Below are 277,740 nucleotides of genomic sequence, written 5' to 3'. Positions count from 1 at the left end.
TAGCCTTGAACTAAATCGATTTTTTTTAAAAGCGGTTAGCTTGAGGTAATTCTAGCAGTTTATATATATATATGAAAAAAGGAAAAAGTACTGCTTATACATTTTTCATATATAAAAAAAAGTAAGCAGTACTTTTTTTTCTTCTTTTTTTCATTTTTCAACACCAGAAAACGTTCCCAAATATATCAAATACCTATCACTTTCTTCCATTGGCCCGATCAGGAAGTTACGATTGTCGTGGTTTTACCTCACTCTGCTTTACACGATTTTCCGTGTCGAATTTCCCGGACGCGCTCCTTGTTAGTCGAACAGGGCGTGTTTAGGTCGCCGGATAAAACCATTTATGGGTGTGACCCGACCGGAATTCCTAACAGGGTACACGATTTCGTTTCAGAAAGTTCCGTCAGTGCAGAAATTAAGCAAAGTTCTGAAAACCAAACGAACATGTTTAATATTTCAGACTGACTCTGGAGACTACAGTCGTAATGGCTGAGAGATTATATGATAGGACTTAATAGGTCAGTGTTCCCAATTGTCGTCACACAGCTTGTGTCCATTTCCAGCCCATCCCTGATTTTTTTGTCGTATGTCCATGTATGGTCAATGACGTAAAGGATATTCAAAGACGCCTCTTAAATGCACTAGCACATGAGACTCAGTTATCTGACATCCGACAACTGAAGGGCCGTCACATGCCTATTTATCAAAAGCGAATAGGCCCTAAATCAAATTTAAGATGTCATAAAAAATAATTGTCACCATATTTTCTAAATTACAATGCTGGTTTATAGTCTATTTCAATTACTACAACTGAATGCGTCTGGACAACTTCTCGTGACTAAAAATGACAGCAGAAATTGTGGATAAAGTCGCCGAGTCGCTACGTGATTTTTTGCGCTCCATTCCAGCGAAGGTCTTTCCTATGGATGAAATCCCCACGGCACCGCCAACTGGGTTTCCTAATGGTGCCGCGGGAAACGGCACTGAACAGTTGGATGAGGCGTCAGTAGGTAAGCACACGCCTTACCTGTGAGGAGACGTGAAGGAGTGCTCGGTGTCTGTGGTTCGGTTCAACCTACACTTAATTCTGGAATGGGTATTGGCCAACTGACGTTTAACGTGTGTACGGGATCTCAAAAGGGTGTTATAGTTCCCGAGAGCCATCATTTTAACGTCAGGGATTTTAAAAGAACGGTCCAAAAATTGGTTTGCCTGTCAGTAGACATAGTGGATTAACTGACAGTGCTTCTTGGTCAAGGGGTCTCTGGAAAACTACAAATTAAAAAAGTCTGTGATCTGACGAGGTACTACAGCAATGTATTGCGGAAATGAAATAATCTGTAAAAGTACTCTACTATACTCTGACTTTTAAACTCCTTCATAGGGAAACGTCATGTTAGAAACGAATACAACATTTTAATGTCTATTTCTTCTTGATCTAACAGGTGGATTGAGCGCTGACCGCTTCGTGTGTGTTACAGATCCACACAGCACGCAGACTTCGCCTCTCGCCTACACTGGGAAGATCTCCATCGACGCACAGGACGCACACGGGAGCTGGAAGCAGGAGGGATTAATAAACTTCGTCTGTGCAGAGCTCCAAGGTAAAGCCCCGGTCCTGGGTCCGTTCTGCACCGCCTCTCCGGGACTCGCAGACTTCTCCGGGACTCCGGGTTGTTCCAAAGGGCACGAGACGGATAACAACATGGAGCACGTGTACTCGGCGCCTCCTCCTTACACCTGTAGCGCGGACGCTTACCAGGACCCGTCCGGATATCTGTCCACTTCTTCATGCCAGATTGCATATCCACCACCCCCTTACTCAGGCGCGAAGTCCACTATCGACGGTGCGCTGTTCTCTATCATCCCGGAGTACGGGGGAGTTTATCAAAGTAACAGCCAAAGGGACATGCCGGTTTTCCAGGAGAGAAAACCCTTTTCATGCTCTTTGGAATCTATCAGAGTCCCCCCGCCTCTCACTCCTCTGAACACCATAAGAAATTTTACTCTTGCGTGTCCAGTGGAGGGACCGAGGCCACCCACGGACCTCACTCCCCAGAACGTGCCATTACGCCCAATACTGCGGCCACGGAAGTACCCAAATCGACCCTGCAAGACGCCGGTCCATGAACGGCCCTACCCGTGTCCCGCAGAAGGATGCGACCGCAGGTTCTCCCGCTCGGATGAGCTCACGCGCCACGTTCGGATCCACACCGGGCACAAACCTTTCCAGTGTCGTATCTGCATGCGTAACTTCAGCCGAAGCGACCATCTCACTACTCACATTCGGACGCACACGGGGGAGAAACCGTTTTCCTGCGACGTCTGTGGCAGAAGGTTTGCGAGGAGCGACGAGCGACGCAGACATACAAAAATCCATCAAAGACAAAAGGAGAAAAAGTCGTCTGCTCCTTCACAGCCGTCGCGCGCCGAGGGCACATGAGTGTTCATTCTGGAGAAGACAGGACGACTCCTTACCCTGAAAACGTGAGCTTGTTATCGGCAGACCACGCTGGACATTTCAGTATGAAATATAGTGTTTCTGAGAGTACAGATTATAATGGCAGCTATGAGTTTTGTGTATGAGAGTTTTTCACAGTAGTATGGGCAATGTTTGTAAAAAAAATGGGGCTTTTCAATTTTATCATTAGCCTATAACAATGTAAATGTCTACTGTTCTATTTACCGATAATCTTCTAATCTATAAGGAAGTCTTATAGATATTGGGGGATCATTATATTTTCGACGATAGGCTATTCAACCTATTATGAACTTGTTTTCTCGCAAATGATTATAGTGTCGCAATCATCTTAACTGTCAAAGTGATGCTTAATCATATTTGTGGAGCTGGGTGCTCACCACAGTGTCTATTTTCGTTATGCGTGTGCACTCCTAACGTGTCTTCTGTAGGAAAAGACAGGGACAGTCACTCTATAAGGTGTGCGTCTGCGAACAAATGTATCGGCTGTGTACATGTTATGTTGTAATAGGCCAAATAGCAAATAAACCCAGACTGCATTCTTTCCAAAGTCAGTGGCTGGGACAAAACAAAAACAAAACCCCCAAACCAAAACAAAAACAGATATGAATTACATATTTCTGCCACTAGAGTCTGCTGTTTGTCAAATATTCTTTATTGTTTTTTGTTTATTTGTTTGTTTTTAACAAAGTGCAGATTTTAGGTGTCATCAGGATTACATGTAATCCTGACACTATATATATAACAGAAATTTCGGCCGTGAGCCCATATATTTCGCACACATTAGCGTTTGTAAATATTCTACGTGATAATCTAAAACAATATAGCGCTGATCTCACTGGTCGGACAGCATGCCAATTTATGAAGCTCGATTTCATCATTGCTGTTCCTCCCAATTTTTTAAATATTTCACGTTTTATTCATACACGTACATAATAGTTAACTCAAGGTTAACAAGTGTTAGTTTTGCCTTGTTAAAGTTTCAAACTCCTTATTGTCTTTGGTTATACGCCTTCTGAATAGAGTCTGAATAGATCTGAACACAGACCATAAATAAATTATCAAGGGATTAGCTCCAGCAGTGTTTTCTGTTGTATGTTGCGTGTAAATATTTTTCCCGTGTCTACTTCCGTAGTCTGAGACGTTAGTTTTGATGGCATTGACTCGTTGCTCTACCATCGGGGCACAAGGTACCGTAATCAGCTCCAAAAGCAGGAATCTAGTTCAGTCCACTTTGTTACAAATACTAAATATGTCAAAGCAATACATTCTTTGGTAATCTGCTACTGATTATATTTCCAGTCACAAACCATGCAGCCGATGTCAAATGCAATAAATATACAGAACCTAGAAACGGTTTGGTTTTAAACAATCAATATTTATGCGTATTAACAAAACAGACATGGCAAATCACAACTGAAATAATGAAACAGCAGCAGATCCATAACAGGTCAAAAAAAAGCTAACAAAACAAAATAAAATACAAACAAACAAACCAAAAGTAGTATTTGTTTATTGAGTTCATAGTCCAACTTATTAGGGGCATCTGCAGTGTCCCGATAACAGGACAGCTGTCCTGGACCTGACGACTCTTTCAAGCTTTCTTACAATTTGGGTCGCGATCTGTACAACCCCATGATTAACTGAGACGAGCGTCCTTCAGAGAGAGACCTTTGGTCCCGGGTAAGGTTCACTTCCACACCAGAATTCGCCGGGCTGCGGTATTTCCGCGAGCCAAACCTCCGCTTTTTTCTCTGCGCACTCGGAACCGGCCGGCAGTACTTTGTAATAGTGACAGTCCCTCCCGCCGTCCGGGTTATAGGGAGGCGCCAATATATCAAGGAAGGCGGTGGGTCCGTCAACGGCCTCGATCTGGTGGACGTTGTCCCTGTATGGTGATAAGACACATGGCGTGTTCTCCTCCGTGTATTCCCCCACTGATCCACGCACCGACAGCCGCACAGAACTTTTCTGGAAGGAGAGCAATGGTGGGCTGAGCTGCACGCCGCTGGCACCGTCGGGGGACGCGTCCAGTTTGTCGAAACAACTAACTCTGACCTTGCCATAAAGCACTTTAATCAGGCCGTACATGCCCGGGTGATCGTGGAGCGGGATGCAGGTTCCGTGCTTGAGCAGAAACACCCCCATGCTGAAGGAGTCGGTCTCGCAGATGTGCATGTAAGTGACGGGCGGACCGTGCAGGGGCACAGGCGCCGGGCTGCTCTCTGCGTGGCGAGGTGCGATCCTCAAATCTGCCGCCCTGACTTCTGCCAGAAGGCTCCTTAGTTTGTTGTGGTTCTCCAAAAACACCTTGTTCTCTCCAGCAGGAGAGTTGTTGCGGAACGTCGTGAGGGCTTGTCTGGCAATTTTTTGAATAAGCGAGGTCATATTATCCCGAGGCATCATAACGTGAGAACAGCCACAAATCCGCCTGCTGTGGTGGCCGAACAGCCGGAGATATCTAGTGGACGTTAAAGGGTTCCTCACGGAGCTCCTGGCAACGTTGAAACACTAACGGCAAATCGCGTAACTCCAAAAAACATTAGACGATCTCTGGTGCATTTAAATGTAACACCATCCAGTTAGCAAAACATAACATACAACCATGAATACGACAACGATACCGTTCATTACACTGACTTCCCCCCCATGCAGACGTATCGGGTTCACACGTCCGCAATGACAACGCTGCAGTTCGAGTTACTTGGAATTGTGGGATATGTAGTTATACCAGAATATGGACCGGACATTGAGTCGTTTGTGGCATAAAACAAACGGGTATAGTCGCCTTTTAAGCCTTACAGTGAACGTATACAAATACAGGGCAAAGTGTCTTATTCGGAAACAGAACTAAAGTACTCCAGGCAAATGTATTTTAGCTGTACTACAATATCCATGGCGTCCTCTTCTTTATGAGTGAGAACATAAACACACTCTTGCACGCACAGGGCAGAGAACAGAGGCCCCAAGGGTAACAGGATTAGGTCAACTTTATTATCATATTTACAAAGCACTGAGGTCTGATGAAATACTTGTAGATGATGTAGGCCCCACTACCACGGACGTAATTTGGGGGGGGGGGGGGGGGGGGGGGTTATGAAGACAGGACGACCCACTTTTTCAAAAGCCGGTTTTGGTCCCCCCCAGTTTTTACGGTTAAAACCAAATATTTAAATAGCGACGAATCTATGTCCCCCCCACTTTTGAAATCAAAATTACGTCCATGCCCACTGTAGCTTTAGCTTATTTCTAGAGTTATAATAATTAGCACAAGCTTGAAGAGTTGTGGTCATTTTGAAATATGGTTGGGTTGGAAATTATTTAAAAATCTTAGAACTAAATTATTTGAAATTCTGCAACCAATGAAGAATTCTATTTCAGGCCTATCTTTAATAAACCATATTTACCCTAAGAGCAACGTACCATGTACGGATGCTACTGTAATTTCCAGTGCTAGACTGTGATGCTTTCTGTATAACCACATCGTCACAGTTCTGTATAGACAACAAGTTATTTAATGGATAAACAATTTTATAGATCATTCTAAAAGTAACTAATTAATATACCACTAAATACAAAAAATAAGACAACTAAAAACACAACCGAACTAATGTCACTTTTGAACTAATGTCAGTCTAGCAGGCTTTAACAGACGACATCCACCTAGTGTAAGCAAAAACAGAAATAGGGTAATTTGGCAATTCAGGATGATTCATGTTTGCTCGTCAGAATGAAGTCAGTCTCTTACACTTGTGGCCAAAGAGACATGTGAACAGGTTAGTCATCAGTTCATGTGGCCATTTTTTATCCTAAAGTCATTTATTTCTACTCTCTCTCTCTCTCTCTCTCTCTCACACACACACACAAACTACTGTTGTTGGTGTCCTCCGCCATGCAGCAAACATCTGAAATATGTAAATGTGAGAGGTCACGGTCCTGGCATCTGTAATGTGATGTGTGACGTGTGACGTGAGCATGGACCTTACACAGGGCTCCCCGAGGGCCACACGCAGCCGCCAAACGGACTCCCGGCGACAACAAAGACAACAATATAAGCAGCGCGCTCCAAAAGCCCACCCGGCCCACCTCTGATCTTCAAGAGGCCCGCACAGACGTAGGCAGAAAGCACCGCAGCTCTGAAGTCCTTCCACGGGAAAAAAAAAAATCAAAACGCAAACCCCAGCCTGTTGCCCCTTTCAGCCAGTGCCAAATATAGCTCCTCACTCTCAGCGTTCCTGACCAGGCTCTTTCTCTCTCTCTAGATGTTCCTCTCACATCTTCACTTGTGTAATGAGGAGCAGGGGCCTCTCTGGTCTGCCCAGTTAATGTAGGTGCCCTCTGTGACGTATCGTTTCTGGCTCAGGGCTTCGTCTCTGAACAAGCGTGCTACCTGAGCTGGGGGCCCGTCCCTGCCTGGTCTGGATGGGGAAACAAAGCTTGTTCGAGTGGCGCTGCTCCAGCCGGGCGTCCTGGGTGCACCATACCGCTAAACAGTCCTGCTGCTCTTTGGATGTGGGGAGGAATTATCAGGCCTCTTCCCAGTTTAGGGGAAAGAAAAAGGCGGAGAATGCATGTGGACCGGCGCCATTTTCTGAAAGTCAGTAGGCTCAGAAACACTTGACATCTCTTATACTCGTAGAACCAGTTTTATCTGTTGCCCCATCGTGTCTATGAACCCCCACCCCCCCCCCCCCCCAAAATGGCTTTTATACGTGCCATAAAGGATACACAGGTGAAAGGAGGGTTACTGTGAGTGATGAATCAACTGAGTATTTCATTTGGACTTTTATTGCTTTGTGAACAACTGACTGGCACATACATGTATTGATCACTAGGCAGATAATTTTACATGACAAAATGAAGAATAAATCAACATAATGAATATGAGAATATGAGTGAGCGGAGTCCAATTTAGGCGTAACAATGTCACAGCGGGTTTTAAGTCCTTTTATTCAAGCTGTGCAGTGGTGACAAACATATCCAGTTACCAAAGACTCTTATTGTTGGTCATACTTCCCTATGGCATGACCTTCTTCCTTCTTGTATCTTAAAATAAGCACCACCATCATCATCATATTCATTGTAAGTCATCTGCTAATCTTAATGAAGTAGGATAAAGATTATGAATCCTTCATATCCTTTTATAACACATTGACATAATTTTTGGAACTTTTAACTATACAGAGAATGTTACAATATTGTGCAAATGTAGTCTGCAAATACCTAAAATAAAAATAACAGCAATAGTAAAAGTGTATATACTATCTATCAATACATCATAAAGAGGAACATAAAGGTATCCAAATCAGAAATGTATCCAGTATATGACCAATAGTGCCCTCTAGTGGAAATCGTGTTATTTAAATAAAACCATAGAATCGAAAATTCAGCTGTTATTTTGAAAAAAAAGAAAGGGAGTCGAATTATTTATTTTCCAATTAATGTATGGGATAAAGCAACGTGAATCTCTTAAAAGAGAGCGGGACGCAGCACGCTGCACGCTTTTAATAAACCTATTTTAAACAGTGCACTCTTCTTAAGAGCACGTGTGCGCGTGCATTTGTGAAGAAAGAGCCATAACGAGTCAACATTTTAATAACAATAATAATTACATTTTTATTCATCAGAAGGTCACAGACAGCAGCACAGACCCAGAGACCTCCGCGCGCTGCCAGGATTCCAAGATTCCAAGAGACGCGCTGCCAGGACAACGAGATTCCAAGAGGAAGTTACGGACAAGTCGGGCACGTGACAAAGCGTGACGTCTGAAAGCAGCATGGCCCACTCGAGTCACGCCAGGTACCACCGCGTACAGCGGACCATGTTAAACAAGAATCTGTACAACAATCTTCTCCTCTTCCATCTTTCTGATTGTCCTTCATTTCTTATACTTGTACAATTGTCCTCACGAAAAAATATACTTCCATATTGCACCTGTTACATCTACGACATGCTCACGCACGACACTGACGGGTAGGGCTGCCACGTCCCCAGCAGCTCGGACAGCTGTGTGTCTGCTGTTTCTGGACCGGTCCCAGAACAGAGCTCAAACTCCGCGAGCTGCCCGGAAACACGACGTAGCCACCGCAGACAGAAGCAAACTTTGATCACAGTGTAGAGCCCATAGACGGGTAGCTGATAGTTAACGACTACATCACAAATATCACACACCTACTGACAACAGTGTCCATTCAGTACGTCCTCTGTTAGCGTATGAGCGTCGGTGCGGGAAGATGTCGCCTTCATAACGGACTAAAGAGGGTCTTTGTATCGGACGATTGCTTTGGGATTCTGCTTCTGTATGTGTGTTTGCAGTATTTTCTTTTCTGTCAGTGTTATCTACTGTGTCTCCACATTCCAATTATAATGAGCGAATCCTTAACCTACATTCTCACATTACATTACTGTTTAATGTACTGATACATTAGTATTATTGGCAGAGATCTCTATCAAAGCCTCAGGCTAGGATATCATTTCCTTCATTCTATTGTAAACTCAGACAGGCTGCACAAAAGTATAATAAAATAATAATCATAATGTGCATTACTTTTCATGTTTGTTTCTATAATATAGTGTGAAAGATCCCATTTTATACACAGCATATAGCAACACGGTCTGCTATATCACAATGAGACATCAGGTTATGATGACTGGGTGCACTGACTGAATCTCAGAGTGTGACGATCTCAGATTTGTTACCACTGAACATTTTGACTAATCACAATACAAATGTATCGTAGCGCTGATGGGCTAATCACAAATCCCACATCTTACAAACTCAGCCCCAATGTTCAAAACATTGTACATACAATTGTGCAGTCTCAGTCTAGATTACATGAAAATTTGAGTCAGAGATTTTTGCAACTGTACCTCCAACTACGCCATGTAACAACAATTGTTCTTGCTTAATGCCAAATATAAATTACTAATAATCATCAAAACAGATCAAGCATGCAAGAGTTATCAACTGATAGCCTGGAAAAAAGACAGAAATGTTCACCATCAATTTGATGACACCTTGACACTGTTCTTAAATATATATAAGTATTCATTTTTACTTTTTAACAAAATAAGAACATGTTCACAATAAATATGGTGCAAAACCATTTAATACTTTGGAAAACACCAGAACTCAACATCCATTTTAAATCTGAAAGCTGAGCTTGAACATTTGAACTGGAATCGCAGGCTAACTACATAATCTTTATGACTGCTACAATAATGTCCAGAATGGATATTAAGACAAGAAGTGCTATTGCTCTAGCTGATCTCTGAGGGGTTTATGTTTGAAACTTAACTCAAACTCTCATGTAAGAGTACTCATAAGACAAAGGGAGTTGAGTCCTGCTGAATCATAACTAAACAACCCATACAAACCTTCTTCTGCTAATGTGAAAAGCCTGTTGAGATAATATTGCCAGTCAAAGATACACTACAGGCCAAATGTCTGGAAGTGAACGATGCTTGCGGAGAATAACAGGACTGAACTTTACTGTTGCACACGGCAGCCATCCAAAACACCCTTTACCATTTGTACTAGAGCGCCAGGAAAGAACAGAGATGTGGAGTAGGGAAGACTCAGGTTCCAGCAGTCACCTGATCCCTCCCTAATCCAGCCAATAACGTACTGTGAAAAGGTCATCCTATCAGACACAGAGAACTTTTTGAAGTACTCCCAAAAGATCCCAGCAAGCAGACCAACAGAAACACCTTAAAGGAGGCCTAGAATATGGCAAGCTGTAATTAAAGCTCAAGGAGGATATTTTAATGAATACAAAAGGCAAAACAAATTAGGATGGTTCAAACGTAATCAAATTGTGATTTCAATAACAAATTGAATCCCTTCAGAACCCCCATAATACTGAATGCTATCCCTTTCATAATGGTTTGAGTTGGTTTTTGTTTTGTTTTTTTTTATGCTGTTTTCAAAATTTTGGCCTTTTGTGCATTTGCCCCTCTTAAACTGTAACATCAGATCAGGAAAGTTACTATTAAAAGGCATTTCACAAAACTACTCACTACACTGTTAGGGTCATGGGTTAGGACTACACGATATCTACCTTGGTTATCACCATCATTCTACTGTGCTTTGCATTATTCATACTACATAAAGTTGGAATATGTAAATATACTCTTTTCCTCCTTTTCTAAGGATTGTAATTGTGTTTTGATCATTGAAAGCTAGATAGATTAACTTTAATCTTTCGTGGGATCAAGGGGATCTATTTGATCAAACCAGCAAAAATTTTGGTCAAAGTAACGCAGGTTTTTTAAATCCTCTCCAAGACACACTGCAAAATACAGCCATCCAATCTCAATGTAGTGTTTTGTCTATTTCGTGTGTATATATCCTCGGGCAGTAGCACCTCTAGGCTATAGGTTGTAGGTTATGTGCATTAATGCATTCAGAGATTCTCTCAAACATTCATAATGAGCAACAGCACCTACAAAGTAAACACCAGTGACCCAAGAACAAACAATACTGGAATATTAGTGTTTTTCCCCAAGAAAACATTTTTCTACTAACATATAACACAAACTAACTGCAAGCTCAAAATACTACAAAATCTGACCGAGCCACAACAGAATTTCTTTAAAGTATTCATATATTATACAGTACATTCATACTGCACAATCGGAGTACTGGTGAGACACACAGCATTCAGTTCTCTTAAGATTAGAACCACTTAGCGTGTTTCTTTAGCATGTAAACCACTAAGCTAGGTAGCTATCTGTGAATATAAAGGGCAGTTTTACCATATATCCTTAATATTACCAGTCTTCTTTCAACTTCATAGCACTCAACATATGGTATGTACCGGCACTGCACAGAGAGAGGTTACTCAGCATCACAACAATAAGGTGCCGTGGATGTACACGCCGGGCCCAGTGGAAGCCTCGGCCGAACACTATTCCACACAGAGAGGGTGAAGAGAGACAGAAGAGCTGCTGTCACACATTACCCACAACACAATCTCTCAAAGAGGGGTGTCCCTGTCAAATGTTACTTCAGGAATGTTGCTTTTGGTTTTATTTATTTTTTTATCCTGTTTTGTCCATATATTAGCCTAAAATATAATTTTGCTAAGCTACATTTTTTTTTTACGTACACAGTACATTCAGTGCAGAGCTGAGGCTGTATTAAACCTCGTAGCCGTCGGATCTCCTGCGCTGGAGCCAGACGTGGTGGCCCTCTCTGCTCCCAGGGCTCCGAGCCGGCCTCCACCCAGACGGAGGCCCCTGCTCCTCCTCATCGTGGACCAGCTGCTCTCCTGTGGACCTACATTCAAACAGAGCAAGCTAGCAAGCGGCTCCTTAAACATCTAGGATCACCAAACATGACTCTCCATCCAATCCTAAAGCCCAAACCGCGGCACATAATCCAACCATGCAACTGAGAATAACGCAATCAATGATGGGAGATCATTATTTATCAACCACAGTAAATCTTCTACCAAACGGTTCTCTTACTCTAGCCTTGTGTGATTCTAATAAATATGCAAAAAGGCAAAGTGAGTCTACAATAGAGTCTGCAGGCCAATAGGGAAAACCAGTCAACATCTGGATTCAAATCTGGAATCAAAATCCAACATACAAGTGGCAACAATTAGTTTGCAAACTGAACATTTCAATATCAGTGTAAAGAATCCACGAGGTACCTGTGTTTGGTTATTCTTTGGGGACCAAACTCAGTTGAACGAGGTGTCTGAAAAAGACAGAAATGCACCATTCGTAACATCTTCCTCTACAGCATGCACTGTATGCTTAACCTGAGTTACCGTGCTCTACCTGTAACGAGCTGTCGTACAGGTGTGCAGTAGTGCTCTGGTTACCGTGTTCTACTTATAACGAGCTGTTATACAGGTGTGCAGTAGTGTTCTGGTCAGTGTTCTAGTTCTAAGGTGGTGGAGTGTAGGGTGAGTTGTGCAGGACTGCTCTGGACAGTGTTCTAGTTCTAAGGTGGTGGAGTGTAGGGTGAGTTGTGCAGGAGTGGTCTGGACAGTGTTCTAGTTCTAAGGTGGTGGAGTGTAGGGTGAGTTGTGCAGGAGTGCTCTGGTCAGTGTGTTTTAGTTCTAAGGTGGTGGAGTGTAGAGTGAGTTGTGCAGGAGTGCTTTGGTCAGTGTGTTCTAGTTCTAAGGTGGTGGAGTGAAGAGTGAGTTGTGCAGGAGTGCTTTGGTCAGTGTGTTCTAGTTCTAAGGTGGTGGAGTGTAGGGTGAGTTGTGCAGTAGTGCTCTGGTCAGTGTGTTCTAGTTCTAAGGTGGTGGAGTGTAGAGTGAGTTGTGCGGGAGTGCTCTGGTCAGTGTGTTCTAGTTCTAAGGTGGTGGAGTGTAGAGAGAGTTGTGTGGGAGTGCTCTGGTTCTGGGCTGGCATACGGGGTGAGCTGGGCAGTAGTGCTGGTGGGGGGTGCACTGGTAGTACTCCAGCAGTCTCTCGGCCAGTGCGATCCTGCGCAGGAGGTTCTCGATGAACCGGCGTAAACGGACCTTCCCGCACATCTCGTGATGCGCTGCGGCCTCCAGAAATTTCTGAATGGTTTTCACTTCCCTAAAACGAGTGCAAACTGTGATTACCTGGTGGGACAAACCTTTCCTCAGTCTCTGCATTACCTTTTTTGTAAATCAATGTTTGTTGTTCAATCATGAGAACCATGCATCTGAAATTTGATACAGTAGGCCTCTTCATATGAATGGCTTCATATGTATCATCTCAAGACAAAGGATTCAGTTTGTGGATTAAAATGTGATCTTGTATAACCACAAGCATAAAGCAGGAAATTACATCGTATTTTTTTTCTTTCAAGAATTATAAATGAGCATCTTAATGTATTCAGTGAAAATGAAATTATTAATTATCTTTTGGAATTTAAAATGAACTAAAACTAAACTTTTAATGAAAAAATAATACAAATGACAAGTAACTCAACAATTGTTCACTATATAAAAAAACCCAACACAAACAAACAATAAACACCAACAAAAAGCCGTTTTAACAGTAGCGCAGTGATTGCTGCGAGGCGTAGCGGTTTGGAGGCGGCCGGGCCGGGATTAGGCGACGTGTCGCGGGAGTGACTCACTGTTCCCGCCTCTCCAGCTCGTGCTCGGAGACGGTGAGCTGCTGCCGCAGCGTGGCGATGACCATCACGGCGGCGTCCACCTGCCTGCTGAGGGCCCTCTCGCGCTCCAGCACCTCCTGCCTCTCCTGGGCCAGGTGGTGCCAGTGAGCGCGCTCGCACAGGAGCGCCGTGTCCGTCTGAGCCAGCGCCGAGCTGAGGCGGAGCAACCGGCGCTCCATACTGCTGTTGGCCATCCTCATCATGCCCTCCAGCCTCTGCCCGACGGAGGCCACCGGGGAGAGGAGCCGGCCGCCCGAGGGAGCCGCCCCGCCGCTCGGGGTCGGGCTCTCCTCCGGGGACTGCGGCCGGTCCAGGTGCTCGTCGGCAGGTCTGTCGGCTGGTGGTGGTGGTGGTGGTGCTGGTGGGGGCTCCGAGCTGAACGGCAGCGCGTGCTCCCCTCTCCCGGACACGTGAGCGTCCAAGCACGCGTCCGAGCACACGTCTTTCGCCGTCTGGGTCTCGGAATGTGAGCGACCCCTGCTGGCCAGGAGGCTTAGGTCATGCCCAGCCGGGGACGCGTGGCTGTACTCCAGGTGTGCCCGCAGTGCTGCCAGGCTGTGGAAGCCCTCACGCTCACTGCACCGGGGGCACCGGAACTGGAGCTGGGCCGAGACGCCCGCGCCACACGCCTGGCCGTTCTCCACAAACAACGTCGTGTTGCGGGTGCACAACTTCTGCTGCATGTCAAAGAGAACCTGACAACAAAACATCCCCCATTAAAGTTCAATACATCTCTGACTGCCAGGTCATTCCCTAGCTGTGGATAACTGACCCCTTTGTTACAGGGTCAAAGCTCAACGTCTCAGGGACAAACTCTAGTCTCATTTTTAGTAACTCTTCTTTTGTAAAAGTCATGGGCTCATCCATTGACTTCCATTAAATGTCATTAATATTAACTCATTCCTAGGCCTAATTTGCAGGAGTGAGAACGCAGCAGCAGTAGTCATGGTTTGCATACCTGAATTTGGGTGGAATAGAAATCACAACAGCTAGGTCAGCTCTGACAGGATAATGCGCGTACATGCAACGGTTTCATACCACCGTTTACCTCACCGAATCTAAATAGCCGGATGGTAATTGTAGCAATTAAATAGTTGCAGGATTAAAACAGATTAGTGTTGACACTTTGACAAACCAGAGTTGCGAATGACGTAACGTTAGACCTGTCGTACAACGCTGCTTCAAATTAAACCAGCGTGTGCTAGCTGCTCATACACAAGCCTCTGACCAACACACACACACACATGCATGCATGACAACATCTGCTTGGCTTGTGACATAAAAGGAGAGGAGTTCGTTATGGAGAGATGAAGTCAAAGCGGGTGGCGCAACCAGAGTCACCTTTACGTTATCTGGGCCACCTACACACCCCCATAACGTCGGCTGCCCCCTAGTTCACAACCCTACCTGCGCGAACCTGGTTCCGTGCGGATAACGTCCGGTCCGGTTCTCCTAGTAATTAGCTACAGGGTCGGGTACCTCTTTTCAAATGACGGTCATTCGTGTGATCGATTCTTACTCACTAAACGTCTTATCATCTGGCGGTATAAGCCCGGTCCAGCTGCCGTGACATGTGATGACCACATTTATGCTGCTCTCGGTACCAGTGACATAACGGTGGATGTCACGAACATCTGCTGAAAATGACGCTACTGGACGGCGTTCACAAGCAGTCTCGGGAATAAATACAGTGCTAAGCGCTTTTGGTAGTTGCAGTCATAATCATTTTAAGTGGCGAAATTAACCAGCTAAAGCGATCTGATTTAAATGAGTGAAAATCCATTAGTATGCAGAGTGCGACAGACAATCGGTTTGATCCATTCGATGACAGACGGGAAGTAAAAAATATATACCTCGTTAATTGAAGCGTTTTATACAGTGATGTTAACTTAAATTATATAAATTATTTTCAAAATGTTGTCGGTCAAACACATTTCATTTGTAAATGTGATAATGGTGTGTTCGGCAGCTTTGTTAATATACAGCAAATTTAAACATGGTACAATCCAATGGTTGTTTAGGCAACGGAGAGATTTGAACGCACGCCATTGGCTGAATCACAGCCGTGGAATCCGTCGGTTTGTGGATCTGGAGGGGCTTGTCTCGTGCGCGGGACCAATATGGATCCACCGCGCAACGTTCGAATTCTAAACAGAAACGTTCAGTCGAGATCCACTATGACGTCGTGCTCGTCTCTTGCCATGGAGATCAAGAGAAAGAAGATTCGAGAAAGTGTGTTGTTTTTACAACACCAGGTACGTTTATCAGTGTCTATTTGAGGTTAGCGTTAGCCTCGGATAGAACTAACTTTAACTTAACTAACTTGTTTGTGGGCTGCGAGCTGTCTGTTAACTAGCTTAACTAAGCCACATTTTAATATTTCTTATGGTTATACTAATTAGACTACCCTAGTTAGCCAGTGTTAACGTGGTACAGCTGGCTAACCTAGTTGGCTGGTAAGTCCCAGTCGTATGAAGAACAATAACTACAGAACTTGCTTAGATAACTGGCTAATTTATACCTTAAACTTTTCAAAGTCAATGATGAATGTCATTAAAATGTCTTCTCGATAAGGATAATATACAATAAAATTATATGTTGCATCAAATGTTACTGTCTAATATATGTTTCACCTCAGGCCCATCTCAGTCTAACTTGGCGTTAGCTAACTAGTTATCCTAGCTAACCATAATCACCTGGCAGTTCATGTGGTACCTTTTTTAATTATTTCAGGCGAGCACAAGATACATTACACGATATACAAGGCCGAATGTCACTGAGCAGATAATGGAGGATATGAATTTGTTGAGCATTCAACAGATTTCTAAGAAACCTCAGGTAGTCAGATGCTAGACTGTATGTCTGAATGAGCGTATGAAAGCATCTCTCCTCCGTTCTTGTAAACTGCCATTGTCGTTCATCTTTAGCTCATTAAGACCCAATATTGACGGTATTAAATATGAATTGTTCCAAAGACTGATTTGTTAAGTGTTTTGCTACTTGAGGTGTGGTGGGGGGAGGATTGATCCTGTGCCAGTGTTCATTTTGTTCATTTTTCATTATTCACCATATCTTCTTTGTACTCCACCCATATACATAAAACGCCCCTTGTCATGAGTGTCTGTACTGCCAGCGTTGTTAAAGCCTGCCATAATGTTCCTCTCCATTCCTTTACCCCCCCTTCCTGTGTGTGCACCCGTTATACACCACAAGTGTAGTTTTAAGAGAACCAGTAAAAACCCTGTTGGTTTTGGATGCTGGATTTACGTAGGATGCTGACATACAAGAGAAGATGGACTTTGAGATGCAAATGAGAGCTGGTGCCTACAAGCTTCTGGTGGCCAGCACCAACAGGGTTCAGATTCTCAATGCAGCCAAGAGTCTGTTCACCTGCAGCAGCAGAATTAAAGCCTACATGACCGAAGCCCAGCGGAATAAGGAGCAGCAGGACGCAGTCACAAGTCTTGGAAAGAGGTCAGGCACGTAGACAGTGTCTGCACGCGTGTGTTTTACACCAAATGTGCTGAGTGGTGGGAGACTATACAAAGTGCATGCCCATGTTTTTTACAGGTCACTGGACTCTGAGAATCAAGTGCCCTGTAAGGGGAAGGTAGTCATATCTGGTAAATATAACGGTCTTTTGAAATCTTACGTTTGTCTTTGTTTTGTTGTCATAAACTAAGTATGTCCATGGTTTTGTTTCCTACACACACACAGGTCTGCGAGTTCCTCTGTTCTGGAAGGATTCGGAACATTTCAGCAGTAAAGGGAGTGGGTGTCTTTTATTTGCTTTTCTTTTCTTTTACTTTACTTCGTCAGTGTTTGTGTTAATGCATGCACTGCCTTTAGACTTCACTTTAGTCAGGCTGTGTTTATTGTTTCTATCTAATGTATACAGAAATATCTGGTCTGGATTCGTTTGAAGAATATTGAGGATGTGAATTATTGTGTTCTAATACATGTTTATTGTTTATTGTGGTGTTCAAATATGTGTTTATTACCTGCTAAGACATGAATTATTTCTACAGGCTCTCATCAGGTGGCAATCTTCTGTTTAATGAAAATCGGCTCTGAGATATTTGACACAGAGATGGTGATTGTCGACCGATCAGTGACTGATGTGTGTTTTGAAAGCGTGGCTATATTGTAAGTTTCCAGTCCAATGCATAATAATAATAATAATAATAATAATAATAATAATAATTATTGAAGAGATTACAAGCGCAATGACCTCATGCGCAGCACAGTCGTATTTGTGTCTGAGTGTCCATGATGTCACAGCTCTGAGGCTACGCCGGACTTTGAGCTGTCAGTCGAGCTGTACAGCTGTGCGGTAGAAGAGGAGGCCTCTGTGGTCAACACGCCAAAGAAACTGGCCAGGAAGCTGCGCTCCTCTTTCGGCAAAACATCTGGGAAGAAACTCTGCCCCCTTCTGGACGGTGGAGATCCTGAAGCTTTTCTCCAGTCCAACCCAATACCACCGTAAGCGCTGCTTATTTTTGCTGATGAGATCACAAGAAAATGTTTAGGGTTTTTTTTATTTGTTTGTTTGTTTATTTCTGTTTATGTTCTGTTTCAGTGGAGCTCAGTACTCACTTCTGGCTCACACAACACTGTCTCTGGATCAGGCAGAGGGCTCCTTCCAGTCTCACTCACTCATGGTCTTGCAGAATGGCAAGTGAATTTTCTTTGGCCATGCATTCATACCACAGGTTTCATGCACAATTCCATTGAGTGAGCTTTGCTCACGTTGCCATCTAGTTTTTAAATGTTCAAAAATGTTTGAGAAGGCGTGTGGGAAGGAAAATGGCACTGAGTTTATGTGCCTGCTAACTGTGCTTGTTCAGGGGAGTCATCATCATGGCTGCCTCTCTATGGGAACCTGTGCTGTCAGCTGGTGGCCCAGCCTGACTGCATGACGCAGGACATGATGAGTGGCTACCTCAGCCAGCAGGTACTGGGCTCGTCGCTAACGTGTGTGTGTGTATGTGTGTGCTCTGAGTGTGCTCTTGTTTCATGCTTCGTTGTGTGTGTGTGTGTGTGCAGCAGTGTATCCAGGGTCTTCAACGCTGCTGCAGACTCTACTGTGTGCTGAAGGCCGGGTTCCTCTCCTGCTTCTTCAGTCCTGAGGAGATCCAAGCCAAGATGGAGCCCAGCATCCTCATCCCCATCAACAAGGTAGAACTTCAACCAGCAGAAGACACTGTGTAGTGTCATCATGAGGAAATGCAGCGTTTTATATAATCTCTCTCTCTCTCTCCTGATGCCTTGATTTGGAATGTGTGTGTGTATAGGATACTCGCATTCGTGTGGTGGAGGGTCATCATAAGAGTAATGCTAGTCTGAGCCTGATTAATCCAGGGATGGAAGCTTCTGCAAGCTATATATTCACAGCTGACACACCAGATCTATTGCAGAACTGGCTCTGTGCCCTCTGGCAGCACCTCTATGACCAGAGTAAGATCTACACTAGCACTTGCGAGAGGAGATTAGCGTGCGTTAGTTGGTTGAGGTTTATGTAAACAAAGATGCATTTGCCTGTCTGATAGGTCAGTGGCAGCATGCCTGTGACAGGCTGATGGAGATTGAGGTTATGTCACCACGGAAGCCCCCACTTTTCCTCACCAAGCAAGCTGACTCCGTTTACAATGACCTAAGTAAGTTACTGCCCTGCTGAAAATAATTATATGTTGCATATTTCTTCTCTTGCAGCCCAGTTAAAGCTGATTTGTTTTCCATCTACTAGAACTAAATAGCTTCTTTTTTTCCTTTACTTTTCAGGCATTGGCTCACCAGAGAAATTTGAGAGTCTGACGGACATAATTCACAATAAAATTGAAGAAACTGATGGGCACTTTCTCATTGGTCAGGAAGAGGAAAAACAACCACCTCATTGGGCAGCACTGTTTGAGGGCCCTCGGCCAATGGTGGTGCAAAAAACTGTGCTGTCACCAGGTAAAGAGAGTGTCCAGTCCACATCCAGTCCAATCTTGAACAGCAACAAAAAGAGAAGAGCCCCCCCACCTCCCCCCGACAAACTACCATTTACTCAAGCCGTCCCTGCTCCATCCCGTCAGGAGAAGGAGAACTTGTGTAAGGGGACGAGACTTCGCGCGGGGCGGCCCTCGCTCGATACTAAATTCTCTGCTATTATTCAGCAGTTACAAAAGACCCAAGCCCAGTCTCGCAAAATTCCACCTTTAGCCCAGGTCGAGCCCTCTCAAAATTCTTGCACTGCAAGTAAAGAAACACAGCTTGACCTGACGGAACATCCAATTAATATGGGTGTCCAAGTTCCTCAGCCCCCTGTTCCCGCTCCCAGAAGCAAACTGAGAAAGTCCTTCAGAGAAAAGATGAATCCCAAAGCCTGGTGAGACCGTATCATTCCAAGCGTCATATTTTGATCACTGCTTAAATCAGCAGTGCAGTCAGTACACTTGTTCTCATCTCTGCCTGTATACGCGCTACCAATTAAGCATTACAGTTGTAGTAATCCATGCTATCTAGAAAATGTCTGGATGTTTACCAAAATTAGAGCCAAGTCCAGATCCACAATTATAAATAATCTTTAATAATCAGGAATAGATTCAAGACTTCAGTGGACTGAATAACACATCTGGGGTGTAACTCTTGGCAGCTAATATTGTGCCTGTCTTCAGATCTAACAAGCTAACATACTGTGAACGTCTTAAAAAAAAAAAAAATGACATCTGCTATTTCAACTAGTATAGAACCACTAAACTATGCACTTTTGATGAGGAACTTGGAGTGGTGAGAATGGCCATTTGGTGACTGCAGAAATATAAATGTCTTGTTTTTATACTTCAGAGCATAACGGACATGCCTTGTTTTATAGTATTCAGTAGTATGTATGTATGTAAAATGGAGATTTGGACTTTGATTATATAAGCACTATGTACCAGTATTGGGATAATCGTTTTACTAGTGGGGGAAAAAGTAACTGGTCAGTAAATATACCTTTAAAAAAACTAAATCGGTATCAAGAGAATGAGCAGCCGGTATGTGTTTTTAAATAGAGGGTGTGACTCTTCCTACAAGACTTGATTTTGAGTTGGTTTTAGTAATGACTGCACATTGTAACAAACGGCATTAGTTTAGCGGTTCTCTTAGGAGTGATAAATGCATTCATCCCATCAAGTGTGTGAAAACCTTAAAAAAAATCAAGGGGATATTAATGGTTGTAGGTGTGGAATGGAAGGTCAATACAGCCATCGGTCACTCTGGCTTTTATTGTTATTGGGCTGAATATCCAAGTTCCAATACCAATGCTCTAACAGGATAAACAGTGAGGAAGTGACCTGCAAAATGTGCATCAAGTCATGGAGCAACCTTTCATTTCACAGTTACATAATGTTAAATGATACAGTACTTTATCCTTCTCAAGGTTTTGTAATTGTTGTAATTCCAACCATGTACATCTATTTGGTCATTTCTGTAAGCCATGTAATTTATCTGCTTTTTAGCTCTGAATAAACTGCTACATCTAACATGTAATACTACAATTGTTGGTTTTGATTTTCTTTATTATCTTTTACTTTTTGACAATTTACATAAACTGGACATGTTCTCCAGCAGCCGTAATGGACAGAGACGGTCTTTTAAAAGGTAGCTGGTCTGTGGGTCAGCGCCTCTCTGCGGACCTGCATCTCCAGAGAACGTTCCAGTTCCAGCCAGTGCTGTTCTTCCAACGCCTGCTGCTTGGGGGACGAAAATGGCTTCAAAATTAAATAATCCTATAAAAGCCACTTGGTTAATAGGGTTAGAGTGGAAGATGTGCCGCTCATTTTTTTTCTGTTTTTATTTTGAAATTATCACATTTTAAAAGCTATAATTTACTTTGAAATATCTTTTTATTCGGGACCCTACCTTGACATGCCTGATTTTATTACTTTCTGAGATAATATTAAGAGAAAAAGGGCAAAATTGTCTAAATGGTGTAACCATAAAAATGCAGCACAAGAATATAAGTTGTTGAAAAAATGTGTAATGACATACTAAACAGCCTTTGAAATACACTGGCATAATCTTACACATTTATTTTTTAATATCAAATAATAGAGAAACATGGCAGTTTTGAATATTTCCATTAATGTGGGGAATCATGGTTGGGTCAGGAACTTGAGTGAAAGAATGAAGGCAAAAAAGCTGCAACGGAAAGTTGATGAACTCAAAGCAAAGAAAAGAATGAAAGTGCATGTGAGAAACAAAAAGAGACAAAAACCAAATTAGAGGAGAAAAAGGAGAGGATTGTCACCTTTCTCACTGAGATATGGATGTTTGGAATGTTCAAAACATCTCATATGCACAATCTATGTACAAATTGAATTGAGTTTTTCTTCTGTGCTAGATATCGTCTTACAATTGATTGTTTTAATGTAATATGATGAATAAACAATATGAATTGTTCTTACTATTCTATAATCAGAGATCACTGTTTCTTCATTGTTAAAAGTATTGTTTTATATAGTATTTAAAAAATCTATTAGATATTGATCACATTTATTAAAGCACCTAAATCACTTAACGTCATGACTTTTTATTCAACTTTAATTGCTTGTCGTCAGTTGGTGTAACTGATAAATGTCAATTGGCGTAACCAATGTTTCTCATAAAATCTAAAATTGCACATATTACTATGAATATGATTTCAGCACTGTACTACATTGTAAAAATGAAATTTAAAATAATTTTAAACCAACTGACCCAAGATTAGAGAGAAAACAATAATGTTTATGGCATATTGACTTGCTCAGTACATCAACAACTCTTATCTTAGTTTAGAAATAAAATATTTTAAATATAATTTGAAATGATATTTCATAATAAATCACTTATTTTCATCAGTACACTTACATAACTTCTAGAAAGCTGAATTATTTAATACTTGTCATGCTTTTGTGGTTACACCGTTTGACAATTTAATGTGACTGATTCTTAAATTGGTTAAAAATGGTAGAAATGTCATATAAAATGCTATGGCACCAACAGAAATGCAAACTATATATCTAAACAAACATCTAGCATGTTGTTTTAACATGTTTAAAGCATAATTGTGATTTGGACGTTATACCAACCCTTGTCACTGACCCATTAACCGTTGGTCATCGGTGATGTTGATTTAAAAAGCACTACGCACCTTTTGTTGGTTGTAGCTCTTGAGTTTCTGTGCAGCCTGGTGTTTGGTCTGCTTGGCTTTAGCTTTCTCCTCCTCTGTCCTCTGCCGCCGCTCCTGCTGTCTGATGTCCAGTGTCCTCTGCAAGGCCACAACTCTCTCATCCGTGCTAACTGCCGCCTGCAGCTTGGCTCTCGTGGTCTGATCTTCCTCCTGCCTGGTTTACACGGACACAGTCCCATCTTAATCTGGCCGGTAGACCAAACCGGTTGCTCCTGAAGCTTACGTCTTCACACTTCTTCACATGGGCTATACACATTTTAGGTCCAATATAACATTTGATTGTGAAGGAAAGCCTTTGTTAATTTTTTATTATATGCGGTTTGTACGTTAAAATGTTCCCAGTCTACCCAGTTAGATTCCAACCAATCAGTGCGCAAAATAGCATGTCCTGGTGCGAACGCATCATAAGCAATGCAAAAACGTGATATATCATATATGAGCGCACAACAAATGTGTGAGCCCATCAAAAGACACCATGGGAATCACTGATGTAGTTGTACATTTCAGCGCACTGTGTGAAGCTTTCACTGCTCTTCCACTCTTAGTTAGAGGAGCTGTGCGGTTACTTGCGTGCTGCGACTCGTCCCGCTGCGTTCCTGCGCGTCGTGATGGTGTCCAGTTGCTCCAGAAGCAGCTGCTCCTTGTTCCGTTTCTCCTCCAGGATCCTGAGCCTCCTCTTCTCCTCCTGGCGCCGATCCTCCTCCCTCAGCCGAGCCAGGCGCTCCTGCAGCTCCGCCAGAGACATCTCGCACAGCAGCTCGTGACCTCCGGTCTGAGGTGGGGAAGGGGAGAGACAGGCAGCCAGCGGTTGCCAGATCAGCCAGTGACACCTGCCCAGTGTAACATTGGTGTCATACTGTCATGCTAATGACCTCCGTGTCGTCCACAGACTTGAATCTGACGAGAGGCACCGACTCGATGGCTCGAATCTGACGGATGAGATCGAACTTCCGACTCAGTTCAGCCTGGGCCTCCTCCAGCGCCCGCCGCAGGAGATCCTGGCTGTGTTCAGAGACTTCCTTCACTGCAACACAACATTTTACGTCTACATTTACATTTCGGCTATTTAGCAGACACCCTTATCCAGAGCTTTGTATCTGTTCACGGAATACATCCTAGAAAGTAGTGTAGATGGGTCAGAGTTCAAGAAACCCTTGAGCCAGACTACTACTAAACTACAGGAATCGGTGCACACCCCCACACACGTGAATGGATCGGGCTGCTTTTAAAGGCCAGGACGTGTCATGCGACTTTACCGATGCGCCGCTTCATCTCCTGCAGTTTGACTTTAGCAGCTCTGGAGTGTTTGTGGCCGTCGGCCACCTGCTTGACCAGCTCCTTCATGCCCTCTTCCTCGTGCAGACGCTTCTCTGCGTACCTGCGCAGCAGCTGTGCAGTCTGGGCCAACCACACACACACACACGTTATGGATGGACTGGGTGCGGACACACTGATGAGGTCGAACTGAACTGCTCTCAGATTTTCATTAGGCATTTAAAAGGTTCGTTCCTTTCTTTTAACATGTGGGCAAGACAGAGAAGAAGTCATGTTGTTCTCCAATGTGCATAGTTGAAATGCAGCTCTGTGAGCACCCTGAGTAAGAAGAAATCAAATAAATCCACCACCATTCATTTATGATTATTGTGCTTGATATATTTGTCTGTTTGGTTCCTGACTTATCCTGTCAAAATATTGAACAATATTTGCAAAAAAAAAAAAAAAACTTGTGACACTCCTGGCCACAACACTAAAATGACGTAGAAGTATTGGACTAGATGGGATTCACCTCCTCCTTCTTCAGCTGAGCTTTGTGCTGGTTCAACTCCAGGACGCGTTGGCGTGCCAACAGCGCCTCCTCGTAGCTGAGCCTCCCCTCCAGCCTCCGTCGCTCCACCAGGGCCAGCTGCTCCTGCAAGTCCTTCTCCTTCATCTCCTTCTGCCACCGCAGGAACGAGGAGGGCTCGCTCGCACCTTGGGCCAGCTGCTCCAGCCTGGGGGCACATGCCAAAAACCGTCCGCCGCAGGTCAGGGCGACCTCGCCACGAAGCCATTGTAAGATCACTATAAACTGGTGAAGCGGGCATCACACTGAACGTTCCCCTGCTGCTCCTGGAAGACCCCTAAAGGGCTGTCTGAGGTGTTTAGAGCCCAGTTTAGTGGCTGTATTCATGACTTTTTGAGCAGAGACGGAGGAGGTGAGCACCTGTTCAGCTCCTCTTCCATCTGCCGGTTGTACAGCGCTCCCTCTCGCAGAATGGCCGTTGTGTTTAGTCTGATGGGCAAGTTGTTTGCCTGCATGATTTAAAATTGATGTTAAAATGTTTAAAATAGTTTCTAACAGTATTTAAAACCTATACACATGAATTGCTCTTTCATACTACACTCCTTACTTTACCTTCTGGGTGGCTGGAGTTCCAGAGGTGTGAACTGTGTCAAATCTGAGTTTAGCATCGAGGTTTTGCTGAATCTGTGACATTGCATTCTGATTGACAGATAAGACAGACCGCCTCGTTGTATGAGAAAATAATTAGCAAAGTGTGGGTGGCTAGTTGCTTTTGAAAGGTCATGCAGCATCTTGAAATGACAACAGCAGTCTTCTAGAGAGACGGTCTTACCTTCGTTTTCTCTGACTTTTGTGGGTTTGCACATCGATACTGCTGAATATTTGCTTCATACAAAGTTTGCTATGAGTGCAAGAAAAATAACAGCTAAAACATGTGCAAAAGAAGGTATTACTGACAGAGGTCATGATATGTCATATTTTCATACTTTAACATAATAAGGTGAATACTATAACATAAGGGTGAAATTTCTCGATTAACAGCAGTTTCTCCTCTGTAAAGTCTGACCTGTGCTTTCAGCCAGTTTTGCTGTCTAATGTCCTCTAGCGCTTGCTGTTTCTTTGGAGATCTGTGGGTGCTGGCAGGCACCTGAGTGAAAACCCAGTGTGTGTAAAATTACAACTGGAAGACCTCTGAGAGATATTAATTATATATACCATGCACTTCATTTAAATTCAGACTATCAAGCATTTCATCGTAAGGCAAGTTAATTTGTACACCACATACTCAGTGGCAACTCAAAGTGCGTAACATAAAAGTGAGTAATGCTTATTACGTCCCGAGATCGATCACCAGTTGTTATGTGACACAGGAGGCTCTGAGACAATGCTACTGACGGGTTTGGGTTTCTCCTGCTGTGGAATAGGCTCCGGAACAGGCAGAGATCGAGGTCTGGGCTTGGTCAGATCAAACTCCTGCGGTTCGGTGTATTTCTTAGGGAATTTCTTCAGATGAGTGCCTTTGGTTGACTTCTTTTCAAGGTGATCCAACAGACCTTCAATCTCGGTCCGCCATCTAATTTACATTAATGAGAAATCAAAGCATAAATGAGTGTTATTGTGTATCCACCACAGTAAAGGATCTATTTTGTTTACATTTATTATTGTAGTTCAGTAAATTATGTACTTTTATCAGAAAGTATTTGTTACCTTAGCAGTAGATCTATCCACTTGTTCTCTACGTACGCAGCATCGTAGACCTGACTCCACTCTCCACGGATCCAGGAGGTCAGGTTGCTGACACTAAAGAAGAAACTCAGGAACTGAAATGTCCAGGGGAAATCCAGAGAACACAGTATAAATTATGAATATATGCATATGGAAATATGTGTCTTCCTGCTCTTTTAACATTTGTGGAGATCAATTTGCCTAAAATCCCAATGAATAAATTAAGCTATTTCTAAAAAGAAATCAAGTCATATGTGTGGTAATGACAAAAGTTCAGTGTTAAAATGCACTGAAAACAGTACTCAAAGAAAAAAATATTTCAATACTCAAAGATGAAAAAGAATCATATTAAAAGGGAATCATATTTTAGTATAGTTACTGAAAAGAAACTAAGGTCAAGTTCATGGGACCTACATGTTCTGTAGTGTTACTTACAACAGTTTTATTTATATATCCTTACTTTGTACATTTTTGTGCTGTCCAGAGATTTGATCAACGCACTGAACTGCTCCACACCGAGGTCTTCAAGGTGGAACATGGCAAGGTAACAGACCACTGAGAAACAGCAGAACAAAATACGTAATACTGCCATGGGCCTCGACGCTTCAATTCAGTTATCATACACCCTTACCAAGGAACTGGTTCCGATCGGCTCTGAATAGAAATTTCCCATTCTGAGCGTAAAACACATTCACTACAATATCCAAAAGCTTTCGATGCACGATGCATCCATAAACGATGTCGATGATAAACTTCTGTTCATCAGGCGGGCGGTTCTACGGCACAGAAACAGTATAAGCAACTTTCACAGTACCATATTTCACAGTATTATCACAGAAAACATCATAACGTGTGTGACATTTACGAAATTAATGTTATAGGAATACCCCGAGGGTTTTTGCAGAATCCTCTGTAAAACTGTCCACGCACTGTGTGTCTGGCTCATACTTGTCCAGCAGCGTAATTGCCTCTCTAATAATCTCCTTGTAGTTCATTGTGGAAAATATCCTAAGAACATAAGATGGGTCAGCACGTTACATAAGCCACTATGAATTAAATGTGTTGCATATTGGAAGTATTAGAGTGCATCAGATTGTTGTTTTTTGTAACATTTTAAATTTTTAAACAAAAATAACTTACCCTCCAAACTGTACATTTTACGTCTGAAACATCGCTCCTACAACTGGGAAAATATCACAAATTCATCTTCCACTCTCAGCACCACGTCCATCAGGTATGTTGTGTTGCTGTTGCCACGCTACAGCGGGGCGTTTCCCAACACGGGCATTTTATTATCAATTTCATTTAACTGTGCTTTCGTTTCCATATAAACAAATAAATTTTGTTAGTAATACAATTAGTTCGGTGTTTAAAAATGCCTTAAAGGGGCTTTAATAGAGCATGGGAAACAAACAAAGTGCAACTCTGACACGGTTTAAAGAAAACGTGTGAGAAACGAGCACTTGGCAACCCGGGTGAAATCCCGCTCGCCTCTGTGAGACTACTTCCGCAGTCCGTCGACGCTCGCGCGCTAGCTCGTGCGCTCCGGCTAGCGAGGTACCTGGTCGGCTCAGTCATGAAGAGGGTCCATCTACCGGGGGGGACGGACGGTACCGGGACAAGTGGGTATAAGCGCCCAAGTCAACGCTACTGTATACGAACGGCTGAATAATACGTCCCCAGCCGCCGCCGCGTACCGTTAAAACTGCTTTAAATCGAGGTTACCCACCAGGTAATTAGCTAGCATCACCGGCTAGCTGACGGACTCCAGTCGGGGCTGGTTAGCCGGGCTGCTAGGTGGCCGGTCGCTCAGGTAACGTTAGCTCGCGCGAGCCGCGTCACTCCTCGGCGCGGGCGACCCGGTTATCGGAGGCGACGGACGGTCGGTCGGTACGCTGGCGAGGTAACCGACGATGAATCGTTTCCGAAAGTGGCTGTATAAGCCAAAGGTGAGTTTGAGGTAAATCCCTTTAACAGTCTGTGGTCCTAGCTGGGATGGCTAACTCATAACAGCCGCTGGAGGGTCTCTGGGTGTCGGGTGTTTCACGGGCATCTCCAGTGTCAGGGTGGGTGGCTGGACATCTACCTGACGTGTATACCTGAATTATATATTCATGCCATCAAAATGACCTTTATTATGTGTGAAAGCCACGGCTGGTTATTCAGCTGTCATCATCAAGTCATCAGAGTGGACAGGTAGCTGAAGAGGCTGTGGTCAGCTCATCCTGAATGGCCAAGACCCAAGTGGTGAAGTTCTGGGTGTCGTGAACACGATGTCCTAATGTTTTTCGTCCATATCAAACCCCTTTTACTCAACAACTTTTAGGCTTTTTTATTTAAAAAGTGTGACACCGTGATACGATTGTGGCCCGAGTGTGTGGTTAATTAATCACTGTTTGGATGTGTGTGCATGTCTGGCGGTTAACTTGTAAGCTCTGCCCATGCACATCCTGTGAATTATTGTCGTCTTCATCCAAGTCAGCAAGGTCGAGAAAATCAAACAGCGCCGGTGTTGAATTTAGCTCTGAATATCCGCTAAAGTGATCGAGGTGTACACATGTCGCTGTCAGGAACCTGATTCTCCTTTTAAGATCCGCTTACTGATCAGCCTGTGAGGCTCTTTACAGATGCTGGGACTGTTCACAGTTCCTGTTTCATCTATCATCATGGCACATGTATTGTATCATAGACTCAAACCTGATAAAGCCTTTATTGTCTATTATAGTGCTGTATCCATATTGTCATAACTAAATGATATTTTAAGATACAAAAGTACATCATAGGTTGCCAATATTGAGGTGTTGTTGCATACTGTTAACTGTGGTCGCTTGTCTAAGTTCGACACTCAGGTAACTGATTGGGGTATTTGTTACGCTGTCAACCATTTGGCAAGTCCACGTGTTAATCAATATTGTGTAACTGATTTGGTCAAATTTTACAAGTCAGCAATATCAGGCATTTTAACAGCCTTATTGTGATAAACCGTGTACGTTGCACTGTGCAGGCAGGCAGAATATCAGGATAAAGGAAATTACAAGCTTTACTTGTAAAGGTTCAAGAGTCAAGGATTATTGAGGTCACAAGCTAAGAGGAAAAAGTAGCTAAGTCCTATTCCCAAGCTATTTCACAGATAGAATAGCATAAGGCGAGAGCCTTAAATAGATCCGTGAAACCACCACAACTGGCCCTGCTCTTATACTCTCAGGCTCAATTGGACTTTATTGTAGTCTAGAGCTCACAACTCCATCCTTACATATAGCACAGCCCCAATGATAAAACATGAAAAAGTGATACACCGTGATAAAATGGGACCCCTGTGTGATGGGCATATAGAGTAAGCCGTTTTGCTCAGGTGGATTAACTAGAGAGTAATAATTATTCTCTGGCAGTTAGGACTAAACCTCTTTGCTGATTGAACATCTTGGAGCTGGTGGTCTGTTGGGCGCATGAATCCGCTTACTCTCGACACTGGGCTGGGTAGCAGACATGTGCCCCAGCCCAATCTGTAACACATGTGCAGATTAGCAAATAACTAATCCCCCACATTCAAATACAGTCTAGTTTGCACTGTGGGCAAAATACTGAAGACATGTGTTGTTAAATGCTTGGTTGTTTCAGTAGTATTTGTAATGATGGGTGGAAATAAAAATTTCACACTGAGGAATTGTACTTGGTAATTGCAAATAGAAATTTCATTTAACTTGGTAAAGAATAAAAGAAGAGTAATCATGCTCTAATAATCACATACAAGAGCCAAATGTGTAAACTATGGTTATGCGAATTTGTAGAATATTTGCAGCTCTGGGCAAAATATAGCAAATAAAAACTATAAGAACATTTTTACTTTTTCAATTTACAGTGCAAAGATGCATTGTTGTGGAGATGTGGTTTAGCCACAGCTAGTTCATCACTCCTGGTTGTTGTTGTTTTTTAAGTAAGTATCCAGATTAACAAAACAATGGCTCTTCAGTAATGTTTTTTGTAGGGTGGAGCTGGTGTGAATTATTGACCATGATTGCTGTATAGAGAAAACCATAATAATAGGAGTAAGCATGATTCATGCGCTACACAACATGGCATAAGTTCCTAGTGGTCAAAGCGTGCCCTGCTGTACTCTCTGGAATGCGTCCTCCACAAACCACTGCCTGCCTGGAGAAACACATTCTATCTTGCATAGCAGCTAACAGAAAGACAGAGGTCTTCCTCTGGATCAGTGTGTTTGTAACTTCCGCACAAGGCAGTCTTTCCCTTTTACTGTGTGTGTGTGTGTGTGTGTGTGTGTGTGTGTGTGTGTGTGTGTGTGTGTGTGTACATGCTCACAGGGCTTTTCCTTAAGAAAGTTCTCCCATGGGGCTTTTCCTTAAAGTCCTTCACACCTCAATATGCATAGAACTTAAACATCCCCCCCCCCCCCCCCCAGCACACACACACACACAATTTCAAGATAGGATAGGAGGATAGGTATCCAAATTTCCTTTTAAGTAGATGTGATTTCTCTTGGCTGCGTTCTGCCCTCATGGCTCTGTGCTTGGTGTGATGCAGAGGTCGGACCCCCAGCTACTGGCCCAGTTCTACTACGCAGATGAGGAGCTGAACCAGGTGGCATCAGAGCTGGACAGCCTGGATGGCAGGAAGGACCCTCAGAGGTGCACGTTACTGATCAACCAGTTCCGCTCCTGCCAGGTACCGGCCACGCCCCTCCCTCACGGGCCTCGCGGGCCTGCCCTCACACTGCTGTGGGCCCGTGGAGGCCGCTTTGGGTGTAACCGGCGGCTTCTTCTCTCCTCCGACAGGACAATGTGCTGAACATCATAAACCAGATCATGGACGAGTGTATACCAGATGACCGGGCCAATAGAGACTTCTGCGTCAAGTTCCCGGAGGAGATCCGCCATGATAACCTTGCGGGACAGCTGTGGTTCGGGGCGGAGGTACGCTCTGGGCACGACTGGCCTCTGTCTCTTCTCAAGCTTTATTTCTCTTGCCACTTTAGGAACAGCTTTCACCGTCCAACTTTGTCTCCTTTTAAACTTGTGTGACCGTGAGTTTCAGGAGTGCTTCTTATGGATGTTCAGCCTACATCATTGCTAGGGTGAAATATAGGATGGCCTTTTTCTCCAGTACCGCCAGCGGTGAATTTGACCTCTGTCTCCGCCTCCCTTTCACCCTGTTTTAGTAGCCAATTCCCACCCATTTGGTAGTTCTCCACTGTTAACACAGGAGCTGCCAATCAGAGAGGCCGAGGGCGGTCACATGCTTCCTGCGAGGCACTTGTGCCCAGTCACCGCATCTTCTCAAGCTGCGGCCGATGCACCATCAGGCACTTGGAGGGCAGCGCTATCCGCCCCCTTCTGTGGCATGAGCTCATGGATACTCGTGATTGGCCAGCATTGCTGTAATTGACCGGGGAGAAGGAGAGGCTGTCACCCCCTCTCTCCCTGAGAGCCGGCCAATATTTTTTTTGCTCTCTCAGGTTCCCGGCCACGGAATGGCTGTGGCATCGTCGGGGATCGAACTCGCAATCTCACCGTGATGAGGCAAATGCGTTTGTGTTGCGCCACTGGGGAGCCCCTGCGGCGAGTCTTGACGCTGTGTATCTTGACACCGTCTCCAGTGCCTGGCGGCCGGCTCCATCATCATGAACCGCGAGATCGAGAGCATGGCGATGCGCCCGCTGGCCAAGGACCTGACGCGCAGCCTGGAGGAGGTTCGCAACGTCACGCGGGACCAGGCGCTGCGGGACCTCAACTTCTACACGGAGCGCATGAGGCAGGCTCTGCGCCACTTTGACGGCCTCTTCGCCGAGTTCGAGCTCAGGTACTTCCCCCTCCGAGCGCGACGGGACCACGCCGCGTTATTCCAGCACCGCCGTGTATTACGTTGTCGCTGTAGCGCTGTTCGTTGTAAAGGTCGTAGTATTTGAACCGTGTTTTGTATTGCATTGCAGAGTGGTTTTTTTTTTTATTGTTTCTCAAGTGATGCTTGTGTGGGTCGCGTTGTAGTTATGTGTCAGCCATGGTGCCCGTGAAGTCTCCCCGAGAATACTACGTTCAGCAGGAAGTGATCGTGCTCTTCTGTGAGACTGTGGAGAGGTGAGAGACTGACGCACACAAGTCGGTAGCGGTTTTACGTTTACAAAGACTCGCGTATGCACATCCTGCTGTTATCGATTTAGAAATTCTTGCTAACTTCAGCCAGACTTGGCCGTTCTGTGCCCCCCGTCCAAACTTTTCTCTAGGGCCCTCTGTCTAAAGACGTGGACACTGAGTGCTTAGCCCACTCTTCTGAGTGCTGTCTACGCATGCAGAACAAGTGACAGCCAGGCTGCCCGCCTCCATGTCCAGAAGCTTCTGGGTTGCTTAATGCAGATGGACGCTGATATTTTTAGGCGCTGATTACAAAGTCCAGGGCGGTTACACAGACCTCTTCTCAAGCAGAACGCTCATTTAGTGATGTCTATCAGACAGAGGGGAGAGACAGCTAAAGTGTCCTTAAAATGAAGCCCTTGCGTCATCTTTAACATGCGCTTATGTCTGCCCTACACTGCTGGTTTCAATTTCTATCTGAATCTTTGGTTATTCATATTTTATGGAACAGTGTTACATTGAATTAGTGTCCCTCCTTTGATAAGATTTTTGCCGTCTGTGATGGTATTAAAAATGCTAATAAAGTTTGTCTCTTGGGCAACATGGTAGGACACTGAAATAAATGTGTTAGTCGTAGCCTTTACCATTGACCTGTGCACACAGCACAGACAAAAGCTGTGTTTAACTTCAAATCTGAAGTCATATTTACTAAATAGCTTGCTAAATAGTTTTCAGTTATAAGATTGGATTCATTGTTTTTTCATGTTTAAATAGTTGAGGAAAGTACTAACTGTGCCAAAATTAGTTTGCTATGTGAATGTCAACAATTCCCTTTGTGACATTATTTTTCAAGGGCTCTAAAGCTTGATTATCTCACTCAAGACATGATTGATGACTATGAACCTGCTCTGATGTTTACAATTCCCCGACTGGCCATTGTCTGGTGAGTGAGTGATTCACTATATGCCACTCTGGAAGAATGTCTCAAATTAATCATCCGTTTGTCTTTGCCTGAGTGAAAATGCTGTCGTGTTGGCAGTTTCATGTGTCGTCATGGTGTGTGTTAATAGTGGGCTTGTGGTGTATCCCGATGGACCTCTGAACCTGGACAACAAACCGGAGGACATGTCTGAACTCTTCCGGCCTTTTCGCACTTTACTGAAGAAAATAAGGTACGTTTTTGTGTCCGTGGTGTTTCCTGACTTCTCTCATGTCCCTCAGTGTTACTTAGACATGATAAAGAGGACACGGTGGTTTTGTTTGTGTACTGGTTAAACCACTAGGTCAGTTTTTTGGACTTTGACTGTTTTTTTTTCCGCATGGCCTCATAACCAGACCTTTGTGAGCTGACTAATACAAACAAACCTTGTTGTCATCAGCTAGCTTCGCCGTTCTCATGGCTCCGATGACGGCGTGTCGTTTCAGGAGCCCTCAGCCCTTGTTTCTCCGCCATGTCTTTTAGCACAGCAACTCGAACCACACCGGACCTGTGAATGCTGTTTTATTTGTGTGAAACCACGCAGGGACCTGCTGCAGACCCTGACAGACGACGAGCTGACCACCCTGGAGCGGAGTCTGTGCATCTCCCAGGACGGGGAGTTCCCTAGGGGCGCCGACACCACCTCCAGCCCAGAGCTGGCCAAGTCCACCTCCGTCAGCGCCGAGAGCCAGGTGGAGGAGCCGCAGGAGGAGGAGCCGGAGAGGGCGGGAGACCTCCCTCCGTGCACCTCCCTGGCTAAGGAGGAAGAGGAGTGGGAGGAGGCGGAGGAAGAGGAGGAGGTGCAGAGCGGTGAGGTGGAGGACGTGGACCTGGCCTGCTCCATGCAGTATGATGAGGAGGAGATCGAGCAGCTCAGCATGATGGTGCACCGCGTGGGCGACCAGATGTCCACGCTGCTGTCCCCGCCCAGCCAGACGCCGTCTCCGGCCCACCGGCCCAAGGCGTTCCGAGGGCCGAGCGCCGGGGGGTCCAGCACGTCATCCAGCGCCGAGAGCTCCCCTCGCCGAGCCCCGGGACCCTACCAGGAGGAAGACGAGCGCGTCTTCTTCATGGACGACCTAGAGGGGGTCGGCGGTGGGGGGCGTGTCCCCAGGACAGGTGTGGGCTGCAAGGGACGACGAGCTGCTCCCAGTAACCCCCTCAGCTCTCCCAGTAACCCCCTCAGCTCTCCCAGTAACCCCCTCACCTCTCCCAGTAACCCCCTCACCTCTCCCAGTAACCCCCTCACCTCTCCCAGTAACCCCCTCACAGCTCCTGCCTCTCCTGTGCATGCCAGACCTTCTCCTTCAGCCACGTGTAATGGTTGGATGACGGGCTGTCAGTCAAACGGGTCGACTGACCAGAGCTGCCTGCACGAGGACTTCCCTTCCTCTGAACCCGTGGTAACATCCGACATGTTGCCACTGGTGAACAGCTGGGAGGGGCCACAGGAGGAGGGGGGGGCGGAGACCGCAGAGGTCATCGCCCATCGGACGGGCGGGATGAAGTTGTCCGCCACGGTGATCTTCAATCCACACTCGCCTAGTCTGACTGACACGGCCATGGACCTGCCCGTGGTCCCGCCCGTGGTCCCGCCCCACCCGCCCGTGGTCCCGCCCCACCCGCCCGACAGCCCAGCTGCCCCACAAGGCGCCGCCCTGGTGGCCACGCACTGCCTGCTCAACTCCTGCGTGTGCTGTGCCGCCGGCTGCGTGGACAGCCACGACGACCCGGCTGACCCGGAGACCGGCGCCGCGGGGGGCGGGGCCAAATGCAAGCTCGCCAAGGCCAAGGGAGACGCCCCTATGACCCTGCCCCCTCCGCCCACCTTGCGTGTAGGGAAGGACGTGGAGGTGGAGGTGGAGAGCCTGTCCCAGTCTCGTCGCTGTGAGAAGTGCCTTGGCAGCAGTGTTAGCGCCACGCCGTCCCTGCACAGAGACTCCGAGGGGGGGGAAACGGGAGACGCTCGCACCATTTGGGACGGAGCCTGCAGGGGAATGACTGGCACTGCAGCGGATGAACGAGAGGAAAAACGCTCCAAAGAGGAGAGCGGGAAGAGGTGTGTGTGTGGGGGTCAGGGTGTGTTACACACACACACACAAACTCACACAAACTTTAGTTCTTCTTGTGTCATTTTTGGACGCTCATCTGTTGTTAGTATTATTACTCTGAGGTTCAGGAGTAATCTAACCCTGTTTCTGCTCCATGTTTGGTGGGCTGTAGCTTCCTGGAGTCGCCCCTCAGCTCGGACAGCAGCAGTGACTGTGAGAGTGTGTCTGTCACCACGTGCAGTCTCTCCAGCGTCTGCACACCCAGGTACACGGATCTGGCTTGTGGACTGTTGTGTGGGTTTGATTCTGCACCTGTTTTAGTTCATCAAAACCTCCATCGCTGCAGCTATGTCACTCGTTTATTTATTTAGTGGCCTAAATAAGAGCTGTAAATTAGAGTAATGGATACAAAATGGTGTGTGTGTGTGTGTGTGTGTGTGTACATGTTGATCTATTTCTGCTCAAAAATTTCACTCTGGAATATTTTTAGTTGCCCGATGTTTCTTAAGGCAGGTGTTGTATCTCATATAATGGCTCTAATAATGTTATAACTTAAATATATGCTTATGTATTTATTATTTATTGATTTATTATTATTTATTATGTATATTAATATTATTATCGCTATTTACTATTACTGTTTTAAATGACTAAAAGTCGTGTGCATGCTGCCCTCTGCTGACCGTGTTTGTCCATCTGTCCTGTGTCCAGCTCTGGAAGTAGTGTCACCACCAACTCTGAGATGATGGAGGACCTGGACCACCAGGAAGTCCAGCTGGCGCTACAGGCCGCCAGACTAGCTGCTCACAACAAAATACGTTCACGTTTCCATAGCAGCAGTGACCTCATCCACCGCCTGTTTGTCTGTATTTCAGGTGTGATGATAATCGGCCTCCGCGGCGCTCGCAGCTCACGTGGAGACGTGTTGAGTGCTGATAGATACGGGGGGGGGGGGGGGGGGGGGTGCTGTGCTCCGTCACACGTGAACCGCTATGTGAGTGCTGATAGATACGGGGAGGGGGGGGCTGTGCTCCGTCACACGTGACCCGCTATAAGGCGGCTGTGCTCTTTCTCCTCAGGTGTGGCTGACCAGCTGCAAACAAACTATGCAAGTGACCTGCGGAGCATCCTGAAGACGCTGTTCGAAGTCATGGCCACGAAGTGTGAGCAGGGGGACAGCGAGACGCAGAAGAAAGGTGAGTAGGAAGGAGGGCGGGACCGAGGGGGTCCGGTGGGCCCCTGCGGGATGGAGGAGTGCTCTGGGGAGCGCTCTGGATTGATTGGCTGATTTTATTCGACACAGGGCCCCGAGTGGGAAGTGCTGGATTAGAAGACTGCGCCCTGTGTCAGGAGACCATGACCTCATCTGAGCTCGCAGCCAAAGCCCGCGATGGCCAGTTTGAAGGTGAGCGCACTCCTCATTCAGGCCTGCAGGGGGAGTGCACGTGCCGTTCTGCACACTGGGCACTGCAACAAGGATATTGCTTTAAGACACTCCCTCAGCACAGCGCCCTCTAGCTGTAGATATCTCTCCAGTGCCATCTCTCCTCTCCTCACAGACCCTCCTGAGTGGGTTCCAGACGAGGCCTGCAGCTCCTGTGTCTCCTGCAAGGCTCCGTTCACCGTCATCCGCAGGAAGCACCACTGTAGGAGCTGTGGGAAGGTACGGCCACCCACACCTGCCAGGGAGGACATTGTGTACCGCACAGCCCTCACCTCACAACTGTGTTGGACTGCCTCCTCCTTGTGCATGTCCGAGAGTGACGATGCAGCCCTGTGTGTGTGTGTGTGTGTGTGTGTGTGTGTGTGTGTGTGTGTGTGTGTGGTCTGTTTCAGATATTCTGCTCCCGCTGCTCCTCACACTCCGCACCTCTGCCCCGCTACGGTCAGATGAAGCCCGTGAGGGTTTGCACACACTGCTACATGTTCCACGTCACGCCTTTCTACAGCGACAGGAGCGGAGTGTGACAGTAACCCCGCCCCCTCCCCCCCCACCACACACACACACCACCACGCCTAGCCGCCCCACACGCCGACATGAGCACACCACTTACCCGGCTGCAGTTTTGTGTTCGTGCATAGACCTGCACATTAATTTCACTTCAGAATGCATACCTGTAAATAGGAACACACTAAATCTCAAACACTACATAACACGAGCAGCCCTGAGCAAGGAACAAATCGGCTTTGAAGGACTGATTTAAAAATGATGTATAGATTATAAATGTATGTTAGCAAGCACAAACCCACCAACACTTCTGTTGCCCTGCAGAACAGAAGCCAAAGTATTTGTCATAGGGCTTCCCTTTTCAATCTGAAGTCTGGAATCGCTTTTAAAGAGCATGAATTTTTATTTTATGCATCCTGGGTCTTGCTCTCTGGGCTCTGAACAGGTGTTAGAGTAATACAGATCCACTGTACTACAGATCCACTGTACTACAGATCCACTGCTCTCTGTCGGCTGTTAGCAGGGAAGGTCTTTTGAAAATGGCAGCTTGACTAAGTAGTGCCAGACGTATATAGGGCTCATATTCCTGAATGTAAACCATTACAAACATGAGCAACTGTGACAAGTATGAAGACAATAATCCACACCATTGATTATGCCTGTGTGGTCATCATAGCACACTTGTTTTTTATTATTATTGCTGTTATTATTCAGATATTTTTATTTATGGAATAACGCTGCTCTCTGTAATATATATAGAAGTGAGGCTTTGGAATATGTGGAATGACCAAAAAAAAACCATGTGTGTAGAACTTCATAAAGTGATTTTAAGTATAATGATAAAAGAGAAGAATAATTTGTGCTTTTAACTGGCAATGAATGTGCATCACTGTATACTTGGATGAGATCCCCAATATTCCCCAACATTTACTGGCCCAGAAAGGGATTTGCCATCTATCCCTGTCTGATCCTTCATCTGCTCTCAAGATAAGCGGTCCAATCTGATAGAACAGTGGATGTGAGGGAAACTAATTGGATTTGGTGTTTACACTGGGACGTCTTAGGAACTCCTTGAGGTACCGTCTACAGAACCGGTGGACACCTGCCCCTCCATCACTGCATGTGACTTCCTTTAATTAATCGACCCCCCCCCCCCCCCCCCCCGTCTGATCAGACCTGGTGCTTATGCCATTTCTTTTGAGTGACAAAACTGAAACCAAACTTTTTTACAACTGCCATATATAGTCGTAATAATCAGCACAAATGGCCTACAGAGTTATTTTTGTTTTTCACCTGAAATTTCTAGGTGTAAAAAAAATAACTGCAGTTAATAATTAGAACTTATTTTATTCGAAAAGTAATGTTTACAGTGGCCTTATTGGCTGGAAATAGTTGTATGTGTCATTGCTTGAGAAATTATGAATATCAAAAGATTTCTTTATTGTTAAAAAGTTTTAAAAGAAAGAAATTGGCCCTTAATGTATACTGTAACACAACCCAAGGACTAAATGGTTTTTACAGACTACTGATTCAAAATAGTGGTGCATTTAGAGATGCTAATTACCTGTACTGCTTATTGTTTGCATTTATTGTCTTATTTGCTACCTCTGCACCAATCCACTTTTTAGTATCATGTTTAACTATGAACTAACTATAAGCTATAAGCATTTTTGATTTTTGAGAGAATTGCTTTATGTAAAAATCTATTAGTACAGTACTTAACTGAAGGAGGAACAAAGATCAAGACTTTACTAGTGTAATTTAATTACGTTATCCATCCAAACCGAGTAAGGATCAAAACCTTTATTCGCAATGGGAGGCTGACTCTCTCTCTGGTGAAGGGATGGATGCCTAAGCTTAGTGAGGTAGTGACCAACTTGGATGAGACCTGCCTTTAAAGGCTTCTGGAACACAACCTTATTATACGCTTATTATAACTGCTTATGTGCATTAACATATGAGTTGTGTGCATGCTTTCATATTTATTCAGTGTTTACCTTTTGAATGGAATTCCCAACTTTATATTGAGTTCACATTTTGCTTTCTGTTCAGTCATGCACAGTGTACTGCCCCCTTGAGGATGCCCCTAGTTATAACTTAATTCAGTCATTCAGAAGCCACTTGCCTTCATGTCCTCACTCATGCGTTCAGATCTTACCTCATGCATATACCTCTGCATTAAGAATGCTACATTCACAGAATGCTCAGAGACTTGACAATGTAGGCTGGCCTTTCTTTCTTTTGCTAGCAAGCCCTAGACGTGTAAATACACCTCAGGATCCTTCCATTTTTGCATCAGTATCTCCCTCATCTATTCATTCCTTATAGCCATTTCCCCCCAGATAGTCAGGTTTCCTACTTCTGCAGAGCTAATGTAATATGACAATGCAATGTGCTTGCTATTAATACTTAGTGCTGGCCCCTAAATCAGACCTGCTTTGTCAAACCCATTTTCTGGTATCCTCAATGTTTGAGGTCCTCTTACAGCAGTACTCGGATGTACGTAGTACATCAGTGTCTGCTAATGCTAGGCTTTAAGAATGTAGTACCTCTGTACAGCTCAGTCTTTCTCCTTGTATTACTCAGACGATTCTCGTATTATCTCCAGCTGACCAAGCAGCTGTCACACATCTGGACAGCCAGTCACATCTGCTACCGGAGTTCATGGAGAACACCAGAGGCATTAATTATTGGAATATGAAACACACTCATACCCATTAGTTGCGAGCGTAATGAAGCGTAAAACAGGATCTCCGTCTTGGCGGGTCTGATCAGGAAGGCAGTGTTTCTGATCAGTCTCTACATCACACTACTTCCATTTCTGGAGTCACTGCCGGTTTAAAGGCCTGTGTGCACGCTGACGAGATTCTAAGGAAAGGTTGCTTACGCTCCTCAGGCTTCTAGATCACCCCAGTTTCATTTTTCCTTATAAGTAAAATAAGACTGATCTAATGAGCTATACAAATATTTTATTTTACAAAGAGCAAGAATTATGAAAGTATATAAATGTACAAAACTTTTTTCTGTATAAAGAAAATCAGTGACAGAATTGTACACACTATTTATTCAAAGCTTGTTTTTATTTTATAATGGCTGTTTAATCCAATAAGACATAAGTGAACTTTTCAAAGTCTGAAATTGAGTATTTATGTCATGCCATGAGAGTAATAAATTATGTTTTTCTTTCCAAAACAAAACTTTGTTCTCTCTGTTTTTCCTCTTGGATTTTGTCTGTTTCATCATGTTTGCCATCAGGAATATATGGGAAAATGTGCTGAAGATCAGCTGGGTGATCTGAGCTGGAACCTTCTCATTCCAGAAGATCATGACCCATTAACCTTTTCGGCTCTGACCTCCTCTTACACGCCAGTCATGTGACCCAAGAGGCAGTTTGCTGCTTAATCATAGGATGCTGGCATTTCTCCCAGAGAAACCCAAGCATACAGTACTGCGCATAAACGAGTGAGTTTGCTGCTGTCACCTCTTCCGTCACTAGCACTGAAGCAGTGAACACTAAAGAGAACTAATGCCTGATGGCAGGTTGACACTCAATAGAATCACTCCACCCCAATCTCAACGCCTTACACAAGTTACAAGTAAATCAATATATCAAAGTATATACAACGGTTCTGGGCTGAAGCTGCATGCATAATTGGGTGCATGATCTACATCTAGACTCCGTCTCACGAATTTTGGACATGCAAAGTAAAATACTGACATAACGATGACAAAAGACTATCATTTTTACATATGCAGCAAGAATAAGGCTCTGTTAAGAGGTGTAAGAGTCATTTCATCAATCATCCTGTTGTTAGTTTATCAATAACTTTGAATGAAATCACCCAGATGCTGACCCCAAAACAGATGCCACTGACGGGTTCCTTTACCAAACGACCTTTTAGAAAAATAAACATCAGGACAGAGCAGAAGCCAAATATACACTTAAAAGATAATAGAGGTCCGAAATAGCGGATTAGCTATAGAAGCAGAGGTGTAATATTTAAAGTCCTGTCACACTATTATATTGTCCAAATTCACCTGCTGACTTGTACTAAAAGCCAAACAATTGGAACAAAGCCACATTTACATGGTGAAGTAACCACCTCTGAACGAAACACCTCTGAGCAAAACACCTCTGAACGAAACATCTCTGAAATAACCACCGGCTGCTTCTTGCAAGCAACATTTATTTACCATGAATCAATATCATATTTTCCATTTTGGGGTGTGGACTTTATAAACATTAGGATAAGAAGTCCTGGCATGTGCTGAAGACCTAGAAAGGTCTTACCAAAAGGGCCCAATGTCTGGATATTGCCCTGTAGATGCAAAGCAGGGCCATGTCATGGCTTCTGATTGGACAAAAACCTACCCAAGCTACCAATGACAAAAACTGCAGCAAGTGGAAATGACTTCAATATCACTACGTATGATTGGTATGAACTCATCATATGAATGGACTTGTACTCAAAAGGAGCCTGGAAAGATATTATGGGATTTTTTCCATAGGCTATGCCACATTTTAGACTAGGAATTATATTGTTTGATGGACATGTTCTTTCAAATGTTAACTTGATTTTTCATGGTATGCTGTTATTTACATCTCTGTTATACATTACTGTCAATTGCATAAGGGTGAAAATATATACATATGTGATATGTATGTTTCTTCATATGATTACATATTCTCTTAATTACTGTTACACTATATGTAATAGTTAAAATAAAACTGAAATTGAAAACATTTTAGCATTGTGTGAATTATATCATTATTTATTATTATTATAACACATCCGTTATATGTGTAGATTTGGAGAGATCGTACCCCTTACAGGAGATACATTTAATAATAAATAATAGTGACTCGGGGGTTCATCATAAAGCTTATTTTTGATTGAGGTTAGCCAGGTTTGTTGGGTATTGAGAAGAAGGCAGGAATAGATGCTAATTGCGTAGATGCTGTCAGAGAAGGTACTGCAGACTCTTCTGTAGAGGGACTTGTGGCAGATGTTAACATGGGGACTGAATGTGGACAGTGGTCTCTAAACAGAGTTTACAGATGCAAACAAACAAAAAACAGACACAATAAAGAACTGTGATCCGATATCAGATAAGATGTTATTGCCAATCAATTGATTGATTGATTGATGTTATTGCCATGTGTCTGAACCGTCAAGACAGGTGATCCAAAACTGATTTGGAAAATATGTATTTTTAAATTTCATGTTGCTTACATGCATTCCAAATTTAAACCAGTTCTACCAGTTGGTGTGAATGTAGCCCTAATGTCCGCGCATGCGCAGCACGATAAGGGTCAGTTCTATCGCTTAAAGTTAAAAAATCGGTGTTTTTTTCCCATCGGTACTCTGCAGATGTAAACATAGTCCAACGTTTTCGCCCTTAAAATGTATTCATCACGTTTTTATACCCTCCAAGCAGCATACAGTTTGTGGCCGTTAATTTTAGTTTTCTTAGACGCCTTCAAAACATTCCTGTGCGCGTTTTTCTACAGCGATCAAAGTCACATGATGGTGTGTTAGTCACGTGACCGATGAGCCCAACAGGGGGGGTGAGTGGAGCCTGGCGGGCACTTCACTACTGCCATGTAGGTGCTGTGTGGGCACATACAGGGTACAGGAATGAGATTCATCCCATATGATCTGGTGTGACTCTTTAACGAATCACAGGAACATGGACAACCTGGGAGTGTATGCTGTTGTGGCCGTCGCTTGCTTGTTAGGTAAGTACAGTAGCGAGGTTTTCATTTGTTGTTGATCCAGTAGATCATTACCACGCAGGATATGCTCATAACATAAAGAGATAATTTGCATGGGGTCCGTTTTTTTCTCACTTTACGTGTTGTGTTGTTTTAATACTGTAAAGGTAGTGCGCATGTCTATTCAGTACGTCTAAGAGGTGGTGTGTGAAATGACAGTATAACTCTGTTAGGGTGTCATGCCACATGTGGGAACTATTATCAAAAGAAGGAAGGAGTTCAGATAAAAAATGGTTTAGGACTTTAAGTTGACGGAAATCCTATACTTAAGTGTGCTTTTGTTTAGGTGTGATTTGTTACATTTGAGGAAGACGTACTTCCTTGAATGTAAGCAAATGTATATTTCACAATGTTGAAGTTGCCTTCAAATTTTCCAGTCACATCTTTAAAGAAGGGAACCGTTACAGCTTGGTGAGATCACATGACCAGTCTCTCCGAATAACTGCATGTCTGAAGTGGATGTTCTCTTTAAGGCAGCATGCCGCAAGTGATTACACTTACAATGAGGAGTCTGTTCCTGTGCTGACTACCAACACCTCCCTCTTATTAACAGTGCAGTCTGATTAAAAACCATACAAGGAGAAGATTAAAATGTGACGATTTCTCCTATAATATTACAGTTCATAATTATAATATAATAACAATGTCCATAACCGCTCACCAGAATGAAAGATTCAATCATAACCTAAACAAGATGTTGCTGTTTGGGTCTGAAAGGCCTGTATTGACTCAACCTACAATAAAAATGCATTCGATTAATTTCTCATTTCATTCTGTTACTATAATTATCTTCACTGGCTGATTTATATTTCAGCATCTTAGTTACTGTCCTGGTGCACTTTAGATTAGTTGTTAATATTACTTGTTTAGATTTGTTGTTTAGTTGTTTAGATTTGTTGTTTACAATAGTTTACACTACTCACAAAAAGGTGGGCAAAAACATTGGGCTTTCGGGTGAAATTGAACTTTTACCTTTACAGGTGAATTTAATGTGACCTTCTCTAAACTTTTGAATGCACAGGTCCAACTGTTCAGTGTTTCAGTACTGTTTGCACAACTTAATGTTCTCTAAAAGGAGCTTAATGGCAAAATTCACAACAGGTGTTTGGCACATGAATCTACCAATATATTTCCTGGTTTAATTAGAATTGGTATTTAAACAGTCCTCCTGAACATGCTTTTTACATTTTGACTTCATGAGACCAAGACAACTGCTAACAGTTCAATAGATCAACAGACCATTCAAAACTGTTTACATCAGAGTGTTCTGCATGCTGGATGACCTGCAAGGGTACCTGACCAAATGTAAATGTGTAAATGTGACATATTTTGTCAATTGTGATTTTTACACCTCAATTGAAATTTGTCCTCCGCTTTTAACCCATCTGTGCAGTCAGAACACACACACACACACACACACACACTAGTGATTACTAAGGGGCTGTGGATCACACATGCCCAGAGCGGTGGGCAGCTCTAGCCCGGCGCCCGGGGAGCAGTTGGGGTTAGGTGCCTTGCTCAAGGACACCTCAGTCATGGCCTCAGGTCTGGGAATCGAACCCACGACCCTCCGGTCACAAGACCTGTTCCCTAACCGCCAGGCCATGACTGCCCCACCAGACACAGGCGTCATCATCTTACATGGGCCAGGGAGCATTTATGTTGGACGAGGGACCAGTGGGCCTCAGTGTTGTTCACTGATGGAAGTCGATTCATCCTGAGCAGAAATGATGGACGCCAATGATGTTGGAGACTTCAAGGAGAGCACTATGCTGTTGGAGATGTCCAGTAGAGCACTATGATGTTGGAGACGTCAAGGAGAGCGCTACGATGTTGGAGACGTCCAAGAGAGCGCAACGATGTCGGAGACGTCCAGGAGAGAGCTATGAATCAGCCACTGTTGTCACCAGACGAGCCTTTGGTGATGATGGTGGTGGTGTTGCTGGTGGTGTTACAATGTCTAGTCAGAACTGCCCTACACTTTGTGATAAGCCCATGCTACTTCAATAACATCATTAATTCGTCATCGTGCCTCTGCATGAACAACATGGGCCTAATTTCATCTTCAGGGTCGACAGTGCTCCAGCTTATTGAGTTTGCTTCATTAGGGAACGGCTGCAGGAGTGGTCTGCACTTTCTCTGGACCTGGATCCTATAGAAAACCTATTGGATCAGCTGAGTGGCTGTGTAGAGGCTTGTAGCTCTGTACCCTAGAACCTCAAAGAACCGAGGGCCCTTCAAGAAGAGTGGGACGCCATGACAGCAACCAATACGTCGACATGAGATGCTGTTGTCAAGCTGTAATTCATGCTAGGGCACATGACAAATTGTTGAGACATTGATCTAGAACCCAAGAACCCAAACATTTGGAGTTATTCCTAAATCTGAATTAGTCTATGTAACCTCAATGTGTTTGGAATAAATAATGGGCATTAAAAACTCTGGATATCAGACACAACAGGAAATGTTGAGACCAAGCCAGACCAACACACTGAGACCAATATAACGCAGTGAAAACCACACTACCCTTCTTGTAAACTACATTAGCAGCATGCTGTTATCATTTACTGAATAATTGTTCATTGTGTGTGTGTGTGTGTGTGTGTGTGTGTGTGTGTGTGTGTGTGTGTGTGTGTGTGTGTGTGTGTGTGTGTGTGTGTGTGTGTGTGTGTGTGTAGGAATAGTGAGGACCCAAACCACTCTCATCCCTGCTCTGACAGTCACCACAGTCACACAGGATGTGACCTCCACCTCTCCCGTCAGCACCACTGTTCCTGATTGCTCCACCCTCAACACATCCACCTGTGCAGCTTGTGCTCCGGGCTCCTACTCCAATAACGGTGGGTGGTGTAGTCCCACAGTGGGAAGGTCGGGCTATTTACAATCAAATGTACATGTATGGCATTCTGCAGCATTCTGTGGCTTAAGAAGTGCTTTAGTTTAATGATATGAAGCGAATGCCCAGACTAGAATGGAAGAGCAGACGGTAAATGTGGTTGTAAGTGAACAGGCAAGTGCTTAGTGACTCAGTGAAGTGGTCTGTGTTTGGTTTTCATTTGTTTCGGTGAGACATTAAAAGATTGTGTTGAGCCTTTGATGATCAATGTTTATTTGAGCGTGTGGAGAAACTTAAGATTGTGTTTTTATTAACCAGGAAAAGGGCGCTAGTCTAATCTCAGGCAGCCATTCTAACAGCACAGCAGTGAAATCAAACTTGAGGTGGAGGAGGGACTGAGCGAGGGTGGAGATTCAGCATCAGAGCTGGAGCAGCTCAGGGCCCATCACCTCCTGGCCATGGAGCCTGCATCCACACACACACCATGGCACAGCTAGAGACGTTCCAAAAACAAGAGTTATAGAAGAACTTAAATCTTACGTCCTTAAGATTGTGATTGGTTGTGTACGAGTTGTATCCGTGTTAAAATTGTAAAGCGTCCTTGGGTATATAGAAAGGCGCTATATAAGTTGAACATTCATTCATTCATTCATTCATTCATTCATTAACCATAATCCTCAGGTGTAAATCTGTCAACCATCATATAACACAATTATAAAGGAATCAACCTTTATAATATATATGAATATATCCACATATACGAATTCCTTCAAAGTGCTACCTGTCTTTTCGGTTCATATACTATAAAGTGTACGGAAGCCTACCAGACGCAGTGCATGACCACGCCACACGTTCTCTTCCTCCGCCAGAGACCTTGTTGTGTTCGTGCTGTCCAGACGGAGGTCTTTGTGTGTCGTCTGGGGCCTGTCTGCTCTGCTCCCTGGGCTCCTATCAGACACTAGCGGGCCAGCAGGCCTGTCTGCCCTGCCCGTCTGGCTTCTACAGCAGGTGAGTAGCCGCCGGCTGGCCGGTCCAACAAGCCCCATCCTGCAGCTCAAGCCCTCCTCTCCCCCCTCTCCCCACAGCCACATGGGCAGTCCCGTCTGCCTGCCGTGTCCTCCTGGGTCCTACAGCAACCAAACCGGTTCCTCCTCCTGTCAGGAGTGTGTGCCGGGTGAGTGTTGAGTTCCTCACTGAACAAAAAGCGACTCCCCTAATGAATTCCCTCATGATGTAGTAACATGAGACGTGATGACTAAAACCGTGTGTGTAATCTCACAGTTTAACAGTGCACAGTTGTGATTCATGAAGAGTGAAGCCAGCACATCGTCATGCGTCTCTGTGTTGTTATTCCAGGCTTTTACATGTCTGGGCAGAATGCTACCTTGTGTAGAGCATGTCCAGAAGGCACGTATTGCAAGTAGGTTTCACTGTGCTGCTGTGCTTTGCTGTTTATTTATATATATATTTGTGTGTGTGTGTGTGTGTGTGTGTGTGTTCAGTCCTTCCGGGATCCTTCACATTTCTAAAAGGCAGATTGTGATGAAGACTTATTCCAAATCACATGCTTTAAAAACTTTTTCTTTTAAATTACTATTCAATGTGCTTATAAGATGTAATACCTATGCAGGTGAATTTTTTTAATTCATGAGAGCCGATAACTACAGTGCTACAGTACCACTAAAGCAACCTTACACACCTCTTATCCTGGGATGTTTTAAAACCAGCCACTGTCCCGGTACAGCTTTGATTCATATGTTTTCCTTTAGAAATGTGTGCGCACAGATTTCCTCTCGGCATTATCAATTAGGTACAACTATCTGTATAATTATATGTGGCATTTGTTGTAGTGGTTTGACTGATATAAGGTGACGTAGTATAACATTACAGTATGTTCAGTCACTGCTGTTAAGTGTATTACAGTGGCACGGATTGTGATTGTGTTTAGGACTGTGATTGTATTACAGTGGCACGGACTGTGATTGTGTTTGTGTTTGTGACTGTGATTGTGTTTGTGTTTAGGACTGATTGTGTTTGTGTTTAGGACTGTGATTGTGTTACAGTGGCAGGACTGTGATTGTGTTTAAGTGTTTAGGACTGTGATTGTGTGTTTAAGACTGATTGTGTTTAAGTGTTTAGGATTGTGATTGTGTTTGTGTTTAAGACTGTGATTGTTTGTGTTTAAGACTGTGATTGTGTTACAGTGGCAGGACTGTGATTGTGTTTAAGTGTTTAGGACTGTGATTTGTCCAACAGTTCCTCCAGTTGTGTTCACTGCCCAGTCTGTCCTGCTGGTTCTGAAGCCCTGCAGGTCGGCACCAAAGAGTGCTCCCCCTGTCGCCCAGGTAACCCAGAATTCCAACCAATCATATTCCATGTTAGTGATATAGTGTGGGGTGTATGACTGCTTTTAGTCCGGCTCCAGACAGAGAAGTCTGTTCATTTTAGTGAGGTGACTTCCACATAAAATTTAATTAGAATGTGCAACTACTACAAGTAATCTGAACGCTCCTACTGTGTAGTTCAGATCAGTTCAGGTCAGCCCTGTTTGTAAGAAAGCCTCCACTTGCACTACCGGCACAGTGTTGGAGAACGTCTTCGCAACAGCAGGACATGTGATTGACGCTCACTAGTGTAACATTTAAAAGTAATGTGTGGAAAGTCTGGTAATCTGCAGGATTTCCTAAAGAAAGAATTTCCTATATAAAAGTATATAAAAGTGATGCAATGGAAGTTTCCTGTGTAGTTACCATGAACCATGAACCGCACGTGTGTGTGGTGGGGTCTTCGCTTCCTCATTTGCCTGTTTGATTTGTTGCCATGCTGAACATGCGGTGGGATGTTGTGTGTGTGTGTGTGTGTGTGTGTGTGTGTGTGTGTTAGGCATGCACAAGCCCTCCCATCAGACGATGTGTCAGATATGCAGCAGCGGTTTCTACCAGATCCGCTGGGGTCAGGAGAACTGTGACATTTGCCCTGAGAACCACTACTGCCCAGTACGAGATTAAACCCAAACACTCCCACTCTGCTCATACACACACACACACACACACACACACACACATACTCTGAGAACCACTACTGCCCAGTATGAGATTAAACCCAAACAATCCCACTTTGCTCATGCACACACACACACACACACACACACACACACACACACACACACACACACACACACACACACATACTCTGAGAAAACCACTACTGCCCAATATGAGATTAAACCCAAACACTCCCACTCTGCTCATACACACACACACACACACACACACGCTCTTAGAACCATTACTGCCCAGTACGGGATTAAACCCAAACACTCCCACTCTGCTGCTCATACACACACACACACACACACACACACACACACACACACACACACACACACACAAGCACATATATGAGTTGTTTCTCATACTGTATGTAGTCACAACAACCTGGCCCCTAACATCTAATACAGAAATTCCAGGGCACTTGTGACGCGCTAACGCCGTTAGATATCTGACTGATTGTAGCACAATCCATCTGAAGGTCTAACTGCATGTACATCTGAGTCAGACCTTCATTCCCCCTCGTTCCAGAGTCCAGACGTGAGTCCCATCCAGTGCCCCAGTGATGCCTTCTGTCCAGAGGGCAGCACAGCTCCGGGTTACTGCATGGAGACCTTCTTCAGGAAGGCTGGGGACACGTGTGAGCTTGCGCCTGTCACCATAGCTCTGCTCGTCATTGGAGGAGGATGTATGAACATTATCAGGAATTTCTTTACAATAACCTCATATAATAACGTTGATAACGTATAACACTGGTTGCAACAATCAACCATCATGCAGCAGAATCAAGATTTTATATGGCAGATTTTTTTGTCCGGTTTTACACCTTTGTGCTTCTGTCTCTCTCTCTCTCTTTTGCTCTCTCTCTCTGATCTCAGTGGTTCTCCTGATCGTCATCCTGCTGGTTGTGCGGAGACGACGGGGTGCAGACAGCGAGCTCTCGATCTCACGTGCTCCTCTGTTGCAGAAGGACCGGCCGCCCGGCCGTTTGTACGTCATCCCAGGTGGCGCTGAGCCGGTGTACGCAGGCTGGTGACCCCCGCCACTTTTGAACCAGCTCAAAACTCCACAAGGTCGTGGGGCGGATGGTTGAAGTTCCTCTGGAGGACAGGAAACATTTGTGAGCGTGTTGGCTATTTGAAACGCTGTGCACTTGGACAAATTCGAAGTGTTCTTTCTTGCATAGTGCTGTTCAGGGCTTACGTGTTTAAGGTTCCCGAACTCTGAATGTAATCAGTTCTTTTTGTAGAGGAATGTTTCCTTTTTCTAACTAGTTCACTTTGGACTGCAAATCAGATTGTTACTCTTGACAGTAAAAGTTAAAGGGGTGGGGGGCATTTATTTAGTGTTTTTCTTTATGTTGTTCTGTTTAAGTGTTTTAATATTGTACTGAACTTTACATGAAGGTGGCACTGGTACAGGTCAAGATTTTGATTATGCACTGACTCTGTCTGTCTTGTCTATAGATTGTATTTATTCTCTTGTGCCATTCAGTTTTTATTGTGTATTGAACTGTGTATTTTTAATTTTTTTAAGATGCACACTGGACAATACTTCCAGGGCAGGCAATGGAATAAAAAGATTTGTGCAACTTTCAGTTTTGTCTTTTGAATGTATATTGAGTACATTTTTTATCTATCTGTCTGTCTATTTCATTTACTTTTTGAGTTTAGTCATTTGAGTTTGAGCAGTGACGTGCTGTGCGTTCACCGAGTACCCCATCAGCTACACAACACCCCCCCCCCCCACCCCACACACACGTTGTTATTGTACATTAAACCACATAAATCATACTATATATCACAGTATGGATTTCAAAATACAAATAACCCACAAATGCAGCTAAAAATGGGGGAAAAAAACAAAAGTGGCATAGACGAAAAAGTGGCATTCCCGTTTATCATAGCTTAATTTTCTGAGAAAATCGTTCCAAAACGATCAACAAATCTTACAAGTCCATTCATTCAACAAACACATTGTGGATTTTGTATGCATACAGTTTGCCAGGGCAGTCAAATAAGTAAATATCCAAACTCAGTCAGCTAGGCCTATTTGAAGATGAAGTCCACCCTCCGCTCCTTTGCCAGAAAATGGTCGATGACTTTCTCATAGAAAGACCCATTCCCTTTCCCTTTTACTCTCTTCAGAGCTGAGAAGCTCCGTTCAACTGAGGCTGTTGACACGGGGTTACAATTAAACATGTAAAAGTATAGTCAATGAGTCCGTTCTTCTGAAGAAAATGTAAGATGTCGCATGGAAAACCTTTTCCTGATCTGTACTGCAGTGTTGTCGATGATGGTGTTGTGTAGCTGCTCCCGCAACTCACTCGTTGGCTTTCTCCTGTGATGTGGCATACCCCAGTCATTCACCGTTTCATCGAAAATGTTGTCAAAGTTCTCTCTTTCCCCCTCGATCACGCTGTAGCAGTCCTCGATTCTTGAGAGGCAAAACTGGACATCAAGATTTTTGACTGCAAGACAGCAACATCAGCAAACGAGAACATCCGTCTGAAAGTTGACAGGAGAAAGTTCAACTCAAAGCTCTGGAGTTGAGTGAGAAATCCATCAGCACAACACACAGCGTCTTGGTCAAACTGCACGGGGTTGTCTACGATGTGCTGAAAAAGACTGCTTTGCTGTCCATTTCATCTAAGAAAGCTAAAGCCAGCTCTGCAATCGTAGCAGCACTTCTGTCCTCTTGGAGGTTATGAAAGTGAAATAATCTCTCTTTAACACCACTCTGGGTGACATAGCGCAGCAATTGTGCCACATTGCTAAATCTACCAAGACAGAAATCCACGGTGCATTTTAACTACTTCATTGCATCAGTGATGGTATCAGCAACAGCAGCGATCAGATTGTTCTGAATTCGGTTGGAAGTTCCAACGAAGAAGGTGGAGGTGGCCAGGTGATGGCTGAAGTCAGCATCACGTTCCGCAAGCAGGGTCAGTTCACGGTAATGACCTCTGCTGCTGGAGCTTACACTTTCGTCCTGATCCCTGAAGGCCAGCTCGTTTTCCCCCACGAAAGACGCAGTCAATGAGACTCTTTAGGACATCTCTGTTCTTCTTAACTTCAGCATTGTGCACCTCAACATCTCTTCTTCTTCTTTGCTGATCCAGAGAACGATGGACTACCAACTTCACAACGCACAGCAGATTCTTGGTGCAATTTGGCTGCCTTCGTTAAACAGCTCAAATTGTCAAATCCCTTGTGATTCCATGCACCATATAAATTTGTCCCAGACAATCCCAGCAAAACAGCTTCTGCCGTTGCGTGCTAGCCGTTAGCCAGGAATACCTCTCATAGTTCGACAGAAACTATGTACATAACGTTTTCCTTTCTGATTCAGACTAATAGGTGGAATTGGCCTACCTCGCTTAATTATTGTGAGTTTTTCGTTGAATGGTAGCCTTGAAAAATGCTTTTCAATTAGGTACAACACAATATCTCCCTCATTTGAATTCGCCATTTGAAGTTAGCTACCCAGCTAAATTAGCATGTGCTTAGTGTGAGGGCCCCGCCCCCTTAGTAGAAATCATCAATCTGATTGGTTAGAGTTTTCTGCGATTTTGTTAGTAGACACATACCGGTAATAAATATACTTCAAAATATCATTAGAAGGGGCACGCAGGCATAGGCAGGAGAAAGCCCATAAAGACATTTTAATAAACAGTTTTGATTGGTTAGATCCACACTCAGTCAGGTATATGTCCTACAGTAGCAAAGAAAACACTGCTATAACATGTTAATATAACATCCTTTATTTTTTTTTTATTAATTAACTTTATTAATGAAATATATATTTATATAATTTTACATACACCTTTATTGCCCCTTCTCTGAAGGGTTAGAAGGGCCTGACTGCACACCACTGAGTTTGAGTAGTCTAGTAATTCGCTTCACGGTTTAGCGTCTTTCTGCTTTGCGTTGGGTTTGTACTTGCTGCGTACCGTAGTATAGTTCAAGGGTCACCAAGATGGCGGCCACCTTGACGTGTAGAGGTGTCTCCGGTACGTAGTTTGCACATTTACATTTAAAGCATTTATTTTCCCATTCATTTCTTATTTAGGTGTTCATATTACCTGTGTTACATTATACGACTAGGTCACTTAATTTGTTGACGGTTGCTTTAGTGAATTAATGTTATCTGGGTTAGCCTACCCATGCCAAGCGTGTGCATACTTGCCATAGATACATAAAGCTCACAGTAGCTAGTAGCGTTAGCGTCCCTGTCCGTGTATTAGTGAGGCGCAGGGTTGAACAGAAACGAATTTACAATAAAACGAAACATTGCAACGCTCGAGCAAATGGGAGCTCAGTCTGGACGAACGCAAACACTATCCAGCTGCGCTGTTGCGGCTGCGTGTGTGAGCGGCTCTACTGTGAACACCTCTAACGTGTGTGAGCGGCTCTACTGTGAACACCTCTAACGTGTGTGAGCGGCTCTACTGTGAACACCTCTAACGTGTGTGAGCGGCTCTACTGTGAACACCTCTAACGTGTGTGATTGGCTCTACTGTGAACACCTCTAACGTGTGTGATCGGCTCTACTGTGAACACCTCTAACGTGTGTGAGCGGCTCTACTGTGAACACCTCTAACGTGTGTGAGCGGCTCTACTGTGAACACCTCTAACGTGTGTGAGCGGCTCTACTGTGAACACCTCTAACGTGTGTGATCGGCTCTACTGTGAACACCTCTAACGTGTGTGATCGGCTCTACTGTGAACACCTCTAACGTGTGTGATCGGCTCTACTGTGAACACCTCTAACGTGTGTGATCGGCTCTACTGTGAACCCCTCTAACGTGTGTGTGAGCGGCTCTACTGTGAACCTCTCTAACGTGTGTGTGAGCGGCTCTACTGTGAACACCTCTAACGTGTGTGAGCGGCTCTACTGTGAACACCTCTAACGTGTGTGAGCGGCTCTACTGTAAACACCTAACGTGTGTGAGCGGCTCTACTGTGAACCCCTCTAACGTGTGTGAGCGGCTCTACTGTGAACCCCTCTAACGTGTGTGAGCGGCTCTGCTCTGAACACCTCTAACGTGTGTGAGCGGCTCTGCTCTAAACACCTCTAACGTGTGTGTCTCTTTTAGGCCTGCTGAGACCTCTCACCGTGTGGGGACGGGACTGTGTTCACCGTGCTGCACGACTCGCACAGCTGGCGCCTGGCTTCTCCACCCTGGTTCGGCGACAGGTTGATTTTAAACCACTTCCTCCTTTTCGTGTCTACGGTTCACAGCAGCAGTCTCTACTCCGTCGGTAAGATACACAAACAAATCACTACATACGTATAGATGCTGAGTAAAGGTATTGAGGTTGGACTTGTGCCATTATAACCAGATCTTAATGTAGTGTACGCTATGTAAGGCCAAACAGTAATTACTTACTTTTTAATTTACCAAGACCAAATTTTAATTTTAGTAAAAGTGTTATTTTACTCTGTATTTTACAGTTTACCAGACTTGTATGTCCAGAATCATGGTGTATTTGGCAAAAAAAAAACCCCATCACCAGCTGATGCTTCACTAGTCTCACTGGAATTATAATCTTCTGACTGCGTGGTTGTCAGTTCTTTATCATCTCTCAATGTGCAGTGTTACTCCCCTCATACCATCACTGGAGCTTGAGCCCCGTAGAAACCTCACGTACTACAGTCTGAAGAAGGGCAAGAGGAAGACTGTGAGGTCTGTGGTGAAGAGGTTTCTCAGGCTGCACTGCGGCCTGTGGGTACGGAGGAAGGTGAGGGAGTGTGATCTCCACGATCACTGCGTTTAATTGGACGGTGTTTACCTGCACGGAAGTCATAGACACTGGCATGCATTAGTGAAAGGCCATTACAACATGGACAGTAGCTGCATTCTGGCCAACATGCCTGTGCAACTTCATAACTTTGAGTGAGGCCAATTCTTCCATCCCACATTATTTTTAAATAACACTGAACAAGACTCTTATTTTTTAATAGCACCTGTTCTCCTTTGAACCTAACAAATGTTCCTGCTTTTGGTTAAATCCAGACTTGTCTTGCCCTTTTGCTTACACTGTCAAGCATGTATTTTATATATATTTGCCTACTGTTTCAATGACCTTGTTGTCCGGTGATGTGTGTGTTTTTCAGGCAGGATACAAGAAGAAGCTTTGGAAGAAGTCATCAGCCAGAAAAAAGCGCTTAAGGGAACACGTGTTCTGCAGTAAAACTCAGTGCAAGAAACTAGACAAAATGACCACATCCTTTTGGAAAAGAAGAAACTGGTTCCTTAATGACCCTTACAAGAAATACCATGACAGGGTTAACCTGAAATTGTAAAAGCCCTTAGCATGTTACTCATATACTGTTATATGAAGAAAATACTCTAATGACCGTGATGACAGCAGCCAGTACATTTGAACATCTTGTTGAAAGTGCAACATAGCAGAAAACAAAAGGTGTATTTCATTTAAAACAAAGGTATGTGCACCCATCATGGTCAGAGTAAATAGCAACAATTCAAAGTATTCAGTTCATAAAGCTGTACTGAAAACCTACTAAAATTGTAAATAAATTGAGACTGAAAAGAAATTCAAGGAGCCGAGCATTGTTATTCCGTCTCTGTTTTAATAACTGAGGTAAAGACACCATCAGACACATTTAAAAGGTTTCTGACAGAGGTCAGTCTGCCACTTTACATCAGATTCTTTTCCACACAAGGCTATTATTTCAAAGCATGAGTATTATTCTGGCCTGCCAGACAGGAGGGCTACATTCTGAAATACACATTTTACAGCGATGCTGCGGGCCATTAAGTTTCATCAGGAAGAAAGCGTGGTTCTGCCGCCCTTATGAAGTGCAGACCAAACCATATGGACTTTTATTCACTAGTTCTCTCTTCCAAAGAATCAAACTGGAGTACAGGGAGCTTTAACAACCAGACTAATCAAAGTAAACAATGCACTCTGCAGTCTTTAAAGGCACAGCCTCTGCTCTTAGCATTTATTTACAATTAATGTATGTGATAAAGTAAAAAGACAACTCTCGTGTTTCTAGGTTTATGGAACAAGAGATTCGTTCAGAACGGTTTTAAAGGCCTGTCGTCAGCCTAACAGACAAGTGCGTGGGATAGATGTGTTTCAGCAGTTAGCCTGGTCTTTAGACAGGGAAGGTTGTGCCTTTAACAACTTGCTTATATAACACATCATTGACCACATTTTTAAGTCTAGCATCAGGTGAGAACAAGCATGATTTCACACAGTATCCTTAAATGTGTACATTCACATTCAGTAGAGTAGGACGGAGTGATTTGTGCTGCCATCATTTTCCTGTTGGTATATGAGGTCAGCAATTAAGATGCAGACTAGGTGGTTTTCCATATTAACACAGTGAAATAATCTGAAACAAATCCTTGAGCAGACTTTGCCAATGTTTCCTGCCTTTTCTAAAATGTTGCATTCATTTGGTTATGTCCTCCTTTAACCTTTCGTAGATAGTATGAAAGTATAATTATGTTTAAGTATAAACATGAAGTAGCTGTGATGAGATCAGATGAACTGTCCCTGAGACAGTTATGCAGTTAGACATAGCCACGCTTCTGAGAAAATGTTCAGATGTGTACCTGTAATGTGAAATCAACATTTGCTACCTGATATCAGAAAAACACATGAGATTGAAATAAACTGTCATACACTCAACCTTACAAATACACCGTACGTCTTCTGAAGACGTTAATGGACAACAGCAGAGAACAGTGGTAGCCTTGCCTTTAGAATATCGTAAGCACTGTTGCTGTTTTCAGCATACTAAGCAGTCAGTGGGGATGGTACAGCTGCAGTCTGGACGTAGTCGTAACATGCTTCAAGGTAAGCAGTGACTCAGCACTGAGCTGCGTTCAGCTCGAGTTGTTGTGTGGATTATAGCAGTGTGAGTACACAGTGATCTGACAAAGGACAAATCTGTTTGGCTCCCAGTTATGGCTAAATGTGTCAGTGCTACGAGGATAAACTATGCTCAGTGAATAACATACTAATACTGTTGCACTATGTGAACTGACATGTGTCTATGATCACCACAGGGGTCACAGCACCACAAATGCTCAGTCACGCTCTAATATGGTACAGAAACATTAATACTTGGTACACCAGACACTAATGAGGATGTAAAAAAGTAATTTGCCCATATTTCAAGTGAATTCATGCAACAGTGACATCTAGAAAAGTGAACAAAGAATTCAAATAGAAAACAGAAGCTGTAATAAGATTCAGTGTTTTTACTCTGTACACACCCCAATATATCAAAATATTTAAACCAGACCCTGAAAAGATCAGGTAAAGAAAGCAATTTATTAAATCAGTTATCATGTCTAGTATGAAATGATTTGATCACGGCTAGAAACTAAAGAATACTCCTTAAAATATGAATGGATTTCAAAGTTGAAATAAATATTAAATTATAGCGTATATGTGATTTTTTGAAGGGGATGATCTTTAATCATGCTGTCTCTGATTTATATATTTTCTAACAGCAGCTAGGGGTGTTAGTAAGTTGTCCATGTGGCTCAGTTGAAATCTTGTTTTCAGAGTCAGCTGAAAAGCAACAGCATTGCACATTGTCCTTTTAAAACTGCATTAATATGCATTATCATTATTATCTTTACTCTTTTTTTCTTTAATTAAAAGCCCGTACATAAGGATCACTCTTCTTCTGCTGTTAGATCATTGAGTGTGCTGATGCCCAAACCTGGGTGGAGATTCTTTGCTCTGAGGCCCACCAGAGATCTCCCCAGCCTCAACTCAAAAATCTGATTAGTGCACAAAAATCAGCAGTGCATTGTGGGCCACTGCCCCGAAAGGAAGATGGCGGACCATCCATCTTCAATCAGGGCATGTGGGCTGAGATCCTCAGTGTGCAAAGGAGAGTAAACCCTTAAGATCTGGAATGGGCAGCAGGTCCGTAGTTGACCCTAGTGGCTACGTTACAACATCGGAGTGCTGGAGTTGCAGGATGAAACAACAGAGGAACACGCATGCTTCTGTCTCTGCTGAAGTGATCCAAATAAAATCATACAGTCTCACGTTTCGTAAATATGTACTACACACACACACAAAGTTCAGTGGTGACAAGACTCTTCGAATGGTGCTGCGGACTCACATTACCTCTGAAGACCCTCCCTCCCCGCAAGTGTCAAAGATCAGAAGCGAAAAGGTTTGCACATCGCTTTGGTTACCTCGTTTGAGAACAAGGCTGCTTTAAATATTTGATCTGTCGTCTGCGTCTCCGTCCTTCCCACCGCGTCTCCTCTTCGCCCCTGTCCTCACGTTGCAACTAAGGCAGCTAAAGCAGTCTCGCCGTGTCCACACAGTCACATGGCCTCTGGGTTCTGAGATAGGGCGTTCTTTGATCTGGATCTGGTGAGAGGTCTTAAGGTCCTATGAGGAGGCTGGGGGGGGGGGGGTTATAGAGTGAAAGAAAAAACATGGAAAAAAGAAAACAATAATAAAAACAATTACACTCGGACCAGCAGTGCTGAACATTGTTGTACGCACGATCACGCATTTGCACATCAACAGACGTTTGTCAAGTCAAACTCTGAGATCAAGCACCTGCAGGTGTATGTCAGTTGTATCTACAGCAAGACAGAGGTGTTAGATGAGATAAGAGTTGGTGAAGAATGTTGGACAAGAGAAGATCAGATGTTTAGGAACAGACTGGTTGTTGTTGCGTGAGGTTCACCACTCACTTGTAGTGAAGCTCCATTGTGCCTCCATTGTGGTTTGAGAAGCCAGGAAACGTGTGAGTTCCAAAGCACACGTTACACCAAATTCTTTCTGGATAATGTCTGATACAAACCCAGATCATTCTGGACTGTTAAGAGGACAAAGACCTTGGATTTTTCACGGCCATATCTGGTTATCCTCTTTCCTTTTCTTTGGCTTGGTGTAGCCAAACATCTGCCATAAAGTTCTTCAAATGCCATGCAGTCAGACATTCTCACGTAGCGCAGTCAAAACTGCATTTCACAGGATAGCTTCGGATCGAGCAGCCATGTTGATTAGTGGTTTAGTTTATTAGTCGTAAACAGGCCAATAGCAGCCCACCACAGCCAGGCACGTCACCATCCAATCATCTAAAAGAGAGGGCTACCTCTGGGGCACGCCTCTTAATCAGTCTGAGTTGGGCTGCGTCAGCTGAGATGCCCACCTTCATCCCACTGTCCTCAGGCACCTCTGGGGCCACAGGCGGAGGGCACATGGGGTCATCCTGGAAGGGCTCGGGGGTTGTGGGAGGCTGGCTCGGGATCGCAAGGTGGGGCAGTGGTGTTGGAGTGGGTTTAGGGGGCAAAGGAGACTCCAGAGTAGCACACCGCTCCAAACGCAAGACCTCAAACTCAGTCACGTCAAACTCCTGGCCTGCACCATGACAAAAGGGGACATCAAAACGAGGCCTGTGCATCCTCTCTACTGTCTATGATCTGATGTGAAGTCTACACAGCTTTCTGCACCAGCTGTCTATCCACTGCCTGAAGGTCTAGCCTACTGTCTGAATTTTCCCCGGCTAATGGCAGAGTGGCCTGGCAAAGTGATGGTGAGCACGTGCCTCCTTTCAGACACACAAAACCGGCCGCCGCCTTGTTTTGAAACCGCTGTCCACACAGATGCACCTACTTGGAGGAGAGCACTGACCACTCCACTTTAGTGTGTGAGCCAGAGCAGAGCAGGGGTAGCAGGGTTCACACCAGCTTCCGCTATTGAGCGGTTTCAACTTTTGGAAGATGCAACTCTCTAATACTCCCTGTTGAAAACTAGAAAAAAGATAAATGTGTTGATTGCCTCTTTAAAATTGCAGTAACATTTATTCATTTGGCAGGGGGTTTTATCCGAAGCAGAATGGAGCACAATATGAGCGTACCTCTGCTGATTATAGAAGTTGATTTTGCTACAAGTGGCATCATAGCGTGCCAGGTTTCCAGTAACTGCACACACGGTGGTTGAAGTAAGTACAGTTACGTGATGCAGGAGTAGAGCTTCAGAGCTAGTCATGAAAACATTATGCAAGAATCAAATCAAAATTCAGAAAAACAGACACTTGCTCTAAATAGTTTCAACCTGGTGTGAACAATGCAGATCATCAACATTTGGTGTAGCCGTTTGGGGTGAAAGGGATCTGACGTGAGTTCAAAAGGTTATTGGAGCCAGAAATGTCCACACAGGTCCCATTGGAATGCAAAAGAGCTATGCAGTGAATTTAAGTTATTTTGCACGTGTCTGGTAAGGAAAACCACGAAGAACCATAATGAGAACATCTCCTAGTTTCTCTTTAGCTGAAACAACACGGGTAGAAGAGGGATTGAGTTCTTCTGGGAGATGAAAATAAAACATCCACATTAGGCATTAACATGCCAATGCCCAAAACTATTCCCACATGTCTGACCAAAATGGATTTCATTAAACTTGAAAATAAATAAGAACGTTCAATACAAGTAACTACACCTCCATTTATTTGTAAATGAGTCAGATTTCCCAATGTGAAACCTTCTTATTTATGCCAAGCCTAGAATCCCTCATCAAGCTGTTAAATGAACTAACAAACAGTAACCAGTGAGGAGAGCCTCTTCTGTCAGGCACATCATTTACATGATTCATAGATCATCCGTTTTCTGCAGTGTTTCCTTCATGGGGCCATATGGGTTCCATGTCTACAACCTTGAACAGGAGCAAACTTGACAATGTTTTGCGACCTCTGCACGTTTCAGCTGTAGCCCTTCTTGTGTGCTGAAAACACAGTCCAGTCACTGAAATGAAGCATTACTTTCTAAAGGCTCAAATTTAATAAACAGGATGTCAAAACAAAGGAAATAAACACGATCTCATGTCTTCCCTGAAATGGCGGATTTCTGAGTACTGCGCCTTGCAATCGTCATGGTCTGAGTACGACCTACAACTCTGCCCTTCTATTGATGACACACAGGTGACAAATAAAACTCAACAGATGGGGATACACAAAGTTTAAAAGCAGAATATCAAGTTCTCTCTATTGTATGATTTAAACCAATTTAGTGCTCTTTTTGATTTTACACCAATTTATCAATTTCTCTCATTCCATGTTTCATGAGGAAAGCGACGTTATGGCTCCTCTAGCCTTCACAATAACACAGGCTCTGCTGCCATGGACAGAAGGAAGGTGCCCGTTACATATCGAACAGGTATCATAGCTGAACCAGTTAGTATGAGTGAGTATCAGACTGGCTGAAGGAGGGCTTATACTCCGTAGAGGAGGAGCAGGGAGCTGATTGGCTGGCCAGATGCACTTACCCTTGGTGTGGCCAGTCTCTGATTTGCTACGCATCATGGCCCGTGTCCTGTGCTGGCCAGACGCCGGCTGCGTGGTGACTGAAGGAGTGCACTGGGTCTGATCTTCTGACTGGAAGGAGGAAAGGTCTTGCATGCTAAAACTCCGCAGCCGATCCGACAGCACACCCTGGCCCTGGGACACAGGGAAGTTGAGTCTTAAATCTTCATGTTGCTTTGTTTTCTCACAATTCTATTTTGGTTTAATCCTCCAGGCAGATCTCTTATAATCATTTAAGTGCTTTCTGTATGATTTGCCCGATGTACCTAGATGTAAATTTTTTCATTTACAGCCAACAACAACAAAAACTGTCACTCTGTCTCACTTTCTGATTGCTTTGCATGTCATTACACATGCCTGCATGTTTGAATGTTTCACTGCACAAGAAACAGCCCAGAACTGAACTGGCGTCTGTGTTTTTTTCTGTGCATTAAAAAATTAAATTATTTCATAAATTGTCAAATCGTTCTAAACAGATTTCTGACTTCATAAATGTATGATTGTGACCAGAACGAAGCGGAGGAAGAACTTTGCGTGATGTTCTTCATCACGTCCCCGTTCCTCGTCACAGTCTCAGTGCAGTGCGTCTGTGGGCGTTGTGTGGTTTTTAGACAGGCACCTTGGCGGCAGCCATCACGGCAGCGGTGGCTGCTACGTTCAGGCCCTTCCTCCCAAAATGCACCAGTGTGTCGTAGCTTTTGTCCTTCGCCTGAGACAGGTACTCATCAATATCCTGGACAAATCAAGCCACAATCAAATAATGGATCTAACTTTGGAGAGAAAGCAGACAGGTAAAATCAGTATTTTAAAATCAAGATAAGTATGATTCGGCATTCACCGATGCTACTTCCACCAAAGTCAAAGTTTCCCCACCAAAAGAGATTTCCTCAAAATCACATTTTTTATATGGAAGTATATATATTGTCATTCGTGGCCTTCAAATTGAAATAATCTTTCCATTTCTGCCTATCGTTGTGAAACTTTGCTTCCTCTGTTAAAACACTGAAAAATATCCTGTCTCTTAAATAAGACAGAGAGGAAGAATGTAGGGAAAAAACAATAGCATGTCCTTTCCCCCGTTGGACGTATGTACGAGATCTACAGACACGACAGGAAACAGGGTCAGAAACACTTTCCACAGGATGTTCCTCGTGAGCTCTCCTTTCTCCACTTCCCATAAAAATGTCAGTTTGGTACCCCAGCAGCAGAGTCTTGAGAAGGTGAGGAGGAACCGTGCCTGGTCCGTCCCAACACTCTCTTGCTTCTCAATGTGTTTGTGCATGGATTAAAATGAAACATCATAACAGGAAAGACAATATGGGCAAAGTGATCAGATAATAAACGTACCTTTTCTTTGGAGGACAACGTGGGGTGGACGAACTTCCTATACAGCACACTAGATCCCTTTGTGTAGGGTGAAAGTAACCACACAACAAAGGCGATCTTGAGTTCGTAGTAGAATGGAAGCCTTTAAAACACATGAGAGATGATTCATCCACCCGGACGTAATGATGCAGGACCATCAGGCCTGATTCATAACGTGGTCACAGAGAAACTGAACAGACAAACAACGTTTCACTTACCAGCATAAAAATATGTCTGTTATCACTTCAGCAGTAGTGAACAGTGCAAATATTATCCAATACATCATCCATTTTACCTGTTAGAAAACATAATATTTCATTTTGAAATTTGGAATATGGACGTGTGTGTAAGCGCATGCAAGATGACGCAGACAAACCAGGGCCATACATCTCAGTGTAGGAGCCATGACAGAGTACGCAATAAACATCACGTGTTGCATCCTGCAGGTGGTACTTACGTATTCTCTCACATCTTTTGATTTAACAGCTTTATATGAGGAGTACGCAGGGTAAAGGGTCCCAAATATGAGCCTGTTGGACAAAATCGACATGAATCAGTAAATACTGAGCTAATTACTTCAACATTATTCAAGTTCTATACAATATTAATTTACTACATAGCCTAATTTAAATGTCTGCGTGAAATGGGCCAATCATAACCACAGGACCAGGTTTATATGGATCTGGGTGGCCAGATGACTCTAAACCCAGCAGTATCAGTGACAGTTGTAAAAACCCTGCTGTGGATGATAAAGACACACCAGCTCCACACCCACAAACACGCCGCTACCATGTCGCTGCTAATGCTGTGCGGAGAATGGGCTGCCAAGCAAGATATATCCGGTCAGCAGTTGTCAGAAATGTGCATGCATGCAGACAGACTACACCACGTAACTTATAAAAAGCATTTAAAAGGCAGGTGTATAAAGTGGCCAGTGAGAGTAGGTGTAACGTGTCCAAAGCTTGTACAAAACGGGCAGAGCACAGAGCATCTAAGATGACGGAATTAATTGCTTTTGTGGCCCGATTGCTATTGTTCGGAACCGTAATTGCCGTTGTAGGACTTGCATTTGTATTCTGAAGGTCTAACAGGTGTGTATGAGCCTGATTTTTTATTTTTTTATTTTTGCAGGGTTTACACTCTGCACGCTTGCCCAAAATAGTTCAAACAACGGAATGATCATAATTCGTGGACGCACTGTAAACGACCCAAGTAATACGAAACGTGCTGGTTCCGATCGCGCTCTGAAACGAGTTCACACCAACAGTTAGGGACACCAGAAAGTCCAACACTTCAGACCTAAACCTGCACCCGTGTTCATGCGTTTCTTTGCACAAGTGTCCTTTATGGTCAGCAACAGCTGCGCGTCTGACCTGATCAAATGACCGACCTACATACGGGCCGAGAGCAAAACGCAAACCACCGAAATGCACCGAAATGCACCGAAATGATCAGTGGTGCTCCTCTCTGTTTTATAACATATTTATGGACTTAAGGGCCATATGAGGTAGGTTATAATTAATGCCACAGTATGTAAACTATATTTAGAACCCCAGAAACTCTTATGTCCTGTAAAGTGTAGTCTATGCAAAGTAATCGGATACTGTAATCTAAATTTAATTGACTCGTTATTGCGAGGTTTCATATGTACAACGGGGTGAATAAGTTTCAGATAATTATTACCATGGAAAATCCTTAGCTCTACAAATTGGTCAAATCTGATCGCCACTTGCCTATATAAAACAGCAAATATGTTAACTATAAATATGTAAATTATAAAGCTATAGATGCATAAATAAATGCACTAGCCCGTTTTTTGTCTTTTATGGCAGGTTATTCCTCACAGCAGCCCAGACGGTGTTTTCTGCACCACACAGTCACAGGCCCTCTGGGATCCATTGGAGCGACACAACAATTTTAGGCGGCGTCTTGCGAAACTGTGCTTAACAGGTTTACGCCGTACACACGAGATTAAAAAAACGCTATATTCAGTCTATAAATAGAACATTATAATCAAATGCAGAACATTGTAGTACTTCAATAATTGGGCAGATAGCGTGACTCGCCTTTGTCTGGCCCTTATTCATAGGACTAGATATAAGACACACAGTCGAAAGACGTTTTAGTAGGGCGCTGGTGAATTTGTGGCAATAGTCATTCTATAATAGCTAGACTGTATCAAAATCTAATAAAAGGCTTTAGGAATAAAATCTTGCAAACGATTGTGTTATGTGCAGAATTAAAGGAAAGCGGAGCGCAAGCTCCTTAAAAGCGGACACATTGCGTTACAGAGCGGGGGGAAAGGCAGACGGGCACATACACATGCTAACTATTATAACACAATCCATCGTAGCGTAAACAACTGTTAAATCCAAGACGATAAGAGAAGACTTACACCACAAGCCTGGATATAATCCACGATACCATTGCGCTCCGGGTCCAGGAGAGCTCGTTGTCAACAGGGAGGAGTTTCCGTCGCGAGTGCGGCCAGTTACTGTGTGACGGTGTTGGGGCGCAGGCGTCCAGGCTCAACGTCATGCGCTTTCATCCACAAAGTAGTTTGGAGAAATGACGAAACGCAGAAATTGCCAATTGTGTGTCTCACAATTAGCTACAATGGTAGTAGTGCTACAACGGTAGTTACATGAACTGTTCCTCCTTAAAGTTTTGAGGTTTCGCGTCACATTGGTCGCGTATCCCTCCACTTTATAAGAAAGGATCTTTGGTAACTGGCCTCAAGGGAGTTTGATCATTGTTGGGTCGTACACCTATTAAACAATAAATACTACAATAAATAGCAGTACAGTATAGGCCAAATCTATCAGTAAAGTGGAAGTTAGTGTATAAATATGACCAATATTTCAGTTATTAGATCTAAACGTGCGTTTACAAAAGCCATGGGCTTATGAATACACACACAAAACAACTCCCTATGGACGTGAGCAGCCTAGATATCCAGTGAAAGGACATCTCTGGTTACCTTACAGGCTGCACAAGAGAGTTGTTACATTAGTCCTGAGTCACATGAATATAATACTGAGAAAGGCCCCAAAGGGAGAGATGTGCTACAAAAATCACACGTGAGAGAAAACCAAAATGAACAGGGTAAGGACAGCTAAGACATATGCAACTATATACATATTTGCTTTCAGTGTAACTGATTTATTCAAGTACCTAATATGTTAGCAAGAGAACACATTTTCTTTAGAAACATGAAGAAAAGCCCACTGGTTTGTTCTTAGGTTTATTTATTAACCTGCCCCGTGATGTACCCACATACAAAACAAACATATGCACAGTAGTGTACATTTTCCAATAAAAGACTGAAATTATGCAAACCACTGAATCCAATAAGGATTTAAAAAAAAATTTCAGGAGATGTCATTATGAACCCTACGATCAATGATGCTGGATTTGCATAAAATTCTTGCGGCTGGGAGAAACAAGGCTGTCCACAGTAAGCAGTAAAATAAGACAACATGAAAGACAAAACAATATTTCTCCTTCATTTATGCTCAAAAGCCATTAAACCTGCAGCTCAAATGAAGGGACTGACTCATGCCAGCGGGCTAGCGTTAAACCTTGTGTCTTTTATAAAGACCAATAAGAGGGTCCTAAAAGCATAGTCACACACTGTACAGTACGTGCTTGAACAGGTTTGCTTGGTTACGGATTGGTAAAGAACAATTAGGAACCACTGCTATACAACCTCACTAAACTTTCACCACTAGTGTTTTACAAAGCAACCATATGTTGGATTAAAAGTAGAACCATAATGGAGAGTTGCCTCAAGACCAGACCCTGAAACAGGTATACACACAGGTTCAAACATAGCTGTATATTTAACCATAGCACATACAGAAACCAATATGGAATCAGCTCAGGCTCCATATCCCTTACACTTCAAACATCTCAAAGTGAGTCATTTGTCATATTAGGCACTAGGGGGCGTTTTACATTTCTTAAGGATCCTCTATTTTAAGAGCGCTGTCCTACCAGTAACTCGGCCAAAATGTGCAATAGTCACACAAATTACTGTAATATAACCAATCAGAATTAAAATCAAACTCTTTTGATGACACTATAAATTGAAATGTGTGTTGTGGATCACTACATTTCAGGAACTGAGAGGGTTTCAATCCAGTGCATTTCAGCCTTCCTGTCCAAATGTTCTCTTCATACTATGAAGTAAACACTAAACACAAGCAAGTGGCTACCAACTGCACCTTGTCCTTGCTGGTAGTGTCTCACTAACCTCCACAATCTCAAAAATAATCAAACACTTCTTGGCTGCAAATTCTGCAAATACAATCTATTTTAGGACATCTCACAATTTTGCTTGGCTTTTGGACAGTTGGTAAATGTAAGGAAATGCTATTAAGTACTTATTATAATGCAATAAAAACTGTAAAAGTGCAGATGAATTCAGACGGAGTTAGACACGGATGATTCCGCACTGAAGCACTTTTTAAATCCTGGCTCTGGTGCAGCAGTCCTGTGAAAAAGCTAAACAGTGACTATAGCCAATCACAGCAATGCGCCAACACTTTCAATGCTTCCGTCAACTGCCCCAGATCAGTGAAGCAGTTACATATCTAGAACTTTACTTATAAAATTCAGTTAAGTACACTTACCAATATCCATATATTTACAATATTCGCACACAGTAGATATCAAGGATTTCTCATGCTCAGTAAAGCCAAGATTGAACTGGTGAACATGTGTGAAGAGGAGAAGCGTTGGCTTCAATAAATAAGGCTTGAGAAGGAACAAAGACAGGCCAGAGCCCAGAAAATCAACTGCACTGCGAAGCAGATCCTTGGTCATGATGCACAGCTTCTGCCACTGATTCATCACCACCTATGCTGCTGCTTAAAGGAGAACTTGCTGACTTGTTGATTAAATACCTTCTGAAAACAAATAGACTCAAATAAACCAGGCGCCCATAAGTGACTGCTTTAGAATACACCGTACATGACATCGGTGTTCATTTGACCCTAAGGTGAGCGTTCCGATTCAAAGCTAGATTTTAACGGCTGTCAATATATAAATCCAAAAGAAATTGTCTGATTATAGTCATGTTCTTCCAGTGCTTTTGTGCAAAAATATGACTTAGCATACTGACACCAATTCAATCCCTACAGGAACATATAGGAGAAACCAACGAGCATAGAAGAATAACCAACTGAAATGTGGCTTTTGTCTTTAGGTAGCAGTGGTCCTTTAGCTACGCAGGGCTGCTAGCCTGGTCTGCATCTCCTCTATGTCTTCCTCTTCGTCCTCCGAGGCTGCTGTAGCCCCGGCTGGCTCCATTTCAGGAAGTGCATCTGTAACTTTGCTGGGAGCTTTTCCGAGGGCACCTAATATTAACCAAAACAAAATAAAACCTTTGCATCACATACTGATACATAAGATGAGATGATGCATTAAATATATGTTTGAGTGGTTATTAAATATCAGGCCCCTGAGAAGCATATTTATTTTATGCTAAAAACAGCACCCTTAAAAAAACTTGAGCAAAAAAAAAAAAAAAGCAAGAATTTTGATGCAGTCAAGGAGAACTTGGTATCCAGGAATGGCGCTTCCTCACCAGCCGTGATCTCAAAGAGGATGCGGTCCACCTCTGCCTCTGCTGCCTCCTCCATCTCCTCCCCGTCCTCCATGTTCTCAAACGTGTCCTCCAACATCTCCTCTATGATCCCAGCCTACGCAACAAAAAACATGACCTACGTTAGAGACGAGGAAAAACATTTGCCCGCTCTCAAGCTTTAAAATTCGTCTTCCTCCCCGAGTCCTCTTAGGGAATTCTACAGATGTGTTTTATGAAGTCTCAGTCAGAGTTTCAGACCTTCATCATCTCCTTGGAAAGTTCCCGCATGGTTGCCTGGATCTCTGGGACTTTGACCAGACTCTGCATGGCCTTCATGACATCTGTGCTCTTCTGCAATGCTCCAGCTACTCTTAAAACAGCTATCAGGACAAACAACAGCAGAACAATCACTCTAAGGGCTCCGTGTGCCAGTCCAAAGACTCCTGTTCATATTTTCAGCTGAAAAAGAATGAAAATTTGAAAGATACAAGATGGTTGATCGAAAGATGGATGGATGATCAGATCTTTATTGATCCAAGATGTAGGTTGCCGACACCTTACACTATTTCCAGCTGCTATCAGAATACTTCAAATCTGAAAGCTTAGTGGAGACTTAAAATGAGGTCAAGGAAGAAAAACCATTATCATAGCTCTATACTCACATAACTGATTCTTCATACTGAGAAGCACAGAGTTCATTTGAGCTTTGGAGGCATAGAGTTTATTGATGGCCTTCTTTGAGTGAATCATCTCTTTGGCAAGAATGATACACACATCCTTTTGTCCCTTCTTCGCAGCATCCTTAATCGATCTCTTCACCTTCTCCTCCTCCCTCTGAATGTCTACAAAATGAAAAAAGAATCCCACGTACGTATAATGTTAGGTATATCAATTTCAGTGACTTTCAGAATAGCTACGGTAATCACAAAATGATATGTAGTCTGGATATGAATGAAGAAACACCACCCATATGAGGTAGTGAAGCATTTAAAAGACTCACCTCGGATTTGCCTGTCAATCACGCGCATTTCCTTACGTATTTTTATTGACCATTCGTTGATCTATAGACACAAAAGACCAATCGATTGTTTTCAACACGGCACCAGTCAAACTTTATTTTTTTTTCTTCAGTATATTTTTATTGCATTTTCTGAATACAACACAAAATAAGAACAGAACATATCAGGATGACGCATGAGCAGAGAACACACTGACATGAGAGCGGCGAAGAGGAATGAATAAAGAAAGAAAGAAATAAGTGAAAGAGAGAATAAAAATCCAAGAATCATATAAACATAGATGGAGTGTTATGACACGAGAGCCAAGACTAGATAGTTTATATTCAACCAGCTTATATGAGGAGTCTACTGTACCCAGGATGAGGGAGGTGTAAGGCATTTATACCAGTCCAACTTTAATGTGACTCTAAATGTGATCTTGCCACATTATCCCACCAGTGTTACTATATCATGTCCATATAACTACATACACTACCAAACCATTATCACTCAACCACCAACGTGTGGGGATTAAAGATCAAGAAGAAATACCTGTCTAGCTAACAAGGTGGAAAAACACTAAAACTAGCCAATCCGACCAAGACAGTGGTCAAAATTAGTAGAATATAATCTATCAAGAGCCGTTAAAACATCGAGATTGTCCGTCAGTGTCGTTTAATCCCGCTGTTGTATCTAGATGGGCAAACACCTGTGGGCGACTTTAGCGCTGTTAGCATCGTTAGGTTAGAGTTACACACTCACACCTGAGAACTAACAGCACACATTAACGACTCAAGACGAAAAATAACACAAAACAAAAGGTAAATAACTAGATAGAGTCACCGAGGTAGATAATTATCTAGTTAATCTGAAGTTACCCAGCTAACCTGGCCTAACCTGGTTATCTAGCCTCTCTACGGGTGTAACATGTATGTGGGTGCATATCTACACATAGCGTTTTAGCTCTACCTGTCAGAAATTGATTACATATTCACTTACCAAATCTTTAGGTGGTTTTTCTTGTGTTTTTCCGAAAAGCCCCATTCTGACAACTTCAGTCTAGATAGCTAACAAGCTAGTTGACTGGCGACTGGAGCTACCAAAACATTACAAGTTCACTTCCGCATTTCAGAGCCGTTACGCCAAATGTGTAAAATCGCTTCCGGTTGGTTTGTATAAACGCTTTATTTATTTTATGCCTTTCCAAGATAAAAGTACTCTTAAAACGCATTGTGAGTTAACTCAAGATTTCATCTTACTGATTCTCAAAAAAGTAAAGATCCTTTAGATTGCTTTTCATTTTTTTTCTTTGCACTATGAAGGAAACCTATTTTACCAACCCCATCTCTCCTGACCGAACTCCTTATCTTTTCATTATTAGAAGGTTGTTCCCTGTGATAGAAAATCCTTCAGTATCTTCAGCTATTTCCAGAGATGAAAAAATGCCTATGACCAGGTGGAATGGCCTCATTTGTTTTATACTTTGGAAACATTTGGTTTTGGTCATGTCCAAGGGCGTAGCAGCAAATTCTGGGCCCTGTACACTCTCAATGTCAGTGGGCCCCTATAAATGCCAGTAAACAAGGCACATGAGCAAAATGGGCCCCTCTCCCTACTTGGGCCCTGGGTGGTCAGGTCCACTTTCCCCCCAACTACATGGTCATGGCTGAAATTGCTTTATTCCTCCCCAATATCCTCAGTGAGGACTAATAACACAAATTCATATCTCTCCATCCACTTTTCCACCCATCAGGGCTATCCCTTAAGCCCTTTTGTCTTTGTTCTGACTTAATCTGGAATTATTAGTCATGGTGTTGTATGTAAAGTGTCCTTTTATGATCTGCTACTTTATAGCTTAAACTTTATAGCTTTATAGTTTCCAAGAGTTAAAGAATTATGCTCATTCAGCTTTCTCTTTCTTTCACTCAAATCTAAAAGCTATTTTAAAATACATCCTTTAAATGCAACAATTGACAGTTATCCATTATAGGATTTTCAATTTATAGTATATGTAGTTGCACTTAAGATAGTTGTGACTGTCAAATTTGAAGATTTATTTTAAAATCCTCCCCTTTATTGATTTTGCACAGAAAGTGTTGGACATTTTTACTGCTAGCTTACACATCTTTGTCATTGTCTGTCATTTTTTCATCCCTGGTTTTAGTAAGTTTGATCCCTTAATTTGTCTGACTTTATTTGGAATGGGAACATAGCAGATTAAGGAAAGGATCTGGTCCAGACACCTAAAGCAGGGCTGAGAAGGCATTCTCCTACAATCCCAATGAAATTCAAACCCTTATAATGCTCCAACGCAGTAAGCACCAATCACATCTGTTGTGTGATATTATTAATACTTTGAGTTTGGGTCTCTCTTTGTTTCCTCCTTCCATCATCCCTTCTGTGCTTATTCATTGTGTCTCTCTGGCTTTTGTGTGTTCTGTAAGTAATTCAGATGTGATGTTCCTCTTCGGATCTATGTTAACATGTCATGCTTGTGATGTTTTTGGTTTTTCTTTATTTCTAACTGAGACTGCGGATTCCATCTGTATCTGATCCTTTGCAAGATGAATAAATAAGTTTTAAAATGTTGGAAAGAAAGAAAGAACACTGTATGAGTAACATGCATGAGCATCATGGGATCCAGTAAAATTGAACTATTTTGCCCCTTTGGCTTATATAATAAAATATTGAGTCTACTTTTTTTGTAGCTCACCTGAATTGCATACTAATGGTCTTAAGATGAATCACCCCACCCAAGTGACTTTGAACTAGATTTTAAATGTGCAGACAACTGACAAGGTGTTTCTAAAGATTTTCTAAATATAATAATAATAATAATAATAATAATAATAATAATAATAATTGTATTGTTGTCGTCATCATCATCATCATCATCATCAATAGTACTACTACTACGACTGTTAATTTATATATTTATAGATTTTATTGGTTTATTGGTTGACCGAATGCCAGTTTACCTGCATCTCTCATTGGTCGCTCAGTTGCTCGGTCATACCTAGTGACGTAGTTTGCCAGGCTCTCTTGCGAGGTTCTAGATTTTTCCTCCTTATCTGGGGTGCTGCACCAATCGTGCGTGTTTTCTGCGCTCACTAACCAATTACAACACGCGGGAGGCGGTGTTCACGGCTCTCCCAGTCTCTTGACAATTGCGCAGGGGTGTCGATTTTGCCGGTTGACAATATAAGTGAAGGCTGAAAGAATGCAGTAAATCCGTCCTCTACAAGGATTACTCAGAAAGAGTTGGCTATTAAAAGCTTGCCTTACATCATAGCTGACAAATACCTAGCACGGTTAATTTGCGCGCGGTAGAAGTAACGCTGCAGTCACACATTTTAGATTAGGGGTGGTGTGTCATTCTCACTGCGGCTGCACCGTGTAACTTCACTCTCCAACATGTCCGTGGTAGGATTTGATGTGGGCTTTCAGAACTGTTACATCGCTGTGGCCAGGAGCGGCGGCATTGAAACCATTGCAAATGAATACAGTGACAGATGCACCCCGTAAGTATGTCGTTGTCATCACTGTAAGACGATGCTGTATTTTGTTACGCAATGTGTGCAGATCCCGGGCTGGCGATGCACCCGATTCTACCTGCATATTTGATCCTCCAGTCTACAAGAGCGTTTTGCTCTATATTGGGACTTTCTTTTTGTTTTACGGGACACTTCTGTCGACAAGCTGTTCCAGCTACATTTACAAGGTGTTTTCCACAGTGTACCCAAACATATGTCCAAAGCCTGGGACATTGGTACACACTGACCAGGTTTCAACCCATGTTACCCCGGTGGTACCTGTCTGTCTTTTGCAGGGGCTCTATGGTTTAGTTATTTTGTAATTGTAGGAACATGAGATGCTACTTGACATTAAACAATTCAGGCACCATTCCTGCAATTGGTGTAACTTTTCTTTAAGGTGGAAATATAGCCAGACAAGTCGAACTAGGTGTCTTAAAGCCTTCAACGCCACGTAAGAGTCCCACATGGATTTCAGTCGCTTAAAACATTTTGCTCGCAGGATCCGGTGGGATTGACGTGAAGATGCGGGATGACACACACACACACGTGTCGTACGTGTTACGTGCGGGTGTGTCGTGTGTGTATGGTTGTGGTTCGCTATAACCGGCTGCTACTTTGACATTGGACGCAAGACGGTGACTCCTATTCCAATTTCTTCTCTGACATGGAGAAGCCCGAAGCACGCTAACGGTGAAGAATCCCGGACACGGAAAACACTGTATCAATACAGCAACATTAAATCCTGTACCTATATAAGTCTATATAAAATTCCGTACCGAGGCTCTCATCGGTGTAACCGCATCTCCACAACATCTGAAACGTTTATAGCATCATGAGGTTCAGGAAAACCCATAATCGTTCCAGCTAAGCCACCGGGCCCTTCCCCCATGATGTCTGAATCCAGGGCCGGAGTGGGACACTTTTTCAGCCCGGGAGTTTCATGTCCAAATCCGGCCCAAAATTATTTTTCCCTCCCAATCGGCCCAAACTAGAGATTGACATGAGCCGGCCCATCGGGAATCTTCCCGAATCTCCCGATTAGCCACTCCGGCTCTGTCTGAATCATGTTTCTTGATGTACTGATATTATTCTGTAATATCTATGGGACGGTTGTGTAATTGTTTTATTTGGTACAATTTTTTTGTTTACGAGTTTATTTGTTAAGATGATTATGTCTCTACCTCAGAAAAGTGGTTGTTCTTTAGTCATCCCTATATATATTTACACCAAATGGCATTTCTAGCGTGTAAAGATAGATCATAAGCTTTTACTCGGTCCTGTGTTATTGTAAATCCAAACAGACGTTGGTGTTTGGGGCGCTGTCTTGCGGCCGTGCCTTGTTTGTGGGACGTTGTGCGACTTGGACAGTGCAGGACGGTGCATGGATGATACAGCGACTCCTACATCCTAAACACTAAATTAATCAATTTCTTCCACAGAGCATGTATTTCTCTGGGCCCTAAAAACCGAACCATTGGGAATGCTGCTAAGAGTCAGGTACAGATTAAGAAAAAAAAACGAGTTTGTTATGTCCAACATTTTACTAGTATGCATGTCCTAGTAGAGTTTCCTGTTCCAATCCTCAGTACAGCTAAATGGTCCATGTTTATGCTCATATACAGATCTTATTATTCCCATACTAATGCCTTCTGAATGCCCAATACTACTGTAATAGAGGCATATTTGTGAACTGGGTTAGTACAAAAATATACTTGCTAAATTGGTAATAGGAGGGTCCAACGAACTAAACAAAAGAATTTCTCTCTGCAGATCATAACGAACTTTAAAAACACACTTCATGGCTTTAAGATATTCCACGGGCGCATGTATGATGATCCTTTTATTCAAAGTGAGAAAGCCAAGTTGCCTTACAACCTTCACAAACTGACCAATGGGAGCGCAGGACTGAAGGTGAGGGTCAACGACCTCGCATACTAATGACACAGCTGCACTGCTGTACTGTATGCAAAAAAAGCCCTCAGTTATGATTCATTAAACATTAAATGTCATTTAAACAGCTTTAAATCTTTTATAAAAATGCTAACCTAGTTAGAGGTGTGAAAATGTAATAAAACACAAAGGTCCTGATCATTTCTCTTTATAGGTTCGTTACCTGGAGGAGGACAAGGTGTTCACTATTGAGCAGGTGACTGCCATGTTGCTCACCAAGCTGAAAGAGACTTCTGAGAGTGCTTTGAAGAAACCCGTGGTGGACTGTGTGATTTCTGTGAGTGGGCAGACGGTTGCTTTTCTTTTCCCTCAACATGAACAGAAACTACTCTTGAGGGCATTTTGTATGGATTTTTGCACAGCGGTCATTGGCCCTTTTTCTCTTTGTGAATGTCTCTCTCTGTCTTTGTGTGAAGGTTCCCAGCTTCTTTACTGATGCACAGAGAAGATCTCTGATGGATGCCTCTCAGATCGCTGGCCTGAACTGCTTGAAACTGATTAATGATACCACAGCAGGTCTGACAGAAGAAGCATGAACCCGTGTTTTCTGTGTATTCACTGCTGTGGCAAATACATGATTCATGGCACACTTAAGTTACCTTTATTTAACTATGTGTATAAGAAAATACAAGAATTTTTGATTGCTGTCAATACTACTCATTAGTTGAATGGCACCATTTGGTTACTTTAATTGCTATAATGACTAGGTGCTGTCCAAGGTCCTGCATTCGTTTTATCGTTACTGGGAGCCTTTGTGAGCTTTGTGCAACCTTGACAACCTGTATGCCTAAACAGATGCCCCTACGACAGATGCTGCATGTAATTATCTAGTTAGGGGTCTGTTTTTTCTCCCAATTTCCATTTTATGTTAGCCCGTTTTTGTTTCTTCATTTACGTTACAGTCTTCTTAAAAACAGTTTAATGTATGATTTTTTTTCCAAGTGTTAATTCTCAGTCCACTCACATATCATCAAAATCCTCCACAAACCCTCATGCCTTCTGTCACGCAGTTTTGTTGTTTCTTCTGTTGTTATTCGTGAGAGCAACGTGCGTGGGATATGTAGCAAGTGTAGTTGCTAAAAGAACAAATTCATAGTTTCTGAATAGTGCATGAACATGTGTTCTGTGTATTCCTGTCTTTATATCTGAAGTGTGTTTTAGGCCTCGGTGCCATGATCATGTCCGTGTTCTCTGCATTGTGAAAATCGCAGAGCTCCATGTGGTTCCGGACGAATTTGGCCACATGGATATTCAGTACAGAACAGCGCACTCTAATACTGAGATCATGTTTTCTCAGCAGTCATTTTTAGCACCACAGACAGCAATATTAGCTCTTGCTGGCGTTCCCTATTGACATGGATTAAACTGAGCCTTGCATGGAAATGTTATGACTTTCCACAGACATCGGCTGTTCCCTCAGACTGAATCTCACAATGAATCTCCATAACGAACGTCTGAAAAGCAGATTTGTCTTTTGTTAAGATTGTGTCTTAATAAAATCCCAGAATGCCTTGCAGTAATGCTCCTCTGCAGAAATCTCAGAGATGAAGACACATGCTATGTCTTCTTCTTCTTTCAGTGGCCTTAGCCTATGGCATCTATAAGCAGGACTTGCCAAACCCGGAGGAGAAGCCTCGTAATGTGGTGTTTGTGGACCTCGGCCACTCGTCCTACCAAGTCTCAATAGTCTCCTTCAACAAGGGAAAACTGAAGGTCACCGTCTTTATTCATTTTTAATCACTTTTTAAAAATATATTCATACCCGCCTGTACAAGGAACTCTTCTTTCCCACAGGTGCTGGCCACGTCCTTTGACCCGTACATAGGCGGGCGTAACTTTGACGCGGTGCTGGTGGAGTACTTCTGCGAAGACTTTAAGAGCCGCTACAGGCTGAACGTGAGGGAGAACCCTCGCGCTCTGCTCAGGCTCCACCAGGAGTGTGAGAAGCTGAAGAAGCTCATGAGCGCTAACTCCTCGGAGTTGCCGCTTAACATCGAGTGCTTCATGAACGACATCGACGTCTCGGGGAAGATGAATCGGTGAGGGGCTCCCAATTATCGTTTACGTGACCACCACTGGACAATAGATGCTGGAAATATGAAGATGGTTATAATAATAATAATAGTTGATTTATGTTGTGATCTTCATGTCACTGTTCCTTCACAGGAGTCAGTTTGAGGACATGTGCGCCCCCTTGCTCATGAGAGTGGAGGCACCACTGCAAGCAGTCATGAACCAATCAAGTACGAGGAAACGCTCGGCGCAGTGCACACGTCTCGGTGCTTCACGTGAGTAACCGGTTCGCTTCACGTGAGTAACCGCTTTGCTCCCTGTGGCAGAACTAAGCAGGGACGACGTCTGTGCTGTTGAAGTCGTCGGGGGAGCGACGAGGATCCCGGCCATCAAGGAGAGGATCTCCAGGTTCTTCTATAAAGATGTCAGCACCACGCTGAACGCCGACGAGGCGGTGGCCCGGGGATGTGCCCTCCAGGTAGAGCCCCCCCCCAGCAGGCCCTCCAGTCACCACCCACTCACCCTGCACTCCTCTCTCTCTCCGCAGTGTTTTTGAACATGTCTTTTATGTGCTAATGTAGCATATTTAGGTGTCATGAATAAATATGATTTCAGCACTTTTTCATCTTTTTTTCATCTTTGTGTGTGTGTGTGTGTGTGTGTGTGCGCGTGTGTGTGTGCTCGTGTGTATAGTGTGCTATCTTGTCCCCGGCATTCAAGGTTCGTGAGTTCTCCATCACAGATGTTGTTCCCTTTCCGATCACCCTTCGCTGGAGGTCTCCCGCAGATGAGGGTGCTGGGTAAGAGATTTTTCATCCTGACTGCTCTTTTCAAATGGCAAATGTTACATCCGTTATTAAATGTTTTTAAATCTTTATTGTCATGGTGTGACGATATGCACGTTTGGGTATTATGATCTTAACAGTTAGTACAACTATACTGAAACTCTGTGCTGTGGCTCATGAGGTCACATACATAGGCAAGCCGCATGTGAAGCTGAACGAAGATGCTTCTTCATGTGTGCCGTATGTCATGTGACAGGAAGGAACAGGATTCTAACAGTTCACACCCAACACTGCTTCCCAATGGTTTTCCTTTTGATAGTGAATGTGAAGTGTACAACAAGAACCACGCATCTCCCTTCTCTAAAGTCATAACCTTCCACAAGAAAGAGCCCTTTGACCTGGAAGCATTCTACAGCACTCCACAAGATTTACCTTTCCCAGACATCAAAATAGGTGAGAATCACATCTAACTATTGTCTGTATCCCCTCCAGTGCTAGAGGTCTTCAGCCGTGAACTAGACTCGTGTGACCTCATCTGCCCTTTCCCCTCTAGGAAAGATCGGTATTAACGAAATGCTCATGTTTCAACCTAATCTCATCTTCTTCCTGTTTTATTCCTCTATTCATTTATTATTATAGTCAAACAAAAACAAAAGCCCTTCTGCACTTAACATGTTCCCCCATCTGCCTTTCAGGAACGTTCACCGTCCAGAACGTTGTGCCGCAGCCAGACGGGGACAGTTCAAAGGTCAAGGTGAAAGTGCGTGTGAACATGCACGGCATCTTCAGTGTGTCCAGCGCCTGTATGATTGAAAAGCAGAAGGGTGAAGCGGAGGAGGTGCAGATGGAGATGGACCCCACCATCCTGAACGAGGGCAGGCCAGAGGACCAGGTGGAGACACCACCTCCTACTACACCTCCTACTACACCTCCCACTTCCCACTATAACTGCAGGGGCAATACTTCGTTTTATAGTGAATCTAAACTGATTTAGAACATATGGCACACAAAAGTACCAGTAAACCGTACCATATACAGTTTTGCAGCATTTATCTCTTATATAAATATTAGCTCCAAAATAATAAGCGTTGTAAAAGTTTTCTTTTGAGTTGTGAAATGAATGTGTGCAGGAAATGCATTCAGTGCATAGAGCTGTTTATGCCCAGGCTTAGATACCAGCATTGACGAGGTGTTTTCTTTGCATTTTAGACAAAAATGCAGGTAGACCAGGAAGGCCAGTGTGAGCAACCCAATGAAGAGGGAAAAGCCCACAGTTCTAATAAGGTACAGCTTACACATGTAACATGTGTTTTTAACTCAGTGCCTTGTCCATGTGTTAACCACATCAAGACCTTATACATTTGTTCCTATTGCCCAACCCACTGGAGCTTGAGGTGATTGAGCTCTGTAGCATTTGTTTACCTGACTGAGGTGTATTGGGCTATCAAAAATCTGCAGTGACTCTCTATAACTGGAACTCTCTGTTTACTGACACCATGAACTCTGTTTACTGACATCATGAATTCTATCTGTACTGACATTATGAATTCTCTGTTTTCTGACATCATGAAGTCTGTTTACTGACATCATGTACTCTCTGTTTACTGACATCATGTACTCTGTTTACTGACATTATGAATTCTCAGTTTACTGACATCATGAAGTCTGTTTACTGACATCATGAAGTCTGTTTACTGACATCATGAAGTCTGTTTACTGACATTATGAAGTCTTTGTTTACTGACCTCATGAACTCTGATTAATGACATCACGAACTCTGATTAATGACATCACAAACTGTTTACTGACATCATGAACTCTGATTAATGACATCATGTACTCTGATTAATGACATCATGTACTCTGATTAATGACATCACGAGAGGCAAGTCTTTGTTAGTTCTGCATGTGCCTGTTGGTGCCATTATCTTCTTGGTTTCTTGAAGGAGGGCGGGTGCTCTGAAAAGCAGGACCAGGCAGCGGGTGGCAGCAAGCCCAAGATGAAGGTGAAGAGTGTGGATCTGCCCATCTTGACATGCACAACCAGACAGGTGGACAGAGAGCAACTCAACAGCCTGGTGGAAGAGGAGGTGAGTTACAATCAGTTTTTGCACAGTTTGGTTTCGCTAAAGCAGGCCTTATCATAAAACCTCCCATGCTGTGAGATGGTAAACTCTGGAGTAGACATGTGATGGCACTGTTTGGCCAAAGCATCTCACTCCACTTTGCCAACCAATTGAAGGTCTTAGCATTTGTCCTATATACCCATGGCTGAGCTTAGCTCACACCTCAGGGAATAGATATTAGTGGATGTTGCGTCAAAGTGGGAAGGCAACCCACCTCTGGGTATTGAGCTTATGAGCTTTCTGCCTTTAGTATCTTCCATCTCGTTTTTACTATGTTGAATCCCTTGTCTGTCAGTGAGAGCCCTTGGACTGTAGAGAAATGTAAAGAAAGGATTAACATTACTCAAAACAAGAATAATCAGTAAACAGTGCAAAAATATCTAGCAGTCTCGTTCCCTCTTGGCTATGTCACCTGTGACGAGCGTTGCTGTTTACATTACAGCAGGCGTCAGTGATTTCGTCACATGGGACATTACATGTGACAATAATGAACATTTCTCCATTCAGAGGAAGATGATAGTCCAGGACAAGCTGGAGAAGGAGAGGAACGATGCGAAGAACGCTGTGGAGGAGTACGTGTACGACCTGAGGAACAAGCTGTGTGGCATCTACGAGAACTACATCACAGAGGAAGTGAGGAGAGCGCCTTCGTCATCATAGAGTGGCTCTCTGACCAATCACGTCCTGCGTCCTGTCTGCTGACTCTGTCACACTAACTTATACATTTATAAAAAAATTTTAATATGAGAGGAATTTACATGCATGCACATTTGCACATTATGAAAGAGCATGGCCATCTTAATGTTGTGTGTGTGTATGTGTGTGTGTGTGTGTGTGTGTGTGTGTGTGTGTGTGTGTGTGTGTGTGTGTGTGTGTGTGTGTGTGTGTGTGTGTGTGTGTGTGTGTGTGTGTGTGTGTGTGTGTGTTACTGTGCAGGACAGTAGCAGACTTACTCTCATGCTTGAGGACACAGAGAACTGGCTGTATGAGGAGGGTGAAGACCAAGAAAAACAAGTCTATTTAGATAAGCTGACAGAGCTCAGAGTAGGTGTCCTTACTGCATAGGCAGTCCTTTATTTAATCACACGAATGAATGAATCAGACACGTTTCTCTGAAGCCATGTGTTTTTGTTTATACTATACCATATCAAAAAATAACATCTTTACATGATCTTGGATTACTCTGAATTCATTTTGTGGTGGAATCATATATGTTGGCAGGCAGAATAAATGCGCATCTAGCTTATGAGATCTAAACTGCATATTGAAACCTCTTCTTCCTCCTCCTCTTGCTTTTTTGGGATGACTTTGTTTCCTTCGGATTCTGTAGAGGTTTGGTGACCCGATCGAGGAGAGGTTTAGGGAGCAGGAAGAAAGGCCACGAGCTTTTGATGAGCTGGGCAAGAAGATACAGATCTTCCTGAAAGTGGTGGAGGCATTCAAGCAGAAGGTAAACAGCTAAGATCAGACGATGATCACTGGTGCAGCTTTAACCTCAAATGTATATCTGGTAGTATGAATGAATATAATATGTCATATTGTCATATATTGTGTGTGTGTGTGTATGCCTTGCAATATTACGAGAATCTGATTTAGAATTTAAAAGCCATGGTCTACTGTATTTTGCAAATGACTATTATAGTGTGAGTCCTTAGGGACTGGTTTAACATCTCCATTTAAAGACTTTTAATGGTTTTTCTGGAGATCATTGCACTGCCGGGACTGGCCTGATTATTCTCAGTGTTAAGTATTTTCATCATCCATATCCTGCTCAGTGGGTCTTGTTTAGTTTCTTGTGTTCCCTGAAGCACCATGTTCATCCTTTATTGGGTCAGTGTCTTTTTATGGTAATAGAATATTTGAACATTTGAGTTTATATTCCCATCTACTTAAAGTGATGTTTAAATAAATATTGATAAACTAGCTAATGTGATTTATGTGTGTGCAAGCTGTTTGGTCACATGACACTGGATTGCATTTTGGCTCTCAGGATGAGCGCTACCAACATTTGAATGCAGAGGAGATGAGCACTGTGGAGAAGAGTGTGAATGAGATCATGAACTGGATGAACTCCAAGATGAACGCCCAGAGTAAACTCACCATCGCTCAGGATCCAGCTGTAAAAGTGGCAGAGATCCTTCAGAAAGTGCGAGTAAGTCGAACTGTGCAAACGGCAGAATTCATGCCGGAGGACTCATGTGAACGGTTGTGTGTCGTGGTTGTGTGTTGTGCTTGTGTGTCGGTTTTCCTCGAGTGAAATGCCTCTGCACTTGCTTCATTTGCAGGATTTAGAGGAGGTTTGCAGTCCTGTGGTGAACCGACCCAAACCCAAAGTTGAAGAACCAGCAGAGGACACTGGGGCTCACAATGGCCCAGGAGCAGGGCAAGGAACTGATGGCAAAGGCAGCCAGCACACAAAGAACCCTGGAGAGATGGACGTGGACTGAGCATCTGCATATCCAGCCATTACTGTTAGTCAGCCTCAAACCACCATCTGACCCTCATAACTGACTCTGACCTGCAGTCAGTTCCAGTCTCTCTGTGTGCACTACTGTATCTGCACATCTGTTTGTTTACGTCTGCTCTCACATTGGTCTTCTGTTGTACTTTTGACAGTTTGGAGTCAACTATCCTTTGAATGTTACAGCTTTATGTGAAATTTAGGTCCGGGTTAGACACCCATGATAGTCATGTAAGTTAGTTGTAGCCTAGCAGTTTAAACAATGTTGCCACTCTCAACAGCATATTGCATTCTTTAAAATGATGTAAAAATCATATACCAAGCAGTCCAAAGCACTGGTTGTGTTGTGGCGAATTGTAGCTTGTTTGGGGGGAAATGAGTAATGGTTGAATAAAAGTGAGTAAATATGTATGCAATTATACATATAAATATATAAATATATAGAGTATATATTTGTATTAATACATGACTTTCAAAAGGATGTCTCGTTTGAGGACCTGTAAATATTATTTTAGTAATTTGAATTTCAGTCAGTAGATATGTATATAAGGGTTCAGTCCCAGTGTTGGTGACAATGCTTCCAGCTCCAACTTGTCATTTAAAAGTACAATGTAACGAGCTATTTATTCTTTTATTCATACATTTCCCCCCTGTGCGGTCATGAGATTTGACGATGGCATCTAGTAAAAACATCTTTGACCAACGTGTGATCAAGGCTTTTGTAGACCACATGGTGATTATACTGCAAAAAGACACAAAAATAAATAAATAAATCTACTCTCATATCCTAACATTTCCACGCGTGCGCTGTTTCAGCCAGACGCCTGATAGAACGCGTCAAAAGGTTTTCACTTCCGTTTAAGAGCAGCAGCAGCGCTCGCGCGCGCCCGACCCGCCATTGGCGGTTGCCATGGTGAGGTCAGCCCACGTCATCGAGAAAGTAACGGGCGGACTTTTCAAAATGGAGGAAAAGAAAATATTTTGGAGGGGAACAAGAGTTACGACGTTTAAATGTGTTTTCAAGCGGCACAGGCGACGAGGAGTCGCACGTTTCATGAAATAAACAAGGATTTGTATCGCGTTTGACGACCTTTGGATTGAAGAAGTTATGCAAAGTGAAGATGAGCGTGTCGATCGGTGACAAAATTGAGGTAAGTGAAGTTGCGCGGAAACTTGGGTTAGCCAGCTAAGCTAAGCTAACGGATGCTAGCTGAACATCGTTTATGTCTTTTTCCAGGTCATTTGTTACTTTAATTTGGGCAAATAGTTTTTTTTAATTGTCAGGTTAGTGTTAAGCTCTTGGCTGGTTAGCCAAGTCTATTACCCACACTTCGCTCGTGGCTAGCCAGCGTTAGCGAATTTACTTAGCCAGTTAGCATCTTAGCCATGCTAGTTTGTCCACTCGCCGAGTTATTAAGCGCCGTTCTGATCAGCGGTAAAGCGCGCGCGACTCGAGTTAAAGTGCGCGCGCGCGAGGTAAACGGTCCCCTGAGCACGCACGCGACTCAATGAAGCCTCCGCGCCGTTTCCCGCCCCTCTCCCTGGAGGCCGTAGCCTGGCAGTCTGGGACGTTTAACGAACTGTTGCCTGGAGACCGAGGGAGGCGTCAGGTGTGCGTAAATGAGCGGGACTAACGCCGCGATAATGGGCCTGGGGTCTGTGTGTGTGTGTGTGTGTGTGTGTGTGTGTGTGTGTGTGTGTGTGTGTGTGGGTGTCAGGTGCAGGTAACCACGGACGCTATGAATCGAGCCACACATGCGTTTACATCTCAGCACCGGTCACATCAGTCGTCGTGCTGCACGATATAGCTTCATATTCGTGTTGGATTAAAACAAAAGATGTTTGACGTTATTCAGTCCTTACTTGTGAGTTTAAATGGCAGAGGGGGGCACGCAGAACATGACAGGATTTTGACAGCGACTGGGAATCTTAGTATTGAGGTAAAGAAAACGTTCACGTTCAGGACTTGTGGTGAAGAGAATGGTGTGTTTTTTATTATTTTGTTGTTTAAAGGTTCTTGTGGTGTACATCATGTCTGGTGTCTCACTGAGTTCTGTATAATTTGGTTTCAGGACTTCAAAGTTCTCACCTTGCTTGGTAAAGGATCCTTTGCGTGTGTTTACAGAGCAAAATCTGTAAACACAGGGTTGGAGGTGGCCATCAAAATGGTAAGAGAGTGTCCTTTGGTTTTAGTGTCAGTTGATTGATGGAGCAGATGGCTGGTCCGCCCTGATGCGACGGCTGTGGTTTTGTGCTTTCATGTACTGTAATTATGAGGTTTGTCTGTCCGTTGTCCTGCAGATTGATAAGAAAGCAATGCACAAAGCTGGCATGGTTCAACGTGTCATTAATGAGGTTGAGATCCAGTGTCGGTTAAAACACCCGTCCATACTGGAGGTGAGTTACACTTGCTTTTGTGGAACTCTCCTTGGCTGTGCCAATGATATGTTTTGAAATGTGTAGGCTGTTCATATTTTTAACATTCTTACAGTTTTTATATAGCATTTTACTAAATAATGGTGGATTTCTTAATCTTGTGTTTTTCTTTGTTCAAGCTATACAATTACTTTGAGGACAGTAATTATGTGTACCTGGTTCTGGAGATGTGCCATAATGGAGAAATGAGCCGCTTTCTGAAAGATAGGAAGAAACCTTTCACTGAAGAAGAAGGTATTTTTTTCTTATTTTTCCTCAACTGTTATAGGGTAAAGTAGTTTAATTAGAAGCTTAAGCTAAACTGTTTCTAAATAATACTGTACAATAATGATACCCTAGTTTTGGAGACTAAATTAACCTCTCATTTATAGTGTTCTGATGTTTGAACTGATTGATGGATTGATTGATTGTCTATTGGTCTCTGAATCTCTTACAATAGTGAGACACTTCATGCACCAGATAGTGAAGGGGATGTTGTATCTGCACACCCATGGCATTATGCACCGAGACCTGACTCTGGCCAACCTACTGCTCACCAGTAACATGAACATTAAGATCGCAGACTTTGGCTTGGCCACACAACTCAGGCTGCCCAGTGAGAAGCACTTCACCATGTGTGGCACACCCAACTACATCTCCCCCGAGGTGGCGACGCGCAGCGCCCACGGCCTGGAGTCCGACGTCTGGTCTCTGGGCTGCATGTTCTACGCCTTCCTGACGGGCAGGCCGCCGTTCGACACGCACACGGTCAAGCAGACGCTCAGCAAAGTGGTGATGGGAGAGTACCAAATGCCCACTCACGTGTCCCCTGAGGCGCAGGACTTGATACGGCAGCTGCTGCAAAAGAACCCCGCTCTCAGGCCGAGCCTCTCCGCAGTGCTGGACCACCCCTTCATGACCCACAACGGACCCACCATGAGCAAAGACTCTGGGGCTAGCGACGGGGGCTCCATAGACAGTGGGATTGCAACGATATCAACGGCGTCGAACGTCACCACCAACTGCAGTAGCCGACTCCAGAGGAAAACCAGGGAGGTGATTGGCCAGGCCTTACCCAACCGCATGGTGCCACTGCCCAGCCAATCACAGCACTCTACCAGCTCGAGCTTCCTGACGGGGCAGCCGAATCCGCCAGGCAGTGACGGGGACGGCGGAAGGCCACATTCCCGCTACCTGAGGCGGGCGCACTCTTCGGATCGGTCTGGTGCCAGATGGAGCCATACCAGGCAGGAGGCGGAAATGGAGAGATGCCACTCGGAGGAGGTGCTTCCAGGATCCGGACGGGTTTTCCCATCGGTTTCCAGTTACCAGGATGCACCGCATGATTACGCCGACAACAGGAGACTCCCCTCACCGCCCGTCAAGCAGCCTGCAAAGTAAGAACGTTTTTAATGAGTAAAGAACATGGAAGCATTCAGTTTAGACGTCAGCTTGAAAATGAAAACATTATTCTGGAATGGAAGAGAATGCAGGAATATTTTGTACACATTTCTACCTGAATGAAAAGATCATTTTTATGTAGGCAGTACATTTTACAGACAAATATCCAACCAGCATGTTGTAAAACAGATGAGAAGTTTATTTAAATAAAAAAATTTAATAACAGAATAGCACTAAAAGTACTAATAATACATTCTGAAATGGCTAATAATTAATAAAAGTAATTAAAAAAGATAAATGATGGTAGTAATTTATTGTTACATACATTTTAAGTTTTTAATTACTGAAACTTACCATTAAAATGATGGCGCACAACAGGTACAAAACCCTTATGCTATACTTTGTACCGTAGCACAGAATATGGCTATTTCACTTCTAATACTGTCTCTTTCCCTTTAAGCTGTGCATCGGCCTTCACTCCTGTCCATCCAATCAGATTACACGTGGCAGAGTCCGAGTCACAGCCATGGTTCAGCACCGATGGTACTTTACTCTTCTTAGATCAAATATTTAAATAAAACATGTTTTATCTGTTTAAAAGGGTATTATCTAAGCTTGAAAATGCTTATTTATATATTTTGTTCTGTTTAAAACATGCAAATGTGCTAATTTGACTAATACTGGTATTTAGAAGAACACATGTACAACACGAATGAAGCACTTAGCAATATTGACCTTGTTTTTAAATTGAAGGGTCTTTCAAGAGGCCTGCAGATGTGAGCACCCACAGCAGTAGCGGGAGTTTCCATTCTGGGCGGGAGGCGGTGGGGCCTCTGCCTTCCTGCAGCGACAGACTGGTGCTGAGGGGAACCAATGGCGACCCTGTCCCCCCATACCACCCCTCTGCCTCACAGAACAACCCAGGAGCCTGCCAGGGGGAGGGGCCTGGAACGGCCCGCCTCCCCGCCTCTCAGGGATGCTTGGATGGGCGGGCCGATCCCATGGCCAAGAGCCAATCGCACGGCGGGAAGGCGAAGAAGAGTCCGTTTCCTGCGCTTTGTGCCACCCGACTGAAGCCGATCAGGCAGAAGACCAGAAATGCTGTGGTGAGTGGGGATACTTCACTGGTCCTGCTCCTGCTTCTCTCTGTTGCAGCTAACGTGAACCCTGACATGGTTTAGCAGGACTCCTTTGAAAGCTTTTGTGAATTTGGCTTCGGCAGACACCATGTGAGTTGCTTGAATAAATGATTGGTCAGTGGGATTGTGATATTGTAATTGGTCTCCTCTCCAGGTCAGTATCCTGGACACGGGAGAGGTGTGTATGGAGCTGCTGAGGGGCCAGGGAACCCAGGAGAGGGTCAAAGAAGTTCTCAGGATATCCTGCGATGGCTCAATGGTAAGTGGACAACATTTCACTGGTTCATTCGTTCCATTCCTCAGTGTCTAAAGATCTCCACAACAAGATCCAAAAGTCATATTGATTAAATACAGTTGTGACAAAAATGGTTAGATACAATCTGAGTTGAGTGTTGTCTGTTCAGGTGACCGTGTACCAACCCAATGATGGTAAAGGGTTCCCTGTGCTGGATCATCCACCTTCTCCCCCAGAAGACATTTTCATATGTGGCTATGAAGATTTGCCAGGTGCATTTCTGTGACTTGATTGCAGTTGTATTGCATTTTAACATCTCATATCGGAACTTATTAATATGAAAATTATTTATGCAGTCATTATTTTTTCTCCCTTAGAGAAATACTGGAAGAAGTATCAGTATGCCACCAAGTTTGTCCAACTGGTGAAGTCCAAGACTCCCAAAGTTACGCTGTATACCCAGTTTGCCAAGTGCATGTTGATGGAGAACTCTCCTAATGCAGACCTAGAAGTGTGTTTCTACGATGGTGGGTACCGTTTTAAAGTCTCAATTTATAATCTCGTGATTGGGAACCCAGCTGCTTTCAGCATATAGTTTGATTTGAGATAATGTAGCATGTAAATAGTCCTTACTTAGTCCCTTAGTCCACATAGATCTTTCTGCTGGAGCTGCTAGTCTATAATTGTAGTTGTAGTAAATAAACCAAGGAAGGCAGAATAACACCGTCACATGGAAGGAGATGAAGAGATGATGTTATTGCTCTGATGTGATCAATAATTAAGCACCGAGGCATGTTCGCCCGTTCAGTCGTAATTTGTCCTCCTGGTTTAGGTGCAAAGACCCACAAGACGAGTGATCAGGTGCGTGTGGTGGAGCAGAGCGGGAAGTCGTACACGGTGAAGGGGGACGTGGGTCGGGGCAGTCTGAGCCCCCAGTGCCAGCTCTACATGGAGCTGTCTGATGAGGTACTGCGGTACCGCCCACCACGTGACCCGTTAAAGCAGGAGTCTTGACTCTTCAGCCATACTGCATGATTACGTGTGCTCGTCTCATACGTGGTGCTTCTGTGTGATTACGTGTACTTCAGTGACAGTCATTCTTCTGCTTCAATCTTCATACAATCAACTTCAGGACTTTATTTGCAATTGTTTTTTGTCTCTCTCTCTCTCTCTCTCTCTCTCTTTCCAGTAGATTGCTAGTAAAGTTTGGTATTGGTTTCCTAATTGTCCATCGTGTGTGTGTGGTTTTAGGGCCACCGGATGTGTTTGTCTTTAGAGGCTGCCATCAGGGCTGAGGAGCAGTGCAGTGCTGGGTCTACGTCTTACTTCCCCATCACCATTGGCAGGTAGCACTGACTGACTCACCACTCATTCATCTAATTGTCTAATAATTAATCTAATATTAAACCGATTAATGTTTTAACGTGATTATCAAAATGTGATCATCTAGATTTTTTTTAAGTCCTAACGATAATAGAACATGGATTTGATAAGTCAGATGAGGAATAAATAGATGTGAGGTGTATGTAGAAAGACCCTTAAGCAGCAGCAGCAGCAGAATACACTTGTGCTCAGCCCTTTAGGCTCGGGTTGTGTTTACTGCCTTTTTTCAACATTTTATTTTGCATCTTATTTGCATCTCGTAAGAAAGAAAAACCCCAAATCTTCAAAGTCTGATATGTAAAAAAAAAAGCGATACCTGCACTGAGCATTCTCATAACTACATTCCGTTTGGTTCATGCATGGTTCGTGGTTCATGGACCACAACACCCCTCCTGTAGTCTCACTTTTGCTGTTTGGTTTGTTCCGTTTCTGTCAGGAGGCCGGCTAACCCCGCCTCCCAGTTCAGTGTAGCCCAGCCTGCCTCTGACCGCTGTCCTGCGGCCCCTGCCGAGGTAGCTCAGGTGTGCCTGAGTCCGTCCCAGTCTCCCCACATCACCCCATCTGTAAGCAACCCCATCTTCTTCATGCCCCAATATGGACGTCCTCCATCACCACGCATGCATTTCATTTAGTGATCTGTCTCTAGTGCACAGTCTGATGACTGATATAAAATACACAAATACACAACGTACTTTTTCACACATTTTGTAACTGACTTGTATCATTTGATATGACTGACTGCAGTGTAATTTCTTTTGTTCTTGTTGTAGATGATTTCATACAATGGGTCTGATTTCACATCAGCCAGTTTGGCTAAAGGCAGCTCTCCACAGTCAGCCAAAGAGGGATGTGTCCTCAATTCAGGGAAAGTTCTCAAGTCCATTTTTGTGCCCAACATTGGCTGGGCCTCTCAGGTAAAAGATTAACGCTCCACTTTCCGTCCAGGTTCCATCTGCTGTATAATGATGTGCTGGTAATTTTTTCTCTTAACATGACGTGTAAATTGTATGAAAAATGCTTTGCTTTTCCAACATACATCACTACTCATCTTGCGTGTATTTGTATTTTAGCTCACGAGTGGAGAAGTTTGGGTTCAGTTTAATGACGGATCGCAGCTCATGGTCCAGGCAGGAGTTTCCTGCATCACGTTTACTTCACCTGAAGGACACGTCACCAGGTACAACACTTCAAAGAAAAGGAAGAAAAATAATGAAGGACTTCTGTTCATGCCTGCTCATGACTGCCTGTTTCCCTTAGGTATAAGGAGAATGAGAAGTTACCAGAACTAGTGAAGGAGAAGCTCCATTGTCTCTCCTCCATCTTGAGTCTTTTAGCCAGCCCTGCTGCAAGACGCTGAGCAGCGCGGAGAAGAGGGGCAGACTGTGATCACATGACACAATAAAAAGCACTTTTGTTTTTTTAAACACTTCATTCAAGTTCAATCCGAAAATGCATTCCGTGTCTGTAAATACATTTTTTAAACAGTTGTACAGATAGCTACAAACGTGGTGGAAATCCTATATTTTTATGTTGTACAGTGTGTTTTCTGAATGTGTTGTCTTGTGTGTAGAAAAAAACCCCCAAGATTTTGTATTTTTATCTTTGTGAAAACATATATCCTATGCTTGAGTGAAATGTCAGACGTAGAAACGAAAGCAATAAACATCGGTGTGCTGACTGTACAGCTGGAAATATAGCTGTTTTGTTTGTGCAAACCCGAGGGAATTGTAAACACTTGTACTAACACACACGCACACACATATATATCAACATTTTTCACATTTATTAATATATTATAATTTGAAAAAGTTTTTGAATTTTTCAGTAGTCTTATAGTATAAATTCAGTGATGAGCTGCAATTAAATTTTTGTAGAAAGTTATTTCTATTAAGATAATTGAGAGCATATTATAAATAACTTTTCTATATACATTTTTTCCAAGATGTCAATGTCCGATTTAAATTTGGAGTTTGATTGCAAACAGAACTACATATTTTACAATAGTTTTTTTTTGTATCTCGAAAATTTCTTTCCCACAAAATATAGGATTTCCAAATTCAGGATTTCCCTGCCACGTGACCCAATTTAACACGACCAAACGTCAAAAAAAATGTACCTACAGTACAATAGCGCCACCTACGCGCCGTGGCCGCGAATGTCCTCAACTCACCAGTAGGTGGCAGTGTTGCTGCGCGAGAGCCACCCGCAAAGCCCGCTAACCGGAGTCATGTTCGGGGAGAAAGCGCTGGCACTCTGACTCGAGCGAGCGCGGTCGGAGGGTGTGATCGCTCTTTAGCTCTTCACTCCGCCATCTCAGCCCCGACCGGACCGAATATAGTTCATCTCCGCGTTCACCGGGCCTGTTTTACCACCACCACCCCCCCCCGAGAAATGTGGAGAACGGACGGGCCCCCCAGCCCGCTAACCAGCTAGCTAAGCGGCTAGCGAACCGAGCGGCCCAGTCGCGGAGCAGCAGCGGAGTGAGGGATGTTGTAGCCGGCTAGGTTGAGCTGGGTGGGTCGCTAGCACGCCGGCTACGCTCGTTGTCGTTGGACTGAGCCGCCTGCCACACGGAGCGGCTGCGGATAAGCGCCCGTCTCCTGCGGTGGCGTTTTAGGCGTTTGTGAGAACACGGTTTCCTGTTGTGGGCGCCGGGGAGCTCGGTGGGTCGAGCCGTGTCGTCGGCACCGGGGGCTGGGCTGAAGACTCGGGCTGTTCGCGGGGGAGATGCAGACGTTCCTGCGGGGCCGCCGTGTGGGCTACTGGCTCAGCGAGAAGAAAACGAAGAAGCTCAATTTTGTGGCCTTCGCCGACATGTGCAGGTAAGTGGTGAACACACACACACACAGGCCCCAGTACATGAAGGCTGTTAACCTGTTGCTTGGGCTGATTAATATAAGATGTGGTTGTACAGTTAGTAACTAACTCAGTATGGATGTAATGCAGTTGACATGTTGCTGGTCTGTTTATTAGCAGTTATGTCCCAGCGGGTCTGTAACACTGTAATTTCTGTAACTTAAGGCACGTGCACAGTCTCCTCTGGTTTGGCAGAAATGTTGATGCTCTCAGAAAGCCTGATTTGGGGTAAAGGGAGGAGAAATGATCTATCACACACTATTCTGTTCTTCAAATACAGCTTGCTTCAGTTTGTCAAGACACTCATTTAGTTCCTAGATACTGTTTGCGTTTGTGCCATAATGTAATTGTAGTCAAAGGTGAGTGTGTGTAATTCCTTGGTTGTGTTGTGCACCTGAACACGGGCCTTATTCCATACCTCTCCATATCCAGGATTCTCCAAGCAGTCATCGTGCCTCTCTCTTGGGTCTCTGTGGCTGCAGTCTTTAAGAGATTGGCTTATTCATCACAGAGGAACCCTGAGCTATTAGTCAGCATTTAGGTCTGGATAGTGTAGGGTGTCAAGGGGGGGAAAGATGTAAGTGAACTTAGCATAGCACGTTGAAGAGCAGGTTTAGGCAGAAGGGTTTGGGATATCTGTGAACCGTGAAACTCGAGCACACTGAATCGCTGGCTTGACGGAGGAATGTGCCCGCACGTGGCCTCGTGCGCGAGCCTGAGACGAAAGGGAGCGTGGCACCGCGACGTGTGTCTGAAAGCAAGTTGGGGATCACGTCTAGTTGTACTTGTGTTGCCCCGTCGTACCCGCTGTATCCGCCTCTGAATGAACGGTTATGTCATTTATAGAAGTTGCGTTGCATCATATTTCCTTAGTTGCCTCAGAAACAGAAGAAGAGAGTGCGCAAGGAGGAAGGAGAAAGAGGAAAAGGAAAGAGAGTCATGTGACCACAGTGCTGAGGCTCTGGCAGCCATGGGCATCGGGGTGTGTGTGTGTGTGTGTGTGTGTCAGGGTTTTTGACCTGCTCTCGCTGCAACGATTTAGCAAATGACAGGTTGCAGAATCGTCAGTCTTGGGTAAACACACTTGATTTTGCTCCTCTTAATTGCTGAGGTTTATCTGCTGACAGCAGAGTGAAAAAAGAAATCCACAGGACGACGAGTATTTCTCGTTTTTTTTAAGCTCTTTTGTGGCTTTGGAGTCCATATTAAATTTGAAAAAGTAAACACATTACATTCTGTTAATCGTTAACGCCTCTGTTTCTTCAAGTAAGTGTGTGTTCGTTTAGTTGTCAGACATGTTTACCGTTTACCATTGTGGTTTTGGAAAGAACGCTGTTCCCTTACTCAAAGACCTAACGCAACGCAGTGATCACCAGTGACCTTGTAATCAAATGTGCCAACTCACGAGGTGCTCAAGCTAGCAGTGTTGTTGGCGTGTGTGGCGTTCTCTTCTCTCCTCGCCTTGCCCTTGACCCCCTCGCCCTGCCCTTGACCCCCTCGCCCTGCCCTTGACCCCCTCGCCCTGCCCTTGGTTTGTTTGAAGGCTGAAGGATCTAGAAGGTCTTACATCGCTCACCTCAATTTCAGAACCAGGAGCCACTACTGGAACAAATGCTTGTTCTACAGTCAAACTGCAACCAATTAATTGTTCTCGCCATCGGTGTTCAGCGGCTCAGGACGCAAACAGCACAGATGACTCAGAGCTCCTCTAATGTATGCGCGCCTCTCTCCTGCAGGTACAGCGTTTTCTACAGCTGAATCTGTACAAGACGTCCGTGTTGAAGCTTTAGGTGACTTCACTCAGGTCCCCTTTCACAGGAGTGGATGGAGAAACGTCTCCGTTTGTGTTGTCCATGCTGACCAAAACAAGCCAGCAGCGTTCATCATCGTTTGTTGCTGTTTGTTGTTGATGTTGCGGCTGTATTAAAACTAGCTGTTAATGGCTGGATTTAAACGCTTGACTCTGATGTTTTGTATTTTGTAATAAACGGTTCGTAACGGCTGGACCAGTGTTCAGAAAGCTCTGAGGTGTGCGTAGATGTCTGATATTACCCGTTTCAGTGTGTCTCCTGGTTGATCCCAAAGCTCTGTGATATTTTTCCCTCCAAGCTTACCTAGATTAAAACTGTATTGCCAGATTAAATGATAATCTCCCCATTATGTCCCTGACTGGACCGCTCCCTACAGGCAGGCTATGGACGCCAAAGGGATTTAGCTTCTCCTTCATTTTAAGAACTCTCATTTAGTTAGAGAAGTATCAGTGTAGACTTGATTATTATTCAGTGGGTTTTTTTGCTGCCTTGGGTTGCAAGCTGTGTGTGTTTGTCTGTTTTAATCCAAAAGGCCTATGGTGGCTTTAGCATTGCTTTACCCAGTTCCTTCCCTCTCATGTTTATCTGGGGGGGGGGGGGATCTTCCAGGAATATCACCCAGTGGACCAGCAAAATTCTTATGTACAATATTATTGGGCATTGTCTTCAAACTCACAGGACATTGTATTCTGTCTCAGATCTTCAGAAAAGCTACTGCATTAGGCACCCCATCGTAAGACTATTGCAGTAGACAGACACCCCATCGTAAGATTTTTGTCAAGGCTTTTGAGTCAGCGATAAGTCCATTTCATTTATCTCTTTTTCAGATTTCTTGCTGATGTCATATTAGCGTCATCTAAGAAGAAGATTAGAGTTTGTTCGAAGCAAATGGCGTCTCATTCTTTTAAGAGAGGGCTGAAAGCTGGAAGTGTTCCTTCACTGGGCCTGAACCGCCTTCACTGGGCCTGAACCGCCCTCACTGGGCCTCAACCGCCCTCACTGGGCCTGAACCTCCCTCTGTCTTCATGTGAAAAGGTTTCTAATCTCTGCTGAGACGTGAAGTTGACGTGCAGGCTATGGTGGACTGACCATGAATGCTCTCGCTCTCTCTCTCTCTCTCTCTCTCTCTCTCTCTCTCTCTCTCACTCTCTCTCTCTCTCTCTGTCTTTCTCACTCTCCTTTCTTTCTCTCATTCTTTTCTTTCGTTTCTTCTTTTCAATTCTCTCATACTCACACACAACACACTGACTTGTTGAATATAACTCAACCCGGTGTCTGTTTTCTGCAGTTTCCTTGTAGCCAGGCAACAAGCAAAGCATGGTAACCAAAACGACGCCAGTCAAACGATACGTGTTTTCTGGTAACCATGAACGTGTGTGCGTGTGCGCGCAGACATGGCGATGCTGTCCTGGACAGCTGTTGCTTTGCTTGGGGGGCGAATCCAGATGACGAAGAGGCGAACCACCCAGTGAAAGACACGGGTCTTGTGTTCACGGCTTCGTGGTTCGTGTAGAACAGCAGGCTAGTGAAGTAGGTGTGTTGCAACGCAGGCTGGACATCCTGCTCTTCTTTTAGTCTTTCAGCGTAAATGTCAAAGCAGCGTCGGTACTACAGAAGTCGACTCTTTTGGTTTAAATTTACCTCTGATAGTGACTTGTGAAAATGCTGTTTATAAATCTACTGACTCATTAGTGGTATACTCTCACAGTGGACCAGGCACCACACCCGAGGGGTACTTCAAATTTGACACACACACACACACACACACACACACACACACACACACACACACACTCGATCATCATTGACTGCTTGCACCTGGGCCTTGTTGTTCCTCTTTTGTATCTCCATCTATTTAAAGGCCGCAGGAACACTGGACCAGAGCAGCTCATTGTTCCTGGAGACCTTCGTGGAATCGGCCCGCTACGCCTCTAACCCTGTAGTCTTCCTCCCAGCCCTGACACCTTTTCTTCTCCTTTATTAATCATCTCTCCGCTTCTTTGTTTGTATTTACGGTGGAGGATGAAGTCACTCCGTTCTCACCCTCCCCACGACGTCACGCGTGCCAAACTCGTTCGTGTTTATTGTGTTAGAAAGGCAATCTGTAGTCACTCGGCAATTAACTAACCTAATTCTGCTAAGGATTGAGTTTCGCTTGCAATATCGATCTCATGTTCACCGCACCCCCTCCCATTTGGTACACATACGCAAACTAGTCGAACGCTGGTGCACGTTAGCGGTTGGTTTGCTGGGTGTGCCTGTTTGCTGTTCTCCACAACTGAAATTCAGGTCTGATTGTGTGGCATCCTGCTTGCGAGGAAATACATCGGTGACCACGTGGCTTTTTTCGTGAATAAAATGTGTTTTCCGAACCGTTTTTTAGTCTAAACCTAAGAAGGTTGTGTGTGTGTGTGTGTGTGTGTGTGTGTGTGTGTGTGTGTGTGTGTGTGTGTGTGTGTGTGTGTGTGTGTGTGTGTGTGTGTGTGTGTGTGTGTGTGTGTGATACACATGCTTGTCATCCTCCGTGTCTGATGACATTTAGTATTGATGCTTCTCTCCATTTTTAATGATTTTATGTTACAAAGAGTGACAATCATAGTAGTGGCACATCACATCAGCAGATGGCAATGCAAATAGGGAAATGCCATCATCAGGAAATACCCGAACAGGCCCACGTGAACTAGGAGAGTGACAGTCTCCTATTATCGTGACAGTGCCACATTAAACTGATCAGTTCAGCAGGGCGCGGTCACACCAGGAGAGCCGCCTCCGCGTTGGCCGTCCCGTGGCGTCGGGCCCAGAGGGAACTCCAGCGGCCTGCGTGTTCTTCCGTTGTGCGGCTTTAACTGCGCGACGAGGTTGAAATACAGTAGCCGCTTGGATGTCGGTCAGACGCTTGGATTGGATTGGATTACAAACTGGCAAGAGAAATCGGTTTCATTTAGAAATGCGATGTCGCCACGTTGGAGAAGCCATGTCTCTGCGATTGTATTTCGTCATGTACAAAAATACAAAGCAATACCCGCTTTGCCTAGCTATTCTTGAGTGTTTTATATATTTATGTTTTTTATTTATTTTTTATTTTTTTTATTTTTTTTTTTAAGCAAAGCAGTTGCAAATGTTCACTACATTTCCTATTTGCTAATTTTATTGGACATTTCAATCTCCCATATATTATGTCAAATGGATTTTAAGTCTCTGTGTCTCTTTTTGAACTAGTAAACGGTCAACTGGGTGTTGGGTGAAGGTTGGTTTTCTGTAGCAGGTGCGTTGGTGTGGGTGGTTTAGTGAGGAGGTGTGTGTGGGTGGTTTAGTGAGGAGGTTTAGTGAGGAGGTGTGTGTGTGGGTGGTTTAGTGAGGAGGTGTGTGTATGGGTGGTTTAGTGAGGAGGTGTGTGTATGGGTGGTTTAGTGAGGAGGTGTGTGTGTGGGTGGTTTAGTGAGGAGGTGTGTGTGTGGGTGGTTTAGTGAGGAGGTGTGTGTATGGGTGGTTTAGTGAGGAGGTGTGTGTGGGTGGTTCAGTGAGGAGGTGTGTGTGGACGCTGGCCAGATCACACACTGTTCCTGTGCAGCGAACATTTCTCCTCGCTCGTGTCACAGACTAAACAAAAAAAAACAACAACGTCGTCAGCGTACTTTCTCCTGTTTACGTCTCCTTCCAAACGCTGAAGGAAAACGGGGCTACTGAGGGAAGACAGCGGTGTTGGGTGGTGTTGGGTGGTGTTGGGTGGTGTTGGGTGGTGTTGGGTGGTGTTGGGTGGTGTTGGGTGGTGTTGGGTGGTGTTGGGCGGTGTTGGGCGGTGTTGGGTGGTGTTGGGCGGTGTTGGGCGGTGTTGGGCGGTGTTGGGCGGTGTTGGGCGGTGTTGGGTGGTGTTGGGCGGTGTTGGGCGGTGTTGGGCGGTGTTGGGCGGTGTTGGGTGGTGTTGGGTGGTGTTGGGTGGTGTTAGGTGGTGGAGGAGAGATGGAGGAGCATGGGGAATCTTGTGCTTATTTTAAACTCAGACCTCTTGTGCCTTCTTTGACCAAACATCTGCTCTTAGCCCACACCCAAGACAGCTGAATTTTGGCCACAACCTCGGAGTAAACACATGGGCTTTCTTGATCGTCAGTTGACCTATAGCTGTGGTTTCAGAGCTGATCCGTATATATATATAAAAAAATACCTGGTCACATTCATGAAGTGAAGGTGTTGGTGCTCCATGCGTTGTGAAGACACTATACCGCCATGATGTGCTGTCGTTTATTTTTTTAATCCAGGCTCCTTCCTTCTCTTCTCCCCAGGCCTGCTCTTCTTCGTTATGAGTGAGTAGTGATCCAACACTTGATACTGAGTTTAGGCACGTCATGTTGGCACTCAGTATAGCCACTGGTGTCTGACTCACCAGAACCTTTAGACACACAGCCCCAAGTGTGTACCATGTACCGATTTATGTATTTATATCTTTACGCCCTGTCAGTTGTGAATGGAGAATAACCATGTGCTTACTCTAAAGCCGTGGCCACAGCTGACGGGAGTCTTGGGCTAAGAGGGGATGTTCTGGCGGCCAGATCCGGCGGGCCCTATACGATCACTATGCACCTGTCTTATGGCCCTGCGAGTTAACAAAGGACCCCCTCGTCTCCCCCTCGTCTCCCCCTCGTCTCCCCCTTGTCTCCCCCTTGTCTCCCCCTCGTCTCAGATGTGTCATAGCGAAACTAAAAGCGAGAATTTGCGATGTTGCTTGCACACACATACCAACCCACCCTGCCCTATTTTTGGTCGGTGGGGATGTTTATTCTTACACTGAGTTCAGGTAGGAGGGCCCCTTATAAGCCCTGAGCTTAGGGCCGCAGGATGGTCCAAATCTCCAAATCGGTGCTGCTGGTGGTGCTGCTCCTGGAGCCTGTGGGGTACCGAAACACCCCCCGCACAGTCGGGGTGGGCGCGTAAGTGAAGATTGGCACCAGCCGTCCTCTCTGGTGCCGTTTCTGGAATTCTGAGTGGTGAAGTTCTTTGTGTCCTTAGCATTGTCCTTAAATGTGCTGGTAACATGTGCTAGCCTTGGGATATCTCTCTCCCCACATCAAGAAAAGGCACCTTTCCTTCTCGTTTTGTTGCTAGGCAACACTTTTTACCCTCCCCTTATTTATAGTTTTCACGCTGAAAAGTAATCAGTTAAAATATTTTAAAATAGAAGGTTGAGGTGCCGCGGAACATCTGTAGCGTTGCGCGTTTTTAAAAGATGTTGACATAAAAAACATTCTAGATTTGCTAGAACAGCAACAGCAAATTCATAATTAGAGGGTAAATGTTTGAAAAACGACATCCCTGCATAAAGAGCGACATGATTGAAGCCGTCTCTGTGTCAGGAGGGAGGGGTTCACACTCCGCTCTCTCCTTCATTCCCCGAGCCCTTGGCATGCCACTAACGAGGAGCTATCTGTGGGTTTTAGATCTGATAGAGCGCCGAATTTGAATTATTTGAATTTGAGTTGTAGCTATAGCCAGTGGATTCACTTTGGAATTCTGTAGCAAAGATAATTTTTATCAATGTAAGCCTTTAATAAAATATGACCCAGAAACATGTTTGGATAGGATTATACTACCACACTAAAAATAACAATTAAAAAACTGCTTGCGTGTATTTCTGACTGCTGGTTGCACACAGCCTTCAGGACTCTCTGCTCTTGCATGGTCTTTTAAGCTCTGTGCCATCTGCCATCAAACATGCGGGACCTGCTCGGCTGATTCCTGACCTTCAGTAGCCTACTTCTTCATGTCTGCGGTTTCTTCTCTTCAGGTTGATGTGTTGAAATGTGATGAGATCTTTCCTGTCCTTGCTGATGTTGATGACATGCAAGCTAGATTAACACCTCAGTCAACTGTGCCACCTGCTAGCAATATGAAAATGGTCTGTATGGATGTGTCTGTATGTGCCGTGCGGTGTCAGTCCGATTTGAAAGAACATGAGGCCCAGTTTGAGTCATGGTTCTTCTCCAGGGTTCTGACTCTAGCGAACATGGACTGTTACCTTTGGTTTGACCAGTAAGATGTACATCCTGGATTCTTTGTAGGGCTGATGTCTATAAAACTGATTGGTGATACAAATAAATTAGAATTTTAATTTAACAAGCTATAAATTCTGGTGCCTGTTAATATTGGTTGTAATTTTGTATGCTCATAATATGTATAAATATAGTATAAATGTATATAAGCGTATAAATACCCTAACCAATTAACCTTAACCTTACTTCTGTTGTGGCAGATAAACCAGGCCCCATATTCATGAAGCAAATTATTTCCTGCCCTTTGTGCTCAGTGGTAGATTTGGTTGTTTAAACAATATTGCAGTATTTTTTTATTGCAGGATTTAGCAGGATTCCCACCAAAGCGGGAATCCTAATGCGGGCAGCATTACTGTTATCAGATTTTATAGATCCATGTCCCTTTTTATATAATTTATTATAAACCATATATAAAAGTATGTGGCCACCTGACCTTCACACACATATGAGCTTCCTGGACATCCCATTCCAAAACCACGTCCATGGAAATGGATATGCAGTCATGGCTCTGTGCAGACTGTGATCCAAAGGGTACCACAGAATTGTCAAACCATGACTTTATGGACCTCTCTGTGTGCCCAGGGGATCAGACATGCTGAAACGGGGAAATAAATGGTGCCATATTGTTCGGAGACATGCAGTTACACGTCAAATGTTTTTGTGTACTGCAGCATTAACGTTGATCTTCTCTGGAACTAAATCCTGCAAATATTCCCTATTATCTATCACTCTTCCCCCAAACCTTTCTGATGGCATCAACCACACCCTGATATGTTCGTCAGGCTGCTTTGTAGTGAAGCATGGTCCATCTTCGACCCCCCCCCCCCCCCCCCCCCCCCCCCCCCCCCCCCCCCCCACACACACACACACGCACACACACACACTGCTCGAGTGCTCTGGACGAGGCTTGGTGGACACACGGTGATCTTGGACCCGCATGCTGCTGCTAGCCTGTGGAAACCCGTTTAACGGTACCGGCAGATGGTCCTTGTGCTGATGTTGACTCTGAGGTGGTTTGGAAACTCGGCCGTTAGTGAAGCAGCGCTCCGCTTCAGCACTCAGTAGCACCGCTCTGTGAGTCCGTACTGTCGGTTACTTTGGGGATAAACTTATACTGCTCCTAGACTCTTCCGTCTAATAATAACAGAACTCTGTTAAACAGGGCCGGAATTTCACCGACTGATTTGTGTTAAGCTAGTTAATGTCACCGAGCCCTTCAGTATGAACCGATCGACTGCTATGGCTTGTCTGTGGAGATGGCATGGCTATCGTGGCTCTGTGCTTGATTTATATACCTTTTACCATTTTGATTGCTGAAACACTTTGATAAACAAGAGGGACGTCCACATTCGTTTGGCTATATGGTGTTTATTACACATGTCTTGATTATACGTAGTGGATGTCAAAGACTCAATGGTACCAATATTTCCTGACTCTTATTAAACATAGTCTTGGGAAAAAAAAACCATCTTTGTAATGCAGAAATGAGTCTTAATCTGCTGGATTATGTATTGGATACTATTTGCTTAGGCACCAGAACACTGAGTAAGGGTAGATAATCATGGTGACTTTACTCAAGGTCCATCGATGTGGCACTAACATTAGTCATAACATTTCAAAATGATAAAAGCCTCTTTTGAATATGGTAACATGTGAAGACAACACAGCATGTGTGTGTTGTACTGTCTGTAACATTATGTTTTCTCTTCTAGGAAAAGAGGGCTTGAGGTGGTCCAGGTAAGCACTTACATACCTTTTTTAAAAACAAACTAAATAATGTGTTGAATGTATTGCTTACGCAAATCTGTCTTGACTGTTGTGCTCGTCTTCGTAACACCACTGATGATGTCCACCTATGCTTTTCTGTAAGCCAAAATATTGTTTTGTGGGTGAACATTGAAACACCCTCAAAAAACCTCTTGTACAGGCAGTGTAGCCAAGGTTGAACACCAGACATTTTGCAGATATAGATTACATTGTGATGGTGTGTAGATTTGACCAAGGATGTCTGGGAGACGTTCAACAGATACAGCCCTGCACCAGTGGGGCTACAGTGTCAGTCGTCGCACCTTGGACCCTTGGTCTAGATCAGCAATTGACACTCGCACATGAGCCCCCTCCCCCCGGTCAACAACTTTAGGCTCGGTTTATGCTTATCAATCTGGTAGCCCTCCGCAATCATTGGTATCCAAGAAGTAGCTCCCAGTTTAAAAAGGTTGGTGACCCCTGGTCTAGATTGTGTGTTTGACATCTAATCTTGACTGTGGAAAACAGAATGAAATTTGAGAACTTTTTTTTTTTTGCACAGTTTAACAAGGATTACTGGGCCTAAGTTCTGTCTGAGTCGCACATTGCTGCTGTAAAGTGTGTTTTTTTGGGGTTTTTTTGGACATTGGTTCACCTGGGAGATGGAGAGGTTGTTTTTTGGGGTTCATTTTTGACATTTTGGGTGCACGTTGTAAATAATAATAATAATAATAAATTTTATTTATATAACACTTTCCACAATGCTCAAAGACGCTTTACAAACACTTTACAAATGTCTTGAAATTGGCCCTCTCCCGCTCACCCGCACTGACTTCTGCATTTGAAGTGTGACCTCCCCACAAAACCAGAACATCTTTCAACCATAGGTTCCCTTTGGTGTTATGGTGATGTCTCATTTCTTTCCCCAAGTCACTTGACACAGTGTGTTTTACTGTAGACTAGCTGGAGAATCTTGTGCTTCTGGTGGTTCTGACTGAGTGTCAACTCCACTCGCCCCAGCGGTGGGATCTTACTCTTGCAGTCAAACCACTTTCCTTTCTGGTTTTCTTAATTTATTTTCTTCCTGTTTGACTTTTCTTTCGTATGTTTTGAGCTAGTGCTCACTACACTATTGCTGAACAGTCAAGAAAGCCCAATAACGCTCATCATTTCATGAAAAACCACAGGAAGTCAGAAACTCTTTGCCTATGGTTTTGGTTGTTTGTGAAATTTTGCACGCTGAGTGCTGAATCAAGTGATTATTTCAAAACTCTCAGTGCACCCAGGTCATTCAGTCAGCGCTTCTCAAAATGGAGAAGATCAAGTCTCTGATCATCCTGTTACGTTAGGCTGTATCTACAGATCGTATCTATAGATAATCCCTCACAGCACTGCGGATTATTGTTATTCGCTGATATGGGCTCATGAAATATGAACACGGGAAAAGAGTCGGTCAATATTTTATGAAGGGAAACATCAAAGGCCCGTGACGTCATCACAGGAGGGCCGTTCTCACCTCTCTGTTTATTTTTTTCTCTCCGTCTGCGTTAATTTTGGGTTTGCGAACGTCTCGCGCTCTCAAACCGCTGATGGTTTGTGAGCAGAACTGTGTGGCGAGGAGCGACTCTGTGCTCTGACGTTAATGTAGTGGTCATTCTGGCTTCCGTCCAGGAACCGATCCGTGTTCAGAAAAGTGCTGCATGTGCTTATGTGGCCGGTCTGTCCAATTTGCCTTTCAGGACGTCGGCGTTTTGATTGTGTTGTTGTATCAAGCCTCCCGCAGTGAAATCGCTCATTTCTACCAGGTCTCTTTCTCTGTCTCTGCCCTGTCTTCACGAGAGGGTGAATGACTAACCAAAGATCATAGACTCGCCTCCCATATTGCTGTGGGCTCGAATATGGGGGACACAGACCTCTACTTGGGCATTTTAATTTGCGTTTATTCTCTGGAGCTGCATTCTGGAGACTAATTTAATGAGCAGTGCTCGACCTAATGAGTGTTGCATCTGTAAACACTAGGAGAGAGCGCTAAAGCCTCTCGGTGCGACTGCAGGCTCAATTACTTTCTGCATCTCCTGGTTGAAGAATGAACGTAGGCGGACATTTGTGGTGCTCTGCTCAGGTTGTGTTGCTGAAGAGGAAAGAGGAACATCTCATCCCAGCTCCGTACGGACCTAAGGCGTCCAGATGCGGCCACGCCCCCCGCGCGCCCCCCGAGAAGCAGCCGGCCGCGCGTTGGTGTTCTGTGTCCCGTGCTGGGTCAGGTTGCCCCGTGTATCGCGTGCTTGATGAATAAATCATCAGTGTGTCATTGTGAGCTAGCAGGCCTGGCACTAGCAGGAGGTTCCCCTCCGCACGTGTACTGAACAGGCTAAAGACGGTGCGATACCGAGACGTTGGAATTTCAGCTTGTGCACACTTGAAACGAAGCCGATTGCAGTTTCAGCTGAGACGCGATTGAGCAACGGCCGTTTTTCCCATGTACAGCTCGGAGAGAAAGACGTTCTGTTTACATTATGCCTTCAGAGCGAAGGTGTTGTGTACAATAACACCGTCCTTCTATGGAAGTGAGGGGAACACGGTCTGTGTAGCTCCGCCCAACACACAGTGGCAATGTGGGGACCGGCCCCTCCCTGTGCGGGAGACGGCGAGCCAGAAGACACATCAACACTATCTCTCTTAGTATCTTCTAAACCTTAGTATCATGAACACTCGTCGGAGTGATGCTTGTTATTCTACCGTGTCTTAAGTGTTTTGATGTTTTGATGCTTTCTGATTACAGTCATGTTAACATTTGACCAAGCAGTTGATGTTAATAGCTTGGGAGTTTTTTTTTGTATTTACATAACATTACAGTTTGAACTGTGTCAAAGTCTCAATGAGTGACTAAACTCCACTATTGAAAGCCCAGGGGAATGTAAGTGAAATTGCATCCCTTTTATATAAGTGTGTGTGTGTGTGTGTGTGTGTGTGTGTGTGTGAGTGAGTGGGTGACTCATTCTCTCGAGCTGCTCCAAGTCTGCATAATTGACCGGTGTGTTTCTTCATTTTCTTCATGTATCTCCAGTTTCAACCATCTAATGCCATGTGGTCTATATTCCTGCCATCCATACATTCAGCACACAGTCAGTATGCCAGTGCTGTCTGCTTTGCTAACATAGAATCGCCAACAAAAATGGGAGAGAATACAATAAGATGGGGCACCTAAACTTTGCCAATAGCTAAACGCCAAGAGATTAGCATGTTAGCAGTTCAGCCATCAGTGCTCAAGATGTTCCAGTGGCGTTAGCTGATCCTCTCCCTCTCTGCCCTCAGCTCGACCTCAGCCAGCCGCTGGAGGAGCAGGGCCCCCTGGACGTCATCATCCACAAGCTGACCGACCTGATCCTGGAGGCAGACCAGAACGACAGCCAGGCCCTGCTGCTGGTGCAGCGCGTGCAGGTGGGCGTCGCTCCGCTCCGGCCCGCCCAGCGTGGCACTCGGCGCCGAGGCTCGAGGTCCGCGACGACGGGAAGGATGTCGTACGCTGACGAATGCGCCCGGGCGTCTCGGTCAGAGTTCCGGAACATTCCGGAACCCCTCCGTCTCTGCAGCAGGAGCGTGAGGTGTCTGATAGGTTCTTGAAGAAGAGCAGGCCTCTTCTGTTTAGTGGAGAGCTGTCCCAGGAGACAGCTCTCTGCACGAGGCAGGCGCGAAGCAGAAACCACTGCCGTGCCTCCCCAGTTTGGATCAGTTTGAAGAACTTTGGCTTAGATCAAAATTAAAGCCCTTCTCATTTGTGGCCAAGCGGCCAAGTGTTTGTCAACTCCTAAAATAAACAGCACATATAAAAGCACTTGTTGCTTTAGTGGTAGAGCTAGCCTGCTAGCGGCGGTGGTTTAAAGGGTGTCGTCATCCAGAGGTGTCCGTAAGATCACACATGTGGTCAGTCACAGTGTATCTTATAGGGACAGATTGCTATTGATGTTCTAGTAACAGGAATATTATTGTAAAACACTAGTATTATAACCTTTGTATTGTTGTACAATAGTATTCCTATTACTGTCTTACTGTTGCTGTTTTAAACCTATCAATTTGCATGTAGCACAGCGTCCCAGTTACATCCCCAACATCTCAACACTTTATGAAGGAGCTTCATATTCACGTCTGTTGTGCAGCTACACACTCACCTCTGACCTGACCCCACTGAAGGATTAGAATTCCTCTTCTTCTGTTTTTTAAAGCGTAGCAGGGTCACCTTACATAAGACATTCCTCTGATCTGTGCGAGGCCCTTTGCTCTCTGCTCACTGATGCCCCCACTGACGTGCACCGTGGGTGGGTGGGCGTGCACATGTAGTGACTATGGGGGAGAAGAAAAAAGGTGTGTGTGTGTGTGTGTGTGTGTGTGTGTGTGTGTGTGTGTGTGTGTGTATACGTGTGTGTGTGTGTGTGTATACGTGTGTGTATACGTGTGTGTGTGTGTATACGTGTGTGTGTGTGTGTGTGTGTGTGTGTGTGTGTGTGTGTGTGTGTGTGTGTGTGTGTGTGTCTGCCAAGCCGAGAGGAAGACAGAAAATTAGACAAAGTGTGAAGACATTGAGCAGGGCAGCCAAACAACTGTACAGTATAACCAGCCGAGGGGAAGATGATGATGATGATGATGATGACGATGGTGGTGATGTCTGTCTGTGACCGCTGTGCCTGTGGTGCGCACGTGTGCTGTCGTGCTCCAGCTCGACTCGTAATGCCTGAGCAGAGATCCGTTGCTGGCCGACAGCCTCTAGTCACACGGCCAGGCCCTTCCTGTCATGTGACCCTGTGGCCTGGTTCTGCAGGACTACATCGACGCTCACCCGGAGACCATCGTGCTGGACCCTCTCCCGGCCATCAGAACCCTGCTGGACCGCTGCAGATCCTACCAGCTCGTCCACCGAATAGAAGACTGCATGCAAGGTGTGTGTGTGTGTGTGTGGTTTCAATAATTCCATTTTATTTCATTATTTTTTACAGTGTATTTTAGAAATAAGAGTTGGGATTTGAAAATGTAAGTTTATTTGCTCTTGTGATTGTGCTGAATGGTGAGTATTAAACAGAGAGGTCATGTTGCAGGAAAGCATCGAGTTAAACTCAGGTTGAACATCTTTAACTGTCAGTCCTGTACTAGAACACGTTTTAAAAGGCCTGCACATATGCCTGTGTTTAAAAGACATGCACACTAGTGCTTTTAAAAGACATGTACGCTCACGTGTGGTGTGAGCACGTGGTTTTCAGCAAAAACATTCAACAGAATGAGGAATCCTGATCTGGCACAGACCACTGCACACATGGCGTGTGTGTGTGTGTGAGTGTGAGAGTGCCTGTGTGTGTGTGTGTGTGTGTGTGTGTGCGCCTGTGTGAGTGCCTGCATGTGTGTGTGTGTGTGAGTGTGTGTTTGTGCCTATTTTTGTTGGTTTGTGTGTTCCACTAGCACTTTTCTGTGCAAGCAGACATGACAGATGGTTATGTAACCAAATCAGCTGTAAGCCCTCAAGTCTGTATCTCTCCCCTCCTCTTTCCTCCTCCCCTGCCCTCTCCTCTGCACCCCTCTGCTCTCCTCCCCTCTTTCCTCCTGTCCTCTCTCTGTCCATTCCTGCATCAGTATACTGCATCTACATCATGCATACATAAGACAACTTCAGCTTTAATAAGTGCTCTGTGTTGCCACATGCCTTTACACAGCTGGGATTCACTCAGCGTGAAGATGAGTGTAGATTGGAGGATGGAGGTTGAGAAATGGGTCGTAGCTGTTGTGGCCGGCTAATGGTTCAAAGTAGACGAGCCGCGGACTGCCGTGTCTGCTGAATAAGTATTACTGCAGGGTGACCCCCCCCCAGGAGACGTGCAGGTATTGCTTTTAGATTTATTGCAAACGTATACTTTGTCATTAAAATCCATTACTCTTTACAAATAGAACAAGAGACAAGAGTCTTCATATCCAAACCTGGACATCAGTTTCCTATCATGGAAGGAATATTGAAAATATTATTCATCTGTGATTTCAGACTGAAGCGTTGCTTGTTTATTGTCCCCGAGCGACAGACAGATATAAAGCATGAGGAGTGAGAAGGACGTTTACCTTTAATAGGAATGGAAGAAGGTACTAGATGCTTATTTGTTTGGGATGCTGTTAGTACATGACCCAGTCCAACAACTACTGAAGTGTGTGCCTATCCAAAATTTGGAGATTTGAGACTTCCCCTCAAGCAGATAGGAGCCCGATCCACCGTTAGCCCAGCGTGATGAATGCATGCTGTTGTGTTGCCTTAGGACGCACACGCACGCTTCACTTGCGTCACGCCAGCTGTGACACAATGAGAGGCTCTTTGCACTGATTAGTGGCACTCCACAGAGAGATGGAGCGCATGAGAGAGGGAGGAGAGAGGGAGAGGGAAGGAGAAAGTGAGAGAGAGGGAGGGAGGGCCCGAATCAACCTCCATGTGACTCACGCTCAGCTCGGCTCTGTCCAAACATGATGATGTCCAGTCCTGCCTCTGGAGGCCCAGCGTGGCTGCAGCATTACTTCTCCGTCTGGGCGCTTTTCTCCCGTCGTGTGTTTGTCGTCCTCGTGTCTGGATCCCGCCGCCTGCACAGATGGCTGAGGGAGTGAAGCTTCACGAGTCCAGACCTCTCCCTGGTGGCGCCAATGTCCAGATCCCCCTCTTCTCCTCAACAGAGAACTGTGTAAACGCATGAATTTGTAGAGGTCACATTTCAGGGAAAGAAGAAATTATTATTATTGTTGTTATTGTTTACAGTAGTAGTGGTGGTGTAAGTGAACAGTTACTAAATAAATGCGAGTGAAAAACACTTCAGAAATCGGGTCGTCCAGGCGAGGATGTGCTGTGAAGTGTCACGTGTGGACAAAAGCATCCGGTTCTGTTTGCTCGCTTCCTGTGTCGCGCAAGCTGGATTGTTCAAGCTTTGAATGTTTGTTGGTTTAATTGCGTTTAATCACTACATTTCATTGTAATGTAGTGTTGTCAAAAAAATCGATATATTGATGTTTCGATACTGAACATTCTGAAATGGTACAATACTTGTTTCTTTTAAGTATCGATTCTTTTTACATAAAATGCGCTTTCGTTTGACCCACCCAAGCTGCCGTAATGCACAGGACAGTTTGTAATGCTAAAATGTCAGCTAAAGCAAACACAGTGCTGTTGGATTCGAAGCAGATACAGATAGAAAACCGAAGGACATGAACAAGCCAGTTTGCAAGCGGTGCTTTTGGAACATTTCAACGAAGGGCGCTAAAGCCTGGTTGAGTGACCATAGCGCTCGACTCCGCCCACCTCGCGCGAACTTCCGCGAGCGGTGGAGGCGTTTATACTTTCCGCTTTGCCGTGTTGTCCGAAACTATATGTGGTAGTATAAAAGAAACACCCCTCAACAACAGGGGAATGAACACTTACCTGACGAATTTTAATGCTGCTTTGTGTTTCAGTGTGTTTCAGGTTTGAAAAGTGCTGGAATGTAGGCTAAAGTACTTGAAAATGCTTGAAATTGTAACTTCATTTCACAACAAATATCTGTCTGACTGAACAGTTCTCTTGTATTACGTTAACAAATACGAGACTCTTGTAATTCCAGGACGAAACATGAGAGAACGTGAAGACGTTAAGATTGGGCGTTTTGAAAATAAACAACCATTAAATAATGTGATAAAAAAGCGAATTATATCGAATCATTTCGAGTATATGTATAAATATTTCACTTAATTAAGTTTAACGTGCTGGGAAATATTGGTACAAGTGCTTTAATTCCACCTTATAAAGGTGTATGAAGCCTGCAAACATGACTTTGTTCATTGCGCTGAGGCGCGGCGCGCGTGAAGTTACAAAATTCGAGAGGTGCACGACCTCGCGTGCACCGCGCTTCAGTGCGATGAACAAAGTCATGTTTGCAGGGTTCATACACCTTGTGGAATTCAAACACTTGTATGTCACTTTCAAGGTCCATTTCAATATTGCCCAGCACGAGCAAAGACACTTTGACAGACGTTCAAAAGACGTCCACTGAAAAGCCAGAATGAAAGTTTTTGCGACATCATGTCTTTTGAACATCTATTACTGCCGTTCAGTTGCAGTTTTTGCACGTCCACTGATATCCAATAAAGGTCCTAGTCAGACGTTCAGATAGAAAACTCGTCATAGACGTCCATGTTAAGTTAAGGTTAAGGTCCTAGTCACACTGTCAGATTTTGAACCAGTTTTGAACGTCCACCAGACATGCAAAAATGGGTCTGGACTGACCGACGTGATACAGAGATGATTTTAACGTCTTTCTGACATCGCATGTTTGTTGGGATAAGTTAAATATTTATACATATACTCGAAATTATTCTCTTTCATCACATTATTTAATGGTTGTTTATTTTCAAAGCGCCCAATCTTAACGTCTTCACGTTCTCTCATGTTTCGTCCTGGAATTACAAGAGGCTCGTATTTGTTAAAGTAATACAAGAGAACTGTTCAGTCAGACAGATATTTGTTGCAAAATGAAGTTACAATTTCAAGCATTTTCAAACACAAAGCAACATTTATTTGTTTGTTTATAAAAAAAATAAATAAAAAGGCTTTAAAACGGAAATTAGCACAGTATCTGACTTTGGTATCGACAATGGTATCGAATTTCAATATTTTTTTAAGTATCGTATCGAAGTTGTAATTCTTAGTATTGTGACAAGCCTATTGTAATGCATGTGGAATGTAAGCTATATTGAATTTTCCATCCATCTCAAGGTATTTTTAGTTATGGCATGAATAAATAGATGTCATTTTCTACATGAGATGAGGTCCATCATTTTACTCTGTGGATGGTCTGTTTATGTGGTGTGTTTCTGTAGTGTTTGTCTTTTGGCACGTTTGGTTCAATTCACTTGAACTTAACGTTTTATGACCCTGAAGTCCGCCCCCCGCCTGCCCTATCACATGCGGCCCACCATGCCTGGGCCATCACGTGTGGCCCGTCACGTGCGCCCCCGTCCTCCCCGTCCCCCATCACGCGCGCCCCGTCCTCCCCATCCCCTCTCACGTGCGCCCCGTCCTCTCACGTGCGCCCGTCTCTCCGTCACACGTGCCCCATCCTCCCCGTCACGTGCGCCCCATCACACGGTGCCTGGCCTTTTGGCCCCTGCATTTGAGAATAGTCAGTGCTGCTTCCATTCGCCATCAGCCAGCCTTCACAAACATGCTGTAAACATTCCACAAACGTCACATAAACGTCTGGACGGCTCCTGCAGGTCTGCACGGCCCTGGAAGTGTTTAGACAGAGCCCAGATGGATCCTGCACACTCACACCGTTTCTGCCCAACACGGCGTTTGGACCTCCTCACTACGGCTTCCCTCATCCACCTTCATCCATGTGTTCACAGCAGCTCCGCTTTACCCCAGTCGTACAAATGCAATATCCATTTCCAGAAGAAACCCCATCTTAAACCCAGTCATCGAAAACACAACGTCCTGTAACGGAGGCTTTATATTACTATATTTAATATATTTACTATATTGCTTAAAACACACTTTAAATCTCTTTTATTTACTAGCGCATCAAGACGCTTGAATCTTCGGGCGTTTGGTGTGCAGATGTTGGCGTATCGCTGGACGTGTAGACGTTTACCTTTAAACAGCTGCGTTGTATTTGCTTGATTTAAGAAGCAGGATCTGGGTCTCTGAACACAGAACCGGGCTGTAATGACACCACATCTGCTATACGTCTGAGTTACTTTACCAGAAGACAATAAGAAGCCAACACTAGACTATGTGAACCACTCTGTTAAAAAGAGAAATCTAGCACGAAAGGCCTCGTGTAAGCTTCCTTAAGAGGGGCAGAGGATATATGTGGGAGCTCTGATAACACCACACTCCTTTTTCGGTTTTGACATGCAGGATCGGGTGGGGTGGGTGGTGTCGAGGGTGGGGTTGGTTGGGGGCGCGGTTGGATGTTTGATGCCATCGGTTGCCAGTGCAGCTCAACTTAACAGGAAGTGAAGTGCAAGTTTGCCTTCTCGAGCCAGCTGATGTCTGTTTCAGCCCTGACCTCTGACCTCCAATCGCCACCATCCATCCTTCCACTCAGGCCGAGCTTCGTGTGGTGCGGGACGCCTGGCTGAGTTTCGTTGGGGGAGGTGTGAGGTCTTGGGGCCCCTGGGGGGGTGCGGGGAGTCGGGCCAGGCGCTCTCTGCTGCTGCGTGCTCAGCTTGGCCAACTCCACCATGCTGGCAAGTCTCAACACACGGAGGTGAAAGGAATGCTTTGAGAAAAAGTCTCATTTGCATAGTTCTCCACTTACCCCAACTGCAGCGGATTAATCCCAGACGGCTTTATTGCTCTTCACTCTGGGTAGATACTCTGAGTTCTAAGGCTCTGGAGAAGTGTCTCCAGAACGAGTTCACAGCGTGTCTAAAAACTGCTGCGGGAGCTTCGTTGTTAAACATAAAGTCACATCTTTTGACTTGTATTCCTTGTATCTCACCTTCTGCGTGACGCATGGTGGCTATATGTTCTGAAGACCTGTTTTAACACCTTTGTGTGATGCTCCTATCAGAGATGCCATGAGTGTGATGAATCCTTGGTTCATACTCATGAACTCTGCTGTGATGCAGGCAGCTTCTGGGCCATAATGACTAACTAGGGGTTCATCTGGACGTTTCAGGGGCCCCGGGGGTCAGAGGCACCGCGGCTCCGATGGTTTTTCTGCCAGAACTGAACGCGTTCCTGCTGCTCATTCACAGACATTCACCTTCCTCTTCCTCCTCCTCCCTCTTCCTACCTTCCTCTTCCTCCTCCTTCCTCTTCCTCCTCCTCCTCCTCCCTCTTCCTCCACCTTCCTCTTCTTCCCTCCTTCCTCTTTTTTGGTCGAGCCTCCGCGCTGCAAGACTAAGACCTTCTCCAATAAAGCCTCCGACTGTCATGTCATGCCAGCCACGTCGACCGGCGGGCCAGGGACTCCCAGTGGCAGCAGACCGGGCCCCAGGGCCAGCAGACCGGGCCCCAGGGCCAGCAGACCGGGCCCCAGGGCCAGCAGACCGGGCCCCAGGGCCAGCAGACCGGGCCCCAGGGTCATGGGTCATGGCTGGAGTAAATGGGGAGAGATGTGAAGGAGGCACATTAAACAGTCACTGTAGGTTGTTAGTTTGCAGCGGGAGGCTCACAGCTGTTACAGTACAGCAGGACTGTGTGTTACATCAAAAATACTTCAGTACACTCCTCACATTTAGTGTGTTATATCAAAAACACTTCAGTACACTCCTCACATTTAGTGTGTTATATCATAAACACTTCAGTGCACTCCTCACATTTAGTGTGTTACATCAAAAACACTTCAGTGCACTCCTCACATTTAGTGTGTTATATCATAAACACTTCAGTGCACTCCTCACATTTAGTGTGTTACATCATAAACACTTCAGTGCACTCCTCACATTTAGTGTGTTACATCAAAAACACTTCAGTGCACTCCTCACATTTAGTGTGTTACATCATAAACACTTCAGTGCACTCTTCACATTTAGTGTGTTACATCAAAAACACTTCAGTGCACTCCTCACATTTAGTGTGTTACATCAAAAACACTTCAGTGCACTCCTCACATTTCGTGTGTTACATCAAAAACACTTCAGTGCACTCCTCACATTTAGTGTGTTACATCAAAAACACTTCAGTGCACTCCTCACATTTAGTGTGTTACATCATAAACACTTCAGTGCACTCCTCACATTTAGTGTGTTACATCATAAACACTTCAGTGCACTCCTCACATTTCGTGTGTTATATCATAAACACTTCAGTGCACTCCTCACATTTAGTGTGTTACATCATAAACACTTCAGTGCACTCCTCACATTTCGTGTGTTATATCATAAACACTTCAGTGCACTCCTCACATTTAGTGTGTTACATCATAAACACTTCAGTGCACTCCTCACATTTAGTGTGTTACATCAAAAACACTTCAGTGCACTCCTCACATTTCGTGTGTTACATCATAAACACTTCAGTGCACTCCTCACATTTAGTGTGTTACATCAAAAACACTTCAGTGCACTCCTCACATTTAGTGTGTTACATCATAAACACTTCAGTGCACTCCTCACATTTAGTGTGTTACATCAAAAACACTTCAGTGCACTCCTCACATTTCGTGTGTTATATCATAAACACTTCAGTGCACTCCTCACATTTAGTGTGTTATATCATAAACACTTCAGTGCACTCCTCACATTTAGTGTGTGACATCCAAGAGCCATTCTTCATCCCTTAAACTACAAAATACATATGGTTCTCAACATCTCTCTCTCTCTCTCTCCCTCCCTCTCTCTCTCTCTCTCTCTCTCTCTCTCTCTCTCTCTCTCTCTCTCTCTCTCTCTAGATGAGAGGATCTGCTCTCCTCCATTCATGGTGCTGAACAGCGAGTGTGGGCCAGACACACTGGACCAGATCAACCAGCATGGTCTTACATTCCCCTTCAGTAAGTCCCTCCTCTTCCTGTCAGAGTGTGAGGGGGGGGGGGGGGGGGGGGTCAAAGGAAGTAGCAGCTTGTTTGACCTGGGTGACCCATTATGTCTTAATGCAGGGTCACCAGTTTATTTTTCACTTGACGTGTTGTATGTGGGCATTCAGTGGGGTTTCCTTCACTAGCGAGGCTTGAGGAATTTGGTAGTGGGAGGGTTTCTCAGCACTCTGGAGAACGCTTTGCCCTCGGGCTGCTCCGCTAAGCTCCTCTGACATTGTTACAAGCAGCTGGAGAACATCTCGGTATTTTAGGTGGTGAAGTCAGGCTTCTGGCCTCTCTTGCATCTTCCGTTATTGTTCCAAAGCTCAGGGTGTCGTCTTTCTTCACCCCACAGTTTGCAAAACGCGGGTGGCACACGGAACCAACTCCCATGAGGTATGACTTCATCGCTCGCTGTCTCTCCAGACCGTGGTGGCTCACCACGGGTTGCCAAATATTTACACACTCCTACCACAGGGGCCAAACACGAGCCTGACCAGAGTGTCGCGCTCGGCTGCCAGTGAGCCGTTGCTGTGAGAGTTCACATTTTCGCTTGGCCTGTGAAAATTCTGTTTTGTGTCGATGAATAATTCATTTTCCTGATTGCCGCTTGCACTTTGCCCGGAGACACTTTCGCGCTACACGTCTCTGTTCTCGCTGTGCAGATGGCGATCATCTTTAGCCCTGAGGACCTGAAGGACGTCAAGCCCCCGTGTGTGATCCAGAGCTTCATAAACCACAACGCTGTGCTCTACAAGGTGTTTGTGGTGGGCGAGTCCCACACCGTAGTGGAGAGACCCTCCCTCAAGAACTTCCCCTCGGGGCCGGCCGGTGAGTCCGCACCACTGTTGGCGACGCCGTTGCCCACGTGCCAGTGCCATTTTGTTCACACACTTCACTCGGAAGCCGCAGCGTAGAAATGTTTGACCGGGCCCAGACGTCTGGTGACGTCTGGTGACGTCTGGTGACGTCTGGTGACGTCTGGTGACGTCTGGTGACGTCTGGTGATGTCTGATGCTGGCACTCGGACTAACCCTCCTAGGTTTGCAAACCACAAAAACCACACTTCGAACACAATTTTGTACACTGTCCACTCTCTGGGACAGCGTAACACACGAAAACTGGTCTTTTAAAGCTGTTCATGAAGATGTGTGTTTAACCTCTTAACAGTCCAGTTTTCTGTGTTTTTGTGTTCTTGTACTGTACAGCATATTTGGTTTCAGAAAAGGGCTGTAAAAACCCAAGAATAATTCTTATTGTTGCTATTTGTATTATTATTATTAGCGTCTCAATAGCAAGGCTCAGAAACCGTTGTCATGTTCTAAGAACTGGCCTCTGTTGGCATTTGCTACGTACATGTCAAGCATCACCAAGAACTGGAGCCAGGAGGCCCGTTTTATGTTACAGACAGCAGTGATGGACCTGTGGCGGTCATTCTTCGGTTTCTACTGCGTAAACACAAGCCTTGCCTGAGCCAAAGGGGTTAGCCCCACCGCTAGGAGCTATTTGCCTAACGCTCCCGCACTAGCTGCTATGCAAAGAGGCTGCAGCTCGCTGTATGCAAACTTGTAGAGGCCAGCGCAACGCTAACGGTCCCCCATCACACTAGAGAGAGAGAGAGAGAGGGAGAGAGGCAGGGGCAGGATGAAATGAGTTTCCAGAGCTACATGGGTTCCTGGCTCGGTGTGGTGTTCTCACGCCCGCTCATCCTGCTCCTCACAGAAGGTGTGAAGAACACATTTAATCAGATAACAACGGCTGGGACGTTTGGCCTCCGAGGTGCCTTCCTATCATAATACGAGATGCTTGCGTTGAATGTTTTAAGAATGTTTCAAGATCCCAATTATCCGGACTGGAGCTAATCGTTTGTTCTTTTTCTTGAGAGTGGAAGTGTTTTCAACATTTAAAAAACATTCAAAAGGCACAAATGTCCATACTCATCAGTTTGATTATTATTCCAGAGTAAGCAGCATTAGTTGATTTCAGATGCTTATTAGCAAGGTGATTTTTCATTTTCCTAGTAATGTGTCTTAATGCAAAGCCTTTAAAATCTTTATGTGCATTGCAATTTTACTAATTGACCTTCCATCATCCCTAGTGTCTGTATGCTTGTAAATACCAGCATCCTCTTGGCAAGGCCATCTTATCCTCCTGCGCACACGCCCACACAACCTGTTGTCCTCAACTATTAGCCTCTGCTGCCACCTTGTGGACTTTATGCGTACTTGCTCCCCCACTCACACTTGACATTCAGGTAAGGAAACATTGGTTGAGCATATACTAATTCAGCCACGACTGTCTTCTCTCAGACAGAAAAGCGATTTTCTTCAACAGCCATAATGTGTCCAAGCCAGAGTCGTCGTCAGACCTCACCTCTGTAAGTCCCAGGGAAAATGCACTTAAAAAAATAAAGTATGTTGTGGTTTCTTATTCTTAAATATCTCTTCTGCTTTCGGTTGTGTGCAGCGAGATAACGTGGAGGGCGTCTCCCAGCCACCCAGTGATGATGTCATCAGGGAGCTGTGCAAATCTCTGCGTCAGGCTTTGGGGGTGTCGCTCTTTGGAATCGACGTCATCATCAACAACCAGACAGGGCAGCACGCGGTGATCGACATCAATGCATTCCCTGGTGTGTGTTTTATTTTTACAGAACACGATGATTTCAAGTCGGTCCATAGTGTCCATGATGTGTGGATCTGACCACACTGGCTGGTCTGACTTCAGCTTGAACCATGTGCTTTAAATCCAGATAACACTGGGGAGCCATAGTTAAATGGACCTACTATATCTGCTCATTTAAATGTCAAAATGTACCATTTCCATGTAGGTGTGTCTAGTTCCCCCAGTTTACACATCTTTTGAGAACCCATATCACATTTTCCTTGAAAGCTTTGCATCTGTGTGTTATCCCGTCTTCCGTTGAGTCTCCCTCTCCTGATTTCTGCTCTCCGTTTGTCCCCCAGGGTATGAGGGGGTCCCCGAGTTCTTCAGCGACCTCCTCAACCACATCACCAGTGTCCTCCAAGGCCAGTCGTCAAACGATTGCCCCGCCCTGCCATTGGCTCCACCCACCTCAGGACAGCTGCCGGCCCTGGCCTGCGGGGAGAGGAGCTGCGGCCCTCCCCAGGAGTGCTGTGGCCTGCGGGGGAAGGAGGCGGAGGGCAGCAGCCCCTGGATCGTGGAGGGCGAGGGAGGCCGGAAGGGCTCGTGCCAGAGACTGGGCTGCAACCCAGCCATGTCCCCCAACTTCCAGCAGCACTGCGTGGCCACCATAGCAACCAAGGCCTCCTCCCAGTGACAGGCCCCTCCCCTACACCTCAGCCACACCTCTTCCCAACCCCCTAACCCCGCCCCCTCCCAAACAAATTGTGAGGAAAAATAATAATAATAATAATAATAATAATAATAATAACTGATATTCATAATATATCTAATCAGAAATCAAACTTTTACTATATTAGTTAAGACGGTATAGATAATGAGGTGATGGATATTCCTTATGCCTTTCCATATTTTTTTCTGTTTGTCTAATAACTCCCAGTACTGTAATGTGGACTTTGCAGAACTCTGCATTGATCAGCTGATTTGTGGTAACGTTCATGCTTTTCTTTAATTTGTGTTTTATTTGGAATCACTGTGGAGAACGTGTGGCGATGAGTTAACACACTAGACGCCGTTTGAGTGAGAACACACACACACACACACCCATGTCATCCCTATAACTTTACTGAAATAGTTACGGGCTATTGCTCTAAGGTAAGTGTCAGTTCTGCATATGTGATGTTCTAAGATGTCACTGTGCAAGTCTCCCAGCTTCAAACTATGAGAATTGTTGACTCAGTTATTGTTGATAGTGTAATGTTTGTAGGATCATTACTTAAGTAAAACATGATGACACTTGACCTTCTCTGCATGCATTTCCTTATTTTGTGATGTGGTTGGTGAGGATGCAAAAGTCAACTCCAGGTAAATCGCCATGTCAGGTGTCATTAATGTTTTGGGTACTATTACGAAAGGAGACTGCTTTACTGTGTGTGTGTGTTTGTTCAGCAGAAATTGTTGCATTCCTCAAATTACAGTGTATTGGGTGTGATTTGGTGCAATTGGATTGGATCATTTTGAATTCTACATTTCTATGAAACAGCATATTAATCGCACTTGATTAATAAGAAAATTGTTATATTATGACTGTATATATGGAGTCATTTTACTATTTTTAAATTGCACAGTGTGATATGTTTTTGAGAAGTCTCACTTGAAGACAGGAGTGAAAATGCCTGTAACTTAACCATTCCTGTTTTGGTTACTGAGAATTAATTTTAGTTTTATTCACATTTCTTACAGCTCTAAAAAAGTAGGAAGTATCTCGGTATAATTAAGAAATACAAATAGTTTGATGTCGTCGTTAAAGAGGCTAAAGGGTAAAGAGGCTAGTTTCTTGCTTGCAAACAGTCTTAAGTTTGCATTCCAAAGAGCAACTCATTTATCTCCATCTCAAACTGTGTGTGATGAGCGGACACTATGTTGAACTATGTCTCAGCAGTGTGGGAGTACATTTTTGAACAAATTCCTCATGTCTGTTTGAAATATGTCTTTTCCTGGTTTACCTGAATCAAGGGCATTTCTCATGTGCTCATTGCGGTTTGAGAAATGGCATGGTTGTGCTAGAATCTGCCATCTTTGGCTGATATCTTTGTTAACATTTACACATTCACTTGATAATGTACTAATTCTGACTTATTTGGTTGATTCTTTAGCTGCTGTCCTAGTACATATTGCAATATTGGTGTTGTTTAGCCAAGATGAAATGTCAGTAAAACCAGTTTTTTTTTTGTTTTTGAATTCTGAAATAACAAAATATAGTGAAATTAAATTGATTTAATTATATAATGTTCAGTTTTTTTTTTAAGGTGAGATTATCAGTATGTAAATTCAGTGTGGACATTAAGATATGTAACTATTGTTATTCATGTCATTTTTTATTTGATGCCCAGTTGTGTGGAAGATCATGCAAAGCTAATTTTGTTAAATTAGACATATTGGACCGTATCAGGATTTTATTGTCTGCAGATGCAGATGAAAATAATGACTAGCTGGTGTAATGTCAGAACTGCACTGTTTCCACCGACGACCCGTTCTCACTCGCGGACCTGGTCCGGCTCACCGACGAGCAGAAATAGCGCTATGACTTCTGAGCTTGGATTAGTTGCAAAGTGGCACGTCCGCTGAGAGCAGTTTGTAAGGAACTTGTGATTCCCCGTGTAATGCGTTTCCTCACCTGCAGGGGGTCCACTTTTAAAAAGTAAAACATTTTTTCAATGCAGCAAGTGTGTTTGCACAGACAAGTGTTAGAAATCAGCGATGATGGTAATGGAAGACTCCTTCCTTTTGCTCGAGTGGAGTGCTACACTTCAGAGAGTCTGCAAATCTAAAGAACATATTGAACTTATCTGATAATGCATAGGCATGTAATAAGTGCAGCTTCCCCTAATGAAATAAAAACCCGTTTAAAACAATTAGAACAGGACTTGCGTCACCAGTAGGAAGTAAAATGAAGGGCATCTTGAGTCACATGACCTACAAAGGGCCTGTTTGTAAGCCTTGGGAGGTCGGGAGAGGATGGCTGCCTTGTACACTACTCTGCTTTGTGTCTTGTGCTCTTGCATATATTGTGCATTGAAATGGAAGCAAAACGAATCCAGCTCATCATTGTTGTCTGGACATCCACTTGAATGTTTACTTAGAAATGTCAGATGTAAAGTAGTGTGTGCACAGCCGTTGTGCACACCTGCGTACATTCATACCAAACAACATGTTTTGTAAGTCACAAATCGGTCAAATTTACATTTTGTGATTTTCTTTTAGATAAAATGTTTGAAAAATGACGAACATTTTTCTTTAACTTTTTTATATTGTAGCGTTTTGATCTGTGTGTGGTGTTGGGGGGGGGGTTATCATCTACACTTAAAACTAATTGGGGTTTTAATGTGAACTGTTTAAAAGTTCATGATATGTTCTCAATCTCATTAATTACTAGCAGATTGCACATTTAAATGACTAATTTCTCAAATATGCAAACACACTCTAAGGTAAAACAGATTATGAGCCACTTGTTAACGATATCAAACAGGCACCCTTGGTTCTAACATTCAAAACCTGTTTGTCTAGCAGGGCAACAGGCATACATCATTCGATTTCAGAATAGAAAAAAATATATTAAAGCCTCCATGTCTTACATATTTGTTATATTACGTTATATTCACTTACAATGTTTGTGGATTTATATTTAAAAAACAGCCATAATTCATTCAACCTTCATTCAACTATCAGTTATAATTTAACGGGCTCTTTCTGGTACTGTACCTTTAAGAGAGATGTAAATTCGCTCTATTCTGATTGGCTGTCTTGTATTGTGCCTCGTTCAAAAAGCATTTGGAGCTGAAATACCTGAGAATTGCGAAGTAAGTGGGCGGGGCTAAACGTGTGGGAAGACTAGGCAGACGTATGTAAATGAATTTGCTGTCGTGACATCACAGTTTTCAAGACTTCTGCATTCATGACTGAGTGGGAAACGGGGAAGTTTAGCGGACATTTGAACGACCAGCCAGGTCATAATTCCGAGTTTTTCGAGAACTCCGACTTCTCCAATTTTATTTCAGCACTGCAGCGATCATAGTGAAAATGCAACAAATCACAGATTGCTTCTTTTAAGCACTAAAGTTTTAGATTATATATAAAATTGCAAAATATTTGGATAACTAAAAGTTTAATTGAATAGTTTCCGAAGTCTATTTGGAGCTGTTAACAGGTTATCGCATGCTCGTAAAAACAATAAAGCACGAACCTAACTTCAGTTTTGTAGACAACATTGTGAAATGTTTTCTATATAGATGAATATGGTTTTCTGATCTACAGATAAATAAACTAATGTGGAGCACAATAAAACAATTAACACTGACCTCCAGCACTGCTGCATGTCAGAACGTGTAGCAGGTAAAAATTTTATACATGTTCGCTAGTAGAAAAACAAGCGCCATTATCCTATAGGCCTCCATATTGACGCCTGAAGTCTCGCGGATGTTTTAATGTGGGAAGGAGATTCCAGTGTGCCAAATGTCTTCAGTTGTGTCCATGCGTTAGATTCCATACACAGACTGTATGCACTGGGTAAGTGAACTGTGTATTTTGAAAATTTAGCATTATTTCCATATTACTTCAAAATTCTTTATTTCCATCAATTCCACGATAGAGAAGCATTAAAGATGTATGGGTCTATCTTCTAATGTATAAACTACCCTGATGTGATTAATATTGGTTGTGACACATGGTTGGTAGTGTTTTCTTACAATTTAAAGAAGAAAATTAATAAATCAATATTGATTACCACCAAAGTAAAGGACGCCTCCAGGACAATTAAACGATATAAAAGTGCAGGTTATATGGGCCTGTGAACAAACTCACGTTCGCCCTATGATGCAACATCTCTCTGACTAACACCATTGGTGTATAACGTTTCAATCAAGAAAACGTGTAAATTTCTCAGGACCTGGTTGGTCAGATCAAACGTCCATCATTATTGAAGCTTGTGATTGGGCGGTCCTAGTTCGATACCGAAAAAAAAGGATCTCTTCAGGATCTGACAAGACAGAAGAGCCAAAGTCCCCGTCCGGTTCAGGAGCGTAACGGAGATACTTTGTTTCTGGGAAGGCGGCACAAGGAAGGTTTCTAAGACATTAACGGCACTTCAAGAATACAAACGTGGACGCAAACAGAATGCAAAGAAGACAAAGTTGAAGGCAGGACTAAATGTGAAAATGTCGTCCGAGCGCTTCTCTTTAGCCGGACAAGCCGTTCTGACAGCCGGACCGAGCCGCTAAAAGGGTGAATGAGGGCTTGTCGTCGTGAATGAAAAAATACCAGCTATTCGCTTCGGAGAGAAATAAACACTAACATGGCTGACAGAACAGCACCGAACTGTCAACTGCGGCTTGAATGGGTTTACGGGTACCGGGGACACCAATGCCGCAACAACCTGTACTACACAGCGGCGGGTGAAATTGTGTACTTTGTTGCTGGTGTAGGAGTTGTGTACAATACACGCGAACACAAGCAAAAATTCTACCTGGGTCATACCGACGACATTATAAGGTAGGTAAATCCAGTCTGGCAAGGTACAGTTGGGCATTGCTGGTTCGGTCACCTTCAGGAGGTTCCAGTGCTGGACAGCGACAGCGGCGGAGTTGCAGCGAGCGCGGTGGGACGCGGCGGGTCGGTTTCGTCACGCAGCACCGTATCGCGGCGGGTTCTGCTTGCGTTTTTGGACGTGATGAAACGGTGCAAACATTTGGACTTTCAGGTCCGGGGTTCCATGTACATGGATGCTCAAGGACACAGATATAACAGGTTTCTTCTTATGCCTATGAAACAATGATCTCTTATCGTGCATTTGTAAGTGAAGCGCGCTCCTGCCTTGAGTTATTAAATTGCACCGTATTTTCGTATTTCGTAAGTTTTAGAAGATCTCCGTAGTCGCTCCCCGACCCTCCTAGGTCTCTCCACCCGTCACTCAGTGACTTACTCCGATGGCCACTGCACAAATTAATACTTTATATACTTTTTTATTTTATGGCACCACACGACAGAACATCTTGTAGGATATTAATTAGTAGACCTTTTTTTTAATAGCCTGCTGCCCTGTAATATAAAACAGATACTTTTTACACCTTTGCTGTTATCTTTTGCGGTAGATTAGTCTATCACTAATTATTCTACTAACACACACACACACACACACACACACACACACAAAACATACAAGCTAAATGTTCGGTTAGTAGCCTGGGTCATACGTCCTGGTGTGTGATATTCATCTTTCTGGGTGGCGTGCTCCAGCACACTGATATTTAACTGCATACGTCCTGATGGCTGTAGGGGCAGTTCTATAGCTTGACGCCAGTCAGCTGGTTCTTCTCCTCTATTATTCATTAGGTCAGGAAATAAAGACCTTGCATTATCTTGTCTGTGCACACACCTATGCATTCACCTCTGTAGACAGTTGTGTGTAAACACCTCTATCTGCGTGTGCTTCTTTCTTATATCAGTTAACGCGGCGCTGTGGAATCAGTTGATTGAATATTGGTTCATTTAATTGGCTCCTGTTATGGTTGTTCCATACAGCACTACACTGTAGTACAGCTGATAGCCAGAGACCGGATAAGACAGCATAACTGGGCTCAGACCAGGAGCTGGTTTAGGAAGACGAGGTGACATTTGAGTCACATGGCACTGGGATGTCTGAATGCCTGACATCTAGCCCTGAATGGAACAGGTAAAGAAAATCCCCAGACTAGGGCTAGACTGCACAGCCGAGAGCACAGAGACCTGCTCGGATGGTGCACGAGGTAGCGGTCGTGTGCTGAACGAGTGCAGAACAAGCAGTGTCTGGGGGGGGGCAGACGTGCCTGATGATTCTAACGTGTGTTTTCACGTGTGGCGGTTCGGATGTCCCGTAAGTGTCCGTCTCTGGTGACGTCTACAGCAGGAGCACGTGTGGCACGAGCATACGTGCTGACACCTGCTGTTCCTGCATATCAGACGGCTCCATATGCTGCCAGCTAATGGCATTTTGTCTTCAATTTATTTTACCATATGCAGAGTTCTCATATAATTTGACTGATGCAGTATCATACTGTCTCATCTTAGGCCTGTTAAGTGAGCTTAATTGATGAGCTTTGGATGCATTTCAGTCATTTCCCACATCAGTTCTTGGCGATATCGTTGATGTCTCAGGGACAAACAGACCTGCAGGCCTGTATGTACAAACATGATTTAATCACATTCACGAACTGCATCAACCATTTAGTGCAGGCCTGTTTGTTTCTGTCCAGGGGTGTGGCCAGCGTTTCATTTTTGGATGGCCTGGTTACGTCGGGGATGGAGGGGCAGTAAGTGTGATGAAAACAGAAACAAGACTCTACTGACAATAGGCACTTACCCCCATTACCACAATCACACTTAAAAATAACTTGTCCTTGCCTTTACCTGTCTGCTGTACAGCCTGGCTATAATTAACTGGAGACTTACCATGTTAGGGATAGACTGACTAACCACAGATTGTCAGTTGTCTTCATTACTTTACTTGCGTGCCATGAACATGTTTTAGCTAATACTGTCCACTAGCTCATACAGTAATGCAAGAGCTAACGCAGCAGGTAAGTTAGCACAGTCATTTGTGACTTAGGTGGTAGGAAGGGAAACAACTCTTTTCCAAAGTCTTCACTTAGATGGTAGAGTTTTCATGGAATGACAGGTAACAAAAAGTTTTGTTGTGTGTGTGCCATCGAACATTGAGGCTTGTGTGTGTGTGTGTGTGTGTGCACCAGAAGCTGGTTGTGTTCTCATGTCCGTGTTTATTTATAGAGCAGAATGTTCTGCGGAAGGCAGACCCACCGCTCAGCGGCAGATGTTCAACACGTCTCGTTTTGCAGCGACTCACACGGATCCGAGAGAGAAAAATAAATGTGTCCTTTCTCAGACAACTGAGGAGCTACTGAGCTTCTCGTGCCGATTAGCCCTAGCGAAGGCACATTGTGTGGAATGGCTGAAAACACTCTTTTTGTCCACGACCACATTACATATTTAACTTTTCTGGCCTCAGGCGAAGAGACACAAATCATAGTAATGGACACAATGATCATGTACACTGATGTCTGATGACCAATTCAGAGTTTGAAGCTTAAGACAGTTTGCTCTTGGTAGAAAGCAGAGTTACTATGAATGTGTCCCATATCTTCCCTTTTAAAGCCTCTCCATGGAGAATATTTACCATCCAGGGCTTAAGTTATTAGGAAGTGTAAGCTAAGAACAGACAAATTAAAACTAAAACATCCGTTTCTGGTCCACGTTGTAAGTCTGTGTTAGATGACAGAGCCCTAGATAAAGACACTTGGAGATGTGAACTACATGTCAGCATGAGACGAAAGCCCAGAGTGAACTTGAGTCTGCAGGTATGATTTGTGTGTCTGAGAGATTAATGCTGGATAATTGGGCCCTGCTGCAGGCTCTCCTGACGATCAGGTGTCCGTCAGCTTAAAACACTCTGCATAAAGAAAGGAGGGAATGAAAGGAGCTGTGGGAGCAGGGGAAAGGGCCACAGGGCGGGGCCGGGTTCAACCCGACCTATGGGAGCAGAGGAAAGGACCGCAGGGCGGGGCCGGGTTCAACCAACCTGTGGATTCCCTCATGGGTGCAGACTGCACCTCGTAATGTCGTGACATGATTCACTAGTGGTGCAGAGATAAGGCCGATCTAGAAGTGTATTTCCACAGTGCCGAGGTGACTTGAAAATGCATCATAAGTGCTCCACTCATAATGCTTATCGTTCTTGAGTAATAATGGCCGAGCTGCGGACACTGTGGAGACGACATCCCGTCACGACTGCGTGGAGCGTCCTGCTCACTGTGGAGACGACATCCCGTCACGACTGCGTGGAGCGTCCTGCTCACTGCTGGAGATCACATGATTTATTGATAATGGGACCAAAAGGGCCTTTCAGCACAAAGGCTGCAGCAAGCCACAGCTCACAGGGCGTTGTTCATTTATGTGATGTGGCTCTACGTCCTGGTGTGTGTGTGCGTGTGTGTGTGTGTGTGTGTGTGTGTGTGTGTGTGTGCGTGTGTGTGTGTGTGTGTGTGTGTGTGTGCGTGTGTGTGCGTGTGTGTGCGTGTGTGTGTGTGTGTGTGTGTGTGCACAATGGGGCAGGGGGATGGGTGAGTGTGTGCCACCACGTGATCATAGGCTCAAGCTCTCTCTCTTACTCACTCTCACTCTCTCTCACTCTCACCCTCTCTCTCTCTCACTCTCTCTCTCTCTGCCTCTGTTTCCCTCTTTCTCTGACCCTCCCTCACTGTATCTCTCTCTGCCTGTTATCTGTCTGACTCTCCGTGTGTCTCCTACTCGTCCACCCACCTCTCCTCGTGTCTCATCACGCGGTGGTCGTGTCCTCGTGTGAGACCTTCATTTTCAGCTGCCGCCTGTTGCTCGAGCCCCAGTGGCACGTTGAACGTGGGGATGTGCTGCTCAAATGTGTGTGTGGGGACGTCGAATCAGCAAAGAAAGCATTTCGCTTTTAGCACCGGCGTGATGGAGTACTATCCGAGTGTGTGGCTGCGTGGGTGGGGGTGTTGGATATGCTGAATGTTTGTTCATGCATGTGTGTGTGTGTGTGTGAGAGAGAGAGAGAGAGAGAACGAGCTTGCACATTAGACAGAGATGACAGAGAGACAGAGGTTTGCTGTCCTGGCCGCAGCATACACACCTCCACCGAGTGTCCATCTGCTGTTCACCATCATCTTCATACTCGGTCCGCCCTTGAGTGCATGTGCAGAGATGGTGGGCTGTAGCAGCTAATCTGGTACACTGTTACATCATACGTACTGGAGAACTTCTGAACATCGTTATGAGAAGCTGCCATACAGTGATGGTGGCTTCACCACGGTGACTCTGTGGGTGTACAGAAGGCTGCAAATTTGCATGCGCATGCATGAATGTATGTAGGTGTATTTGTATATACTGTATGTATGTATATGTATTTGCATGCATGTATGAGTATTTACCCAGACTATGAGTGTGTGCATTTGCACAGAATATGAGTTAGTTATACAGTTATACATGTATGAGCCCATTACTGTGATATTAATACATGGAGACAGCTCACTGGTGCCTCCTGGTCCTACAGTGATTAGTCAGGCTTCCCCCATTTCTGCCCTAGTCTGTCCCTGCAAAAAGGGAATCCTCTCTCTCTCTCTCTCTCTCTCTCTCTCTCTCTCTCTCTGACCTGTTACACTGCCGTAGCCACTGCACCTCCCAATCATTCATTCATTCATCTCAAAGCCGCTTATCTGATCTCCTCCCCATCTCCCCTTTTCCGCACTACACACACACACACACACACCCACACACACACACACACACACACACACACACACACACACACACACACATTGTGACGGCAGCTCCGGGTAATGCACCCTTTAAGTGTGTAAGCGTACTCCCTGGCAGAGTGTGTGTGAGAGTGGGCACGACAATGGAGCGTGTCGGTGCCAGGCCGGGAGTGGCAGTCTTTGTCCAGGAAGAGGAGGACGTCTGCCAGCAGGAGAACTCGATTATCTCTGTCACCCAACACAAGCGCCGGAGATCTGCACGACCCACCGGCTCCTTCCTGTTACACCTCTCACTTTCACAGCTGATCCTCCCACACTCACTGCAGTTTAGCTCAGACGGGCCTGTTCACGTTATAGTGCAGTCAGGGGCCAGGGGCCCAGGGGGCCAGGCCTCGCTGATCGTACAGGCGACACACACATCAGTCGCCTTGCCTTGAGCAGAAAGCACTCTCGCGGCCCTGGAGTCTGCAGACAGGTGCAGAACACGGCGTGTTATTGGTTGCTGGGATTAAGCGCGCTCTACAGGAGCCAAGGCCCCCACTACTGACTTTTAGAAATGTGCTAATCCTCTCTTTCATCGTAATCTTCAGCGAGCGTTAGCAAGGTGACTGCTGCTTTAGAATGTCTCTGACCTATGTCAGCATGTTTGTGTGTGGCCGAAAATAAACCATTCAAATATTCTCAAACACTATTCAAATAGCTGTAATATTTTGAGCACTGAGCTCAAAAATATCTACGTGCATATTTTATTTGGTTTACTTTATCATCTAGTGATCTCTAATCTCAGTGAACCCTTTTCAGGTCCACGGGAACTTCAGTCTGACTGGTGGCGTGCACCACACATGACAGATAGGGTCAATTCCACCTCGTCCATCGCTGGTCATTTGATTAACAGGACATAACGGACCGACTTGTATTTAAGACACACTCTTTTTTCATGTACAAATCCAACTGCAGATTTGCAGTGTATTCAGGTGAATGAAACTGAAGCTTTGCGACTATTGAACTTCACTCCTCTATAATTGTGTAGTTACTATTATTCATGTTCAGTGCTGAGTTCAGAAAATTCAGTAAATCACATGTTCCTCATCTAAACCAGTTATCTGCCTCATCTATTATAGATTCTCTTCAGACTGCCTCATTTTTCCTCCTGTCTGTCTCTTAGTACTCTGGTGATGTCCGGATACAAACCCTGGGAGGTGAAACCAGTCTAATCTACCTTCTGAGCTACTGGGAGGGATACATCCATTTGAATGTTCAAATGTGTAATTTGAATGTGTGTGTGTACCTGCGTTTCTAAAGACCTGCTCGGTCTCCTAACAGCGCGTCTTGCTCACGCTGCATCCTTTGGTCCCAGCTCCGCTTTTAGTTTTCTCCCACCCTCCATAACCAAACACTTCCACACCACCTTCATGTCCAAGACTCCCTCTGTCCCGTCAGCGGGACTCACCAGCCCTCAGATGGAGAGAGAGAAGCTACAGCAGCTCTTCCTGCCTGCTGTGTTTATTCTCTTCGGTTTGGTAGCTTCTCCACCGCAGACGCCCTCGTTTTGTTGACGCTGTTAGTTAATAGAGCAGCAGTGGCGCAGCAGGTGGTGCATCACGCAGGCTGTGGTGCTGGGACACCGCCCACCGCTACGCCCACCGCTACGCCCACCGCTACGTCCACCGCTACACGCCACGATGCTACGCCCCACAACGTTATGCCCCACGACGCTACGCCCACCGCTACGTCCACCGCTACGCCCCACGACGCTACGCCCACCGCTACGCCCACCGCTACAACCACCGCCAGGCCCCACGATGCTACGCCCCACAACGCTATGCCCCACGACGCTACGCCCACCGCTACGTCCACCGCTACGCCCCACGATGCTACGCCCACCACTACGCCCAACGCTACAACCACCGCTACGCCCACCGCTATGCCCACCACTACACCCACTGCTACAACCACCGCTACGCCCACCGCTGCACCCGCTACGCCCACCGCTGCACCCGCTACACTCGCCACTACATCCACCACTACGCCCGCCACTACACCCGCCACTACAACCACCGCTACGCCCGCCGCTGCACCCGCTACGTCCACCGCTACACCCGCCGATACGCCCCACGACGCTACGCCCACCGCTATGCCGCTACTGCTACGGCACTTCCCCAGCCTCGTTAGTGATTTCAGTTGTGACACTATAAACAGACGTGTAAACAGGATGGAGGGGCGTGGCCCATGAGAATAGAGCTGAATCACACGTGGTTTACTGTTTTACAGAGATCCTTTTCAGAGTTAGTACGTGATCTTCACAGAGGTCACATGAATTGCGGAGGCCAGTTTGAGTGTTGGCTAGCAGGGTTGCCAACTTTTGACGTCCGCTTGGAGTGAGATTTTAACCTGGAGCTGGTGGGGGGGGGGGGGGGGGGGGGGGTGGCGAACGAAAGTTGTTGAGCGGGGGGGGGGTGGCGAACGTAAAATGGACACAGATTCAGTGTTATATCGCCGGTGGATGGCGCCAGAGCTAGCGAACTAGTAACGTATTGAATCATATATGTGGATCTGAGGTAAATAAACTGGATATTTTTTTTCAGCGTGAGATATCGGAAGTGTGGCGTGAGAGCGTGTGAAAACGGTCAAATGCGTGTGTCTCACGCTCAATGCGTGAGAGTTGGCAACCCTGATGATGAGTTAGACCCTCAGCAGTGTCAGTGTGCAACTGGCATCTCTCTCTTGTCACTCATGGGATACAAACAGGGCTTCTTTCGGCTATTCCCGTTTAGGGGTCGACACAGCAGATCAAACTCCTCCATCTGGCCCTGTCCTGAGTGTCCTCCACTGACACACCAGCCACTCTCATATCCTCTACCACTGCATCCATAAACCTCCTCATAGGTCTAACTCTCCTCCTCTTGCATGGAAGTTCCATCCTCCAGACCCTCCTACCAATATACCTCTCCTCCCTCCTCTGTACATGTCCAAACCATCTCAATCTCGCCTCTCTAACTTTATCTCCAAAACATGCTTCATGTACTGATCCTCTAATAAACTCATTTCTGATCCTATCCTTCCTCGTCACTCCAAATGAGAATCTCAACATCTTCATCTCAGACACCTCCATCTCCCTCACCTGTCTCTTTGTCAGTGCCACTGTCTCCAGTCCATACAACATAGCAGGCCTCACTACTGTCCTATAGATCTTTCCTTTCATTCTAGCCGACACCCTTCTATCACAGATCACCCCAGACACTTTATGCCATCCACACCACCCTGCCTGCACTCTCTTCTTTACCTCTCTTTCACTTCCTCCATTACTCTGTACCTTCGACCTAAGTAGGTAAACTCATCAACGTTCACCAAATCAACTCTTTGTAACTGGACCTGTCCTCTGTCTCCCCTCTCATTCACACACATGTACTCTGTTTTACTCCTGCTCACTTTCATTCCCCTGCTCTCCAAAGCATATCTCCATCTTTCCAAGCTCACCTCCACCTGCTCCCTACTCTCACTACAGATCACAATGTCCTCAGCAAATATCATAGTCCAAGGGGACTCCTGCCTAACCTCGTCCGTCAGTCTGTCCATGACAATTGCGAACAGGAAGGGACTCAGGGCTGATCCCTGATGTAGTTATACCCCCACTTTAAACCCATCTGTCATTCCTACCGCACATCTCACTGCTGTCACACTGCTCATACATATCTTACACTACCCTCACATACATTTCTGCTACTCCTGACTTCCTCATACAATACCACAGCTCCTGTCTCGGTACTCTATCATAAGCTTTCTCTAAGTCAACAAACACACAATGTAACTCCTTCTGTCCTTCCCTATACTTCTCCATTAACACTCTCAAAGCAAACATAGCATCTGTGGTGCACTTAGCTGGCATGAAACCATAATGCTGGTCACAGATCTCTACCTCTCCTCTAAGCCTAGCTTCCACTACTCTTTCCCAGATCTTCAGGCACAGATCAACTTTATTCCCCTGTAATTACTACAGCTCTGAATGTCGCCCTTATTCTTGAAAATCGGCACCATTATGCTTTGTCTCCACTCCTCAGGCATCTTCTGACCTTCCAAGATTCTGTTAAATAACCCAGTCAAAAACTCCACTGCTGTCTCTCCCAAACATTTCCATGCCTCCACTGGAATATCATCCGGTCCAACTGCCTTACCACACTTCATTCTCTGAATTGTAGCCCTTACTTCCTCCTTGCTCACCTGGGGCACTTCCTGATTCACAACCCCTGTCCAACTTCTCATACAGCTTGCTATATGCCTTCTCTTTAGCTTCTACCAGAGCTCTCTTTGCCTTACAACACATCTCCTTTTACCTCTGTCTACTTTCTTCATCTCGCTGAAAATCCCAATTCTTTTTAGCCAACCGCTTTCTTCTCAAACTTTCCTGAACTTCCTCATTCCACCACCATGACTCCTTGTCTATCTTCCTCTGTCCTGAGGTCACACCAAGTACCTTCCTAGCCACATCCCTCACTGCATTTGAAGTCTCAAATAAAAGAATAATTCATGCTTAATAAAAAAGTGCAAAAAGGAATTTGCACTCCTTCATATCAAAGAACTGTAACACAGCACGCGCTGCGGAGCGATGAGGTGGACACAAACTCTGAGAAGAGCGAGATTTAATAAGGGGAATTACATAATCGTGGTCAACAGGACAGGCAGGAGTCGTAACAGGAGAGCCATACAGTTATTATTATATATATAGGAGAGGGGGACATAGCCCTACGTGACAAGAACAAAAAAGTCCTGCTCTTTCGTTTTTTTTCTTTTAATTATTATATTATTATTGATCTATTTGCGGCCTGCACTGAGTGAGGACGAGGGCCGTGTGCGGCCCCTGGGCCACAAGTTGCCCATCCCTGATTTAGACACTGACTTATTTTTTCACGTTTCAGTAGTGTCAACCGTGTGGCGGAGGGATCACATGATGAGTTAGACCCTCAGCAGTGTCAGTGTGCAACTAGCATCTCTCTCTTGACTTGTCACTCGTGGGATACAAACAGGGAGATGTAATTAATGTGGCATTAGTATGGACAAGGCTTTTCCAGTTTGTGACTACTTGTATTAATAAGTGACACAGCTGCTGTATGTTTTCGTAGTTCGGCCCGGATTTTCTGGGACAAGTTTTTTTTTTTCTTCCTGATCTCTGCTGCACACCATCAGTCCACATCAGCTGGCCCAGTCCGCGGCCGCGGTCCAACTTGTTTATGTGTTTACAGGCTCAGTCGCTGAGCAGGTTTGCCTGACTGGAGGGGGACTACGGGCCTGGGCCGCAGTGCGCGATAATGGCTCCTCCACGGACTGAGTTAAACCACCGGTGGCCCACTAACAGTGATGGCTAAGTTACCTTGAGAAAGTAGTCCGATTACTGATTACTGATTACTCCTTTTAAAAGTAACTTAGTTACGTTACATATTACTTTATTTTAAAAGTAACTACGTTAGATTACAAGTTACTTTAGTAGTTACATTCAGCAGCAAAATAAATGTTTCCAATACTCACTTTATTGGAAGTGCATTTTTAACAGTAACAATGTATTGAAGCAGGTTCGGTAACCGAACCGAATCCAAAAATCCCGAGGAGGGAAACTTTATTGATAACGCAACCCTGGCGCGCGCAGGCTCCGCCCCCCCAGTGTCACTTAAAGGGCAAGACTCACCGTGAGGAGTAGTAATCGCTACAGTATCTCCTGACATTACGTTTGTGTAGCTGCGCGGTATTATTTGTAAAGTTATTTGTAAACGTAATACAAGCGAACTGGGTTGGGTTTCCCGAAACGTTCGTAGCGCCAAGTACTTCGTAACCTCGTATGAAACGTACGAGGTTAAGAAGTACTTAGCGCTACGAACGTTTCGGGAAACCCACCCCAGTTCAGTCAGACAGCTTGTGAAACGAAATACCATTACAATTTCAAGCATTTTAAAGTAGGCGACGTTAGTCAAAATTCCAGCACTTTTCAAACGTGGAACACAAAGCAACATTAAAATTGGTCAAGTAAATGTCCCTTCCCCTGTTTTGAGGGGTGTTTCTTTACATTACCACATATCGTTACGGGAGGACACTGCACAGAATGACTTGTAAAACGTGCTCGCGCTCTCACAGCGTCGCGCGCAGCGTGCGGAGTCGAGCGCTACGGTCAGACGCAAAAGTAGAACTGAGCCAAGAAGAAAGCAAAAATATATATTTTACTAGGGAAATATAAATAGTAACGCACAGTTATTTGGATAAGTAACTTTAATCTGATTACTGGACTGGAAATAGTAGCGCGTTATATTACTTGTTACTGAAAAAAGTGGTAAGATTAGAGTGACATCACTGCCCACTAACCCATCGGCCCACCGGGGAAATCCCCGATAGTAATGTATGCCAGTCCGCCCATTTCCAACCTAACGTGCAGTGTTCATGCATGACAAAGGTGCTACTTTCTGCTGATTATTCCAGATGAGTCTTGTTTATGATGGGTCTGGGAATGACAGCAGTCATTCTGTCTCTTCCAAAATGTGCCATCTGGCCAACCGCTCTAGTGGATGAGGAAAGCAATATCTGAATGCATCTAGGATCTAACTGACCATGTGGAGTTTGCAGAATGAGAAAATGACATATTTCCTCTACACTTTTCAGAACTATTCCACATTTGTTCTTTCTTGACAATTTTTCCCCCCCAACATTCCATATATACAAGCGTTTTGTTTCACAGACTCTCTTTACGTCATTCTCTCTGTCAGCTCAGCACCGTCAAAGACTATAAACTATAACGTCTGGTTAAGCATTCAACAGGTGACTCAGGTGACCTTTACCAAGGGGTGTGCCACACAGAAGACAGCCATACCCCCACTTGCTGTAGCTTATCATGCCCATAAAAGAGTTTTCCAACGGTCTTTTGCTCAGCAACCTGAGTGAGTCACCATGGTATGTTCCACAAACATGTGTGTGCTGGCATCCAGTGGCGGAGCCAAAGGGGGGCTGGGGGGGCAATTGCCACCCCCAACAGAGCCCTTGCCACCCCTACTGCCACCCCACTGGAAATGGTAATTTTAAGAGAAAATATGCGTTTCGTTTTGTTCATGTATATATGGACCCCTCTGATAAAGCCTTGGTCACCCTTTGGCCACCCCTTGAAAACAAGTCTAGCTCCGCCACTGCTGGCATCATAATGTGGTTTAGTGACTTTTTTTAAGGTCTGCATCAGATACTGAGAGACCAGGGGAAGCAGATGAACAGTGGGCATATGGGCACATCCACATGCTTCAAAGTGCTTAGCTCCCAAACCAAGACCTGTAAAAAAACCTCTTAGGTTTAAATAAATCAATAAACACAAAGGACTGGGCTGCAGAAAGACTTTATTGGTCAGTATTGATGACTCAGGATGCTCTAACAAAGCATTTGAAAGGATTGGACAGGGCTTTGGAAATTGTTGAGCACATTCTGGACAAACGTTTGCAGAAAGTGTTGGTTTCAATGTGGGAAGCTGTAAAAGACAAGATTCATTAGAACTACAGAAAACCTCATGTTAATTAAATGCTTTTAGAATACTGATATAACAGTGTTCTCCTCTCAGAATTCTGAATCATGGACTTACATTCCTGAAGATGATCAGAAGCCTTGCTTCTCTTCTGGACACCAACATTTTTTTTTGACTTCTTGAAGAACAAACATGAAACAAAGCAAACTGACAAATGAGGATTCACAAAAGTGACAAGACAAACTATTAAATATTCAACTGTTTCACTAATTTATGGAACAGGGCACATAAAATGATTATTGTAAAACACGATTCCTACCTTCCAGTTAACGTAGAATTTCGGAGCGTTCATCCGAGCTGTAAAAGGGACAACGTGCCTTTTCACCACTACAGGCTTCAGACCATAAGTTCTCATTAATGTCTGGATTTCTGCTGAAGTGGGGAACGTGGCTAATGAAGAGTCCAAAAAGGAACCAAAACTGCTTTCTGCGTTAACAGAAACATTCTGAGTGCTGCTGATCTCAGAAGCCTTGCTCCTCTTCTGGACATCAAATACCAGACCAGCACGTTGGCTTTTTTTTGACTTCTTGAAGAACAAACATTAAACGAAGCAAAATGACAAATGAGGATTCACAAAAGTGACAAGACAAACTATTAAACATTCAACTGTTTCACTGATTTATGGAACAGGGCACATAAAATTATTATTGTAAAACACGATTCCTACCTTCCAGTTAACATAGAATTTCGGAGCGTTCATCCGAGCTGTAAAAGGGACAACATGCCTTTTCACCACCACAGGCTTCAGACCAGTTATAAATGTCTGGATTTCTGCTAAAGTGGCTTCTGGGGCGTCCAAAAAGGAATCAATATTGGAACTGTCGATGTTGCTGAAACGCTCAACCTGTTTGGGAGCCGACTCCTGTAGAGTCTTCTGAGGAATGGGTGCCCCAGTGGCACATGACGTGATCACTAGGTGACACCTCATTTTCTATTGTATGTCTATGACACAAATTCACATTTACATTTATCAGACACATTCTGTCAAAGCTTATATATGGGGTAATAAAAATGACCCCATCAGGTGCGGTTAGTGCTCAAAGCACCTGCCCATTGATGATAACCGCAATGCCCTTTTAAAGTTAAAGCCTGGTTTATGAGGGTCTTAGTAGCAAGCTTTTAAAAAGGACTGGGTTAGCTAATTTTATGTAATGTTCAATTATACTTTTCAAATGCAGAGAAATCTAGATTATTTAGACATAAGAACAAAGTACAACATTTATCATACATGACATATGTCTTTATTTAGCTCTGTGCATTGTGAAAATGCAGGTTTCCACAATCACCAGTACTGTTCATCAAGATCGCCAAGTTAGCTAGCTATTAAGGTGTATGTCAACCGAAAGTAAAGTAGTCTCTTTAACTGGGAAGAAAAGTTTTCGAAGCCCTCATGAATTAATGTTATTAATGTATTCATTAACTTAAATAAGCTAGCTAATTTAGAAGAACTATGGTTAATAAATAAAACTGCCTATGGTAAACCGCTTCGCTGAGCTATTCATGGAACTCTGAATCCGATTTCTGCCTCTATAATTAAGGTTTAGAAAATTTAGGAAATTCTTTAAAAAGATCATACCTCTATTGTAGGAGATAGTGTCCTCTGGAGATTTCGGGTCTCTTTGTGAGTAAAGTACCGTAAGAGATGCTGTCGTCTCGCGATTTCAGGTCTCTGTGAGTAAAGTTCCGAAAGCCACGAACCTTTATATAGGTTACCTGTCGGCTACCTCCTTTGTGACGTCATCATATAAATACGGCCCGCGCGCAGACTGTCCGCATTTGAGTAACATCACGTCAAGCGGATAGTTGGGGACCCGAGCGATATATTTCCATAAGGGCACAATCACAAGCAGAGAAGCTCATTAAGGCTCTAAGGGTTGACACTGGTTTGCTGTATCTCGTCTATCTCAGCCTTTATGATTTTCTCTTCAGCTCTTGAGGATCACTACGGTGTTCCCGCACTTTTTATGTACGCAAACTTGAGAGCTATTTAAGCAATAGAACACGAGAGGGAGTGTGTTAGCGCGAATAACATCACGGCTGTGATTTGGTCGTAGGCACGAGGCGAAGGCGAGTGCCGTAGATCAACTCACTTATACAACAGTTTTTTTTTACAAAATAAATGAAGAAAACACATCCAAGAACCTCAAGACATTCATAATGCAGGGTTGCCAAGTTTTCAAGATCGCTTGGAGTGAGATTTGAACCTGGAGGGGGTGGCGAGTGTAAATTGTTGAGGGGGGGGTGTTTGTAGCGAACGTAAATTGATACCGGGCGGGGTGTAAAATGGACACAAATTCAGTATTATATCGCGATGGATCGATCGCCGGTGGTTGGCGCCAGAGCGAACTAGTAACTCGTTGAATCATAGATGTGGATCAGAGGTAAATAAACTAGATTTTTTTTTCGGCGTGAGAAATCGGAAGTGTGGCGTGAGAGCGTGTGAAGACGGTCAAATGCGTGTGTCTCACGCTCAATGCGTGAGAGTTGGCAACCCTGGGCTAGGGTTTGTCAGGGAGGTCCGTTGAGGTAGAAGTTCTGAGTGTGCTTGCTGATCAAAAGCAGCGTAGAATGAGGCTTCTTCTGTGGGGTCACATATGGCGTGGGCTTGATCTGTTCATCCAGAGAGAATAAACTGTAAACCAGAAGTACTAAAGCTCAGATAACACTAGAGCACCAGCACACACGCACACACACACACACACACACACACACACACACACACACACAGTGCTGATAATTGTGTATTGCTATAGCTAATTTTGTGCCTATATCTAATCCAAGCCTCAGTATCTTGGCTCCCTTAATTTCTTTTTTTTTTATGTGAAATGGCTTTTTTACAACATGAACTAGACAAGTCTCACATTTTGCTGTCATGGGTACATTGGCACTGCACAAAGCCTTAAATACAGGCCCACGCTCACACAGACACATGACACACAGGCACTTTCGTTTCAGAACTCGAGGGCTGTACAGCGTTTCAGAGTGCCACAAGAGCATTAACTATCCTCTGTTGTTGAGAAGCCTGCATTTCTCATCACTCTTACTTGTGCGAGGTGCTGTCAACCGTCTATATTTAATGTAAAGATTTTTTAACGTTTGCGCTTGGCTTAGTGTAACTGTAAGTCATGGCAGTTGAACCATGTCATATTCCTTCATGGTTGGTGTGTTTTAGTGTTACGAATTGGGTCGGTGAATAGGAGTATGTAAGGGAGCGTGTGCAAATGGGGATGGCCACTCTGATTGGCTCCCTATGTCCCTCTGATTGGGTGAGGGGCTTGGAGTTAATCCTCTTTGCGCTCTTTCCCACCGAGAACTCAGAGCGGCAGAGTCTGCAGAGAACGTCCTGATTGCTGGAATCTCCATGAGCAGGTGGATGGTGAAGGTGAACCTAGTTTAGGCCGTGAGCGCTCATCAGAACTGCCTCAGGAACTAAACTGCAGCGTGCACGTGGGGCTCAGAGCAGGACTCGCGCTTCCTGTTTCACATGCTGCTGGTCCAAACCCAACTTCAGAACCTTCCCCTCTCACCTCCACTTCCTCTTCTCATCCTGGACTAGGCTCAAATTCTAGTGCCTTTGTTCCCACGAGCAGTACATCTGACCTACTCTAAAGGTAAATTCTCACTTTGTTGACACGAGGATGTAACTAAATTTAAAATTATACCGCACTGCATATTTGCAAGATCTGTCTCACCACAGCAATATTTTATTATACATTAGACACGTAAAGGAGGGTGGAAAGCAGACAATGAAGAGGGACACAGATGGAACCAGACGGCTGGAATTTGTGCCAGTGGCCCAGAAAGCGTAGTGCCTTTGTTCTATTTTTAGATTGAGATGTTTGAATTCTTTGAGGATTGAGACTGGTGATAGCCTTCAAGGTGTTTTCTGCATAATGACATGCAGAAAAGGTTGGTACACACGACCCCCTTTGGCTTTAGCTTCTGTTTCCCCCGCTCACTCAAAATATTGTAAAATTCAATAAAAAAAACAGGATCAGCCAAAAAAATAAAAAATACAGTGAAAAAGTTTCTCCAGGCGAGGGCTGTGTGAAAGCCACAGCAGAGATTTAGAAATAATGAGGGTGCAGCTCAAGTAGTCATTAAAAAATGGAAATAAGAATGTGTATTGTCATTATGCATAAAGAATAATATCAAAACAAGCAGGTAATGGTATAAAAGAACACATTTCAACATGTTCCAGAATAGAAATCCCTTGTTGTTTTTATTTTTAGCTGGTTAGGACAGTCACATTTGGGAAACAAGCCATCTAAAAAACATAAGCAATGGGAATATCAATGCTGTCATTTGATCTACTGTGGCTTCTCAAAGCACCGTACTATGGCTTTAAACCTCGGAGAGATCAGACAGCAGCACGACAGAGCTCTGCAACTTTCTGTCTCTCTGCATCCGTCTGTCTCTCCTCTCCCTCCTCCTCGCTGAGAGTCTAATCCAGCAGGCTGCAGGGTCAGGGGGCTTCGTCCTCACGTCCTCACGCCGCACGGACATGGAAACAGAGACGTGCACACATGCCGCCCCGGCGTTTGTCTTTGGTCTTTAGACTGTGGACGAGTCACCCAGAGGGACTGGCTCTGGCTCCAGACACTTGAAAACTTTTTCTCTCTGTGTTGTATATTTCAGTTTGTTTACAATGTTTTATACTTTCATGTTTAGTTGGAATATATTTGATATGTGGGCCAAGCTCTGTCCATTCACTTTCTACCAGTTTCTACTCATTAGTCGTATTGAGAAGTGGCACATGCTCCTCCCCCTCTCATGAATACTCATATACCGTCTCAGAAAAAAACAATTCTGTTCTTTGCATGATATTTGTTTGCACTCTATGCTTAAGGTCCACAGATGGTGAATAGTCTCTGCACTGTCTATGGTAACACCCTGTGAAGAGTCCATAAATCGTCCATAGTAATGATTTGAAGAAACAGTCCATTAGCTGGCTATGCAAATGGCCTACATAACCAGCCCATAGATGTCCATGGCAGTGGTTTATGTTTACACTGGCTGGGGTCCATGTGTGTGTGTAAACCAGTAACAAAGGCAGCCAGTGCAGGAGGTGTGTGCAGGGATGCTGGGTGTTCAGGTGGCGGACCAGTGCAGGCTTGTTCATCATTGCAGCGTGACTAGAATTATTAACTGATCTCAAGCTGGGTCGATTGGGTCCACAGGTTCTGCATCTGGACTGGTTAAAGGCCAATTTCACTCCACTCATCAAATGTGTTGTGAGACACTGAGATGGTCCTGAAGAACTGTTCTGTGAACACACCCATCAGATGCCACCATCTGGTTTGATTGCCTCGTTCCTCCTATAGGTGGGAATCTAATAGTCCATTGGGATCTCAGGAGACAGCTGATCACATGGCGTGAGCAGATTCTTAGGAGGACTCTGGAGTGTCCTTTCCCTTTGTCAGGCCTCACTTCGGACATGGGGAGACATGTCCCCGTGACACTGTCAAGGACGCCAGGTCCCCTGTTCACCAGCACATGTCCTCTAGGCTGCAGGACTCCAAACTTTTTTTCCAATGCCTTTTGTGCATTCGTGCTTGCAATGGCATAAGGTTTGTTCATGCCTTGTTCCCAGATCCATACATAATCTCATGGCTCTCTGGAGTCTGGCTGTGTGTGGGGCGGTGGGGGGGGGGGGGGGGGTTGCATCGTGACCCAGTGATGCCACTGAGCTCGATCAACCAAGGAGAACAGTTGGTTGTCAGATTCTCCATCCTGGCCACTGTGAATTCGAGCCGCGAACATTTATTTCAAGGCATAATCTTTAAAAATAAGGTTTGCAGCTGGTCTGTCTGGCCAGGATGTTGTGGTGAAGGCCTGCCCTAAGCAGATGAAGTGATCTACAATGACAGCAAAGTGATCTACAATGACAAGTATATACTGATATCCACATTGATCCAGGTGGCGGAAATCAATTCAGACCAATTCCAAGGTTGGTGACATACAACAAGGCTTTATTCCTTCAGGCACCCACAAGCGTTGGTGATAAAATGCTCACCATCAGAGTGTGGACTGGGCCAACAGCATTCTGCTGTGCTGCCTGATCGGGCAGTTCATGCAGAACTTTTGTTTTATACTTTCCAGGCACCGCTGTCTACGAGCTGTCGAAACCCGATACAGAAGTCCAGCGACATTAACTGTTAGCTTGTCCCATTCACTGAGACCTTTTGTCTTTGAGCTGAATGTCGTAGAAGCTTCATCTGAGGGGTTTAGCCTGGCGGCCTCTACTGCAGCAGTGCATTATGGGTCAGACTTGTGCAGTTCTCCCAGTTTTGTTTTGGGGTGTTTTTTTTATTTTTGGTTTTCTTTTCCAACTGGGAGAATAGACTTTGTTCTGAGATCTTACTGAGAGTGAAACTCACCAAGTTGGACTGACTTCTTTCTGAAGAAAATGAGCAAAATAACAGAAAACAACATAACACAAACTCACACAAAACAAGAAATTAAAAAAATAAGCAGATGAAGATGCTAATGTTTCTTTTGAATTGGGATGAAGTGGTTCAAGCAGGGCAGGAGCGTATATTGAGTGGACACGGAGAACCTGCGGGCTGGTGTGGATTTGTATGACCTCAAGTTTCCTACCACGTGCCCATTTTACAGTTATAAGGCTCAGATCCACCATTGACCAAGACATTTGGTATAAAATGTATAAGGAACTAGTGAGTCGACTTACAGTCCCCTTCTGTAATCCACTGTTTTCCCCTTTTTCAGTCACACACACACACACACACAAGCACATATCACACCGGCTGTTATCGGTTTGCTTCACTGTGTGGATGTGTCTTAAACTGCAGATAGTGTCTGATCTTGATTACCTCAGCTGTCTGATAATGCCTTCCTCTCTCCTTGAGTACGGGGGCACGTTCAGCAACACTCTGTCTTCTGTCGGGTTTGTGCTGCTGTTTTACATTTATATCTTAAATGTCCCCAGAAAACAGAGCAGTTCATTGTATTCTTTATATATACACATCGCTTAAAGAGAAAATGTAACCTGTGAAGGTCAAAGAAAAATGAAATGTCACATGGAGCAGCTATTTCACATTGCTTCTAGGGTCTTAAAGGTGAGTAGTCATTCAATCTTGATTTCCCCTGTGTGTGTGTGTGTGTGTGTGTGTGTGTGTGTGTGTGTGTGTGTGTGTGTGTGTGTGTGTGTGTGTGTGTGTGTGTGTGCGCGCAGCTTGGCCCTGCACCCTGAGCGGGTGTTTGTGGCCACTGGACAGGTGGGAAAGGAACCGTATATCTGCGTGTGGGATTCCTCCACCATTCAGACGGTGTCCATCCTGAAGGAGGTGCACACACACGGCGTCGCCTGCCTCGCCTTCGATCTCGACGGACAGGTACGCGCCGGGCGCTGGTCTGCGCTAGCCGCGTGGGATGTGGGTTTTGTGCTTGGGGAAGAGCTCGCACCCTGAACGTAACGCGCCCCGCACGCACGCGATTAGACACGCTGTGACATTCCTCTCAGTAGATATATGCTCTCGCCATCATGGGGGAACCACTGTCAGGAAAATCACGCAGAGCTCTCGAGTGTCACATCTGTGAGCCCTTCACTGCGGAATCTCTGACAGGCCGACCGACGATGAGGGAGTGTGTGTGTGTGAGGGAGTGTGTGTGTGAGGGAGTGTGTGTGTGTGAGGGAGTGTGTGTGTGTGAGGGAGTGTGTGTGTGTGAGGGAGTGTGTGTGTGAGGGAGTCTGTCTGTGTGTGTGAGGGAGTGTGAGTGTGAGGGAGTGTGAGTGTGAGGGAGTGTGTGTGTGAGGGAGTGTGTGTGTGAGGGAGTCTGTCTGTGTGTGTGAGGGAGTGTGTGTGAGGGAGTGTGAGTGTGAGGGAGTGTGTGTGTGAGGGAGTGTGTGTGTGAGGGAGTGTGAGTGTGAGGGAGTGTGTGTGAGGGAGTGTGTGTGAGGGAGTGTGTGTGAGGGAGTCTGTCTGTGTGTGTGAGGGAGTGTGTGTGTGAGGGAGTGTGTGTGTGAGGGATTGTGTGTGTGAGGGAGTCTGTGTGTGAGGGAGTCTGTCTGTGTGTGTGAGGGAGTGTGTGTGTGAGGGAGTGTGTGTGTGAGGGAGTGTGAGTGAGGGAGTGTGTGTGAGTGAGGGAGTGTGTGTGTGTGAGGGAGTGTGTGTGTGAGGGAGTGTGTGTGTGAGGGAGTGTGTGTGTGAGGGAGTCTGTCTGTGTGTGTGAGGGAGTGTGTGTGTGAGGGAGTGTGTGTGTGAGGGAGTGTGAGTGTGAGGGAGTGTGAGTGTGAGGGAGTGTGTGTGTGAGGGAGTGTGTGTGAGGGAGTCTGTGTGTGAGGGAGTCTGTCTGTGTGTGTGAGGGAGTGTGAGTGTGAGGGAGTGTGTGTGTGAGGGAGTGTGTGTGTGAGGGAGTGTGAGTGTGAGGGAGTGTGAGTGTGAGGGAGTCTGTCTGTGTGTGTGAGGGAGTGTGTGTGTGAGGGAGTGTGAGTGTGAGGGAGTGTGTGTGTGAGGGAGTGTGTGTGTGTGAGGGAGTCTGTGTGTGAGGGAGTCTGTCTGTGTGTGTGAGGGAGTGTGTGTGTGAGGGAGTGTGTGTGTGTGAGGGAGTGTGTGTGTGAGGGAGTGTGAGTGTGAGGGAGTCTGTCTGTGTGTGTGAGGGAGTGTGTGTGTGAGGGAGTGTGTGTGTGAGGGAGTGTGAGTGTGAGGGAGTCTGTCTGTGTGTGTGAGGGAGTGTGTGTGTGAGGGAGTGTGTGTGTGAGGGAGTGTGAGTGTGAGGGAGTGTGTGTGTGAGGAGCAGAGCTGAGTTGCAGCCAAATGAGTCAGGCTTATCCTCCCCACCCTATCCTGCCCTGAAGCAGACAGCAGCTCTTCACGCCCCCCGTACACATCCTGAAGACCAGCTCTGTCCTTCCGAGAGACGCAGCTCTGTCCTTCCCAGAGATGCAGTTAAGCCTGTAAACAGGAGGCAGGAGGAGACTGTGCACCTGCCAGGGCAGAGTACCGCTGTGCTGTTGCTTAAGAGCCGACCGTGACCTGGCTGTTAAATGTAGCATGTCTCTTGTGGACACTGAGCCGTGGTCTTTCCTCAATGGCTGTGTGTTCACTGCTCACTGCTTGTTTGCTTTTATATAATTTTTTATGGCACATCCTCCCAAAGCCACAGACAAGCTGTATTATATCGCCATGCCGACGCCAAGAGGAAGTGCAAGGGCCCTTCTGCTTCTCTGAGCTGCACGGCGCTGGGGCTCCTCCCACCCAAACAGCACTGTGGCTCCTCCCACCCACACAGCGCTGGGGCTCCTCCCACACACACAGCGCTGGGGCTTCTCCCACCCAAACAGCACTGGGGCTCCTCCCACCCACATGCCGCTGTGGCTCCTCCCACCCAAACAGCACTGGGGCTCCTCCCACACACACAGCACTGGGGCTTCTCCCACCCACACAGCGCTGGGGCTCCTCCCACCCACATGCCGCTGTGGCTCCTCCCACCCAAACAGCACTGGGGCTCCTCCCACACACACAGCACTGGGGCTCCTCCCACCCAAACAGCGCTGGGGCTTCTCCCACCCAAACAGCACTGGGGCTCCTCCCACCCACATGCCGCTGTGGCTCCTCCCACCCACACAGCACTGGGGCTCCTCCCACACACACAGCGCTGGGGCTCCTCCCACACACACAGCACTGGGGCTTCTCCCACACACACAGCGCTGGGGCTCCTCCCACACACACAGCACTGGGGCTTCTCCCACCCACACAGCGCTGGGGCTCCTCCCACCCACACAGCGCTGGGGCTCCTCCCACACACACAGCCTTGGGGCTCCTCCCACACACACAGCACTGGGGCTCCTCCCACCCACATGCCGCTGTGGCTCCTCCCACCCACACAGCGCTGGGGCTCCTCCCACCCACACATCGCTGGGACTCCTCCCACCCACACTTCGCTTGGGCTCCTCCCTCCCTCAATCCACTTAATACACCATTCTGTCTCACCACAATCCTGGATCTTGCCTCCACACAACCAACCTGAGTCATGGCCGTAGACGCCTGTGATGTGTTCCTCACCACCACAAGCACGAGAGCTCGCCTCGCTGGTCAGCCATCCTGGGGGAACTACGCCGGCTTGAATTCTCCCCAGAGGAGAATCACATTCCTTAGATCGGTGTGCTGTGGTCAGCTGAGGTTCTAAAGGATCTTCAGGGGGGTGGAGGCCCCCAGGGTGGAGAAGATGCCCCGGCTTGCTTACATAACCCAGAGAAGTGGAAGAGAGAGTAGAGTGAGAGAGATGTCTCTGACACCTCCGGTGTCTCTAGTCGATCTCATGCTTCATAAACATGTCAAAGGTGTAAGGCGAGGTGTAGCGTTGGCTGAAGACGTCTCGCACCGCTCTGGCCAGGAGCCACTGGTAGAGGGAACATCACCAGCTCTGGGTTACACAACGCTCCAGCTCTGTCCACACGACAGGGTCCGTGGCGTCCTGGACCAGCACTGAAACCACTGAAACGTCCCTACACATGGGGTCCAGCGGTGTACGCAGCACTCACAGGACAATAAAACACAGCTGATGCAGAAGGAGGTCTGTAGTTGGACTGTGGTACTAAGATGCTGTTGCCAGGGTTACGCTAATGTGAGCTTGGACACAAAGAGCTGAAGGACAAAATGCAATTGTACAAAGTCTTGATTTTTCAAATCTCTGGTTCCAGGAAACTGTGGTTGCCATAGCAATCTTTCTTAGCATTCCTGATATACATGAACTGGTCATAAAGCTTCCAGCAGAGCGTTTATACTCCACAGCATGGGAGACCCCCCCCCTTTAAGAGCATTTATACTCCACAGCATGGGAGACACCCCCCCCCCTTTTAAGGCTAATGACCGTAATTCTGTGGATTTAGGTATTTCAGGTTGTCCTGGCCTTTAAAAGCCCTGGTGGAGGGGGTGCAGGTGTAGCAGGTACATCTCTTGCCGGAGGATAATACGTATTGATCTGTATCGATCTCTTATGTCTCCTGCAGTGTCTGGTTTCTGTGGGTCTCGACTCCAAGAACACAATTTGTGTGTGGGACTGGAGGAGAGGGATTATATTGGCTACTGCTCCCGGACACACAGACAGGGTGAGGACACACACACACACACACACACACACACACACACACACACACACACACACACTGGAAGAGATGATTGAGTGTTTGTGTCTGGAGAAGGCACCGTTTGACAGTGCACTTATGGAATGAATTTTCTGATGATTTACTTTTGCATTTTAAATGAGTGAAATGGAATAGATAATAGTATTACAAGTCCTTAAAGAAAATCCTGTTCTTTCTGAAACACACACACAGATACCACAAATTTCTATTTTTCTTGTTCCTACAAAGTTAGCCTGTAGCTTTGCGTCTGTTTGAAGGAATCAGAAAATCCTAATATAAATAATAATAATTGTGTTGATGTTTAATACTCAACTAACTCTTGTTCAACTCCTGTATTTTGTAAAGGTGTTTGACATATCCTGGGACCTGTTTCAGCAAAGCAGACTGGTGAGCTGTGGGGTCAAACACATTAAGGTACTTCTTACTTCTCATATCTGTGGCATCTTGGGTCATTTTGTGTTATAAAATATCTGATTTGAGGTCATTTTGTGTTATAGAATGTGTTTTGTTTTTTCCCCTCAGCTGATTTAATGTTAATAATTAAATAAACAGTTTTACCCTATGTCTATTATTATAGTACTTTAATAATTGTTTTTTGTAAAATATTGATCCATTTGCTCCAAAAGCCCAGATCACCAGTGACTGCAGGACATAATTAAAACAGTGAAAGGGTTCTACCTGCTCAGCCTTTTTCTGTAATTTTTTATTAGTTGTTTACACTAGAGTATTTATAGACAATTTTTCACCCATCAACATCCTATCCAAAACATACACTGTTTTCTGCATGATATAATATTGTGCTGGGAGGTGTTTAAACAGTGGTTAGCTGTTTGACTGCAAAGCTGAAATGGTGCTTGAGGTTACACCGAAGTGCTTAAAACACCAGATGTGGTTAAAACACCAGGTTTTCCTATATTGTTCTTCACTTTTAAAAACACACCGGTGAACCAGAATCAGGTCAGGGACAGAGGCACTAGAATACATGTCTCACATCTGTGCCTGTCCTATTCAGATGAGCAGAAATGTCTCTCTTCCACCCGTCTTCCTCTCGGGAGAGGTGATCGTCTTTGATAGGGCGCTTTGTCAGGGGTTTGGAAAGGCTTTGCTGATTCAGTCTCTACTGTTGTGCTTATTAAAGGATGTGAGCTGAGTGCCGTGTGCCTTTTCAGCCCCTTGAACACAGCCCCCTCAAACTCTTTGAGATGTTATTTGGTTTGAGAGTGTAAGTTCAGGGTGTGTGTGTGTGTGTGTGTGTGTGTGTGTGTGTGTGTGTGTGTGTGTGTGTGTGTGTTCCTTACATCACTTCCCCATCCTATCCAGCAAATCCATTTCCAGACGGAGGTCTTCCTTTCACACCCTGCTTTCTCTCACTTTCTGTTGCTTTGTCTTGATTCCTTTAGCTCTCTTTTTCTCTCTTGCTCTCCATCCCTCCCTCCCTCCCTCTCTCTCTCTCTCTCTCTCTCTCCCTCTCCCACTCTCTCTGATCCACCTTGCCCATATTCCATAGCACAAGGACAGTACAGCAGTTGTTCTCTATAATTCCTGAGTCCTGAGATATGTCCTGTCACAACCCCCCCCCCCCCCCCCCCCACACACACACACACACACACTCTCCTCAGCGCTCCCAGGGACACTGCTCAGTCAGCGGTTATAGCACTCCGTGTCTGTGGGACGTTTAGCCTGGAGTAACCGCTCCCCCACTGTCTATCACTCTGTCTTTGGGGTCGTGCCATAAGGGTGCGTGGAGACATTAGGGAGCAGCTCCCCTCTCCAGCTGTTACTACTACCAGAGGCACTGAGGACGTTGTCTGCAGCCCCGTTTAGTCAGTATTGGAAAATCCACTTGGTTATGTTAGCATTTGAGATGAAGTAACAGTGAAGACTAGTGGTCATGCTGTTGATCCGTTCAGTGAGGTCCATGCTGTGTGCAGGAGCGCATGTTTGTGTGGGTTTGTTTTAGCAACCACTGGAATCATACCCTGGGTGTTCATTATAGTGGTGTTTTATACAAACACACACACACACACACACACACACTCACACAAGCTTGCTAGTCCCAGAGGAACTACCTATTAAGCTTCACTGATCTGATGGAGGACAAACTGTACAATATGTCTTTAGAATGTACCAGTACATTTACTGTACCAGTACACCTACTGTATCAGTACATCTACTTTACCAGTACATCTACTGTATCAGTACACCTACTTTACCAGTACATCTACTGTACCAGTACATCTACTGTATCAGTACACCTACTGTACCAGTACACCTACTGTACCAGTACATCTACTGTACAAGTACATCAACTGTACCAGTACATCTACTGTACCAGTAAACCTTCCATGCATTAGAATGTTAGGCGAAACCACAAGGCAATTAGGATATCAAGTCTTGCTCCACAGTAAGAAACAACTCTGTGTCTCTGGAAGGGTAAAGAGACTGGATCATGAAGAAGTGTGTGTGTGTGTGTGTGTGTGGTGGTGGGGGGGGGGGGGGGGGGCTTGGTAGATAAATAGTGACTCACTTTGATTAAATTAAAAGCATTTCCAGAGAGCAGTCAGTCCTCCAAAGCCAAGGCCTCTGAATCAGTGAGTCTGTGCGTGCGCCCAGCGTCCTGCACCAACACACTCGTCAGTGGGCCAGACTGCCTCACTCTCCAAGGTTTCACATTTCTTCCACCTTTTTAATCTTGTCAAGAGTATTTCGTAGAGGTTTCAGCCTTGCGTCCTGGAATTCTGAAGGTTTATTCAACTACCTGCTTTATTATTAACCATTCCACACTGTCAATAATTGGAGCAAAAAACCTACTTATTTATTTTTTATAAGATCTCAGTATGTTTGTGAAGCTCACGACTGTAGAGCATAAAAGAGCAGAATGATCCGGTCTGAGGAACATCCCGACACTGAAACCGACCCTGGGTTTGTGAAAGGCGTTATAGTTGAACATTAGCCTAACAACTGGTATACCATATCAGCCAATTAGAGACCCCTTATTAACAGCATAGCAACCACCTGAGTCTCCATAGCAACCACCTGTGCCGCAATGGTATAGTCTCCTGGAATACCATATCAAACATCTGGGATGCCATAGCAACCACCTAGTAATGGTACAGCATTCATCTGGAACACCATAGCAACCACCTATCAAGACCATAGCAAACACCTTGACCTCCTAAGCAACCATCTAGCAACTACCTGGGAATCACTTAAACTGTGCAATCACGTTGCATTTTCTTCAGGAAAAAGATAGTGATTGGTCATGCAGTGCTCTATTCTAGATAGTGATTGGTCATGTAGTGCTCTATTCTAGATGGTGATTGGTCATGTAGTGCTCTATTCTAGATAGTGATTGGCTATGCAGTGCTCTATTCTAGATAGTGATTGGTCATGTAGTGCTCTATTCTAGATGGTGATTGGTCATATAGTGCTCTATTCTAGATAGTGATGAAATGAAATGTGCCATATTTTGTCAATTGTGATTTTTACACCCCAATCGAAATTTGTCCTCCGCTTTTAACCCATCTGTGCAGTCAGAACACACACACACACACACTAGTGATTACTAGGGGGCTGTGGATCACACGTGCCCAGAGCGGTGGGCAGTCCTAGCCCGGCGCCCGGAGAGCAGTTGGGGTTAGGTGCCTTGCTCAAGGGCACCTCAGTCATGGCCTCAGGTCTGGGACTCGAACCCACGACCCTCCGGTCACAAGACCAGTTCTCTACCACAAGGCCATGACTGCCCATGATTGGCTATGCAGTGCTCTATTCTAGATGGTGATTGGTCATGCAGTGCTCTATTCTAGATGGTGATTGGTCATGTAGTGCTCTATTCTAGATAGTGATTGGTCATGTAGTGCTCTATTCTAGATGGTGATTGGTCATGCAGTGTTGCTATCCAACGGAATCTTTCTTCTTCTTCTGCCATCTGTTTTCCGCGAACTTGTCCCACAGTTTTTGAGATATCAACATGGGAACAGCTCCAGAATGTTCTGTCTGATCAGGAAGGATGTGCTTGTATGCAGCTTTTTGATTGGATGTCCAGTTTCCACATAGCAAAAAACCCCCTTTTTTCAGATTTCTTTTTCCCATAGGAACTGAATGAATGTTCAAACACACACACGATGTACCATAGCAACCATCTGGAATGCCATAGCAACCATTTAGTAATTGCATACCAGTCTCAAGAGATACCATAGCAACCACCTGGAACACTATAGCAACCGGTTAGAACCAACATAGCAACTGATAGGCAACCACCTAGAAACCACCTGAGACTCCATAGTAACCACCTAGCAAAACCATAGAAACTAACTAACACCTACCTGGGAATCATTTAAGATGTGCCATTACTTTATATTAAAGGATGTGAGATTTGAGATTACTTAGTATTTTCTTCAGGAAATTCTTCGTTATGGTTATTATTGTTGTTGTTTTGTTGTTGTTGTTGTTGTGGGGCTAAATGCTAAATTTGATAAAGACTTTGCTGAATCGGAGGATGAATTTATATTCCTCACCTATAACTCAGCCCTGTCACTCACATAGCAGATTAAGGGTCTACACAAATACGACCTTGTCACTCACATGATGCTCACTCAGGCAGATGTATGACCTTAAAAATGCAGTCTCTCTCTCTCTCTCTCTCTCTCTCAAACGCACACACACCTCATGATGCTCTCTGAGATAAGTGTATGTGACCCAGAAAAATGGAAGCGTCTTACTCTCTCTCTCTCTCTCTCTCTTACACACACACACACACACACACACACACACACACACACACACACACACACACACACACACACACACACACACACACACACACACACACACACACAGACAATTCTATCCCATGAGCTAATTGCTATGCTCCAAGTGTCTTCATGTGTTTTAACTGTTTGCTCTGAATTCAAATCATGTCCGTGCATCTCAAAGACTCAAAGGCACCACTGTGTGTGTGTGTGTGTGTGTGTGTGTGTGTGTGTGTGTGTGTGTGTGTGTGTGTGTGTGTGTGTGTGTGTGTGTGTGTGTGTGTGTGTGTGTGTGTGTGTGTGTGTGTGTGTGTGTGTGTGTGTGTCCACAACATCCCATCTGTTACATGCAGATTCATATTCTTCATAAGTGCCCACAATGATGCAATGTTGAGTGTTCAAAAATGCAGAAATTCTTATTCAGCTTGTGGTAAAATATTACAAGAGTCTCCGGAGTTTGCACAGATACGGTCTCTCTCTTCTCTGCTCAGTTCTGGAGTTTGTGCGGGAACTCGTTGACTCCCAAGCGAGGCATGTTTGGGCGGACGGGTGAGCTGCAGACCATCTTGTGTGTGGCGTGTGCCAGGGAGGACGTCACCTACTCGGGGGCGCTGAACGGAGACATCTACGTCTGGAAAGGCATCAACCTGACACGCACCATCCAGGGGGCGCACGCGGTGAGTCTCACGCCAGCACGATTCCAGCATAAGGAAGGGGGCGTGTCCAGCAGGGAAGGGGGTGGGGTCTCGAGATTAACGCAGCCCTCCCTGAAACAAAAAAGTTAATAGAATTTCCTTTAGAAAAAGAAAATGGCCAGCACCCAGACTCTTCCTATTAGGTCCCCACAACCAGATTTATAACCAGAACCTCTTTTCATGTTGTTTTGATCATGACCTTTGAGGGGACAAGAATGTGTGGTGTGCCAGCCCATGTAATGAGACCTGTCGTGGGCCGACATCTGTGAAGACGAAGCCGTAACGTAGGGACGAGGTGTCTCTGACAAACCTGTGAGCCGCCGTCATCAGGCCCCCCCCTATGATCTCCTCGTTAACTCGTCTGTGAGGAAGGGGAGCAGGGGGGGGTGAGGAGCGACGGGGGACGTCATTAGGCAGGCGGCCCGAGGGGAGCGGGCCGTCGGTGTTCTCGTGTTGCTGTCACACCGCTTCACACTGCTGGCTCCCCACGGATCAGGACGGAGCAAATCCCGCCTCTCCACTGCAAGCGAATTCCACACAGCCGCAAACGTTCCGGAACACGCCTGCGCGCACGCCCGCACACACACACACACGCCCGCGCGCACACAAATGTGTGCAAGCGCACACACGAAGGCACTGCTGCCATATTTCCCCTCACTCATATACTGTCAGCTTGTCGAAAATGTCAGACACGGTAAAATAAACGTACGTCTGTCAGGTGTTAGTTATTGTTCAGCCTATGACAGTAGCCTGGTCATGTAGTTTGAGAGCTGCCACCCAAGAAACCTTACCGCTCAAGTTTAAGTGCAAAAATGTCATAATATAACTAAACAAATTGAACTAAACAATTGTATTTGTCATACTTTTGTGATTTGTCGCATTTCTATTTTGCGATTTTTTTTTAAGAATGTGCGTTCTGATTGGATTAGATTATTGCCCATTATTTCGTGTTCAGATTGGATTGGTGTTTGTTCTTCTGATTGTCTCAGTGAAAATTACACATTTTCTTCCACAGTGCCATCGGCTGAGTGTGAAAGACACTCAGACCGTATTTAAAAAAACGTTTGTAGCCTCTTACACCACCACTCTATCAGTCTCTGTAAACATCCTTGATATCGTTAGCATGAGCCTGTCGTTCACGTAATTCTGCTTGAATGCCGATGAGTAACACATCTTGCGTTTCCACGTAAAAAGGGATTTTGGTGCGCTGTAACTACAGATTATAGTGGAACTGCACATCATAGTGGAACTACAGATACATTCTTCACATAGACTTGTGCCACCTCAACTCTCTCTGCCTGTCGCTGCTGATGATGAAAGTGCTGCATGTTCATGACTCCTCCTTCTCGCACCCTGGGAGACCCACCAACCGGCTCCTGGTGCCACTTACTCAGCTCCTCCAGAACCGGAGGCGCCTAAAGACACTGGGTGTGACGCTGCCAGAGAAGCCCAACTCTAACTCTAACTCTAATAGAGAAGCCCAACTCTAATAGACTCTTTTTCTGGTTTATGCCTTTATTGTTGTCTATCATTATCATTATATAAGTTAGATACATATATAAGAATCTTAAAAGTACTTAGAAATAGCTAAAATAATAATTTTATTGTTAAATGATCTTAAAATGAGAATAGTTTATTTAGACATTATTTAGACTAGATTAGTCAAACATACCAAGTGTAAGCATGTTATCCAATTATTGATTGGCGTAGTTAATTTCAGCTCTTTTTATGTATTGATAGATAGTTGATTAAATTTATGATTCCTATTATTGACTGGCTCTCTAGGATCTTCAGAGTCAACATTAGGATTAATTGGCTAGCCAAGATCAACACAGTCAATATTATTACCATCTAGGTATAAATACAGTTAATAATATGATTAACTGGTTATCTGTAATCAATAGCAGCGAATAATAGGATTAATACACTGAATTACATGACTGACTGACTGGCAATTATAGGAATAACTGACTATCCAGCATAAAAAGTCATGAACTGGTAACACGAGATTCAAGATCATTACTGTGATTAACTGGATTAAATAGCGATCCTAGACCAACACAGTCAGTGTGGTATTTAAGAAGCTGTTGCATACAGTCAGTAATAAGATTAAATTGCTATCCAGGATCAGTGCAATCAATAACAGGATTAACTGCCTATCCAGGATCAATAGTCATTAAGTTAATTAAGAATCTAGGATCAATACAGTCATGAACATCATTACGTGACTTTCCAGAATTAACATAGTTAAGATTTAAATAAACTGGCTACCCAGGATCAACAAAGTCAGTAATGTTCAGGTCATATTCAGGATCAATAGTGAATAACTGGTTATCTGGGATCAGAAATGAGATTACATGCTTGCACTGTAAAACATATCTTGGTGTGTCAAATAATCCAAAATCTAGTTAAATAAATGTTGTTATTTTTAGATAATTTTATATTATTTATGTCTAGTCTGTTTTGACCTGTTTAGAGTAATGGTATCTTAAAAGTATCTTATTTGGCATAATGCAGATAGCTATGCCTTTTCAAGAAATTATACATGAAATTGTCTGCTAAAGAATTAAGACACTTTAACCAATTAGGAACAATCAATTTAGGCTGTTTGCTAAACACAACTATGCATGCTAACTAGCTGTCCTAGCCAGATGCTGTGCTATTTGGTTGGATCGCCTCTCTTGTATGAGAGACTCAAATATCATGCATGCACTCTGTAATTGGATTAGTTAACATTTAATACCCATTATATTACATATAAGTTGAAAGTTTCTCAAAATTGACTTAGCTATTAGTCGTGTTGCCTCTTACTGTGTAAAGTATTATTATTGTATTATTAGGTACGAGTTAGTTATTAGCCAGAACTTCTTAGATTAAAAGTCTTGAACAGAACAATAGCAGTGTGAATGTCCATGAGGTAGTGTAACAGGATCATTTTGGAATAAAGTTCTTATAGGTCTGTTATTGCAGTGAAACTTAAAAGAAAAAACCCTATTGACCTATAGAAGAACATGTTGGTTTTGGAGAAAGTAAGACTGGGTTGCTCATATAACCCCAGTAAGCTCAAACAGCATACACTCACACTTTAGAGGATATTGAACCAAATACTGGTGGCTCATACTGAGACAGAAACGTCTTACAGGGAAGGAATACAACATCAGAATCAGCTAATATGATATTGTTATGGAACCAGTATTGCAAAGAGATTTATGCTTATATAAGACTATTATATAGCATGGTATTTCATCAATACCTGCAGGAGTTTGGTTTGAATGACACTCTTGGGAAGGGCGAAGGTAAACACGCTGGCTGATCATGTCACGTGGGCTGGGTGTGTGTGGCACCAGGAAAAGCGCAGAAGTGATTATCCAGGATGAGGCAACACTTGTGAAAATCATAGTTCATGTGTGTGCACTTGTGAAAATCACAGTCTGTGTATGTGCACTTGTGAAAATCATAGTTCATGTGTGTGCACTTGTGAAAATCGCAGTCTGTGTATGTGCACTTGTGAAAATTATAGTTCATGTGTGTGCACTTGTGGAAATCACAGTCTGTGTATGTGCACTTGTGAAAATCACAGTATGTGTGTGCATTGCTGCACCATTTGCTACCCAATGTGTAAACATCCTGGAGCCACTGCTGCAGGTGGAGCTGGTGGGGCTGGTGGGGTTTTGGTGGAGCTGGTGGGGCTGGTGGGGTTTTGGTGGAGCTGGTGGGGCTGGTGGGGTTTTGGTGGAGCTGGTGGGGCTGGTGGGGTTTTGGTGGGGCTGGTGGGGCTGGTGGGGTTTTGGTGGAGCTGGTGGGGCTGGTGGGGTTTTGGTGGGGCTGGTGGGGTTTTGGTGGAGCTGGTGGGGTTTTGGTGGAGCTGGTGGGGCTGGTGGGGTTTTGGTGGAGCTGGTGGGGCTGGTGGGGTTTTGGTGCTCACTGATTCCCTGTGTAAGCTCTGAATAACTGGCCTATTTGTGTGTAGTACGCATGCATTTTTATCATATTCTCTTCACCTGTGTAACTCAGGGACTGCCAGAAGACCAGTGGTTCCCAAAGTGGGGGGCGCGGAGCTATTGCAGGGGGGGCGCAGAGCTTGGAAGTAAAACATGTGCACATGTGTCAATATGGTGTGGGGGGGGGGGGGCAAAAATATTCTCATCTACTAAAGGGGGGCACGGCAGAAAAAGTTTGGGAACCACTGCAGTAGAGTATGGGGTATGCATTAAAATTAGTCATTCTGATGAATATGCATGAATATGCATAAATATGCATATGTCATATAAAAGGTTTTGAAACATTCTGCATTTCAGACAGTGCTTACATTTCACCTTTAAAGATTAATTGTTTGGTGTGGAAAAGAATTCGTGAATCATCTCACGTGCAGTGCTGTGCGTGCGTGCGTGTGTGTGTGTGTGTGTTTGTGTGTGGTTGTGTGTGCGTGCATATTTTCAGTCAGGGATATTCAGCATGAATGCATGTGAAGAGGGCTTTGCCACTGGGGGACGGGACGGATGTATCCGCCTGTGGGACCTGAACTTCAAACCCATCACTGTCATCGACCTGAGGGAAACAGAGCAGGGATATAAAGGTAAACCCCAGCGTCTAGCAGCTCCTTCTGTCTATCACACATTACTGCAAATAGCCTGGAACATTACAATTCACTCCTCTCCTAGAAATCTTAGCATCTCTTGTTGAATAAGAGCTTAGAATATTCATGGTGCAGTGTCTCATCATTTGTTCTGTACCAGGCTGTCTCATTAGTAGCTAGGTAAACATTCTCTTACAGGTGGGTTACACTGATGAGGTCTCAATATTAAACAGTACCACTGTCTGCAGTAATCTGTGTTCTCTCCAGTATATGCATGACACTGTGCCAGTAGATGTCTGGAAGCTCTCTACGCTCCCCAAACCTTTATTGTATTCACTTCCAGGTTCTCTGAGTCAGTATGACACGCGTCTGTGAGGATCTAGCTGTGTTAATAACGTTTGTTTTTCTGTGGGGTTTGTTTTGGGGGTGTGACTTTTAGGCTTGTCGGTACGCAGTGTGTGTTGGAGCGGCGATCACATCCTGGTGGGCACTCAAGACAGCGAGATCTTTGAGGTGGTGGTCCATGAGAGGAACAAGCCCTTCCTCATCATGCAGGGCCATTGTGAGGGTGAACTGTGGGCCCTCGCCGTCCACCCCACCAAACCGCTCGCCATGACCGGCAGTGACGACCGCTCCGTCCGGTACCCACATCCGCAACACCGCCATATTGGCTCATAAACTCTTGTGTTTCTGTGTGTTGCGTGTGGACGTGTGACTTTGTCCTCATTCTCTCGCTGCACGTTGAGTAGAATCTGGAGCCTGGTGGACCACGCGATGATCGCACGCTGCAACATGGAGGAACCCATCCGCTGTGCGGCGGTCAGCCACGACGGCCTCAACGTGGCCGTGGGCATGAAGGACGGCTCCTTCACTGTGCTGAGAGTCAGGTGGGTCACACGTGGAAGCCCAACACAGGTGCATGCTTCATATCTCCAGAAAGGGGCCACGTTTCCCAGGCAGCAGCTCGAGGCGCTAAAGCCAAGGGCCGTTTCTACCCCCCCCACCCCCACCCCACCCTGCAGGGACCTGACGGAGGTGGTGCACATTAAGGACCGCAAGGAGGCCATCCATGAGCTGAAGTACTCCCCCGACGGCACGCACCTGGCCGTGGGATCCAACGACAGCACGGTGGACATCTACGGTGTGGTGCAGCGCTACAAGAAGGTGGGCGAGTGTGTGGCCTCCACCAGCTTCATCACGCATATGGACTGGTCCACGGACAGCAAGTACCTGCAGACCAACGACGGCAATGGAATACGCCTCTTCTACAGAATGCCAGGTAAGATGAACCTGTGCTCTGTTGTACATTGTAGAGCGTTTTATCATCTCTCTTCATCTCGCCGGATTCTTTGACTCGGTTTATGAAGCAGGGTTATTCAGAGAATGCGGCAACACCAAGATGGCTGTTGTGTTTTGATGGCACGGGAATCCCTGGCGTTTCTGTACTGTGTTTTGTGTGTGTTCAGCTGGGAAGGAGGTGACTAACTGGGAGGAGATGAAGAAAGTCCAGTGGGCCTCCTGGACGTGTGTACTCGGCCCAGAAGTGAACGGAATCTGGCCCAAGTATTCCAACTTTAACGACATCAATGCCGTGGATGCCAACTTCAATAATCAAGTTTTAGTAACGGCTGATGACTACGGATTAGTAAAATTAGTGCGATATCCATGCATAAGGAAAGGTTGGTGACTTATACAGTCATTTGCTTTGGTGATGCTCTTCTGTTTCTTTGTGTCTGAATACACATTTGGTTGCTTGGTCCTAGGTGCAAAGTTCAAAAAATACTTTGGCCACTCCGCACATATAACCAACGTTAGGTGGTCACATGATCACCAATGGGTGATAACTATTGGTGGAGCCGACCATTCAGTGTTCCAGTGGAAATTTATACCCGAGAAGAAGGCTAAGGAAACGCTCTGTATAGCCCCACAAGGTACAGTTTCAGTTTGACAATTATGCAATTCCAGAGATCAAGAACTGTAAAATGATTAAATATTACAGTTAATTATTAAGGACTATTGATTAAATATTACAGTTAATTATGAAGGACTATTTCGATTTAATATAGGGTTTTAATGTCTGAAACATTTAATGTGATCACTTTGCAAGGTTCTTTGTGCCTTTGTCCAGTGCTGTATAGAACAGCAGGTTATTACCCTAATGGGCCTCCCACAACTCATCTTGAAAGTGCTGCTTCTCAGCCATCAGCATTTTTACAAGCAGGCTGACTGATGGCGTTTCTGAGAAGTCTGTATTTGGGTTAGAATGATGTACAGGTTGTTCCCAATGTCATATAACAGGCAGATTCATCATTTATGAATTTATCTAACTCTGACTCTGGCTTATAATTGTGAAGTACTCAAGATTCACAGATGATTCAGGTTTCCTCTGATACTGTCAAATTTACAGAGATGTTGGTGGACTCGAACAGTGAGGAGTCGGATTCTGACCAGTCTGATGTGCCTGAGTTGGACTTTGAGATTGAGCAGGAAATGCAACTTACGTATCGGCGACAGGTCTGTGAAGCCCTCTGATGTTTCTGCGTAGAGCCAGAGTGGATCACATCAGAGCCAACTACAGCGCTGTGGCCGGGTTCTTGTGTGTCATGCAAACCCCCCCCCCCAAACGCCCCCCCCCCAACGCTGCCTAAGGCTCGCGTGCTTCTGTGCAGGTCTACAAAGAAGACCTACCTCAGCTTAAAGAGCGGCACAAGGAGAAGCACCGAGCAGCGGCCGTCAAGAAGAGGGCGAAAGCTCCAACCAGCAGACTGAGACTGCACTTCATCCACGGGTAAGCCCCGCCCCCTCATCGCCTCAGGCCCTCCCACCCTGACCACCACATTCGAGGCTCCTCCCCCTCTTTCCTGGCCTCTATTCGCCACTGGCCACCGTGGCCGACCGCGGCTGGCTGAAGCTCATCTCACAGTGTCTCACAGTGTCTCACAGTGTCTCACAGTTCGCTCGCCTGTGTTTTTAGCTACCGTGGCCACGACTGCCGGAGCAACCTGTTCTACACGCAGACCGGGGAGATCGTGTACCACGTGGCCGCGGTGGGGGTGGTGTACAACCGCCAGCAGAACACGCAGCGCTTCTACTTGGGTCACGATGACGACATCCTCTGCCTCACCATCCACCCCCTGAAAGACTACGTCGCCACGGGCCAAGTATGCTCACGTACTGGCTGCACTCAAATGTCTTCATTAAGCCCTGAAATCGTACAGCATGAAGCAATCTGGCTGCTATTCTCTGGTGTCCAAGTTTATTATTCATCCTCCACCAGCGCCATTATTTCAGCTGTCCAACTGGCGATGTTGAGCCTTCCGATTATTTCAAGTCACATGTTCTTCTGTGGCCACTATCTAAAGGCCTTGGTCGTTGACACCTGCGTGTGCTTTAATGGAACAGGTGGGCAGAGACTCCTCCATACACATCTGGGACGCAGAATTTTTGACGCCACTGTCAGTTCTTAAAGGATCCCACCAGCTGGGAGTGTGTGCCCTCGACTTCTCAGGTAACGCCCATGAACTGTGCTCAGATTAATAAGTAGCACATACAGTAGTGGTTCATAAGTGAGTGTTGTCATTGTCATCACAATAATATACATAATACACATATATACACACACACACACACACACACACACACACACACACACACACACACATATATATATATATATATATATATATATATATATATATATATATATATATATGAAACAATATTTTTGAAATTCTTTCTGAAGTCTGTGAGCTGCTTTAGACTCTAAAAGAGAATTTTAATGGTGGATGGCAGAACCAGTTTAATATCAGCAGTGATCCCGTTAGAGTTCAACCTCTCTGTGTACTGCCTATCGGACTGTGGGCAGCAGAGAGTAGCAGTCTCACGCAGTGCACGTGGCAGTCTGACGCAGCACACGTGGCCCAATCACCACATGCAAGACTTAAACGAAGTCCAGTGCGGCTAAGACCAGAGGTGGTGTAGAACGTCTGCTTCAGAAGACAAACAGCATGGGAGCATGCTTCGGCCTCCACATGCATGTCTTACGTCACGTGTGTCACATGGTGAAACGTGGATTTAATTTATGCGCATGACTGATTACTGGATATCAGAAGTCCCTGCACATGTAATAATGCATTCGTGGCGACACCTTGTTTTATGGTCACATATTAACGAGGACGTGATTGCCTTATCACATGGCTGCGGCGCCGATTAATGACTCGTGTGTGTCTTTATTCAGTGGACGGGAAGCGTCTGGCCTCGGTGGGACTCGATGACAATCACACCATCGTGCTCTGGGACTGGAGGAAAGGAGAAAAGCTGTCTGCCTTCCGGTTAGCTGCCTTCTGTGGTCCTCTGGAGACAGTTCTTCTCTTCTGTTCTAACTGATACATAGGCATTTCTTCACACTTCTGTTTTAATTATTAGAGGTTTAAATGATGTTTTTTTGATGTTGCTTGCAATACGAGAGATTTTGGGGAAGTACGTCATTAAGATCAAGTGTTCAGGTCCCTGCTCCTTAAATCATACACTACCAGTCAAACGTTTACACACATTCTCATTCCTGAACACATTCTCATGTACGCTGAGCACCTATGATGCCCTGAGCACATTCTCATGTATGCTGAACACTTGTAGGATGTATTTTATTATAAGTATTTTAATTATATACTGTATACATTGGTTTGGAAAAAAATGCATATATACATTATTTATATTTGTCTTAGAAGCAAATTTAAGCATAAACCATTAACTAAAACTGCCTTTAAATCCATAAAGATCAAACATTCAGTCAGCCATGTCTTAACATTTGACTGGTAGTGTATATTGGTAGCACTGACATGACACTCCAAAATGACTATATGTAATCAAAACCATTTCTTTTTTGTAAACAAACATACATTCCATTCATTCATGTGTATATGGGTGACGTTGTTGGAGGACATGTTCAATGTGGCGGGTCCTTGGTAGCATCGACTTAGCTGTGGTAGAGCCTCATTCAGTCAGGTCTTGTCGAGGCCTGGTTATTAACGCAGGAGCATGCTGGGTAATGTAGTTCTCTCTCTCACTCTCTGCTGTGACAGATGAGTAGAGAAGGGCTATGATCTCACTGCCATTATCTGGGTAAACAACCTTTTAATCCTGCTGTCATAATACACTTGAAATCTTTAACACTGTAATTATAGGTTTGTCAATCGTATATTTAACCAGTGATTGTCTGAAACGTATGAAAAGAGACCTTGCCGTCTCTGGCAAGCATGAATACATACTATCGTATTCAGTGTTTACTGACAGTACAAATGCAATGTTTACACCAGTACCTTCTGTGAACATGATACATTAACGTTGTGTATACGCGGCTTTGAATTAAGCATTTGTTTAAACATGCTATGCACCCCCGAATCACAGCGGTGATGACTGAGGAGGACTGCCCCACCCTACACACACACACACACACACACACACGCACACACACCAGTAGGTAGCAAGGACAGACAGGCGGCTGGTGATATATATGATCTGACAGTGCCGCCCCTGCTCAGCGCCCACTGCTTCACGCCAGACGTCCCCCCCCCCCCCCCCAGCAGACGGCCTGGCAGACGGCTCAGTGACAGCCGAGCAGTGGCTCCCGTGAACTTTTGAACCCCTCCGTTATGACAGAGAGCAGCTTTGTTCTGTCGCTGTTGCCACAGCGATGGGCTTTCGTGTGGATATGTGGTGGGTGCCGTTCCCCCCCAGTTCTCCCTTTCAGATTTTTCTCCATTTCCTCTTGCAGGGGGAGCAAGGACAAAATATTTATAGTTAAAATCAATCCACACATGCCTGACAAGCTCGTTACTGTTGGGGTGAAGCATATAAAGTTCTGGCATAAAGCAGGTAAGGGGCCGTGGATGGACGCCATAGCTTTTCCTCCGCTCTGAAGGGAGGTGCTGCTTTAATCGGGCGTTGTGGAGTTGTGACCTGCCAACAGCGTCTCCTTCCGTGTCCGCCCAGGAGGAGGTCTGATAGGGAGGAGGGGAAGCATGGGTAAAACCGAGACCATGATGTGTGCGGTGCACGGATGGACAGAGGACACCGTGTTCTCTGGGACATGCAGTGGAGACATCTGCATCTGGAGGGACGTGTTCCTGGTGAAGACAGTCAAAGCGCACGATGGGCCAGTCTTCAGCATGTACGCCCTGGAGAAGGTACTGGGGAGGGAGACGATAGCGTGATTATAGATGAACAGGCACACATGAACCATATGCAGGTTGGATTGTGTTCTTATTAGTAATGTAAGGCAACAAAACGAAATATGTGTTTTCTGTATTTAAGGAAGAAAATTAGCTGATTTTTCTCTGTGCAGAGCGATGGAGGATTTGACTGAATCTTTAATGTTTACTAGATTGTTTACTTGTGATACAACGAAGCTAAATCTGTTTAGAAGGCTCGTGTTGAGCCATCGTGAAGAAACCAACAGCTTAAGTGGTCTAAATGAGAAAGCAGTGAGAGCTACAGGGAGCTTGTCTCGTAATGAGTGGTTTTTGCCTACAGGGGTTTGTGACTGGGGGTAAGGACGGCCTGGTGGCTTTGTGGGATGACACTTTTGAGAGGTGCCTGAAGACTTACGCAATCAAGAGAGCAGTGCTGGCCCCGGGATCCAAAGGTAAGTTCTCTCCCCCATTACCCACACTCCTCCATTCCCCATTACCCACACTCCTCCATTCCCGATAACTTCCCTGGAGCTTCACCGCTTTCACTACTGTGACACCCAGCAGTCTTACTGGAGCACCTCTTTAACATCTCTGGTGCTCCTATGCGAATCCTTTGGCACTGTTTCTTGGGCAAGGTCAGGGTGATGGACGCGTCAGGACGGAGCATGCGTCTCTGTCTCTGTAGGGTTATTATTAGAGGACAACCCTTCCATACGTGCCATATCTCTGGGTCATGGACACATGCTGGTGGGGACGAAGAACGGAGAGATTCTGGAGCTGGATAAGAGTGGACCCATCACACTCCTGGTTCAGGTGAGCAGCATCTCCCCTTGCTCTCCAATGGTGGGGACATTTAAATTTAAACACATTTAAACACATTCAGTTTAGTGTAGGTTCATTTTGTTGTTGCTGTTGACCATATCTACACTAATGTGTAATACTACAGCAAAAAGCCTTCTGCTAATCTATACATAAATAAAAGAAATATTCTCTGTACAGTGACAGTGCAACAGTTCAAAGAAGTAGACATCAAAGAGTGAAACTGCACTGAGTCACAATTCATGAGGAAAAACTGCACGTACTGTTATGTTTTGAATCACGGCATGCAACCAACATGCCTAGAAAATTTACCAATACTACTAGAGCGTGGAGAATAGCATAAGCTTTGACGTATATGTGTACATCAGAGGGAACGGACCCCAAATAGCTGTGGGAGTGTTGTCGCTGGGTTAAGCGTTGTTAACCTAGAGACTGTGGTGTGTGCTTCTGCCTAGACCGCTGGAATAATATGAACAAATCTGAGATTCTGCAGTGATTCACACTGCATCATTCTATACCAATTATAATCCTGGCTGTTCAGCCTTCGAGCCAATTATAACAGTGAGCTTTTACCCTGCGGGTCCTGAGAGACAGTCGGGATGGTGAAAGAAACAGAGTAAACCTTTCACAAGGGCGGTTCATCTAGTCTTAAAAAGGGGAAGGATAAAAGGTAGTGGCTTTCTGCCTTTTGTTGAACGTTTCCTCAGTGAATGACACTAGACCATTTTATGGATGGGTTTATGTATAGTGGAGTATGTGAGGAGAGTGAATCGGAGAATTCTGCAATCACTCCACGCCCACATGTATGTCTCCCCCTCACCACACTCTACCCACACACACACACACCAACCCCCTCCTCTCCCCTCACCACACACTACCCACACACACACACACACACACACCAACCCCCTCCTCTCCCCTCACCACACACTACCCACACACACACACAAACAACCCCCTCCTCTCCCCTCACCACACACTACCCACACACACACCCACACACACCAACCCCCTCCTCTCCCCTCACCACACACCCACACACACACACACACACACACACCAACCCCCTCCTCTCCCCTCACCACACACTTCCCACACACACACACACACACACACCAACCCCCTCCTCTCCCCTCACCACACACTACCCACACACACACACACACACACACCAACCCCCTCCTCTCCCCCTCACCACACACTACCCACACACACACACACCAACCCCCTCCTCTCCCCTCACCACACACTACCCACACACACACACACACACCAACCCCCTCCTCTCCCCTCACCACACACTACCCACACACACACACACCAACCCCCTCCTCTCCCCTCACCACACACCCACACACACACACACACACCAACCCCCTCCTCTCCCCTCACCACACACTACCCACACACACACACACACACACACACACACACACACCAACCCCCTCCTCTCCCCTCACCACACACTACCCACACACACACACACACACACACCAACCCCCTCCTCTCCCCTCACCACACACTACCCACACACACACACACACACACCAACCCCCTCCTCTCCCCTCACCACACACCCACACACACACACACACACACACACCAACCCCCTCCTCTCCCCTCACCACACACTACCCACACACACACACACACACACCAACCCCCTCCTCTCCCCTCACCACACACTACCCACACACACACACACACACACACACACACACACACACACACCAACCCCCTCCTCTCCCCTCACCACACACTACCCACACACACACACACACACACACACACACCAACCCCCTCCTCTCCCCTCACCACACACTACCCACACACACACACACACACACCAACCCCCTCCTCTCCCCTCACCACACTCTACCCACACACACACACACCAACCCCCTCCTCTCCCCTCACCACACACTACCCACACACACACACACACACACACCAACCCCCTCCTCTCCCCCTCACCACACACTACCCGCACACACGAACAACCCCCGCCTCCCCCCCTCACCACACACTACCCACACACACACACACCAACCCCCTCCTCTCCCCTCACCACACACTACCCACACACACACACACACACCAACCCCCTCCTCTCCCCTCACCACACACTACCCACACACACACACACCAACCCCCTCCTCTCCCCTCACCACACACTACCCACACACACACACACACACACACCAACCCCCTCCTCTCCCCCTCACCACACACTACCCGCACACACGAACAACCCCCTCCTCTCCCCTCACCACACTCTACCCACACACACACACACCAACCCCCTCCTCTCCCCTCACCACACACTACCCACACACACACACACACACACACACACACCAACCCCCTCCTCTCCCCTCACCACACACTACCCACACACACACACACACACACACCAACCCCCTCCTCTCCCCTCACCACACACTACCCACACACACACACACACACACACACCAACCCCCTCCTCTCCCCTCACCACACACTACCCCCACACACACACACACACACACCAACCCCCTCCTCTCCCCCTCACCACACACTACCCACACACACACACACCAACCCCCTCCTCTCCCCTCACCACACACTACCCACACACACACACACCAACCCCCTCCTCTCCCCTCACCACACACTACCCACACACACACACACCAACCCCCTCCTCTCCCCTCACCACACACTACCCACACACACACACACACACACCAACCCCCTCCTCTCCCCTCACCACACACTACCCACACACACACCCACACACACACACACCAACCCCCTCCTCTCCCCTTACCACCCGAGTGACATATTTTTGTAAGTAGCATGGTAACGTCGACAGATCTTACATTTCACTTTCTTATCATACACAATGTGTACTTTTAATCTGTTATGTAGCATGTTTGCCCGCTGTGTGCCAATGGCAGTGGTGAGAGCGATTGCTGACGTGTGTGACGTGACGTGTGCGAAGTGTGTCACGTGTGCAACATGTGCACAAGATGACGTGTGTGTTCTGTTTCTCGGGTGACCAGGGTCACATGGAGGGAGACGTGTGGGGTCTGGCCACACACCCTCACCTGCCTCTCTGTGCCACCGTGAGCAACGACAAGACCCTGCGTATCTGGGACCTCTCTCCCAGCCACTGCATGCTCGCCGTACGCAAGCTCAAGAAAGGTAGGCGGGGCATTCTGCTCGGTAGGCGGGGCACTCCGCTCGGTAGGCGGGGCACTCCTCCCGGCACTCTTACAGACAGTTAGGAGTGCTTGCTTCACATGAGACAACACCTAAGTGCAATATGTTGTAGTGGATGGATTTGTGGAATGGCAGACCACCAAGATGCAGCACGACTGTAGCTTTGCTGTAACCCTCCGCTGACCTCTGAATACATCCTAGGCTGTACTGTAGTTGGCGTTCACTAGCGTCACATTTGACTTCAGTCAATTCATGGACGTCTTTGTAAATAAATCCCATTCAGAATGCAAATGAGCCCTAAGAGCTTATAGATTGCAGGTATAGGCACTTAAGAAAATTGAAGCAATAACAAAAGTTCCCAAAAAATTCCTGGCACTCATTTTCTTCTGCCTCCAAAATCAGTCACATAATAAATCAGTTTAAGTGAATTATTCTAAGTAGATCACCTCTTTAGATCAAACCATCAACTCAACAAAATTAGATCAGGCTGAGATTAATTGAAATAATTTTGCCAGCAGCTAATCTGCTTCTTTTTTGTCTCTTATGTTAATTACCAATAGCTGGGTCCTCAATGTGATAATGCTAGTACTCTCACAGACCACAACTGTGTTAATGCTAGTACTCTCACAGACCAAGACTGTGTTGATTCTAGTACTCTCACAGACCAAGACTGTGCTCAATCTAGTACTCTCACAGACCAAGACTGTGCTAACACTAGTACTCTCAGACCAAGACTGTGCTAACACTAGAACTCTCACAGACCAAGACTGTGCTAACGCTTGTACTCTCACAGACCAAAACTGTGCTAACGCTAGTACTCTCACAGACCAAGACTGTGCTGATTCTAGTACTCTCACAGACCAAGACTGTGCTCATTCTAGTACTCTCACAGACCAAGACTGTGCTAACGCTAGCACTCTCACAGACCAAGACTGTGCTAACGCTAGTACTCTCACAGACCAAGACTGTGCTAACACTAGTACTCTCACAGACCAAGACTGTGCTAACACTAGTACTCTCACAGACCAAGACTGTGCTAACGCTAGTACTCTCACAGACCAAGACTGTGCTAACACTAGTACTCTCACAGACCAAGACTGTGCTAACGCTAGTACTCTCACAGACCAAGACTGTGCTGATTCTAGTACTCTCACAGACCAAGACTGTGCTCATTCTAGTACTCTCACAGACCAAGACTGTGCTAACGCTAGCACTCTCACAGACCAAGACTGTGCTAACGCTAGTACTCTCACAGACCAAGACTGTGCTAACACTAGTACTCTCACAGACAAAGACTGTGCTAACACTAGTACTCTCACAAACCAAGACTGTGCTAACGCTAGTACTCTCACAGACCAAGACTGTGCTAACACTAGTACTCTCACAGACCAAGACTGTGCTAACGCTAGTACTCTCACAGACCAAGACTGTGCTAACGCTAGTACTCTCACAGACCAAGACTGTGCTAACGCTAGTACTCTCACAGACCAAGACTGTGCTAACACTAGTACTCTCACAGACCAAGACTGTGCTAACACTAGTACTCTCACAGACCAAGACTGTGCTAACACTAGTACTCTCACAGACCAAGACTGTGCTAACACTAGTACTCTCACAGACCAAGACTGTGCTAACGCTAGTACTCTCACAGACCAAGACTGTGCTAACGCTAGTACTCTCACAGACCAAGACTGTGCTAACGCTAGCACTCTCACAGTCTTGCCTTTTTTTTCCCCCCTTCAAAATCCATGAGCAGTGCCTTGAAAAATCTGGACTATTCTGTAGCGGAGAGTCTTGGTTGGCATGGTGACGCGTGGCTGTGTGCAGGTGGACGGTGCTGCTGTTTCTCGGCGGACGGCAAGGCCCTGGCGGTGGGCCTGAACGATGGCAGCTTCCTCATCGTTAACGCAGACACGCTGGAGGACCTGGTGTCGTTCCACCACCGCAAGGACACAATCTCTGACATCCGCTTCTCTCCTGGTTAGTCAGCGCAGCGCTGGTGGCGGAAGCTCGGCCTATCAGAGGGAGAGCTCTGTCTATTCTGAGATGAGCCACAAATAGTGGGCTTGAAATTTGGATTCGGGGGGCTCTCCTGTTTGAGCAGACCGGAAAGGAAGATGAAAATGTTCTGTGGAAGAGCAGCTCAAGAGAACATCGCCAACACGAGGAATGCCATAATGCCAGCTGTTATTAAGACTTCACATACTGCAAAGCAATTCATTAAGTATTGTGAATATGCCAGGGCTGTGTGTGTGTGTGTGTGTGTGTGTGTGTGTGTGTGTGTGTGTGTGTGTGCGCGAGAGATATCTGGTAAACGTGTCCACTTTTTGCAGGTACCGGGAAGTATTTGGCAGTCGCTTCAGCTGACGGATTTGTGGACATATACAACATGATGAACAGCAAGAGGGTGGGTGTGTGCAAAGGGGCCACAAGCTACATCACGCATCTGGACTGGGACAAAAGAGGTGGGAGTCAAATCTGAAGCGTCAATCTCACCAGATCGAATTTTTATTAACGTTTCATTTCAGCGAGTTACTTAACATCATGAATAAAACTCAATGGCAGGCCTGCAGTTTGGAGCTTAGTTGTACTTTGTTTTTATTCATTTTTTTTTTCCAGATGATGTTCTGCACATTAATCTCCTTTTTGACTTGTTGAGTTGTGAGCATTTGTTATAGCCCCACCTTCTGTCTCCAGGGAAGCTTTTGCAGGTCAACACTGCGACGAAGGAGCAGCTATTTTTCGAGGCCCCTCGTGGGAAGAAGCACAACGTTCCTGACACGGAGGTAACGCTCCTCGGGTTGTTGCAGTGGTGTTGCCTTGGCGACCGTTGGCCTGACAGGAGAAAGAGCGTTCATAAGGGCAAAATCATGGCCCACTTTCCCTGGGTCTAAATTTGGAGTGGAGGAACTGGGCCACACTTAAGTCCAGCAGTACACCATCACTGCTCTAACACCTGTGAGGGTAGCTGAAATGATGCCTGCAGTTGTGAACTCTCCGGCGTGTCCGTGCCCAGGTGGAGAAGATGGAATGGAGCACGTGGACGTGTGTGCTGGGAAACTCGTGCGAGGGCATCTGGCCGGTGGTCAGCGACATTACCGACATAACAAGTGCGTGTCTCAGCAACGATGGGCTGTTGCTAGCGACAGGCGACGACCTTGGCTATGTGAAGCTCTTCACCTATCCTGCCAAGGTAAGACTGAGGCGCGCTTAAAGCTGTAACACCACACGTGCGTTCCGGTTATGCGATTTATTCGGACGCCAGTAAATTTCTTCAGCACATCATTAGACACGCCATTATGCTGTCGTTATACACTCATTCGAAATCATTTGCTGTCATCTGAATAAATTGCATGACAAGGGTGTGTTCATTGTGTAATGGTGTTTAGGTGGTGTTCCACTACAAATCTGATTTCAGTCCAGGGTGTGCTAATGCTTCTCAGCTCAAAATTCATACCAGATGCTCGAGCATGAACTGTGAAGCTACCCTTCTAACGTCTTCGTAAACATTTTTGCCTTTATTGACAAACTGTGTCTGATGAGTCACAAGTGATTTGACTTGTTTGTGCGGACTGCACTTTGTTGTCGTCTTTCACCGATCAGGGAAAGTATGCCAAGTTCAAGCGCTATGTGGCCCACAGCATTCATGTCACCAACGTACGCTGGTCCCATGACGACTCCCTGCTGGTGTCTGTGGGCGGAGCTGACACCTCCCTAATGATCTGGAGCCATGAAGTCGATGGACCTCGGGAGGGCCGGCCTTACGACAGCGAGGAGTCCGACATTGAGAGCGAGGATGATGGAGGTGAGAGGAACACACTGAAATACATTTTTTTTATACCAGACATGACCTTTGCTCACGAGATTAGACCGTTGTTGCTTTTTTGTGGTTTGAACAATTGTGAGAGTAGAAGGATATTTTTTCAGAACACTCCAAAGAGGGAGAGACTTGTCACACTGCCCGAGATTACAAGCTCGCTAAGATGTAGCAGAAAGCAGCCACGCATTGCGCTTGTAAATGTTTCGCTGGGTTACAAGGACGTATTTCAGGCACTCAGGATGTCTTCGTCTGTCTGATGCGTCACAGGATATGATAGCGATGTGACTCGGGAAAATGAGATCAGCCATGTCATCAAGACCTTGTCGACCAACATGCGACCCATGGAAGGGGTCAAGCCGCATTTACAGCAGAAAGAGCCAACAGTCGATGAAAGGTATGTTAGACCTGCTGTCTAATGAAAGGTATAGACCTGTTACCTAATGAAAGGCATGTTAGACCTGCTGTCTAATTAAAGGTATAGACCTGTTACCTAATGAAAGGTGTGTTAGACCTGCTGTCTAATGAATGGTGTGTTAGACCTGCTGTATAATGAAAGGTATAGACCTGCTGTCTAATGAAAGGTGTGTTAGACCTGCTGTCTAATGAATGGTGTGTTAGACCTGCTGTATAATGAAAGGTATAGACCTGCTGTCTAATGAATGGTGTGTTAGACCTGCTGTATAATGAAAGGTATAGACCTGCTGTCTAATGAAAGCTGTGTTAGACCTGCTGTCTAATGAAAGCTATGTTAGACCTGCTGTGTAATGCCAGTCTTCTTGGCTGTCGTCAGAGGTGCGTCCACATGCTATCACACTGCGAATAAGGTTCTGCGTTTCCTATGGCAAACTGGCTACGCTGCTTCCTCACACTGCTGTTTCAGATACTACTGAAATATAAGAGGGCTGACATGTAAGAAGGCTGGAAAAGTGATATCATTTAAAAATGCAGACATGCTCATCAGATTAAACAGCTACAGTCTTCTACGTAACACCCGATACCTGCGTAGACAGGTAGATATTGCTCAGACAGTGTCATGAATGTCTTGTATAAACTAACTGTTTGGGTATATTTCATTTTTGGTTATACCTAACATTAATGTGTATCCATTTATACCCTAAGGATTAATATGTAATATATAAAGCCATAACATTAAGTGTTTTTCTCATAATGTGAGTTCAGTTGTTACTGTCAAGAGCAAACACTGTACAGAAAGGAAGGAAACTGGCTTTAATGTAAAACAGAACGTAAACATTCATATTCAGGCACTTAAGGATGCTAATGCTAACAGAATATAAACATGCATAAACAGGATCTTAATGAATCCAACGCTAACAGAACATGCTTATAAAGCAGCAACGTAGCAACATAAGAACACACATGTGGCACAGAGCATGAGAGTCAGCACCGCCCGTGTGGGGCGTGGCACGAAGACAAAACCATACAGTACACGCAACGTGAGCTAGAGAACAGGCCCACGTAAAGAGGGACGTCACTGCCGCTGGACGCAGGCGGATGTCGGGGTGTCGCCGTCGCACTGGCGATCTTTGAATTACTGTAGCTTGTACGATTAGCTCACTCTCATATTCCATCACTGGTGTACGTTTACATAGAGACTTGTGCCCATGTCGTTTTACTTAAAGCCAAACTGAGGATTCAGTAGAGGCTCTGCACACTCACCAGTCCCACGTGAACATTTAGAGAGTCATGCTTTCAGTGTCCTGCAGGCTCTAATTGACCTTGTGGAAACTCATTAATTGGAGGTGATTGTGCTTCACAGCCTGATGTATCATTTATATGCTATAAATTGTCATGTCTACTAAAAATCACTGGAAACAGTCTTGACTGGCAGGAATAAGACTCCCCTTATAATGTCTCTGTGGTTGTGCAATTCCCTGTAACAAAATGGCTACATTTCAATAGCTCCGCACTTGCCCTTTTCCACAATGGGAAACCTGATTACTTTTCTTTCACCTGGAAATTTTCTTTGGAGAATCACGTTAATGACTCAGAACAGTGTGTTGGTATATGGATCACTTTGGCTTTGAGTAACATTGCACCCTGCTGTCTTTCTCTTCCTCTCTTCCTCACTCGTGTGTGTCTGCGCTCTTCTTTGTCATCTCGTGAAGGCAGGGTGTAGTCAGGTAAGAAGAACAAAGTACTGCTCGCTGACTAAAGAGCTTCTCCGTCCGAACGTCTCGCCGCCCCAAAGCCATCCCCACGTCCCCCATCCCTCTTCGCCTTTTCCGTTCCCTCCATCAAAATAACAAGACAAACACGCCATCCAGCAAAACATGCCATCCAGCACCCGCTCTTATTCTGCGGAGCACTGTGGCTGTAGGGGCTTTGGGCTGCAGACGATTTCATTTGCACACTAGAACAGACGTCACCGCATTACATTAAGTGTTTGACTGACCGCCCTCTCACTTTCTGGTGCTTTCATGTCATTCGGTTTCTGATTATGCCAGCAAGAACTTCCTGCTGCTTGGAAGCCAAGCACAATCTTTACTTCCCCCACTCCCCCTCTCTTTTTTAAAGTCTTAACTAAATCATGTCCTCTTTCGACGTAAGTTATTCCTCGTGTTTCAATAGCTGTGTACCATTGGGAGTTGTTTCAGGCCAACTGCCATTGACTTTCGCATTATCCTAGTTGTCACTGAAAGGACGGCTTGAGCTGATGGCTGCTCCGGCTCCGTGTCATGTATTTTCTGTTCTCAGTGTCTCTGTCTGGTGTACTTGGCTGCTTGCCAAATGAACGATGGCGGCGCTAACGTTCTCTCTTTATATCAATGCTTCCCATGCAGAGGTTCGAGGTAAGCTCAGCTCTTTTTACACCAGAATTATGGTCATTGGAGAGCCTTGATAATATTAAACACCCTGTTATGATATTAGTGAAATATGCCAAAAATAAATTACAATTGCCAGGTATTGTCTTCAAGTATATTTAGTGTCTTTCCCTTTACTTAATCATTTAGCCTTGTTTGTGCTAGACTTGGGTTTAACTCTTGTGCTTGGTTTAGGCCCTCAGTGAGCAGGGCTCTACCAGTGCCAGATAAACTGCAAACCAACAATGTGGGGAAGAAGAAGAGGCCCATTGAGGTATGTGGCATGCAAAGCCAGACTCTCCACACACACACACACACACATACACACACACACACACACACACAAATCCACTGGGGCTGCCAACCAGTGCTTAGCTAAGCAGAAAAAGTCAGTAGTGAAACGTCCGGCGTCAGATACAAAATTGATCTCAGAACGGCCTGCATTTGCCTCTTTTGCGGTAAATTCTATGTTAGTGATATTTCCAACATTTGTAGGCCCTGTATGAAGGTTTTTTTACAATAATTCAGTGTGTATGTCTCATCATATCTCTGATGAGTCAGAGGAGTGCAGGTGAGACGTGGCCTCCCCACACACGGCCTCCCAGGGGGGGAGAAGCATTCACTCATCTTGTTAACCTCACTTAATTCAACTGCAGCCCAGTTCCTGTCTGGCTGTCAACACCTCTGCGTTGTTGCCACAACGATGACCTCTGCACCTGACCTCTCTTTAACCTAACTCCCCGCAGGACCTGGTGCTAGAAGTGGTGTTTGGTTACCGTAGCAAAGACTGCCGAAACAACTTGCATTACCTGAACGATGGGGCTGATATCATCTATCACACGGCTTCTGTCGTGGTGGTGCACAACCTAACTACAGGTACAAGCAGCCTGCTCCTCAAAAGGGCTCCCATACCGACACGAGCCGAGGCTTGAAGACGGTTCTGCCTGGTTCTGGTGCTCATGTTTGATGAATGTACTGTGTGTCTTCTCTTCTAGCATGCCAGAGTTTCTATTTAGAACACAGTGATGACATTCTGTGCCTCACCATTAATCAACACCCCAAGTTCCCCAACGTGGTGGCATCTGGCCAAGTAGGTATGTCTGGAACATGTGGACTGGTATGTGTCTTCTCAGGTTCACCATGAAACCCTGCCACACCAGTCTCTCCACCTTTTAATTGAATTAAAAGTGAATTTGTGTTAAGATCATGAAGTGTAAACGAATTCAGTTAGCGCTGTTGTATCATCTGAAATGCTTCTGTTTTCCAAGGTCTTTAGTCATTTTTCTCACTAGACATAATTAGTGAGAACCTTCATGATATCTACCAATGCGTTTTATATCTGGTAGGCCTACGTAACTTTCATATTCTTTTTAATTTTGCACAGGTGATGCTGCTGATATGTCAGGTAAGACATCTTGCTCTAAATGTGTACTGTGTCTGTTCATCGAGTTCCAGCCAGGAGCAGCGAATTCAATAGAATCATGATGAACTTTGTCTGCTGTCTGCCAGAATATACAAATATCCTTACATGGCCCCACCCCAAATGCAATGAGTTTGGATGAAAGTTGAGTTTTGTTGGAGGGATTAGAGAGAAAGAGACTTTTTTTTCCCCTTTAAGCTAGTTTAGACTAGCTCAAGTTTCCTCTAGAACACTGCCCCCTAGTGGCTGGCAGGGCATCTGCCACCTTTACACACCACACACAAATCAGCTGTTTTTGTGAGCAACAAGTAAATGTTATTTCAGTTGTAAAAACTGATTGTGGGGAGGAGGGGGGGACAGCAGTAGCCTGTTCTATAATATTAAGCAAGTCTTAATCCACATGCTTCCGGAATATAAACCCTAAACAAGCCTTGTGAATGTCCTGTCCAGCCTCCTCCCCGTCCATCCACGTGTGGGACGCCATGTCCAAGCAGACGCTGTCGGTGCTGCGCTGCACCCACTCGCGTGGCGTCTGCTCCGTCAGCTTCAGCGCCACGGGCAAACTGCTGCTCTCCGTGGGCCTCGACCCCGAGCACACCATCACCATCTGGAAGTGGCAGGAAGGTACGGCCTCAGCCCCGCCCCCCCTTGGCCCCGCCTCCTCCCCCCTTAGCCCCGCCTCTCCCAGCTTGTCACTCACGGAAGCACGTGTCCCGCTGGCTCTGTCCCCCGCGCAGGTGTGAAGATGTCCAGCTGCTTGGGCCACGTCAGGCGCATCTTCGTGGCTGAGTTCCGACCCGACTCGGACACGCAGTTCGTGTCAGTGGGGATTAAGCACGTGCGGTTCTGGACGCTGGCCGGCCAGGGGATGCTCAGCAAGAAGGGAACCCTCAGCACGCTGGAGGAAGCCCGCATGCAAACCATGCTCTCAGTGGCATTCGGAGCTGTGAGTGTTGATATGCTGACATACCCCACACACAGATTATACATACATACTTCCTGCTTATACCCTCCACACTAACAGATTATACATACATACTTCCTACTTATACCCTCCACACTAACAGATTATATATACATACTTCCTACTTATACCCTCCACACTAACAGATTATACATACATACTTCCTACTTATACCCTCCACACTAACAGATTATATATACATACTTCCTACTTATACCCTCCACACTAACAGATTATACATACATACTTCATTCTTATACAGTTACACACACAGATTATACATACATACTTCATGTTTATACCCTACACACTAACAGATTATACATACATACTTCATTCTTCTACAGTTACACACACAGATTATACATACATACTTCATGCTTATACCCTCCACACTAACAGATTATACATACATCATTTTTATACATTTACACACACAGATTATGCATAAATACTTCATGCTTATACTGTACACTCGACACACACAGAGATTATATATACATACTTAATTCTTATAGGTACACACACAGATTATACATTCATACTTCATGCTTATACACTCTATACACAGACAGATTATACATACATTCTTCATTCTTATACAATTACACACAGATTATACATTTACACTTCATTCTTATACACTCTACACAAACAGATTATACATTCATACTTAATGCTTATACACTCTACTCACACAGGTTATACATACATACTTCATGCTTATATACTTTGCGTTTTATATACTACTATACCAAAATGCTAGTCAACTAGTTTAGATGGTAGCTTGCAAACGCTAGCGAGCTGTGTGACTTCAGTTGTAATGTATTGTATCTATAGGAGCTCTCACTTGGTTACCTGATTCATGGCTAGATGATGTAAGGTCACTGTTAATAGTGTGTTTGCTAATATTACTGTGTCTGACTAATCTAATGATGCAAACTGTACCATCTTACTGAGCACATTAGAATCACCATTATTTGATAACTGACATTCATCAGTAATCCGTTGGATGTTAATGGAAATTAAATAATTACTGGCTACTTACATTGCATTAGTAGTTTGTGTAGGTTGTACTGAGTATGTCACAAACAGCCCTATCTCTAATATTTTTCCCCAGCTGCTCCTAGTTAAAAGTGACACAGTTATGTGCCATTATTGCTGAATGCCATGTAATGTAATGGCCTAGGTGTAGAAATCTAGTAATAAAAATATTATGGAGGATAAAGACACTAAACAAAGGGCAAACTGTGCTGTGCTGTGATGTGCTTGTGCTGTTTTCTCTCTTAGCGGTCACTAGATTAGTACAGGTTTGTTTTCTTTTCAGAATAACTTGACATTTACAGGTACCATTAGTGGAGATGTGTGTGTGTGGAAGGAACACATTCTAGTGCGAATTGTTGCAAAAGCACACAGTGGACCCGTCTTCACCATGTACACCACACTGCGGGACGGCCTCATCGTCACGGGGGGCAAGGAGCGCCCGTGAGTGACCCCACCCCAACCCAACCGCACCCCCAACCCCTGCATACATTCTCCACACTGGAGAGACTTAAAAAGCTTGAAAGGACTGGATAGAAGATTATATTAACAGATAGGAAACTGAAGGAACTACGAATTCAGAACGTTTTTATGTGCTTAGCTGACTTAAAAATGAATGTTTTAGTCTTTAGCAAAGAATATGTACAAAATGCAAATGCTAAGTAGACAAGTTCAAACTGAAACGGTTATTTGACACAAGCGGTCTTAGACTAAAACGATTCCCACTGACAAATCCCATCTGTAATTATTTTGCAAATGTAATGAGTCCCTGTATTTGGAAAAACACCGTCTTTATTAGCATGCTGTGCTGGCGTACCTGAGCCGTTGGTGTGTGTGTGTGTGTGTATGCTGCCACCTGCAGGTCGAAGGAAGGTGGTGCAGTCAAGCTGTGGGATCAGGAGCTGACGCGCTGCAGGGCTTTCAGACTGGAGACCCGTCAGAGCATAGACTGCGTGCGGTCTGTCTGCAGGGCCAAGGTAGAGCACACCCAGGAGCAGAGCCACGCATCCATATAACACACGCAGCTCAGGAAGGCCATGTCACAAGGCCAGGGGTGTGTCATTTAAAACACAACCGTGAATTAAACACAAAGTTTCAACGCGTCATTTTAGAATTACACACTAAATTTCTAAAAACACTCAAAATAAGAACTGTTGAATTTATTTGAGTCAAATATTTCGAATGCCTTTTTTTTGTGAGAAGGAGGATCCTCAGATAGAACAGCAACAAAACTAGAGCTGATGACAGAAAACACTCACCAGCCCTATTATACGATCCACCTTGCTAGTACAGGCCTGTAGCCAGGGGGGATCGAAGGGTTCGTTCGATCCCCCCCGCCCCCGCACCCTCCCTCCGTACACACATGCCCCTCAAGATAGGTGGGTTATTCAATGAATGAATTGTTAATCTCCGGTGAATATACAGACGAACAAATAAGGACAGCAACAACAGACTCACAACAAACTTATAACAGTGTTGCCAACTCTCACGCAATGAGCGTAAGACACACGCATTTGACCGTTTTCACATTTGACCATACATCCGATTTCTCACGCTGAAAAAAAATCATGTTTATTTATCTCTGATCTACATCTATGATTCAATGAGTTACTAGTTCGCTCTGGCGCCAACCACTGGTGATCGATCGAGGAAACATATAAGACACAACCCCCCCCCCCCCCCCCCCCCCCCCCCATCAACGTTTGACACACACACCACCCCCTTCCTCCCCGCCCCCAAATCAAATCTCAGTCCTAGTGATTTTGAAAAGTTGGCAACCTTGCTTATAATGAATAAAATATGTGTAAATTAAAAGGTTTGAAGTGTGCTCGTGTATTTAGGGGGCATTGGAGTAGAGAGGCAAATGAAGTCCACTTTTGGGGGAAAAAGATCCCCCCCCCCCATCACAATGCTGGCTATGGGTCTGTACCCTTGTGCCTTCAGAACTGCCTTAATTGTTGTGGCACAGGAACGCTAAAGAAGTAATTTTCTCATTCAGCTCATGAAATATTAGGTGGCACTGGTTAAGACTTCAGTTTGTTAGTGGGAAGATTCGAAGTGGGGGTTCAAATCGTGGCTCTGCCATGTCACCACTGGCTGATCTGTGCTCTGACCTCAGCTCACAAAAGAAGAGAGAACATGGGAAGAAAATATACAGTATGTATATGTGACCAAATAAAGGCATCCCAACTAGCTTGTAGATATTCTGTAGTAAGTCTATTTTAAACATGTTCTCCTCTATGTTGGGGCCTGTTCTACTGAGAACAAACTGATTCATTTGAGGACTAAATCAAATCAAATCAAATATATTTGTATAGCGCTACAAATCTATTTGATTCTTCATCATTCTAAAAGTCAACTGTGGATGGTACCAATCTGACCACAGTGAGGCTTTCAATTATTTGCAAAGATGTGGATCCAATATATGACAAGATGCTAATCACATGTTTTGGTCATGTCCGTCTTTGTATTTATTTTGGTCATATATATTTACATCGTTATATTTCAAATATATAATTGGAGAAGATATCGAGTGCAACACTGATAGCCCTTTTTTGGCTTTCCTAACAACAGTGTCACTCTGCAGTCTGAAGTTGTGTTTGGTCTTTGTGACGTTGCTTCCTAGACATTTGATTCTGTTATGATGGACGTCTCCAGTTCCTTCACGTTGTATTTGGTGGATGAGAGTTGTGCTGTCTGGTTCAGGGTAAGATCCTGGTGGGCACGCGGAACGCTGAGATCATCGAGGTCGGGGAGAAGAGTGCAGCGTGCAACATCCTGATTAACGGCCACATGGAGGGACCCATCTGGGGTCTAGCGGCTCATCCCACACGAGACCTGTTCCTGTCTGCAGCAGAGGATGGCACCGTGCGGCTCTGGGACATCCCAAACAGGGTAAGCATCTCTCTCTCACATACACACACACACACACACACACACACACACACACACACACACACACACTTCATACTAGTAATGCAATGCATGCTGATCAACTCCCCCAAAGGGCTGTGACAGTGATGCCCAATGCAATATGTTGCTCTCCTGTGTGCTAAAAACAGAAGATGGTGAATAAGGTAAGCCTGGGTCACCCAGCACAAGCAGTGAGCTACAGCCCCGAGGGCGACATGGTGGCCATCGGGATGAAGAATGGTGAATTCATCATCCTCCTCGTCACCTCACTCAAGATATGGGGCAAGAAGAGAGATCGCCAATCGGCCATCCAGGACATCAGGTTATATTTCTTGGGTTCTTTCAACCTAAATTGCAGTTACCAATAGTGGTCGGGTAGAAGGTGTAAACAGAGAAGGTTGAAACACAGATATATGCTTTAAAATGTATATAAGCAGCACATGTCCACCTGTAACGAACTCTAGCGTTGGTTGACGTGTGCAAGTTTCACTGTTTCTAACACACCAGTGGTTTCTGCACAGATTCAGTCCGGATGCGCATTACCTTGCTGTTGGGTCGAGTGAGAACGCTGTAGACTTCTACGACCTGACACAGGGGCCACAGCTCAATCGCATGAACTGCTGCAGAGACATCCCCAGCTTCGTCATCCAGATGGACTTCTCTGCCGACAGCTGCTACATACAGGCACGTGTGACTGTAGCGGGACTGTAGCGGGACTTTAGCAGGATGTTGTATCACTGTAGTGGGACGTCTTTTTTAAGGGCTGTGGTTGGATGCCTCTGCTTTGCCATTTTTAATTAGATTTAGAAGTTTTCAAGATGTCTGTCAGTGGGTTTAAAAATAGATAGTAATTATTTTTCCATACTTTATACTTTCTTTACATTATATTAATTGGGCTACTATGAATTGGATTACATGCTCTGCTTTTTAATTAATTATGCCTCAAAGGTTTTCTGTGCCCAGCTCCTAACATATCTGTACTGTGTTCATCTTTCTGCGTTGGTCCCTGTAGCTGTCCACTGGTGCTTACAAACGGCTTCTTTATGAAGTGCCTTCTGGGAAACAGGTTACAGAGCAAGCCGTCATAGACAAAATCACCTGGGCCACCTGGACTTGGTAATTAACAGCACTGTAGGAGAGCATTTTGATTAAATCTGCTGGATGTCTGCATACATAGACACACACCCACACAGGAGACTACTGACAAATATTCATACCTCTTGTTCAGTGTTCGTCAGCATTTAAACATCATTTAGACAGGGCAGTAATCACACAGCAGGACTGGGGAACTGTGTTGCATGCTGGTCAATGTAGCAGACAAAGAATGACATCATGTCTCGTTTCACTTCTCTCTAATCTGCTTACGGTGTGTGATCTGAGTTTGAACTTCAATTGAGCTCATCCACACATCTTACACCTCTTTATCACCCCTGTCAGGTCATGATTTCTGCCCTTTGTGTGTGTGTGTGTGTGTATAGCATGCTGGGGGACGAGGTAGTGGGCATCTGGTCCCGAAACTCGGACAAAGCTGACGTGACATGTGCCTGTGTCTCCCACTCGGCACTCAACCTTGTCACGGGAGATGACTTCGGCATGGTGAAGCTGTTCGACTTTCCCTGTCCAGAGAAGTTTGTAAGTGTTCTCTGTTTTTAGTGTCTTTTGTTAAAAAAAAAACTTGAAAATAGAGGAAGTAAAATTGCAAGCCTAATCATAAGGGATTTAGAACAAACGTCAACAGCTTGAGTGATTACGACAGAGCACTGGGGCATATTCTGCACGCAGCATGTAAATAAAATACATTTAGTTTAAATGATAAAACAAAACGGGCTGCTCATCACCGTCCATGTTTTCCTCAGGCCAAACACAAGCGCTACCTGGGACACTCCGCCCACGTGGCCAGCATCCGCTTCACCAACGGAGACCACTACGTCGTCAGCGCCGGAGGAGATGACAGAAGGTTAGATTTACGGTTTCGGTTTATGGTTTCGGTTCATGCTATTATATTTGGTTCCCGTTTCTTTGGAGAATAAGCACTTCTTCATATTCAGCGGTGGGCTTCTGGCTGTTGACAAAGCTGCTGTTGTGACTGTTGTGGGATGACGAATAACGTAAAAAAAAACGTGCACTGCGTCGTGTTCTAAAGCCGCCTGTGGTCCTGTGATATTGTAATGGCCGATGAGATTGTTGTTTCATCCATGTTCTGGGTTGTGTCTGTCCCAAACAGCCTCTTTGTGTGGAAGTGTGTCCACGCTCCCTAGGCGGCCCACGGTGCCATGACAGGGCCCAGACGGCCTCTCCCGCTCCGGGTGTCTGTGCCAGCCCAGCAGGGGGTGCCCAGCGCTCTGATACGTGAAGAGGACGAGAGAGAATCAGGCGCTCCCGTTGGGGGTTGAACCCTGACCTTTACTCCGCAGGGTGCATGTGTTTGAATGACTCCCTAGCCCTGTTAACGTCCATACCTGAAACCTACCGCAATGTCCTCTGTCTAAATGACACTGAACTCTGGAAACGTGGACAAAAGAGGTTTTTGTCCATGTACGCATCCGAGAGGTTTGAAACAAGTGCATCACCCCACTCCCTTTTTGGACATGTCCTTATTTAACAACAGAATGGGCTTTGGTTTGGAGTACATCTGTGTCATTGTTCGTTGAGGTTCATCAGAGCTCCTTCCAGATTAATGTGTAGCAAGAAAAATAAGATTAGCCTTAAAGCATCCATTGACAGTTCTTTTTGGGCGAGGTTGGACTCTTTGAACAGTTTGAATATATTTTTTTATATGACCATATTCTATATATATAGTGTTTTCACATATTCCACGTATTATGTTTTCATGTATTTATTGTGTGGTTTAATTATTTATTTTTGTTTAGTTGAAGATCAGAACTCCTGTGGCCTTCTCTGTGAATGTAACACGGGCGTTATGTTCTTGGATGTCAGCATGCCAAAGCATACTATGACCTGCTCACTGTGGTTCTTCAGCGGTCTTTAATGTCAGCCCTAAACAACGTATCCATCTGTCACACCTCGGTCTCCCTTTGCAGACATAGGTGACATGAATAACCATCTCTGTAGCATCTTTTGCTAGAGCAGTACCCATGGGTTGTGTGTACAAGTATGTATGCTTGTGTAGGTAAGAAGTGTATGCTATGTGTCTTGTGTCTATGAAACAAAATTCAAAAGAGAAATGTCTCTATTCAGTCCATATAAAAACATAATGAGTAAACAAATGTCGTGATGCACTGTTGCGTCATGTAAAATAACACGCATCATGTGTCGTGCTGCTAAAGCCTTTTAAATGTCCTATCATGATGGATAGTAATCAAAAGAACTTACATTAACACATTATTACATTATTCTTCACTTGAATGTTCCACTGCAGGAAAAACACAGAAACAAATGAAGAAAAAAAAACATGCAAAATGTTTTCTATTTGATTTATTGTCAATCTGATTACTTTGAGATGTGTTCAGTGCAAATGTTAATTTTCTGATATCAGTGTAAATAACAATTGTAAAGACATCTTTTTGTATATTTTTGTGAAATGTTTTCATAAGTTCCAACTTTGATTAAAAAAATGTGTGTAAATGAATCTTTCCTTAATATCATTTAACCAACTTATGTAACATGTTTACATCACCACTCCTATTTAAATAAGTAGCAGTATACATTTAGAGTTAAAATAAAAACAGTAAATTAAATCAAAACTTTAAACTGCAGGCATGGGGCAGTGGCATTAGAATCAGAACCAGAAGTTCTGATGTTAATGGGTCGGTTGGGAAGTGACTCCATGAACACTAAAGTTCAAAGAACACGTGATCACTCTTGTTCGTGATTAACTCAGACTAATCTCAAACTACTCCAATGACCAAAGCTCTGAGAAAAAAAAACCTTTTAGAGGAGACACAATGCAGGAATGCACTGATTCTGACTGATATTTGTCTCATGATTGTAGAGGTCAGAAATGAGGTACAGGGCACTGATAGTGTAGCTAAAATGTGATTAGAGGGTGATCTTTTGCACTCTGTTTTCAGACCGCACGTATTTATTCCCATTACCAGTGGTTCTACAGTTTAACAGGCAGTTTAACTGCAAGGGAATGCAGAAATCGAACAGATAAGTTGGATACTTGGCGAATTCAAGGACTTGTCGGCTACAGTGTCAGCTGTAGTCTACAGTACAAATTGTAATCCAACTCGTATACAAGACCAGACCAAAGTGGTGCAACATGGCAACAACTTTATTATTATAATCATATATACAATCTTTATATACAGGAAATTACATGTGAAGTTTAATGTTGTGATCATGTCACACTGAAGCACCGTAGCCTAGCAACACGAAATGGCAGATGCCAGTGCAGGATCATCTTCTTGAGCGGGAACACAAACTACGGGCGGCTTCATTTAAATAACTCACATTATGGAGGGCTTGTAGTGTCCACATCGCTACAGACACGTCGTGCTCTAAGACGTGGTCAGAACATTCGGATAAACGCACTACAAACTCTAACAGGGCAACACGGGTGAGAAGTTGGGGTGGAGTCTCAGGCTTTGAGAGAGAAGGAACTGCCACAGGAGCAGCCATGTTGGGCCTGGGGGTTCTTCAGCACCTGGAAGGACGAGCGGATCAGTTCCTGGCTGAAGTCAAGCGTGGCCCCCTTCACAAACTCCAGACTCTCGTGGTCCACTACCACACCAACACCATTCTGTTCAAAAACCCTGAACAAACGCAGTAAATACACAGGTAAATATGATCATACTGCCGGCTGCATTTCAAGTACTGAATCAACACGGTGTTCCTGTGAATGTGTGTGTGGTTTATCACCCAACACTGTGAATGTGTGTGTGGTTTATCACCCAACACTGTGAATGTGTGTGGTTTATCACCCAACACTGTGTTCCTGTGAATGTGTGTATGGTTTATCACCCAACACTGTGAATGTGTGTGTGGTTTATCACCCAACACTGTGAATGTGTGTACGGTTTATCACCCAACACTGTGAATGTGTGTGCGGTTTATCACCCAACACTCTGAATGTGTGTACGGTTTATCACCCAACACTCTGAATGTGTGTACGGTTTATCACCCAACACTGTGAATGTGTGTGGTTTATCACCCAACACTGTGAATGTGTGTGCGGTTTATCACCCAACACTGTGAATGTGTGTACGGTTTATCACCCAACACTGTGAATGTGTGTGGTTTATCACCCAACACTGTGAATGTGTGTGGTTTATCACCCAACACTGTGAATGTGTGTGTGGTTTATCACCCAACACTGTGAATGTGTGTGGTTTATCACCTGTCCTCTTCAGTTTTGACAGTGTCCACTGAGAACTTGTACTGAAAGCCAGAACAGCCTCCACCTTCCACCTGTATCCTCAGATATTCCCCTTTATCCAGAATCTCAGAGAGCCTCTGCACAGAAATAACATTTTAAATGTTTTTGATTTTGCTATTGGTACCCACGACACATGCGTTGATGCTACTAAGGATGACGGAGTAGTGAATTACAAACCTTAACACAAGATTCACTCAGATTGATTTTACCATCTACAGAACCGAGTGCCGACTGCTCCTCCTGAGACAGGCTGTTGCTATAACGTACTGAGTACCAAGACGGCACCTGGGAGCGCGGGGAAGGTCTCCTCAGATGGGATGTAGAGAGCAGCTCTATGGAAGCCACACTTAGGAAAGAAAACCGGAATCTGTTAGTGAAGTGGCTGTATATATTATATTAATGTATGCATTATATTAAGTATCCATATGAATGCCATGGCCAGGTATAACAGCGAAACACTGAGATCTCAAATATCGTGAGATGTTATAAGAAGTACGTAACAGATTAAATCCCTGTCATGGTTTTATATCACTCAGTAGATCCTCCTAACTGGTTCTACCTACGAGTTTGTACCAACTAGCAAACACAGGCGAACTGTTAACAGTATTGGGGGGAAACCTTTAATTGCCCAGTTATAACTGTACAGCTACAGACTCCTGCAACTTTCTTGGGGTCAGAACACAAGTCTTGGAGCTCATTCTGCTGGGCTAGCCAACACGCCACCGAGTTTGTCTAATCTACCTCACATTAGTCCGTATTCACGTTTTTATACGTAATATGTGTTTCAAAATAGTAAACACGGGCGCCACTGCTGGCTGGTTAACTTCACACACAGCAGAGCACCAACTAATCACTTAACTACTCACTTAACTAATCACTTTCCCCATGCATCTACCGCTAGATGATCACGGTTATTGCACAACCTTGCTCGTAGACCTTCATTTATCTGTATAGCGGTGAACGCCACCGCGAAGCTGAAGCAGCAGCTGCCCCCCACAGCCGCACTTCTCCCGCGGCACTCAGATAACAACCGTGTCGTTATGCCCACTCAGCACGTCCGGCTAGCCGGCTAGGCTAGCTACTTACTGCTACACACTTGTCCTTCAGTCTGTTGGACGATATCGGGCTAACGTAAATCTATTAACGATACACTGAGGTTACGTGCCCGGCTATATGTCTTTGCTCCACAATGCAGAAATAGATACTAATGCGGGTAATCACCTACTTTATAATTCTCCAAGGTTTAAATGTGGACGCGCTATTCAGTATTCCTCTGGCTAATGACATCTTCCACAACGGAACGTCTGGTAAGGGTTGCCAGAGTTTTGATAGTTTCGATTCTATTTAATCAAATCGAAAAAAACAAAGCTTTAGAATTTAACGTAAAAATAAATAAACACACATTTTTAATATAAACAAACTCCTATTTCTTAGTTGTTTCGACGATTTATTATTTTTGTAATTCGTGTGTAGTCGTGGGTTTTGTAACGAGGGGTTTTAGAATATCTGGCAATAAAGCAGGGCGTCGGCGTTTGTTGTGTACAGGGAGACGACGCGATTGGTCGGAGACCTTTATCGAGCTCTTTACGTATTGGCTGGGGCCGTTAAATCCGTGCGGCGTCACCGTGACGCGTCACTCGCGCCAGTCTCGTGACGAGGAAACAGGGAGTAGACGGGTGTGAGCAGTCGGGCTGGTGTGTATCCACACTTAATGGTCTTCTCTAAATCTTTGTACGTTTTGAATTGGATTACTTTAACTTTAACGTTTTTAATCGGATTATTTTAACGAAGCACAAGTTTTCGTGATTTTTAGCCCGGTTGTTCTTTAAAATGTATTTGTAAGATATATTTAGTACAGGTAAAACCCTGTTTATGCGGTAGTGAAACTGTATGAAACTTGATGCAGAAGTCTAACCCAGCTGAGACCGGTCACGCAACGCCGGCCGCCCGTGCTGCCTGTTTAACTAGTCAGCTTGGACTTTGCGTATTTTGATCGATCAAAGCTTGGTTCAGAGTTCATTTGTGAGGCCGTTTGTAAAGCTGGCGCCTGTGTGGCGGTCTTGACTGTAGTGGTTTGTGTTTGGCAGGTAGTACGCACTCACCTGAGCGATGGATTTCCGCGTGGTCTGCACCGTCCTACTGCCCCTCCTGGCGGTCAGCCGCGCAGAGCAAGTCAAGTTTGCGGACTGTGGTGAGTGTGCACTCCATGTGCACTCCTTTAACTAGTGAAGTGTCTTATTCAAGACTGCTTTAACGTTCAGGGAAGACAAAATGTCACGAGTGGGGCCAGGGGGGTCATTGAAGTGCTGTTAGTCGGATCATGACCTAATATGGCAAACCAGTCTGGTGTCTTGTTTACTACATTTTGGAGAAGAGAATTTTTTTCTAACATGACAGTGCAGTAGCTACAGTTCTTTACACTGCTAACATGCAAGGTATGTGTACGACTGTGTTTGTGGGCATGTGAACACTTATTTAGTTTTTTCCCCTTCTCACATTAGGCTCAGTTGCTGGATCGGTGATCCAGGTCGACATTTCTCCCTGTCCAAACCAACCATGTCAGCTTCACAAGGGACAGTCCTATGCCGTAAACGTGACGTTCAACAGCGGTAGTTAAACAAGCTTTCAATTTTGTTGACTCTACCTTCCTAAAGATTTCACATTTGAAAGGTTTACAGGGATCTTTCACAGAATTTAACTGTTTGGTCAGATTACATTGCTAACCAGTGGAATTTAGCAGTTGTATATATTTGTTAACTATTTGAAGTACACATTTGATGTTCAAAATGGTGCAAATATAAACTGTGTGTTTATAGGTGTTGTGAGTCAGACCAGTACAGCTGTGGTACACGGCGTGATTGCCGGGGTCCCAGTGCCTTTCCCTATCCCCATCGACGATGGCTGTAAGTGTGGGATCCAGTGCCCTATTCAGCAGAAGGCAAAATACAGTTATGTCAACCAGCTCCCCGTCAAGACCGAGTACCCCTCGGTAAGTACTTGTACCTCCCTTTTCATGACCACTACCAACTATAACTATGAATGCATCTACATCAAATGCAGTAATCTGAATAGACACTTTGAGGTAAATTTTGTGCATGTGTGTGTTTATTTTTAAAGATCAAACTGGTTGTGGAGTGGGAACTGAAAGATGATTCCAACAAAGATCTGTTTTGCATCAAGTTTCCTGTACATATTGTAAACTGAGCTAAAAAGGGATAGTATTTTCTAAAACTTGCATTTTTAAAATGTTGATTTAGTACTCGCATTTTATAATTTTGATCGTGTTATAATTTGTGGTCTAATTTTTAATTGTAATCAAAATTCTCCGTTTCTATAGTAATTGATTTAGACTGAGTGATTGATTAAAGTTATCTTTATGCAATTTAGTAAAACATTGTAAATTGAATTAGGTTAATATTCACTGACCAGTGTTGATTGAAATATTAACATTCCTGTGCAATATTTTTTTCAAAAATTCTGGCTGCTGTGTGGCTACATTTTCTAACAAAGTGTCTATTTTTATTGTACACATTAAGATTTAAATTCATATTCTTGTAACAGTGATGTCACGAGAACAAATCTTAATTGTACAAATGCTGCACATGTGCATGTTTGTCTGAAATAAAGAACTTTTAATAAACAACAGTTGGGCAAATGGAATCGGTTCAGTCTGTTGACTTTAACTGAACTGAGTGATTGTTGTCTTACCGTGGTAAAGATCTAGCTAGCACTTCACAAACGTATTCAGGAGCTTCCCCATGTAAAATAATCTGTCTTGGGTGTCCATATCACTGACTCACTCCTGGTCAGAAACACAACAGCAGCTGTTCTCTATTCTTCTTATGCTGCATTGTTCATCATATGCACCAAAGGCTACTAGTGATCTTCTACTGATGCATTGGCATTCTGCTTTCCAGTACAGTATTCCGTAACACATCAGCAAACAAGAAAGCTCTGAAGTGGGTCATTACTGGGGCCACTAGGCTTCACACACACACACACACACACACAGCTGTGTGAAAGATGCCACCAGGATCTGTTAGGAACTCGTTCATCTCTGCAATGTTTGCACTCTCATGCTTCAGGTATCACAGCACCATGCAGACTCACTCCTCAAACCTGAGGGACTTACTGTAGAAACGTGATCAGCTAGTGTTTAGATTCTCGTCATCCACATTAGACCAGTTATTTCACAGCACTGTGCTGCTATTATTATTACTATTTATGATACTGCACTATTGTATTACCATAGAACACTGGGAGTTGCAAAACTAATGTCATTATACATATATCATCAGTTACTCCATTTCTCATGCTAAATTAATGTCAAGTGGGTACAATTTAGTGCCAACACGGTAAATGTAGCACATGTAAAATAAATTAAGATCAATTACATTCCACTTCGAAATAAAAAAAGATTATTTTTGTATAAGAGACAAATGTATAAACTCTTTAAATGTAATTTCGGTTCAATGTAGTAATCATCTACATTGACATAGGGTCACTGTGAAGAAACTTGCTTTGAGAAAAACGTTATTCTAAAACACATTTAGGATGCAAAAAAGAAATTCTTTGTGTGCTTTTATTAAATGGAAACACAGCTAAGCAACCATTCAAAAGGCAGCATATTTTTCATTTGTCCAGTCATCTCCTCTACACACATTAGCATTTTCTTTTTCTAGGGTTTCTGAACAAACTCTAAAATAATTAGAGGCATGTTCAAGACAGATTTTGTTGGGTTTCAGAAGAATTTGCACAGATGATAACTGCAATCCTATTGACTTATTGGCTTCTTCCACGTCATCACCTGCCTCAGCCCAAAATCACATCTGAAATACGATATTATTACAAAGGTAGGTTGAATTTCAACACGCTTATTCAAACATGAGGAAAACCCTTTCATGTTTATGCATTCATATTAAAGCTTGCATTTTCATTCCTTTATCCAAAAATGAAATTATGGAAGAAAAAAAATGGAATGTAACCTTGTATGCATTCAGTAGGCCTTTCAAACCCAACAGATAATGGCTACTGCATTTTTACTTCACTCCGAGTTTGTGCAAAATGGTCATACATGCAGATGGTTGTTGTCTAAGGTCTCTGTGCTGCTTTAAGTCCTGTCCATAAAATAATAAACATTTTACCAGTTTTGTTAACAGAGGAAAACTGAAATCATGTCTAATTAAAAATGGCAGTCCAGGAAAAAAAAACTAACTTTCAATGAAGACAAATTAAAAAGATTGTGTGTTGTCACTTTCATTCTGAAGTTGTATACTCTTCTTTATCCCAGTACTCAAATCAAACCATTTTATCTCAATATTTTTATAAGATTCTGTTTTGAACCAAAATACTATACATGTATTATTTACATGAAAGTTTCATTGGCTCTATAAGAAAACCTGTAAACCGGTAAAACAATTCAGAGAACATTTTTGTATTATTAACTGGTACTGCAAATAAAAAAAACAAAAAGCTAGATATTCTTACTATTCCAAGATGTCATGGATAGCCCATGTTGCAGACAGGTTAAATGGAGAAGTCACTACAGTAAGGCATCTAAGGAACCACACTGCTGGCAAAGAGAAGCAGCTTTTCCGGTCCAATTCAGTCAAGTACAGTTAAACATTCATCTGTAAAATAACCGCTGGCTTATCCCCATTTGTTTCTGGTCTCAGTATCATCTAACCAACTGATCAGAAAACACACAGAGTCCCTTTAGTCATCTGCATGTTCAGTGGCATTTTGGGGGGGGCTGATCCTTTTCATTAAGATGGAGGATTTTATTCTGACTCTTAATCTAGACCCTACAGACTTTGTACAGTTCTTGCTTGTTGCAGTTTCTGTAAAACAATAAAACCATTGCCAAGTAACTGTATAAGTAACTATCATTTGACAAAGGAGCCATGTTAAAATCAAGAGTAACTAAAATCAGGCAATATTGTGTTTAAACCATTAGCTAGCAAAGATCTGTTGAAATAACCAAACTCCTGGTTTAGGATGGTCGAAATCTTCATTGTCCATTTTGTTTGAGACTCTCAAGCCGTTGTAGAAGTGCGTTCCCAAATGCTTCTCTGTAACCAGGGCTGAGGGAGTCCAGGAGTGAATAAACAGTTTCGTGGTACTGAGCGGTCAAACCCTCATCGACCTGATCAAAGGCGTAGCCAACCACCTGGAATGACAGTTGGACTAAGAAGTTAATAATAGGAATATAATAGGAGTAATATTAAAAACAATGTAAGTGATCATTCAAAAAAAAGTGAATAACTCCCCATTCCCACTCACCCTTAGCCCCGCTTCAGTGAGCTCTAAGCAGTAGCGATTCCCCTCTCTCGTCTCCACGTTTATATATGCCACATCCAGGGCGTTTGTGAGAGATGTAGACACGTACATGTCCGACACAGCAAACAGGACATCGTTGACCAGTGCCTCGGCTTCCAACCTCATGTCTTTACCGCCTCCTAGTTCAGCACAGCGCTCTTCGTATGAGGACTTTGGCAGATCCTCCGGCTGACAGTCCACTTCCATCCCCTGGGCAAAATGCGGAACAGTTAATCGGGTGTTGAATCGATTAATCGTTGGTTGAAACACAGTCGCAGTGACGTAATCATGCAAGCTGGCTAGCTAACTTCAGTCAACGCATGTACAAAAACACTTAAAGCTAATTAGAGCAAACGTAAACACTATCTTTGTAGTTATGGAGGGCTCACAGGACAGTTTTTACGCCGCCAAAAGCTTGCAGACTACATTTCCTATTAGTCTGCTGAAAAAGACGAATACAAACTGACATGGAGCTGTATCGCAATCTAATGCTAATGTGCTTGCTAGCTAGCTCTTGCTAATAATCGCCTTCTAGTATCAAGAAAACTAACAATAACAATATTATGACAAACTCAAATATAAAACGGATTAGATAACAGCGGAGTATATTATACAGTATCAGGTACTTAATAAAATAAGTTTTATCGTTGTAAATTTTGTTAGCTAACTACTAACCTCCTCCGGGGGTAGCTCAACCGTACACTTCCGGCTCATGCCGGCAAATATGGGAGTGTTCATTCAGGCCAATCTGTCTTGCATTATAGTGTGTGATAACTGTTGAGTAGCATCACCAAACGACATGCAAACTAAATGAATTTATAAATAGAACAATTAGATAGTATAGGTTAGGGTTAGGTATTTATTTAAAATTCTTGTCCAGTGTGGGTCTTTTACTTAATTTACTTAATAATTAGGACTGCATATAGTCTCTAATCTGCTCCCTGCTTTTTGTAGTTTATGTTGTTTGTTTGTTGTTTATGTTCTTTGCTTTGATTTTATTCTTTTATGTACGATGACCTTGAGAGTCGTGAAAGGTGCCTATAAATAAAATTTATGATGATGATGATGATGATGATGATGATTATTATTATTAGTAATTCAACTGGAAACAGACATGTAATCTACAAGAATTATTGAAGGGAGACAATTCTTAATCAGTAATGTTTGTTCTCTTTATGCTCACAATGCCAAAACATTAACTAGACCTATATGGGGTGTCTACGGGCAGTCATGGCCTGGTGGTTAGGGAACTGGTCTTCTGACCGGAGGGTCGTGGGTTCGATCCCCAGGCCTGATGCCATGACTGAGGTGCCCCTGAGCAAGGCCCTTAACCCTCAATTGCTCACTTGTATAAAAATGAGATAAAAATGTAAGTCGCTCTGGATAAGGGCGTCTGCCAAATGCCATAAATGTAAATGTACTCATCTGAATAGCCTTACATGAGTGTAACAATTGGACATTCTGCAGCCTTCTCAGCAATGCTGGAATGGGGAAATGGGAAAAGGAGAACTTCTACACATCTCCTGAGTTCTTCACAGGCCTGCACAGAGAGCATACAGGAGCATGTGGGAGTTTGGTTTTGACTGTACTGGTTGGAAGTCTGGAAGTTAATGGATTAAAAACTTAAGAGTGATGAATGTGAGAATATGTTACTTCAGTAGGCCTATAGTGATAATTTGTATTAGGTTACAGATAAATCTTTAATAGGTAATCATTCATCTGTAACAAAATGCATCTTAAAATGATCTTCCCAACCCTGGAAGTAGTGGCATGGTGCATATGTACTAGTCCAGCTTCATAACCAGTAGTATGCAGCTGGCCAAGGAGTGTTTGAGTCAGAGACTCACTGACGACCTGGGAGAAAGCTTCCAGCCTCTGGAGGACCTGGAGAAGTTTGCAGACTATAAGCACTGGAACAGAATTCTCCTCTAAATTAATTGTAAAGTGACAAAAAAATGTATTATGCATTAGTTGTATTATCTCTTATATGCTAATTTTACACGGTGTGATTATTGTGATGATTATGCTGTTGCAGATAACATTGCCTTTGAGACTCTTCGTCCTTGAAACCATCCCCCCCAAGGAAAACCACTGCCATTAGTATTCCAGGGACTTGATTGCAAAACCCAATTTTTAAATAAAAAGATAGTCACATAGGGATGACAAATAGCATTCTCAAGGAGGTAAGACGTATTTCCAACAGTTTCTTGAGCATTATGAGAAAAGCTCAGCAGAACACAACCGCTTGTTGTGTAAAAATAGTGGGAGTTTCCCTGAGTCATCTGTGGGTTGGCATAAGTCCATGCGGAATAGCAAGACCGGCTACAGAAACGCCCTCTTGCATGATAAAACGAGAGCCACTCACCTGTCAACCACAGCTTGTACCAGACCTACGAATTACGAAGCCACAAACAATTTAACCTTAATATTACATGACAAATCAGTAAACAGACCCCCCCATAAACCCTTAGCGTGATTCATTATATTCAGAAATCACATTCTATTCAGTACCACCAGTACCGCACAACCTCACAGCTGCGCAGATTCGATGATTGTGAACGCGCCCCGAATCGTCGGGCCTTCATCGCGTAGCTAACGAGCGGCGCAAAGAGTGCGCAGTCACCAGAGTGTTTGTAAACACGGCCAGCTAGCCAAACCCCAGCACCGCCACAACAAGGTGAGGGACGTCTGCTCAGCCGGGCTGCCGTGGCTCATGTCATTATCTCACTATGTTTTCAGCCTCCAATTGAATACATGTGTTTTTGTTACTGATTGTATAATGGTAAGTAATTAAGTCTAGTAACTTAACATGCACCTGCACATAAAATACAGTGTTTTGTAGCAGGCTAGCCAGCCTAGCTAAAGTTTGCTACATGGCTAACTGCAGAGTTGATGGGCTTGAAAGAACGCGTTGCCGTTTTATTTTGGGGGATGTTTTCGGTAAAGTGTGATGTTTATGTTGAAGCACCATACTGTGCGATTTTAGTCAAGTGAGTGTTTTAACTTGTCTATGTTGAGTCTGGGTTTAGTGGCTATTTTTGCAGGACGGCTCACTGTAGTTTCGCAACACGCCGGTGTCGCTTGGCCAGTTGGCTGCGTCGATGTCTAACAAAGAGCATCATGTTGGATAGATGGAGCTCTGGCTAAATAACACCTCGTTTTATTTATTACACGCGTTAAAATCGTCCAGTTGTTATAGTTTCTGGCAGTTAACTTGGGCAGTTTTGTTGATAAATGATCACAATAGTGCATATGCCATTTAACCGAATAAGTTGAAATGCATATTAGAAGGTCGTTGTAGAACTGTAGTTATTTATGTTCCTGTGATAATCCTGTTGCATGTTCTCAGACAGCCCTTAGTACATTATTACAATGGCCACCGTGGTTGTTCAAGAGTTAAACTAGCTAGCTAAAGCTTTCTCACATGTGATCTGAAACCCCAGTTTGGGCCTGTGCTTTTTTTTTTTATACATTTGCAGTCATACGGTTTTCCTGTACAGGGCCAGATAATATTAAAGTTGTACGTGACAAAATATGATGCTTTTGGAATAACAGATGCCCTTGTTTTGTTTCTGTGTTGGTGCTATTTAAAGGCATTGGATGCATGCTGATTTGAGACTTTCAACGTTACCCAGCACTACAGTCCTAAACCACTGAAGCTATCGGATCTTTCCTACTCTACAGAATGAATGTGCCAAAGACATCCTTAAAATCAAGCAGAATATCTGTGTGTCTGCTCCACGAAAGTACACTGCTAGGTTAAATTCTTATTCGGTACCCTACGAGCTAAGAGACGAGGAGGTGGGCAGAATGCCGTGGCCTTTTTCAGAGTCCATTAAGAAGCGGGCATGCCGGTACCTGCTGCATCGATACTTGGGCAATTTCCTCCAGGAGAAGCTAAGCTTGGACCAGCTTAGTCTGGACCTCTACCTGGGCACAGGCTCCCTTGCACAAGTGCCACTGGACAAGTGGGTGAGTACATGCGAGTCCGTGATGGACGGGAAACGGCGTCTTCATTTACGTGTGCTCTTGGGTAGGAGGAGCCACGCTGGGTCCGCCTACAGAGTGATCATAACATCACAGTAGCCCTGCTAACGTTATACATGCATGAGTGATGATGACTCTGCCTTGCATTTGTCCAGTCACTGAACGAGATCCTGGAGTCTGTGGAGGCTCCCTTTGAAGTGAGCGAAGGCTTCATCCAGGCCATTTCCCTGACGGTCCCGTGGGCCTCGCTGCTGCAGGACAACTGTGCCCTGGAAGTAAAAGGCTTGGAAATGGTTTTCAGGCCACGCCCTCGTATGAGTGAGGGACTCCTCTTTTTCATTGGTTGCAGCCCACATGGCATTTGTAACTGCTCAGTTTTGATGTATAAACCCTTGATGTTCTTCTTTCTGCCCACCAGCATCAGGCACGGAGCCAATGTACTGGTCCAGTTTCATGACCAGTAGTATGCAGCTGGCCAAGGAGTGTTTGAGTCAGAGACTCACTGACGACCTGGGAGAGAGCTTCCAGCCTCTGGAGGGCCTGGAGAAGTTTGCAGAGACCATAGACACAGGTACAGAACTCTGATCCGAATGCGGCAGTCGCAGATCATGAGCGAGCCATTCAGCATTATGCTGTCATGCGTTCTCATTAAAACTCTATTATAAGCCAGTTTTATGCTGTGTGGTTATTGTGACAATTGTGCCGTTGAAGACAACATTAGGGATGCTGGGGAAGAATTGTTTTGTTGAGTTAAAATTGTGAGATGTGTCATGAGACACAGTGATCGATTTAATGCGTCTGTGACCAAAGACGGCCTGTGATTATCTTCTGTGTGACTGCTGCTGTGATGAATGTTTCAAACCAACCAATAGGAAGAAGCCCGGCATTACACACAAGTCATGTGCCAAGGATGTTTTGTGGATGTTTTGTTTTGTGGATGAAGGTGTTGAGACTCACCTTCGTCATCTTTGAAGCCATGTTTTTCAAGGAAAACACTGGCATTGGTATTCCAGGGGCTTCGTTGCATGACCTCATTTTTTTATTAAAATATAGTCACATATGGATGACAAGCAAGGTGTCCTAGTTTTCTAGCATCTTGTGCTTATTATCAGAAGATCTTTATTGTGTAGTTCGACATTCAGTAGAGGGTAGATCACAGTCATGGAGTTCAAGATTCCATGTTCAGCATTTTGTACTGTGTTGTGCAGCAAACACAAGACGACTAATCACAGTGTAACGGTGTAACTGGTATATGTGGGGAACATGTAACCCATATTATAAAGTTCTGCTGTTATTCTGCCTCAGTACTAGAGGTTTGTATAAGATAAAATATTATTTGTCTAAGGTCCTAATTCTTGACTGACATGTTTCAGTTTTCGTCTGTGTTAATTATTAACAAAATGACAGGTAACATTTTAGTAGTTTTTATTCCCTGTTGTTGAGTGAGTGACTGTCTCAATTTTCCATTCTTTAGTGCTGAGAAGAGTCAAGGTCACATTTTTGGATACAGTGTTCAGGATTGAACATGTTCCAGATAATTCCAAAACGGGCATTGCCCTCGAAATCCGAATCAGCAGGTATGTTTTGGTAATAGATTCCATGTTTATGGAATATGTTTCTGTATATGTTTATGGATCCATGTTTATGGAGTACATTTCCTGTAGAATCAATCAAGTTTTTAAGATTCGGATTTGTAATTCCAAGGTTCATTTACAGAGCTATAATTGCAGTGCATTTCAATTGATTTAAAGTAACAAACTCTGAAATTTCCTTATTGAGAATTATGACTAATTAGCCAACTCCTTTGTCCTGTAGTTTCTGATGTCCTGATGTATTTTTTCTCCTGAAGCAGTAGATGATCTTGAATCAGCTGATCAGCCCATGAAATGCGTTCACTGGTTGCTAAGGCTCTTTGTGCTTGGATACGCTCAGGATGGTTTACTGTGACGAAGCCGCAGAATCGAGTCCCAGCGTGAATGTGCACCAGCCCACCACGTTTGCTCATAAGAACCTGACACTAGAGGGCGCCACTGTCTTCTGGGATGAGTTTCCGGAGACGTCCCGTGACAGCCTCAAATCTTCCCCCACTCAATCAGTGAGTTCCTTTAGACGGGCATCGGAGGCATCAGCTCTTGTGGTTAGCATAGTGAGCATAGTTAATTACCGTCTTTTGTGAATTAAGAAATAGACTTCGCATATCTGCTCTGCCCTCTTTCTTGGCTTTCCAGGACACTGAACCTAAGTTGTCCCCAAGCTGGAATCCAAAAATCATCTGTGAGCCTCACCCCCAGTTCACGGAGCCGGTGTGTGCCAGCACTCCCTTTGAACCTGTTCAGGTGGGCAGCCTGAGTGGCAGCCTGGAGCTGTCCCTGGTGCTGAAGCAGAATGAGGCCATGCCAGGAGCCAAGGTATGAAGCCGTGTTATGCTCTAAAATGATAAAATGGCATACAGCATTGTTTTGGTGGCCGATCTGAGTGGGAGCTATGAGTCAGTGAAAATAAGACCAGTGTAAACAAATGTAAAACATGTTGGTAATAAAGTTTGTTGTTTTTCACAGTTGGACATCGACGGACAGATCGACTCCCTGATTGCGCTTCTCTCCCCACGTCAAGTGCACCTCCTGCTAGATATGTTTGGCATCTTCTCCAGTCCAGGTGACCGCTACAAGGACGCTGAATGTATTACGTGCACAAGCGTGTCGGTGTGAGGTAGGTGACTGTGTGTGTGTGTGTCCTGGTGTAGCGGCGCAGGAGTGGGCCGGCTCGGCCAGGGACAGGAAGAGTCGTCCCATGCAGCAGGAGGACGAGGTCCGTCTCCACATGGAGCTCAACCGCTGCCTGAAGAAGGAGACGATGGCCGTGGGGGCTGAACACGACTTGTTCGAGAGCCAGACCACAAGAACGGTGTCCAGCAGAGGTTAGTCCTGTCCTGGGTTAAAGTTCAGCAGAGGTTAGTCCTGTCCTGGGTTAAAGTTCAGCAGAGGTTAGTCCTGTCCTGGGTTAACTTTCTCTGCTTTAAGCCTCCCTATCCAGACGTTCAGTTTATATGTTAATAATGGATGATCATTGCCCTACCATCTTTCATTACTGCATTTTTTTTTCTGTCGTAGCAGACGATGTGTTTTTCTCCATGGCTGATATGGACATGTCACACAGCCTATCATCTCTACCTCCTCTCGGAGACCCGCCCACTGTGGACCTGGACCTGTCTAACAGCAACTACTCCGCCTCCCTGGGGGATTCCCCGTCTGGCCCTGCCGCTGTGGGTCCTTACATTCCCAGTAGCATTACTCATTTGTAAATTCCCTTGTAAAGTAACAGCATAAAATAAGTTTAAACAATTATTACCTACAACGTTAAAAGAGAAAAGCATTGTGGATTGATTTGAAATGTCATTTAGGCCGTGTGGGATGAGTACGTGGATCTACCTAAACAGAAGGAGAAACCAGTTCAGGAGACCCCGGTGTTCTCCCGAGACACTCCGCTCCCACACAAGCTGCTGAGACAGACCTGTAAGTGCACACAGGTCACGACCCCTGACATCCCTGCATCCCTCTGCACAACCTCTGCATGGCTGCCTTCTTTTTTCCCTCCCAAATCTTCCAGCGAATTGATTTATTGCTACAACACGTTTTAGCATTTTTAAATTCTACAAGATTTACACGTCGTCCTGTCGTGTTGCCGGGCGGACCTTATATTGTGAGTGATCTTGTATGGTGACACTGAATGATGAACATAGCCTATCACAGTCTCACACCCTGACTGCTGTTTTTGTCTCTAGCCCATCAGTCTAAGGGCCGCTGTGATGAGTCCAGACCCGAGCTGGTCTTCAGGTTGTCAGTGGGCAGTCTCTGCCTGTCTGTGCTGCACATCGATCCCCTCCCCCCTCCAGACTCCGCCCTCAGCCCCCTGGCAACAATGGCCTCCGAGTTCTTCCGCATGGTGCCGGTCGATCAGCTCCTCGTGGGTGGGTTCCTCCAGTCCCGAGCTGTTTTTGACCAAGCCTGCCCACATGATCACCTCAGGTGAGTGTTTGTTTTTCTTCAATTTTCCAGTTATGCTCTATATTTCACATTTTTCTCATGCATCAAGTTAGCTTCTGAATTCACAAATATTGCTATTGCATGTGTGTGATTCTCAGAAAGTTTGTTGTGTCTCTTTCTTTGTCAGGTTCATAGGTCAGGGGTTAAAGGTGACATACGAGCACTGCCAGGGATCTGGCCTGCGTGCTCTCAGTACGGATCTGTCCCTCAGCCACATGGAGCTACTAGAATGCCTCTACCCCTCAGAGAGCCACAGCCGCGGGGCCACACAGTACACAGAGGTGTCCTCCTCTTCCTCACCTTCCTCCTCCTGAAGTTGTAGTGCTGCCCGGTTCTGTAGTCTGTTTCTATAGGGAGTAAAACCTTTTTTCCCCTCTGCCCAACACCAGCTCCTCACGTTTGATGTGTCTGGCAGCAGTGAGTCTCCCAGTCGTGCTTGTCTCCATCTGCTATACAAGCTGACGGAGCGAAGGGGCCCTCAGGTGAGGGGCCAGCTTGGGGGGGAGGGGCCAGCTTGGAAGGGGGGGGGCTGCTAGTCTCCGCACTGACACCGACAGAGAAACACTCTCGCAGATAAATAGAAAAACTGTTTCCCTAAGCAATAGGGCAAAGAGTGTTTTCTGAGTCTTAAATCAAGTCCAGGCTCATAATTTTAGCAGTAAGAATATAGTTAATCATTTAGAATCTGTGTAGTGGTGTATCGTGTTGTTTTGTTCTCTCTTCTCCTCCGTCTCACCTCAGGGCAGCCAGGTGCGTCTCAGCGCGATGCCCCGTAAGGCAGAGGTGCAGGTGGAGCTGGGGGAGGCGCGGTCCGAGTGTGACATCAGCATCGTAGACCGCCTCAACTCCCTGCTCCTGCCCCAGAAGCTGGTCACCACGGAGAGCATGGCTTCCCACATGTACACGTCCTGCAACAAGCACGTTAGCCTAGTGAGACCCTCCTTACCTTCCACGCTGTCGTTTGAGTTGTGCCGTGTTGTTTCTGCGCTGGTGCTTCTGACCGCCAATACCTCTGACCCCTTCCAGCACAAGGCGTTTGCAGAGGTGTTCCTGGAGGACAGCCGCACCCCGGCGCACTGCCTGGTGTCCGTGTCGCTGAACGCCCCTCGGCTGGTGCTGGTGGTGCGTTTTCCCATCCCGGATCTGCGCTCGGACCAGGAGAGGGGCCCCTGGTTCAAGAAGTCCCTGCAGAAGGAGGTCCTGCGTCTGGAACTGGAAGATCTGGAGTTCAAGACGGAGTTCACGGGGGGCAGCTCTCCAGAGCAGACCAAGATGGAGCTCACCTTTAAAGAGCTCAGTGGTACGACAGCAGACGAGAAAGATGAACTACACTCACACTCAGTCTTCAGATTTACAGCAAATTAATGTCATAGACAAGTGGATAAGTACCAAATATTTGTCACATTTCCTAAATCACTTTATCGTTCAGTACAGTCATCTACCCATGCTCAAATTTTCATTTGTCTAGAAATTTGAGATGGGTGTATGCTAAAGATGGTGGCATTGACCGAATAAATGCATTAGGAAATTATTATTTTCAAGCTGCCTGTTTCATGATTAGGATTCTGTCTTCTGTTTGTCCCAGGAACATTCCAGAACGACAAAGACGAACCTGCGTCCAGGTTCCTACGCGTGTCTCATACCATGGAGGAGAACATGACCTCTTCTGACAGTGGCAAATTTGACTGGCCCAGGTACACTGGTCCCTCTGGAACGGGTCAGTCAGTGGTCAAGATCTCAGATGTGCACTTCAGCATTGTATTCATGCCTTGTTCTGGCCTGGTCTGCTGTTTAGGGTGGTGTTGAAGGTGAACCCCATGGCCGTGCACTCCATCTTGGAGCGGGTTACTACCGAAGAGGAGGAAGAGGGCGCCGAAGGTCATTCCCAGGAGGAGGAGGAAGGAGAGGAGGAAGGAGGCGCCCACTCTTTGAAAGATGTGTGTGACTTCAGCAAACCCGAGCCCTCCCCCTTCTCTTCACGACGCGTCATGTACGAGAACGAGGAGGTGAGATTTCAGGATGGCAGAAGATTCCAGATAAGGAGGGGGGAGCACTCTCGGTAGAAGCTTGACTCAACTGGAGGTCTAGATAAGGCAGGGGGATGGTCTGGGCTGGTGCGCACCCCCACAGGAACCAAAGTAGTAGAGACTTGGTATCTTCCATCCAATTCCATTGGAATTGTATCTATCCGTTTGTAGCTTGCATCTCAACCCTAGGCCACCGGGGTGAGGTTGGGGCAGCCATGGTCTAGTGGGTTAGGGTTAAGGAGCTGGTCTTCTGACCGGAAGGTCGTGGGTTCAATTACCAAGTAGGAATGACTGAATCACAGAATATCTTAATAACTGTGTGTATGTGTGTTTTATCTCTGTATGTGTGTGACCTTCTCAGATGGTCATCCCAGGAGACGTGGTGGAGATGACCGAATTCCAGGACAAAACCATGAGCAACTCCCGCTACATCTTGGAGCTCTTTCTCCCCAATGTGCAACTATCACTACCCAACAAAAGCTTCTATGAGAAACTGCACAACAGGTACTCGAGCCTCCCGCCTCGGTGCGCTGTGTGTAGGTGTGATTGTGCTCAGTAGAGCTCGGGGGCGATCCCTGGGGTCAGCCTGTGTGTAGGTGTGATTGTGCTCAGTAGAGCTCGGGGGCGATCCCTGGGGTCAGCCTGTGTGTAGGTGTGATTGTGCTCAGTAGAGCTCGGGGGCGATCCCTGGGGTCAGCCTGTGTGTAGGTGTGTTTGTGCTCAGTAGAGCTCGGGGGCGGTCCCTGGGGTCAGCCTGTGTGTAGGTGTGATTGTGCTCAGTAGAGCTCGGGGGCGGTCCCTGGGGTCAGCCTGTGTGTAGGTGTGTTTGTGCTCAGTAGAGCTTGGGGGCGGTCCCTGGGGTCAGCCTGTGTGTAGGTGTGATTGTGCTCAGTAGAGCTCGGGGGCGATCCCTGGGGTCAGCCTGTGTGTAGGTGTGATTGTGCTCAGTAGAGCTCGGGGGCGGTCCCTGGGGTCAGCCTGTGTGTAGGTGTGATTGTGCTCAGTAGAGCTCGGGGGCGGTCCCTGGGGTCAGCCTGTGTGTAGGTGTGATTGTGCTCAGTAGAGCTCGGGGGCGGTCCCTGGGGTCAGCCTGTGTGTAGGTGTGATTGTGCTCAGTAGAGCTCGGGGGCGGTCCCTGTGGTCAGCCTGTGTGTAGGTGTGATTGTGCTCAGTAGAGCTCGGGGGCGGTCCCTGGGGTCAGCCTGTGTGTAGGTGTGATTGTGCTCAGTAGAGCTCGGGGGCGGTCCCTGGGGTCAGCCTGTGTGTAGGTGTGATTGTGCTCAGTAGAGCTCGGGGGCGGTCCCTGGGGTCAGCCTGTGTGCTAAAGGCCCTTTCTCTGGCAGGATTAACAATGACTTGCTGCTATGGGAGCCCACAGCTCCGTCACCCGTGGAGACGATGGAGGCCATGCCGTACGGGGTGGGCCTCTCCGTAGCCAGCCAGCTCATCAGCACCTACGGCAAAGACAGCTTCAGCCAGTTCAGGACACCCGGGACCGAGGGTACACCATCCAGCACCTCTCGTGACATATTTACCTTCTACTACTTATCCTCAAGTGTGCTCAGCTGATGATGATGAGTGTGTGTGTGTGTGTGTGTGTGTGTGTGTGTGTGTGTGTGTTTGTGTGTAGAGGAGGAGAGTGGTTCAGAGGAGGAGACCTTGCAGTACTACTCTCCTGCTGAGCTAGGCTACAGGAACTTGAGGAAAAGGAAGAACAAACTGCAGTCCAAGACCTCACAGAGCTTGTTCTCGCTCCTTCTGTGTGTGAGTCACGGCCTGGTAGCAGTGCACACGCAGGCCACGGTGAGCAGCGTCCACTGGTCACATGACTAGAATGACTAGCCCAAGAGAGATTGTGATTTCAGGATCATTGTTCCTCATTTATTACTTCATGTTCATTTAAATATGGAGAATGTAAAACGACTAGGTGAATGTACGGGTGAAATGAAGTATTGTGTGTGTGTGTGTGTGTGTGTGTGTGTGTGTGTGTGTGTGTGTGTGTGTGTGTGTGTGTGTGTGTGTGTGTTGGGTCAGCAAGAGGAGGAGGGCGCGTTGACGAGTAAACACGGTGAGTTCTGGCTGGAGGTGAAGAACGGTGTTCTGTTCAGCGTGACCCAGTATGAGGGCTATACGGACCAGCACTACGTCTGCTTCCACACCTCCAGCATCTGCCTTTATCATCAAGGTAACGTGCTCCAATAATCCCCCAGTCCTGCAGTGGAGGTCCCGTCACAGTCGTGGCCCCCATGTTGGTGTGTGTGGAGGTGTGTGTGGAGGTGTGTGTGGAGGTGTGTGTTCATATGTGTACAGTAATCCCCCTCAGAGCTTACTAAAGGGAGTGGTTGTGGTTTAATCTTCTCTCAGGCGCGGTGGAAGATGATGTTCCTGTGTGGGATGTGAAGCTGCCATGCAGGACACGTCCTCATTGGCTGGAGCCCATGGTGTATGCGTGCGAATCAGCAGCAGAGAGGGCGTCGCCCTCTGAGGGGCTGGGGGTGGAGCCTCACAGCATGCTGTCACTCGCCCTTAAGATCTCCTCCCACAGCACTGAGCGCAACGTGAAGGTGCCAGTGAGAGAACTGTAGTATCGAGACACTACAGCAAGGGATTGTGGGTGTTGTTGTTTGAGTAATTGGGCAAAACTGTAGTTCATAAGTAAATCTTGATATAATTGTGTCTTGAAATGGCACATCTTATTTATTTTGGTCTTAAAAGCAGGTATGTTGTGCAAATTTAGTCAGTTGTATCCATGATTTTCACCTCTGCATGGATGAATACCATGATGCCTTAAAACGAATACGTTCTAATGAAGAACGTGTGTGTGATGTTTTCAGGAGTTCCTGATGGCTGTTGGGATAAGAGGGGCGACGCTACAGCACAGAGTGGTGCCCTCTGGTCTCGGCTGGTATGACCAGGTAATGATTGGCTCCCTCAGGCTCTCATCGCCACCATCCTGATCCATCACGGGACGGACTAGTGGACTAGTGTATGGGTAGAGGGCCTTAGCCAAGCTGAACTGAACTGGGGTTTGTTTGTGTGCAGATCGTGGACTTCCTGAACGTGTCGGATGAGCCCGTGCTTGGCTACACGCCTCCGTCCTCCGTTACGACCCTCCACCTCCACCTGTGGAGCTGTTCTCTGGATTACAGGTGAAGTTTTTTATCTCCCATGAATGCACCTTCCGAACGTCCGTAAACTCCCTGTATTGTATGAAGTAAAATCTTCTGTGTGTTCATACTTTATAAAAACGGCCGTGTCCACTGTGTCTCTGCAGGCCGCTGTATCTACCTGTAAGGTCTCTGCTCACGGTGGAGACCTTCAGTATCTCCAGCAGCGTGTCCCTGGACCACTCCTCGTCCTCGCTCAGGTAGTGGGACACCTGCTTCATCGCTGCACTGTCCTCATCTGCTGTTGTCCATTTCTGCTACTGCTGACCTGTAAGATGTGTATTTGATTTATTTGGTCTGGCAGAATCATTCTGGATGAGGCAGCGCTGTTTCTGTCTGACAAGACCAACACCGTATCTGTCAACCTGGCCCGAGGTGAGATGTCCACAGATCCAGGAGCGAGCAGGACCACGGTTTAAATGCAGGACCACGGTTTAAATGCAGGACCACGGTTCCTGTGCTAACGAGAGAAGTGCTTTAAATGTGCGTTAAACTGCTTTGTTTGTCCAGACTATGTGCAGGTGGTAGACATGGGCACTCTGGAGTTAAGGATCACGGCAGTCAAACCTGGAACAGACGCAGAGAAGGTAAGACATGACGGCCTTACCATCCCAGTAAAAACCCAGCCCAGTTTAAAACCTTAAAACGCCCGGTACGAGTCCACTGAGCTGATGCATGAACATTAGTTGATACGTTCTGGGATCTGGGGGAATCAAAAAAAGAGGAAACTTGTACCCTGACTGTAGATCACAAGCCAGTGTAGATCATATTAGAGCTATAAGAAAGCTCTGGGGGTTGAGGGGCGTGGCCACTGTGCAAGAGCTCTGGGGGTTGAGGGGCGTGGCCACTGCAAGAGCTCTGGGGGTTGAGGGGCGTGGCCACTGTGCAAGAGCTCTGGGGGTTGAGGGGCGTGGCCACTGTGCTAGAGCTCTGGGGGTTGAGGGGCGTGGCCACTGTGCAAGAGCTCTGGGGGTTGAGGGGCGTGGCCACTGTGCAAGAGTTCCGCGTGTTTACGGCCTCTGTGACGCAGACGGAGCCGAGGTTCGAGCTTCGCTGTTCGAGTGACGTCATCCACATCCGCACCTGCTCTGACTCGTGTGCCGCGCTCATGAACCTCATCCAGTACGTGGCCAGTTACGGGGACCTGCTGCCCCCCCCGCAGGAGGGCCGGAACAGTGGCACCAAGCAGAGAGCAAAGGTCAGTCTCCCAGACTGCCTCCCTCTCGTCTTAGCCAATGGCTGCTCAGGACCGAAACCAAGCAGCCACATTAAGGAATGAATTTGGAACCCAACCAGTTACGACCGGAGCGTGAGGGCTGTAGTGTAATAAGTGGGCGGTTATGAGACCTGGGTTCTGGTGTCCCTCCTCAGCTGGACTCAGCGGAACCGCCCCCGAGCCAAGCAGCGCTGCTCCCCGAGGCTGAACAGATCCTGCAGGAGCTCATGAGCGAGGCCATGGAGGAGACCGACACGCAGCACAGCCACGCCCTGCAGGTCAACGGTGAGCTGCGTATTCCAGCTGCCCGTGCAGCTACATACGCCCAGATCTATTAACTGTGGCATAATTCTTCGACTAAAAATTAATCCAATCCTGTATTTAACAACAGTTTTTATAGTACGACATTTGACAGGACAGTGATGCGTAAATGACCTGCACGAGCTCAGCGGTCCACTGTGTGTAGGTGTTGACGAGGACCAGAGGAGCGACCATGACCAGCCGCACTCCGACCTCTTCCTCTTCCCAGACGAGAGCGGCACGGTGGGCCAGGAGCCCAGCCCCACCTACCCTGTGCTGCACTCACCCCTCATCTCCCCACCTGCCCCCAGCACACACCGCGACGCCGACGACTTCTGTATCCTGGACACGCCGGGCTCCAGGGCAGTGGTGAGACACGCGTCCTCACGCCCCCGCCTGTGGGCGAATGACCTGGGGCAGTGGTGAGACACGCGTCCTCACGCCCCCGACTGTGGGCGACTGACCTGGGGCAGCGGTGAGACACGCGTCCTCACGCCCCCGACTGTGGGCGACTGACCTGGGGCAGCGGTGAGACACGCGTCCTCACGCCCCCGCCTGTGGGCGACTGACCTGGGGCAGCGGTGAGACACGCGTCCTCACGCCCCCTGCTGTGGGCGACTGACCTGGGGCAGTGGTGAGACACGCGTCCTCACGCCCCCGACTGTGGGCGACTGACCTGGGCCATTTAAACACGAGCACATGGAGCATGTACCAAAAGAGGGAGTGAACAGTGAATATTCAGTTTTGATCCTAAGAAATGCCTGTAAAACCCACAGTGAGGATGTTGTAATGGTTTTTGCTTCCTGTGTAACACTAATTGAACGCTTTATCTTGTCAGAATATAATTATTTGGCAATTTATACACTTAAAATGTACCCTTGGAGAAATTGTTTATGCAAATGTCCAAATGTTTATGCAAAAATACGGGACAAGCATCCTAAACCATGTAGGATGTGGCAGAATAAACCGTGTGTGTGTGTGTGTGTGTGTGTCTGCCTGTGTGCTGCATCTATCAGGACCGAGATGAAGAGCCTGTGGTACAGAGGCTGACTGAAGGGCCCATTGTGGTGCTGGAGAACTACTTCAGTGAGCCTCTAGGGGGCAGCACCGCCAGCAGAGGCCTGCTGCACTTCCCGGTGCCGGAGGTCAGGTACTTCGTGAAGGAGATCTCTGTGGTGTGGCACCTGTACGGAGGAAAGGACTTTGGCAGTGGGCTGCTCTCCTCCTCTCCAGCCCGTAGTCAAGGGTAAGGCTGTCTGGATCAGCCATCCTCATCATCACAAGCACAGTGGCATGTGGGATCAGAGCTGTCTTGTCTGGGTGGAGCGCGAGGCACTGACACCCTTAAGAAAGTAAATGTATGGTCATTTATAGCAGGCTGTTAGAATCCTAAAGAAAAACCCACCCTAAAGAATGTGTGTGCTGTACACGATCTTTGAAAATACTGGTCTTTCATTTTCACATAATAGTAGCATCCACTTAATCTCCTCTGTGCGGCTGTAGTATTGTATTTAATGAGCTCTGTGGAATGTTTTGCTAAAATTGCATGAATAGATTAGATGCACTGTAAAATGTTGGAGTGTGTGTGTATGTGTGTGTGTGTGTGTGTTTAGATGCACTCCTCACAGCTCCCCCTCTCAGACACCAGTCAGGCAGGCCAGGAGCAGCTCCCGCTCCAGGGGAGGAACTGGCAGGAACCCTGATGTGCTGATGGAGATCCAGCTTAGCAAGGTTGGTTGTGCCATGCTTCAACTGTCAGGGCTGGCTCGGATGCTACACCATCTATCTCCACTAGGGGCACCCGAGTCAGCCCTAGACTACATCCACGCAATCAGCAATGATCCGTCTCACCTGTTGCCATGGCTTCTTAAGGAAGCTTTTGGAGACGGATCATTGCTGATTTGTTTTGGTCATGCCGGTACGCTGTCAGTCCTTCTCTGTTTTCTCTGGTGTTGCATTTTGTTGTAAGGTGTCTCGCCACCTTAATCTCTCACTTACCTATACTTATTCGAGTCTCTATCTCCTGCGCCGCTTACTGGCCCATCTCAAGTTTTCCTCCAGCTATCTCTCTTCCTATCGGTTACTCTTTTATTTTGGGAAGGGTTTTTGTTTTGTTGCAGCGTTCGCCTGCTGCCAGTCTTCCCCTGGCGTCCTTAGTTCCTTTGTCACGCGTCAAAGTTATTCCGCGTTCTTTCCGTTGTCTTTGTTATTTCCTCTCCCGTGTGTTCACGGTTTTGTTTATTTATACGCGGCGAGTCTTCCGCGTCCTTTTAGTTTCGTTTTCACGCGTTGAATTTATTCCGCGTCCTTTAAGTTTCGTTTTTATGTTTGCCTGTGTGCATGTTTTCGTGTGCACACAGTTTGGGTTTGCTGGCTTTATCTCCTGCCTGCTTCTTTCTCTACATTTTCTGACGCGGTGTGTGCCGATCGTACACCCGTCGTCACATGAACCTCACAAGACTTTAACATGGCTCTCGGTAACTGTGTCAAAACCTCACCATCGCTAACGTGAGTTTAACTGCTACGTGCCTATGGTGACGCTGATGAGAAAATGAGCATGTTCTTCAGAAAAGCCCCTTGTGTGTGGTCTCAGGTGCGCTTCCAGCACGAGGTGTACCCCCAGGGTCCCGCTGAGGCAGGCTGTCCCGCCGAGCAGCCCGTGTCCAGACAGGTGTTCTCGGTGCAGGACCTGGAGATACGAGACCGTCTGGCCTCCTCCATGATGAACAAGTTTCTGTACCTGTATTCCAGCAAAGAGATGCCCAGGAAGGCCCACTCCAACATGGTGAAGGAACCTCACACACACTAGCCTACACAAGGCGTTTGAGCCTTAAAAGATGCCAAATAAACTTTCTATGGGCTGTTAGTAATCAGAAATAACCAGTATGAGCGTGTGCACATGGAATGGTTTGTTGGGTGGGTGTGGGTGTTGTGTAATGAGTGTGTTGGGTGGGTGTTGTGTAATGAGTTGCTGTGGTATTGCAGCTGACGGTCAGGGCGTTGCACATGCGTCCGGAGGCGGGTCAGGCTCCACAGGAGTGCTGTCTGCGTGTCGCCCTCATGCCTTTACGCCTCAACATCGACCAGGTATCTCGCACGCCCGTGTTAACCTGTTACACTAATCCTGACTCATTTCAACGTGTGTTACTCCCAGACTCCAGCAGGGGGTGCTCAAGTCCAGTCCTGATCTACTGTTTATATCTAACTCTCCATATCGTGAAGTCTAAAAGCCATGCAACATTTGAGAGTCAAATTATAGGCATTCGCCTGTGCCTTTTTAATCATGTTTTGTGAAATCATCATATCATGTAGTTTTATTACTGAAAATGGAAAATTGTCTTGGTCGAGTTGTGGTAGACCTTACCGCTGAGCTGCTGTGTCTCCTCCCAGGATGCTCTGTTTTTCCTGAAGGACTTCTTCACCAGTCTGGCTGCCGACGTTGAGCTTTTCCGGCCACCAGAACAGGAAGGTAAGCCTTGGCCCTCAACCAATCACGGCTGCTCCACTGACTCTGACATCTTGGATGTCATTTCCGGTGGGTCATCGCTGTTCTTTCTGTTGTAGCGCTGTATGTGTCTATGAAAAAGCCTCCTGGGCCAGAAGTAGCATGCACTTTCTCCAAGTATGGTGGAGGGCCGGGGCAGGACCCCGCGCCAATCATCTCTGTGCCCGCCCACAGCCGTACCAGCCAGAACGGTCTGGCGGCGGCCAGCCTCGACTACGTCCCCGACACCACTCCCGCGTCCTTCACCGACCAGCCCATCTTCTTCAGGTGTGTGTGTGTGTGTGTGTGTGTGTGTGTGTGTCGTCTTTGATCATCAAATGGTTATACTTCTTACCAAGCTCTGTGAAATATTTGGAAGTTCATGTTTGTTTGTCCTGGTCCTCTTTAGAGAGTTCAGGTTCACTTCTGAGGTGCCGATTCGACTGGATTACCACGGGAAACACATGGCCATGGAACAGGTGTGTTTTCTACTGCAGCCCATACCACTATAGTATATGAACCTATCCAGAAGCGTGTGTGTCCCTTGTCTGTATGGAGTGTGTTACTGTAGTCTGTGAGATTTTACATTGTGTGTGTCTGCTGCTGCTGTTGCTTCCAGGGTACTTTTGCAGGAATTGTAATAGGGTTGACGCAGCTGAACTGCTCCGAGCTGAAGCTACGGCGTCTCTGCTATCGACAGGGGTGCGTCTCTTACTCACAACACGGTGCAGCCCGCAAAAATGCTGCAGGAATAAATTATGTGACGGTAGTGAACATCTTGCATGTGTTTGAAATGTGTTGATCCAGCTGACACACAGAAATGAAACGTAACTAGTTGCATGTCTTCTTTGCAGGCTGCTGGGTGTGGACAAACTGTTTTCTTACGCCATTAATGAGTGGATCAATGACATAAGGAAAAACCAGCTGCCGGGTCTGCTTGGTGGAGTGGGACCCATTCACTCACTAGTGCAGCTTAGTGAGTGCATCTCTCTCTCATATGGACACGTGCCCATATTTATCAAACTTTCTAGAGAAATCGAATGTCTGCTTTTACATCTTAACAAGCACACCCATGTGGTTCGACTGGAGCAGATCCTAATTGGACATACATAATGGAAATAGGTCGTCATATTCTATGAAAAGGTCAAAGGGCAAACATTGCTCTTTTTAGACCTTCTGATGGCTCCACTGCTGTGGAGTAACTCACTGTCTGACTGCTGTGTTCAGTCCAGGGCTTTAGGGATCTGGTGTGGCTGCCCATAGAGCAGTACAGGAAAGATGGACGAATCGTCCGCGGCTTCCAGCGGGGGTACCGCCTCGTTTGGAACCTCCACTGCCATGGCAGCCCTGGAGCTGACCAATCGCATGGTGCGAACCATACAGGTGAAGCCCTTTTCATCTCTCATTCACTTTTGTGTATGTTATGTAAGATGGAATAAGCATGACTCAACACCCACCCCCCATTTTGCTTTTTGAGCAGGCAGCTGCAGAGACGGCCTATGACATGGTGTCTCCAGTGCCAGATGAGAGAGAATGCAAGAAGATCAAACGTTACGCGCATTATCGACCTGCACATCAACCTGTGGATCTCAGAGAAGGTGTTGCCAAGGCGTACAGTGTGGTGAAAGAGGTGGGTATTCTCTTTACCTTAGTTCATATACAAGGACTTTCATCATTTGTAGTGTTTTTAAACTATAAACTAAAAAAAAGTGCTCTGGTTTGTTTGCATGTTTGTGCGTGTGTGCGCGAACTTGCTTCTGCAGGGAATTACGGACACGGCTTTGACGATTTACGACACGGCCACCCGTGAGCACGAGCAGAGGGGCATGACTGGGGCCGTGGGTGGAGTCCTACGCCAACTTCCTCCTGCTGTCGTTAAGCCTCTCATTGTTGCCACAGAGGCCACCTCCAACGTGTTGGGGGGTATGAGGAACCAGATCCACCCAGACGCGCGCCAGGAGGAGACGCAGAAATGGCGTCTGGGAGACGATTGAGCTTGCGCTCTCTGCTCTGGAGGTGATGGACATGCGGAGAGGCTAACTTGGATAGTCTGTGTTAAACTTGGTTGAGTGGCATGTACACACCTACAGTCCTCAAACGCTGATCCACATCCTGCATCTTCATTTCTCTTTTTTTTTTTTTTTTTTTCTTTATTTTTTTTTTATTTTATTTACACTACATTCAGGTTTATTTAGAGCCATGGTGGTATCTTACTGGAACACTAGAGACAATGGTAGAAACCCCTGCTGAAGGGGTGGAAGAGAACTGGATGAAATGGGTTTTTTTTTTTTTTTCTTTATTGGCACTGCTCTTCCCTGGTATTTATCTAGGCTTAAGGAACCCAACATTGTAGATCAAAGCTGCAGGACTAGAGAATTACATTAGTAGTAATGGACTAGATTAACCAAAATTTGTCTGAAACCTCTTTTCCTTCAGCAGTGGTATCGATGAACATCCGTAAACTGGCCTTTCTCACCCTTCCTACCATCACACATCCTTGTAGTGCCTTCATAGCATCATTACACAATATTCATTTACACTGTTTCAGACTTTCTATGAAGAGATGTCCTGAGTTGAGCAAGACGACCGTGCCATTTAACTTCAATGTGCTCAGGTTCCGCTGTTTGGGTCCTGTGGTGGACACCAATAGGTACGATGGTCCTAAGGACATGGTACTTTTAGCAGAGCGGGTAACTATAAACCTGACAAAGGGACGCTTGCTGTTTATTAAATGCCACTGAGTCCTAAATAATCTAAGGAATGGGGAATATGAGGTTACAGACAGATTATGCACATATTTTTATTGATAAAATAGATGATGTAACATCTCTTTTTCATACCCAATCATTTAGATCAGGTCAGTTTAGGAAAAGTCTGTTATTTTATGTGCCAGTTAGGTCTTTGGTTTCTTAAGATGGTAATTAATTTCGGATGTACCTGAAAACCTTCAGACTTTGTTGACAAAAGCTTGCATTTAAACTTGCACTTCTTTACAGGTCAACCTAAACAAGAGAACAGGACGAGGTTGTCAGTGACACCATCGTGTGTCCGCTTACAAGACATTTCCTAAGTAGATATATCAGTAACATTCTTGGACACGGACAGAAATGTTTTGCGTAGGTTATCCACATACCAAATGTTATTGTTGTAAACAAGGAAACAAATGTAACTCCCAGTCATCCTTATCCGTATCAAATGTGAACATATTGGTATAGATTGTGCAACTGCGCGATGTGAAGGATTGTGCACATGCTCTTTTTTTGTTTTGGGGTTTTTTTTTGTGTTTGATGTTACTAAATTAAGAATTTGAGAAACTTGACAGGTGCAATATGTCTGCATCTTGTTTTTGTTGTATGGTTACTTTCAAATAGTAATAACAGTTCTTGTAAATAATTGTACAGTTAATTGCTGCAGTTTGTATGAAAGCATGTATACTGAAAAAAGGGAAATAAACTATTTAATGTGCATTGACTTTTTTTTTTGTATATTTCATTGTAATAAGACTACATGTAGCACTTTGAAATACATGTAGAGTTTGTTAAACATGTATATCAGAGTTTGTTAGTCTCCACATCTTTGTTAACTACGTACTACAGCATAAATACATAATCCCGCAAAGTCAGAGCAGACTCAGCCCACTTGAAGAGACTCTAGGGGGGTTTTTTGGTGGGGGTGTAAGAGAAGTCTAACTGCCATTAGAGGGCACAAAACACCTCGCATTTTTACCTGACGGTATTATGCCTATCTGACGGTTAACGATGGATATCAAGTCAGATATGCTATCTTAACTAACTTTATGAGTTTGGCCTGTCGACTGACGTGTACTTTCGCCTTTATGTGCCACCGTAAAACAAAACTGAATGAATAAATGCTTCGTAGCAGCGCCACAGAGGAGGTGTCCGTCGCCTCAGGTACCGGCACAAGTGCTCCGTCGTCGCCTAACCGCCAGTACGGTCCCGCCCAGTCCTGGCGGCAGCGAGATACCGGGCCCTCACCGTCTCCTTTCTCGACCTCACACGGCCCAGACAATGTTAGTGGTACAGGTTCGTGTCCAGTATCAACTATCCCGGGTAGCTAATTCTGAACGAGGTATGCTGACACGAAGTAAGGTCCAGGTTTAGCTACCTAGCTCATCGTGGGCAGCCAGTTTGAAGGTCTAAGGAGCAAACAAAACTAGATTGTGTGTGCAGGGCCTGTTGCTTTTGCCTTACCAGGTACTGGTCTCGAGATTGACCTTTTACTTGTTGGTTTATCGTTAGGTGCAAATTTAATCTGTTCTTCTGGGACATCATGCAGCATCAGTGGTGGACCCTCACGGTCCAGAAGTTCAAGTACTCCATACTTGAGGACGCCTGGTGTGGATGGGCGCATACATGGGCGAACACCTCAGAGGGACCAAAATAGTAAGGGACCAAAGAGAGAGAGAGAGAGAGATCCACACACCAAATTACTACAAATTATAAAAGATTCTTGTGTTTTGATTGATGTGAAGGTTAACTTTTCCTAACACAGTGACAACGTCCTCCTCTGCAACGTTGGGCCATCCTGCTTCTGTGATCGTGGCAGTGGTGGAGGGCAGAGGCTTAGCCAGGGGGCAGATCGGCATGTCCAGTATCAACCTGAAATATCCTGAGCTGGTGCTCTCACAGTTTGCAGACACTGGAACTTATGCAAAGGTGATGGTGGATTTATACACATCTGAGTAGGACTGATGTTTAGTTCTTGAGTCCTTCACATGTGTGACACAGATAAAACAACTGAACGTGTCCTTCTAAACCTGTTATATATTTATTTATATTCTTTAGGTTTCTTTTATCTAGAAAAGCGTCATTAATCAGTAGCTGCATTTTAAATTAAAAGTTTTGTGGAGCGATTGTGGTTGCACATTTGTCAGCAGTGTTGAAAATCAATGCAGGTAATTACCAAACTCCACACATTGATGCCTCTTGAGATTCTGATGCCGGACACTGCAAGTGAGAAAGGCCAAGGCACCAAACTCTACAACCTCATCACAGAGAACTTCCCGGTACTGATCCACATTTATTTGTTTACCGGTCTTGGCTGACCTAGAGCTTTAGCTGAGCTGTAAGCCTACCCTACAGTGCTATAGCAGTCTAGTCATTGTGTATTAAATCCAGGAGTCAATTCATACTTCATGCTGTCAGGTACATAAATTATGACATACTGAACAAAGGCTTTCATTTGTAAAATGAACGTAATCAAATAGTTTTATTGACCATATTCATTTTTGAAGGATTTCACATTGCTGTGAGCTGTTCACCAACTTGTACACTATGCAATTGATTTATATTTATTGACACAGTCAGTAGCATTCACTGCCATTCAGAGGAAGTACTTTAATGAGAAGAAAGGCCTGGAGTATATCCAGCAGCTCTGTGCCCCCGAGTTCAACACCGTTGTAATGGAAGTGCAGACCAAGTATGTTTTCACATGTTTCTCTTGGTCAACTCTAATAATTTGATTAAAATCATTTTTCACATTGTAGTATGAATAAAACTATGCAGAAACAGCTTTTTAATTATAAACTTGCACAATAATGACCATGCTTGGGGAGGACTGAGTTTCAGTTCATATTATGTCACCATTGCCTTCAGGTACTACTGCCTAGCAGCTGCAGCTGCTCTTCTGAAGTACTTTGAGTACATCCAGAACTGTGTCTACGCTCCTAAATCTCTGAAAGTGAGCTTCACCGGTAGTGAGAAGACTGCCATGATTGACTCGGTTTCAGCCAGGAACCTGGAACTCGTGGTTAACAACAGGGATCACAGGTAAAGGAGTTTTTCCTTTTCCCACTTCTGTCTCTTCTTCTGGACTAACCGTCTAATTTTGACGAACACCGACACCACTGTATGCTCGGTGCAATCTGTTTACACCGAGGACCGGTGGCGGAACGTCAGTATTGATGTGTTGTAACGCGCAGGAGTGATCATACGCTGCTTGGCGTCCTGAACTACACCAAAACGCCTGGTGGGGAGAGGAGGCTTCGCTCCAACATCCTGGAGCCCCCGTTGGATGCTGACACCATTAACACGCGACTGGACACCATACAGGTGCGCTGGCCGCTGTATGTAGACGACCATGTAAACGTTAGTCTCTGAACATCTAATCATCCAGCATCCTGCTGGTACGTTTTCAGGAGCTGTTGCAAGAGGAGGAACTCTTCTTTGGCCTGAAAAGCGGTGAGGTGTTTGATCTTTCAGTGTTTGCTGTCGGTGTCTTTTCATGGCTAACACTTGTACTCCCACCTTAAATTTGGAACAGCATGTTTAAACACGACTAAATTGCGCATGGAGTAAGTCTTGAACTTGGTGTTGTATATGCAGCAATTACACACTTCCTGGATATAGATCAGCTGCTTTCTTCTCTGGTTCAACTGCCCAAGCAAGACACGGTAAATTGTATTTGGAAGATTTATGTCAATGTAACATTTGGGTAAAGTAGGTGGGAAAGTAGTGCAGACTCTGAAGTATAACAAAAAATAACAAACCAACTAACACTACATAGAAGATACTGACAAAGACAAACCAAACAGTAACCAAATACACCAACTAACACTAAATGAGACCGCTAATACACAGAACAGGGGAGACATAAAAGCTAGGGTTAAAGACGTGGAAAAGCAAGATTACAAACAGCATGCAAACTAGCAGTACTTACAATAATCAACACGACAAGAGACTAAACACAGGACTTCAATACACTGACAAAAACAAGATGCTTGCTATGCATTTTGTTACTCATTAGTTGATGGTAGTTAAGTATGTCAATGAGTACATTATTGTGTCATTATTAGGTTGTGGAGTGTTGATTTTCTAGTTATTTCCTGCTGCCAACTAATTTTACTACTGACACAAGAAAAATGAATTGTGACTCCGTGAGACCCGTATAGGTGGCTGTGGCCGAGGCCAAGATAACACACGTCATTCAGCTGAAACACACTCTAGAGCGGGTCGCTCCCCTGAAGGTGAGAACTGATTCGTTTGTTCTGAGCTTTGCTTTAAGCATGATGATGTGGGGGAAGTTTGGCACGGCCGCGGCATTATTCAGTAGGAGTCAGAATTAGACAGAACAAATGCAGCTGGGGACTCGGTGCTTTCTGGCGTGGCTAAATCCAGGAGGACTCGGCTTGCACGAAAGGCTCTGAGAACGCATTATGCAGGTTTTAAATGGGTCTCCCTGACAGATGGCGTTGAAGGATGCTAAAACCGCCGTGCTCAAAGCCTGCCACACTTCGCTGGAAGACAGCAGGTAATGAGCACTGCGCACACTCTCTTTTGGACCGTCCCGTCTGAGCGAGTGAACTGTTACAAGTGCATTTGCTAAACACATAAAATAAAGCTCACTTGAGTCCTTTAGTGGATAATTCAGTATAGTGATGATACACTGACAAGTTACATCCTCCAGTAGTTGTTCCTTCTAGTTAAGTGTCAATAGGTTGAAAACACTGATGAATGTAATGTGGGAAATAACAGCTTGCATGTTTGGGTTCCATGGGCATGATGGAACACTTGGGACACTGGCAGAAATGAGTAAAGCTGAGTCCCAAAATGACCTGAGACCCAAAATGACCCGAGACCCAAGTCCCACTGAAAGCTTGTTTGTAATTATTTGGAACAGCAGGTGAAGTGTCAAAATAGGTCAATAACCAAGAATTAGGGAAGAAATGATTCACCTCATTATTGTTGTTGTTTTTATTAGTCCTTGAGGGAAGCTTTTATTTTTTTATTAGCGATAATAAAATCTGGTGATCTGAAGTAGCTTTTAGCTTGCAGCACACTTGGCTTTCTTGTTTGGCTTTAAAACCCGTGTAGGTTTGAGAGCATTTTGGCTCAGATCAAAACCGTGATTAACGACGACACCAGCTACACGAAGGGCAGTCTGAACATGCGCACGCAGAAGTGCTACGCCGTGCGTCCCAACGTCAACGAGTTCCTTGACATCGCGAGGCGGGCCTACACCGAGGTGGTGGACGACATAGCGGGTACACAAGCATTCCAGAACCTTGCACGTGTAAGTGTGCTGACTGTGGGTGCAGGAGTAGAGTGCTTGTGTTCGTGTGACCTGTGTTGCTCTGTCTCGGCTCAGGACTAGTCGATCAGCTGGGAGAGAAGTACGAGCTGCCCCTGCGCACGAGTTTTAGTAGTGCTCGCGGATTCTTTATCCAGATGAGGCTGGAGGGAGTGGCCTTGTCTGATGGACAGCTCCCAGGAGAATTCATTAAAGTGAGACCCGAACATACAGTCCCCTCCAAAAGTCAATTGTTTACTGAAGACATTTGGGATTAAGAACAAAAGATGAGTATGAAACAAGAGTTCAGAATTTCAGCTTTTATTTCCTGCTAGTTACATCTAAATGTGTTAAACAATAGAACATACCACCGTTTGGTTTTCATCCCACCCATTTTTCAAATGAGCACAAGTATTCTAACATGTGACTGACAGGTGTTTCTTGTTGACCAGGTCTTGCCGTTTGGGTTAATTGTTCAGACATTAAATAGCTCTGCGTGACCTGGGTTTAAACCTGTAAAGACTTCATTTCTTATTAAAGAGGATAAACTAACATGAAGACCAGAGAGCTGTCTATGGTTCTAGAACACAATCTTATGGACTGACGAGACCAAGATTAATCTCTATTAAAGTGGTGGAAAGGCCAAAGTGTGGAGAAAGAAGGCAAATGCGTACGATCCGAAGCGTACAAGCTCAGCTGTGAAGCACGGTGGAGGTGACGTCGCTTGGGCGTGCATGGCTGCTTCTGGAACAGGCTCATTAATATGTATTGATTATATAACTGATGATGGTAGCAATAGAATGAATTCAGAAGTGTACAGGAACATTTTGTTTGCCAAATTATGGAGAAATGCATCCGGAGGAAGTTTATTATGCTGCAGGACAATGACCCAAAGCACATTGCCATCAAAATAAAGGACATCATCAAGGGAAAATATGGAAGGTTTTAGACGGGTCAAGTCGATCACCTGACCTTAACCCAAGAGAGCATTTGACCTCCTGAAGTGGAGACTGAGGGGTTAAAACCTCCCAAAACAACAGGAACTTATAGAAGCTGCTGTATAACCCTGGAGCAGCATCACGGATGAAGAATGCAGCGGTTATGTGATGTCGATGGGTTGCAGGCTTGAGGCAGTTATCGCCAGCAAGGGTTATGTCACCAAATATGAAATGCTATTTACTTAAAACTTATTTGTTCCAATACGTTCGCTCACCTAAAAATGCTGTGGTCTAATACAAACAGTAATATTTCCTAAGTTGTTTAACAGATCTAGATGTAAATACCAGGAAATTCTAAACTTTTGTCTCATACTCATCTTTTGATCGTAAACCCAAATGTCTTCAGTGAACAACAAAAACAAAGAAATTTGCTTTGCTGTTCCAATACTGTATATAAGCAACGCTGTAGCTTTGGAATCATGTAATAAGCAGGTTATTATTATTTACTGTATGTGTATATGACAGTGGACTTTCACAAAGATGAAAAAAGACGGAAGATTATGATGAAGAGGTCTGTGTTAAAAGGGCTAAAAGTGTCTGCTGGCTGATTTAACTAGGTAACGAGGCAAAAAAACAATTACAGCTTCACCACGTTGGACCTGATGAAGATGAACGATCGCTGTGACGAGGCCCTGAAGGAAATATTTCACATGTCTTATGTGTGAGCGTTTCACACACATCATCATGCCACCTGACATCATGTCACCTGACTGTCACGGTTTCCATTAGCACCCTTTAACAAGTGACTTCAGACATCCACGACTTCTTCATAGTTTCGTATTAAATACAAGAGTTCCATTCCAAGAGTGCAGATGGTTGAAATTCCAGTCCTCCCCTCCAAACCTCCGCAGGGTGGTATGTCGGTTGCTGAGTGGTGTGTATGAGCAGATCCTCTGCTTGTTCAAGCTGTCTGATGCCGTGTCCATGCTGGATATGCTGCTGTCTCTGGCCCACGCTTGCACGGTCTCAGACTACGGTAGGTTTACACCTCAGCAAGACCTGTGCATGAAATAGAGGCCGGGAGCTGCCGGTTTATAGATAATGTGGATCGGTCAGTTGAATGCCATTTGCCTTTGGTTGACTGTCTCCCCCTGCAAGTGCGTCCCGAGTTCACGGACACTCTGGCGATAAAGCAAGGCCACCACCCGATCCTGGAGCGCATCGCCGCACAGCAGACCATCTCTAACAACAGCTATATATCTGAGGGAAGCAACTTCGTTATAATCACAGGCCCCAACATGAGTGGCAAATCCACGTACCTCAAACAGGTGGCCCTCTGCCAAATCATGGCTCAGATAGGTATGCAGGCGTATTGGGTCGGCCAGGCTTGGTTTGTGTTGCCTCAGGTTTAAACAGTTCAGTGTTAACGATGCAGTTGCACATTTCTGTTTTTGCATATATTGGTGTTGATCGAATTCTTTCAAATTCATGATTTCAGAATGACATGGGCTAAACATTGTTAGAGCCCCAATAAGCTGATTCTACAGCTAATATGAAATACAGATTTGACGGTGTCAACGGTAAAGTTGACCAGAGCAGCAGCCTACGCCTCTGTATTCTGAGTTTACAGCTAATACGAATATTTTTCCCCTTAGGGTCATTTGTGCCTGCTGAATATGCTTCATTCCGCATTGCTGATCAGATCTTCACTCGAATTGGAGTAGATGATGACTTTGAGACCAACTCATCCACGTTTATGGTTGAGATGAAAGAGGTGAATATGCAGGGCCTGTACATACATTGCGATGCAGTTACTGCAGCCGTCCTCATTCCTTCATTGTACTGCCAGGTGTCATACATAATACACAATGCAAGCGACAGGTCGCTCATTATAATTGATGAACTGGGACGCGGGACCAGTGCAGAGGAGGGCGTCGGCATTTGCCACTCAATTTGCGAATTCCTCATCAATCTGAAGGTACAGTGACGAGGTATTTAAATCTTAGCGTTCCTATGGTGCCGCTATGTTATCAGGTTGCAGACTTATAAACAGTGGTGCAAGCCAATGAGCTCGGCCCCTCTGTGTGCTCTCGGACTGCTGCAGGCGTTTACTCTGTTCGCCACACACTTCCTGGAGCTGTGTCAGCTGGAGACCCTCTACCCCAACGTGGAGAACCAGCACCTGCAGGTGCAGCATGTGCGCAGCGGAGACGGCGACGCGGAGAACGTCGTCTACACCTACCTGCTGACTCGAGGTTACTCCGAAGAACGCAACTACGGTGATCTTAAATCGTTCTAACGCAAGGCAACGATTTTGTCCTGCCATGACATTGAAATAATGACTTGATCAATTACAGCCATGTCTTTAGACTGAACACATGGCGGAAGTGTCATTTATCATGTTTGGTGCGTTGTTGATGTTGACCCCTGTTTCCTGCTCCCTGTTCCTGTGCTCTTCAAGGTGTGAAAGCAGCAGAAATGACCTCCCTGTCTCCATCCATCATTGAGGAGGCGAAGTCTATTGCAGCCAGAGTCAGTCAGAAGTTATGGGTGAGTTTCTCTTGAAGTGGACATTGTCATTTCATGCCTTTTATAATTGCCTTTAAATGCCTTGATTGCACAGGGACTCAAAACCTCACTACGCTAAAACATTTAGACCCGCCCCCTGGGATTGTGTAGGTCCAACACATGACTGCTGTGAGCCATTTTAGCCATGTCTCTGTGCCCTCTAGGCCAAGCATCATCACGATGCAGGCACCCTGCAACAGAGGGCGGTGTACCGTCTCGCCACCAGATTGTCACAAACGGCCCGCAACTCCAGGCTGGATCCGGACAGCCTCCGTCTCTACTTGAAGGGTCTGAAGAGAAATTACGAGGCTGAGTTAAAGAGCATCTCCGCCTCTGCAGACATGGGAGAGTGATTATGGAAGTGACCTGGGGGCTGAGATTTGAGCAAAGGCAGTAGCACTCGCCAGATTCTGCAGGCGACCGACTCGTTTCACACAGACCCAAACAGAACACGTCCAAAACCACAAGCTGTGTCTGAACAGCAAATTATTCACATTGTGTTGGAATTTATTCATGTTGTACTGGAATTTTGAAAGCCTAACATTTTAGCATTGTTTTAGTAAATATGGCCTGGTGTGAGATTTATTTTGTTCTCTGTTGGTGTAAAAAATATTTGTTAGTTGTAAAAACCGAGTGTCTTTTGGAGATTAAACAAGACATAAACAAAAAGTTTCTTTAATAGCTATTTGTGTTGCATTTTTAATATAACATTTATGCAATGTGGTACCAATAATTCTTGCTTAGATCTGCAAAATACTACTGTCGCTTCTAGATGTGTGTTTGGATTGTTTGTCTTGGCAATACTATTATTATAGCATGCAACATGTAAAAATAGACATTCAAGCAATCATGTCAGATGAACATTTAAAGACGGCTTACGTGTACAACTCGTGTACGAGTGGCTTACGTGTACAAATCACCAAACGGCGGCGTGCACACTTGAGTATGGAGCCGAGGAGGGTGGAAGTGCTGAGCGTGGCCCGGCTCAATCATCGCGAGAGTTCGCGCTGGCCCCGCCTCCCCCTCCCTCAACGCGAATGCTGCGTTCGGATTGGTCATCGGCGTACGGGCTCGGCAGGCAGGCAGGCCCAGCGTGCTGTGTGGCAGCCTCGGCCCTGTTGACCCCGCCCCCCGCGGATCCGAAACGAGGCAGTCTAACCGCCGGGGCTCGAGCCGCCCGTCCGTCTCGCGCCGCGACAGGAACGCTAAGCTACTTTCATCCCACCAGTGATTTTTTGGCTGTCAAAGAACCACTCGTAGCAGGTATGTCGCGTTAAAAACACTTTTCCCACCCCAGTTTGACAGGTTGGGCGGTAGACTGGGGGGAGGATTTAACGCGAGCGGGCACTTTGGCTGGCCCGCCGGCCACGATAGAGGCCTAATCGGTGGGTTAGCTCGCAGGCTAGTTAGCTAGCTAGCTCGCGTGCGTATCCGCGCGACGGGGCGGCGGTGGCGGGTCTCGAGGCGCAGGGTGGCCGGGCTTTATTAGGGGGGCTGGGGGAGAACAAACACCTCGATCACCGCGTGTTTTTATGCGTTAGTCGGCCTATTAGTGGGGTTAAGCGCGCTGTCACGTAACGCCGAGCGACAGCTGGTGTCCGGCGGCTCCACACCGCTGCTCGGCTGGCGTGTCCCACGCAGCTAGCTGGTTAGGTTGATCTCCACCGAGTCTAGGTTGACCAGCACTAAACGGACTTGTAGTTTTTAATTTCAACTGCGTGTGGTGTTTTATTTTATTTTTTACCTACGTTCACAAGCCCATGAATCACAGCGTTGGACCGTCAGTACCGAGCTGCGGCTCCCCGGCCCGTCCGGTGGCACCGACACTTGTGTCAGGTCTGTTGACCTTCCTGTCAGTCACCGCCTGGTTGCGGAATAACGAGAAGCGTTCCTACACCCCGGGTGTCGAGACTGAGTTGCCCCCTTAAATGACTTTTAGTCGTGATTCTCGCTAGTTACTTCATCATGCCATCATCAGACCACCAGTACATGTGAAAGAGCGTCTCCCGTTTTATTTTAGCACGGAATTACACGGAGCTGTATAAAGATCTCCGTAAATGTGTCTGTCAGTTTCCAAAACGGCCGACGAGTGTGTTCAGGAGACTGTAGTGTTTCTAAATACAACCGATTAACCAGTTTACTGTGATGAATGCCTTGAATAAAGTGCTTTAATTCAATTCGACGCAGTACACAGGCACAGAAAGTAGGTGTAACCAGCAGGGTCACTTGGGGAAAACTTGTGAGTTTAGTAATGTGAATCTTCAGTATGGATTCACATTTGGTCTGGCTGTTATTTCTAGGGTGCGTTTAGCCCACTTGAAATTACTAAAGGGCTGAATGCGGAGTTATTCACCTAGATAGCCGTATATGCTTCCTGCCACGACTAAGCACTTGTAGAGTAAAGCACTGATAAACGCGCATACCTTTGTGGTTGATGCGCTGGGCTGCGTGTTTGTTCCTGCTTCCTTACTGCACTGTTTTCTTATTCAGCTCTTCAAAACAGTACTGGCTGTAAACTTACACAGTTCAAATAGGTTGAAAACAGTGAATTGCTTTAGCTGGAAGTCTACACCTCAAGCAGATGGCTTTTGGCAGTGTTGAAACTCATGTCCCACAGAGACTGAGTCAACATTCCTGACATTTCAAATTGTAAATCTTGAGGGTATAAACACTTGATTGTATTGTTGCAAACTCTAGTTGGTCATGCTGTGATGGGACTCGAGGATTCAACCGGCCTTCTCCAAGAGGTCAAATGTCTCGTATCTCACCAGTGGTTGTCAGTTTTGTGCCCCGTGTAGTGACACACAATCTGTGCTGCGTCAGCTTTGATTTGAGGCGTTTTAAAGTATCTGAGATCTGGACCATGTGTACATGCAGCTCTCTGTGCATGACCTCAGAGTAATTAATTTTGAGTTCACTGGCTTCTTGTGCCTAAAGGCAGAGTAGCTGAGCAATATGATAGTTCCTTACTGTCAGGAGACTGAGATTTTGCTATTGCTTTAATATTAGAAGTACATACATGTTTAAAAGCAGGCAATGAGCACTTAGTATGAACCCTCATGTGATCCCCTCCAGCAGAGTCATGTCTGCTTGGTGCCAAGAGGCTGTATTTAATTACAAATTGATAGGATACCTCAAAGAAGCTCTTATTTTTGGCCCTGTGCCATACAAGCCCCGCATTCCACAAGGCTTATCCAGACGTACATACAAGCAGGTCATCCCAAGGTGCCTCTCCATTTTGCCAAAGCAGGCACGGTCGGTCGATGTGTTGGGATGTCCAGCATCTGGTGGCCCAGCATGCTTTTAGGGAACTTCACATGGATGTGGGGACTGTGTGTGTGTGTTTGGGAGGCAAAGTTCACACAGGCGTGCCGCTTGTATCCACCGCTGTATATCCACTTTCATCTTTATGTTGTAGAAAGTTAAAACAAGGGTGCGGAGTTCAGCGAGCACACGTCGCATGACTAAGACGCCACACCCGTCTTTATCCGGCACTTTGAACTTTGAACCCAATTAATTGGTAAATTGGTGCAAGTATTTTTTAGACTGCCATGTAGACACAGAACAGCATTTCGTGGAATTAACCTTGTTGATCGGGGAGCTAAATTACTTTTAGCCAACAGATCAATTTCTTTCATTAAAAATCTTTCTTGTACCAAAGGTTTTAGTTTTATCCAGATTTGAGGCACAAATACCGCAAAATACGCCAAGCAGGCTAGACAGGGTGAACTCTCACCTGGCACAGTACAGAGGACTGTGCTTGGTGTCTCGGTTCCTCCCGAAGTTGGGACGGATCATCCAGTCACCTCATTCCGAACCTTTTCCTACTGCAATAGTTACTCAGAGTTGTTCTTCACATTTTTTATGAATGCTGGAGAGAGGGCTGTCGGTGATTGTTTGAAAGCTTTGATGGCTCTACAACGTCCTTGTCTTTTCAGTCTATAGATTTGGAGCCATCTGAAGTGAGGCAGTGGTAGGTCGCTGTTGATTTAAAATAAGCTGGATAATTAGCTTGGCGTTCTCCAGAGTACAACTCAAAGGCTGGTTTCCATGTGTAAAACTGGGCCATGGACGTGTCTGGCGGTAATGTGAGCAGCAGTGCGATGGAGGAGGACTGTGACGTTGTGTAACGTCCCTGGAGCTGAACTCACAATCCCACCGACAAATTGCACTAAATGTAAACCTTACCGCTCCATAGCTTAAACATTTAAGTCACTCTGAAAGTTCCTTTAGGGAGGCTCTTAAGCTGTCAGATGCACCAGCTAAGAGGTTTCAGTGATGGAGGAAGTGCTTCTCCTATTCAAACGTCTCACCACGAGTCATTGTGGTGGCACTACGGCGGTTTCGCTTGAGCCCGTGGTGCTTCTCACTTGATTTACGAGTATTAACAGATGGGCGTTGACGCTGTTGTTCGCTGTGGGCTTTCGAGCCGCGGCCAGCGTGGAACGCTGTACCGTGGAGCGTGCGAACCCAGATCACTGTGCTCAGCACACAGGCTAATTGGATCATATTGCTGTGTGAGAGAGGTGAGGGCCCGCTCTGGGAAGGCAGCGTAATGACGGGTGGAGTGAAAACGCAGGGAAATGATGCGAGCAAACGGGGAGGAGCTTGATGACGCGCTACGAGCAGAAATAACGACAACGCGCGGATGTTCTGCAGTGCCTGAGAGAGACATTGGAATGAACCCAGTCCTGTTTGGCTATTGGTCAGACTTGTCTTGGTGCGTACATGCCTAAACTCCGTTGAGACACAAGTTGTTCGGTAACAGATATTTGGGATGGTTACCTCATGGATGCGTGACGAGATAGTGCTTGGTGTCATACGGCGGTAGAGCTTTGAGTGCTTTGGTTTGGGAGAAGGTTGGAGGCACCCACAAGTTTCATCACTTCAGAGTTTTGTAGGACCTTTTAGTATTTCTTTGCGGGTGGAAATGAATGCTGATAGGACTGAAGCGACTGGTGCTTGCTGCACCTGCTTTACTGGTGTTTAACTGGTGTGCTCCTCTGTCTTCCATCATCTGTCCAGAATGGCGATCGAGCTGGCCGATTCCCACTACCTTCTCATCTTGGCGCCGACGCTCGTCATCGCCCTCATGTTCCTCTTCTTCTGGCTCTTCATGAAGGAGACGTCCTACGACGAAGTTCTGGCCCGCCAGAAACGAGACCAGAGGCCGCCGCTCGCCAAGGCCGACGCTCGCAAGAAGAGCGAGAAAAAGAAGAACAAGAAGAAGGAGAGCGGTGGCGGGGGCGGCGAGTCGGAGGAGGACCTTCGGGATTTCGACGTGCCCGATGCCACTAGCTCCACCGCCAACGACGAGGAGCCCGAGGTGGCGCCCGTGCCCCCGTCTGTCGCCGCCCCCGTCCAGCCAGAGCCTCCGGTCTTGGTGAGGGAGAGGAAGAAGAAGGAGAAGAAGGCCAAAGCCGCCGGTGGGCCAGCCACTTCTGCTCCTCTCGTTGCCTCCGGGGAGCCCGAGGTCAACGGCTCGAAGCCTGCTGTTCGCAAGGAGCAGCCCCTCCCCCTGAGCAAGCAGCCCAGCCCACCCCCGACACAGACCACGCCTCCGGCCCCCACACAAACCACGCCCCCGGCCCCTACGGAGACCACCAGCAAGAAGAAAGCCAAAAAGCAGAAAATCGAGAATGGTGAGTTAATTTTCGGACACGTGCATGATCTGTTCGCCAAGTGCGCAACAGCCATAAACACCCGGGGAGTACCGCACCCGCTGAGGCCAGAATACGTAGACGTGATCGAGAAGTAATACATTTGTCCTGGGTATTTGCTTGTTTGTGCGTGTGCCTGAGTTAGGGTGTGTGTGGGTGAGAGAGAGAGAGAGAGAGAGAGAGAGCAGGCCAGGGTTTCGCTTCAACGGTTCTGCTGAAGAAAGTGCTCTTCACCTGTTCCTCTTCATACAAGACCCCAGTCAGTCAAGGTCTCTCGTAGTTGTACCTGTGTTCATGTGTCGCTACTACTAAGCACATCGCACCCGAGAACGTGTTTTGTGACTCTGCATTTTTCAGAAGCGGTTATGTTTACATAAGGAATTTGCCTCAAGACGCAGGGAGAATGAATCCAACTGCAGTTGCTATGTTGAATGAGTAGTTGAGCTGGTAAAGTGACTCGTAGCTGTGTTGGCTGTAGCTTTCACATTGCTTCTTGTGTCTGACCCATATTGCTGATTTATCCCAGTGAACGAGAGACCTTGTACAATTAAGAAAAAACTCAGACAAACTGCTTACTGTGTGTGTGTGTGTGTGTGTGTGTGTGTGTGTGTGTGTGCGCGAGCGCGATCGTGCTCACACCAGTGTGTCGGCCATAGCACTGATGCAATACAGGAAGTGAAATCTCTGGGGCTCTTCACATATCACTGCACACAGTCCCTCTCATTAGTGTCCATTGCAAAACATTCTGCCTTATTAAACTCTGATTTTAGGACTACTACACAACCCCCTGCCAAAAGCCTCTTGTATCTTCCACTAAAGTGTTGTTGTTTTTGCTTCATTCTTATTTTTTTACCCGCTGTGTAACCATTTGTGTTCCCTGTCAGAGGAAACAAAATTTCCTGAAAGCTTTGTTTAGTCATTTCTCAAGTGTGAGATTAGTGCCTGTTAACTTCTCTTCTGGCTGGGTGGGGTGTTGTGTGCCACAGAAGAGCACGTGGCCGAGGTGAGAAAGGACCAGTCTCCTGCCGTGGGGAAAAAGAAGGAGGAGCCTGTGCCGCTGGCCGAGCCCAAACTGCAGGATGGAGCCGCCCCCACCGCTGCTCCGCCCCCCCAGGCCACGCCCACCACATCCACTGGCGGCAGCAGGAGGAAGAGCAAGAAGCAGAGGACGGAGGCCGCAGTAGCCGGTGTGCTTTAAACACGACATGTTCAGACAGCAGCTAGGGGGCTGGGCCAGTCTAAATGTGCTGGTCTTATGAAAACAGCATGTCCACTCTTTAAGAGCACATTAGGATATATTAGGAAGAGACGTTGAGTATGGGCTGAGAACAGACAGGCACCTCGTCTTCACACATTCTGTTCTTGGGTGTATTCTGCTTACAGAACTTGTTTTGTTGGTCTGATTTATACAAACTCGAGGTTTTTCTTTAAAGTGCAGTACTCCATTAATGTGTGTGTGTGTGTGTGTGTGTGTGTGTGTGTGTGTGTGTGTGTGTAGTTGATGAGACTCTGGTCCAGTCTTCTCCTCCTGTGAGCCGTTCTGAACCTGCTGCTTCAGCAAACCACCAGACCAGCCAGAACGACGAGGCTCCTCCTCCTGCTCCCGCCCCTACCAAACACGGCAAGAAACAGAAGAATGAAACTGACAAAGGTGCCCGTTTACCCCCAGCGCCGGACTCTTCCGGACTGTTCCGCCTGCTGCCTGTTGTGTCTGAATAAGATCCAGACACAGCTAGGACAACGCACATGTCTTCTCCTGTGTCCACACTCTCCCGTGTCCACATGTGTCTTTATACTCATCCTGTATGGTTTATAATTGTGTCTTTAACCTGCATGTTCTCCCCCTGTCTGTCCCCTTCATGTCCTCTGCGTCCTCTGACAGGCTATATTTGGCCTATAGATCTGTTTAAATGCTCCAGTACATTCAGGGTCAAGTGAGACTGAATAAGGTCTGGATTTATTGTAGATTCTTGCACATTTGCAACAGAGTAGAAGGAACTAAGTGTGTGTGTGCGTGTGTGTGTTCACCCATGCAGAGAACTCAGGGCTGAAGCTGAAGGAGGTCTTGGCCAGTCTCGGCGGGCTGACGCTGTCTGATGCTGAGATCATCTCTGTCGTCTCTCTGCTCCGCGACAAGAGCCCCGGTGCCCTGGACAGCTGGTATAAGGTGAGGGAGGGAACCTGGTCCAGTACCAGCACCCATTACCGCCATCCAGAGGTTCAGCTCAAACCCTCATTTCCTCGGTGCTGTTCCTCTTCCTTGCGCAGGCGGCTAAAGTGGAGCCCTTGGCTCAGCAGCTGGCGGAGAGAGAACGTCTTCTCACCACCGTGCAGGAGGAGGCGTCCATCGCCAAGGACAAAGTCAAGCAGCTCAGCCAGGTTCTTCAAAAATGCACTTAATAGTTTACAATAAGCTCAGGCTTGAAGTTAATAGAAGACTTGAGTTGCTTAGACTGGATTCACACACAGTTCTATTAGGTCTACTACGTTTCATCTTTTATATTTCATCGTGGTGCTCTGTAAAGCTGTACTCAGATGTCATGATAAATGCCATTGTGGCTGCGTGTGCCCTGATCCAGGAGCTGCAGACCGAGAAGCAGAAAAGCGGCCGTGCGGAGGCGATGGTGCGTGAGCAGCGTGCCGCTGTGGAGAAAGACATGAACGTCATGCAGGCCAAGGCCCAGGGAACCTACCAGGAACTTCAGAACATGCAGATGAAGGTGAGGGCCACGGAGGTCTTCTGCTCCATGGAGCAGGTGCCCACGCCTCCTTACTGCTGTTGGGTCTCGAGGCTGCAGAGGCAATCGTGGAGGGGCCGTGTTAGTACAGGCTGCCCGTTTGCACACCTCCGCGTTCAGAGATGGTTCATTCCATGCAGTCCACTTTTATAATGAGTGCTGGAAGCCACCCACCCAGTTCTTGTGTGGCACCAGTCTGCGACAGACCTGTCACATCAGTCTGCAAAGACTGCATGACTAAGTCGGAAAAATCCTGACACATTTCATCTCAATGTATTTGATTCTTAAATGGATTTTGGCCTTTAGAGGATGACTCAGCAGTGCGGGGAGTTTCCTGTGAAATTATCCATACACTAAACTTTAGCATTCGTGAAGAATGGAACACTCAGCATTCTGGGAAATTCATTTTGTTTTAAATAGGGGAATTGTTTCTCTGACAGCAGCAACATTTTACAGATGGGAAGCTTTTAGTGTGAAATTTCACTTCAATCAAATTCCTTTTTGTACTAAATGAAATACTTTGCGTAGCAGGATCTGATGCATTTAGAGAACAGCAACATTAGTGAAGGCGTCTGTGTCCTAGAGCTTGATTCTGCTTCCTTTGTCTTGATAACGTGTCCTGTTGGGTTGGGCTTCCAGCAGTCTTCAGATCCAGCCAGTTTTAGCTTTCTTCTCCACTACCTGGCTGCGTAGTTCAGCTCCAGTTTGTGGGTGCCCATTTCCGTATTCCCTGTGATCTTTGTGTAGACTGATGTGCGGTGCACTTGGTCCTGTGGACCCTACAGCTGTCAATCTTGAATTTCGGAAACGTTACGGTGCCGTTCAGCTTGGACACGCGATTCTAAAAGGCGACCTCGCATTTTGTCCAACGGGTGGAACCGGGAAGCTCGCGTGTGACGTGACATCTTTGACACCCGAGCTGAGTTTTGCATTGCCTAGTGACGAGGTCGTGTTGCGTTGTGTTTGCTGTGTGGCTGGCGTTGACGTGAACGCTGGTTGTTTCTCTGCGGCTGCCACCTTGACCCCTATGCCCTCAGTGACCCCTAACGCCACCTTGACCCCCCCTATGCCCTCAGTGACCCCTAATGCCACCTTGACCCCCCCTATGCCCTCAGTTTCAGAAGCTGAGGGAGCAGATGGAGGGTCAGATCACTCGACTCCAGCAGGAGAACGGCATCCTCCGAGACGCCGTGAGCTCCGCCACCAACCAGATGGAGACCAAGTGAGTCCACAGAGGCCCACCGCTCCACACCGGCTGCGTTTGACCGTAACGGTTCCCGCGGGGGGGCGTGGCCAACGCGTCATACGTGCCGCTGCGCTCTCGTATTGCGTGTTTAGCTAGACTCTAGTTTGCGTGTCTGCGATGTTCAGGCAGTCGGCGGAGCTGAACAAACTCCGCACGGATTACGCGGGTCTGATGAAGGAGCTGACCGACACCAACAACAAGGTTCAGCAGGAGGAGCTGCAGAGGAAGAGCTTGGAGGTCGGCTACAAGCAGAACGTGTCTCAGCTTGAGGTGCTTCTCAACACACACACACACACACACACACACACACACACACACACACACACACACTTGCACGTTTCTCCAGCTCGGGCTGCAGATCAATGATTCTGTGCCGAGTTGTACTTCTGCCTTTTAAAGGTGTGTGTGTGTGTGTGTGTGTGTGTGTGTGTGTGTGTGTGTGTGTGTGTGTGTGTGTGTGTGTGGGCTGTAAGGCCCAACTGCAGGATGCTAAGCGCCGTTGGGAAGACCTGCAGGGCTACATGCACGGTCTTACGGCGGAGCGAGAGAAACTCCTGGCTGCTAAACAAGGCAGGTGCTCGCACTACGCCACGCTCGCCCTCCCGCGACCCCCCCACGCACGCCTCTCACCCTCGTCTCCTCCCACAGAGCAGCAGAACAAACTCCTGGCCGTGGAGACCGAGGTGAGCGGCAAGAACATGGAGATCCAGAACCTGCGCAGCACCCTGACGGATGCCATGCTCTCCAAGGAGCAGATGGAGCAGAAGATGAGACAGCTGCTGGAGGCTTCGCAGCACAGCCGCCAGCCCGACGACGCCCTGCAGGTGAAGGTCCAGGTAGGACGGGGTTGTGGTCCTGCTCCGGCGTGTCGTTGGCAGGGCTTTGTGCTGCGTGGTAACACCGTCTCTTTGGCAGGAACTGATGAGCGAGAACAAGACACTCCAGGTTCAGATCGAGGGTCTTCAGGCCCAAGTCACTTCTCAGGTAGCAGTGGCCATGTTGGCGTGAACTGTAGCCATCTTAGGTAGTTTGTTTGTGATGGGAAGCTCAGTGTGTTTATTATTATTAATTGATATATAATATATAGATTTTTTTTTTACTGTTTTGTAGGCCAATACCGTGTCCCATTTGGAGGAGCTTCAAAAACTGTGAGTGATTGTGTCAGAAGAACCCAACCGTGTCAGAAGAACCCAACCGTGCCATGCTGTGGGCTTTCTTTATCTTCTCTGATCTTTGTTGTGTCTGCGTGTCTCAGGCTGGCTGAGAAGGAGCTCCAGAGGAAGAGTCTGGAAGATTCTCTGAATGCCGAGCGGAGCACTGGAGCCAGCAGGGAGACCAACATGCAGGTAGGACACGCACCCCCCCCCCCCCCCCCCCCCCCGAGCCACGCCCCTCCCCCCAGCTGCACGCGGGAACCTGACTCTCCCGTCCTCTTTCCACAGGCCATTCACAACGATAACGTCGCCCTGAAGGCGGAGCTCCAGAATCTGCAGGCACAGATCGCTGAGCAGGTCACACACACACCGGCACGACATTGTACACGTGTTCACGTCCACGTACACACTCGTACGTGTAGATACACATGTTCACGTCCACGTACACACTCGTACATGCGTCTCTCATAATCTCTCTGAACTTTCTCTCCAGGCCTCTGCACAGTTGGCATTGGATCAACTCAAACACAGGTGTGTGTACATTTCTATTCCCTGATACACAAACACACCTCACAGTCTCTCAAAAAAGTATCTTCAGAATGACCTCTTATGCACTTGGCCAAATCTGGCCCCTCTAAAGCGGTTCATTATGTGCACAGTGATGTGCCAAGGTAAGCATGCCCCTTCTTGCTATAGTTAGCATGTGTCCAACATTCCTGCACACCCAGTTATGAGGACTTTATCGGGCTATGATTTGCTATTAATTTTTTTTTAGAGAAAACCAAATAATTTGTCTTTCCACACACGTTGGCAGCCTTGTAGAGAAGGAGGAAAAGATCAAGACGGTGGAGGCGCTTCTGGAGGCGGGGCTTATTGAGGTGGCCAATAAAGAAGAGAAGCTTAAGGTAAGCGTAAGGTCTTCTGCCCAACAGCCACTTCTGCTTACAGATTTATTGTAACTGACTTCATTTTCATGCCTAATTTTACAGTTATTTGAGATTCCAGCCATGCATTGTTAGCTATTACATTCCCAATACATTCTCATAAGAAGCCTATTAAAAAAGGGCTGTAGTCTGAGGCCTAATTTAAATTTGAAACACCCCCCTCCTTTGATCATCACAGAAGTTCAGTCAGGATTAAACTCGGGAGTTTCAGTTTTTCTACTGGAGTTGCCTTCAAGTTGGTGCCTTTAACCCTGACCGGTTTGAGGAAACAGTCGTGAACAAATAAGCCGTTTCACGAGGGCAGGTTTGCACGGTGGTGTGGTGTGAGGCTCAGCCACTCTGTGCTCTTTCCGCAGACGGTCGGGGAGGAGAAGGAGTCTCTGAAGAGACACGTTGAGGCCCTGCAGCAGGACATCTCGGAGCAGGTAGAGGAGAGGTCTTCCACTACACCAGGTCTTCATGGGCGTTTTCACACTAGTCTGCCGTACTTAAGACCGCACCTAGGACTCAATCTGGGCTTGTTGGAGGGAGGGGCTCATTATCGCAAGTTTGCTTTCACACCCAAGAAGCTCCATCCAGATTGTGGATAGATTGCTCAATTTCCCACGTCACAAAGTGTTTGCCACTAGGTTTGTCTGTTTCCTGCTTTTTAGTATTTTCCTAATCACTCAAGTGGCGAACAGCTGTTCTTATTTTTATTAAGATATGTAGCATTCAATCATACAGGACCACATGCACACAACACGGGTCGTACCGGTCAGCAGAGGCCTTCTCTGATAGCAATCAACATGGGCCTATATTACGCGTGCTCTACATCAAATGTACTGCAGTCTTGTTCCTGCCATCACGACACTTTAAATGCTACGTGACATAAGTCAAAGTAGTCACGTCGCAAAACGAACCAAGGTGCAGAGAGCTTCCGACAGCAGGAGCGGACCGAACCAGAAGCGAGCTCCAGACCAGTGAGCAGTGCTCACGGCTACTCCCACGAAACGTACTGAACCAAACTTGCAGAACTGGCGGAGCACGTTCACCTGGGTCCAGAAAAGGTCTAGTGTGCAAGCGCTCCATTTCACCCTCCTCTTCTCTGATTGGTTCCAGAAGCTGTCCAGCACGACACTGGAGGAGCTGCAGCGACTGTGAGTGTGACGTCATGATTACTCACCACCAGTTCTTCAGATTCCACCACCCAGCTTGGCTTACATAGCAGCTGAAATGTTTGTACCTTTTTTTTATTATTTCCCCTCAGGGTGCAGGAGAAGGAAGAAAAGATCAAGTCGGTTGAAAAGAGTTTAACATCATCACTGGAGAAGGAATCTAGCAGAGCGAACGCTATGCAGGTTTGGGTGCTGATCACGTGATGCTGGTGTGTGTGTGTGTGTGTGTGTTCACACCGGCCTTTGTGTCAATTCCTGTCACTCCTTCCATTTGTCAGTCTTATTAGGACGGCCTAGTGCCATCTCTGCTACATCAACAAATAACCTAGAGCAGGGGTTCTTAACCTTTTTCACTGTGTGACCCCCTTTTAGGCTCCAGTAAATTTCGTGAACCAAGAGGCTCGTATTTGTTAACGTATCGTTTCGGACAACACTGCAAAGCCATATTTACGTTTGATGCCTGATGTGTATATATACGGTCTCTGGTCAGGTAAAAATGTTCTTTCACCGGTTTTGCAGGGGTTTTTATTCTCCACTGCCACCTATCGCCACCTATCGTTTCGGAGAACACTGCAGCGACGCTCGCGACGTTCGCGAAAGTATAAAGGCTGGAACATACTTGCTGTTTGCCCATGCGTTCGCGTACACAACCGGCTGCGTTGTAAACGTTACTGAGAACATACTAGCCTATGTGCAACGCGTGAAACTGGAGGCGTCCACTAGAGGGCAGAACGTAGAAAGGGCTTCGGTATTTTAACGATGCAAACATGGCAACACTCGAGGAGATTAGCCTTTGGGTAATTTTACGGTCACGGCAGAAAAAACGACGACAGCGATCCCTTCGTAGGTGGTATGTAAGGCCGTTAAATCAAAGACGTTGTGAGAATGGCGAATTTGTGTCGTTGGATGTCGTTGTGTCCATTTTGATGCTGGTTAGCGGCTACACTGCCCCTAGCGGTTTTGTGTGTATTGCACCTCGCGTACGCGTCGCGTTAACTTTTGGAGGACGTGCAAGACCTACGCGCCAAACCGACGCAGGATACGCGAAGCAGCCATGATGCGTACGCGTAGTTAACAGCAAGTATGTTTTAGCCTTAAAGCCTGGTTTATATTTGACGCGCCGCGAGCGGCGCGAGGGTCCGCGCGGCGAAAATGACGTAATCGCTGTGGCTCCGCCCGTGCGCGAGGGCCTCGCGCGTGCACCTCTTGAATTTTGTAACTTCGCGCGCGCGCCGCGCTTCAGCGCGATGGACAAAGTCATGTTTGCCGGGTTCATACACCTTTATAAGGTGGAATTAAAGCGCTTGTACGTCACTTTAAAGGTCCATTTCAATATTTCCCAGCACGTTAAACTTAATTAAGTTAAATATTTATACATATACTCGAAATGAACCGAAATAATTTGCTTTTTTATCACATTATTTAATGGTTGTTTATTTTCAAAACGCCCAATCCTAACGTCTTCACGTTGTCTCATGTTTCGTCCTGGAATTACAAGAGGCTCGTATTTGTTAACGTATCGTTTCGGACAACACTGCAAAGCCATATTTACGTTTGATGCCTGATGTATATACGGTCTCTGGTCAGGTAAAAATGTTCTTTCACCGGTTTTGCAGGGTTTTTTTATTCTCCACTGCCACCTATCGCCACCTATCGTTTCGGAGAACACTGCAGCGACGCTCGCGACGTTCGCGAAAGTATAAACGCCTACACCGCTCGCGCAGGGTCGCGCGAGGTGGGCGGAGTCGCGCGCTACGGTCGCTCGCGAAAGTATAAACCAGGCTTGAGACACACGAATTTGACTATTTTCACACGCTCTCACGCCACACATACGATTTCTCACGCCGAAAAAAAAACTTGTTTATTTACCTCTGATCCATATCTATGATTCAATGAGTTACTAGTTCGCTCTGGCACCAATCACCGGTGATCGATCGATCGCGATATAACAGGTTATTTGTGTCTATTGTATACCCGCCCGGTAACAATTTACACTCGCCACCCCCTCCAGGTTCAAATCTCACTCCAAGCGATCTTGAAAAGTTGGCAACCCTGAACACACTGCGGTCGTGCATCCTCTCCTTCGCTTGTCTGCGTAAATCCATATTCTAAGTACTTTTCATATTTTCTCACTTTCTTCGTTTTTTTCTGTTCTGAAGTTCCTGGAAGTGGGCGTTTTGCATCCCCACTTTCAGTTCGACGTTCTACAAAACGCTCCATGTTAATCCAGCCTGGACAAGCGGAGCCACAATGAGGCAGTTTGATTCAATAAACTTTACTGAATCAACCTGCCTCATTCTGAGTCTTGATTCAGGTTCGCGCATGCACGTTGTGGCTCCGCTTGTCCAGGCTGAGTAAAGAACAACAAAGTTTAGCTCCGAACCTGATTCGTCGCACATTTAACTCAGAAAACACCTTATTTTGTGTCACATTCGCGACCCCCAGGTTAAGAACCCCTGACCTAGAGACATGATAATGGCCTCTGCTCAGCACCAAATATTTATCATGCCCCTGTCTGCCCTGGTGAATACGGTGTTTTGTATTTTTTTTTTACTGTTAAGGATTGCTACACACTGCATCTGCATGCTTCTCTGAAACTGCTGTTTGTTATTAGTCCATTAGTAATTACTAACTAATTAGTATTAGTAAAGGGTAATACTTTTGAACTCTTATTTAGATTTTTAATATCTAAATGTTAACTCAATAAATAAAATGTAATGAAAATGGGGAAATTGGACCCAAGCCCTGTGTGAATCCATGTGTGTGCGTGTGTGTCCTTGACCACAGGATCTGGAGAAGAAGATGGAGACTCTGCTGGCAGAGCTCGCCGAGGTGAAGAGCAGAGAATCCAAGAGGAACCTGGACGTCAGTGCTCAGCTTCAGGAGCTCCAGGCTCTGTATGTACCCACGTCCACACTGCACCCGTATCTGAAAGCATGGAGGGGGGGGGGGGTGCTTGGACGCCTGCTGACTGCCCCTGTGCTGTTGTATAGGTTGGCATCTAAAGACCAGGATCTCCAGAGACTACATAAAGAGATGGAGGTGAAGGCGAGGGAGATGGTGGAGAGGATGGAGCAACAGAAGCAGGTGAAGATACTGAAGGCTTCAGAGCAGTTGGTGAAACCGTCTGAAGGCCTGACTGTAGGGAACACGTACAGACCAAGTTCAGCAGATCCTGAATGACGGTTTAAGTGCTTTGAAATTTTCTCTCTGACATTTCAAACCAGCACGATCAAGTAGTGCTTTATTTAGGACGTTGACGGGACGCACGTGTCACGACAGGATAATTTGTCAGGTTATTGAGTGGTGGAGTCATGCGGTGGAAGGTGGATGGGGTGGGTACACAGGGTGGAGTTGTTCTTCAGAGTGTATATACTTGAACACATTGTTCCTGTGTTCTTGGCCAGGTTTTGTTCTTTCTTTCTTTTTTTGACACCTTGTAATTATTCCTCTAATTATCTATTTATTTCTCTTCCTATCGCTGCAGTTGGCATCACCACCTCCTAGTCAGGACCTGTTGGCAGCGTAAGTGTCCCACATTACCACATTTACTCGTCCCCTAAAGCTTTGGTCTGTGTCCACCGCCCCGAAGAAGCACGGGCTGGTTGCTCTTATACACCTGTCGTTGCACCTGGTGTCCACAGGATCTCCGAGAAGGACAAGCAGCTGAGTAACGTCCACGTGGAGCTGGTTGAGCTGAGGGACTGTGTGGAGCTTCACAAGAGGAAGAACAACGTGAGTCCTGCTTTCGGCTCTTACTCATCAACTACTAACTACCCCCACCCCACCCCTGTTTGGGGCAGTTTAAGTGTAGACTAAACTACCGCTTAAAAGCGCTGGGATGTTTTTATGATGGCTGGGTTTTTTTTTTATGTGTAAAGAAATGCATGTATTGATTTTTGAGTGATGTGATTGCTCTCTGTGTAGCTTTAAATGTGACATCCTTCGTGTTTGGTTACATTGCGGTAAATGATGGCTGTGCATGCATGTGTTTTTCTAATGGTGACAAACTACCACTGCCTTTGTGATACTGAACCTTGGTCTTCCTGTAAACCAAAGCCATTATCAGCTACACCTTCTGGCCATATTTCTGCAGCATCTGTTATCTTGCCCTAAATGCTGCTTTGGCTCTAAGGATGATGTATCACTAAATATGGGAATACGCTGCACAATTTTACTAGGGGTGGGCCAGATGTTAATATATTTTGTGATGCACAATTCTGAGCATATCAAGGGTATTGGGTGTACTGCATAACAATGATCGGGTACATATTTTGTTACCAAAAAAATGGAAGAAAGCAAATTAGGCAATTACACACACAAAAACCCTGCAAGTAGCACAATACCAAGTAGCAGATTGGATTTTTATGCCTTGTTTGTTTGTCTGTTAATATTGTCCTCTTCTGTTGCTTGTTCGTTTAAAAATACAACAACTGCATTCAAGTTTTCATAGGTTTTTTTTTATAGAGAACTACAGTTTAGCTGCTGCATTCCGTCTATTCCAACTTGCTGGCAAACCTCAGAAAAACAAAATATTATGATGTGTATCGTGTTTTGCAAAAATGTCTAAATATCGCCCACTCTGAGGTTTAGCCTTGCCTATGAGTTTTCATAATTCAAGAGAAAGCTTTGGATTTGTCACCAAAACATTATAATGCCACAATCGCGGTGCTTCCAAACTAAATCTTAATGCTGTACCTTTTTAAAAGCTGTTTGAAAGAATTATGCTGTCATATAGGGTCTATGTAAGCATTTATTTTTTCACTCTTTATTCCCTAATTCCCTGTCAAAACATTTTTGAACATGAGCAAAATTGTGCTCATGTTCTATGTGTTTTGTGGGTGGAGGTGGTGATGTAGGTATTCTTGAATCATAAACCAAAGGTTTATCTTTTGGAGGACTCCTTTGAAGCCACTGTTTTAGTTTTCATGTGCCTAGGTCTTAGTTGATTCAGAGCTCTAGATCTTATTTGTTCTGGTTGAGACATTTTAGCTTTGCACAATGTAATTGTTGATGTAATTTACATGGTGCCTTCATACATCACTCTCTAGTACTGTTTTTGTTTGTTCCTTGTGTTCACTCACTCAAACTTGATTACTAACACCAGAGGAGAGCTGCTTAAAACCAGGAAAGCCATTCCAGGTTTCTCACCAGTTTTCACAAAAGGTTCTTTGGCGGTCTTTGCTGTAGGCACAACTGGGGAAAGAACAAACTGTGGAGATTTTGAACTGTGCGCTCCATGATTCACCACACAGATCTCTTCTCGTCACCCAAAACAAAACGCACAAGAGGATGATCAAGACCTCGCAACGTTCTGCTGCCCTTTCTTTCACTGAAGCCTTGAAACCGGGCTCAGTGAATCTATCCCTGACAGTGGATTACACCTGCTGGGCTTCCATCTACACGGAGTGAAGAGCCTCATGTAATGGAGCTCTGAGGAAAACAACGTGATCGAATTTGCTTATACGTCAATGAAGAAGTGGACCAGTGAAGCTAAGCCGTAACCTCTACATACCGACCGACATTATCTCAGCTTTTGTGAAGATGTGTGTGCAAACCAAGACTTGCTGCACATACAGCAATAACAAGCCATGGATCACAGTCAGACTAAAACTTCTTCATCAGGCCAAAGAGTCTCAAGAAGTGGGTGTAGAACCTACAAGCAGGTCAGAAACTCCCTGACAAAGATCATAATGAATGATAAAAGCAAGTTTTCAGCCTGCATTAGTATGGGGAGTCCTGCATGACATCACAAACCCCAGAAGACCATCCTCACTGCTGAGGAAACTGGTGTCTTTAAATGGCTTCTACTGCAGGTTTGAGAGGCGCCAACTTCATGAGCTTCATTCACTCCAGTGCAATGATTACAGCCCTAATCGCACCTCTACTAACTCCCCCTACCCTTCCCACTGGTTCCCAGGCAACAGTTGGGGTACATGAAGAGGATGACTCTTGGAAAGGCAGGAAACCAAAAAGCCGTTAAAACCCGTGCCGTCCAATTGGCTGAAGTCTTCAAGCTGATTTTTTTAAACATATTCCTGAAGTTGTGTGAAGTCTTCTCCTGCTTCCAATGCTCCATTATCATTCCACTCTCCATTAGAGAACTGAATGACGGCTCTGTTGTTCTGAGGTCTGTGGTCATGAATTCCTTTAAAGAACTAGTATTTGCCCACCTGAAGATCGGCACAGGATTCCTGCTGGACCCATTGCAGTTTGCCTGCATGGCAAACGGGTGAGGGGTAACGCTGTCAACATGGGACTACGGTATATCTTGCAACATCTTGACTCCCCAAGGACACAGGACCGTATTTGTTTGCTTCATCTTGGCATACAACACCACTATGCCCGAATGCCTCTCCTCCAAAAAACTCTAAAAGACTATATTGCATTGCCTACCATCTATTAGTAGATCTCCAGGTTCTTGTGGGAGGCCAAGATCTATCGTAACAAAGGCCCAGTAGACTGTGTACTTCCTGCAACCCATAATGCTCTGCTTTGGATCAGCCACTAAACAGGATAGAAACAAAATGCATCAAATGGTAATGTCAACAAGGGGGGAAAAAGTTCATTGGGTTCCTTCCTACACTTCAGGAAACAGGCAGGGTAAGTCATTACTGAATTAATGTCTCGCATACAGGATGCAACCTTTTTCAGTTCCTCCCCTCCGTAAGGTGCTACAGAACCCTGAACACCAAAACTACCAGACACGGGAGCGGTTTCTTTCCTCACGCTGTCGCTCTCATAAATGGCTGACCAGTATTATGTTATACCATGTCTACTCTTGTTTCTTCACATGTACTCTGTGGCATCTGGTGTCAACCAGAGGAGAGGGAGGGAAGGGATGTTTGAGTCTTGATTTCTCTCAAGGCTTTTTTTCTCATCCTTGTGCACTGTTGCTTTTCACTTTCGCACTCGGGGGCTTGGACTCGTACATCTGTGAAGCTGCTGGCTTGTTAGCATAAATCCCACATGTGCTGTTTTATTTAAGCACTATTTAAATAAAATTGACTTTGGTCAATACATTCTGTTGTACAGATATTTATACAATTTAATTCACATGTATGTACTACCACACGTAATGATTTATAATGAATTATTGTTGGCACTATCACATAGCGATACACTCTTTATGTATATACACTGCTATCAAAATGAATGGAGCATTTTAGTCACAATAGTCATTGGAAACCAAAATCATAAATCTCCTGAGGGCTGAATTCAGAATCACACTGAAAACCACAAGTAAAAAAATTGAAATCACAGGCTGATCCAATTTGCATACTCGCAGTATAACTCCAAACACTGTGTGTATGGCTGCGCATGCCTGTATACCGTCCCAGGAATGTTTGGACATGCTCCATAAGAAATTGTGGATGGTGTCCTCCTGGATCTTGTCCAGACCTGGAGCTGAGCAACAGTGAGCTCCTGGACAGACTGTGGCGATACTTCGGACGCACTCATTTGACATCCCAGAGGTTCTCAATTGCATTCAGGTGCGGGGAACGATAGGACCGGTTAATGGCTTTGTCATCGAGGAACTTTCTACACACTTTGGCCACATGAAGCTAGACATTGTCCTGCACCAAGAGGAACCCAGGGCCCACTGCACCACTGTAAGGTCTGATCGTGGTTCTACGGATTACATCCTTGTACCTAGAAGTATTCGAGGTACCACTGGAGGTTTGTGCGATCCTGCAAGTACATGCCTTCGCAGACCTTCACTGACTCCCCGTCAACCCAGTCATCCTTGACGATGCTGCAGGCAGCACAACGTTCACCACGGCATCTCCTTCACACCTTAACACGTGCTCAGTGTGAAACTACTGTCGTTTGAGAAGAGGAAGGCCAATGGTGGCCAGCATGGTGCTGGACTGTGAGCCCACTAGATGATGACAGGACCTCATACTCCCTTCATGAAGTCCGCTTCTGATGGTGTGTAATGGCCAGTCTTCTGCTATCTCCTCAGTACTCTTGAGAGATACAGTGAACTTTCTTGACTTGGTATATATGGACGTGCCATCTTGGAGGAGATGTAATACCTGCCGAACCTGATGGGGCTGATTGGGTTGTCTTGCTGTTTAACCTGTCGAGTGAACCCTTTATCTCTTTCGTTTGCACCAAAGCAGGTGAAACTGGTACACAACCATTTATGCTTCCTACCTGCCCAGGTAGAGATCCCTGAGGTTCAGGTTATACTGTGATGATTGTGTTCCCTTAATGTTTTTGAGCAATGTTTCTCACCAACAGCCTAAACCAAATTCCTTGTGTTAACATGATTTGCCATTAAATAAATCTGATTAGATCTTGAAAGAATACATTTTTTTCCCCACTTTTTTCCTCTGCAAAGAATGTAGGTTTCATGAGGTATAATGTGTGTTTGAGGTTGTTGGGGTGTATGGGGGAGGGGGGTTGGGATATATGGTGGGGAGGTCTGTGTGTGTGTGTGTGTGTGTGTGTGTGTGTGTGTGTGTGTGTGTGTGTGCATATAGGTGTCAGAAAAAGGCTGCAGAGTGCCTTTTCATCGCATTGAGGTTTTGATCGATTGTGATATGGCAGACCTTTCTATAGATTTGGGATTTTTTGTGGAACTCCTTCCCATCTTTTCACTGAAGCAGCAAAACCTCCACATTCCCGACTTTGTGGATGTATTATTAAAATGCTATCACAGGATAGATTATTTTGTGGATGTATAATTAAGCTAGAACCACAGGTTAGATTATTTATCCCTCTGAATCTCAATGACCCAGCCTTGTGCACATTTCCCTCATAAAAAAAAAATGGTGCAAAAGTGATTGTTGGTTGAATGCTTCTCCTAGCCTGAGCTGTCTCTCTCAAATGCCACACCCCATAAGGGGCTCTCTCATCTTGCGGCACGGGCCGAACTGAACGTGGTGTCTCTCTGAAACTGACCAGGAGCTCCGGGAGAAAAACTGGAGTGCCATGGAGGCGCTGTCAGCCATGGAGACCATGCTTCAGGGAAAACTCAGCAAGACGGCGAAGGTTCGCATCGCTCTCCCAGCCCGCTTCACCCGTGCGCCGCTGCTCCACTGCTGCCCCTAATCGAGCAGTGAGCCCCCCCCCCCCCCCCCCCCCCCCCCCCTCATTAGCTTCATGTAAAGCTGCATACTCATTTGTAGCGGTTTAGTTTTGCAGTAACCGCTTTTTGTTTTGGCTGCAATGCATGGCACTAACATGAAATTTGGATTTGATTTTGAGTAGTCGAATCATTTTTGTTTTGGTTTTTGGATTGTTTTCATTTGTTTGTTTTTTGTTTCCCCTCAAATGTAGCCAGACGTGTTTTTGAAAAGGTAAAGACGTGAAATGAGTGTGCAGCTGAACAGTGTTCATTTAGGCTAGGAATCACCTCAGTCCTTTCACTGATTCCCACCCCTTCCATCATATGACATACCCAACCCAGCATGCATCTCTCTTCCTGATATTGCAATACTGAATCTGTCTTCTGATTGGCTACTGGTAGAATCATATGAAATGCTTCAACCATTGTTCATTTAGCACAGATCACTACAGGGGGGTGGGGTGACCAGCAGTCCTCGTCATGTTTCTTTGTTGTTGTGTTTATCTCGGGTTTCCTGATTACGACTAAACTGAATATAATTACTGACAAAGAGATTTTAGCACAGTAGTACTGGATATGAGCAGAGGGTGTTTATTTATTTCTTCTGCTCCTTCCCCTTCATTCAAACTTTCATCTGCTCCGCCCACTTCATTCATACTTTCATCTGCTCCGCCCACTTCATTCATACTTTCATCTGCTCCGCCCACTTCATTCATACTTTCATCTGCTCTGCCCACTTCATTCATACTTTCATCTGCTCCGCCCACTTCATTCATACTTTCATCTGCTCCGCTCATACTATAGGTGCTGTTGCTGATGCTCCCCTCTCTCTAGGTTCTAGCACGCGCCTCGCTGCAGCGTGCCCCGTCTTGGATACGAGCAAAGCCCCTAAATGTTGCGAGGCATTTGACCAAGCAGTGGTTCCCTAAACAAGCCCAGGGAGCATCTGCTTTCGGCCATCTCCACTCCGGCCACTGCTGTGTAGTACGGAGCGGATCTGATGTAGGGACTCTGCCCCTGGCCAGCTGTCTCCCTCACCCTCTTTAGGGTGGTGGTGGTGATGTTAGGGTGGTGGATCTTCTCCCACCTGTCTCCTGAAGGGTGTTGCCTGGTTTCCTAGCAGCGTCCCCAAACAACGACCGAGGACTTCTTGAGGAATTTAAAGTGATTGGGTGGACAGTGTGGCGTATCTGTGTGTGTGTGCGTTTGTTGGATCAATCCATGGTCTCAATTGCTAGGCTGTATATGATGACATTCATTATGGGATGCGGTGGGGTTTGGGTATCGTGGTTGGATGACTCCAGTGTATAGATCTTCTCAGGGAACCCCACTAAGAAAGTGACACTGATGACCTTGTAAGGTGTTGGGCTGCTGTTCACAGAGACGTGCACTAGATCACACTAGTTGGGACAGGGGTGGTTACTTGAGTGATCTGTTGGGTGGTGTCTTGTCTCCCTGTAGGAGGGCAAATCTGCGCTGGAGTCGGCTGAAGCGGAGTGTCGAGACCTTCTGCACAGACTCCTCCCACACGTGCCCCTGCCCACAGACCAGGTGTGCAGTTCACGTGGACACCTACGCACACGCGCATCTGAAAAGCACAACACCAGAACGTGCGCTAATGTCTTCATCTTGATCCCCCCCAGAACCACAAGCAATGGCTGGAGAACTTTGAGTCCTCTGCACGAGACGTCAGAGAATCTGCACCAATCACAGGGGACAGAGATGCCCAGGTGACCTTCAGCCATTGTTCAGTCATAAGTGTAATTCTTTATTTGAAGCGGTACATGGAGCCTTTTGGTTCCTTGGTTTGGGGGTAGTGGAATGATTTGCGTCGATATGTTCACATACTGTTGTTAATTTGTTGCAAATGATCTCTGCAGAGTTTAACAGACAAGCTCAAAGAGGCTGAGGAGACCCAGAAGATTCTCCAGAAGGACTGCGAGACGTACAAGAAAGTTTTAGCCGAGACGGTGAGATGGTTTTATTAAATCTATGCCCTTTTGTTCACTTATCCCTTAGTCCAAATCTCTGAGCAGCCCAGGAGCGTTGGGCTTCGTGTAGGCTCATATCCTGAAGCCACAGGCCCGCCGGCGGCGTGTTCTTCTGCCCTGTGCGTGTTTTGGGCCTGCGTGCGGTCCAGTCTCATGGAGCGTGTGATTCTGCAGGAGGGTATCCTACAGAGGCTGCAGAGCAGCGTGGAGCAGGAGGAGCTGTGCTGGAGGGAGAAGCTGGAGCAGGCGCACGGCGAGCTGAGAGAGGTGAGCACCACACCTGGCTCCACTGGGCCGCAGGGCATAGCGCTTCCCTTCGTTTAACACACTAGGCCCGTGGGATTGTGTAATTAGCTCAGGCTGAACGGGGGGGTGTGTGAGGCTTCCACCTCCGCATTGCTACGGCCCTGTAGGACTAGAAATCCTTGATGTTGTAACGAGTGAGCGTATGATCTGTAGTCTGGACTTCATTAACTTGAATAGAGTGCTTTGTCTAGATGACCTTGAAGGTAACGACCCTGGAGCAGGAAGTGGACAGACTGGGCTCGGAGGGAGAACTGGAAAGTGTAAGTTTACTCTGGGTGTCTGACCAGCAACGCTCCAGTAGGGGGAGCGATGGGGCTGGTGCCATGTTGAACTGCTGGTTTTTCATTGTTGTTTCGAACATGACTCAACTTTGGGAACCTCTGTGATTGCAGCTGAGAAGAGAGAAACTCCACCTAGAGGCGGAGCTGGAGAGAGCGGAGCGCGAGAGCGCCACCTATGTGTCGGAGGTCAGAGAGGTATGCAAAGGAAAATACCAACTTTTGATATGCACGATGGAGTTATTAATTTCTACATCTGAAGTGGTTTGTGTCTCAATCGCTTGTTTCTCGTTATCTAAAATTGGATTTAGCTGCAAACTTGGCTTTTGTCTTTTTGATTTAATAGCTATTTTAGATTTATGATGTGCTGTACAGCTCTAGGCCTTCCCAGTAACCTACCTTCACATGACTTAATGTGGAGTACCCAGGTAGATGTGACCACATGGACTTGTTTCAGATGCATCTGATTCCAGCTAATACTGTCCTTGAGAAAACAAAGCAAATGTTTGGTTATTTAAGAATAATTAATTAAATCAATTTTGTTAGTTTACTGTTTGTTTTCTCTGCAAGAACTTGCAACCAACATTAGAAATATTTTTGGTTCTTGCTATTCAAGACAAAAACGAAAGAACTGTGGTCAAATGTTCTGATCTTTTTCTAAGTATGGTCAGCAACAGGTAGCTAACATTAGCATAGATACTATTACTATTCTATTACTATTCATAGATAGTCTTTCTAATCTGTAAGAGTATATAGGTACTTGGATTGAAAGACGCATGTGAAATAAATGTTGACTAGATCTACTTGCAAAGAATGACCAAACTAATGAAACAGTTGTATCTTCTGACCAGTAGTAACACATTAAAGCTCTTTTTGTTGGCCTTTATTCTCAAACTATAGTTTGTGGTCCCTCTAGTGGTACATGGATAAATCTCCAAAATGTTTTTGTTTTCACATACTTGAAAAACTCATTTTGCATATAGCATTTTGATTTAGAGAGGTATGTAGTAGGCTACTTCAAACAAAGCAAGGTGTACTGTACTGTTTGTCCGTACTGTGAGCAATCTCGGATCAGGAATCCTTCTTTAGACTCTTGTTTTAGCATTGTTGGATTGGTGCTTCACTGCAGTGTGAAGACACTTCCACGATAAATCTTGAGGAAAACATTGATCGAACACTTGCCTTCTTCTACTGTCCCTCTGCCTTTACATTGTTCATCTTAATGGCTAATGTTCCGCCATGGTGCGTGTTCACACAGCATCTTTTTAAAGCTAGCACACCGCATTGCGCAAGCCTGCTTCTTTAGGGATGGCAGGCACCTGCTGAATATACAAACAGCCAGACTATGGCAAAACTACAGACAGCGAGCGAGTCAAGAATCCAATAAGGTCTTTTTAAAAGTGAAGTGAACTGAATGCAGATTCATTTGTGCAATATGAACGCGTACCGCAATTTCTATTGCATTACACCCCAAATCTGCGTGTGATGGACTATATTCTTATCGGTAATCGTCACTAATGTGATGTGCGAATGCCCTGTAAGAAAGAGGAGCACACCTACAGCCCTCCAGCTGTATGAAGCCTAATTTCACATCCAAACCTTGACTTTACTCCCCAAGTATGTGTGGCATTCTTGTCAGCTTCTTAAACCCCTGCAAGGTCCATGCACACACACGAGTCCTTAAACTTCTCACGCTTCATTTCAGCTGAAAGATCTCTTGACAGAGTTGCAATGCAAACTCGATGGTTCAAACACAGAAGCGGTCAGGCAGAATGAGGAGCTGAATTTGGTAAGCGTCCGTGAAGAACCGAAGTCGCTCTGGTTCTTTCTGCTGGGCCCTGGCTGAGCTGGGCCCTGCACAAGGGGCCCCTGCTTCACACAGCTCCTGTTCCATGGCAAAGGGGTTCTGTCCATTTAAGCTTTTCTTCACATGGTGACGCATTGCGCATTTTTTTGTTTTCCCATAAACAAGTTTGTTGTGATGGCTCGTTTGTGAAGAAATGTGATGGAGGATGGAACACCCCTTGCTGTCAGCATAAACAAAATGACTAACGCTTCAAAATCATCTTCTCTCTTTGGTGATGGAACCTAACAAGCTTGAATCTTGCTTCAAAGCAGTGTGTTGGGCTTTGGCACACACGGACCCTTGTACACACCCAGTCCTGCCTAACTGCTCCGTTTGGGACGCTCACTAAGTTAACGTCTTGTCTTTAATATAACCTTACCGCCTGTTTGCTAACTGCTGTGTACTAACTGTGCGCCGTCTCTGTGCTGGTGTTTTATTGGTTGCACTCATCTATCAGAACATTTATTTTGTTGCTCGTATTCCGTTATTGAAAAATGTTGCTTAACTGTTCAACTTCATCCTGAATCCTGGTATGGGAATTTTTAAGCTTACCACATCATATTTTAAGAGTGCTAAACATACCGTTCACCAGACATTTCCTGGTTATTCATTCTTGATCGTTAAAGTTTATCATCATCGATCCCAATCACTGAGTTGAGTTATTGTATGTGTAAAGGCAAAGATGAAGTGAACAGGAGCACTAATGCGTAACATCTGCTGAACTTCAAAGCGGGCCGTTGGCCTGTAGCAGCTGACCCTCAGCGCGCTGACTGGGTTTGGGCTTTTCTGTTCCAGCTGAAGACCCAGCTGAACGAGACCTTGGAGAAACTGGAGACGGAGGAGCGTGAGCGTCAGAAAGTAGCCGGAGATCTATACAAGGTACCAGCACGGGCAGCCCGGATAGGGAGGGGAACAGGCTTTTAGTTGTCGGGCATTATTGTGCTGTGCTTTTGGATCATTTGTGACTCTATTCCAGGCTCAGCAGTCTCTGGAGCGGATCCAGGAGGAGATCTTGAAGGAGATGGGCCAGGCTGAACTGATCCAGAACATTAGCTTTACCACACCGACGGTACATTTCACAGCGCCCCAACAGGACACACTCCATGCATAATGTCCTCTTGAGTCTTAGTCTGAGTTGACGCAGTCAAAGGTGTGTGCCTTCATAGTCAGAACAGTGCGCCTTCTTAGATGTTGATTCGTTGTGGTTTTTCTAGGAGGACACGGACCGCAAGGAGAAGTTATCTGCAGGGTTGAACCAGACAGTACGAGAACTACAGGAACTACTACATGCTGTTAACAGACAGCTCACCAAGGGCCTGCAGAAGGTGAGATTCCCACTCTCGCGTTCCACTTAGGACCACCAAGCGGTGCACAGGCGTGCAGGGCTGGGTAAAGTTCACAGGTCAAAAGGTGATCATCAGTAATCAGTTCACCCTCCATCGTAAAACTTTCAAAAAGCTGCTGATGGTATTTCTGCAAAAGACGCAGAGCACTGTGGGAGTTTGTATGTAGAGAAATGTCCTGTTCACTGGAACGGTTCCTGAGATTGTCTGCATTTGTTTACCATTGTTCCCGTGTGATATCTGATTTGTCTCTGTCCGTGCGTTGCTTTAGGGGGACGTGGATAAGTAAGCCGAAAGGAGAAAGCGGTGTCAGTACTCTTCGGAATGGCCAATCACAGTCCACGCACCGCAGATACCCCCGTAAAAGTCCCGCCCCCCTCTGACTTCCCTTCACAGCAAATCTGATGCGTGCTCTCCTGCTCCAAAAGCACCAGCCTTGCACAGTGACCCCGCCATTGTAGGCAGTGGACCGCCTCCCCCTCCCTTCAAGACCAAGTACTCCGAGGAAGAGAAGGGGATTGGCTAAAAACCTGACCGCATACACTCCAAGAACCAATCAGTCCGGATCGTTTCTCATGACTGTGTCACCTCCTCTGCGATGGCGTTCCTCATTTTCAGTAGCCATAAGAGCGATGTCATCTGAATAGACAACGGTTAAACTTGTCTGTTTTTGATTTCTACCCCCTTTTCGGTCCAAACACTTTGAATACTACTTTTTGTTAGCTCATTGACAGGAGGGGTTTTTATTCTTTCATAAAAATAAGATTTGAGGATGTTTGTGTTTTAAAGACTGAGGTAACTGTTAGAATCTACTGACACTATGTTCTCAGCTGGCCTCCTGCAGTCTCCGACGCCTGCGTACTTACGTACAACACACAAGCGAACACGCACGTATATAAAACACACCTTTCTCCTCACACGCAAGCTCACACTGAGTTTTCTGAATGGTATCGTTTGTTTTCCAGGGTACCCATTTTAAAATGCGCTTGGTTAATGGCAAAAGCAGGCAGGTCTGTTATGTGCTACACTTTAACGCCAGTGCAGTGCTGCCTCTGAAAGTCTGGCACACTGAGCAGCAAATTCGTCTACTGTAACTACGTCTCAGAGAGGGAAGAAAGGAGATGCATCTCATTAATCAATATGCTCTGTACTGTTGCTAATTTCATTAACAGATTATTTCATTTTTTGTAAAACAGGTGACCGTTATTAAAAGGGATGCTTGATAAACATGGGCCTGCTTTTATTGCAGTGTGAATGGAAATTCTTGCGTATGCTAATGTAATGTGCTGTAATCAGAATCATAAACACTTTCTTGCCAGGCATGATGTGTATGCGCAGGAACTTGGTTTGGCAGAGCAACAGGCAACATGCAAAAATGTACAAGGACATATTCCCAATGAACCAAAAAAGAAAAGTGGCTGGGTTGCACCATTTTCTGTAGTGCAAACAGAAATACTGGCCACAGAATGTTGCAGTGGTTGCAAAGAGTTAGTTACGATAAAATGAGTGACTGGTCTGCAGTGTAACTTGTGCAAAGACATCTGACGTTAGACAACAGGTTTTAGAGCTGGTCATCTGTGCTTTATGCGAAGCTGCCTTGGTTTCAAGAAGAGTGCTTTTACCTACATGGCTGAGGATGTGTGCGGTCTTCTAGGATAAACTAATGTGTATGTTGGCTGAAGAATTGACCCTGGAGGAACTAAAAGGTAATAGAGCAGTAGACAGAGTGGCGTTGAATGAGTTGTCTACTGTGCAAGTTAGCGTGCTACAATACATGTCGGGAGGCACGTAGAGATGAGCAGCCGTGGTGGGGAAAGGCCCAACCAGACGCTCTACTGCAGCAGGGAAGGAACCCCAACGTGATGCATCAGTCATCGACTAATGTAGCCATGACGGTACGTACAACGCTGATCTTTGCAGGTCCTGGACAAGTGCGTTTGGGTTCCTCATCTTCAGGTAACGAGTGCGGGATGCTCCGAGTTGAAGCTGGAGGTGCAGTCTGAGCTGAAGGTGGTGGGCCCCATCAGGGAGTTGAAGTTCAGCTGCAGCAGCTCAAATGACTCGACCATCTTCACGCTGATCAAAGATGAACCGACGACCTTCTGTGGATGAATTCGTTGTTGTTGGAGACCCACCATCAGCAGCGTGACGGACGGGTCACGGTGAGCAGGAAGGGGAACAGGTTTGAGCAGATCCAGACACGTGAGGCCTCCTGTTCGTTAGATCATTAATAATGCGGGAGCATGGCTTAATATAGAACATCCCTGGAATTATCATTTTAAAAGCAGAGCTGTATTTGAGTTTAGATCACAGAGCAGCTTTTCTGAAATCTAGGACTACATCCTTCATGAGCAAGCTGAGACTTGAGGGGAATAAGGGAAAAAAATCCCAAGAGGAGTCTGACTCAAAAGGGAGCCCAATCTTCATCTTCCTCCTCTTCCTCCGGGTGATGACGCTAGTGCGATTTGAATATGAAGCTGATGTTCAAGAGTCCAGTGGGTTCCAGTTGTATTAAGTACTGGACGGCACTTCTGAACTCCTTCCTTTTGTGATTTGTTCTTTACTGTGAATTTGGAAATCCAGGAGGATGTTTGTGACAGGTGAAGGTGTTTGATGACTAATGATTAATGACTGCTGATAACTGAGACCAGCTGTCCGTTTTTGGTTGATGTTTCAAACGTGTAGGTAATTTCCCTGATTGTAGAATTTGTTTGAAATATTTGCGTATGAGAGCCAGCTGGTCTCAATGGTGCCTTATTCTCAAGAGAAACGCAACTGGATCCCAAGGCTTTCTTCTTCTGCTACTTACAGAACCCCTTTGGCTTTATCCACAAGAGAAGAATATGAGGTGTGAACCCAGCATTGACATCAGAAGACAAGGAGTTATTTCTGTCGTTGTATAACACTTAGCCTGACATCGCTAAAGTTACATTAGCCAGGTGTTATTAGGACATTGCTCTTGACTGTTATCTGTTAAGCTGTTATTTGGGATTGTATTTATTAATAGGCATGTAACCACAGCTGTGCCATAGTTCTTTTAAACAAGCAAAGTAGACCTTTTACTTGCAGTGTGCCATGCTAGCCACTAGGGGGCAGACGGTTTCAAGTTCCCGTCTTGGTGAGCAACTGAAGTTGTTCTAACAGCTGTCATTTTTAACATTTGCCATATTGTAGCCAAAGTGATGTTTTTCTTTTGGTGGCTGTATAATTAGTAAACCTACAGCGTTTAGTCAGTCATGGTAACCTTGGGGTGAAGATCATTAGACTAAATATAACAGAGAACTAATAAAGCAGGGGGGGCATGTTGACGTCTAGGGTTACATGAAACAAGGTACACGAGTACCGTTAAACAGGAACAGCAGACATCACTTCGCAATCCTAATAGCACAAATAGATGCTTCGTTGTACATGACCAGGACGAGCAGAAGCTGTTTTAACTGGAACTACTGGTTTCAACATGAGATGTTAAGCCTAATTCTTTGATTGCCTGTGCAGTTTCCCTTCAGTAGAGCTGTTTCCTGAGCTCCCCTGGTGCCCTGCGGCGATGGTGGGAAGCACGGTGATGTCACTTCAGTGTGTCTCCGAGGCGCGTGGACACACCTTCAGCACGTTCCATCCGTTCTCGCGCTGCGGCCAGCTGATCACCTGCCATGCGGCTCCGACCTCGTCAGCACGGAGGCCCAGATGCCAAGCCAAGTCCCTCAACAATCATGATGTAACCTCGGGCCAAATCAAGTCAATACATCCGACAGTTCAGGGTGTGATGAGCAGCTCAGTAAACAATGTTTGTTCATATAGACCCAGTTTCACAAGGTCTCCCACACAAGACTAACACTCTGCTACCAAGAAATATCTACATTAAAAGAATAAGCCATAAATACAAGCAATCAAACAAAGGCATTGAAGCCCAGTTTTTTTTTTTTTTTTTTTTTTTTTTAATAAACAGGAAGTGCATCTAAATAACAAGGCACTTTTGGATCACACTCTTACATTTGTACATTCATTTCCCTCTCAGTGAAGCGGTACTATATTTTCCATTAAAGCCACAGGCACTGGAGTGGAGGCCATGAGGCGTCTTTGAAGAGTCTAGCTTTGGTCATGCACGGGAGTGTGGGACCGTGTGATTGGCCAGTGCGGTTGACACACACCTGCTGTGTCGGGTCTGTGGAGACTGCAGCAGACAGATGTCTTGGAAAAGGGCGGGAAGAGATCCTTCCAACGCAAAGTACTGTACTGCTACTCTGACCCACTTGCTCTCGCATGAATCAGCAGCTCTCCAAAGATCACCTTGAAGCTCTGCTGTCATCAAACACCTTTAGGGAAAAACACCATCATGTGTTTCTACGTACTAGTGAGGTTTTGTAATTATTTGTATAGCATAAACACAGATATGCTGTTTTCGTCCTGGATCTTTGTTTGTAAGACTGAAATAGAGGTACAAAGATGTCTGATAACACCTGCTAATAACATGTTTTAAGTGTTACATCAGTGGGGCAAATGCTTTATCCATTTATTTAATTTCCTTATTGTAATGATCCTTCTGTATGATCATAAAAAGACATGAGAGGAAGTGGCCACGACCAGATGGCGGTGTGCCACGGACACGTCACCCCCCTGGGCCACATGCCACACACGGCACTGTTGCGCAATCTTACTTTTCATACTATGCGGATGTGTGTCATGCATTTCTTCTTGATGATTCCTTTCTCCACTGTGAACACACACACAGTGCACAGATTAAAACCAGAAACATATCTTTTAAGCACAACGGCTTCTTGCATCTGTTACCCATCAAGATGGTATGTGCAGTACAGGCTTTGATCGTCTGGACGTGTGTGTGTGTGTGTGTGTGTGTGTGTCTGAGACCAGATCAAAGGATCAGAATAAGGTTACCGTACTCTGGAGTTACTTTTCACACAACACAGAGACAGTGGGAGCTATGGGTGTCTTCAGGATCAGTCATATGGTCTTCATGGCAGGTTACCAACACAAAACATGGGTGGGGTGGGATCTGGCATGACTGACCCCAAACAGACTGACCGGAAACATGTTAATAGAAGCAAAAGGAGGAGCATTTCAGACTAGCCTGCATTTCAGATTCATGCTGAAAAGAAACTTCATCAGCTAGTATAATGATTATTTAAACAGTTCTCAATCCTCATTCATAAATCCATAGAATGAGTTTCTGTACCATACTGTTTTTATAGTATAGATACACATTCTGTTTGTTTTGTCACATGAATGTCCCCTGAATATCCAGTTAATTGCATAAAATCTATCAGCATTGAAAAGCTTCAGTATTCCTACTCATTGTGGTGAAAACATTCCTATTTGAAGGCCCATTTTGTTTTTACAAATGGCAGTCAGGGGAAGAAAGGGACAAAGAAAAATAAACCAAAGACCCCCGAAACAACACCAATAAAGGCTACAGGGTGGTGACACTTTGGTCAAGGATGTGTGAATGACTCTGCTGACAATAAAAAACATAAAAGAGAAACAAGGGAGGGACTGACACGAAGGGGAAGGTGGTGCCTACGGAGGGCATTACATACATTGCATTATATATATATATATATATATATATATATATATATATATATATATATATATATATATGAGAGAGAGAACAGAGAGAGTGTAGAATCCTCTAAAGTATGGTATGTTGTAACAGGGGTTAAAAGTTAATATTACCCGGGGGATGGGTGTTTGGGTGAACACCTCTCACTGAGCAAATGGCTCATTCATTTGCATTGATTTGATGGATCAACAAAGTGACTGTAGTGTAATGACTTTAGTCTTAAATGGCAGTTGAAACAGTGGTGCCCAATTAAAATGAACAATACAGACAGTTGTGCACTGTTATCTGATCATTTACTTCCAAACACGGACTGCAAATACTGGTTTTACATGTCTAGTACAATTCACCTTTAAGAAGAGCCCCCACCCCCAACAACATGAAGCAAAAACAAAAATAAATCAAACCAACCAAAGAAACAATCAAACGTACATCCTGTATCGACTGGCCCCAGGCGCAGAAGACTCTTAAAGTACATCTAGATACATCCCAACAAATTTAAACACAGCCAGCCGAAAATCTCCAGACATATGAACGCAGTGTTTTTTCCAGCCAGATCAGGTTTAGATACTGTAAGAGTACCTCTTTAAATATTTCTAGATTTTACTCTTTGTTTACATAATTGAAGGTGCCGCCTCAGACTGTGGCGGTCTAGGTCTGTGCTGTCGGAGGTAGAACCTGTGCTTTTATTTAATAGACGGTTACTTTGGAACAAACCTTGTACGTCAGCTGATATTTCCTGGTGTTACATGGTGTTATTTGTAGTTACCGAGTATTCTGTGTCGACGCTGGGCCGAGAGATCCTAACGTGTAGAGGTGGATTTGCTCCGTCCTCCCCCCCGTATAAAGTAGACGTGGGTAAATGGTATAGTCCACCCCTACCGTGTAATGTTTTTCCACTTGGCAGACAGCAGATGAAACCATCAAGTTAGGCGTGTTTCATATTGTGAAATGCCTCGTAAGGGAAAATACTTGTGAAACGCTTCTGGTGCGATGCTTGAAATTATTGAGTTTATTTTGTAAAACACAGGATTTTGAGCGGGAGCGGGAAATGGCTGTTGGTCGCGTCCTTTGAAGTACATTATTCGCCCGTGTGATCTGGTTTGGCTGAATTAGATGGACGAGGTCCAGACCCAGAAGGACTCATGTGTGGACGTGAACAGCCTGATGTTCTCACCGGGTCAAGAGGAACCCTGCACACCCACGAAAGAGCCCGTCAAGTACGGGGAGCTGGTTGTTCTGGGGTGAGTCTGATCGTAAATCAAACCGTTTTCAAACGCGCTCCAAGTGAAATTGAAGTTGGGATACTTAGTTGGTCAAGTCTGATTTCATACAACCGGTATAAGGCTCATAATCTGACTTGTCAAACCTCGATCAGATATCTCTGGTGGGTTTACTTCTGTGAACTATACCCTTACTTACATTAGCTAGCGAGATAACTACACGGAAACGGCGTATTTATACAGGAGGCGTTTTGGAGCCACAAGTGACCACCCTAGAAATCCCTGAAATTCACGTTATTCTACTAATGAAACGCGGCGTCCCCGTGGACGTTGAGAGGACGTAATCCCGTTTACTTTACCGCTCCATAATCTACAGACGAGACGTTTGCATTTCTCTCTTTCTGGAGTTTTCTGTTTCTTTTCTGCAGTTTTAGCAGATGATCAATATTATCAAATATACAGCGATCTGATAATCCTAATCCTGATAATCCTAATCCGAATGGTGTAATCTCGGGGCTGTTATGGCTCCTTCATAACGGACGTTACTCGCACTTTGCCCAGGAAGTTCCGCAGATTTAGGGCGCTGCAGGAATTCGGAAATAGTCCAAGAAAGTTACACCCCCCTACAGACCACTGGCCCCTTTACTGTACTCTCCCCCCCAAGTTCTTCTGCAAATCAAGGTTGTTTAAATAAGGCAGACTAAGACTGCAGTTGCGACATTAATTATCGGCCACTTTGTTGCATTTAGTGGTTTATCGTCCTATTTGTCTTGTGGCTATTTTGTTTACTTTCTGGGGCTGTTGCGTGTTTCTCGTCTTCAAACAACATTTTACATTAGAAACATTTGCATATTTAGTTTCCGTTTTTTTTTGTATGTGGTTACATACGTGCTTACAAATGTACAATTTCTAAAGCAGAACGCGTTTTGGCGCAGAGTGACCGATGGACCGAGATCAGACTTGGCTGTGATGGTGGGTCTGAGTACAGCCCGTCCCCAGATATGTTGGGACTCACATGACTTCTCCAGCTGTCGGTACTCGCTCACACGGCAACAGTGCCATGCTCTTCTCCTGGACGGGCTCCTGGGCCTGGGTCTGCCTGGCACTGCCCCCTGGCACACTCGGAGAAGACAGCGTGGCTGAAAGGACGTATTATTGATCGGGACACAAGGCCTGGGTCTCTGCAGCCCTGCTGTCTCTGTTCTTTGTTCCCACTGGTCTGACTGGGCTTATTAATGGGACTTTGTGCTACTCTGCTAGCTTCTTGAAGGGGACGCGACCGGCAGGCCAATTTAATGTTCAGGTGGTTGATCTTTGTGGGTGGCAGTGAGAGGGTCTGTGAGTGAGTGTCTGGTCCACAGGGTGTCTAGTGTCGCATGTCGCACTCTTTCCTGAAATGGACGTACAAACACGAACCTTTAACCCCAGTGCTCTGGGAATGGCTTGTCTGGTTCTGCCGCCTCAGGTGGGTTGTAGCACCCAAAAGGTGTTGGTTAACGATACCACACATTTGAAGAAGTTGGGCAGCGATTCTTAAGTCGTATTCAAAGCGTTCTGTGTCGGTTTAGCTACAGTGAAGGTCAAAACGTGCAGACAAGGCCACCGGGTTTGTGGATATAGTGCGGAAGTGCTGATTTGTGTGTATCTTTGTGCCGTGTGCAAGTGGACTTTTCCAAGTTTGTCCGGTTACAGTGGACGTTTCTGCTTTCATTACAGGTTTATACAGTAAATATCCCAACCCTGTGTTCTGCGTGCGGGGGGTGGGGGCGGGGCCTGCCTCGGTACCGCCCTCCGCTCGTCTTAAGGTGTTTCCGTAATGTTTGTGGACCTGAGCCAGACGCAGTTTCCCAGCGCTGACTACACTTTGTGAAATTAAAACTGTTTCCTTACTATAGCTGCACTTAACAGGAACTTGGTTGCAAAAAAGCTTCACAAACCTGAGTGAGCACAGTGTGTTTATTTTCACATAGCGCTTTAAAATTCCAGCGTCGTAATGTGCAGATGTAGTGTCTCGTGAGGATATGCAACCCTTGACTTTCTGTTCCTGCAGATTGTACGGTGACTGGTAATAATGTAAACACGCCGAGGTCCTCACAGCTAGCAGAAGTCTCACGCAGGGCTGGAGACAGCAGCAAACATCTCAGGAAAAGGGAACCCCTGTGGACGTACACATTGTGCAGTGTGTGTGTGTGTATGTGTGTATGTATATATAATATATATCTCTTGAAAGCATTAACTGGGTTTTATATACTGCTGTAATGTGTCAATATGTGTATACACGACCACACAACATGCATAGGATACACACACACACACACACACACACACACACACACACACACACACACACACACACACACACACACATTGCAGCACTCTTGGAAGCATTAACTGGGTTATGTATTGAATAATAAAGTTTACTTGAAGTTCCTGCTTTGTAATGTGAGGTGCTGGTGGGTTTCTCCGAGAGCCTCTGGTTCAACACAGGAGTGTTTGAGGAGACCTTTGGTTGGTTTGGCTCAGGTTCGCTGGGAAAGTGGCTGCAGTGAGCTTCTCTTTGGCCTGGAGATACCGCAGACGTCTCCAGAACATTCGTTAGCCACGTGCACCCTCTGTTTATTCTGCGTTTTTCGGTTCTCATGAGCTGTTCGTCCATGGATGTGCACGGGGACCACGACGGTTAACCGTTCAACAGTCGAGTAGCAGATGTGGCCCCGCCCTTGTCTGGTTTTGCAACGTCGGTTATTTTGGTATTTACATTCTAGTGCTGAAATCCATGTTTTAAAGCTGTGTGTTCGTGTATGATACGAAGGAGACATGTTCACTGTGCGTGATATGAGACATGTTCATTTTGCGTGATATGAAGGAGACATGTTCATTGTGCGTTCTCGTGTAATGCTGCTATGCTGGAATGCTGAGGTGGACGAGATGATCGCTGGGTTTCCGGAAAAATGCGCGTGCGTCTAAAGAATCTGGGAGTTCTCCGAATTGACCTGCTTTTGGCAAAAAGCAAACAAACGCAGAAAGCCAGAAATCCATGGGCATGTTAAAACTTGTAGTAATGTGAGCATTAGCAGAAGACCTTAGTGGATCAGAACTGGTTAGTGGATGATGAGTCAAGCCAGTGACTTCATTTCCAGTGTATCTTACTAGAGAGCAGTCATGTTCGCTAGAAGTTCAGCTGAGAACCACACCACCCCAGTGTGTGTAGTAAATCAGATAAAACCTTCTGAACGACACTCTAACCGCACATTACCGCTTGCCCACATGTTAATTGCTGCTAGTGTCTGGTCTTTAAAACAGTCCCTGTCTGGTCTCTAATGTCTGTTCTTGCTCTGTGCTCCTACTCCACCTGTTCCATGCTTGGTGCACTCTGTAATATCTGGTGAGGTGAATGTAACTATATAATCAGGACGGAGCAGAAGTACCTTTACTACACCTTTACTACACCTTTACTACACCTGGCCTATGTTGTCGTTTTTGAAAATGACCATTAAGATTTTATTTTATTTTTTTTATTACATGCAAAGTTTCACATTTTCAAGGCCCAAACAAAATCATCAGCAAGTCCTAGACTCATAATGGAAGTACTGTCATCACGACGCGTGGCTGATGATCACACGTAGCTACACAAGCTGGCGTTCATCTTTCTGTTCTCTCGTTCCTGTGCAGGTATAACGGGTCCCTCCCTAATGGAGACCGAGGCCGAAGGAGGAGTCGCTTCGCCCTCCACAAGCGAGCCAAGGCCAATGGTGTGAAGGCCAGCTCCGTACACGTGCTCACCAACCCGCAGGCCAGCAAGGTAACCCGTGTCCCCCGTGTCCCCCTGTCCCCTGTGGACCCCTCAGCAGGAGGGCAAAGCGTCAAATCTTTGCTCATGTAGTAGGATAACCTCGTTTACCGTGGCCTCCTTAACCAACTGGATGTGGCGCTCCTTTGTGCTCCGTGGATGGGAGTGCCATGGAGACCAGGTTGGCATTCCCAGCTGTGGCGTTTCTGGTGCAGGACCTCTCCGGCGACACGCTGGCGTCAGATCGCTGTACTGGCGGACAGGAGAAGTCTGAGTCCTCTCCTACGTTCTCACACTAAACGAGCTCTCTAGGGCGTGGGTTTGTTCCAATGGAATGTTGCTGCTACAAAATCCTGCTCGAGGCCTTGGGTTGGGGCCTCGGTGGAGACGTTTTCAATAGCACAAACATACTAATGAAACAGCTGCTAACGGCAACAGTAAGCAATCAGCCTTTTTTTCTTCCATACCAGCTGCAAACATCTGACGTGAGCCGTCTGGTCTGGTAGTCTTTGGGACACTTGGGTCCACTTGAACGCCCCTCTCTGTGACACCTGCGGACTGTGCGTCTTCAACAGTGAGCCAGCGCGCTAATGGCTAGCTGCCCTCTCTGCTCTCTCTCCACGAGGATCTACCTCAGCAACAAATGATTCATCAGTGTGTTTGCATGTGCCGTGACCTTTTTTTTAAGGTCAGAGAAAGTAAATCCCTGCCAAAGACCTGCTGCTTTTTTGTGGGTCACGTTGCCTTTTTCCCCTGCTGCTGTAATAGTTCATGTCATTTTGAATATGCTGCTGATTGTCACATGCGATTTGACCTTTGTGAGGAGCAACACTAGGGAAGGCACTATGGACCAGCAGTCCTGTAGAGAAGAGAGACCAGCAGTCCTGTAGAGAAGAGGGACCGGCAGTCCTGTAGAGAAGAGGGACCAGCAGTCCTGTAGAGAAGAGAGACCGGCAGTCCTGTAGAGAAGAGGGACCGGCAGTCCTGTAGAGAAGAGAGACCAGCAGTCCTGTAGAGAAGAGAGACCGGCAGTCCTGTAGAGAAGAGGGACCGGCAGTCCTGTAGCGAAGAGAGACCCGCAGTCCTGTAGCGAAGAGAGACCCGCAGTCCTGTAGCGAAGAGAGACCCGCAGTCCTGTAGCGAAGAGAGACCCGCAGTCCTGTAGCGAAGAGAGACCCGCAGTCCTGTAGCGAAGAGAGACCCGCACCCTATGAACGAGTCTGTAATAAAGCTTTGTGTTCTGTAGAAGAGGGTCTTGTTTTCAACTCATGACCAAACTGACTGGCGTGAAGGAATTCTTTGTTGGTCGTGGTTCTTTCAGAGGTGGTTGTTGTTGGCTATTTGCCGTTTCGGTGCCAAGCGTCTGAGAATAGCTCTGTGTTTGCTGTGCTCTGTGAACTGTGTGGGTCGCGATCTGGATTGTGCTCTGTGCCGTCTCCATCTTGGCCCACGGGCTTCTCCTGTGTGGGCCTCACAGCGGGAAGGTGAAGTCAGGAGCTGGAGGTCCTGAGCAGCACCCGCCCCGTCCTGCCGCGTTACTTTGGTGTCAAAAGTGTTACAGACAACAAGCCGTTCTGCTTGGGTGTTGGCACCTGCACTGACGTTCAGACGATGGGTCGCACAACGGCGCTGAGCTCTTCACAGAATAATCGGTGAAATGTTAGTTAACGCACGCCTTTGTGGCAGTGGGTCGTAAAGCCCGGCTGGCTGAGCGAGTCTCCAGGCTGCCGGGCATTGCGATGCTCTCCCCACGGAGCTGGACTGTTAACGCTCCCGGCAGCAGTATAACCGGGTTCTGCTTTTCACAGGCGTCGGCCCCCCGCGCGAGGCCCCTGGGCCCTATTGTCTCTGGTCTTTGTGTGTGTGTGGTGCTTTTGTGCCCCACTGTAAGTCGGGGTGGGGGGTGGGGGGAGGGTGGAGGTGAGGTGGGGAATGCTCCCACTCCCAGTACTTCACCACTAAACCAGCGTGGAGGAGTTCTCACTCGCTAGCGCTCGCCCTCACCTTCAGCTGCTGGAGTGTGTGGAGTGAAGACACTCCTCTCCACGCACTCCGTGACTGAGGCTGCCCGTGTAGAGGGACACCATTCTGCACAGGAGAGTGTTGCACTGCGATATAGGGAGTACCATTAGCACGACTAAACTGTGTGTGTGTCTGTGTGTGTGTGTGTGTGTGTGTGTGTGTGTGTGTGTGTGTGTGTGTGTGTGTGTGTGTGTGTGTGTGTGTGTGTGTGTGTGATTCGGCCCGGTAGCACCCGCACTGCTGCAGTGTGATTTTTGTCCTCATCTCCGGCTCTATAACCGAGTTTCTTGTGTGGACTAAATTGTAGGCTAATGACCTATTTTTCCAAAACTAATGATCTTATATTTGTCTCCCCATTGTGTAATGAAATGCTTGGCCCCGTCACTATAATACTGACCTACTCCATAGATAGTGTGTTTGCAGTTAACACACCAACAGTTTATGGCATCTGCCCGTGCTGGTAAAGTGACGAGATGAAGCTACTCTGCACAGCGTCTACATCTCACCTGTGCTACATCTCACCTGTGCTACATCTCACGTCTTCTAATGCTGATGTATAATGATGCCCTCATGGGAGTCTGCTGTGCTCACCTGTGATTGGACTATGGCTGTGTGTGGCCGGGAGGAGCTTCCTAACGGTTCTTGTGTTGTGTTGTAGGCCGTCAACTGTAAAGGCCAGCATAGCATCTCCTATACTCTGTCCCGGAACCAGACTGTGGTGGTGGAATACAGCCATGACAAAGACACGGACATGTTCCAGGTACAACCCCCCCAAAAAAATAACCCACACACATCCGTGCGAAGTATATAATAAACCCATAAATTAATACCCCAAACAAATACATATTCATCCAATAAAGACTTTTAGCAGAGTCAGAGTCTGGCCCGTGTGCTCTGAGACCTGATCTCGGCAGGACCTCTGCTGGGAGACGGCGATCCCAGCCGCCCCCTGGGGGAGCGTCTGCCGTGATGGATGCGTGCAGCCGGGGGGGACGTGAGGGCATACGGGGCGATCTGCGCATGCCTCCAGCAGCCAATGGGAACGCAACAACAGGAAGCCACAGAGAAAACGATTCACTTTATTATAGTTGTTAAGGCTTTTCTTGTGTCTTTTTTTTTTTTGCTGTCTTTTGTATTTATTTTTAACAACTACTCAGATGTGTATGGTTGTGCCTTTTGAAACTGTAGTACTGTTTCCCTGGTCTGGGGCAATCTAAAATGTTCTTTGTTGCATCTTATGTTTATTTAAAGCGTGGAGCTGACTGCCTGGTCTATCCTGGTTTAAAGCACCGTCATTATGTTTATGGTGAGGCCACATTAGTGCTAAGTGACACCCTGCAACGGCCACGCAAAGGTTTCTTTCCTTTTTTTTGGGTACGAGCCCAAACTGCTATGTGCATGTTACCAAAACTGGGGGTGATCACATGAACATTAGTTGGACGCTGTGTAGTCACATGGGCTCAGACATCCTGCCCGGAGGTGTGTGTACAGTCAGCCATCTTTGTTTGGAAAGACGTTCAGAAAGAATTCAACAAGCTTTTGTCCCGTTCCCATGTGGTTGTACTGCTGAATAGCTTGCAGCTACACCCCCGGCTCTCCCCTTCTACACCTCTGGTGATGGGGGTGGTGGGTGCTGGGTTTGCCAACAGGGCAAGAAAATCGACCACGAATTGAACAGAAGAAAATGCAATAGGCTTAAATAGGCCAATTTGATGTTGAAAACGTCTCTCCTGAAGTGATTGTGGTGCTGCTATGTGTTGACGGGATTTTGTGCCAAATATTTTTGAGATATTGTGATACTGCACTGAATAAACCCCGATCTGCTTTCCACATTCAGATTTAAACCTCTCAATCCAAAACGGCTAAAGCTGTTATGTAATACATAATAAATTAGGTATATGTAAGTGTTTTATATTTGTACTTTATAACTCTGGGCCTTTAGAGCTAAATATGAGAACAGTACATGTACAGACTGTTCTTACATCACTGGATGTTTAATACACATGTTGGCTAAACACTCCTCTCTGGTGTTATTAGTAAATTCATTTCCATCTGGATAAAGTTGACCAACACTTTCTTCTGTGGTTGCAGATTGGCCGATCGACGGAGAGCCCCATTGACTTTGTGGTGACGGACACCGTATCAGGGGGCGGAGACAGCGAGGACACGCCCATCACCCAGAGCACCATCTCGCGCTTTGCCTGTCGGGTGGTGTGTGAACGCAAACCTCCGTACACCGCTCGCATCTACGCTGCAGGCTTCGACACTTCCAAGAACATCTTCCTCGGAGTGAGTGTGTGAACATGTGGCATGCGTCTGCCTCCGGTGTGTGTGGGGCGAAACGCTCGACTGCTTTTATCGCTGGCATTTGAGGAAGCCTCCATCTATATATACATAAATGTTCTGACTGGGGAAGTATCATCTTCCGCTGATTCAGTGGAAACTTCCAGAATAACCTGGTAAATATAGGTGTGCTGATTGCCAACTGAATTAGTCACCGCGGTCGTGAACGTGTGGCTGTGTTTTTGTACACGTACAGCCGTTGAGCAGGTTCACCTGTCCACAGGAAAAGGCAGCGAAGTGGAAGAACCCAGACGGTCAGATGGATGGGCTGACGACCAATGGCGTGCTGGTGATGCACCCACGGGGCGGGTTCACCGAGGAGTCCACGCCTGGTGTGTGGAGGGAGATCTCGGTGTGTGGAGACGTGTATACACTGAGAGAGACTCGCTCTGCGCTCACACGAGGCAAATTGGTTAGTGGCCTTCCAGAACGTTCTCTCCCGTCTGTTATACCTCTGTCTACCGTTATTTAAGACCGTGTAGGTGGGGGGTGTCCGTTCAAAATCCCCTGACATAAGTTGTCCTAACTCTGTCCCTTTTTGCTGCAAACTAGTTAAGCTTCAGTGTTGTAGCTCTACGGTTCCATGAGTTCCTGAGAGAGATGTGGTTTAAGTGTTCTCTCTAATAATAGAAGATCACAAGACTACTGTGTTTGGGGAGGAAACTGGTTTGAACTGTGTGCACGTTGAATGTAAGAACAATGCTTAATATTTTTGACTGCTGCTTCAGGAGTAGTTTTAGATCTTAACTTGCCAAAAGAGCAAACAGCTCCCCTATGGTTCCAAATAACTGCCCTCTGATGTCAAAAGGGGTGGGGGTTGGGGGGGGGGGGTAGTGGTGGGGCTTAGGGTGGGGGGGGGGGGGGGTGTGAGCAAACATTCCAAGACTGGGTTGGATCTAATAAGTGCAGATTCTGAATTGCTGATTCATATTCAATTTACTTCTGACTGTGGCAGGATGTTTATGCATCTTTATGGAATAACTGACTTCACTGACTTCAGTCAAGTTTACATTGGGGTTCTTGCATATATTCAAGTCTAAACGGGATATGGGTTAGATATGGATTAGATATGAATTATGTGGTATAAGAGCTGGAAATGTGAATGTGTAAGTTTAAGCTAGTGAAAAATGTTACGGTGAAGATTTAGTCAGTACTCTGACTCATGCTGTAAGTTGCATAAAAGCGAATGATAAAACATCATTTCATATAATTTCTTTAGTCTGCACTAAATTAAGAGTATCACGAATTATAAATTGACAGATTAGATAACCGTGGAATACTAATAAATCCAGACATCAAAATGTGGAACAAAGTGTTCTGCAGTTTAGAACGGCCAAGTCTGAGCTTTTGTCTTTTTGAAGCCACAGTAAATACTAGTATTGTATACTAGATGAAGACTGGGAGTGTAGTCTCTGTCTCCCTCTGCTGGTCAATATCAGAATGTCTTCTTTTTTTGGCTTTCTGACTAACGGTACTGACTGCCAAGGGTAGACTGAGTTTTTGATCTCTTTCTGAAAGCTCAGATGAATGCCGGCGTGTTTAACTGTGTGAGCGCAGTGGGCGGCTTTGTGCTCGTCTGGTGACCGGTTTGTGTTTTGGGCGCCCAGGTGGAGAGCGAGAGCAACGTGTTGCAGGACGGCTCTCTGGTGGACCTGTGTGGAGCCACACTGCTGTGGCGGACGGCGGAGGGCCTCTTCCACACGCCCACGCAGAAGCACCTGGAGGCCCTCAGGCAGGAGCTGAACGCAGCGCGGCCCCAGTGCCCCGTGGGCCTCAACACGCTGGCCTTTCCCAGCATGCAACGCTGCAGCCGCGCCCTGCCCGCCCTGGCGCCCCGCGAGGACAAGCAGCCCTGGGCCTACCTGGCCTGCGGGCATGTGCACGGCTACCACGACTGGGGGCACCGGTCCGAGCGCGAGCCCAACGCCCAGAGGGAGTGCCCCATGTGCAGGACGGTGGGCCCCTACGTGCCGCTGTGGCTGGGCTGCGAGCCGGCCTTCTACGTGGACACCGACGCGCCCACGCACGCCTTCGTTCCCTGCGGCCACGTGTGCTCGGAGAAGTCGGCCCGCTACTGGTCCGAGATCCCCCTGCCCCACGGCACCCACGCTTTCCACGCCGCCTGCCCCTTTTGCGCCAGCCCGCTCGGTCTGACCCAAGGCTGCGCCAAGCTCATCTTCCAGGGCCCGGTGGACTGAGCCTGCGTGCCCGATCAGAACCGGGCCGGGTTCCCGTGCAGATTGAGCTTAGAACTTCGCGGAGGAACGAGTGAGGCCGCGAGCCACGAGGCTGGCGTGGTCCGCTGAAGTTCTTCTCCAGGGCGGAGAAGAACCCGACCAGCTCTGCTGCTGTGGCATCGAAGTTGCCTTGGAGACGAGACCATCTCCTTTATCGCAAACTGTTGGTTGAGTTGGTGCACACACATTACAACCAATGACATTTGACCACTTGACGGCCTCGTTGAGCCTTGCATAGATCCGCTGATGTGTCAAAAATAAAACACAACACACACAGCTGGAAGATGCTGTCTGCCTTGAGCAGTCACTAGGCTTTATTATAATGATTAACCTTTTAGCTGGATTAGTTCTTCTTGAACAATTTTACTTAACAATATTGCTTAAAATTAAAATATTAGACATTCTCTCACAGGTTTGAAATACCAAAATGATCATCGCCCAAAGATTAAATGGCAGCCAAAGCAGAAATGAGATCAGTCGCTGCTCGGTGATCAGTCGCTGCTCTGAGATCAGTCGCTGCTCGGTGATGTATGAGTGTGCCTCATGTTTGGGGTTACTTTTACGTGACAAGTGTGAGCAGCTTTTTGTGTGTTTTTTTGTTTATTTGTTTGTTTGTTTTGTTTAAAAAAAACAGCTACTGCCTCTGAACTGTAGGCCTCTAATTTAGATGCTGGACTGGTGTTGTCGGTCCATGCCAAGGTTGACTGCACTGTACGTTTAAACGTCTGTACGGGCATCAGAAGTGCAGTGTGCAGTCAGGACTGGTGGAGATGTCTGCACCATCAGCAACGTCTTGGAACATCTCACTACGTCTTGGAACATCTCACTACGTTGGTTTTGTTGCTTTGAACCAAAAGCTGTTAACATGATTGTGTTCCCCCCCCCCCCCCCTCTCCCTTCGTCCCCAGTGGAGATTAAAATCTTAACAGGATATGAATGTTTGTAAGGTTGTTTTAAGATGAAAGAAACTTTTATTCTTCTATTGTCTTAACATTTGTACAGAGATTGATTTTAGTGTGCATGGGGGATATTTTTGTTTTTACAGTTCTGAATGAGTTATTTTGATCAGGAGATGTGGTTATTGCAAAAAAGCTTATAAAAGATTTAATTCAAAACAGCTGTCTTTATATTTTCTCTTCAGATTACTAATGCTTTACTATTATACATTCAAATACTATTTTCAAACAGAAGGACTTTTTATTCTTGCATTTGAATTCTGCTCATTTACCGGCCCTGCCCACCCATTACCAACATGTTAAAACAACCATATTCCTTTACAGAAATTACATTTGGGCTACAGTGAGAATGCAGAGATTGGTGTATGGCTAGTAATGTACACATGGAAGATGAATTGTAAGCACTGTCATATATGAAACAACAATTTGAAACGGGGCTCTGTAAGCTGAAATAACTACTGTGTTTCTCAGTCCTTTTGAACAATGAGCTGAACATTTTTATAAAGTTGAGCTATCACTTCTTCTGTCTAGCTGTGTAGTACATTAAGGGATAAAGATACCAAATGGCCTTACAAAATAACATTAAATATCACATATGAACTATGAGTTATGAGTGCCCATAAAGCAACACTGCTTTCCACCCTGCATTCTTCGCTGAATCCCACCAGTCAGCTGAATTTCCATCCTCCCACTCTTTTTTTTCCGTTTTTACATGAAAGGCTTCCTGAATTGTTTTCCTCCTGCATTGCTCATGATGGCCACAGTAGGGCGCTGTTGTGACGGTAATCGTTTGAACTGGAATTCAGATAGACCTATAATAAAAAGCAAAACCATCAGCAGTCTCTAATGTAAAAACGTTACTGAAGGTATTTATCAGCGGGTAGGTGAGCTGACATGGATAAGAGAAAACAAAAAAGATTTACCGAGAACTAGGAAATGTTTTAAACTGGCAATAGACATAGATGTGACTGATGTAAAGCAGTAAATTGAGTAGTTAGTGGGTAAGCAATCGCAATTTGTGTGTAAAAGTAATGAATTATTATTCACAAAAGGGGTTAAATGCTTGAATTCTGTTATATTGCAATGATTATCCCAAAACTTGTACCCTAGCCATAAAACGGATTGCAATTGCATACTTTACGAACATATTTTTAAAAATGGAAACCTTTGTTTATTAATTCAATGCACACAAAAAGGTTACATTTAATCCTAGCACTTGAATATCTAACTGCTAAGTTTCAACCAAAAATACTCCCAGTCCATCTTTCCAGCCGATCAGCCAGCCCAGTGTGTGTGCAGTAGGTGTAAAACTTGCTCTGTGCCTCTCCACAACTACACAAAAACAGTGTGAAATAGCTTTATATAATGGTAACCACATTATCCCCATACTGAGATGACATATTCGTCCTTTTCATATCATTTGTCTCTACATATAAGGGCATATAAAAGGATTTAGATTTAGAACATACCATTTAGCTGCTATGAAAAGAACGGATCAGTGGGCTGCCATGAGTGCTAATTAACATTTTCTCCAGTAGATGTTGGAGAGATGGGACATGCCTCGTGGTTTTTGTGAATGACAGTCGCTGTGCTAAAGGTGACAATACGCTCCTTTAGTAAATCTCCGCTTGGCTTGCTCTCACCTAAGAGGGTTTATTAAAAATGACATCATTCCTGTTTTTATGAGATGGCAACAGCCCGATTTGTCTTTCCTCTGGAAATTTTCTGCTGTGCCACACTGGGAATTATTTTTTTTAAGTATGTAATGTTATGTAACTGAATAAGACACATCGCAATGTATAATATTCAAATAAAAACGACAAAAGATTGTGAAATGGAAATTGTAGTTTATTGTAAATTTGAACCCCAACAAGGTAACTCGTGGTCATAAGCCAGGTTCAGTAACCTCGGGCTCTTGGTTTTCTCTTAATGGACAAAAAATGCATTTTTTCCTTGGAGAATCCCCACTGGCGTTGCAATAAAGTCCAAAACGAAACATAATCCATATGTGGAAAACTGGTCCACAAATTGCAGCTGCAGTGGTCACGTGTTGCAATCGATAAAACGAGATTCCTCTGTTTCGGATGCTTCAAAACTGCACAAAGCCGCACCTTTCATGGCCCGAATATTGATATTTGGCCTCCATATTAAAGATCTTTGTGGCGCTGCGGCTGCCTCGTATCGTTGTAAGTGTTGAACCTCTCACAGAGGCAGAGAGACAGACAGACAATGTCTTTTATTCGGCGCTTCATGGCTGACTGCGGCGACATGCCTGCCAGCTCAGACGGGAAGCTGCAGGATCAAAGCGCCGAGCGCGGACGCACGTGCCACCTTGCATCAGCGAACCGGAGGCGCAGCCAAGTTATGACACCAGATCCTAATGGTTCAATTTTCCGTTTGAGCTCACATCTTTTCATATGTAGCCTATCTGTAAAGCACGTCACACAATGCCATATTTACAGCAGCAATTTAATCCAGTCTATGTATAACGCAGTCACTCAACCAGCCTTTCACGTTTTAAAGCTCATAGTTAGAGAGAAATATTATTAAGGAATGTGATATAAAATAGTCCGTCGGTAACAACGAAATATCCGTCCTGTCCTTTATTAACAAGTCTGTAGAGGAGGAGAGTGCTAGCGGGTCAGCCCACCTCTCTATAGTAGCTGTTGAGTGGTAAACAATATTATTCCTGCAAGAGAAATAAAACAGCCCCAGCTGCGTGCATGAGGTCTAAGCAACACTGGCCGGTGTGTCCCCCCCCCCCCCCCCCCCCCCCAGTCCTCTGCTGTCCAGGACCTGCTGAACTGGCGGACATGCCACAGGTGGCTGCAGGGCGCGCGCCAAATTGTCAATAGGACACCTTGGTTCGGCGGGCTGGTGCATGTGATATTTACCTCCTTTACCCAGCGAGACACCGTGCGAGACGATATGCAGATCATCGCCTGTAAATAGGAGATAGTAAAACTCCCCCCGCCCGCACATGGAATAAAAACGCACGCGAAGCACAGACAAACCGCTCCACGCGCACAACGAGCACGTTTGTTTCCCCCGCGCGCTTAATTTAGTCAACTTGGCAGTCGCTTTTAATCTCCCGGCAAATTGAAGCGGTAGGGATTCGTGGCAAGTGTTGGATGCATGTTATTAATTCCTCGCTATATCTGTCTAGCGCAATTAGTCACTGTTTGCTGCTGAAAATGTCCCATTAATTATCTACGGCTCGGTTCTGGAGTCCGTGGTGCTGCACGAAGTCCGCGTTCAATCACCTCTCGAACTGAAGACGTTATAAAATTACACTTCTTCGTCAAAATGCATCCTATAAAAGATATAAAACTCGCAATGCGAATATGCACACGGCGGAAAATGCGTGTTACGATTAAAATAATGAAGGTAATGAAAGAGCCCTGTCCTGTGAAATACACGGTGTCACTGCAGGCGGAAGATTTTTCTCTTGTAACGTGGACACTGACAAACCGAGAAAATGTTTCGAGTTTTATTCAAGATAATTTAATCAACATTAATTGTAAAACCAATACAAAAATGTCGTCCACGAGGATATTTGTCTAGGCCCATAAGTAAGGAAATTTGGAAGAGAATAGGTATAGATTATAGAGAAACGACTATACGCGATATTCCTCCCATCGCAGCCCAGAGCACCACAGCACTCTCCACTATAAACACTGTATAGTCAACTGGGGATACTGAAGCCACACGTAGTCTCTTCCCGTAGTCAGATATATAAGCCGCGTGTAAACTCGCTTTTAATGGAAAGATGAACCGCCAAAAATGGCCATAGCTTGTGTGTGTGCGTGTGTGTCTGCCCTCGCCTGTCTTCCCCACTGTAATCTGTAGCAGCATGCGAGCCGGGGCACGATGGCACTCTCGGTTCACAAGAGGACAAATTACTTTAATTACAGAGTAATTGCCGAGTGTTGTGTTAATTAAATCGTGATCAGTTTAAGTAACTGAATTACTCCCACATAGAGGCCATGCTGTGACGTGCTGTCTGCCTCCCCCTCACACATCCTCTTTCACATGCATCTCACACACACACACACACACACACACACACACACACACACACACACACACACACACACACGCACGCACGCACGCACGCACGCACGCACGCACACACACACACACACACACACACACACACACACACACACACACACACACACACACACACACACTCACTCACTCACTCACTCTCTAACACCAGGCTCTGTGTAATGTATTAATTATATATAATTAAATACATTTAAAGCTCACTTTCACTAAATTGAAGTTTATTATACATTGTTGGCACCTTAGATGATTTTATCTTGATAATCTTAATCAGGTCCCTAAATCCAACAATCGAACAATGTAATCAATCCAGAGAAAACAAGCTGTGCTCCTAGTTGCTCTGCTAAGATTAAACAGAGTGTGTTCAAAAAAAGGCTGTCAGCACCAACTTCCTCAGCATCACAAAATGGCATAGCAAACACGAGTCTAATCAAGAGAATGCAATTTCAGATACATGCATTATCTTTAGGTTCCTGTTGCTTTGGCCAAATTGAATCCTCTTATTTTAATTGGCCTCCATTAGGTGTCCTGCCTAAGGCGTTTCTGACTGGGCTTCACTGTAGTTACTGCCCGTGATCCACACCCCTACTGCCACATATCGATCATGATTGTCCTAATCTCTAATGGCTTTAATTGGGGACTGCTTTAGAAACCACAAAGAGGAAACCAGGCCTCAAAAGTTATCAAAATGCATCTATTTAGGTGAGTTAATATATGTATCAGGATCCAGTTCTGGCAGTGAAGAGACAAGAATGAAGGAGACCTTTAATTGTTCTAAACAAAAACCCAGAGTCACTCTGGGACAGTCTGGGATGGCCATTAGCTGTAATGTGTTAGAAGGAGAGTTATAATCACTGTGGAAGTGGTTTTGCGATCTTCTGTTTACAGAAATGCTTGTGAAAGCTTCGGTCAGGATAAATGGCTTTCTCATAAATTTGCTCTGCTGCAGGGGTCACCTGCTCTGAACACCAAGAGCCTAGATGAGAACCTTTACCAACGAGCTGTTTCAAAATCTTTTAATTTTGAGCACATATTTGTTGAACTACTTCAAATCATCACAAGATTTTCCCTCTGTAGGATTTCATGGTTTAATGATGATCTACTTGTTTACTGTACTCTTATAGTTTAGACTAAAACTCAATCTGTAGTAACAGCAGATTGTGCACAAAGTCAAATATACTGTAATGTGCGACAAAGGCTTTTGTGCTTTAACAAAACTTAAGCTTGTTCTCATTAATTACATGGGTGTATTTGCAAGGATGTGAAAAGAATTAGCTTATATATTAGCAATACAGTGGGGGGTTCATAGCAGTGTTGGTCCTTGAAATTTTACTGTTAAAAAATATATATTTCCAGAATAAAATCTGATAGTTGTCCTGCATCCTAAGCCCTTGGAAGTAGGCAAAGTGGGAATGCAATGTTTACACTGTAAACTGTATTTGTGAATGTATATACTGCATACTGTATATGTGAATGTATATACTGTATGTGAATGTATATACTGTATATGTGAATGTGTATACTGTATAAGTGAATGTATATACTGTATACATGAATGTGTATACTGTATATGTGAACGTATATACTGTAAATGTGAATGTGTATACTGTATATGTGCATGTATATACTGTATACATAAATGTGTGTACTGTATACGTGAATGTGTATACTGTGTATGTGAATGTGTATACTGCATACTGTATATGTGAATACTGTACACGTGAATGTATACTGTATACATGAATGTATATACTATACTGTATGTGATTGTATATACTGTATGTGAATGTGTATACTGTATACATGAATGTATATACTGTATATGTGAATGTATATACTGTATATATGAATGTATATACTGTGTACGTGAATATGTATACTGTATATGTGAATATGTATACTGTATATGTGAATGTATATATTGTATACTGTATATGTGAATGTGTATAATGTATATATTATATACTGTATATGTGAATGTGTACATTATATACTGTATATGTGAAAGTGTATACTGTATACTGTATATGTGAATGTATATACTGTATATGTGAATGTGTATATTATATACTGTATATGTGAATGTGTATACTGTATATGTGAATGTATATATTATATACTGTATATGTGAATGTATATAATGTATACTGTGTGTGTGAATGTGTATATTATATACTGTATATGTGAATGTATATATTGTATACTGTATATGCGAATGTGTATATTATATACTGTATAGGTCAGCAAGTGTATAAGTGAGCAACAATGGCAAGCTGGATACTTTGAATAATTAACACATACATCACTTTTCCTCATTACTTTTGCTAGCATGTTAGATAGATGACAAACATGGATTGTTTTAATAGTTTAATATTATCATAGCACTTTGTAGATCAGTTTGTATTCACTAGATCAGGTATATATAAGACTGCTTTACACCGAACCACACTTTGATATTTGAGAGGCGAGTGTGTAAACGGTGTAGGCTGTGTGTGTGACTGACAGACGAGGAGAGAGAAGAGGGGAAGATACACTGGGTGGGGATTGGGCTTCAACTCTGATTAGACAGTGAGGATGTTAGTATGAGTGAGGGGGATTATAAATACTGAGGTGCTGACACATCTCTACCTCTCCAAGCTCCCAATTTAGGCAAGGATCAGACTCATTTGAGATAGAGGGGGATTACCAATCATTCCGCCGTGACATTTTTTATGAGGGGAACGCTTCAACTTATGAACCTCACCACTTACATGGCACTGAGGCGTTCACATGGCAGATCACCTCCTGCAAGCAACCCCGGAGAGAACGTGAGCACAGCTAAGTGGATGTTAAGTGAACCCCACACACAGTGGTTGTGAACCCCACACACAGTGGTTGTGTACCCCACACACAGTGGTTGTGAACCCCACACACAGTGGTTGTGTACCCCACACACAGTGGTTGTGAACCCCACACACAGTGGTTGTGGGCTACTACAAGCCAGCAAATAGCCCATTCCGATCTGCCAAAACATGTTAGTTACAGGCAGCCACTGAAGGGAGACAGCTGTGTGATTTATGCAAGCCATTGTGCTTGGTCATGGTCAGAATGATTTAGATATTATCACATTCTTACAAGAATATAATATATATATAGAAATGTAGAGGTCACAAAGTTATACAAACATGCAAAATTTTACATGCCTACACCCAAAAAACAGAAGGAGGTAACACAAGAGTGTGATAATCGGTTGACGGTCAGAGTACAGGGCGTTGAAAAGAAGAAAGTGCTTTATATGCCATCCCCAGGATTACCTATTTTCTGCCTTATTGCCTGCAGGTGCAAGGATAAACTTGACACACATGACGCTCTACACACACACACATATCTACTCGAATAGGTTTTACTAAATTACATAATGAATCATAGCAATTGTTATCAACGTGTTCAAAGTATGCAATAATTTATTTATTTAATATTTACTAAAATACGCATTAAATGTTCAGTTCGGCTATCAGTAATATTCAGAACCCATCTGCCTGTGTTCAGGTCACAGTCCCATATTCTGTCATGCGCTACCCTAAAAGAAACGTTAAAAAAAACGTGAAGGATTAGAAATTGGGACATATGTGGTGTAAAATGCTTTTGTAACTAAGAAAACAGACAGAGTCACATTGGCTGAAGTCACGTTCAGGTTCAACATGTAAACAGCGTCGAAACGGAACTCGAGTCGAACACTGTAGCCTAGCAACGCACATCCGCCCCGCCCACCACGGACCCAGCCAAACCAGGAAGTGAATAATGGCACAAACGTGGAGATGTTAGCAGAGTCATCTAGAGTAGAGGAGGCTCGGTTTACCAGCGGGAAACACGGATCTGGATGTGTTTGAACGATTAGGCTAGCACCAATTGAGCAGCATCAGTTAATGTAATGAAACGCACGTAAAACGACTCTTTAACCGCGTATTTAGTCTTAAGTTGAGTCTTTTGTCTTAAGCTAGCCTGTCTGGATGCTAGGTAGCTAACCTAACAACTGCGGTCTATAGATTGCTATGCCATCATATTCTGATATTAAATTGTATTCATATATATCTACAATACCTGTTACATCTTTCACGGTTATTTGAAGCCGTACAAGAAGGCTCGCGAGCACGGGGCGCGAGCCGCTATACAATCATACTGCATGACATCATAAACGCAGAAAAGGAGTCGACCAGTCGCTTGAAATGTCGCCGGACAGGACGTCCTGGATGTCCTGGACCCTGACGGGAGCGACCACGGCGTGTGTTACTGCACTGTACGTGCCCCGCGTGCAGCGGACGGTGCCCGGCGGAGACTCGGGTAGGCGCGAGCTGTCGTGCGTTTGTTTGTGTCGACGCGCCGCGAGCGGCGCGAGGGTCCGCGCGGCGAAAATGACGTAATCGCTGTGGCTCCGCCCGTGCGCGAGGGCCTCGCGCGCTGTCGCGGCGCGAGGTCGTGCACCTCTCGAATTTTGTAACTTCGCGCGCGCGCCGCGCTTCAGCGCGACCGACAAAGTCATGTTTGCAGGGTTCATACACCTAAACAAGGTGGAATTAAAGCACTTGTACGGCACTTTCAAGGTCCATTTCAATATTTACCAACACGTTAAACTGAATTAAGTTAAATATTTATACATATACTCGAAATGAATCGAAATAATTCGCTTTTTTAATCACATTAGTTTATGATTGTTTATTTTCAAAACGCCCAATCTTAACGTCTTCACGTTCTCTCATGTTTCGCCCTGGAATTACAAGAGGCTCGTATTTGTTAACGTATCGTTTCGGACAACATTGCAAAGTCATATTTATGTTTGATGCCTGGTGTATATATACGGTCTCTGGTCAGGTAAAAATGTTCTTTCCCCGGTTTTGCAGGGGTTTTTTATTCTCCACTGCCACCTATCGCCACCTATCGTTTCGGAGAACACTGCAGCGACGCTCGCGACGTTCGCGAAAGTATAAACGCCTACACCGCTCGCGCAGGGTCGCGCGAGGTGGGCGGAGTCGCGCGCTACGGTCGCTCGCGAAAGTATAAACCAGGCTTTAGACTTGTGGCTGTATACATGAGGTCGGTCCCTGGTGTAGTAAGCCTGGTTTAAGCCTGGTTTATACTTGACGTGCCGCGAGCGGCGCGAGGGTCCGCGCGGCGAAAATGACGTAATCGCTGTGGCTCCGCCCGTGCGCGAGGGCCTCGCGCGCGTCGTGCACCTCTCGAATTTTGTACTTCGCGCGCGCGCCGCGCTTCAGCACGATGGACAAAGTCATGTTTGCCGGGTTCATACACCTTTAAGCCTGGTTTAAGCCTGGTTTAAGCCTGGTTTATACTTTCGCGAGCGACCGAAGCGCGCGACTCCGCCCACCTCGCGCGACCCTGCGCGAACGGTGTAGGCGTTTATACTTTCGCGAACGTCGCTGCAGTGTTCTCCGAAACGATAAGCCTGGTTTACACTTTCGCGAGTGACTGTAGCGCGCGGCTCCGCCCACCTCGCGCGACCCTGCCTGGTTTATACTCGACGCGCCGCAAGCGGCGCGAGGGTCCGCGCGGCGAAAATGACGTAATCGCTGTGGCTCCGCCCGTGCGCGAGGTCGTGCACCTCTCGAATTTTGTAACTTCGCGCGCGCCGCGCTTCAGCGCGATGGACAAAGTCATGTTTGCCGGGTTCATACACCTATACAAGGTGGAATTAAAGCACTTGTACGTCACTTTAAAGGTCCATTTCAATATTTCCCAGCACGTTAAACTTAATTAAGTTAAATATTTATACATATACTCGAAATCAATCGAAATAATTCGCTTTTTTATCACATTATTTAATGGTTGTTTATTTTCAAAACGCCCAATCTTAACGTCTTCACGTTCTCTCATGTTTCGTCCTGGAATTACAAGAGGCTCGTATTTGTTAACGTAATTTCAACATTTTAATGTACTTTAGCCTAAATTCCAGCACTTTTCAAACCTGAAACACAAAGCAACATTAAAATGCGTCAGGTAAATGTTCATTCCCTTTTTTTTGAGGGGTGTTTCTTTATACTACCACATATACAGTTGTGATCAAATTTATTCAACCCCCACTGAAATAAAGTGTTTTGGCCAGTTTGACATTGATTTTGATCATTTCAGTCATCTTATTTACAATTATATCAAAGAGGCACTTATAAATTAGACAAACATAACATAATATTTATGATGGAATAACCACAAATGTCTTTACTGTGCTCACATCATTATCAGTTTTATTCAACCCCCTAGTGACATTATTTTTTAGTACTTAGTACAACATCCTTTTCCAGTTATGACAGCTTTCAAGCGTGAAGCATAGCTTGACACAAGTGTCTTGCAGCGACCTATGGGTATCTTAGCCCATTCTTCATGGGCAAAAGCCTCCAGTTCAGTCACATTCTTAGGCTTGCGCACTGCAACTGCCTTCTTTAGGTCCCACCAGAGGTTCTCAATTGGATTTAAGTCTGGTGATTGCGATGGCCACTCTAGAATGTTCCAGCCTTTCATGTTCAACCATGCTCTAGTGGACTTGGATGTGTGCTTCGGATCATTGTCCTGTTGGAAGGTCCAACGTCTCCCAAGCCGCAGGTTTGTGACTGACTCCATCACATTTTCCTCCAAGATCTCCTGGTACTGAAGGGAATTCATGGTACCCTGCACACGTTGAAGCTTTCCTGTACCATTAGAAGCAAAACAGCCCCAAAGCATAATTGACCCCCCGCCATGCTTCACAGTAGGCAAGGTGTTCTTTTGTTCATAAGCCTGGTTCTTCCTTCTCCAAACATAGCGCTGGTCCATTGTCCCAAACAGTTCTAATTTAGTTTCCAAAACCTGTTCCAAAACCTTTGTGGCTTGTCCACATGACTTTTGGCATACTGCAGTCGACTTTTCTTGTTCTTTGGAGTCAGCAAGGGGGTGCGTCTGGGCGTTCTGGCATGGAGGTCTTCGTTATGCAGTGCGCGCCTTATTGTCTGAGCTGAAACTTCAGTGCCCACATCTGACAGGTCTTTTTTCAGTTCCTTAGCAGTCACACGGGGATTTTTCTCCACATTACGCTTCAGGTAGCGCACAGCAGTCGCGGTCAGGATCTTCTTTCTGCCACGACCAGGTAACGTTTCCACTGTGCCCTTTAACTTGAACTTGCGAATGATACTTCCGATAGTGTCTCTTGGAATATTTAACAACTTCGCAATCTTTTTATATCCATTGCCATTCTTGTGAAGAGCAATAACCTCTTCTCTTGTCTTCTGGGACCATTCTCTTGCCTTCACCATGCTTGGAAACACACCAGTAGATGTCTAGAAGGAGCTGAGTATCACAGTCCTTTTAAATCTGCCTAATTGGTGCTTATCATGCTTGATTGCTGCTCATTGACATCCACAGATGTTTTCAAAACCTGATGGAAAACACTGGAATGAACCTCTGTTCTTAGGAGTGGTAGTCGTAAAGGGGTTGAATAATTGTGTCAATGAAGAAATCACAAAAAGGCCATTTAATACTTTATGACAAAAAAAATTGATGCTATCTTAGTTGCATTTAGTTCTTTAACAAGTCCTTGTAAGATTTCATTATGAACACAATTACAAATGTGCACTGAATTCCATAAAACCCTTCGCAGCATTGGGGGTTGAATAAATTTGATCACAACTGTAGTTTCGGACAACATTGCAAAGTCATATTTATGTTTGATGCCTGGTGTAAATATACGGTCTCTGGTCAGGTAAAATGTTCTTTCACCGGTTTTGCAGGGGTTTTTTATTCTCCACTGCCACCTATCGCCACCTATCGTTTCGGAGAACACTGCAGCGACGCTCGCGACGTTCGCGAAAGTATAAACGCCTACACCGCTCGCGC

General features: G+C 45.4%; 22 protein-coding genes and 2 long non-coding RNA genes across 48 annotated transcripts in view; 15 read left to right on the top strand and 9 right to left on the bottom strand.

The window, feature by feature from the left end:
- Window positions 1-653: 653 nt before the first annotated feature.
- On the top strand, window positions 654-3,557 carry egr2a (early growth response 2a). Of its 2 annotated transcripts, none has more exons than XM_076978989.1 (2): window positions 654-1,010; window positions 1,482-3,557. In XM_076978989.1, the coding sequence occupies exons 1-2, from the start codon at window positions 845-847 to the stop codon at window positions 2,441-2,443; spliced, it is 1,128 nt and encodes a 375-aa protein (XP_076835104.1). In that variant the 5' UTR covers window positions 654-844; the 3' UTR covers window positions 2,444-3,557. The 2 variants fall into 2 exon arrangements, with proteins under 2 accessions (XP_076835104.1, XP_076835103.1); XM_076978988.1 differs by having other exon boundaries at window positions 655-1,010; window positions 1,446-3,557.
- Window positions 3,558-3,978: 421 nt separating this feature from the next.
- Window positions 3,979-5,176, bottom strand: adob (2-aminoethanethiol (cysteamine) dioxygenase b). The gene has a single exon (XM_076978990.1). It carries the CDS (start codon window positions 4,883-4,885, stop codon window positions 4,139-4,141), a length of 747 nt encoding a protein of 248 aa, XP_076835105.1. The 5' UTR covers window positions 4,886-5,176; the 3' UTR covers window positions 3,979-4,138.
- Window positions 5,177-7,255: 2,079 nt separating this feature from the next.
- znf365 (zinc finger protein 365) lies at window positions 7,256-15,557 on the bottom strand. 4 transcript variants are annotated; one of them, XM_076978850.1, is made up of 5 exons: window positions 15,446-15,557; window positions 13,554-14,287; window positions 12,853-13,024; window positions 12,139-12,185; window positions 7,256-11,759 (listed from the first exon to the last, which is right to left on the bottom strand). In XM_076978850.1, the coding sequence occupies exons 2-5, from the start codon at window positions 14,273-14,275 to the stop codon at window positions 11,621-11,623; spliced, it is 1,080 nt and encodes a 359-aa protein (XP_076834965.1). In that variant the 5' UTR covers window positions 14,276-14,287; window positions 15,446-15,557; the 3' UTR covers window positions 7,256-11,620. The 4 variants fall into 4 exon arrangements, with proteins under 4 accessions (XP_076834965.1, XP_076834964.1, XP_076834963.1 ...); XM_076978849.1 differs by lacking the exon at window positions 15,446-15,557 and adding an exon at window positions 14,551-15,413; XM_076978848.1 differs by lacking the exon at window positions 15,446-15,557 and adding an exon at window positions 15,000-15,413.
- A 92-nt stretch (window positions 15,558-15,649) lies between these two features.
- rtkn2 (rhotekin 2) lies at window positions 15,650-20,357 on the top strand. Its single transcript, XM_076977609.1, has 12 exons — window positions 15,650-15,847; window positions 16,864-17,066; window positions 17,163-17,215; window positions 17,310-17,363; window positions 17,621-17,738; window positions 17,874-18,074; window positions 18,172-18,266; window positions 18,440-18,546; window positions 18,639-18,770; window positions 18,887-19,049; window positions 19,142-19,249; window positions 19,374-20,357. Exons 1-12 carry the CDS (start codon window positions 15,713-15,715, stop codon window positions 19,964-19,966), a joined length of 1,962 nt encoding a protein of 653 aa, XP_076833724.1. The 5' UTR covers window positions 15,650-15,712; the 3' UTR covers window positions 19,967-20,357.
- On the bottom strand, window positions 20,004-28,158 carry cfap99 (cilia and flagella associated protein 99). Of its 4 annotated transcripts, XM_076977610.1 has the most exons (17): window positions 28,026-28,158; window positions 27,437-27,479; window positions 27,184-27,304; window positions 26,928-27,072; window positions 26,757-26,851; window positions 26,279-26,391; window positions 25,967-26,144; window positions 25,638-25,718; window positions 25,404-25,472; window positions 25,184-25,270; window positions 24,992-25,080; window positions 24,575-24,779; window positions 24,045-24,186; window positions 23,661-23,812; window positions 23,355-23,560; window positions 22,750-22,942; window positions 20,004-21,310 (listed from the first exon to the last, which is right to left on the bottom strand). In XM_076977610.1, the coding sequence occupies exons 3-17, from the start codon at window positions 27,289-27,291 to the stop codon at window positions 21,212-21,214; spliced, it is 1,962 nt and encodes a 653-aa protein (XP_076833725.1). In that variant the 5' UTR covers window positions 27,292-27,304; window positions 27,437-27,479; window positions 28,026-28,158; the 3' UTR covers window positions 20,004-21,211. The 4 variants fall into 4 exon arrangements, with proteins under 4 accessions (XP_076833725.1, XP_076833726.1, XP_076833727.1 ...); XM_076977611.1 differs by lacking the exon at window positions 28,026-28,158 and having other exon boundaries at window positions 20,004-21,307; window positions 27,437-27,838; XM_076977612.1 differs by lacking the exon at window positions 28,026-28,158 and having other exon boundaries at window positions 22,750-22,938; window positions 27,437-27,838.
- On the top strand, window positions 28,104-37,386 carry zfyve28 (zinc finger, FYVE domain containing 28). 2 transcript variants are annotated; one of them, XM_076977608.1, is made up of 14 exons: window positions 28,104-28,245; window positions 30,839-30,979; window positions 31,090-31,227; window positions 31,911-32,113; window positions 32,299-32,388; window positions 33,236-33,325; window positions 33,453-33,554; window positions 33,906-35,420; window positions 35,585-35,677; window positions 36,124-36,287; window positions 36,492-36,608; window positions 36,716-36,817; window positions 36,972-37,075; window positions 37,249-37,386. In XM_076977608.1, the coding sequence occupies exons 1-14, from the start codon at window positions 28,210-28,212 to the stop codon at window positions 37,378-37,380; spliced, it is 3,027 nt and encodes a 1,008-aa protein (XP_076833723.1). In that variant the 5' UTR covers window positions 28,104-28,209; the 3' UTR covers window positions 37,381-37,386. The 2 variants fall into 2 exon arrangements, 1 of the variants encoding a protein (XP_076833723.1); XR_013121786.1 differs by lacking the exons at window positions 36,972-37,075; window positions 37,249-37,386 and having other exon boundaries at window positions 36,124-36,406.
- Window positions 37,387-42,921: 5,535 nt separating this feature from the next.
- Window positions 42,922-50,619, top strand: LOC143480843 (uncharacterized). Its single transcript, XM_076978705.1, has 9 exons — window positions 42,922-43,100; window positions 45,815-45,976; window positions 46,842-46,980; window positions 47,058-47,146; window positions 47,329-47,392; window positions 48,229-48,317; window positions 48,856-48,968; window positions 49,554-49,710; window positions 49,901-50,619. The coding sequence occupies exons 1-9, from the start codon at window positions 43,016-43,018 to the stop codon at window positions 50,056-50,058; spliced, it is 1,056 nt and encodes a 351-aa protein (XP_076834820.1). The 5' UTR covers window positions 42,922-43,015; the 3' UTR covers window positions 50,059-50,619.
- Window positions 50,620-52,910: 2,291 nt separating this feature from the next.
- Window positions 52,911-55,576, top strand: mrpl35 (mitochondrial ribosomal protein L35). The gene is made up of 4 exons (XM_076978246.1): window positions 52,911-53,034; window positions 54,121-54,286; window positions 54,622-54,766; window positions 55,143-55,576. Exons 1-4 carry the CDS (start codon window positions 53,001-53,003, stop codon window positions 55,329-55,331), a joined length of 534 nt encoding a protein of 177 aa, XP_076834361.1. The 5' UTR covers window positions 52,911-53,000; the 3' UTR covers window positions 55,332-55,576.
- A 23-nt stretch (window positions 55,577-55,599) lies between these two features.
- On the bottom strand, window positions 55,600-65,227 carry reep1 (receptor accessory protein 1). Of its 2 annotated transcripts, none has more exons than XM_076978244.1 (8): window positions 65,104-65,227; window positions 63,166-63,238; window positions 62,927-63,003; window positions 62,691-62,811; window positions 61,963-62,076; window positions 61,307-61,478; window positions 59,139-59,404; window positions 55,600-58,434 (listed from the first exon to the last, which is right to left on the bottom strand). In XM_076978244.1, exons 1-8 carry the CDS (start codon window positions 65,133-65,135, stop codon window positions 58,357-58,359), a joined length of 933 nt encoding a protein of 310 aa, XP_076834359.1. In that variant the 5' UTR covers window positions 65,136-65,227; the 3' UTR covers window positions 55,600-58,356. The 2 variants fall into 2 exon arrangements, with proteins under 2 accessions (XP_076834359.1, XP_076834360.1); XM_076978245.1 differs by having other exon boundaries at window positions 59,196-59,404.
- Window positions 65,228-66,434: 1,207 nt separating this feature from the next.
- Window positions 66,435-70,434, bottom strand: chmp3 (charged multivesicular body protein 3). The gene is made up of 6 exons (XM_076978445.1): window positions 70,296-70,434; window positions 69,299-69,359; window positions 68,961-69,140; window positions 68,557-68,678; window positions 68,299-68,413; window positions 66,435-68,068 (listed from the first exon to the last, which is right to left on the bottom strand). Exons 1-6 carry the CDS (start codon window positions 70,338-70,340, stop codon window positions 67,932-67,934), a joined length of 660 nt encoding a protein of 219 aa, XP_076834560.1. The 5' UTR covers window positions 70,341-70,434; the 3' UTR covers window positions 66,435-67,931.
- Window positions 70,435-72,382: 1,948 nt separating this feature from the next.
- hspa4l (heat shock protein 4 like) lies at window positions 72,383-82,958 on the top strand. The gene is made up of 19 exons (XM_076978709.1): window positions 72,383-72,817; window positions 74,272-74,329; window positions 74,603-74,743; window positions 74,937-75,059; window positions 75,199-75,298; window positions 76,362-76,495; window positions 76,577-76,821; window positions 76,949-77,025; window positions 77,122-77,273; window positions 77,489-77,595; window positions 77,900-78,033; window positions 78,276-78,472; window positions 78,790-78,864; window positions 79,527-79,670; window positions 80,214-80,339; window positions 80,643-80,750; window positions 81,037-81,156; window positions 81,697-81,858; window positions 81,992-82,958. The coding sequence occupies exons 1-19, from the start codon at window positions 72,711-72,713 to the stop codon at window positions 82,151-82,153; spliced, it is 2,472 nt and encodes an 823-aa protein (XP_076834824.1). The 5' UTR covers window positions 72,383-72,710; the 3' UTR covers window positions 82,154-82,958.
- A 112-nt stretch (window positions 82,959-83,070) lies between these two features.
- Window positions 83,071-90,432, top strand: plk4 (polo-like kinase 4 (Drosophila)). Of its 2 annotated transcripts, none has more exons than XM_076978775.1 (16): window positions 83,071-83,318; window positions 84,240-84,335; window positions 84,469-84,564; window positions 84,723-84,837; window positions 85,043-85,979; window positions 86,444-86,526; window positions 86,737-87,089; window positions 87,277-87,381; window positions 87,527-87,629; window positions 87,735-87,884; window positions 88,190-88,323; window positions 88,609-88,703; window positions 89,177-89,303; window positions 89,511-89,654; window positions 89,811-89,917; window positions 89,998-90,432. In XM_076978775.1, exons 1-16 carry the CDS (start codon window positions 83,289-83,291, stop codon window positions 90,095-90,097), a joined length of 2,775 nt encoding a protein of 924 aa, XP_076834890.1. In that variant the 5' UTR covers window positions 83,071-83,288; the 3' UTR covers window positions 90,098-90,432. The 2 variants fall into 2 exon arrangements, with proteins under 2 accessions (XP_076834890.1, XP_076834889.1); XM_076978774.1 differs by lacking the exon at window positions 83,071-83,318 and adding an exon at window positions 83,704-84,107.
- A 511-nt stretch (window positions 90,433-90,943) lies between these two features.
- itpk1b (inositol-tetrakisphosphate 1-kinase b) lies at window positions 90,944-119,594 on the top strand. Its single transcript, XM_076977966.1, has 10 exons — window positions 90,944-91,562; window positions 101,164-101,188; window positions 104,513-104,638; window positions 106,014-106,131; window positions 113,587-113,685; window positions 114,065-114,105; window positions 114,375-114,540; window positions 116,019-116,086; window positions 116,176-116,338; window positions 116,673-119,594. The coding sequence occupies exons 1-10, from the start codon at window positions 91,468-91,470 to the stop codon at window positions 117,005-117,007; spliced, it is 1,236 nt and encodes a 411-aa protein (XP_076834081.1). The 5' UTR covers window positions 90,944-91,467; the 3' UTR covers window positions 117,008-119,594.
- A 1,775-nt stretch (window positions 119,595-121,369) lies between these two features.
- On the top strand, window positions 121,370-182,092 carry eml5 (EMAP like 5). Of its 5 annotated transcripts, XM_076977907.1 has the most exons (44): window positions 121,370-121,857; window positions 141,386-141,545; window positions 145,163-145,261; window positions 145,643-145,711; window positions 150,540-150,725; window positions 155,184-155,319; window positions 155,759-155,960; window positions 156,069-156,206; window positions 156,342-156,598; window positions 156,786-156,998; window positions 157,083-157,250; window positions 157,727-157,833; window positions 157,989-158,107; window positions 158,294-158,480; window positions 158,722-158,827; window positions 159,557-159,650; window positions 161,093-161,193; window positions 161,311-161,504; window positions 161,851-161,962; window positions 162,196-162,323; window positions 165,374-165,515; window positions 167,361-167,513; window positions 167,867-167,998; window positions 168,231-168,319; window positions 168,550-168,726; window positions 169,137-169,338; window positions 169,621-169,747; window positions 171,480-171,494; window positions 172,155-172,163; window positions 172,371-172,449; window positions 172,922-173,051; window positions 173,171-173,269; window positions 173,560-173,580; window positions 174,046-174,219; window positions 174,333-174,541; window positions 175,887-176,044; window positions 176,463-176,577; window positions 178,307-178,495; window positions 178,663-178,835; window positions 179,035-179,197; window positions 179,526-179,629; window positions 179,992-180,145; window positions 180,370-180,470; window positions 180,738-182,092. In XM_076977907.1, exons 1-44 carry the CDS (start codon window positions 121,661-121,663, stop codon window positions 180,769-180,771), a joined length of 5,922 nt encoding a protein of 1,973 aa, XP_076834022.1. In that variant the 5' UTR covers window positions 121,370-121,660; the 3' UTR covers window positions 180,772-182,092. The 5 variants fall into 5 exon arrangements, 3 of the variants coding, with proteins under 3 accessions (XP_076834022.1, XP_076834020.1, XP_076834021.1); XR_013121816.1 differs by lacking the exons at window positions 172,922-173,051; window positions 173,171-173,269; window positions 173,560-173,580; ... (9 more) ...; window positions 180,370-180,470; window positions 180,738-182,092 and having other exon boundaries at window positions 172,069-172,163; window positions 172,371-172,450; XR_013121817.1 differs by lacking the exons at window positions 171,480-171,494; window positions 172,922-173,051; window positions 173,171-173,269; ... (10 more) ...; window positions 180,370-180,470; window positions 180,738-182,092 and having other exon boundaries at window positions 172,069-172,163; window positions 172,371-172,450.
- On the bottom strand, window positions 134,007-135,848 carry LOC143480247 (uncharacterized). The gene is made up of 5 exons (XR_013121812.1): window positions 135,767-135,848; window positions 134,858-135,132; window positions 134,450-134,716; window positions 134,248-134,308; window positions 134,007-134,136 (listed from the first exon to the last, which is right to left on the bottom strand). It is a non-coding gene; the product is annotated as an uncharacterized LOC143480247 (long non-coding RNA).
- Window positions 182,093-182,729: 637 nt separating the features above from the next.
- Window positions 182,730-185,874, bottom strand: isca2 (iron-sulfur cluster assembly 2). The gene is made up of 5 exons (XM_076977869.1): window positions 185,820-185,874; window positions 184,778-184,901; window positions 184,032-184,200; window positions 183,816-183,931; window positions 182,730-183,231 (listed from the first exon to the last, which is right to left on the bottom strand). The coding sequence occupies exons 1-5, from the start codon at window positions 185,872-185,874 to the stop codon at window positions 183,057-183,059; spliced, it is 639 nt and encodes a 212-aa protein (XP_076833984.1). The 3' UTR covers window positions 182,730-183,056.
- LOC143480316 (NPC intracellular cholesterol transporter 2-like) lies at window positions 185,438-187,514 on the top strand. 2 transcript variants are annotated; one of them, XM_076977909.1, is made up of 5 exons: window positions 185,438-185,548; window positions 185,942-186,045; window positions 186,356-186,463; window positions 186,671-186,843; window positions 186,972-187,514. In XM_076977909.1, the coding sequence occupies exons 2-5, from the start codon at window positions 185,964-185,966 to the stop codon at window positions 187,056-187,058; spliced, it is 450 nt and encodes a 149-aa protein (XP_076834024.1). In that variant the 5' UTR covers window positions 185,438-185,548; window positions 185,942-185,963; the 3' UTR covers window positions 187,059-187,514. The 2 variants fall into 2 exon arrangements, with proteins under 2 accessions (XP_076834024.1, XP_076834023.1); XM_076977908.1 differs by having other exon boundaries at window positions 185,473-185,585.
- Window positions 187,515-188,419: 905 nt separating this feature from the next.
- On the bottom strand, window positions 188,420-190,952 carry gskip (gsk3b interacting protein). The gene is made up of 3 exons (XM_076978742.1): window positions 190,848-190,952; window positions 190,137-190,382; window positions 188,420-190,023 (listed from the first exon to the last, which is right to left on the bottom strand). Exons 1-3 carry the CDS (start codon window positions 190,908-190,910, stop codon window positions 189,865-189,867), a joined length of 468 nt encoding a protein of 155 aa, XP_076834857.1. The 5' UTR covers window positions 190,911-190,952; the 3' UTR covers window positions 188,420-189,864.
- A 1,794-nt stretch (window positions 190,953-192,746) lies between these two features.
- On the top strand, window positions 192,747-211,867 carry atg2b (autophagy related 2B). The gene is given in 44 exon segments (XM_076977834.1): window positions 192,747-192,849; window positions 193,766-194,144; window positions 194,315-194,477; window positions 194,578-194,730; window positions 195,634-195,736; window positions 196,092-196,254; window positions 196,388-196,567; window positions 196,718-196,814; window positions 196,903-197,076; window positions 197,270-197,421; window positions 197,560-197,671; window positions 197,941-198,184; window positions 198,330-198,483; window positions 198,592-198,684; window positions 198,944-199,132; window positions 199,229-199,502; window positions 199,788-199,896; window positions 199,998-200,208; window positions 200,591-200,733; window positions 201,573-201,730; window positions 201,860-202,032; window positions 202,264-202,414; window positions 202,594-202,793; window positions 203,064-203,144; window positions 203,272-203,378; window positions 203,504-203,596; window positions 203,701-203,771; window positions 203,907-203,983; window positions 204,427-204,594; window positions 204,768-204,897; window positions 205,079-205,281; window positions 205,929-206,158; window positions 206,526-206,643; window positions 207,506-207,697; window positions 207,898-207,999; window positions 208,303-208,381; window positions 208,477-208,684; window positions 208,806-208,875; window positions 209,016-209,098; window positions 209,251-209,372; window positions 209,624-209,703; window positions 209,705-209,779; window positions 209,877-210,026; window positions 210,160-211,867. Coding segments are annotated over 43 exon segments (6,228 nt in total). The 5' UTR covers window positions 192,747-192,849; window positions 193,766-193,982; the 3' UTR covers window positions 210,391-211,867.
- A 148-nt stretch (window positions 211,868-212,015) lies between these two features.
- On the top strand, window positions 212,016-220,599 carry msh4 (mutS homolog 4). Of its 2 annotated transcripts, XM_076979057.1 has the most exons (21): window positions 212,019-212,439; window positions 212,656-212,799; window positions 212,909-213,072; window positions 213,312-213,422; window positions 213,720-213,835; window positions 214,012-214,185; window positions 214,338-214,467; window positions 214,554-214,596; window positions 214,741-214,808; window positions 215,307-215,381; window positions 215,601-215,665; window positions 216,229-216,398; window positions 216,503-216,639; window positions 217,980-218,083; window positions 218,274-218,398; window positions 218,521-218,721; window positions 219,018-219,136; window positions 219,212-219,340; window positions 219,467-219,641; window positions 219,824-219,912; window positions 220,095-220,599. In XM_076979057.1, exons 1-21 carry the CDS (start codon window positions 212,265-212,267, stop codon window positions 220,281-220,283), a joined length of 2,703 nt encoding a protein of 900 aa, XP_076835172.1. In that variant the 5' UTR covers window positions 212,019-212,264; the 3' UTR covers window positions 220,284-220,599. The 2 variants fall into 2 exon arrangements, with proteins under 2 accessions (XP_076835173.1, XP_076835172.1); XM_076979058.1 differs by lacking the exons at window positions 219,824-219,912; window positions 220,095-220,599 and having other exon boundaries at window positions 212,016-212,439; window positions 219,212-219,353; window positions 219,467-219,602.
- Window positions 220,600-221,033: 434 nt separating this feature from the next.
- On the top strand, window positions 221,034-248,896 carry ktn1 (kinectin 1). 7 transcript variants are annotated; one of them, XM_076979257.1, is made up of 36 exons: window positions 221,034-221,193; window positions 224,956-225,572; window positions 226,577-226,777; window positions 227,089-227,241; window positions 227,627-227,757; window positions 227,859-227,969; window positions 228,170-228,310; window positions 229,444-229,550; window positions 229,700-229,844; window positions 230,048-230,144; window positions 230,223-230,398; window positions 230,490-230,558; window positions 230,685-230,722; window positions 230,830-230,920; window positions 231,017-231,085; window positions 231,222-231,259; window positions 231,543-231,633; window positions 232,029-232,097; window positions 232,774-232,811; window positions 232,922-233,012; window positions 235,617-235,726; window positions 235,823-235,916; window positions 236,317-236,354; window positions 236,474-236,564; window positions 241,743-241,829; window positions 243,367-243,456; window positions 243,549-243,635; window positions 243,786-243,875; window positions 244,071-244,163; window positions 244,394-244,462; window positions 244,595-244,678; window positions 246,186-246,269; window positions 247,122-247,205; window positions 247,303-247,395; window positions 247,541-247,651; window positions 247,941-248,896. In XM_076979257.1, the coding sequence occupies exons 2-36, from the start codon at window positions 224,957-224,959 to the stop codon at window positions 247,956-247,958; spliced, it is 3,795 nt and encodes a 1,264-aa protein (XP_076835372.1). In that variant the 5' UTR covers window positions 221,034-221,193; window position 224,956; the 3' UTR covers window positions 247,959-248,896. The 7 variants fall into 7 exon arrangements, with proteins under 7 accessions (XP_076835372.1, XP_076835371.1, XP_076835370.1 ...); XM_076979256.1 differs by having other exon boundaries at window positions 230,223-230,410; window positions 232,777-232,811; XM_076979255.1 differs by having other exon boundaries at window positions 230,223-230,410.
- A 2,756-nt stretch (window positions 248,897-251,652) lies between these two features.
- On the bottom strand, window positions 251,653-252,779 carry LOC143481280 (uncharacterized). Of its 2 annotated transcripts, none has more exons than XR_013121995.1 (3): window positions 252,563-252,779; window positions 252,325-252,380; window positions 251,653-251,982 (listed from the first exon to the last, which is right to left on the bottom strand). It is a non-coding gene; the product is annotated as an uncharacterized LOC143481280 (long non-coding RNA). The 2 variants fall into 2 exon arrangements; XR_013121996.1 differs by having other exon boundaries at window positions 252,568-252,618.
- Window positions 252,780-254,142: 1,363 nt separating this feature from the next.
- peli2 (pellino E3 ubiquitin protein ligase family member 2) lies at window positions 254,143-267,616 on the top strand. Of its 2 annotated transcripts, none has more exons than XM_076977778.1 (6): window positions 254,143-254,488; window positions 258,140-258,269; window positions 260,938-261,039; window positions 262,371-262,568; window positions 262,846-263,034; window positions 264,230-267,615. In XM_076977778.1, the coding sequence occupies exons 1-6, from the start codon at window positions 254,361-254,363 to the stop codon at window positions 264,818-264,820; spliced, it is 1,338 nt and encodes a 445-aa protein (XP_076833893.1). In that variant the 5' UTR covers window positions 254,143-254,360; the 3' UTR covers window positions 264,821-267,615. The 2 variants fall into 2 exon arrangements, with proteins under 2 accessions (XP_076833893.1, XP_076833894.1); XM_076977779.1 differs by lacking the exon at window positions 254,143-254,488 and adding an exon at window positions 255,016-255,770 and having other exon boundaries at window positions 264,230-267,616.
- Window positions 267,617-273,637: 6,021 nt separating this feature from the next.
- Window positions 273,638-277,740, top strand: part of tmem260 (transmembrane protein 260) — a 31,415-nt gene continuing 27,312 nt past the window's right edge. Inside the window, exon 1 of the mRNA XM_076977722.1 lies at window positions 273,638-274,203. Coding sequence (XP_076833837.1) covers window positions 274,089-274,203 — 115 coding nt within the window. The 5' untranslated portion in view covers window positions 273,638-274,088. The remainder of the gene's footprint in view (window positions 274,204-277,740) is intronic.

This window comes from Brachyhypopomus gauderio, chromosome 17, assembly GCF_052324685.1.
Source record: "Brachyhypopomus gauderio isolate BG-103 chromosome 17, BGAUD_0.2, whole genome shotgun sequence".
NCBI classification, from domain to species: Eukaryota; Metazoa; Chordata; class Actinopteri; order Gymnotiformes; family Hypopomidae; genus Brachyhypopomus; species Brachyhypopomus gauderio.
Note: the sequence above shows the minus strand (reverse complement) of the source record. Positions and strands in the feature narration are given on the sequence as shown.

What these genes read in the sequence shown, in the direction of transcription:
- egr2a (XM_076978988.1), top strand. Translation starts at nt 845, where the DNA reads ATGACAGCAGAAATTGTGGATAAAGTCGCCGAGTCGCTACGTGATTTT. An exon ending in GTTGGATGAGGCGTCAGTAG is followed by an intron (nt 1,011 to 1,445) that starts GTAAGCACACGC and finishes TTGATCTAACAG; the next exon opens with GTGGATTGAGCGCTGACCGC.
- adob (XM_076978990.1), bottom strand. Translation starts at nt 4,885, where the DNA reads ATGATGCCTCGGGATAATATGACCTCGCTTATTCAAAAAATTGCCAGA.
- znf365 (XM_076978847.1), bottom strand. Translation starts at nt 15,178, where the DNA reads ATGTGGTCATCACATGTCACGGCAGCTGGACCGGGCTTATACCGCCAG. An exon ending in ACTACTGCCCAGCTCACCCC is followed by an intron (nt 12,186 to 12,852) that starts GTATGCCAGCCC and finishes TGTCTTTTTCAG; the next exon opens with ACACCTCGTTCAACTGAGTT. An exon ending in CAAAGAATAACCAAACACAG is followed by an intron (nt 11,760 to 12,138) that starts GTACCTCGTGGA and finishes GTTTGAATGTAG; the next exon opens with GTCCACAGGAGAGCAGCTGG.
- rtkn2 (XM_076977609.1), top strand. Translation starts at nt 15,713, where the DNA reads ATGGATCCACCGCGCAACGTTCGAATTCTAAACAGAAACGTTCAGTCG. An exon ending in TTTGAAAGCGTGGCTATATT is followed by an intron (nt 17,739 to 17,873) that starts GTAAGTTTCCAG and finishes ATGATGTCACAG; the next exon opens with CTCTGAGGCTACGCCGGACT. An exon ending in TCCTCATCCCCATCAACAAG is followed by an intron (nt 18,771 to 18,886) that starts GTAGAACTTCAA and finishes GTGTGTGTATAG; the next exon opens with GATACTCGCATTCGTGTGGT.
- cfap99 (XM_076977610.1), bottom strand. Translation starts at nt 27,291, where the DNA reads ATGAACTACAAGGAGATTATTAGAGAGGCAATTACGCTGCTGGACAAG. An exon ending in CGATCGGAACCAGTTCCTTG is followed by an intron (nt 26,852 to 26,927) that starts GTAAGGGTGTAT and finishes GCTGTTTCTCAG; the next exon opens with TGGTCTGTTACCTTGCCATG. An exon ending in ATGGAAGAGGAGCTGAACAG is followed by an intron (nt 24,780 to 24,991) that starts GTGCTCACCTCC and finishes ATGTGCCCCCAG; the next exon opens with GCTGGAGCAGCTGGCCCAAG.
- zfyve28 (XM_076977608.1), top strand. Translation starts at nt 28,210, where the DNA reads ATGAATCGTTTCCGAAAGTGGCTGTATAAGCCAAAG. An exon ending in TTCGCCGAGTTCGAGCTCAG is followed by an intron (nt 32,114 to 32,298) that starts GTACTTCCCCCT and finishes GTCGCGTTGTAG; the next exon opens with TTATGTGTCAGCCATGGTGC. An exon ending in TCCAGCGTCTGCACACCCAG is followed by an intron (nt 35,678 to 36,123) that starts GTACACGGATCT and finishes TCCTGTGTCCAG; the next exon opens with CTCTGGAAGTAGTGTCACCA.
- LOC143480843 (XM_076978705.1), top strand. Translation starts at nt 43,016, where the DNA reads ATGATCTGGTGTGACTCTTTAACGAATCACAGGAACATGGACAACCTG. An exon ending in CCGTCTGGCTTCTACAGCAG is followed by an intron (nt 46,981 to 47,057) that starts GTGAGTAGCCGC and finishes CTCTCCCCACAG; the next exon opens with CCACATGGGCAGTCCCGTCT. An exon ending in CCAGAAGGCACGTATTGCAA is followed by an intron (nt 47,393 to 48,228) that starts GTAGGTTTCACT and finishes TTTGTCCAACAG; the next exon opens with TTCCTCCAGTTGTGTTCACT.
- mrpl35 (XM_076978246.1), top strand. Translation starts at nt 53,001, where the DNA reads ATGGCGGCCACCTTGACGTGTAGAGGTGTCTCCG. An exon ending in CAGCAGTCTCTACTCCGTCG is followed by an intron (nt 54,287 to 54,621) that starts GTAAGATACACA and finishes CTCAATGTGCAG; the next exon opens with TGTTACTCCCCTCATACCAT. An exon ending in GCCTGTGGGTACGGAGGAAG is followed by an intron (nt 54,767 to 55,142) that starts GTGAGGGAGTGT and finishes TGTGTTTTTCAG; the next exon opens with GCAGGATACAAGAAGAAGCT.
- reep1 (XM_076978244.1), bottom strand. Translation starts at nt 65,135, where the DNA reads ATGGTATCGTGGATTATATCCAGGCTTGTGGT. An exon ending in ATTATATCCAGGCTTGTGGT is followed by an intron (nt 63,239 to 65,103) that starts GTAAGTCTTCTC and finishes TTTGTCCAACAG; the next exon opens with GCTCATATTTGGGACCCTTT. An exon ending in TTAAGAGGCGTGCCCCAGAG is followed by an intron (nt 58,435 to 59,138) that starts GTAGCCCTCTCT and finishes CCCCCCCCCCAG; the next exon opens with CCTCCTCATAGGACCTTAAG.
- chmp3 (XM_076978445.1), bottom strand. Translation starts at nt 70,340, where the DNA reads ATGGGGCTTTTCGGAAAAACACAAGAAAAACCACCTAAAGATTTG. An exon ending in AAAAACCACCTAAAGATTTG is followed by an intron (nt 69,360 to 70,295) that starts GTAAGTGAATAT and finishes TTGTGTCTATAG; the next exon opens with ATCAACGAATGGTCAATAAA. An exon ending in TTTCCAAGGAGATGATGAAG is followed by an intron (nt 68,414 to 68,556) that starts GTCTGAAACTCT and finishes TTTGTTGCGTAG; the next exon opens with GCTGGGATCATAGAGGAGAT.
- hspa4l (XM_076978709.1), top strand. Translation starts at nt 72,711, where the DNA reads ATGTCCGTGGTAGGATTTGATGTGGGCTTTCAGAACTGTTACATCGCT. An exon ending in TGGTGGACTGTGTGATTTCT is followed by an intron (nt 75,060 to 75,198) that starts GTGAGTGGGCAG and finishes CTTTGTGTGAAG; the next exon opens with GTTCCCAGCTTCTTTACTGA. An exon ending in AGATCCTTCAGAAAGTGCGA is followed by an intron (nt 81,859 to 81,991) that starts GTAAGTCGAACT and finishes CTTCATTTGCAG; the next exon opens with GATTTAGAGGAGGTTTGCAG.
- plk4 (XM_076978774.1), top strand. Translation starts at nt 84,006, where the DNA reads ATGTTTGACGTTATTCAGTCCTTACTTGTGAGTTTAAATGGCAGAGGG. An exon ending in TGGAGGTGGCCATCAAAATG is followed by an intron (nt 84,336 to 84,468) that starts GTAAGAGAGTGT and finishes GTTGTCCTGCAG; the next exon opens with ATTGATAAGAAAGCAATGCA. An exon ending in CCTGAAGGACACGTCACCAG is followed by an intron (nt 89,918 to 89,997) that starts GTACAACACTTC and finishes TGTTTCCCTTAG; the next exon opens with GTATAAGGAGAATGAGAAGT.
- itpk1b (XM_076977966.1), top strand. Translation starts at nt 91,468, where the DNA reads ATGCAGACGTTCCTGCGGGGCCGCCGTGTGGGCTACTGGCTCAGCGAG. An exon ending in TGGTCTTACATTCCCCTTCA is followed by an intron (nt 113,686 to 114,064) that starts GTAAGTCCCTCC and finishes TTCACCCCACAG; the next exon opens with TTTGCAAAACGCGGGTGGCA. An exon ending in CGACATCAATGCATTCCCTG is followed by an intron (nt 116,339 to 116,672) that starts GTGTGTGTTTTA and finishes TTTGTCCCCCAG; the next exon opens with GGTATGAGGGGGTCCCCGAG.
- eml5 (XM_076977907.1), top strand. Translation starts at nt 121,661, where the DNA reads ATGGCTGACAGAACAGCACCGAACTGTCAACTGCGGCTTGAATGGGTT. An exon ending in AACTTACGTATCGGCGACAG is followed by an intron (nt 157,834 to 157,988) that starts GTCTGTGAAGCC and finishes GCTTCTGTGCAG; the next exon opens with GTCTACAAAGAAGACCTACC. An exon ending in GCATGTACGCCCTGGAGAAG is followed by an intron (nt 161,505 to 161,850) that starts GTACTGGGGAGG and finishes TTTTGCCTACAG; the next exon opens with GGGTTTGTGACTGGGGGTAA.
- isca2 (XM_076977869.1), bottom strand. Translation starts at nt 185,874, where the DNA reads ATGAACTCTGAACCAAGCTTTGATCGATCAAAATACGCAAAGTCCAAG. An exon ending in CGCAAAGTCCAAGCTGACTA is followed by an intron (nt 184,902 to 185,819) that starts GTTAAACAGGCA and finishes GGACGTGCTGAG; the next exon opens with TGGGCATAACGACACGGTTG. An exon ending in TGAGTGAATCTTGTGTTAAG is followed by an intron (nt 183,932 to 184,031) that starts GTTTGTAATTCA and finishes ATTTCTGTGCAG; the next exon opens with AGGCTCTCTGAGATTCTGGA.
- LOC143480316 (XM_076977909.1), top strand. Translation starts at nt 185,964, where the DNA reads ATGGATTTCCGCGTGGTCTGCACCGTCCTACTGCCCCTCCTGGCGGTC. An exon ending in AAACGTGACGTTCAACAGCG is followed by an intron (nt 186,464 to 186,670) that starts GTAGTTAAACAA and finishes GTGTGTTTATAG; the next exon opens with GTGTTGTGAGTCAGACCAGT. An exon ending in TCAAGACCGAGTACCCCTCG is followed by an intron (nt 186,844 to 186,971) that starts GTAAGTACTTGT and finishes TTATTTTTAAAG; the next exon opens with ATCAAACTGGTTGTGGAGTG.
- gskip (XM_076978742.1), bottom strand. Translation starts at nt 190,910, where the DNA reads ATGAACACTCCCATATTTGCCGGCATGAGCCGGAAGTGTACGGTTGAG. An exon ending in TTGAGCTACCCCCGGAGGAG is followed by an intron (nt 190,383 to 190,847) that starts GTTAGTAGTTAG and finishes CATTTTGCCCAG; the next exon opens with GGGATGGAAGTGGACTGTCA. An exon ending in TCACTGAAGCGGGGCTAAGG is followed by an intron (nt 190,024 to 190,136) that starts GTGAGTGGGAAT and finishes CTGTCATTCCAG; the next exon opens with GTGGTTGGCTACGCCTTTGA.
- msh4 (XM_076979057.1), top strand. Translation starts at nt 212,265, where the DNA reads ATGCTTCGTAGCAGCGCCACAGAGGAGGTGTCCGTCGCCTCAGGTACC. An exon ending in CGCGACTGGACACCATACAG is followed by an intron (nt 214,468 to 214,553) that starts GTGCGCTGGCCG and finishes GTACGTTTTCAG; the next exon opens with GAGCTGTTGCAAGAGGAGGA. An exon ending in ATATTTCACATGTCTTATGT is followed by an intron (nt 218,084 to 218,273) that starts GTGAGCGTTTCA and finishes AAACCTCCGCAG; the next exon opens with GGTGGTATGTCGGTTGCTGA.
- ktn1 (XM_076979253.1), top strand. Translation starts at nt 224,957, where the DNA reads ATGGCGATCGAGCTGGCCGATTCCCACTACCTTCTCATCTTGGCGCCG. An exon ending in ATAAAGAAGAGAAGCTTAAG is followed by an intron (nt 231,634 to 232,028) that starts GTAAGCGTAAGG and finishes CTCTTTCCGCAG; the next exon opens with ACGGTCGGGGAGGAGAAGGA. An exon ending in GGATGGAGCAACAGAAGCAG is followed by an intron (nt 235,917 to 236,316) that starts GTGAAGATACTG and finishes CTATCGCTGCAG; the next exon opens with TTGGCATCACCACCTCCTAG.
- peli2 (XM_076977778.1), top strand. Translation starts at nt 254,361, where the DNA reads ATGGACGAGGTCCAGACCCAGAAGGACTCATGTGTGGACGTGAACAGC. An exon ending in CCAACCCGCAGGCCAGCAAG is followed by an intron (nt 258,270 to 260,937) that starts GTAACCCGTGTC and finishes GTTGTGTTGTAG; the next exon opens with GCCGTCAACTGTAAAGGCCA. An exon ending in CCAAGAACATCTTCCTCGGA is followed by an intron (nt 262,569 to 262,845) that starts GTGAGTGTGTGA and finishes ACCTGTCCACAG; the next exon opens with GAAAAGGCAGCGAAGTGGAA.